This window comes from Melanostigma gelatinosum (genome assembly GCF_949748355.1).
Source record: "Melanostigma gelatinosum genome assembly, chromosome: 15".
NCBI classification, from domain to species: domain Eukaryota; kingdom Metazoa; phylum Chordata; class Actinopteri; order Perciformes; family Zoarcidae; genus Melanostigma; species Melanostigma gelatinosum.
This window is the reverse complement of record NC_136648.1, coordinates 6,677,125-6,924,527: the sequence shown is the minus strand read 5'-3', so window position 1 is coordinate 6,924,527 and position 247,403 is coordinate 6,677,125. Positions and strand designations below refer to the sequence as shown.

The window sequence follows — 247,403 nt, the reverse complement described above, 5'->3', positions numbered from 1 at the left end:
GTTGGTCACACATAACACAGCATAATATTTTAGGTTTAACTTCGGGTATTATGAATGAGTGATGGACATTTTCTACTTCTTAGTAACATAACAGTAGAGCTAAAATGATAATTTGATCAATCAATCAGTTGATTGAAAAATAACTGGTAACTATTTTGATGGTCAGTTATTGATGGTCGGTTATTCTTTTTTCAATCAAAAATGCTAAATATTTTCTTGGTATATTTTTAGAATTTTGCAGATATGTGTTTTTTCTTTCTTATTCATAGTAAACCAAATAGTTTGTGAGTGTTGTTTGGGGAAAAAATAACAATTTGATACCACCGCTTTGGGCTTTAAGAAACTGTAATGGGGTTTTTAGCATTTTTTTGACAAATTAACAATTCATTTCAATAAAACTCAACGGATTTATTGATGATGAAAACCGTTATCGGTTGAAACCCTACTACAGTCAACACCAACACTTTTCTCAATTTGCAGCTGTTGCTCACCTTCCTTTTGCAGATAAACTCGAGAATGCTCTCCGGGCTGCAGTGCACCACATTCTGCCTGCAGAGCATGACCGCAGAGACAAAACCATCTTTCTTGGACACAAAGCGCTGCTCCACGTAAAACGCCTTCTCATCCCATCCCACTATTTTGGTCCGAATCTCAAAAGCCTCGCGGAAGGCCAGGGAGCGCCGGTACCGGATGGTGGATGCCCCGACCACCAATCTGGCCCCCAGTTTCCACGAGGCCATGAACAGCCCGTTTCGCATGTAATGGTGGAAGCGGGCAAAATCACACTCCCTCAGATATCGGGAGTTGTTCATGTGGCCCATGTAGTCCAAATCATGGGGAAGGACCGTGCCGTCAATGGTTTGCTCAGCCAGCATGTCCCATACTCTGGGTTGGAACCACGCCTGGAGGAACACCTTGGCCCCACGGAGGAAGTACCATACATCCAGACTGCAGAAGAGCAGGAGGAGGGCACCCAGCACCAGCAGCAACATCTCTCTGGAACAATCCAAAAAAGGTACAATATTCCTTTATTGACCACCAGGGGGGACAGCAATAGTACAGATAAATGGAAAGTTAAACAAATAATGGTCCATAAAACTGGTGTAGTAGTGTACAGGGTCAGCAAGTTCATGTTAACAGAGTACACCGGTCTGAAAAACCAAATACGAGTCAATGTTTACGTCCTGTCAGCTGATGTTTACAGTGTTTACATTTAAAACTGTAAAATGGTCTCAGTATTTATTTAGCACTTAGGACTTGTTCTATAGTTTTAAAAAAACGACATGAAAATCTCACTTCATACAGTATGGGACCTTTAATTAACGGTACTTAGTGTTTGTATAGAATTATATCATAAATATAACAGAATATGCCACAAAATCAGTTATATATTAACATAATATGGTAAAGTAAGATAGAGTATGGGATATGATATATAGTACAGGGTGAAAGTTAGTACGAATGTACCATAATATATGGTCTAGTACAGCAATATAGCACAGGATAGAATTCTAAATAATTCATAATACATTATAAATTCCATAGTTGACATCAATTTCCTGTGTTTTCTAAATTCATGACTACAATATTTAACGTTAATCAAATCCTTTGACCTAATCAATGTCAGTGCAGATGTGTGGGGAGAAAACAAGAAGTTAGTGCTTTTTTTCCCACACGTTGGCTTAATGTCATTGCTAAAAACACGGAAGCATCACTTCCCCATAATCCCCTACTTCACCCTCGACAGCTCGTTTCAAATGAACGAGGCGCAACCTGCTGCGACAGCCAAAATATGTTAGCTTAGCTGCTAGCTACCAGCAGTAGGTGGCCTTGTGGAATAGACGCCACACTCTCTGTCACGTGAAGACGCAACGCTTTTTCAATGTTTTCTCACTCTGGGAAATTTAAACAACAACCACAAATGCGGTAAAATTATTTATTATAGCTGCAAAACTCACCATGGGTCCAGAAGAGAGCGCTACCATCGGATGCGTTACAACTTGAAAGAAACCGGTGGAATGAATGGCCATTACTTCCGGGTGTGACGATGGTTAATTCTTCTTCTTCCTCTTGTTCGAGGGTTTGAAGGCAGCGTACTTCGTGGTGCGTTACTGCCATCTTGTGGCGTGAGTTCACTTCTAGTCTTTCCTTCTCCGCTGCGAGGGTCCAAGGACAGATTGTGAAGCTCCTTGACTCCATTTTTTTTGGTATATTTTTAATTTGTGTGTGTGATATTGGGCTAGATAGTGCACCAGTATGCATAGTGAAGGCATACAAGTGCAATTGTATTTCAAAATCAGTTTTATTGCCACCATTAACCGGCTAACGTACGGTCTCTGGACCACAAAATGGACCACATACGACTGCTGAGGTCAGGAAATAGGACAGTGAGTAACTGCTGTGTGCTTGTTTTTACTGAAACATGGCTAAATGACAATATCCCGGACTCCGCTGTGCAACTCGATGAGCTAACATGCTATCGGGCGGACAGGGCCCATGCTAACGGATGTAAACAAAGAGGCGGGGGCGTGTGTGTCTACATACGTGACGTGTGGTGCCGAGACGCTGTGGTGGTATGCAGACACTGTTCACCACGGGTGGAGTTTATGATCATAAAGTGCCGTCCTTTCTACCTGCCGAGGGAATTTAATGCAGTCTTGCTAGTTGCAGTATATATCCCTCCAACCTCCAACAACAGTGACAGGAGTGCGGCACTCTGTGAACTGCATCATGCCATCAGTGAACAACAGACGGCTCACCCGGATGGTTTCATTGTCGTCGCAGGAGATTTTAATCATGCAAACCTTAAGACTGTTCTTCCAAATCTCTACCAGCATGTAAAATTCCCAACAAGGGAGAAAAACATCCTGGATTTAGTCTACACTTCACTTAAAGGAGCATACAAGGCCACCCCTCTCCCCCACATTGGACTCTCTGACCACCTCACTGTTATGCTAACGCCAGCATACAGGCCCAGAGTGAGAGTGAAAAAACCGGTTCGAAAAGAGATCACAGTGTGGCCGGAAGGATCAAGATCTGCTCTCAAGGACTGTCTCGCTACAACAGACTGGGACATGTTCAAACATGCAGCTACGTACAATAACAATATAGACAATGAGGAGCTCACAGACACTATTCTTTCCTACATCCGGAAATGCACAGATGATGTAACGGCTAAAAAGACCATCACCACTAGGGCTAACAAGAAGCCTTGGCTGACAGGGGCCGTCCATCAGCTGCTGCGGGCCAGAGACAAAGCCTTCAATGCCGGAGATAGAAATGGCCTGAAAACAGCGAGAGCCAACCTGTCCCGGGGCATTAGAAAAGCAAAACAGGACTACTCTGAAAAAAGCATCAACCACTTCAAGGACAGCAGAGACACACGCAGCCTGTGGCAGGGCATCCAGACCATAACGGACTACAAGCCTGCTTCACAGACCTGTGATGACAACATCTCTCTGCTGAACGACCTCAACAGCTTCTTCGCACGGTTTGAATCAACAAACACCACTAGCCCACAGAAAACCTCACCCTCCCCCCACGACCAGGCCCTGTGCCTGTCTGCTGCAAGTGTGAAAAGAGCACTCTCCACCATCAATCCCCGAAAAGCAACAGGCCCAGACAACATCCAAGGCCGCACACTAAGGGACTGCGCAGAGGAGCTAACAGATATCTTCACTGTTATCTTCAACACTTCTCTGAGTCAAGCTGCTGTCCCATCACACCTCAAAACCTCCATCATCATACCTGTACCCAAGAAACCGGCTCCATCCTGCTTCAATGACTATCGCCCCGTGGCACTGACCCCCATCATTATGAAGTGTTTTGAACGGCTAGTCATGGCCCACATCAAGTCCATCCTCCCCCCCACCATGGATCCCTCTCAGTTTGCATACAGAGCAAAACGTTCCACAGAGGACGCAATCTGCTCTGCTCTCCACCCAGCCCTCACCCACCTAGAAAAAGCAGACTCGTATGTAAGAATACTTTTCATAGACTTCAGCTCAGCATTTAATACCATAATCCCACAACAACTCATCTGCAAACTGGACCAGCTGGGGTTCAACACCCCACTGTGCAATTGGGTCCTGGACTTCCTCAGTGAGAGGCAACAAGCAGTACGTGTCGGCAACAACACCTCACGCAGCATCACCCTAAGCACTGGGGCCCCACAAGGCTGTGTGCTCAGCCCCCTGCTCTTCACCCTGCTGACGCACGACTGCGAACCTACATACAGCACCAATCACATGGTGAAGTTCGCAGACGACACCACTCTGGTTGGTCTCATCACCAAGAACAATGAGACCAACTATAGGAAGGAGGTCAACCTTCTGACCACGTGGTGCAGCGACAACAATCTCCTGCTGAATGTCACCAAAACTAAGGAGATTGTTGTTGACTTCAGGAGACGCCACACTGTACACCTGCCACTGACCATCGATGGTGCTGCTGTGGAGCAAGTAGAAAGCACCAAATTCCTGGGGGTGCACATCAGTGACGACCTCTCCTGGGCCACCAACTGCGCATCACTGGCAAAGACAGCCCAGCGGCGCCTCTACTTCCTTCGCAAGCTGAAGAGAGTAAAAGCCCCCACATCAGTGCTGAAATCATTTTACAGGGGCACCATTGAAAGCATCCTATCCAGCTGCATCACTGTGTGGGGTGGTAGCTGCACCCAACACAGCAGGAAAGCACTCCAACGCATTGTAAAGACAGCCGGACAGATCATCGGTGCCCCACTCTCCTCGTTACAGGAAATATACACCACCCGCCTCACCCGGAAAGCCATTCAAATTGCAAGCGACACCAGTCACCCTGCACATAGTCTGTTCAGCCTCCTACCCTCTGGAAGAAGGTACAGGAGCCTCCGCTGCCGCACCACCAGACTAAAGAACAGTTTTACCCACCAAGCTGTCAGGACACTGAACTCTCTCCCCTCACTCCCCCCAATCATATCCTCCAGCCTGAGGGAAGCTGAAACTGAAAGTACAGAAGTACTGTAAATATGTACTCATATTTATATTTATATTATATTTATTGCCCACTTTTCACACACACACATACACACACAGTATTATATTAATTGCCCATTTTCCCATCATTATTATATCAATTGCCCACCTGCCCCTACATTATTAATTATTTATTATATTAATTGCCCACTTTTCCCGTTTTTATGTGTATTGAATGTTTTATTGTAGTATAGTATATGTTTTAACTAGGATATCTGTCTTCACTTAGCCTAGGAAGTGTTTTATGTTTTATGTGTTGTGCTGCACTTTATGTTCCACCGTGGGAGAGTGGGAAACGTTATTTCGATTCCTTATATGTCCTGACATGCAAGAATTGACAATAAAAGCTACTTTGAACTTTGAACTTTGAACATTATACACACAGATTAACTTTCTACAAGCATAATACTTTATTACTGAATGACTAATCCGTTTTCAGCCTCGCCAAACAATCTGGTGTGCTGTTCTTTCCAGTGTTGACAGGTATCGGGGTCTTAGTAAAGCTTAAATTCAAACGTGTAGGCACAAATGTGTTTAAGTCGTCATTGTGAACCGATTACATGTCCTTTTAATCCTGAGCTGTCTTACAAAAAGTCAATCTTAAATCTAAAGTCTTATTTGGTCTTCTCGTCTAGTCCACTCTCGGCTCTGAGGGCCTGGCTGCTGGCGGAGATGAAGTTGACCCAGTACTGAAGGTCCTCTGGAAACTCAGGGCACGCCACCTGCGAGGAGCAGACCAATGACTCAACGTCCTTCAATAATCAAAAAGGTGTGCAATTGACATGCATGTTAATCATTCGATCCTTACCTTCCCCTTACACAGGTGCTGCATGATCTTGTCTGGGCTGCTGCGTACGACACTCTGCTTGCAGTACATGACGGCACACACCAAACCATCTTTTGTCGACACGAATCTCTGCTCCAGGAAAAAAGCTTTGTCATCCCAAGTGACGATGCGACTCCGCAGCTCGAACCCCTCACCTATGCACAGGGCCCTGCGGTAACGGATGGTGGTGGCCCCCACCACCATTGAGGCTTTGAGTGCTCGCAGTGCCTTGAACACCCCGTTACGCATGTAGAGAGAGAAGCGGGCAAAGTCACACTCCCGGAGGTAACGAGCGTTGTTCATGTGGCACATGTCAATGTCGCGGGGGGTGACCCGGCCTGTTTGGATCTGCTCTGCTGTGACGTCCCGGATTGGAGGCTGGAACCAGGCCCGAAGGATCACAGCAGCTGCCCGGAGGAAGTACCCCACATCCAGGGTGCAGACGAGAGCCAGCAAGGCAGTGAGCACCCACAGCACCCACCACATCTCGCTGGAGAAAAGGACATGCAGCACACAAGCAGAGGAAAGCTGGGGGTTAATTTGATGGGTAGATGTAATTATGAAACCAAGCTGAAATAGAAGTATCACAGTAATGGTGTTTGAAAAAAAAAAAAAATCGAGAGCTAAGTGAATGTTAATTAATTATTTAACAGCATGTATGTAAGTGGTAAACAAAACAAACGCAGACATAATTGCTTAATAGATATACATGACAACAGATCCATTGAGAGTCAATGTGACCCGTTTCAAAACCAGTTGCAGTGATTTCTCAGGATGCCTGTGAAGTGTTAACAGGTTCTGCAGGAATGTCAGGTGTTGCCTCAACCTCTCAGGGCACGAGATTAAATGAAAAGATTACATTTTAAATATTACCGAGAGTGAGCCCACCCACTACATGTGTCCTTACCAAGACTATGAGATTGATGTATACATAACATTAATACCAATGAACCAGAGCCATGGCTGCAGAACTAGTGTGCACGAAAGTTAGTTCGATACTAAGAAAGCTGGAGGGTCTGAAGTAAAGCGACCAGTTGAAGCAGTATCGATAGTTTTCAGCGCGACTTTACGGTGAACGTAACGTTACAGTGGCGATACCAATGATTTACGGCTACTTTAAGGATATATCCAAAAGCCATTAAGACTCACCTGCCGTCGTCTTCCTTCTGTATTCACTCAGATCTGCCGAGTAGGCAGCATTCAATCCAACATTGTGTAAAAACCGGAAATCTAGCGTGAATGATTAACACCTTTCCGGATATAGATTTCACAATAAAAGCATACGTGTCGTAGAGGCGCACAAACAAGAATTACAAATTAATATTTAAAGGAATCAGTTTGGAATCTTGTTGAATCACATTTGGTGATCGTGTGTGCGGGCCTACACTGCGTTTAACAGATATTTGTTAATTCAAAGACATTTATTTTGAAGTGTGATTCACTTCCCTTCATATTTGGGGCTTGACGTAAGGGCAGAATTGGCGGTTGTGATTGGTTCCCTGGACCCGTACCGTAGCATGGGCGGTCCAGAGCCGCATAAATAATTTAACGACTGTGGGACAATCTACACTTTGTTTATTTAGTATTAATACTAACAATGAACACTGATAGTAATTCACCCAAGTAAGTCTAACTGGACATAAAAGCTTAGACTGAAGGAGTCTTGGTGAACCACTTGTCTTATTTAGAATCGTTAAATTAATATGAATCTTACACCCTCAGTGTTCTGCAGTTTTATTAGCATCATACATCTATCCATCTAAACAATTTTGATTTGCATCTGACAGAGTTCGTAATCTGACAACCATTCTTGCTAAGATTCCTTTTTTGTTTTTGTTTGCAGATAATATTGATCTTTAACAGGCTTTGCTTTAAAGTGAGAAATATTAGTTGCTCCTTTCACTTATAACATATTATGGTGTGCCTGCATAAAAATCTCACTTTTGTGGGACTTAATAACAGATCAGTAAACATCAGCTTCAACATGGATTACTTAAAGAAAAGCATTTGTGTATTTGAAGTTGTCGAAAGAAATCAATTTTGTCAAATCTTTTTTTTTTTTTTTCCTTCTGCCAACATTAAGACATGCATTGAACTTACACTTTTATTCACTGTATTCAACATGTTTACAACACATTTCAATGATAAACCAGTAAGTAGGGAAAATAGCACAGCATGCAAAATAACTTTGAAAAACCCAAAGTGAAAAGGTAACAACTCCGAACACAAGCATCCCAACAGAAAAAACAAATACATGTCCATCACTGATCATAAAAGTTGAAGTGATGTCAGGAAAGGAGTGAAATTAACAAAAACAACCTGCACTAACTTTTCAAAACCAACAGATAAAATGACATCCAAATATAAAACATCATGCAAATATAAATCACAAAAGAACAACTTGCAGTGATAAAATATTGAGTAGCTGGTTGACTTTCTTGTTCATGAGAAACTGTTGTGAATCTACTCGGCTGTAACATCAACCTGAATTTGACGAGAGCGATGATCCATCACCATTTTCTTCATGTCCTGGTCGGCTTTGATGTCACTCATTTCAAGCTCATGTCCTGGGCCAGCGGTCGGATCGTACTGGTGTCTGCAAAAACATGTTCAGTTGACGGTGAACACACATATGGCAATGCAGCTGATGAGACGTTTTGTGTTTGAAAGCCACTACAAGGGAGGATCCATATGCAACTGTGTGGTTTCTAAACGGGTATCAGTCATTTAGAGAACCATACAGGCAACTCCCTGCGTAAATTAACTCACTGCTTCAGGTGCTCCTCAATGGCTTTGCGTTCATACACAGTACCGTACACTGTTTTCACAGGATCAACAAACATCTTCTTGGTGAGTGGACAGATCAGATGTTGAGGTATAAACTGTGGCACCGGCCCCACCAATGTCTTCAAATAAAAAGAAAAGAAACACTTTAAAACAGGATGTTTATGTCTGTAAAATCTAAGAGATTTTATTTATTTATTTATATATTTATATATATATATATATATATATATATATATATATATATATTAAAAAGCTCATTTACTTTCTCCATGTCATCCAGTGACTTTCCTGCCGTTTCCTCTGTATGTCTCTCTGCTTCTCGTTCATACGTCTCACGGCTCGTTAAGAATTCTTCAGCCAAGATGCTTCCAAAGACAAACAAAAATGAATATGTAAGTCAAACGCGTCAAATTTGTCAACACAAGTTGTCTAAAAAAAGTTTGTGCAACAGCGTTGAATAAACGCCTATCGGACAAGATTGGGGAAAAAAGGCGTTATAATGGCAGCATGTTTCAGAAGAGCTACTGTACCGAACTCTACTGCTGAGGCTTGGATTGTGTTTTTGGCACTCAATCAGCTAAATTGTTGGTCATTGATTTCTATTTCCACCAGGTAGAATGAAACAGGGCAGAGTCATGGCACCAGTCATGAACAACAAACTATATTTAAACGGTGTCATATATCCGTCAGTTGTTCGCATCATGAATATCAAACAAAATGCTTTTTTGTATTAGTTGTGGTTAAATGACATGCATTGTCTAATGTTAGCTGAGGCCATTTTGAGAACAAAATAACTAAATCACTCATCTAAACACTTTGGACTTTGAGTGTGAATTACTCAATAATTCCCTCAACACTTTCTCAGTGTAAGCCATCAAATTAATCATGAGCTCAGAGACATCTCAACATCAAAATAAATGCAACGAAGCAACGAATTTCCAGTGTACATAACATTTTTGAATAAACGGAACAGAGTAAAATGACGCCGGAAATGCATCAAAAACATCCTCCGGATAAGAAATATCTCTTGGTGCGCATAATTACTGATTTATGAATGTGTTTATACAATTCACCTGTCCAGTGGATCATCAGGCTCGGGGATGATGAGGAGTCCATACACAGCTTCCAGAATCTCTCTCATGGTGATGTGTGCATTGTAGTTGCGGTCAAATATGTTGTGGCAGATGCGGCCCACACTGTTGACATTGCAGTGGTACACCTGTCATTGTGTTAAGAAGACGTACATTTCCAACAGATAACGTCGCTTTTATTAATCATTTAAACAATTGTCGTCTACATATCACAAATAACCTTTCGGTCATTTGTATTTTGCAGGATACTTGTGTGACAAAGCGGACGACTGGAGGCTTGGCTGGGTAGTCGGGACCAAACTGGCAGTAGAGCTCAAACACTCCTTTCCTATACGGCGTGTCAGGAGGGCCTTGCATGAGAATCCTCCAGAACGCTGAAAATATGAGAAAAAGCTGATATTATTACTTTTGTATTCATGTATTTGAATGAATAAGTGTACCTGAAAAGGGGTATACACACTACTGCACTGAATTATCCTGTATATATATATATATAATTATACAATGATGATGTCATGTGCCATGGAGAAAAACTAAAATGCATGACATCAACGCGAGACAACGTGCCACTCACTGAAGTCCGACTCGGATGGAAAGACTCTGAAGAAGGGATGCGGGTTGCAATGCAGGCTCTTCAGCTCCTCCAGGACTCGTTTGTCCTCCAGATACCAACCCTTTGACTCACGAATCTTCTTTTTCAGAGCACTATTTAGAAAGATCATCAATGCTTCAAATGTAATGCCAACGCCTGAAGAATCATCAACACCTTCAACTCGTTCCATTACCTTGCTGTTGCTGTCACTTTGCCGTTTATCTGGCTTGGCATGGACGTCTCTGGGCATTCATCATACCCGTGAGTCTTGAAGATGCTTGACAAACTACTCTGTAAAACGACGGGAACAAATTAATTTAAACAACAGGACGACATATTACAATGAGTTATATTTTCTTATCACTTCGAACAGAATGGTGGACAACGATCAACAACAACAAACCTGACAGATGGAAGACTGCTCGAGGTTTTCCTTGAGTTTCCTCTGCTCCAAAGACAGAACCGTCTCAATCTCAAAGAGCTTCAGACCCTCTTTGGTTGTCTGCGGTTTGAAACAGCAACCACCTGGAAGCAATGTGTTTTTACAGACATGTGCTCTAAACAGTCCTCTATTCAGACACTTATTCTCTCCGTTACAATTTCCTACGCATGATCTAGTAACTACATCACGGGGATATCATTTAGGAAACCGTCTTTCAAAGATGTCAAACCTGTTGCGTTGCTGATTCCATGCAGCATATTGTTCTCCACATTCCCAAGAAGGATGGAGTCCACAATGATGTTAGACTTCAGCAGTTTGACTGTAACAGCATCTGGCTCGATGGAGGATCTATTGAAAGAATTGAGGCGATCACAATCTGTAGCACGACAATTTGAATTCACGACAATTTCTTCCAGCAAACAATAAGATGTTCAATATATGTGCGAACAGGTCAAGTATAAATAAGGTACCATAACCGGTTAGAACAGAGGAGGAAATGTACCCAGAATCATTCCCATCGGTGAGGCACATTATGCGAAGTCTGCAATCTGGGAACCTGGTCTGGACCTTCTCCAGCTCAGACGCCCCGCGGCGCAGGGCGTCGTACAGCAGAGTACATCCACTTGCCTCGATGTTGCGTATGTGTTCCTAGAAACATGAAAAAAAATGTATGTTACCGCATTACACTACGTAACTCGCACTAAAATAAAGCACAGATCTAAGAAAGGTGTGATACACCGACTTCACCTTGAACGTCTCCAGGTTTTCAGTAAATGTGTGGAGAATCTTCACCAGGGAGTCGAACTTTACAAGGCCGATGACGTGATAAAAATCATAAGCCATGGTCCTTGTGGCGAAGTTGTCAAAGAGCTCTTTCACAGCGTGGATCTTCTTTATTCCTGAACCCACGTAGCACTCCTCTTCCATGGAGGAGCTTGTGTCTATCAGCACCTAATGGTAATTCACGTCAACAATAATCATATCATAAATGTGTCCTGTGTTCCCCAGCCAGTCCCACATCCTTCAAAGGAAATAATCTAACAAGTGACAGACAGTTTTACCAGTATGGCCTCTTTTGGAGTCCTGGTTGTGACAAATGTTCGGTCATCTCTATAGTCACCAGTTCTGTGTCAAGTGCCAAAAACGTAACATTCAGCAAAAATGGTGTTGTGACTTTTACAGAGATTCATTCAGTAAATAAAAGAAAATACATCAGCAGCAACATTTATGCTCAGGCCGTTAGCGCACCTCATCACGACATGTCAGTGCATGCTGCTACCTCTGTTCTCATTATGTTGTGTGCTGCTGTACTAAAAAGGACCAATGTGTAGCATTTAGGGGGATTTATTGGCAGAAATGAAATATAATATTCATAACTGTCTCTAATAGTGGATAATCAACTGAAACTAAGAATCGTTTTGTTTTCGTTAGCATCGAATGAAACCTTCATATCTTCATCTGCACAGCATTCGCCATGTTGCGCCTCCATATTTCTACAGTAGCCCAGAACGGACAAACCACACACGGCCACAGACGTTGATTACCTTCTCCAACCTTTACCTTCTCTTGAACACCAACAAAACAAAATGTACATCTCTTACCACAGACTATCAGCCCTCTAAAAGATCTCCTCCCTGAACGGATCAGAACTCCAATTTGTTCGGTTATCTGGCTAGACAGTTCGCTCACTTAACACGCACATAAACTCAGCTTTCCAAAGTCAGATCAAGAACTGGTTTTCTGTAACAAAGCCTAATAAAACTATCATTAGTGAGACCCCCACTCACTACTCATCTCCAACAGTAACCACGATTTACTCTATAGCATTTTCATTAACATGATCATTCCAAAAGTCTGCACCTCCTTCGGACACTTCAACATCTGGTTTGAGGAGCGGCCGAGTGGACACTGTGAGGGACTTACCTGGCTGCCAACACATTCACATCCACTGTTTTGTCTTTGCCATCCAAACAATCATGCACTCTGATCATGCCGGGGGAACATCCTTTTTCTTGAGACAAACATATGGCAATGTTGTCTAAAAAAAGAGAAAAACATGAACATTAATAAGCTTCCTACAAACATGTGGTACTAAATATCAGAAGCAACATAGAAACCAATGGGAGGATCCTTTCAGACAGGCTTCAAATGTACTGCATAATATTAACATTTCTTTGTATGTAAAATCTAAGTCACTACATGTGTTGGTGTAAAAAGTACAATATTTCCCTCTGAACTGTAGTGGAGTATAAGGTATAAGGAGCATAGGTTGGAAATACTGAAGTAAAGAGTACAGTACTTGAGTAAATGTTTTTCCTCGACTGGTTGATCCAGTTTATGGGCTCGTATTGAAAACAATAGCTGCACATGTTCTAATGCACATCATAAATGCTCAACCTTTAAGGTAACAATGCGAAACATGGTATGAAACATACAGTACATGTGCACAGTGAGAAAGGACCCCTTGATATTGTGACTTAATAGAGTACCTTCACTCAGAAGAACGAGGCGTGACCCACACTGTCCTAGCGCCTTCAAGCGTAGAGGTGGGGTCACATTCAGGTGTCGATTCTCCGGAGATTTTAATTCTTCCATCATACTTCCAAAAGTCTTCTCCATCTTTACCTGAAAGCTGTCATTTAATTGTAACGGTTGGTGACAAACAAGGTTTAACAGAAAAAAAAGCATCTCATTGAAGTGAAGAATAGTAAAACTTTGACGATACATACTTTTGACCCGTTGTCTTGTCTTTGGCAATCCACAGAGGATATGTTCTGATGGACGGAGGCAAACTGAGCAGCACCTTTTCAATGTCACTGTCTCTCTGGATTGATGTCTCTCGCAAAACCTCTTCAGTGCAATTTGGAATTTTCTCTCCATCTAAACAAAAATGATAGAAAATGAAGTGACGCTGATGACATAAAAAAAGGCAGAAGAATGTCCATATCTTGCTGCATTAATCATTTTTCTGTAGCTGCTCCCTAATGAAAGTAAAAAAGGGTCGCATATCAGTAAACGGTAGACATATTTGATATAGTGTCTTATTTTATCTTAGCGTTACCTTTGATTTTCTGGAGGACGTATGCTCGTTCAAAGTTTCCAGGTACTCCAGGTACTCTGACTGGTTCGGAGAGGCGGCTGCCATCTTCAGACGTGAGAGCGATGGGTGCGTAGCTCTCTTGGTCTGCAGCCTGGTTCTGTCAAAATAAGGCACAGCGATCATTACTTAAGTGGTCAAACATGGAATGGGAATCAGCCAAACCTCTGTATCCTCATACCTTTGCTTCCGATAGGAGATGAGCCCAGCAGTACAGGGAATTCTCAAAGACTTCCAGGTCCTCAATGACTTTCTCCCCTCGTTGTGCTCCACCTTGAGGCAAAAGCTCTCTAAAGAGGATGTACAAGCCTTCAAAGACTGCAATCTAAAACAAAACAAGTATATCAGAAGAAATAAGTAGTGGTGAAAGCACACGTCGCTGTGTAAAGATTCAGTTCACACAAATTACAGGAAAACATCTTCCCGAATTCTTTTTTCACATCAATAGTTATAAAAATGTGCCAATCCTAAAGATGTAACGCAGCACACGAGAACGCCGACTTCAAAAAGTACAACGCAATAGATATTTCAGGGCAGAATTGCACTGGTTCATATTGTTTACCTTCTGATTCCTGGTTAGCGTTTCATTCCTACAGAGCAGCTGATGCAGACTTTGGGCGAGAGGGTTACATCCAGTCAGTTCTCTTACGTAGGAAATCAGTTTCTTCCGTTGCTCTGGTGTGTAATGTTGTTTCTAGAAGAAGAAACATTTAAATGAAATGCATTTCAAAGCAGGATACAGGGAGGGTGGTGCTGGTTAATCAAATAGGGTGACGATTATGTACTGTACAATAAAACTTACAACAGCATAAAGTGAAGACAAGAACACACTGATTCCCTTCTGGGTTTGTTGGACTGAAGGCACAAAATCATTAATGAAGAACGTCTCATCGTGTGAAGTCTTGTCAGAAAAGGTGGACAACGAGAAGTTAACCGTCGACCCTTCACAGATCCCACAACTTCGCAGAGTGTCACCACCACAATGTTGACCTCTGCAAATACAGCAAAGAGCAGAATAACTGCATGAGGACAGAAATCGGACAAAGAGGGTCACAATCCGTAAGGCCAATGCTTGCAGTGGTATGTCTGAGTTACTTGTAATGAAGGACATGTGTTGGGATTCCACTTTCATTTGCCAGCTTGAGCCTCAGACTGGTTATGGTGTCACTTGCCAAGTTCACGGTCACCTCAAAGTCTCCCTGCATGAAGAAAAGTTAATAAAACATGTTTAGAAAGAGTAGATTTGTTTGAATTAAATACTGTATATGTTTATATTGTCCTTGATTAAAAAAACCACAAAGTTTTAAGAGTTGATGTGACCACCAGAATGTCAGTACAACATATGGTCGGTGAATTTAATTTTAATAATAAATCAAACACTCACTTTGTGCAATGATATTAATTTACTTTATCAGTTGTTAATATCATCATTACTTGCATCATGACCATTGCTTTTAAAACACACCTTGAGCATGATGTGGCATCGGACCACATCGTCTCCATAGGTTTCTCTAACCTCTCGTTTTGTTATCTGAGGAGCCTGTTTGAGGTTTTCCTTTGGTGTAAATATGGCATAAATTACAGCTCCATTTTGAATATGTCTGTCTGTCAGAGACCCTGTACAAAGAAACAGTCGAAAAAATAAGACATATGTTAAGTACAGGTACAAATGAATGTATTACATAAGGTATAATCATACACATATGAGGAAAAAGCAGAATAGCAAATTAGATTGCAATACCTTAATTGACTGCAAGTTAGTTCAAATATAGGCAACAGGAAAGTTTATCAACATAAATAAATAAAACTAGAATAATGGAGGGAGAGAAAGAAAGAACAAAAAACTGCATGTTGAATATGTCAATAGTGCTTTTATTGAATCGTGTTTACTATAGGCGTGTTTGTGGGAAAGATAAGCAAAGAATTATTAATAAAGTGATCAATAAAAGTCGCCAAATCTGGTAGAATTTGTCTTCACTCCTCAATGAGAATGTAATCCTTTCCAAATGCAAGTGCTGCATGATATCTTTCATGAGGGCAGTGTGGGTTACAGGCACTCTACAGTAGAGTTACAGGCACTCTACAGTAGAGTTACAGGTACTCTACAGTAGAGTTACAGGTACTCTACAGTAGAGTTACAGGTACTCTACAGTAGAGTTACAGGTACTCTACAGTAGAGTTACAGGTACTCTACAGTAGAGTTACAGGTACTCTACAGTAGAGTTACAGGTACTCTACAGTAGAGTTACAGGTACTCTACAATTTGGTTAAACTAATTAGCACAAAATCAGAGCCTTTGACTTTGAAGACAGAAGTCAGTGGATTAGGATCAGTAGGTGTTTTAGTCCAATTGGAATATGTTTTGCCAATATGTGGTCATTTTCGGACGGTGCCACAACATATGAGCTAACTAAGCTGGTGACTGTCCACAACGGTCGCAGGCAGGATTCATATTTGGATACATTTAGCAGAGCTTTTTCTTTGATAAGTGTTATCGGTGTGCTACTTTAAACTACAAAAGCACATGTCTAGAACAAACTGAGGAGGAATGTACCAGTGTCCAGGCCTCTGTCCATAGTTTGTCTTAAGCCAAGCTCGCTCAGCCGGTCTGTTTTTTAGATATTCCAAGAAGGTGGTGCAACTTCCATATGAAACTGTGTCGTAAATATTGGAAAAAAATGTGCTTTTGTTTGACAAAAATATGGATTTCATTAGTGAACCATTTGGAATGTTGGGAAATGATGTAATGGCAACTGACGCAAACGTAAAAATCTGAAGAAATGGGGGGTGTGGTTGCGGGGAAAATCAAATTAAGTTTTAACTGTTTAAATGACGGAAATACACCCTCAATTAAAAAAAAAAAAAATACAAATAAATAATAATAATAAAAAAAATAAAAAAAAGATTAGGAGCAGATGATCATCAGATCTAAGAGAGACTGAGACCGAAGAGAAATAGAATGCCAACCAAAATGTTTGTGCGTGAAACTTAAGGACTGTTTGTAGAATAACTGTGTGATGTGCAATGCCAAAAGAATGAAGCTGATAAAGAAGGTATCAGGCAGCCAAAAGAGTGGAGCCATAATGGAGCCAAAAGAAGAGTGGGCATAAAATGCATGCCCGAAGGTAGAGTTTAAAAAGAGGTAATCCCATTCCAGGAACAGAAGCAAAGAAAAAGGCCAAACATGAAGAAATTAATTTGGGGCCAAATCCAAATTTCTACAGGGTCAGGAAGAGAAGGTTCCTCTTGAACCTGTCGAAAGCCCTCTTTGCATCAGGGGGTATAAGCACTTTAGGATTCTGAGGGTTGGAGTTCAGGTCTACTCACATGTGTTGAAGAAGGGATCATCTGTCAAGGGCATCCCATCGACTGTGTAGAGACAGACTCCTTTGGAATTACCAACACTTTCAAGATGGCCGACCCTCAACATCAGATCCTGAACCGTGTTTACTGCTGGATCCATATCTGTAATTCAACATAATACGTGGATGTCTGCATGACGATCACTGACACAATCACATTTGCTTTTTAACACAACGCAGCACACGGTGATCAATATGTCAGTGGCTGTCAGATGTGTTTCTCATACCTTCAATGTGTGTTGGTTGAGGACATTTGGGGTACGTGTACTGCAGACTGAACGACTCCAACGACTTTTGCACAGGCGCCACAGGTTGAACTTGGGGCTCCAGAGCTCTCAGTCTTTGAATGAAGTTTTTCATTGATGAAAAACGATTCTTCTCAACATGACTTAAACCTGCAAAAATGACATTTAAATAATTAAGTACACACTATAGTACTAACTGCTATCTAATAAAACTAAGACACAAACTATACCCTACAAAAATACAATACCTTTTAATCTACACATCAGACAGTGTCAGCCACCAAAATTAAAAACAGATAAAATGATATATAAAAGGTATTTACTACAGAAATGTTGCATTGGATTGTATTGCCATGTACCTGGAATGTTGTAACTTTAAGAAAAACCAAGGCCACATGCCACTGCATCAACGCCATTTTTATAAAGTTGAGGTTCATCTCACCAATGTTGTTCAGATCTTCATCCGATATGCCATCAAAAAAATCTCTGGGATCCTTTACGCCCAACTGGACAAACTTTTTGTAGAAAGATTCCAGCCTGAACTGCTGAAGTATGTTGAATATCGCATCCATCTAAACAAAGACGTCAAAACACTGTATTTACCAGGATGGAAAGAGTGCTAGAATATTACACTCAAGTACTTGTGTAAAAACACACTTATGTAAAATAATACTTCCCTTTCCACAAGTTAGACCGTACTGTGCAGCCTGTATATAAAACCTATCAGTAATGTGTATATATATATATATATTTATTTATTATTTCTGTGTATATAGCCTCACTAGAATCCTTCAGAAATTAGGACAAAACTCTGACAATTACACACAAATAAATGAAAAGAGCAATGGATACTGCAGCTTATGCAACAAGCAATAATATGCTACACATAACCGCTTCTTATAAAACATTTTACAGGAATTTAATCTCCACAGTCAGTGAATATAACAAAAGTAGGTTTGTTGTTATTATGTTACCGGTCTTCAAGAGTCTACAGTCATGCTAGCAGGAATTTAAGCTACATGCTAATTTCGATACAATGCTCCAAAGTCTCCACTCTCTCCTACTGAGCTCAGACGTTTTTTTTGGGTTGTTTTTTTTTACATTTCGAGCTGAAAGACACTCTGTAGTCCCAACTGCTGTTACAAACAGCAGAAAGTCCTCACATACCTTGCTGACGGGCGACATAGATACATCATCGGCCATGTGCACTTTAGCATCTAGCAATTATCCACACCCAGCATGCACCTGTTCAATTAGCCACACCCAGCATGCACCTGTTCCTCATAGCAGCATGTGGGTGTGTTCTAATTGGGTCAGTGACTCATATGCCTGACTCCTGCGCGTTCTTTAAGCGCTGGCGCGCACCTCGCCATGTATATTAATCGGATTATGACACTACCTCGGACACAAAAACGTGCAAGACAAAAACTTGGGCAAGTAAATCAAATCCTCACCTCCCCCTCTAGAAACTCTGCCCTCCTGCGGCCGCAGACACAGCAGCAGCTTCAGACAGATGGGAAAAACAAACAGCGTCTTCTCTAATTCAGCTGCTGATCCGGCTCGTTTGTGTTCATACATGATTTAGGGCAGGCAGGCTATTAAGATTTGTCTGTCATTCGACTTTTTGTAACGGATGCGACTTGAAAGTGCAATGCTTGTGTTAAATAGGCCTACTTAGGTATTACAAATGTACAAGTAGGCTTCACATAAAAACTACTTTGTTACAGTAACACAAATAAATGTAATAAGTTACTTCCACTGCAGTTTAGCACTCACACTGAACATGCGCACATAAATGATCAAGTTGATAATAGAAACATATGACATGAGTATTAAACTAGTTAAACTGTAAGAGCACGAAGAAACACCAACATGTCAACAGCAGCCAGGCACCTCAGCCTTTTGGAGAAAATACACAGATGATGTAATGACAGCACAGTCTCATCTCTAATCCGTTGGTAAAAGAGAAAAAGAAGGGAAAAATCTCATCTCACCTTTTCGTGTGTGAGAGATCTTGTGACTCAGTTGTTTTGGAGCAGTTTCTGTTCTTGTAAATACAGTGGAGGTGTGGCTTTGAGAAAACGAAACTGATGAAAACGCAGACAAACAGCAACACCAAACTATTGGGCAATCTGTTTGCGAGCTTGGGCACATTGTCCTCTTGGAAATCTGAGTAGGAGACATGCTGTTGAACGTTGTTTTGCTTGGTTTTCTTCTACCTTTTATTGACAGTCGTAATGTACACTCACTGCTTATGCATTATTTTCAGTACTTACAGAGTGCGCTTGATTGACATGACTAATCTCGAACCTGAGTGGAGATCTAATCAGCAAGGGTTGATTTAAAACACCAGTGTGGGTGTAACGGTCCAACTGGAGCAGTTTATTATTGTGTGAACTGAACACATTGTACGTCAATGTCTAACAGCAGGTTACATCACTGACTCCAGGTTTCTGTAGCTGTCATGCAAGACTCCCAAATGGTCTTTTTGACTGTGCCAAATTTGAGGTAGTTTAGTGTTTACATATTACTTCCATGACATTGGAGCTTTATTTAGCAGCAGGCATTTTGACTTATTATAGTGCGTGAAGCGCAAGTGTTGCTTTAACATTAACGATGGCTCTGTGAGCCTGAAGCAGCTTAATGTAAATGAGCCATCATTGGTGTTATTATTTATCCTTGTGAGAACCACAGAGAGATACGCTGTCATTTTCTAATGCTCAGTTAAAACGTCCTTCAGTAGTTATAACACAGAAAGCAGGGCTGCACAGGCTGTTTCATACATTTTTCAATCAAATAGTTAGACTCTGCAAAATTACAAGCATTCACATTCCTTGTCTGAATTTCGGTTCCAAGTTCACCTTTATTCATGCTTTATGGGCGGAAAACAGGTGAGGACCAGACACAGCTGTGAAATGATTCCAGAGTAAAAAAAAAGATCATGTGACTGTCTAGTGATCATGCTCTAAAATATAATGGTGATTCTTTGATGTCTTGCAGAAAGAAAAATACGTCAAGTATATATTATGTTTAATTGTGTGAAATCTCATGAAAGACAAAACAAGAGACCCATTGCATTTATCCTGCAACAGACCTACCAGACCATCTTCAGCCCCAGCTGTCTGGTCTGTGGTTGACTTTAAGTTGACACCCTTGCTGGAGGGACTGGCTGATACAACTTGCTGATGAACTCCAGCTCTGTCTCTTGGACACCTTTTGCCTGACTTGTGATGCTCTCAAGTGGTCTTCTGGTGGAAGTAAAGAACTGTCCATTTATCATCACAGGTGCTGGATAGGTGCATGTGCGTACTAGGCTTTGCTGATGGGTTACCTCCTTCCCAAGATGACCATTTTTATTTCTATCAATTCCAGTGACGCTCTGCCTACTTCCTGTTTGTGCAGGAGAGCTTCCCGTTTCTGACTGAAAACTCTCAGAAGAAGTCTTACTTCTGTCACGATCTGTCTGCACTGTTGTTGACACTAAACTACTTCCGCACGTACCATTCTGTCGCCCATTTTGTGTCTTTGATTTCCCAGCCTTTGACACAGAATGGTCCATTCTATTGCTGCTGTAACTGCCTGCATCACAGTGAGGGGATGCGGGGACAGTATTGACGTTTGGTGACCTCCACAGAGGGCTGCCTGCTCTCTCCATCTGCGGCAAATCACACTCTCTGCTCGAGCCACGAATACTGCGATGAGACGACAGATGGGTTCCGTGGATGGGTGAGTTTCTTGGCGTTTTCACTTGAAAACTTGGATAAGAAGTCGGGGTCCTGCAGCGGAGAGCGGGACTATCATACTCTGGAGACAAACTGCAGCGGTGAACGGTTTTAACTGTCATATTGTCGCTGTCAGGCCCTGTCAGTGAAGTGGTGAAGTGGCGGTTCGCAAGGACAGAAGTGGTGATCCTGTTGCAGATAGGCGCTTGTGTTTTGCTAGGTTCAGTGGAGGCTGATGTGCTTCTATGCTGTCCATGAATCCTCGACAGTGAAGAACTATGTATTACTTTAGCTGATGCAGAGGCCTTGCTCGGAGGAGCTCCCGGCGGTGGCCTGGGTTTAGGATGGCTCAGAGGAGGAGGTGGATGTGGCCTGAAGGCTGATGTACTGCTTAAGGCTCGAAGAGTCTCATCAGAAACCCTTTGCCCCGCTGACAGTCTGTGGGGAAGGAATCAGAATGAGAAACATGTTCTTGCATGAAGACAACTAAAAGAAGTATGTTTAAATGATTTGTTTGTTTTATAACTCATTGTCCATTGAAAACGCTTGAATGGGATAAGAGGCACCATTTCTTATTAAGATATACATCGTGTTAACTCCTGTCATTCCCTTTTCATTTTATTTGTGTTAATGTTATTATTTATTCTATAAATGCTCAAATAAAATAATTATTTTCTGGTACTCCTCAACTCTGTGAACAATGTTCTTGCTCTCTGAAGTATTTCTGGGGGTTTTAACGGCAAAGCATACTGACTTGAACCTGTTTTTCAATTCCTTCAAAGGGAAAGGGGAAGAAGCTGTCGGGGAAGCAGCAAGCGACGAGGGGTAGAGCTGCAAGTCCATTTGTACATCTCCTCTCAGCTCTCTCAACTCTGCACATACACACAATGAATGAACAGTGATGAGATTTGAAACAAAGTCTAAAGATACTTAAACCATCGCTCTGAAGTATGATTGCAACACACTCAGGAACAGAAAACCACCGAAAGATAATAATAGCCTCGAGTGAAAGAAAGAAGCAAGTGTTCATTGTCATTCTGAAAATGAACGACTGAACAGACTGCTCTCTCGTCCTCAAATTAGTTTCACTGTCATTTGGCCCACAGCAGGTGAACTTGGCTGGAGTTTTTCAAATCAATTTATTATTAATAAATGTTATAGAATGACATCCTTATTGAGGATGGCTAAAACTAAAAATGCCACGTGAGAGGTAAAGAGGAGAAGGCAGTAATAACAAAGTGCCACCAGATGGCAGCAAATCACCGACATGTTGGTATATGGCCTCACCTGCAAGCGAAGGTTCTGATTTATCGACTTCATCTGGCCACTTTTGTTTAATATTTCCCTGCAAGAAACACAAATCACAGAACAGAGAGAAGCAGCGCTTACGTTTAATCGTGTGTACTTCACATGATACTACTGCACAAACTAGGAGACATTTAGCCTCTAATGAGAGTAGTGGACGTGGAAAAAAGGAGGTAAATGTACTTAACATGTTCAAGAAAGCATGAGCCTTTGGAAACAGCAAAGGAGCAAGGGAAACCGATAAAAATAACAGAGGGAGAAAAAGGAATGTGTGTGTGACCACTAAACGATTGAGCAGCGGTCTTCCATCATAATTTGGCCACGAATATCTTTGTCCAGTGCAAATGAAAACCATCGTGCTGTGTGTGTGTGTGTGTGTGTGCCCATGACTGAAAAGTGTGTCTTCCTGTGTTTGTTATGAGTGACTGGCAGCCTCCTTTCCTCAGCACAAACACTAATGGAGCAACCACAGACTTATGTAGTCCATAATACTAACTCACAAACATACCCACAGGCCTGGAGACTGGCAGTTAAAACGTATATTTTTGGTCTGTTTTCCCAGTGGGATTCAAACCCAAACCACCTCGTGTTGTCTTTCAGAGACGAAGTAAGTCTGGTGTCTCCGACAGTGAAGTGGCTGAAATCGAAAACAACTCTAATGCAGAAACACACACACACACTCTGAAAATAGTCTTTGTGGTTCATGTGGGGTTTGAACCCATTACCATGGCGCTAACTTGCTCATACTTTTAGGAAAGCTGTTACTGTCATTAGTCTCATACATGAATCTTTAGAATCCAAATCCATATCTGCACAGCCCACATAGACAGCATTTCCCTTATGATGCAGAACCAGAAACAGGAGAACAAGGGTCACCATTCGACCGATGGCTGCCATCTGCTCTGCTGTATTTCTGGAACCATGCTGGCCAAGTTTGATCTAGCTGGTCTACCATCATAAAAACCTTCAATAGCCTGACTGAAAAAAATCAACCTTTTATCTAGTGTCGATGTTTTATTCAGTGGTGTTAGCGTATGCATTTTAGACCAGTAAAACAAGATCAGCCCCGCTGACTCCCGTGACAAATCCCTCGCCCGCAACGAACATCACAGCATGAGGACCGTTGCGGCACAGATGATAAGACTGATGTGTCTATGAAAGCATTCAGAACTCCTTAAAGGTCTAAACCAACATGCACTATAATTGAAGAAAGCAAAAGAGAAGGCAACTGTAACCAAGTTACATAGAGCATCAACAGAGCAGGGGAAAAGATCAAATAAATTAAGTTATAGAACATACATCGCAAACATATCAGAGCGGAGTCTTCTGGCCCAACAGATCATTTGAATTATACAGGAAAAAACAAAAGCAAGAACAACATCACTGAAATGAAAAATGGGCTGATGTAGAACTGCTGGACAACACGACCTTAACTTGGGGGGAAGTTCGACATGTTGCCAGAGATAGGGAACGATTGAGAGAGCTCAATGTTGCTTTCGGATTGAATAAGTAAGTAAGGAGACGTAACAGACGTCATGGCTCTAACCACTAAAGTAGTGCCCACTACACTGGTTATAAAAAACACTCAATTATTAACAGTTATAGTGAATTAATACGTAAAGCTTCAGTAACAGTGCAGCCAATAACCAGCTTTTTACAACTGAGACTGTGTAGCGTATCGTTGTATGTGGAAGCTTCTCTTGGACCGCTGCTGGACCAAGTCGGGTCATCATCACAGTTGTGTTTGGGACAAATTTATGCTTCATTCATACCACATAATGCCTCTAAATGTCTGATTTGGCTCCATTCCATACCCATTCAAAAAGCTGTACAATTTAACTGCATGGAAGAACACCAACATCAATAGTAATGTCAGCTGCAACAATCGTGATGGTGGTGAGAAAGTCACAAGAGTCCTCAAGCACAACACTAAGTACCTTGATTTAAAACAATGTACAGCACAGAGCAAACACTGTCACCAGATATTTTATGACATTTAACATATTCTCTTCACAAAAACTTTTGACAGGCCTTGAAATATCACAAAACAGATGTTAACAATCATGATCTAAAACAATTTGATTTGAGTTGGAAAGTCTGAATATTGCTTAATATCTGGTTAAAATCTTTCAGAATTCCTCTTATCCTGATTATTCTTCAGTCTTTAGAAAAAGGTAAGAACTTCAAGCCTCCTGTGTTAAGCCTCCTCTGTAGAACATCATTCTGTGTGATTGTCTCAGCAGCCAATGACGCATGCACACATTTGCAGATAAAACAATTTTCTGAGGATTTGTGTGAAAGCAAAAAAAACTAAAGATCACACAGAAGATCCTCACGGCTGACTCCAGTGCAGTTCCCACCGGGAACTGATGAGTCATCACAGCCCATGGAACGCTGATGCCTTGTACCGCACAGCATCAACGTCATGGCAACAATACGCTCATGCCAGAAGAGCACAGTGCCACCCGAGCCACGGCTTCATCCCACCTGCTGACGCACCAGACAGCAACCCTTCACGTGAGGAGACAGGTTCTTTACAGGGAAAGTGTCACATTTCTGTTTTGTGACACTGAATTGTAAGTCGCTTTGGATAAGAGCGTCTGCTAAATGACTGTAATGTAATGGTCCAGGAAAACGGGAGCCTACTACTGGGTCCATACATTCTACATTTAGAGTCATCAGTTATTAAAAAAACCAGAACAAATAGAATACAGCCAGTCAAAATAACACTGCTTTCTTATCATCTTCACATGTGGCGTCAGCCTAGACTTTACGTTAGCCATCTTTGTTTACTGTGCCACTAACCGGGGGCTGTACGGTCCGTGTTGTTTTGATGGTTTGTTCATTGGATTAAACGAGAAACGAGAAAACGACCCGCTTCTTCATCTTTCCTCCCCGCTTTCAGGAGATTCCCCCCGCCGGGAGGAGAGCGTGTGGTTGACCCCCAGTCAACAGGCCCAGCAGCCTGAATCCAGCCAGTGCAAACCCCAGCGCTGGGTCTAACCTGTGTAACGGCACCAATTTTGCTGATCAGAAGCCGGGGCAGTCGCGTCAGGATTGGACTCCCCATTCTGGAGTTTGCACCGCTCGCCGCTGGAACTCATGTTGCCTGAGTACAATCCTAAAACTTTATTTTGCAACCCAGCAAAATGCCACAGAAACCAAATGTGTCTGAGTTTGGGGTGATGTTTTTAAAAGGATGCACAAAACAGCTGGAATACTTCCTCTTGGCGGGAGTATTACACGAGAAGAAGAACAGTATTTAATGTGTAAAGAAGCTTTCGGGACATTTAAGGGTAAAATCAAGTAGGTCAAATTTTGCCTGAAGAAAAATCCTACTGTACATATATACTGTAATATAGTGCAGCATAGCATCATAGTTACAAGGTTATATCGTATGAATTCTGATTGTAAAATCCGTTCACAGCTGCCTCAATATAACAAATCAATATTCAAAATGATCATTATGAATATTTTGCCCATATATAATTGTAGGATTTGGATCAGTATTGCACAAGCAGCTGCAAAACAGCTGTTCTTTTTCAGCTGCCAGTTGTAGTTGGCTGCTTTCATCCTGTTATTCTTACCTTAAAATGCTTCACCAGCCTGTTCAATGCTTCACATTCTTCCATTAGGAAAGACCTAGAGAAGGATAGATAGACCGACAGAGAGACAGACGGATAGAAAGAAAGATGTTGATCATTAATACTCCAGTTGTTTTTCATTAAAAAGAAAAGATTGAGCCAAAAAAGTGGAAACTGTGCATTTGATAGTCACAGCACACACACACAGCCGAACACCTTCGTTAAAAGCTCAGGGCTTATTGTCACAATGGCTCTGATTTGTTTGGTTACGCAGTAAAAATGATTCCACATAATTTAAAATAATTATTGTGTCATTATATAGCCTATGAGTATGATCAACTCGAAGGGCAGCAATGTGAAATTTGAAAAATGGTACAGGTTTGTGCAGTGGTTGAATCTGACAAGTACAGCCTCCGGTGGAGAGGCACACTTTGCTCCATAGATCAGCAGAAGGGAACAACCTCATCACATAAAAGAGTCAGTGGCAACAGCATAGGTGCACTTGTGTGCTCAGAGTTCATCCTCTACAGTTTTCTTTAAGGACACTTAGGATACAGTGTCCTATTTTTCCTTCCCCTCTCTCTCTCCCTCCTCACACTTTCTCCGGTTACATAACCATCGTAGACTTTATTCACTTCTTACAAATGAAAAAGAAACTTCTGCCTGCTCGCTCTGGGATCCTTTTTTTCTGACAATGGGGCTTTTTGTTCTGGTCGAGTCAGAAAATGAGAAAGAGAGGGAGAAAGAGGGAGAGAAAGAGGGCGAGAGAAACAGAGGGGGAGAGAGAGGGAGGGGGCTCTCTTCCAAGGTATCCCCAGTGACCGTGTTGCCTTGTGGGCCTCAAAAGTAAGGGATGGAGTGTGAAGGAGGGAGGGAAGCGACAGAATCCACCAAGGAGAGTTGGGGGGGGGGGATAGGAAAATGAGAGAGCCTCGAGAAACTCACTTACAGACTCACAGAGCACATTTTAATTATATCATTTAAACAACGGAATCTACCCCACATAACATAACACACACACACACAATCTGCACGACAGGCCAGACAAGGCATGTTTTGTTGTATTGAACCAGTGTATCGTGTTGTTTACTCAGCATGTATACACTGACTATCCTGCTGTAATGCAGGTTCATCCTCTATGCTGGTTGTTCAGGACCACCCAGGGAGTCCCATTCTGATTCAACAAAATGATGTTACATAAAAGCATGTTTCGTTTTTTGCTTTTTCCTATTTTCTTATGAAAAACTGGATAGACCTCTAGAGGAAGAATCACTCACATAACCATTGAGGGGTTGCAGGCAGTCATAGCTGTGCTTTAAAGGGGGTCACAAGTTGTGCTAGATGTAAAGCTTATTTCAGTTATATAATTCAGGCTGTATTTGGTCGATAAGTAATAAGAAACTGCAGTACAGAACTGCCAAACTGGGTTTGAGGTAATGTAGTCACAAGCCACAAAGGTGAGGACTGCTCTGTGCAGCTTACCTGAGGCGGTCCACCACCTGGTCAATGTCAGAGACATTCAGCTTGTCTCTCATTGCCTCAATCTCGTCTTCAGCGGTGGACTGGACAGAACAGCGAGAGCTCGGTCTGAAGGAGAGGAGATGCAAAAAGACAGAAAAGAGAGGACGCGTGATGTAAGGCACTGTGTCGTTTCGTAAAATATTCAAGTTCTGTTGTAGTAGAGTTACTGACCTGCTTCCATTGTCAGTATCTCCAGGGTTGGTACAGTTTCTGGAACAGCTGTCAAGGTAACTCAGGGCATAGTCCACCGTCTCAGGTTTGTACCGAAACAAGAGCTCCTCAGCAACTCTATAGCAACAACAGACGTTTATGTGAGTTTGACTTTTGATTCTTTTACAGCAAATATACATTTGATCTCAATGTCTGTCTTATATTCTTGTTTCCAATGTTTGTAATGTATATTATCTATTTTGTTATTTCACCTTTATCATCTCTATCTTAGATTCCAGTTGTTTTACCGTTTGTACTGCCAGTCCCCTGTCAAGCACTTTGAATTGCACTAACATCGTCTGCAAACTGCTTCACAAATAACATTTGAGTGATTGATTGATTGCCTGACGTACAGCCTGAACAAAGGTTTCTTTCTTTATGCATGATGATCTGCCGGTGATTTCAGTCCCATGAAGATAGTAAAACGTGCATTTACTAAAACTCTATAATCAGAGCGTGGCTCATTTTACAATCTATACAATGATTATCTTTTTTCAAGGAAGGGAAATATAAAAAGCAGCAGCATTATATTTTCTGAATGATCCCTGGGAGAAAAAGAAACAAGCAGATGGTGTCGGCTGCAGCAGACGGGGTGACAGCCTGGTCAGTCCGGCTTCACTTTATAGTCCCTATGTGAGGGAAAATGAATCTTTTTAGCCACTCAGACAATGCAATGGAGGTGTGGGTGTGAATGTGCGTGGATGGCTGAGGCATGAGGACCACACAGGAGGAGGCCAAAAACATAAATCAGTGTGTTGACTTTTACAAGGTACACACCCATCTTCATACGCACGAATGGTTCAAGATCTGGAATGTGGATGAGAGCTAGTTCACCCTTTACCGGTTGGTGTGGCTCGAAGCAAATGGGTTGGTTGGTGTTCTTGGCTGGTGAATTACGTTAAAAATCATCCACATACATACACACTCTCAAACAAACAATTTCCAGAGTAGGCGAGAGAGAAAGATGCTGGTCTCCATCTTAGCAATAATTTCTCAATTTTCATGCCCACGAAGCGCATTAAATCGAACTCACAGAGGGCTGTGGAGCACACACAACATCAAGCACAGCAGCCTACCATGCAGCACGGTCTACAAGTATACCAAAGGCAACTTCAAAGAGGGAAAGCGATTTGTGCTGGCACAATCTGTATTTGGTAGAGTGCCCATACAGCCAATAACAATGCACGATTGTTTTGTAATCTATTTCCATCCCGGCCGCAGCACTTTACAAGAGTGACTTGAGATGTGTAAGCTAGTGTAGGACTCAGTTCAGGTCATGCTCAGCGACACTTTAATAAGACACAGTGATGTTTTGGGCGTTGGGCCTGTGGCGTTACAGATATTAGATTGTCAGCTAAAACATCAGGCTGTGATGTCATCTTGACTTGTAAAAAAAAAAAAGCTGTAAATACTGAGCTGTCATAATAAGCACCGGAGATACATTATATATTTCTTTTGATGCATGGAATGCATGCATGAATTCTGCAGGGGGCTACACTGTAGAATAATGTTGCTTTCAGTAAACACACACACAGCAACGCTTCAACTGTTTGTGCTCTCGGGATGGCTGTCGGTCGGTCCGCCACTTTGCTGTAAACCGATCAGCAATGCACAAATGTGTGAGACCAGCGGTTCCAACCGAGGACAGGAGAGGATGGCATGAACAAAATAAGCGCTCGCTGACACACAAACACAAAAAAACACGCACTAAAGAGTTGGCCTGCAGCCAACAGATTAACGACGCACAAAATCACAACAAAAAGGAAGTCGAACTAATTGACAGGCAATTTGGTTTGTCACAAAAAGCAGAGAACAACACTTCTTATGTTGTGTTTTTCCCTAAAAGGCCTCAACAAAACCTGAGCGGTGGGAAACATTCCTGGCAGCATGGTTGCTGGGAGAGTTACGAGCTCTACAGACTCTCACACTTCACGTCACAAACACACACATAGGCCTTTAAATTGCAATGTAAGACTGTGTCACTAACCAACATTATCCTGCCACAGACATTCTTCAGAGTATCTTAATACATGTCATTTAATTGCCAAATGCTAGAAGCTCATCTCTGACAGGAGCTGTACGATTAGCTGTCGAAATTAAAAACCAAACAGCAATTAGAAAGTTTTATCATGACCTCTTGCGGAGCTTATAACTCCCTAATGTGCTTCATAAAAAGCAGACACGCACGGCGTACTAAGCTTCATTGCGATCTCCCTGTGAGCACTTCTCTTACAAACAACTGAATAAAGGTCGCTTTTACACATTTTTAAACACTTTACAATTTTAAGATGAGTATTTAGCTTCCAGTTTAAGGTAAAAAACCCATATATTTAATCCAATAAAGCCAGCAGCGCCTGGGCCTTTAAACTCTATGTTTGTTGGCATTTGGTGTGGAATGCATTGGAAGTCTCCCTCCTATAATTGTCCCATTGTTCCACAATTCCCAAACCAGTTTGCAACATCCCTACGCCAAAAACCTTTGTTCCTCTGCTTTCCATCTCATTTGTAACTGACGTGGGAACACAATATAGCGTTTTATGGCACTCTTTGTTGAGTGACAAATGACGATGAGAGTGTGAGAGCAAGGTCTTAACCTACTTATTCATACCATGTCTTGGCTGGTGAACAAAGTATGATTTAGTTGATTTATGGCCAGGACTGTGAAAACCTCACACTAAAAAATGAGATCGTGAGAGAAATTGCATTTATTGAACATTAGAAGAATAAATCATACAAATGTACACTTCACCTGCCACATCAAGCCGGCTGTCAAATGTTTTAATTTGAATTCAAACAGTATATTTTCTGATGACATGGTTCAAAAGTGTAATTTCTTATCAGCCGTCATCAAGGTCAATTCATAGGCATACATTATTTCTTTCACTAATACACTAATAATGCACAGTGGAGTAGATACGTGTGTGTGTGAGCTCTTAACCTACCGTCCCTCCCTGCTGACTCTCTCTCTGAGAGTCTGCAGTAGCAGCTTGACCTCGGCTCTCACCAGCTCTTTGACTGCAGGGGGGTCGGGCAGAGGGGAGGCCCGCTGACGTGGGAGCGGGGTCCCTGCTCTGCTGCTGCTGCCGTTTCCTTGCTGGTTCTCTTGCCACATCTTGTGCCACATCTCCGCCTGCAAATATTATTGTTATGACGAGTGAGGGGGGATTATGCATACAATAATGGATCATACTAACAGGATAGTTACGAGATGTGCTTTACAGACTTCTGTCAGTCCAGGTGACTCATTCACAGCTGACAGTTTATGATCCTGCACCATAATGATAAATGAAAACATTTTCAAAGCAGAGTGGACAGTCCAACTGCGATATGCTGCAAGCAGTGATGCAGACATCCGTCATCCAGCGGCTCTCCTGACAGCCTCCCTGACTTGGGGTGATAGCAGGACTTTTCATGTCTCGGGGAAGGCGGTGGAGGATGATCTTATTGCTTTTAGAGCATCAGTGAGTCCAAAATATGCTCCGTGAAAAGGAAATGATGCTGTGCGTCTCGGTGCATTCTCAGCAGTGTGGGTAAGTGCAGGATTCTCCAACGTAAATTGAAGACTACACTGTTTGTATGAACAGGATTAAGAAGGATTGTTGACTAAGTTACCTGTAAAGGTATCCTGGCCTGATATCCTGGAATGGGCTGTATTCTGCTTTTATTTTGTCAAAGAAAAAAGGCCAGCGTGAATGCATCCATCATTAGTTAAACCATTGAAAATGGTGAAAATAAATGAGATGAAAATATCAATGATGAAAACATGAATGAAAATGTAAATTTTTCTCATCACTTTTTGTAAGTGAAAACATCCTCAGAGCCTAAAATCTGGGTGAAACTTTCTTTTAACCGATACATTTTGGTGAAAATCTGTAAATCTGAAAAAAAACAGCCACATTCTCCTACATTACTGTTGTTACGCCATATCATGCTTACACTATGTCCCACCATGTTAACGTGCTATCCCACTATATTACGTCTGCAGTTGTAGAACACGTCGCTACATGTGGCACACACTGAGCATGGTGAACTTGGGCCATGTGAACACACAAACATCCCTGTCTGCTGCAGGACCAGGCAGCTTTTCAGTCCTTGTAATCTTGCTCCAGTAGGATAATCACTGCAGATCAAAGAAGTGGAAATGTGGAAAAGGTCAGTCTCTACGCCTGACTTCCTCTTTGAGCCGGTAGAAGGGCTGAGCACTCAGGACTGTACAATATGTTTACTTTTTGCACTCAGCAGCTTGTTTTTCTGCATCTTCACACAAATCTGTGGTCAAAAAAACATGCCCATAATTAACCACAATGCAACAGCAAAAGGATGACTTGTAAAAAAAATGAAAAACAAAACAATTAAAAATGTTAACATTCTGTGTGTGAATGCTTGTGTGCACACACATGTCTCAGTGAAGTCTGGATACCATTAAGACCTCCACACCTGTTGCATTTCTGTCATGTTGCAGTCGAAAACTTCAAAGGAATACACTGGAGGATACACAACACGCCACTTCCGGTCTTTGCATGTGTGCCTATGTGTGCACACGTCCACTCACATACCAGCATTCACGCAGCGTGTTGCACACACACACACACACACACACACACACACACACACACACACACACACACAAACACACACACACACACAACCCTTTTCATTCACACTGTCTGTCTTTAGGTGTTGGGGTTTTTATGTCATGCCCCCCCCCCCCCCCCACACACACACACATACACACTCCCTCTGCTGTGAGACTGTTTATCTCATCCAGGAGCTATTTTAAAGAGGAGCTGTTTAAATCTGTCAGTTAAAAATAACCTACTAGAGGTTATTGTGTTGAATTATTCAAATTGGGTTTTAGAATACATTTAACTTTAAGTACCTCATCTTCATTCAGTAGAGAGAACGTAGTGAGAGTGTAGAGGGAGGTACAGAGAGATTGGCCTTGTAGAGAGACTTGAAAAGAGAGGCGAACGTTCCCTCTGATCGAACCGCCGGAGACAAAGGAGACCTTGATGGCGGGAGGAATGGTGGTGTTGAGGAATGGAGGATTCGCCTGCAGATCAACTATTACTTTTCACAGTGGCTCACTGAGGGATGGAATTCATTACATGGCTGAAGGAGAAATAGACAGGGACAGAAGAGGGATACAATAGGAAGACATAGAGACAAGCAGACGCAGACATACAAAAAAAAAGAGGAAAGGGAAAGATCCACCCTGCAGTATTTGCAATAACTGAAGAAAACCTGCTCGCACTGGTGGAGTTGAATGAGGCGCTCTGTGCTTTGTTTTTTGTTTTGCTGAGACATTTCTTAAAGCTCTCAGCGTAAGTCTTTCTTTCCATCTGAGGGCTTCAAAGCCAGTCACTGAACTGAACTGCAGGTGAGAAAACATCAGAGAAATATTGAAAGTCACACACATGCACACCACACATCTATTTCCTCGATGCAGATAGATACACAATCGAGTCAAAGAATATGTGTTGCTAACGGTCTTACCAACAGCTGAGGATTAGCCTCTTTAACCCTGTTATACAGACCCCTGACTCACTAAGCTTGCTGGGCCTCTTTTTATACGTGTGTGTGTGTGTGTGTGTGTGTGTGTGTGTGTGTGGGTGCAGATGATATTGTGTCTAAATGAGCTGAATTACTCTGCATCATTCTGGCTTGATTTTTTGGTTGAATAGTGCTTTAAATGCAGTTTTGCTTTTATGTAAAAAAGACATTTCATTTCATAATTTATTTGTGAATGAAATATGAGTGTATGAGGGTGTGTGCATGCCGGTGTGTGTGTGTGCATGCCAGTGTGTGTGTGTGCATGCCGGTGTGTGTGTGTGTGTGTGTTTGTGTGAAAAGAAGGGCATCTTCCATGCCTCCATGTAAAAAGTGTTTTGTAGTTGTCACATGTGATTTTTAAATGTTAACTGTCATAAAAATACCATGTGGTCAGTGTCTTCATGCCACAGCTTGAGAGCTGAGACAGATTTTGACAGACATGTTTTTCTGCAAACAGCGACTGGCCTGATGGTTCACTGCAGGCTGATAACATCTACAGTTGGGGAGATTTAAATACTGAACACACGGAAGAGAAAACGGTAGAAGATGGCTGAAGGTAGGAGAGTGGAAAGGCAAAGATGACAGACGGACAGAGGGAGAGCGATAGGTTGAATAGAACAGGGGTCTTTAACTTGTTGGGGCCAGTGACGCTTAGAGGGGAGAACATTTTCCATTTGCACTCTTAGAAGCCATTGGGACTATTTGTACTATAAAACGTTCCAACCTAAATACTTCAGACCTATTTCAGTGATAAACAGAAACACATTTCAATTTGAATCATGTGAAAGTAGGATGAGATAATCCTTTATTAGTCCCGCAGCGGAGAGATTTGCAATGTAAAAATGTAAGTTCTTTGATTTACTGGTTTGTTATAAGTCTAGCGACTCTTTTATGTGAATTTCTTTGCTGTTTTTTTGTTGTTTTTAACTTTTTTCTGTTTTTTAAGTCTGTCATCTGTGTTTTTGTGTGGTTTTCATATACGCTGCCATCTTCACCAGGACCCCCTTGTAAAAGAGAATTTCAATTGGGTTATCCTGGCTGAATAACGGTTAAATAAATAAAATAAAATAAATGTTATTAAATGTAAATACCATTTATATACATGAAAACAGAGGGTGACTATCTTCAAATTGCATTTGAACACAACTTGACAGCTTTTAGAGCAGGGGTCACATCAGCGTCACGGTCGGCCTCAAAGGGCCGGTTGTAAATGTAAGACTGTGTAAATGTAACTACTCCTAACATATTGGTAAATAACTGTCTCTGCATTTGATTGTTGTTTATTCAAGTGTAAAAATATTGTACATGCAGTTATATAAATGTAAACATATATTTAAGCACATTTCTGTTATTATAACTTAAATCCTTTTAATTTAGGGTTAAGAAACCCACATTACTCTATCAAAGCTCAAACTATTAAAGAAAATAGCAAAGACAAATATCAAACACAAGTTATTATAATAACTTTGTTCAAAGCTTAAAATCCTTTCAAGGGTGCGTTTGCACAATCCGACATGAAGTATTTCATGTGTTTTTAAAGCCACGTTTGAAGTAGTCTTCAATGTACTCTCAATACATTTCCATTTCAAGTGTACAGTAACCAGCCAAAGAGCTGCTTCTGTGTTTAAGTGTCTCATCATTATGTCTTTCTATCATAGTTTTGACTTTCTATCTCGGAATTATGACTTTCTATCATAGTTATGACTTTCTATCTCATAACTTCGACTTTCTATCTCATAATTTCGACGATGGGGATATTTTTATTATCAAGTCTAACTTAAAAAAAGATTTTTTTCTTGTGCTGGCGGATTCGCGGGCCACATAAAATGACGTTTTAGAGCCAATTCTATAATTTTTCAGCAAATTCTTTTGTAGATCCCCTGACAGAGTACCACGGACCCCACTTTTAGAACCACTGGTATAAAATACACAGTTTGAGAAAGAAAACAGCAAATACAGAGATTTTCATACCCGACAAAAAGTGCTGATTAGAGGAATTATTTGTCTGTGTGAAATCTACAGCTACAGACTTGGTCTTAAGTGCACATGGAATGGCCTCTCTTATGTAATTCAGCTTTCAGAATGTTCCCTCAGTAGACCAGGCTGCCTTTCCTCACATTTAGGTAAACCACTGAGTCCCTTTCAATGTGCTGTAATGATTTGAGTTTCATTTAGAGCTGAAATGATTCGTTGAACAATCAATCAGTTGATTGACACGCAACAGTTTCGATAAAACTTACGTTTATTCATTTCGGTTATTTGTCTCTTATTTATATCACTGTACAGTTAATTCAATATCTTCAGGTTTTGGATTGATGATTGGACAAAACATTCGATGACGTGACTTCGGGCTCTTGGAACCTGTGATGGCCATTTTTCACCAACCTAAATTCTTTGGTCAGGAATGTTTGGGTGAGCAATGTTTTGATTCACCCTGAAACTGAGCTGAAAAGGAAATGCTCGTATATGGTGTGGTTGTATTCTTGTGTGATGCTACCAGCATCTCTGAATGCTTTAACGAATAAAACATGAAAAGTGAAACAATGGCTCAACCCGCTGAATCTGAAGAGGAACGTTCCAACTAAAAGGCATGTATGTCAAATGTAGCGCGACATTCGAACAAATCAGACATATTGCAGGCAACACTCACCTCAGTGTGCAACTCTGAGTACACGTCAACCAGAGAGGAGCCCAGTGCCGTTTGGATCTTCGGCAGATCTGATCCAGGAACATGTTCAGTGATCAGGCTCCACAGGGACTGGCCAGGGCTCCAGAGCTGGGTTCCATCCAGAGACTGCATGGGAATAGTAATCTAGGAGTGAAGGAACAGAGATAAACTGCGGTGGTAAAATGCAACTGTACACTTGCTGAAATACTGTAAGTACAATTTTGAGGTATGTATACTTCACTTGAGTATTATCCTTTCATTCCACTTTATATTTCTACTTCACCGCCCGCATTTCAAAAGGTAAATATTGTACTTTTTACCCCACTGCGGACTGTGTAGCCTCTGCACCTTCAGCTAATTAAGTAACGTTTTGCCTGCAGGATATTAACTTGTAATTGAGTATTTCTGTAGAGTAACGTCAGCTGAATGCTTCTCCCACCACTGAAACAATGATTGAGGGGTATGAAACTGCTCCTTGTTGGAATAAAACCTGAATTAACTTCCTTAGGTTCCTCTTGCTCTGTCTGTTGTTCGCTAACGATCAAGACTGAACATAACCGAATATTTCACAAGCACGACGTGTTGACATAGTTTATTTCTAACACTAACGATTAAATGATAAAAAACCGTTTGTGAAAAACACGTGGACCTTTTATCAGATGTATTTTCTATGTTGCTAAAGAGGAAAACAAAACGCTCACCTCGACTTGGAGCTCGCAAAGTTGTGGTATCCAGGGTAAACATTCCAGTTGCTACAGGGAGATATCGCGAGATCTGTCAGCAGTTGGGCTCTCTGCCTCTACCCCGTTTGTTGTTGGGTTCTTTTGGCTTTTTGCAAAAACGGGAAGTGACACACTGTAACAAATGACCTATAAATACCACATTCTATGCTTGGTAGACTCCAGTAATTGCACATAATGTGCACAATAGATCGCCTGTGCTCTAGTAAAAGTCTGTAATAGGCCTAATGTTAAATTGGGGGAGGGACAGACATCTGCTGGCACTCGGGTATGAGAGGCAGTGAATATAACTTTCCCTCTTCATGCCCCCCCCCCCCCCAACCCAACCTCCGCCCCCTTCTGGGCTCCTTACGGAAGTGTGCGCAGCCCCAGTAGTGCGGAAAGAGGACTGAGGTAACGCCTAGGATCCAGTAACAATGTAACACTTTTGGGTAACCTGTCGACCAAATACGAACTTTTAATTTTGAGCAAGGTGAATCAAATTTGTCATCATGCTTTTCACTGAGCGCCCTTCCTTGGAGCGGAGTTTACGCACGGCAGTTTTGGCACTACTGCTTTGCGCGCAGGCCGGCTTTGGCTTCTCAGTCGCCGGACAGCAGGAAGGCACCTGCGAGGCCAACGGCAGCATATACTTCTTGGGGGAATGGTATTTTCTGGACTCCGATCACTGCACCCAATGTGAATGCACCACTGAGGGCTCCGCGTGTTCCCGCACAGAGTGCACATCTCTCCCGGCTGCGTGCATCCATGTCAGCCACTACCCCACCGACTGCTGCCCCAGGTGCGAAAAGATCGGGTGTGAGTACCGAGGAGTGGTGTACGAGCTGGGGCAGAACTTCCAGGTAAGACTGAAAACTCTGACACCGATAAGCTTGCAAAGATGGGGATGGCCTGTTGATGTCTTCCAGGAGGGATGGGGACGGCATGGACCCATAGGTATCGATCATCTTATTACAGGGCCTTATATATTTTGAGAAAAATATCTACATAGTGTAGCTACATAGACGTGTTGCCCATTTTAGAGGTCAGCTCTCAAGAAAAATCGAAGGGATTAGAGAGATAATACATTTCATTGTTTCTAACTCTTCTCTAGTTTTTGCTCTTTATTAATTCAACAGATAGTTTTTACTTCATCAGGTATCTAAAATGCAGAAGAAGAAGAAGCTAAATCACTCTTTCGCTGTTTCACTGCGGCCGTGACGGGGTTATGAGCAGACACTGTTTACGGTCACAAGTCAAAAAGGTTGGAAACTACTTATAGAATAGTTTTGCTGTTGTCCGTTATTGATCTTACCTTTCATTAAAGCTAAGCGTATTTAGTTTTCTAAGGGTAGAGTACACAAATACAGCAGTATGTTTTCAAAAAGAGGCCGATTGCCAATACGTCCAAAATTGCCTGTCTGCACAAATTAATCTTGAAGATATTACTGCAGTGTTTGTGAAGGCTTGAGTGACATACTGATTTCATTTTTTGTTGTTGTAGAAATGGTTTCAATGTCACTGCAAATGTTAGGCTCTCTGTGCAGAATAGGACTCATGTCCAACTGTTGTGATGTTAAAGGAAAACCACAAAGTATTAAAATGAACAACATGGACACCACGTTGAACAGCCCAGAGGATTTTCAGGTTTTTTGTTGTTGCAGAAAGCTTTAGATAATGTGCAGTAGACCCAGATTAGCTATTGCACATATATCACAAAAACAAAAGGTAATACTGTATACGTGTGAACCTTAAGTCTCTTGGTCTGTTTCATTCAGGTATCCCCCTGTTCTGTACTGCTGTTGCCTATTATCCAAATGTATAACTATGCACAATATGATGAAACTAAAACCCATAAAACAGTTTGCCTAAGCTCGTGTGTTATAATAATAAAGTAATCATAATAAGTAGCCGCTTATATACATATTATTTTTCAGCGTATTTCCTTCTAAAGCTTCTGGAACCATAGACTGTATTTCTGAGCCGATGAATCACAGTCTGGTATGCCGGTATGTAACTTGAGAATACAGCCGGGAATTGGAGGTAAATAGCGCCCCCTTTTGAGATGGCATGAAGAGGGCTTGGTGAGAGGCGCTGGTCAGAAATAACATCCATATCAACCGTCATACTGTGTGTGTGTGTGTGTGTGTGTGTGTGTTTTCCCAGCCATCAGAATGTGAGCAGTGCACTTGTGACAATGATGGCATCGCCCGCTGTCTGGTTGCAGATTGTGCCCCTCCGCCATGCGTCAACCCCGTCTACCAGGCTGGGAAATGCTGCCCTGAATGCAGGGAGGGTATGTTGAAAATAGCAGAAAAACTGTAAATGTAGAACGTGCCTCTCAGAGATGCCACGGGAAATTCATCTTCTCCGTATGAACGCCACGATCAAATTATAATGCATTTGATCATTTGCATGCAAGGATGAGTGTGTATGCACTTGACCTGATGTGCTTCCCTGTTTGTCAAGTCTGTTCAACTGCAGTTACACTTCCAGTGTTGCTCATCTCCCTCCAGGTCCTAACTGCTACGTCGATGCATCACGTAACCAGGTGATCCCTGCAGGAGAGCCCTTCTGGGTCGACTCCTGCACCAAGTGTCGTTGTCACGATGGTCAGGACGCCGGCTACTGGGAGGGAAACCGTCTCGCCACCTGTTCCCGCCTCAAAAGCTGTACTCCAGAACAACCATCCACCAAGAAAAACTGATTCACTCTGTCAGCAGAGAACCAGCCGTTACCCTAAAATACACAATCCCTGATGGCTGAGATTCCTTCCATCTCTAAGAACATGCTGAACCCGCCCGTGCAGCTTTTATCCAAGGTTTCTGTAACACTGATACGACTGACTTTGGTGGACAAGGCTGGCCCACCAACAGGCCTCGGCTGCATATTGCAAACACGGTCTAAACTCAAGGCGAAGTTACAGCCTTCAGATCCAGGTTCTCTGCATGCCAGTGGGTTTCTAGCAATTTGATTATAATCCAACTTTCTGGTTCTGCCACATAGACAGCCTCTTAGTCAATAACATCTTCATTAATTTAGTTAAAATCGTGGTCCATGGCGCAAAATTAGTTTGGTCAAATAACCACAAACTAACACCTTGCGGCCAGGTACACGATGCATAGTGGGTGGTTGGTGGAAGATCCATATACCCCCTAATACCTTAATCCGGCTTTACTTACATGTAACAAAGACTGGATAAGACCTAATCCTGCTATAGCTAAAAAGATGAATTGTAGTCCTTGAAAACCACTGAAAACAGTGAATTTATGAAGGACAAATTGATTAAAACTCTCCATTCAGTAATATGGACTGCGGTGATGTAAATATAAGATGTTTGATTTACAGGGCCTTAATCCCTAAACATACTGTAATGTCCGTACTCCTACTGAAAACATCATAATCAAACATATCTGACAGGAGCTATAACAAACCAACACCCTTGAAAGGTGACCACACTCCAGATATTGACCCTTTTATGTTTTATCTGCCTGTCCACGGTTTCTTCAAAATTGTTTTGAAAGAGGGAGACTATTGCTTTTATAGAAGCAAGTTACCCAGGAGGCATATTTTTAATTTCCAGACCCCTGCTTTGGGAAACAACTGGCAACACAACAAAGCCAATGAGATTATTGGATGATAAGGAATCGTAATTGACCTGTCACGGGTTGATGCACCAGCCAAATGTATGCACAGCTGTGATGCAATTTCGACGAGGAAACGGCTCAGCGAAGTAATTAACAATTTATAACTGTCCTGTAAACTCTGCAGTTCAATATCCAGGCTAATTGAAATATAACGTACGAGATATGGTCTAACATATGACTGTACAGTAGTTTTAGACGAGCGATGTTTGAAAAGAAGGGTTATTGGTGCATGTTAACTGTAGAGCAGGAAAAACAATGTGTAATGAACCGCTTTATCCATTTTTCACTGGAAATAATGCGTAGCCTTAATTAAAATCAGCCCTCCTCGTTATCGCCACCGTTATCGAAGTGTACAGTTGTCATCAGTCTATGATGCAAAACAAGTGTGTTGTCATTTTATATCTGCAGAAGATCTTTCTCCTCTTTTATTTGTCATCTACCGCTTTAATCTTGAGGGACCTTTGAATGAAAACCAAAAATAATCTTGTCTTGTTTCATGTTCATGTGCAGTGTTGAAGCCTGTAATGGCATTTACTCCCAAGCTGCTGCTGTATATCACTACAACTGACGCGTTTCACTGACTTGAATCGCCACGAAAAGCTTCTTTATGCAAGGTTTGGGATTAAGTTGAAACTTTTAGGGTTATTAACACCTTTAAAATCGAATTTCATCAGGAGACTTTATGAATAACTATGCTCTTTCTGTATTCACATTTTTGTGGCGGGAGTAGTATTCAACAGTATTCAGAATAAGAATATTGAACGTAACTGAAGGCCGTTCTTCTATAGTTATGCTCTTAATTACCGAATAAACAGAAAGAATAGTTTGACATTATTGTGTGCATTCTTGCTGAGAGTTAAATGAGAAGATGGACTACACTCTCATGTCTGTTCGGGAAATATCAGGTTAGCTTAGCATAAAGACTGGAAACAGCTAGCCTGCCTCTTGTTAAAGGTAACACAATCAGCCATATTCCCTGCACAGATATGGTGTCAATCTTCTCACTTAACTCTCAGCAAAAAACGCCCAAGCTGTCAAGCCACTCTTTTAAGTGGAGTTTAAATGTACTGCCTACAATAAAAGGGAACTAATATGAATCACACCCATGAATCACGGAGTGTGTTATGCTGGTAATGTACCCCGGCATCTTTTAAAATATTCCAAATTAAAACACCTTTCCATGTTCATTAAAAATGTCTTTGTGTTAACGCCTGAGTTACATCATTTTACTTTCATGAAACAAGTTGCTGTTTTGTGAGCGGTTTGGCTCTGAGAGGACACCGTCCTCATTTCACTGCAGAGCAAAAACTAAATGTAAAGACTGAAAGAAGAAAGTAAAGGAGACAAAGCTTTACTTTGTAGCATGAAAGAGGAGGAAATGAAAGGCGGCGTAAGTAAAGCCGAAGGTAATCCAAACGGGGGTTTGGAATCTTAGTCCACTAAGTCACACGGAAACAACAGTGACAGGTTTATGTGCTCTCATGGCAACAGGACAGGACTGGTTCTGGGATTACCTTAATATGCAGATAAAAACGAATTATGAAGGTTTAATTCATTCACCAGAGTTTGAGTGTCTTCTTTAGTAACCTGGGATAAAAAAAACACATGTGCACACACAGCAAGCAACTGACAACACCACCATACAATCTTTAACCATCAGATTTATTGATTGTATAGAAAAAGTAGGTTTGATATGACGTAATGCATTCTATATAAGATATAACATTTTCAACATTCAATGTACAAAAAAAAACATAGCTATAGATACAGTAAACCGTTTTTAAAAATGCCCACAGGCCTGAAAGTCCTCTCTGCTTTGCAGCAACAAATTGTATTTGAAAAAGCGTTTCCAAATACTTCACCACCTGAGGTGTGCCTGACAACTGGAACCGCTTCAAAAGTCAAGAGTCCGTTAAGAAACATCAAGCGCTCCTCGTGGTTCTTCTTCTTCTCAAGTAAAGGAAATGTTTCAAATACTATTTTTGCTGACGTTTCTGTTGCTGATCTGTAACATCTGTACGTTGCTGTTTGTACACACGGGGGCCTCTCTTGCTATTTCCTTCATTGTTTCCGGTAACTGTCACTCCTCAGCTTTCCTGACTGACCTCATTAAGGGTTGCCTGTCATTTGTCAGAGTAATGAAGCTCGAAAATGATCTTAATTTCAAAGTTCAATTTACTCATCGTGAGGAGTACGACTCAGCCTGTGAAAACAGCTGTACAAGGTATTCTGTGCAGGGACAGGAGCAAAAAAAAGAAACCAGGTCTTCAGCTTGGCCTTGAGACAGCTTGCTTTATGAACTGGAGGCTTGGGCATAGAGAGTGAGCATTTAGTAGGAGGAGGGAGTCTAATGCTTGTTCAGTATTTTTCCACATTTGAACAAAACGGTGCTATAGTTGGCAATTTTGTCCTAAATTTACCCAGAAATCACGAATTAATTTCTTTAACGTGTAGATTGGAAAATCCGGTTTCTCAATAGAGTAACTCGATTCTCACGGCTGCACGCAACATCATTTGAAGCCCTGTGATTGGATGTTTTCTGCCAAAATGCACTTGGGATCGGACATTTTCTAACACATCTTTTGCTTCTTCAGTTTCATGCCCATCCAAGTCTATGAGGAAAATGAATGACACTTTTACACCCAATATATTTCGCTTCTCCAACTTTATGAACTCTATGAAATGCACTGTCTAGCTGCATCATGGGAAATGTAGGATCCAGTGTTTTTGGATCTTGTCCCGTTCTCTTTTGTCAAAAGTCACCCAACTCCATGAAAGTAAAGCACTAAATCACTCGTGCCTGAACACTGTGAGAATGGGAAAAAACAAAGCTGTCATTTTGGTTGCTGTGTGCTGATTACAACGATTCCAAATAAACAGGTGAATTATGGAGGAAAACTATGAAAAAATGTGAATCCAACACTTACAAAATGTTGTCACGTCACATCCCACTTGAAAACAATGACTTTGAAGCGGGACAAGTGGTTTGCTTTAAACAGTAGGGATTGTATTGACCTCTCCATAGATCGACTGCCCACTGAGGACACTTAAACTCACCAGGAGAGTATCAAGAGTGGGTGAAAAGGAGACTCGGATAAAGTTGGGGAGAGATTGAGACGCAGCAGGTTTCATGAATGGGGATGTGTACTGAGATAGAAAAATAAAGATACAGCAAGTGGCACAGATTCAGATATCTATTGAAAGAAGAAGCACCCTTGTGAGACACAGCTGTGCCTACAGTAGGCCCACTACAAAGCACAGCAGAAGACCATTCACACATACAGCGCGGACTGGAAGAGTGAGAAGGGGAAAGGCAATGAAAGGCGAGATAATGCAAAGAAAAAGGGGAAGGGTGTGAATGAGTGTGTGTGTGTGTGTGTGTGTGTGTGTGTGAGAGAGAGAGGTGTAATCAGACCTCCCAACAGTCTTCAGATGAAGATCACGAAGACCCAAGATCCACAGATGGAAACATTTGGGCCTTTTTGCCTCAAGGCTGACCACAGAGGAGGCCAACAATGCACAATTTATCCCAAAATAAAAGCCCCAAATCGTTCAGAGTGGGAGAAAATTGGCAACAAAATTGCAGTTAAAGCATTGGACACAATTGGTCTGTTTAAAAGATATGTGGAAATATATTTTACATGTTTTTCTTTTTTTAATATATTTAAATTTCTAAAAAATCATTTCTGTATTACCCATCTTAAAACGCACATCTTCTCACAGACATTGATTTTACTCCCTAAAATGACCTTCACATAAAAAATAACCTCAGTATGGATGAAGTCTGAAGGCATCAGTTTGGTGTTTAGGCGTCGAAAGTGGAGACAAGAAAAAATGTCTGTTCTCTTTTCACACAGGGAAAGTTGTGAAACTCATACGAGACTGAAACAGTTTTGGAAATTAGCAACAAATGTGTCCATCAGTTATGTAAAAAGTGTGATAAAATACATTTAAATACAGAAGTGACCGCTGATGATGATAAAAGCTGAAGCGGCAATAGAGACGTCAGTCAAACTGCTCAAACCATAACTTCTCATTACTGCCGTCAAATTCACAATTTCCACCAGCAAAAGATGATCACCTTATAATTTCCTCTTTCCGGATACGATCGCCTTTTCCTTAAAGATTTAAAGAAAAAGATAGCGGAGAGAGAAAATGTCACAGAAACAGTATCAATAGAATTTGAATGACTTGTGATGTCTTGTCTGTGGATTGTAAATCAGCTTTTGTATCCGCAGCAGGTCAGTATAAACCCCTTTCTGCCCCAAATACGTTCAGAAAATGTGCTAAATGTCCAATTTTCGAATGAAAAATGCACATTTGTACTGAATCAAATCTTTACCTTAAGGAACACTAATGAACCTCAGGCCATTTGCACTTTACAGAGACAAATATTGTACGTTTGAAGCCCGGATTACCAAAATAAACCTCTTCATCTTTCTTCAAGTGGAGTGAGAAAAAACAAACAAAAAAAAAACAAAGCTTCCAGAAACCTAACCTCCAAAAATGTGCCCCATGGGGTTGAAATCTTGACTGAGCTGTCAGCGTATACGTCTGCCTTGTTGTCTTCAGTTCCTCGATCTGATTTCAAATGCATTCCCAGGGAAGCTCCACGACATTGCAGTCAGCACCGGAGAAAACTCTTCGATACGTTTACGCCGCTGCAGAACTTTCCCGTCACTCCAACGAGTCGCTTTCTGTTTCCAAAGTTTGTTTGCTGCTGACGAACATGTTTCATCAGCGTGTCCCAGCACTGTAGATGCAGGCACAATCCACATTCATTGACTGATACCGGAGGATTCGAGTAAGTCATTTGATCCAAACTCTCTGACGAAGACGTCACTATTAAATTGTCTGTTAACATCACTCATGAAGATAAAAGATAAGAGTCGGACGATTTCTTTGATATGCAATCCATCAAATACAAGTCCACGGAGCATCACTGCATGTCGTCATATTTCGTTAATGTTACAGTTTGCCTCGAATGGAAATCCCCATTCTCGTCATCGTCACTGTGAATGCTTGGGAAATACAATGTTTGACGGCGTTTGTAAGGTTCGTTGTCCACAAGGTTTGTTCTTTTTCTGATATTTCATTTCCAAACAAGTTGGTTCCACTCCACGTGACTCTCCTTGTATCCATGTAAGAAGTCATTTCTTTTCATTCTACTAATTTGGTCAGATATTCCAAGTAATCCCACTCGATGCCGTCTTTCAGAACAGGTCATGAAAACGTTCCAAAGTTTCAAATGATGTCCCCCGACAACGTTTCCCGTCAATATCCTCCGTCGATATTCCACTGGATGTCCTCCAGTTTACAAAAGATAGTTAATGGAAGGACTCCAAGTTTCAGCTTCCAGGTTTGATGCCAACCTTTGGTCGGTCACTGACATTTGAGCTTTGGTCCACACTCTTCAAAATTCTGAAGTCACTGATTGGTAAAGGTAGGAGGTGTGAAGCCGTTGGCTGCTTGCAAATGTTGCAAAGAGCCCGAGTCCTGGTTACAGAAATGGCAAGCTGCAGTCTTAAAAGAGAGAGAGAGAGAGAGAGAGAGAGAGAGCGAGAGAGAGAGAGAGGTAAAGAGGGAAAAAGAGACCATGATGTGCTTGTGACTTTTCCTCTATCTTCCACTCCTGCATCTGCATCCTTCCAGATGTCTAGGATGCGTTTCCTCTTTATTTCCTTCCTATGAGCGCTCTTCTTCTTGTCTTGTTCCCTCATGTCAATGTGTGTCGTCCCCCTCATCTTCCTCTTCCTCTAGCCCTTAATAGGCCGGGGCGGTGGTTTGCCGATCTCCACGGAGATGTCTGTGTACAGAGGGTACCTCTTGACCTGAACCAGTCTGTAGGTCAGAGAGCTGATGCCGTCCTTCTTCATCGTGTTCTTCGTGTTCTGGATTTTATTAAACCTGGAGGGGAACAGACAAAGAAAGGAAGAGAGAGGTGTGAGAGAGGTAATGCGGAGACAATAAGGCACATTTTATTCAAAACAATACCGACGAAACTGCAAAGTAAAATCTGGATTTCTACATGAAAGTCTTTGCCTCTTTATTAACACATGTTTATGTGAGTCTAAGTAGGGATATACGTCTGGGAGGTCTGGGTTATATTATGCTTCAGGAAATGCTGATTATTACAGGACTGTCTGTTGACATGTTTCCTATTGCAAAGAATGACTCCTCTTAAGACACAATGTTTTAGGTCCAACACGGGTATTTAATAAGAATAAAAAAGCCAAGGTTTCTGTGACTTGGCCTTTATTGGGGCAAATATCTGACACGAGGGGACGCCAGCAGCTAAAAGGGGATCGAATGGAGCACCTGTTCCCAAACCTTTTGGCTTGTGTCCTCATGAAACATAACATTGTCTACATGCACTTTTTTTGTTGTTGTTGCATTCCAGTTTAAAAAAGAAATATACAGGAAAAGAGAATATTAATCATTTAAACAGATATTGGTTTTGGAAGAAGTATTAGAAGTGAGAAAAATAAGTAAGTTGCTGTGCTGTAACTTCAACCGTCAAACGCAACCAAAACCCAATTTACAGCATGAACGCTAACACATACATCCTCTATGTAGCTGTACCTGTTCAATAACCTGAAAGCAGAGAAGAAACCGTTCTCTTGGGTTTTTCAAATTAAAGTTCAAATCCAGTTTCCTGGTGTGGATTTCGACCAACAGGTGGTGCTATAGCGCTGCACGGTGACTCAGTGAACAGCATTATCCATCACATCCGCCTCGGTTTGTTTGAATTATGATGGAATATCCTTCCCCATTGGCTGTGATTCAGCAGTTACATCAGAATCTGCTCTGATTTTCGTGTTTAAGAAGGGAAAATGATTCACGCAGTGTGTCGGACAGTTACACAGTGCTGCTGCCATGGGCTTCAGTTCAGTTTGGGATGCAACCTCTGGCAACAACCTCAAAACAGATTCACAACACAGAAACTCTGTCACCGGCGTCGTAGCATCAGTCCTTGCGGTCAGTCAGGGTGAAAATGAGGCCACAGCGTGCGAGTGTCTAACAGCACATTCACAACACTGCTGTCTTAAAAAATGCCATTTTACGTGTGTGAACAGAGAAATAGCGGATTTTCAAACAAAAGACGTCTGACATGGACCACTGAGTCTACACCGCCTTGTCAGAACTGCCGAGTGAAGATCTCCCCCCCTCCCTCCCTCTGCAAGGCCTTCTCCTCCTGTCTCTCGCAAATCAAATCAAAAAAGAGCCTTAATGGCATGAATGGTCGCAGGGAAGATGTTGTCAAAGCATCTTTCCCTTAAACAATGTAACACGATAAGATATAAATAGTTCCAAGGATTGGCATTTCTATCTAAAAAAGCAAGGGGGAATAGTCTAAGAGTAAATGCAAGGACAGGAAGGAAGGAAGGAAGGAAGGAGAGGAGAGGAGGAAAAGCAGGCAGTGGAGAAAAATGTATGTCTGAGAAAGAGAGTGACAGATGGAGGGAGCAAGACATACTGATATAAATAAAGGGAATGAGAAAAGAGAAATCTTTAGGTAAATCTATCAAACGGCGGAGATTAAGAGCAGTGAACTCATCCCTCCATACATGCAGAGGATATAAAATGCGCGTGGCTACGATCTACCGTTTCAAAGCTATCGGTCTCACTTAGCTTACTTTTATTCTGGAGGGCGAGACAAAGACATTCCTCCTTGCATGTTAATTAGCCTGATTTCCAGAGTCCTAACTGGGCTAAGTAAAGCTCTATTTTAACTCCACCGAAGGTCTCAGAGGAAAACATTTCTGGTTTAGGATCTCGACAACAGCTTTGTCATCGTCATGCCAGCCATTGAGGCTTGTTTTGTTCTGGTGTCGTATATTTTGAGTTGACCCCGTTGTAGAAAATGTCTCAAAGGAATAGTTTGACATTTTGGGGGAAGACACGCTTATTTGCTTTCAGGGATCAGAAGATTGAAACCACTCTCACATTTGTGTCATAAATATGACGCTATACCGTGAGCTTCGCTTAACTCGGCACAAAGACAGGACGCAGGGGGAAACAGCTGGCCTGGCTCGTTTTCCGAAGGTAAGAAAACCCACCGACTAGCCAGCATTAAACTCACTAATTTGCACACTATCTCTTGTTCTGCAAGGTGAGGGTCATGTGACGGACAAACACAGCTGCAGGTGACAGCAGGCTTTTTGGTAGCCTTGTTTGTCTGCATTGTACCACAGAAGAAGGTACACCATGACACAAAATAAGTAAACATGTCTGAAGCAAGTAGAATGACCTCCTTGTGGTTGCATGCCTCCGCCAACACATTTGTGTTGAATTGTTAAATCGTGAGTTGTGGCCATTGAGAGGTCACAGTGACCACAGCGTCTCGACACCGTGGGTCGGTAACCGAAGCTCACGTGCGCTGAAGAATGACTCAGGTAGACATAACTACACTATGTTTTTACAAAGCAAATCGTGTGACGTCACAGTTTTAGCTGTCGGCCATGTTGGAGTACACACAAAGCCACTGGCATGCACGGCTGAGTCGCATAACCTATCGATCATGGTGAACTTTTGTGCTGTCTTTGGTTGTGGCAGCAGAGCTGATAGACAAGAAATCATTCTTTCGTTTGCCAGCGGTCATTACACATCAAGGAAATGACACGAAGGAGCTATCCAAGCGACGTCGCGAGAAATGGCTGTCACGCATCTCTCGAGATATAAAGGAATGGAATTTGGCGTACACTAGAGTATGTGCGGATCACTTTACAAGTGGTCAGTGATTTTATTTACGAATTCGTTTGTGAACAGTATTTAATAAAGGAAATATAAATTAAACTTGGACATGAGAAGGTTACCGAAGCTTCATCGGCCCGTGACAGCAGTCGGTACCAGAGACGTGTCGAGCGTGTACAACAGGCGAAACACAGAGATGCAGCCTCAGCATTGCTTGATATGAGTTTAACGTCAGATCATATATATATATATATATATATATATATATATATATATATATGTGTGTGTGTGTGTGGGGGGGGGATGAAGTTAGGGGTTAGTTGAAAGTTAATTCCTACACACACGCACACAATGACATGCATGTACAATGTACACAAACACACGTGTCTGTTTGCACTGAGTAAACATTGAATATTGCTAAATATCGGACCAGATCTGTATATATTTACTCTTCCAATGACGAGATGAGAATTCTCGACGACCGTTGCTTTGACGTCTCGGACCCATCCACTGACAAACTGATTATAAGCGTCGAGCCCTTTGTAGCACTCCAGCTCGTCTTTTGTGTGAGGACTGGGGGTGTTCACGAGATACGTGTAGATGTTGGCGTAGTTTACCGATGGAAGATAAGTAGGATCGGCACTGAAACGATCTGCACTCATCATATAGGGATCCAAATGACCAATAACCTTCAATTTGGCCAGGTAGCGAACCTTTGATGCACTATCCAGTGATTCAAAGTATGGTATTTTCGCCGCACTTCCTTGTTTACTCGCCGCCATGTAGGATCTGTATGTACTCCAACATGGCGGACAGACCTCGTAACTAAGGAGATCGTGACGTCGGCGAGACCACTCTATAGAGCCTTTAAAGTCGCCTTCGTGGTTCATACAGTTTTACAGAAGCCAGTCGCAAACACAACCCACACCCTCTGTATCTGCACAGTCCCGGGATGATAACATATATGAATGGAATATTGAACAATGTTACTGAGCGACTGATTCATTTGCAATGCATGAAGCGCCGTTTTCTAGACAAAACGTGAATGTGTGTGTGTGTGTGTGTGTGTGTGTGCAAAGTGATACTTGCGGCTAGTGATGAATGCCCCTCTTTCTTACTTCCGCTGGCCCAATATCTCATTGCTATGCCTAACCAGCATCTCTGAAAGGGCTGAGAGAATGGACTCCTGTGTGAGAGCGTGTGCATGTTTGAGTGAATGTGTAGATGTATATATATACCGTATATGTGTGTGTGTGTGTGTGTGCAGAGGAGATAGTAAACATTCAAACAGTCAAGAGAACGCCTCCCTTGGACATTACGCAGGTACTCCAGATAAACTCTCTGAAAAGGCTCAATCATTAATCTGGATCTAAACAGAAACAAAGAGCGGACACAGCCCTCTGGAACAGGCTTTTTTTTAGGTATTTCTCAAAGACAAATTGTCTGTAGTAGGTTGCTGTAGATCTGAGTCGTTTCTGCTTCACTTCCATTCATAAAAACGTGATTAATGTGATGCAAACATTTGCTGCATATGATGGCACCTGACTGGTCATTTGTAGTGTTATGTAAGTGTAACGGCAATTAAGATCCAACGACCAGCCGTGTCTCTTGGTAAGTCGTGGATAGTCAATTATCTCCACGTCTGTCCAAAACGTCATCGCGTCATTATATTATCCTGTTTGACATTTTTGTGAAATTTTCGTAAAGCCTCTGAATATTTGAGTTATGCTCAAAAAAGTGTTTGGTGAGGTCACAGTGATCTTGACCTTTGACTTCCAAAATCTAATCAGTTCATTATTGAGTCCAAGTGGACAAATTTAAGAAAATTTCCACGAGGCATTCAAAATAACGCTACGTATAGGCAGACGTACGGAAGGCATTTTTCGAATCCAACTTGTCAAAATCTGTGAATCTGCGAAGTCTTGGAAGAGATCTCAACACCCTTTCTCTGTCATGCAAATGTTTTTGTTTTTTTTAGCTAGTGGCGCTTAATGCGATGCTAGCACGCAGGAACATAACAGAACTGCTTGAGTGGATGAGTATGGATGGATGGATGAGAATGGATGGATGGATGATGGAGTGTCAGTTACAATAAAACATGCTGTCGGCGGCTCACGTTCCTGCAGAGTTTAACGGTGGATGTGAGGAGGTTGATCCAACTTCGCAAAGTGATGCGATTTCTTAACACCCCCCCACTATTTATATTACCACTGTTTCACACTCTACCGACCACCGTTATGTTTTTTTCCCTTTTGTGAGTTTTTTTCTTTGACTTTAATTTTTGTTGACCTACAATGAACTTAATACGACGTCGTTGTAAACAACCCTTCTCTCCTCCACCCAACCTACTGCCATGAGGTGTCCACTCCTCCTTTCACAGCCCCCTGATTATTCTGAGGTGCCATGCTTTATCTAAGTCTCAATACCACTTATTTTCAAACAAAATCCGTAAAGCCAAAATTTCCGAGACATTATAATGAGTGTCCAGAAGGGCTGTAAAAAAGCAGTTTGATCCGACGAATAGGACGCTATTTTCTGCCCCTTCTCTACAGTTATGAATAATGGATCGGCCCCAAATAAATAGAGAGAGAGAGAGCACAAGCAGCAGGAGGAAAACAGGAAGTGAGTATCAAGCACACAGAGACCCAGACACACACGCTTTCAGTCCAGAGGGGGATTTATTGATTTTGATGAAAGCAACTTGACTAGTCTGACCTAGCCTTCTCCCATCTCTATTGGTGTCATTCCAGCAAGCACTTACTGAGGGACTGTTGAATCTTTCTCTCTGACACACACACACACACACACACACACACACACACACACACACACACACACACACACACACACACACACACACACACACACACACACACACACACACACACACACACACACCAACAATGATGGATGACATATTACGCAGGCCTGGTTATTTTAGAGATTGTCACATTTCAGTAATTGCAAAACAAGCACCTGCCTGTGAAGGTGTTTGATGTCATATCAAGAGATCTTTCTTATAATAAGCAGATGCTTGTTGCATGTGAGAAACACGTTCATGAGTTTTCAATCACAAGCTCTACTTTAGGCACATTTTCCTTCCACCTACACCTGTGTTAGGGGGTGGAGTTTATCAGTTACTCTAATGTCAGGATCAAACCCTTCAAATCACAAATGCATGGCTGCACACTGCAATTTAAGTGTATATTTGCAAAATTCAAATCAACTATGTCCCATGTTGCTTGGCTGTTACTGATTTTCATTTGTAATCTTCTTATAAACCATATTAGAGCCACAACTAAACGAGACCTCAACTGTGAACCCTGTCACAAGAGACACAACTAAAACAATATTGCAGGCGGGAACAGAGTTCACTATGTCGTCGCTCGGCCCCAGCTGCAGCAGCTATCGTTTTTATGTGTTGAGCGGCATCGTTGCCTGGTCTATCCAGCCATGAGAACGGGGGGGGGGGGGGGGGGGGGGCCTCTTAGAGGCGAATAAACAGTGATAATCCATGTTTAAGCAGCTTAATGTGAGGTGCTATACTCTTAGTGATTAATGTGTCTAGGAGGGCTCATCTCTGCATATTGGGTGTCATTTATTAAAACCATAAAGTAACACATTTATACAGGAAACATTTGTACACATTCATCTGAAAAGCAATTTAAATGGGTGTAGCCAAAAGAGCAACATGTAAGCCCCTGCAGCTGTATCTCTGAAAAGCTATTTTTGGTTTATTGAAAAGGTTTTGTCCTTGACATTTTAAAATCTTTCAGTGAAATGAAAGACCAAGCTGTGGTCGACTGTAAAGCAAACACATGGCAGGTATGCTATGGGATGATTCCAGTATTCCTGTCTCAACATATTTAAATTTGATTACAATTACACCGACACAAATTCAACAAATAAAAGGATTCAGACTCCACCGGACAGATAATACTGAAATTCCTGGCAGTGTGTGGAAGACAATGAAACATAGTGAATACAATTCACAGCCCCAATGATTGAATCGTTAATTGAATAAGTAAAGGTGAATTAAGGAGAATTTGACATCTGTATTTTAAAATCCCCTCTGCTAGATATACACTACATCGCTCCAGTGATGCAGTTTTCAAAATAGGTCTGTCATAAAAAAACATTATATTCTATTAGCATTTCACTTGCAGTTTCTTATGAGGAGCTGCTCAGTGGCCAACAGCAGGAGTGCCGGTACGCAGCTCTCAGGTGTGAATGTGCAAAATGTAAAAAATACCAAAAAAAAGGGCAAAGCTTCTCATTGAACCATCACTGCGTAAAGGTTAAATAGACCTTTAGCATTTGAATTCTAGCACAACTGGACAGAATCAAAGCAGATAACATGGACGACCGAAGACATAAGAATCATAATTAACTGCTTTTACCTCTCACTGCTGGCCTATTATTGCCTGTGTTGCTCATGTTTCAGTATATTTATCCATAGCCAACTCTAATTATAAAGACACATTATTGATAGTGTGCCCTTTGCAGTGCAACATAATCATAATTCTCTCAAATGGAGAGGAAAAGTTGGAAAGAAACCTGTGAAAACTGTGCAGCTACGGAAAAAAAAGCAGCGCGATCGATCCAAATGTGAAGCAGGAGAACGAGTTTGGACAATGATGCAGTACCTCTGTGGGTTGGGCTCGTTGTGTTTGTCTCTCTCGTGTTTAATCATTCTGTAGCGGCCGATGCGAACGTCTGGCCTCGACACCTTCATCCCGTTCAGAGTGATCCTGCAACACACACAGATGCAACATCTGTCAAAGAGAGAGAACGACAAGAAGGAAACAAGTAGAAAAATAGCAACAAACTGAGAAGGAAGAAGAAAAGGGTTTCATTCAGAAATTAATTTCGGCTGACACTAATTATTATTTACATTGTCCTTTAATATTTAGTTTTTTTTAATCAATTGAAAATAGAGACAATAGAGACAAATTACAATCACTTGTTCCCATATTCCAAGGTGATAGGGCTACAACAAATGTATACTTTCATTATTGATTCTTCCACTAATTATTCTTCAATTAACTATAACTATATATGGTTTAAGAAATTGCAAAATAACAAATATACAACTAAGCCCAAAATGATGTGTTTAAATAGCTTGTGTGGTCTGACCAAAAAGATCAGTTTCGTTTCAAAACACACACAAAAGAGTTACAAATCGTCACATCTTAAAGGACGGAATCCGAAAGGTTTTGCCGAACAAAATGACTTCCTAATTAGTGGTGGTATACCCGAATAGAGTCAGCGAATGTTCAAAACCTCATATCTATTAACACCCAAACATGCTTGTTTGACTTCTACAGCTGCTCATGGCGTTCAAGCTCACACTGCAGTTCTTCACAGAGGCCTCTCGTGGCTGTGTTTGCCCGAAACAGCGGATAATTGCCATAAACACAACATTGCAAACAGTGTTGCACAGAAAAACAAACAATCAGAGACACCCTCCTGGCTCTTTCTGGAAAAAAACCCCAGAAAAAAGTAGAAAGAAAAACTCTGATCAGAGACTTTCATAACACTCAGAGAAACACATCGTTCAACTTCCTGTGAACTCGCACGGACACCAGCTGGGGAGCAAGACGAGGATTTACAGTGTGCCTCAGTTTAAACAAAGCACGAGATCACAACTCAGAGACGTTGTATTACTACTAAGATACAATACAAGGGCAAATGTGCACAGAGATTCATATCTAATGCTACAACAAATGGCATGTGGGCAACACAAACAACAGATCTGTTCCACATGAAGCCAGACTTAAACCCGGGGGTTGACAGAGCCATTGATATTCGTACCTGCAATGATAGAAAGGAATTGTGTATGTGTGTAGTGCATTCTCATTTGTCGCAAAGCTCTGGTTCGTGCAGTCTCTCCGTCTTAAAAAGCGCCCATGCCTGATATTACTCCTCAACAACTGCTCGTCTGCACTTCCAATGCCTCCTCTTGTATCCAAACGCCTCACCTCCTCCTTTCCCCTCTCTCCTCCTCTCACATGTTCACCTCCCCTTATACCTCTTCTGTCTTTATTTCCCTTCTTTTTCTGCTCCTTTATTCCCCGTTTTACCTCCTTCTCTCTCCCCCACTTCTCTTCTTTACACCTATGGGTCGTTGAGGGATAGATACCAAATATTTATACTGTATCCTGAAGGTTAATAGCTGGTACTTTGTGCTGATGTGAGATGTCAAAGGTTCTGCGTTTCTTGGCAGTAGCATGATGAAAAAGACGGTATATTTGAAACGCATAATAAGGAAATATTTGAGGGTCAGGGTAAGGTGAATCTTTTCACGGAGAAATATTGAAGATGACACAGAAGAAGGAGACGACATGGAGACATAACATGCTGGTGCGTTTGAGAGATTGTGGAAGGTGAATTTATAAACTTTGGCGAAAACCACGGTCGCTGATTCCCTTTGCTTCCTCCGTTCATGCTAAGCTCAGCTAATCACCTCAGCAGGAAAGGAAATAAGTGAATTTCCAAAAATGTCAAACTATAGCTTTAGAAATGTCGGTAGACATGTTTTTGAAGTTTGGACAGAAGCCAGGTGAGCTAGTTTCCCAGACTACATGCTGGGCGAAGCTAACGGCCTGCTGGTTCTGCTAGAGGGCTGTCGATCTTCTCGTCCAGCTCCAAGATATAGCAAATAAGTGTTTTCATCAAAGTGTCAAACTATTCCTCTAATCAGTCATCTTTAGAAGTGATGGTAGGCATATTTATTATGCTGGCTGTTTCCTTCTGCCTTCAGTATTTATGCTACGCTAAGCTAGGCTGTATTGGTTTATTGGTCTCCGTCTCTGCACTGTTCCTTCTCCTCTATCTCTTAGCTTCTATATCCCCTCGTCTGTTCTTTCCATCTCTCTTCGTGGCTTGTGTCTTTTCACCTTCCGCCTCTCTTCTCTTCTCCTCTTCAACGTTCATCTCTCTCCTCCCGTCTTCTTTACAAACCAGTGAAATGTAAATAAGCCTGAATGTGGCCTCTGCCAGCAAAAGCACATCAACCCGTGAGAGACAAAACCCAAACTCCATAAAAACAACTCTCCCATAAATAAATTCATCGGAAAACTAAATTCTCTCTCTCTCTCTCTCTCTCTCTCTCTCTCTCTCTCTCTCTCTCTCTCGCTCTCTCTCGCTCTCTCTCTCTCTCTCTCTCTCTCTCTCTCTCTCTCTCTCTCTCTCTCTCTCTCTCTCTCTCTCTCTCTCTCTCTCATATGTCTCAGTGACTTTGCTGACTTGACATGCATAGATAATTGCCTTTGTCAGTGTCTGCACATGCGCGAATGCATGCATTTACATAATTTAGAGATTTATTATGAAACAAATAATGTGCGAGTGAGCAAGCCAGCCCTCTCCTTCTTCTTGTCCTCAGCTTTCCAGGGTAGTGAGCTGAGTTATACATTATGCACAGTTCTGCATCTTTAATATAATCTCCTTTGTGCCCGTTGCTCTGCAGACTGTGGTGATCAGCTAGAAATGCGAATCTCTCTCCCTTCATGTGATTCTGTATGAATTCTATATTTATAGACGCAGATCAGTAAAATATATTTAGAGCAGATTCAAGGATTTGTTTGTTTTGTTGTTGGCTGTGTTTTGACTTTGATGAGGCTTTTGGAGTGATAGAGGAAGTACTCAGATCCTCAGTAAAGGTACTAATACTAGGCTGTCAAGGCTGTCAAGGTGATAATCTGTCAATATGGTGTTTAAAGCTTGTTGAGCTGCCCCCTAGTGGACAACACAAATTAATAAATTCAAACAAGAGTCCCATAAAGTGCCAAAATGTTTGCACAACAGTCAACTTGTGTAACTGGATTTACTTTAAGTTAAGTCACAGCAGAAATGGGTATCAGGGTGACTTGGGGTACTACGACAAATGTGCAGATTAAGAAATTCACCAAATCAATAATTTGGGTGGTGAAATGATTAGAAGCTGTTTCGAGTCTGCGCGGCCACTGTTTAATTAATGTGGGAGATGCTAACGCTTCTGAGGCAATGGTCATTAAGATTGTAACACTTCAAGCATCAGCAGTGTCATAAAACTGTGTAATCAAGTATATAATCCTCAGAGAAATCAGAAAGAGTTTTCTGGCTTCTCAAACATAAGTTGATCAGAGTGTGTTTGCTTGTGATGAAAATATCATCAATGCTTCTTTGAAATCTGTATCTTTTGCCGCATTGATGTACCTCTTTGATAGTCTCATGAAACACTCCCGGAGCGGCTCTCCATCGTATCATCTGTCAATGTGAGACTTTGCATCATGAGTAAACGCTGGTCCAAGATTCTCGAATACATTCACATGTCGTTTGATAAATGAAGCTCAGGGTTGTCGTGTCCAACAGGGGTTGTTTGGTTATAGAGTTACACAAAAACTGTCTGAAAAGAAACTTCAGCTGTGCCCTTGTGGGGTTGTGTGCTTTTGTGAGTGTGTTTTTGTGCATGCATATGTGTGTGTTGTAATGAGCTATGACGTAACCAATCAAATGGCTTCTCTTCATTCGTGTAGACGGCAGAGAATTTTGTCCTTGACCAAAACAAAACTTCAGCTGGAACACCAACACACACACACACACACTCCCAACAAACACATCAGTACACTCATTATTTTTCACAACTGTGACAGACAGTAACATGGCGTGACAGTGTCGTGTGAATATTATGTAAAGAAGAGGACACTGAGGATACAGTGGAGCTGCAGGATGAAAAGCTTCAGCGTTCCGCCGTGTGATGTATATAATCCGAAGCCGACACATTCGACAGCCACCTCCACCGAAACACAGCAGGTGGGTGGCTGCTGTGAAATTCCCCACTGTAGGGGACCTTTCGGCATTTTAAGACATTTCTTTTAAAAGACCCATACATATGACTGGGAGCAGAAGGAAAAAATGGAGACAGCAACATTCTACATGATTATAGTTATGTTACTCACATGCTTTTGCACTTTTCTAAATAATAATAAAAAAGTTAGCTCTGTCCACCATCTGACAAAATAAAACTACGAGAACTGTTTTCACTGATTCATGGCATGATATGTTAAAATCATAACATAATATAATGACCAGTCTAGGATCAGACCATGTCCATAGACGTCTACGAGTATTTTATTTGGCTTCATGAATTTCTTGGATCTAGATTATATCTGTTATTGCATGTGGGTCCACCGGATGGAGAGTTTGACCAACCGCTGGCAGCTATTAAAAAAATTAAATAGCTGCCACGAGCTTCCACGAGTGTGCGAGTTTCTGATGGCCCAATATCCAGTTTTGTTCCCAATAAATCCATCAACACAACTGCCAGACTTTTATCTTTTGTGCTTTTATCACAAAATGTTGCGCTATGCCGCCCCACTGTTCCCAATTTTTCATTTGAACTCTTCGATGTGGCTTATACTGTATTTGTCAGGACTGTAATCTTGAAGGAGGCATACAACTTTATGTAAGACTATTTCATTCTGATTGAGACATTACTCTGGTCATTGGTGGAATAAAGGGTTCGATAAAGCAGCTACAGTCAGACCTCCAGAGTGAATCCATTAACCAGTATGGTCTACTCTGAACTAACGGAGGCACCTTGTCCATTTGAAAAGCTGTGGACTGTCCAGCACTTAAGATGTCTGCCCACTAATACGATCTGCCATGACAAGTTTCACGAGCAGCCTGAGGCAGAACACACACACACACACACTTGTTGTTTTTGCAAGGATGAAATATCAGTTAATGAGGGCTATTATGATAAACACTTTCTTTAATTTGTGTGCAACATTTTGATGCTGTTAAAATTTGTGGCGATAATAATTTATATCACGGTGTTAGCTGGAGGCAAAACAAAGTAAAGACTGGAGGCGAACACAAATCACCTCACAGTAGTGGGCTAAAGTTAGACATCAAAAATGTCACCTTGCTGTTTTCTTGGGTGCCAAAATCGATATTGCAAACATTTGAGATGATAAACTGCCAGCTACAGTATCAAAGACTTTCAGAGGTGGAGAGAAAATGTTTGTCATGTTTCTAATAGTTTATCTTAGCCTTCTGCTAACCTCCTCAGCTGTCAGAGATGAGGAGAAGGCCCGCTGTTGGGCTTACTTTCTGTAACTAGTGTAGCATGAAAGCATGGTGGAGTTAGCAAGATAACTAGCGGATGACTGGCTACTTGCTAGCTTGCAAATTCCGGCATTCTTTCATGCAACACTGGTTACAGAAAATGATCAGAACAAAGTTGTCACTCATCTGGAGATAGCAACGTGTTTTCGTACAGTGTGATAATAATGTGTGGATGAAGCATTATGTTGAATTTTACTAATTTAGCGGCTGACTCGTTAGCTAGCTACTTTGCTAATTCCAACATGTTTTCATCCTACAGTGGTTACAGAAAATGAGCCCTGCTGGTGGCCGGCGGCAGCACTGGGTCTAACGGTTCCTCTGCCTCACTTCTCGCTGCTAGGAGTGCACCTTGCCCAGAGGAGAGCAGGCGGGGGCTCCGGAGACTTCCTAGCTAACTAGACAGCTCTGAAGATGGACAAGCTAGCTAGCTAACTAGTCAGCCGTCAGCCGAGGTCAGACGCCAAATGTAACTTAAGAAGGCACAGAATTGGCATCAGATAGAAAAAAAAAGTGTTATTTGTGTCAGTTTGGAGTTACAGAAAATATTTTTTTAAACGCTGAACACCTGGCAGAATGATTTACATTTTAATAAGGTGGAGTGCACTAGATTCATTAGCAGGCGGTATTGCACTGCATCCCTCCATTGCACCAAGTCCTTCAAACAACCAAATCGTTTTAAACAGGCCCTGGGATTGACACAAAGGCATGGACAAGAATCTGAATGGGAAAGCAATGACTTTTTGAGATATTCCTGAGAGGATTTAAAGTTATTTTGGTGATGCTGCTGATGTGTGAATCAAAATTCAGGTCAGAATCAATAACAACTTGACTCGGGCAGTGGTCTTGGGACTCTGAATAGGCACAGACCCGCTGCCTCGGAGTTTCAAAACAAATGGTGAGTGAGGAAGTGAGGAGCAGCAGCTTTATGCTTAAAGAGCCTTCAAGAAAAAGGTCTGACGGCAAGATCCAACCGTAGACGAGACAACATTTGTTTCTCCATGATGACCTCTTCTTTAGCCAAAGGAGTTTGCAGAAGATCACACAGGGCGCTCAATTAGACATATTAAGATATCAAATGATCAACAATGTAAACCAGCCACAATGCTAGTGGTATAACACTCAGCTGACCTAATCCCTGCTTCACATTTCACACTGCTCCTTCTGTTCCTTCTGCAACTGTCAGTCAAAACTCTTGGACACTGTCAAGGTCTATGCTGGGCTACAATCCCCCATACCAATACCAGTATCTTTTATTATAACAAGTGGCTATCATGTTTTATACGTTTAATGCATCATTAATATACTTCTGAATAGATTTGTATTCATACTGAGTGAACTGCAAAACATAAAAAAATTAACGGCATACTTAAAACAAGGCAGTTTTAACAGCAGATAACAAAACATTTTCATTATGCAAGTAAGTATTCATCGTGTTGTTACTTTAGGTATTAATCCACCCTTTTTCTTTAGCGTCTCTTGCATTCCTCTCTCTAAATGAGGCCTCACATCCTTAAAAAGTACTTCACAGTTGTAAATGTAGTGAAAAGAGAAACAAAACACATAAAAAAAAATAAAATACTATGTTAAATGAAACAAAGAAAAACCAGAACCCAAGGAATATTCAAGGCAAGACAGAGCATCAATAAAATAAAGGCATTCTCAAAGTGTGAAGCTTAAAATATCCTGACTCTTACACCATTGTCAAGGCTTCACAGAAACACGTGCAGTCCTTGTGCTACAGCGGCTGCATGTGTGCATGATGCTGGCTCAGGCTCTGTTGAAAGCCACCGCTGGGAGGTTGAGAGGGAGGAAGGGGGAAAGGGCAAAGACGAAAGACGAGAGAGAGAGAGAGAGAGAGAGAGTGAGAGAGAGAGAGAGAGAGAGAGAGAGGTGTGTTTGTGTTGAAGGCTGGTCTGCCATGGAAGCCCTTGGGACATCTTTGCCCAAGGCTACTGCTGCATGTTCAGAGAGGGTGAGAGGATGGTGAAAGAGAAAAACCCTTTGCCGAGCTCCTTCTCCCTCTGTTATAAACACCAACCTTTTAGACAGGGGTGGGAGGGGGGCAAATGGCACTGGCAGTTGTGTAAGTGGCATGTGTCCTCTCCGCCAAGGGCTCGGGCCACACTGAGCAGCAGGGACAGATAGTCCCCCGGGCAGACATTAAGCTAGCAGGACCCATTGCAGGCAGTGGTCGTGCCATGGTCTATTGCATCAAAAGCAGCATATACAAAGGAAATTGCTGGAGGGAAGCAAGAGATGGAGATAGAAAAAGAGACGTGGAGAGTTAGAGGGGCAGAAGGATGGGGAAAAAGAGAGAGGGAGCATTGCTGAAGTAGAGAGTAAAAGAGCAATTCAGCCATTTAGTTGCTGCTCTTTTTTTCCAGAGCAGCCTTCAAAGAGCTGCTCTGGTTTTTCAGAGCAGCAAGCCTTTATAAGCAGATGGAGGTTCAGTGCCACGTACAAAGACACTCCGTCTGGACACCAGGCTGATGGACACGTCGTCGGCTCGCACTGTTCAAACACGTGAACCTTTCTACCTTTTAACGAAAGACAAAAAAACAAGGTACAGCTTTCACGGCCGACACGCTCTCTGATATATACCACTGTTCTTTCATCTCTATCCTGGTACCCTCTTCTCCTCTATTTCATTTTTCTCCCGAGTCCTGAGAGACTGTGCTGGCGAGCATTTCAGTCCACTCAGCTGGAGACTCCATCCTCTCCTCTGCACGCTACTGCAGCTTCGACTGTTAGAACTGAGACTGATTTCAGCATCAGATCACACGTCATATTGGACAAAATCTAATTTTGACGTGATGATAGCACGAGATCAAAAGTCACATGACACCGAAATAATTACGATTCATCCGGAGGGGGACGTGAATATCTGTACCAAATGTAGTCAACGTGATTGAAAGTGGTGCTTTTGTGTCAATTAAATCAATTAATCGATTGGCTGACAAAATCGAGTGTTAGTCAACTAAGACTAAGTTCTTTGGCCTCGGACAGCCCTTGTAAAAATCAGTGTCTAATAATGGTGCTGATGCGTTTACATTGGGGTGCCTTTTTTCGTCGGTATATGACGCCCTGGGAGTGAGACCAGGATGCAATGGTTGTTCAGACATTTTACTCAAAACTCCTGCATAGTGGCGCTAGAAGAAAAGTCAGGGGATCACCAAACGTCAGTAGGATTCACCCTCTGGGCACCATGAACATCTGTACCAGATTTCCTGTCAATCTATCAAATATTTGAGATATTTCAGTCTGAACCAAAGTGGTGCACCGACTGACTGACCGGCTTCGCAATGACAAACCCCCCCCCCCCCCCCCAAAGAAATCAATCACAAGATTTTACATGAGAAACGTGAATAGTAGAATATTCTGCTTGCTTTGATGGCCTCAGCTACATGCACACACAGCCCTGTCCACACACCGCCTTCTTCAAAAAGCTTGTCCAAGTGTGTTTTCAAGGGCATGTCCCTGCTGATTGCTCCGTGAAAGGCTTAAAAACAAGCCAGCCCTTAAAAGCAAAGGTGTCTGGTGGGGGGGGTGAGAGCCTTTGAGAATAGCAAGGCAAAACCTTGATGCTCAGCTTTATTTGCATGCTTCTGCCAATGTGTTTTCCATTAATTTATTATAAGATTGACTTTGGGATTTTTACAGTCTCAGTTTGTAGTAAACAACGAGAGAAAAATAGGGAGAGAAGGAAAATAACTGACAATGACCTCACTGCTGTTAGTGTCCAGTCCATCCTGTTTCTGTTACTTCTATTTAATGTGCAACCCTCTTTAAACTCAACGTACCAATACAAAACATTATATATGCTATGATATTTAAATTAAAGATGTTTTATTCCTGATAGATATCAGAGATGATGATATCCTTGAAAAGTGTGAGTCACACTGAATCTATCACAATTTGAACACCTCTGGTGTTCAGTGAGGAGCTGACAGAAAATAGAGGAGAGAGAGAGAGCTGGATGGACTCAAGCTGGGGACACACAGTACTGTAGAGATTATATGGGTGGCACCTTAAAACCACCAGAATGCCCAACTGGCATCGTTAAAGCAACTGACCCCAGACAATCTTGGAAAATGAACGAAAATCCAATTCGCCATTATCTTGTAATTGCATCGTTTAGCCAGAGTGTCCGCTGTACAACGCAATGTAGTCTCACTTTGAGTACAAAATACCACAGAGGAAGGAAAAGCTTCAGAGAAGCGTTTGCTCTCTGATTCAATAATGTAATTTTGTTAACAGTCAGCACCTTATACAAAGACATGTGAACATTTGTGGTTTACATGTTCAGTGAAAAGGTTTACCCTTTCTATCTCAACGTAGCGTTTTTGATTGGATGGAACCTCTGCAGTCAGGCAAGTTTGAATTGCAGAAGTCAACGTCTGAATGAATTACCTTCTTTTTTAAAAACAAATTATATTCCCGCAAGTCACACCACTTTTCATATCAGTTGAAATTGCTGAAGTTCGGAGAGTAGAAAGGATCTTGAGGGAAATCTACAGCATTTAATGACTTACTGCAGCTATCATCCAATAGAAAAGTTACAACTTTATCTGTCATCTGGACAACCATTCAGTGAATTGCACATATATCTCTTTTATCACATCTTGCCAGACGCTGACAAACAACTGTAATCTCCTGAATACTGTGTCCACTGACACAGTCCATTCTCTAAAACACCAATTTTCAAATGCTCTATTTTCAGTTTTCTTACAACACTATTACTCTGAAAGGACAAAGATAAGCTTCACAGTGTGAGAGTGACAGCGGGACACAGACAGAGACAAATAAAAAACAGATAGTGAAGAATAGGGACAATAAAGATGGAGATTGCATTTCGTCTGTGAAGAACTTCCCTGCTGTGTGAGTTTGTAGCAGTGTGTGCGTGTGTGTGCGTGTGTGTGTGTTTATAATTAGCGCGCTCGAGCCTGATTCTTTGAATGCAAATGTATCTGTTTATGTGTTTAAAATTAATTTTCTTTTGAACCCGATTCAACATTTCAACTGGCAATTTTGAAAATCTTTTGCTGACGGTTATTTCACTTGTGCAGTAATATGAAGCGGCCCTTTCCAGTTTGTTGTTGTGACAGCAGCTTTTGGGGAATATATGGAACATGTCAGCTGGGATTAAGGGGCAGTGCAAAGGTAGTTTCATCATTTCTATGCAAAAATTTGTATTTATTGTATTCAGCCAACATGATTCTTTCATCCCTGTAGCGCCATGCACAGATGAATGACACTGTTGTAGGAATAATTTGCTTAATAGTCAGATCATCAGTTCACCAGGTAATTCAACAATTTTCAGTCCAAACAGCCGTCTGAGTAGACTATAAATTAAACTAATAGTCCTGTAAGTGGTAAATTTAAGCAGTTCTTCCATCTTCCTGTGAGACAGATATTCTTCTTCTCAAATTTGATTTCAGCACACTTCCACAGCAGTATTATGAGTGAACTTGAGCAAGTCATTAAAAGCGGTCTGAAGTGCCTGAAAAGGTTTATTTATTTGCTAATCATTCTCCTTCACTGAACAATTACAATAAATCATCCACTCTACGGAAACCTTCAGTGTCACTTTAAGTGGAGACACTTGATTTCACCACATTTTACTCACAGGTCTGACAAGGATTTTACTTCAAACAGACCAAACATAACCCTGACAGATTGTATAATACTGATGTTTCTGTTCCTCACTGCAAAATATTAACAAGTACAGTAAAACGTTGCTGGTATTATAGCGAAACTGTAGCGGGCTCAGCCTTATAGCTAGATTAAACATGCTGGCATCGTATGAATCTCGATGACGTAATGAATGAATTGTCACGCTAGCTTGTCGGGAACGGGGCTGAATTAAGCTCAAAAGTTGGGCTTAAGTTTTGGCGATGAAAACTGGCATGGCTTTGAATGGGTTTCCTTACATGTAAATGAAAATGGATTCGATGGTACCCACGAGTCTCCCCTTTACAGACATGCTCACTTAATGCTAATCCCACGCAGCTTTAGGCAAAAACCCAGCAGTCTTTTGCACGCAGTATAAATGTGTTATTTCCACCTCTTCTAAAAATAGTGTATTATAATATTTCTGCATGTTGGAATCGCTAGCCTCGGATCAACGGTCTTGGGGTTTCTGAGCAGTTTCCACAAAAGAAGCGCTCGCCATCCAGTCGCTGAAAATTGCAATTCTTGCAGAAATCTCCAAATGTCGAAAGTTTTAAAATACACAGCGTATTATACTGTAGTATTTTAGTGCCATTTTTTATATCTTTACCAGCTCTTAAATATTCTCTATTCCAGCATCATATGTTGTAATAAATGTTATTAACCTAAAAGAATACTGCATTAGTGACCATTGGAATTGCCATATATACTTCCATCGTAATGCTCTTAGCCCCTTTACAATTTATTTTATAATCAATGACGAGAACAACTTGACAAACTAATTATTCTTCAGGTTCCCAGCTCTCAGATGATGTATACCACTTCTATGCAGCATTTAATGTTGACCTGCTATCTTTCCCTAAAGATCCCGTCTCTTCTAAAAAAGACAAAAGCAGGTCTATGTGGGTCTTTAAGGTTAAAAAAAGCGAATTAAAAATAAGTTATTGGTCTAGAAATCATGGGCAAAACCAGCAGCTCATGCTACAGTACGTGCTTCCACGTTTACCTGTTGTAGATGTCGTCGTCCTCCCCTCCCCAGCCCCAGTACTCGTTGGGGAAGCCGTTGATCTTCAGAAACTGTTTTTTACTGAGGCCTGAAACTCCTCCAAAGTAGCCTGCGTATGGCAGCCTGCAGGAGCAAGGAAAAGGAGGAGATGGGATAGATGAGGGAAGGAGAAAGGACAGAGGGGGCGAGAAGTTATAAGGGAACCAGTGAATGAATATATTACTACAAAATGAATTAGAATTGCCTGAACAAACAAGATCCTTCTGACAGCAGGAAGATTTGGCAGCATCAACTCTCTGCTATGTGGCTGCATGCTGAAACGTGGGCTACCATCATTTAAACCATTTGTTTACAGCATGTACAGGCAGGTATTCATAATGAAAGATGGAGCAACATACAGTTAACACACATGTAACTAGGAAGGAAGTTTGGGTTGCCTATCCATGTTGTTGTAAAAACAAAAGTCCCTTTATATGTTTTAATACAGTAAGGCAAAAGCCCCATGACATCGAATTAACATGGCTACCCACTCAGATTATGCTTCATTATAATAAAAATGATCCTTCTTTTCAATTTCCTAAAGTTAGTGGGAGATGTCCCTGTGAATGTTCTCAGTGCTTGTTCATCTGAAATTGTTAGTGAATCATCAGCAGCATCACAGGTTTTTAAAAAAAATATGTGGCATGTATACAGATGGCATAATTTACATTTGAAGAACATTTTGAAGTGTTTTAGGCAAGCAGATAATTTAATGTATCTTGTTCTAGATAATCTACATCCATATATAATCCCCTCAAGACACATGAAATGACCGGGTGTAAACAGGGGCCGTGGTATTTGTGCGTGGCCTCTGCCGCTAATAAGCAGCCAAAGGAGATGCTACGAGTGAATACTAGAAGTTTCCAATCGTCAGCATTGGCCATTTACAATGAAAATGTTGGATAACACATGAAAGAGAGTAAAGAAGAGAAAGAATGAGGAAAAGATCAGGAGATGAAGAGAATAACTACAAGATAAATATTAAGAATATATAACAGAGGGTCCGAAAGAACAAGACAATGAAATGATGGAGGAGGGTATATATAATACGTATATTGTATGTGTGTGTGTGTGTGTGTGTGTGTGTACACGGTGGACAAAAGAAGGCGGAGAGGCGTTTTATTTTTTCCTCAAAAGTCTTGAGACCAGTGGAGTGGGACGGACGTCAGCTGCGAATGTCATGACAGGCGCCTGGAGTCTAACCAGAGGCGGATACATGTGTGTGTGTGTGTGTGTGTGTGTGTAGATGTGTGTATATTCTGGACAGTATGTGCTGTCAAAAAGACGACAGCTCCCTGTTGAAAGATGACAAGAGGAAAGTAATGAGACCGTCTGTTTCTGCACAAATTCTCCCATCAACAATATGGTGAGCAGTACGTGTGTGTGTAGGTGTGCGAGTGTGTGCGTGTGTGTGTGTGTGTGTGTGTGTGTGTGTGTGTGTGCTTAGGAGAAGAACAGGGGAGAAAGAGTGATTGGAAGTTTGATTAACTGCATGTTTTTCTTGAGAACGTCACTCATTTGTTGATGACATCTCGCTAGAAGGAGGATAAACAAAGCTCTTATATGAAATCTTCAACAGTGGGGGCTCCATAAACTCCGTATCTGTCTGATTATTTCCTCAGAGAAGTGAGATATTCATCATCAAATGCTAACTCTCAAACCGACTGACCAACCGCCTGTGTTTGACAACTGGTTTGGACAGCTGCAGCTGATTCAGAGCTCTGCTGCTCGAGTCCTCACCAAGACCAAGACATTGGATCACATCACTCCAGTTCTGAGGTCTTTATACCGGCTTCCTGTCGGTCAACGAATTGATTTCAAAATACTTCTGCTGGTTTATGAAACCCTGAATGGTTTATGGACATAATGATCATCTGCGACATTATGAACCATCCAGACCTCTGAGTTCTTCTGGGACATGACTCCTTTCTGTCCCCAGAGTCAAAACTAGTTTGTTGATGTTGCCAGCACTATAAATAATTGCACATCTCCTCTTTAACTGGTGCATTGTTAACTTTGACTAATTTGATTATTTCACATTTCATGCCTGTCATTCATCTTCTTAAAATTGACAGTGCACGTCGATCCATGTTAGTCACTGAACAGTGTGCTGACGCTGCCAGCAGAAGGCATAAACGTGCTCTCTGTGCATATGAGCTGCAGCACACTCGCACTGTGCTCACCCGAGTAACAAGCACTGTACTCAAACATCCACAAAATCCTGCAATATAATGGTAATATCATTCCATGCACTGCATTAAGGTCCTTAGAGAGAGTGTACTTTGTGACATGTTTTTGAAAGAGCGGCGCTGTGAAGTGGACTTGAAGGTGGCCCTTCCTGCTCAGAGAGCTGTCAGGTGTTGTGAGGTGCTACGATAGAAAAGCACTTAAAGTGACCCGACTTTCAGTGACAATGTTTTCACCATTTGTCAAAAAACATGTCGTGTGATTTTACATTTGGGAGCAGCTAAGGTTGTCTCTTCCTGAAATGCTGAAATAAAACATTTACTCCTCGGCCCAAATCAGCTCCATGGCGCTGAGCTCAAACAAATGTGGTTTGATCGTCGTTTGTTTATTGCTTGCTGACTTTTCGTCCTTTAATTTGGAAGCTTCCTCGATGCTAAAACTGGCAGACAAAAAACTGTTGGAATGCTCAGACCATTTTTGACTTCGGCAACCAATTTTCTACAGTTATCTGATTTCTGCATCAACAAAGATCTTCAATCAATCCTGTGACCTTCCGCTCACTCAAAACACCAGGCTTTACTTTTATCCACTTTTTTCTTCATTGTTCTCGTGACCAAAACAAGAAACCTCATTAGAAACCAAACCAAAGTGTTTACTGATTCATTGCTAATTGGAAATGTTAATTACCACCTGGTGTTGTATTGTTTGCCAGATAGCATTAGCTTATTGAGCAGTATATCAGGGAACTGCTGAGGCTCCTGGGGCTTTTCAGTCGGATAACTCTTGTGGAATGACAGTTTGTGGATTGGAGAGGTCACATTCGTCGGCCATGTTAAGAGCGTTAATCAATGCTTGTGGTGCTTTTAGATAATTGAGTGCAGGTGTGGTGTCATTATGCAAAATGACACAACTAAAGCAGGAGGCTATACTATTCAGTGCTGGCTGTGAGGATGCAGGGAAACTGTTTGTCAACACTGCATTTTGTTAACACACTCGAGAAATGGCACTTTCACTCACCATATCATTTCCTACTAACTTAACACTATATATTGTAGATCCCTTTTTTATGGTTATTCCTTTGCTGTAAACTGCCATCCATTGCACATTTGACCGTCCGTGGGGTGGGGTGCACATCTCCAACTGGTGCTTACTTGTTTCTATTCCGGTTTCTTCGGTGGCTGTTTTGTTTTTCTGTCTCTGTGCAATCCTTAGAGACTTGTTTGTGATGAAGAAGTTTCAAAATAAAAGCACCGAAACAGGGATGACGGCACAAAGTGAACTTTTGACTTTCTACATATTAACATGCAAAAAGTTTCATCTGCTGCTTTTTCATCAGTGACTACAGTACGCGTATATTTACTATTTTTACTTTGTGTGTGCAACTAATGATTGTGTTTCATTTTCTATTAATAATCTGCTGATTATTCATGTTTGGCATATACAGGGTCATAAAAGGGTGAAAATGCTGACAGCAGTTTAAGATGATGACCAGCACATCAAAGCAAGATATTCAGTTTGCTATCACAAGTCAAAGCAACACATCTAGCTTGACATTTTAGCTTGAAGAATCACCTAAATTATAATTTTTGATATGTTTACATAAATAATACAAGAGAGCTCATCTTATACAGCAAGTAGACACAGTCGTCATAGTTAGTAAGTGTCTCTGCACCAGCTGTAGACTACACTTGTTAGTTTCGCTTTGTATCATGTGCTCTTGTTAGGACTACAGAAGTATGACCGAATAAGAATTGGCAGCAGTGAACTGTGGTGCATTTTCATGATAATTTAGGCTTCAGACAAGGATTTCATAGTATAATGAGATTTAGTCAAATTAAATACTGCTTAGTTTGTCTGTCAGAACACAGACTGTAGGCCATCTCTATTGCTTTGTTCGGCAGCCAATTGCAGATTGAAATTCTTCACATATTTATTTGTTTAACATAACAAGTGTGAAATGCTATTTCATCAGACAGGCAGGTGCAGAACCCATCTGCAAAAACCAAAAACCTTCTGGGTACAATTCCCTGTTTAGGTCTATAAGCTGTTCTCAATGTATGTGTGTGTGAGTGTGTGCAAGTGTGACTTTATTTATCCTACCATTGAAGGGACAGCCCACCCCAAAATCAATAATACATATTTTTCCTCTTACCTCGAGTGCTATTTATGAATCTAGATTGTTTTAGTCTGAGTGGACTAGTTTTAGAGGTATCGGCCGTAGAGATGTCCGTCTTCTCTGTCGGGGTGGGAATCACCAGAGGCCCCTCAATGCGATATTATCACGAAAACAAAGTCACAATACCATATTATTACGATTTTAAACATTTTGAAATATATTACCTATTTTTAACTGCAAATGATGCAGTTTGTCAACATCTGTTTTATCAAAAAAGATGAAGTTTTCACTCATCTCACTTCAGTCCATTTCTAATAGGTCTTTAGTCAATGAAGTAAAATATATAAATAAACTATTTACTTTTACTTTGTTTAAGTCATCTATGGTGATGATTTGCATACAAACACACAATTAAAATAACTCGGGAATAAACCATTGAGTTTTTGTTCATAAAAAATCTTTGCATCAGTAGTTTTATTATTTATTATAAGCTGTTTAGAAACGTCTCCTTCAAAAAACTGAATTTAGTCAAGTTTCCCACCAAAGCTTCATTTTTACATATGAACATATCATGATAACGTTATAATTTACTTTCGTCCAAAGACACATTTTTACTGAATGGAGCTTGAAAGCACCACAGTGTAACTAAATGAAGCCGTTTTTTCACACTGACGGTTGAACTGTGTAATTAATCCACGGTTCACATGACTCCCTGGTCAAAAGCAGACATCTGCTGATATCTCCAACACGAGGCAGCTCACACCAAAACAACCTAGATTGATAAACAGCACTACATGTTTGATGGAAAAATATGTATTTTTGATTTTGGGGTGAACTGTCCCTTTAAGTGGGATCACTAATGAACTGAGATGCGCTCGAATAAACTTTGAAATTAGACTTTGGCAAATGCTTTACATTTAAATGGGCTGAACTGAAGTGTTCCTAATTATCAAGACCTCTTAAGGTAAATGCAGGTAGAAAGTTGTGCTCAGAAGTTGGGTACCATGCTCCCTCACCAGCTCTAAAATCACACGCCAAGTTGAAAACCATCGCCTCACCTGAAGCCAAACTTGTCCATGGCGATGGCGAAGTGCCTCGGCTGGTCGTAGCAGTGGTAGAGGTTGCGGTCGTCCATCGGGATCAGGTCCACGTCGCTAAAGATGAAGCAGTCGTACTCTGCGTCCTTCAAAGTCTCCGTGTAGCCAACATTCAACAGCTTGGCACGGTTGAAGGTTTCCTCACCCAACTGCGAGAACAAACCACAAGAGAGACCATTGTGTCATTGTTTACAGATAGACGAGGAGGGCAGATGATGGAGCTTCACCAGCATTTGTCCTCTGCTTGAAAGGCTCCGTGTTAAAAAAAAGAGTTGAACAGATTGGAACGTGTCTCCTGAACCACAAATTCAGCATGTGCGATATCAATACCATGTTCAATTAATGTTTCTGTAACGTACAACTTGTACTTTCAAACTGCGACGTTGTAAGGTTAAATGTAGACTAATACCAGAGTTAAGAAGGAGACATTGATGGGGCACTAAAGAGGAGAGGGAGAAGTACTGCCAACATATATAATACATGCTGTGTTTATTACACTGTATAGAAACATCAACCGGAAGCTGCACCGCTACAGGCACTTCTACCATAAACAAAAGACAATATGAGTCAGACCAAGCCAAATGTGTTCGGGCCCACATCAAAGCTGGTTTTCACTATAAATCCAACATGAACTGATGTGTTTGTTGACCCAAGAACAGTTCAGTTGCCTGAAGCACTAAACTCTTCTCGTGAGATTCTGGCTGGCTGAAGTTTAACCCTTCATGCTGAATATGAAATTAGTGATAAATCTCTATAACAGAGTCTGAAAATCAAAACTTTCCCTGTCGTCAGAATGGCCAGAATTACAACACAGCCAAACACGTCATCACCTTCTAAGGTGCCCCTTCAGTTTCAGAGCATGATTGAACATCAGTGTTTAGCATCTGCAGTGCATTTGTGCTGTATTCATCTCTACAGGCAGTCTGAACCGATGTTTGTATCGACCCCAAGAGATCCGGATGCTGCTGCAGTGAATGGACCAGGTTCAACACTTCGGTTGAGATGAATGCATCCTTGCCAAAGCAGCACAGCAGCGTAAGACAGCCGAGGTCAACACACGTGACGGCTATGAACTCAATAATGTATCAGCAATTTTGACTTCTCTTTCTGCAGAGCCCCTTGTGCAACAGCTTGGCTTTGTGAAATCCGAGTCAAGCTGCAGGGAGGTCAGCGAGCAAGAAGTGAAGCTTACTGTGCAACCTGACACTCTTTGGCAGACGCATTTCGGATGCACGTCGACAGTCCATTCTCTTCGAATACTCTATGAATGTATTCTTCTTTTTATGACAAGTACAGCAAGGAAGCTCCAGGAAGCGGCTAGAGAGAGAGACAGAGTTGAGCTGTCCAGGAGGGAGATATGAATGTAAAACCCTTTGTACTGTCAGTACCTTGTACATGCATTAACAGACTTGAGTCATCAAGACGATTTCCCCTCAGGAAACCTTTTATTCACTTACTGTACAGCTAGTGCATTTTATCTAGCACAAATGGCCTCAAGTATCCTTGCAAGTGCAAGTAAAAATCTTTACATGCATTGTAGCCAAAATGAATCACCAATTATTGTGTTGATGAATGAATCACATTAGCTCCAGTTCCTCAAATGCTTATTATTTTCCCCTGTCTTATGCGATTGTAATTGAATATTTTGGTTCGTCGGACAGAAGAAGCTGTCTGAATATGTCACCTTGTGTTCTGGGAAAATTGCTGCCAGCATTTCTCACTATTTTCTTCACATTTACCAAATGATTTATCAATTAAAGCAGGATAATACCTGCTATAGTACAGGACAGAAAATCCAAGTGAATATGTAAAGCCACAGACTGCAATGTTTTAATCCGGTTTATTCAGGATATTTGATGAAATAAAGTCTGCACAGGAACTACATTTGACACATTATGTTCAGCAGGTTTAGAAATTAGAAGATTAATTAGCAAAAGTAACAGAACTATTTTATCATCCCGTAGTTGATAAAGTAACTGCATGTAAGTGCAGACAGGTCTGAAAATCTGATTGTGAAAGTTATTGAAGTTTCTCTTTATTTTAGGATTTATTTTGCATCTTGTATGGTATGTTTTTATGGTGTTTTGAAAGCAAAACTTGGGAAAATCAAATTCATTAATTTGTTGTATGATATGCAAGTTACTTTTCCTGATAAACAGTTACATTAGTAGTAGCTAGAAAGAAATCTGCTGTATTTACAATGAAACATGAGCTTTTTGAGTCATCATGACTGTCATAAAGATTTTCATGCAAATCTGTCTCGTGTAGTTTGGTTAAGTCCTTATGCAAAATCTCTAAATCGTCATGAGGGGCCCCACATGACAAGATTACATGTTTATGGAGATGTTACTGGGTACCAGCACAAAGCTTTAGTCCTCATATCATAAATAAGACCCCGTTTGATGAATGTCTCAGTATGTACAGTATGCAGCCGAACAATTAACTGCTGTTACACATTTTCTGCAGTCACGTATTCCTTGGCCATGAGGGAAAACCACCCACTTTAGACAGCACAGCGATTTTCTAAGATGATTAACGCATCTGCTGCCTGATACCTTTTCTTATTTTGAAGTACATAGCTTCCACACTGGTGCATTATCTGTTCGGACCGACCGTGAATATCTATTGTCACGAATCCACTTGGGTTCCAACTATCAGCTAAAATAGTCCTCTGTGTGTTTTTGAACAACAGTCTGTTCAGTTTGGGACGACATCATATGAGCAAAATATGGCCAATGTCATCCAAGAAACTAAGAGCAGCAGCTGATACATCCGGACAAAAAGGGAAATAAATCAACAGAATAAAATAGTATTTTACACAAGTAATAGTCAGACGTTCTTGGGAACTAACGCAAGATAGGTCCTGCAAATAAACAAAAAAGAAAATATGATTTTATCTGATTAAATGTCTGTCGTCCTCCTGAGCCCATTCTTTCAAATTGCTTTAAAAGTGTCGAAACGTTATGTAAATGACGTTTTGATATTTGGTAGTCGACACATACGTTTTAAATGATTACCTTCAAAAGTGAGTATCATCCAAGAGAAAAACGCAGCCCAGTGTTGCCATCTTTTTTTCCCATTGAAAGTGGCAAACAGCACAAACTCCGAAAGTCACCAAACCGAGTGAGAAAGTAGCCGAGTCAGCAACGCAATGCAGTCCGTCTCTTCAGGCCTCCCTCCAACATAATGAACGAAAACAACAAACATGGCTACTGTTGGTACGCACAGCTGTCAAGCTAGCAGCTTGTGGAAGACTTCGCTGACAAGCAATGAGTGCACGGGCAGAATGCACTCAGGCAGGCAGCCCGGCTGGAATGATTGGATGAGCCGATTACAGTCCCACAGCAGCCACAGACACCAGATTTATTTTTGTCAGGACATTCATCCATTGATTGCTGTTGGGATTTAAAGCTACTTCATATAAACATATATAACCATTTTGTTTTTATTAAATTCCCACCTTGCTTTTTTTGGGGGTATTACAGATCTGATGAATTTAGGAACCATGTGGTCAGCTTAATCTTTGAGGAACCCTTTACCATGCAGGTAACGCCGGTTTAGTCATTTTCTTGTATTTGATACATCATTTATTGTGTACAAAGTGAGGAGTTTGGAGCAGCACTCTGTTTTCCAAATAGAACGTTTCACAAAATACGTCTTCAGAAGTCGGTAGCTCTGTTACAAAGGTTTACCGTGATCCTTTTGTTATCTTTTGAGTGTTCTCGCCTTCCACAACTAATTTCTGTTCCGGCAAAAAGTTGCATCTCAAAAGCGCATTGAGCGTTCTTTTTTTTGTGCTGCAAGCTACGGTCAACCTACAGTCAATATAGACAAGGATTGTTATTTAGTAAATATAGTCTGCATCTGTTTTGTGTGTTTGAGAGAATGAGAAATCAAAGACAGAAACAAAGAGTCAGGGCGTGCAGGAGACAGAAAGAGATTCTCTCGTGTGTAGCTCCCTGCAGATGAGCCAATTTACAACACCCAAAACTTATTTTTGTGCTTAACTCATTGAGGATTATTGTGACCATTGTTTATTATTTAATTAAGACGTGTGTGTGTGTGTGTGTGTGTGTGTGTGTGTGTGTGTAAACCTCCCAGCATCTCGGCTTCATGGCTCTATACATCTTCTCCCATCACTTCCTGCCATAAGTGAGTTCATATCACCTGCAGGATGTGAGGTAAGCCATTACATTACACATAATATTTTACTATTCAACAGCCCAATTGTGGGTGTCATTTTATGAAACAATTTGAACTGAAAATTGATTCACACTCAGTTTGTACGGTGTTGTATTTTCAATCCAAAAAATGCAACACTTTTCTTTCTCACAATATAAACCGGCAAGAAGCGATGTAGAGGAGGAGGGCGCAGTCTTCCTTTGTGTTCCAACCAGTCCATCTACCACCACTCCATTGTTGAGGTTTTTTTTTTCAATATCTGTTGTTTTATTTTGTTGATGCAATGTTTTCTGTGGACACTCCATTTTCCCACTGCTGCCGGCTGCATTTTCCTGTTATTTCTTCCCTCCTGCTTTAGGCTGTTGTTTCCTGCCTTAAACCTGTCTCTGTGTTTTTCTGTGCACTGGAAAGCTCTGCACAAATTTGCCTACAGTGGCCCACGGGGGACAGTTAGAACCAATCATGTGTGAATATTTGAGAAATCAACAAATTACATGTTGACAGGGTGAAATGCGGAAAGGGTACTCCAATTTAGCGCACGGCGATTTTTGGCTCCACGCTTTGCAATTTCACGGGCGTCTTTTAACTTTCAAGGACATTTCTGCTCTGTCAGTTTTTGATCAAGCTGGACCCATAATGCAGTGTGCACATTCATGTGAGCGTGCGGCCTCAGCCTTGCGCACATGAGTTTACTAAGTATGTGTGGCACAAAAATATGTTTTTTTCAAGCTCACACTTACCAGGAGATCATATCACGAAAGAATCCAGCACCTCAACCTTCAATTAAGTGTGTTCAGGCCCCTCGATGGCTACCTAAACGTCTCCCATCACAATGACAGGTTTTGGTTTGCAAGCCGCCCCCGCACTGCAGGAATGCTCTTCAAATTAAATATTTTTGTTCAGACAATAGGCTCAAAACAACATGCGCATTGTGCAGTAGTTGGCATTCATACAGAATAGAAATCATTGTGGGCTTCACGTTAAATTAAATGACACTCTTTTGGCAGATGCTTTTGTGCAGAGTGACTTACAATAAGTGCATTCAGCATCATTGTGAAGGAAAAAGTAGATGTGATCAAAAAATGAAGTGCATCCCTCAAACAACTATAGAAACATGATTAGCATGTTAATGATTGCAGGTTAATAATTATTTAGTTAATCAACTGTATGAATCATATAAGCGTATTGTAGGTAAACAAAATAAATTACAGTTTTGCACTCCACTATTTTTCTCGAAAATGTATGACTTTATAAATTTGCCATTTTAATTTTATGCACCCGACCGACAATCTGGACAATTTTCTCACCTATTTTTGGCCACTTGAGGGCAGTGCAACAAGTTGTTAGCGCTTGTGTTGATGAAAGTGCTTCAGTTTACCAGCCTATTTACACATTGAGCAGTTACAGAAGAACATTATTATCCATTCGCAGGACACCGCTGAAAGAAAGGTTTGTTTAGTCTTATCCTCAACGGGGAACGATGTCAACAGTGACTCCAGAAGTTTCAGTGATGAGACTTGGGCCGTCTGGAGCGGGTAATGAACTGCAGTGAAATCTACAATTAACTATCTCATCAAGACCGAAGAGAAAACTGACTTAAAAAAACCCGCTTCTAAAATATTCATGATATCGATATCTCAGCCGTCTCCAAGGCTCAATGTGCAATTGAAGCTTTTTCAAAAGGGTTCCCTGAGTGTCAGAAATCCTTCTTCACACACACCTGAACGTGATGAAAAAATGTTGCTTTTTTTCCGGACATTTCACGAGTGTAAATTCTGGTTTTAGTGTCTGGAAGAAAAAACTGTTGCTGGCAGAGAAATAGAGGCATAAATCCAACTTCATCACTGCTTTTTGAAATACAACAAGGGATCCCAAAAGAAGATTAGCTTGACACAATTTAGAAAAAGTGACAGCTTCTCTCGCAAAGTGCTAAGCACTTGTGTTTAGGAGCCACGACTGAAGCTGCTTGCACTCTTACTCAGCAGTTTACAACATTCATTGATCATGTCCTCGTTGACCTCCCGTTGTTGCTGTCCCTCAGGGGAACCCCCGCTGCCGCCGCAAGTGGTATTTTATTCAAAAGTTTAAGTGAATTTTAAGTGAAGTTTGTGAAGTCGAAGCTTCAGGAGACAATCCGTGCTGCATCAATAACAATGATTGAGTGAGTGATTGAAGCAGTGCATCGCTGTGATTTTTCTTATCTGAACCCTGGAGGACGAGAAGTTATATATGTGTAACGTAAACTAATAACACTGAGATAATGCAGATTTATTCATTGAACTAACTCATCTGGAAAATGTGTTTTCTGTTAAAGAGAAGAATAATGTGAAAGCAAGATGGCGCAGCAATATGGCGACACTGTATCTATAAGTGAGCACAAACAACCTATGTACTGAGTGGGATATTCTGCAGTTTAAATAATACATTTGGTGAACAACATGTTACAAACTGGACAAAACACCTCACCTCAAGGTCCATTGATCAGCCTTTTCTGAGATTTCTCTCACTTTGAGGTAAAACCGTTTTGTCAATCTTAAAACTGGCTCTAATTCAAACCCTTTGCATCCAAACTCAAATCAATACCGAGGTGAAGCATGGTGACAAATTAAGAGGTGGGACAAGTTGTTTAAAATGCATTGGACAACTCATAAACAAAGGATCCAATTGAGGAAATAAACATTTGCTGTGTCCGATTTCATTGACCATCAACGTCTCTCGATCCTCGCCTCTTCTATTCACGCTATGATACAATCTTCTTCCATCTCTCTGTGCGCACCTTGTGCTTTCAAGTCATCACTTACCTGTGTTCTCTCTCTCTCTCTCTCTCTCTCTCTCTCTCTCTCTCTCTCTCTCTCTCTCTCTGAAAACCAATTAGCCATATCTGGGTATCACTAGATAAATCCATCGCTGCTCCCTCCGTGAGGGTGTGTGATGAACCTATAACTTTCTCCCGGTCATCGGACAGACACAAGCGCACATACCTGGACTGTTGCCATGGTGCTGGATTAAGGCCCAGCCAGCGCTCGGCTTGAATGTTTGTCACCAGCCAGCGAGTCTGTGTGTGTGTGACAGGAGTTATCAGTCTCCTGCAGATAGACGGAGGTGGGGCCTCTCATCCTATCATTTGGCCCCGGTCAGTCAGTGCAGGGACAGACAGACCACAGGAGAGACAGAGGAAGATTTCACCTTATCTCACTTCATGGAGATTGAGTTGAATGTGTGTGTCTGTGGGTGTGTTCGTATGAGCATATGTGTCAGGAAGAAAAAGGAGCTGACCTCCCCCAAACAGCAATTGTAGCTAGCCACTGCAGGTCTGTCAACCATGTTTAAGCGTTGTGCACGAGGCTGCAGTAAGAGTGAGCGATACCGCAGCGGAGTGATACTTTTGCCGTTGCCACCGTTGTAGCGGGCTTACTTTCTTACAGACTAAACCGACTTACGGGGAGTCACAGACTCGGAGGTTTTGCAGTAACGACGACAAACATGCAGTGGATTAGTAGCGTTACAAAGCATAGAGAGTAGAGCATGACTCAAACATGACAACTGCTTCATCCACACACTCTTGTCACAGTGTAGGAAAGCACATTGCTATCGCCAGATGTGTGACAACTTTGTTCAGTTCATTCTCTGTAACCAGTGTAGCATTAAAGCATGCGGGTATAGCAAACTAGCAAGCTAACTTCAATACAGCTGGCTAGTTAGCTAGTACTGACCATAACAACTAACAATTGTCGTTTTCTTTTGTATGGAAAACCATAGAAAACAGTTAAATGTCCTTATTACTCCTATTCTATTTCTGGTATACACTGTTTGGAAGACGGTCCCGGATTCTGAGAGTTTTGACTCATCAGCTCAGTTTGCTCTTATTTAACTGTAGCTTATGAATTTGAAATCTGTGTGACAGCTTCACTGTCTGAAAGGAAGAAAAGTACGGATCTGCTAGCAACCTTTAAGAGGGAAATGTGCCACGGTTATTGTAAACTGCGTATGTGTCATGTAAGAGCGGAAAAGCTTGACAGGATGGCAACAGTGACTAGGGGAACGGTCACCTGGTATAAGAGACACACATGAGAGAGAACAGGAGAAAGAGAGCTTGTGTTCATTAGAGCCTGTGTGAACATTTGTGACTAAATGCACTCGGCCATGTGTTCTTAATAAAAGATGATGACCCCTTCATTCTCCGGCCACCTGGGAAACAGGAGGCTCATCAAAGCTTGATTACATACTGCAGTCAGCCATGCACACAAACACACACAAACAGAAACACACACCAGGCTATGTATTTCTAATTCATAACCTAACATCTTCAATCATACTCGCTGCAGCATGTTTCCTGCTTTATGAGAGCTTGGCACGGAACACAAAGAGCGAGGAGGGAAGAGCGTCACAGAGCTGGCGTGGGGCCAGAATGACAAATTTGCCGTAATGACTTTCTGGCAGTCCGGACGCAGAGGAGCTCCCAAGTAAAGCGAAAAGGCCGGGCAATTCACGACGGGCAATTCAATTACTATTCCGCCTCGGTGTAGTCGACAGACGCAGATCAGGGCAACATCAACACAGCAGCCGGTGATGAGATGCTACTCTGCTGCGCTGAAACAATGAAGCAAGTAATTTGTTGTGAGTAAATAAGTGCAGGACCGAACTCCCAATATAAACTGTTCGGTAAATTTGTTTCATTGCAGGGATCTGGGCTGAGATGTCCGTGTGGAAATAAAAAGTGAAGCTGCAGTACAGCACTTCGTGTTCTTCCTTATTTCTGTGATGCTGTGTCGAGGGGTTCAGAGCTGAATTGAAAATGCGGGGAAAGAATATATTGTACTGTTCTTTTTAAAAAATATATATTATGAGCAAAAGGAATAATGAAATCAGAATAATTCTGCCCTTTATACGACACACTGACACAGAGTGAATGTAATGGTTTCATTCACAATTAAAGGTTATAATGGTTTGAATGGTTCTTTGGAAAGGCCAAATAGTCTCAAGAGAGCAAAGCTAAAATAACACTGGAAATCAAAATCTCAGCATACACGATGATGTACTGTGCAGAATTAAATCACACAGACGACTCAAACCAGCGGGAAAAAATCCAATGCATTTGATTCAGGGTATAAAAGCCTATTCATGCAAACTCAACACAATTTCTTACTGAACGGATAATTTGTGATTTATTATGTCTAATTGTTGACAAATTTCCTAAGAGGAAGGGTCATTTTACACTGGAATATTACAGGAATATTGATAGCGAGAGCAACAGGTTAGACTCAGTGTTTGAATGCCGTCTCTCTGTTCTCTCTCTCTCTCTCACACACACACACACACACACACACACACACACACACACACACACACACACGTTGAAACACAGAGAAGAGGAGAGGATGAAAACTAACGCGCGCGTAAATGACCGCCAAACTCATAAGGACTCTCACACCGAGCTGAAATGAATGAGTGCGCATAAATTAGATGGATAAAATATGTCGTATCTTTCTTTCAGGGGTCCCGTTGGGCCCAAGGCAATGGGACGCCAACACTGCTATATTATATTTTAAGACATCTTGGGATCTCCACTTTGAATTTAAAAAAGGATACATTTTCTGAGTGAACAATGCTATCTTTTCATATCATGTCCCTGCTGTCTGCTTATCACATCTCTATATTTAAGGTCTGGGTATATTTTAGCCAAGTCAAGAAAATAGGCTGCAAGCTCACACAAAAATTAAAAACCCGAAGTATTCAGCAGAGACACCGGGAGTAAACAAGACAGATACAGAATGCAGTCTGGTGTCGTGACCACGGTGTGACAAACCAGAGTACAGTTAGCAGCCGCCCGAACATGACAGCATCCAGAGTCAGAGAGAGAGAGAGAGAGAAGAGAAACGAGTGACTACCACAGACAGACAGTGAGAACAAAAGACTGACAGACAGAAATAAAGGGAGACGGTGAGAGGAAGAAAAAGATGACGATGATGTTTCTAATCATAATAAGACAGTACCTTCCAAAAAAAATGACAGGCAAGGTTAGAGCTGCCCCATCGGAGTTGGCCGGCATGTGTCACTCAGAGAAAAAGTGCCGACTCGTACGGAAAACACAAAACACAGATGTTGTACTTGAAGCTGCCACCTGACATGCATAGACAGAGAGACTGGCATGCCAAAGGAGAGCCTCAGGGAGGTGGAGGGCAGAGAATCAAACCCACCTGACATTTTGACTAATATGGGGCCAGATGGTTGCTGTGGCTTGTTGCTTTGACCTGCTGTGCCAAACCTGCTCTCACAGACATACGAGTCTCCGGTTGTGACACAAACAACTGTGATGCTGTCAAAAAGAAAAAAGAAAAAAAAGGAGGGGCACTCTCCAGAGGCAGAGGAGTCGCTCTCATCACATCTAACCTCTCCTGCATTAAGGGCATTCAATACACACAAACTATAACACCCCCAGCTATAAGCACCGTTGTTGCAGTGTTAAACATACGGCTCCGAGCAGCACTGACTCATTTAAAAATCAGGTCAACAGTATGAATCATCAAAATATAAAGGGGTTAACAGCAGGGATCAGTCTAGGTGAGTTGCATATATGTATGCACAGTATCATAGTATAGGTAAAGTAAGTGTAAGAGTTCATATGCTGAATGGTTATTTATGTCCATAGTGGGGAAACAGGAAAACAATTTGCGCACAGGCAGCATGAAGACATCCCGCAGGACTGCTGGGGACTTAATGTGTCCCGCTGCTTGTTATGTAAGGTAAGACGCAGACGTTCACACTGGAACTAACACACAAAGGCCGTGTTACACGCTGCATGTCCCTCAAACCTACACCGAGAATGATACAGTCAAATGACTCACCCTTCCCAATTTCACATCAGGAAGAATATGGGACACCATCTGCCTCCTCCCTAATAATGAAAAAGCCTTCTCCAATGTCCCCATCACTTTGAGATATTGCTTGGCCTGCGTGGGTGTCAGACAGTGTGTTTGAGTTATTCTCAGATATCTCTAGAAGAACCTGTTCGTGCATCGTCTAAGAGACAGAACTATGACAAGCATATAATGATATCATGATTCTTTACTTTTTGAAAGTGAGAGCACCTCTAGCATGACACGACTCCCCAAACTGTGGAATTGTTTTTATGTAATATCATTAATACATTCTTTGACAGCAAGAGACACGACTACAAATGGATGCTCCGTGTCTGCTGGATGTTCCATAAGCAAGTGTGTGCTAACACTTTACAAGGTAATGATAACATGTCAGTGTTGTGTGTCTGTTAGCTTGCTGTTGAGTTATTCTGCTTCTTTCAGGGGTCAGAGGGACAACATTTGCGTATCAACTCATGGAGTTGAAATGTTAAACGTCTTATCAAACAGTAGCCACATGAAAGGAAAGTAACACACACAGCAGACATGTAGCAACATTAGCATCTATTTGGAGTCATGTTTCTGTCCAAGCGATTAATGTTAGTTGAATTAACTAAATCTCCATTTAGTTCATTTCTGTTCTCCTCAAAATCCTGATGGAAATATCCGGCTTCAAGTGCTCAACTAGCTTACTTGCAGTTCGATAACTTTGTCCGACATTAACTTTGTCTGACGCTAACTTTATTCAATGCTAACTTTGTTCAATGCTAATTTTGTTCGCTGCTAACTTTGTTCTCTGCTAATTTTGTTCCCCGCTAATTTTCAACTAGTTTGGTTTGCGTTGCTTATTACACCCAATGCTAACTACAACCTCCGTTATCTTTGTTCTCCGTTAACTTGGTTCTCCGCTAACTTTGTTCTCCGCTAACTTGGTTCTCCGCTAACTTGGTTCTCTGCTAACTTGACCATGAAACCAAAACAAGAAGCTGAACATGACAAAATGTTCATGGGAAGTGCAGAGATGGCTTCTGTGGGTTTGTCATTATTCATCCTCATTTGATCCATTGTTGATATAAAAACTATTAATTAGTGTAGCCTTAAGCTAAGTTGAGGACCCAACATGGCCCATGTGGACTGTTTCTCAATGAATCCCAACATGACACTTGTAATTAGGCGTTTCATTTCTTGATTAAACTTGTTTCATGGAGGGAGACCACATTTCTTGGGTCTTCATCAAGTGGGATTCAGCCCCATGAAAATGTAATGTTACTATTGTCGGAGAGGTGGTTGACCCAACAGTGAGAAATTGGACGTCCCATTGAGAATCACTACTGTGAAGAAACCCTGTCACATAAATAACAAAAACAGATGATCTACTGGCAGAGAGACAGTGAGTGAAAATCATATCACAAGGCCATGTACATTACTCATAGTACTCCACTTTTCCTTTTCAGTCCTTTCTTCTCATTTCACCTCATTTATTTTCTTCCTTCTTTCTTTATTTCCATCTTTTCAACTCGATTGCCTTCTTAAATGTTTCCCTTCTTCCCTTCCTTTCCGTCGTTCCAACTTTTTGCCCCGGGTCAAGAGCTAAATGTTTCACACCACAAAATATTTAAACATGAGGATGCTTCACTAACTAGATTATGTCCTTTGCTTCATTAGTTTCACGACAAATATTTGCATTTTTTTTTCTTCTTTTTTGACTTAGTGAAACGCAGTCATTAAAGCGGTGTCTTTCCCTGCATCTTTCAATCTTAAAAAGAGTACAACTTTTTGCCATTACCGGCTGCTTGAACTTTTGACAATCAACTAGGGGTGTAACGGTTCACAAAATTCACGGTTCGGTACGATACAGTGGAGCCACGGTTCGGTATGTGTCGGTACAGTAGAAAACTATAAATGCCAGAGAAATGTACTTGATTTTAAAATATATTTATTCATCACAACTAACATCATGAAGTTATTCTTTGACTTTGAACAATGATGGAACTATACCTGAGTGACCCATCTTCTGGGGTGTCTTCTTAGCAGCACATAAGCATAAATAACAAAAACTGCTCCTTAATGTTATGTAGTATTGTTACTTACATCTTGCAAAAGAGATTTTTAATCTCAATGGGACTACCTGGTTAAATAAAGGTTTTTTAATTCAAACGTATTCGGTTCGTCATGCGTACCGAATCGTGAGCCTCGTACCGAACGGTTCAATACGAATACGAGTATTGTTCCACCCCTACAATCAACCTATGACATCTTTTAAATGACGATGAATAAAGTATTATTTTTATTTTCTTAACTTGAAGAGAGTGCAAATTGCAGCACTTTAAAATGTAATTAAGATTAAATCGGCTATTTTTGCCGTGAGGAGGGTGTAAGGACAAGTATAAGGATCTAATCACAGTCGATAGCTGTTCAAGGACGATTTATTCATTAGTATGTTGCTGTGAAAGGAGGGAAGCGTGGAGAGCCTGGGTTTTGTCAAAGGTTTTTGTTAACATGGCTGCAGTGTAATGTGGTATGAATACCAATCAGCTTTAATTAAATTAATAAAAGTCACACTGTAGCAGTCGTAAGCAGCTTTCTTTGCTTCTTCTTTCTTCCCTTTTACCTTACAGTGATTGCAAAACCCTTAACTTTGCGTCATGGGATGCAGATAAGCTCATGGGTGAAGAAACATTAATCAGACTTTTAAAACAAATGTGTAGTGGATGTACTCTGAAGAGATAGGCAGTATGATCTATTGGGATGCTACTCCATATGTGATTCATAGCCTTGTATAGCTGGGGTCAACAACATGGCAGCTCTGGGAATGAGAGGTCTAAAAGCGCAGTATCATTCAAGATACATTTTACACCCTTCAGCTGAATCTCCTCTAAGTGTTAACCTGATGTTAACTCAATGGCGGCAGCGGGTCAAAAGGGTCATAAACTTTGTTGGCATGGATCTGTAGTTGACGACACTGCTTAGCTGAATTATATTGGTTGTGCTGTGGAGCATACATGATGGGACGTTTTGTTCAGCAGGTAAATTCAGCTGAAAAATGATGCAGATGAAAGTGGTATCTCAGCAGCTAACTTTACTTTACTTTTAGGGTGCAACATTTTTGTATTTTGAATAAACAAAATATGCTTACCTTCTCAAAGGAATTTGTTTTATGTTGTTATAACACAACCAGCTGTCCAAACTAAATACAATGCAAAAAGGAAAGAGCTGAGGCTCATTTTGCAGGTATTTGGTCATAAACCAAGTACTGAAAAATACAATGTGTTGTCTTTTGACATCATGGTTGCTCTAGAAGAAAAGCTAAGGGATCCCCAAAGACATTCATCCTGAGGGGAACATAAATATCTGAACAAATTCCATGGCAATCCATTAATTTCAGTCTGGACCAAAGTGGTGCACTGACCAAGAGACCAAAAAAACAACATTGCCATCCCTACAGCCACGCCTCTAGTGTGGCTAAAAAAGGTGAACAAGATCAATCTAACCAGGGATTTAGTGCCAGCTTTTATAAGTAGACATTCTTGATGGTACAAAATGCATGGACACAATTCAGTCAGTACTCACAATGTAACACCTAGCTCTGTGGTTACTGTTGTATATAAGCCTCATCTTTTTGCTGACATTCTTGGGGTTTGGATTTGCAGTGAAACAAATAGAAAGCAGTCAGAGGAGAAGAATAATCTATTTGTGATGCGTTTTGTTCTGAATCACCGGCCACAACCTTTGGCTCATAACTGGATGGAGGCATGTTGTATATGCATGTTGTATATGCATGTTGTAAATAATGCTGTGAATGACTTTTTGATCCTAAAAAGGTTTTTAAAAGACTACATCGATTATTTTTATTAACAAACAAAAAATATTCCGCATCATCGTAATGCATTATGAAAATCTAAACATTATGCTGATGAGACAACAGAAAATGTCACTCCTGAGTTGATAATAATGGATCTTTACTGGATGTTTTGCTTTCCATTTGCTGTGAAACCCCGACCGCTCCGTGGGAGATGCACAGTTGCCAGCAGATGAGACTGTGGTCGTACTGGACACCCTCCGGGTGTGAATGTGTGTAACTATTGTGGCAGCCGGAGGGGCAACCTCAGAGGAGAAGTGGTAGAGGGACGATATTGCCTGACATGGAGGCGGAGCCCCATGTCAGGGAGTGGAAAAGAGCGCCAAACCACCATCAGCCCAACAAGCAACACCTGAGGAGGAGAGACGAGGGAGCGACCACACCCTATCAGAGGAGGAGGAGGGGACTATAAAAGGGCCCCGGACACAGGAAACTAGGAGAGAGTAGGAGTGGAAGGAGACGGAGAAAAAGCAAACCCATTGGAGACAACTGCCTTACCCCTTGATCACCCTGGAACGTCTGACTACCCGCCCGGCTCCCGACCCCTGCCTGTACGACTACCCTGCTCCTGCCCGCGCCCTGGACCGTATGAGGAATACCCGTTGTGCACCGAACCGTGGAAGTGAACACCGACCATCCCTCTGGAAAGCGGACAGTGTATTGTTGAGTGTCTATCCTACCTCTATCCACTCTCTATATTCAGTAAAAACCTCACTTGCACCATTTATCTACCGACTGGTTGTGTTTATTGGTCCGTGTTGTCGTGAAACCCCCTTGCCACCCCGGGGGCTGTCACAATTTGGTGGAGAATGTGGGCACAGTCCGGTTCTGGCAACACTGACCGATAGACCGACCGACCCAGTAAGCATGGCCACCCCGGTGCCATTTCAAGAGCTGCTAGCGGGGCTAATCGCTAGCAACCAGGAAACCCAAAAACGCCACGAACAAGCCATGCAAGTACAAATGCAAATCCTCCAAGCACAGCAGCAACAACAATACCAACAGCAAGTACACATGGAGAAGTATATGGAGGTACAAACCGAACGCGCGGAGGCGATGCAAAGCGAAATCAAGGGCATGTTACAGACACAACAGGAGCAACGTACCGTGGAGAAAGCCAACCCAGCGCGCTTCCTTCTCAAGCAGACGGCAGCTGACGATGTTGAAGTGTTTTTTCAGATATTCCAGACAACGGCACTCCGGGAAAAATGGCCAGAAGAGCACTGGGCTGAGTTGATAGCCCCCTTTTTGATCAACGAAACGCAAGTAACGTATCAGGACTTAGAGCGCGCTGGAAAAGTTGACTTCCGGGTGTTGAAAGCGGAAGCGTTACAGCGATGCGGGGTCACGCTGTTAATAAAGGCACAACGATTTCAGGAATGGACATATGACACCTCCCTTTCTCCGCGAGCCCAGATGCATGAGATCAAGAGGATTACGACGGCCTGGCTGCACGCAGAGCCAACCGAGGTGTCGCCCACCGATCGTGTCGTCATGGACAAATTCCTTAGATCCCTCCCGTATGAGGCAAAAAAATTGGCCGGCCAGAGAAACCCCCGCAACCTCGAGGAACTGGTAGAGATCATGGAGGGTTACCACGCAGCACAAGCGTTAGTGCGTGGGGGAAGAAACCCGAAAGTGGAGGGGTCCACCCGCAAAGAAAAGATGAGAACGGAGGAAACTACCTATGTGTCTCCCTCCTTTCCCCCAGGCTTTCCCCGACGTCGGCCGGCGTTTGGTCCGGAAGAGAGGAGGTGCTACCACTGCGGCGAGATCGGGCACATCGCCTGGGAATGTCCTCACCGCCAGGACGCACCCATGCCCACGGCCAGTGAGGGGAGTCGCCCATGCGGACTGATTACCGGATGCTGGGCCACTCACGAGGACCACATGCCCCTCACCCCGGTCAAAGTAAACGGCCGCGACGCCTCCGCGATGGTGGACTCCGGGAGCGCTATTACCTTGGTGAGACCTACGTTTGCTCAGTACCCGCTCCTAACCGGCACCCGAGCGGTCACGTGCATCCATGGGGAGACCCGCGAATACCCCACCACCGCCCTCGAGATATACACGACGAGGGGTAGATACGTCGGCACTGCAGGAGTAGTGGAAGGACTCCCCGTAGAGGTGCTGGTCGGCCGAGACCTGCCCGTGTTCCAGGAGCTGTGGCGCAGCCTGGTGGTGAAACCAGGTACGACCCCTCACCGAAAGTACAAGAAGAAAGCCATCTGTGGGCTGGGGGAGGAGATCTCCACCGATCCCCTATCGGAAGGAGTCGCCAGTGCCGTGGCCCGGGCGTTGGTGGAGGCCACCCAACCCAAACCCGAGGACGTATATGCCACAGCCGTCGAGAACGACGGACCCTCCAGCCCCAGTGAGCCCGAAGGAGAGGCGCCGCCCATCCCCGAGGAGGCAGATACCCCCTCCCTCGAAGAAGAGGAGCTGGCCGGGCTGTTTCCCCAGGACCCGGAGGAGCCCATCTTACCCGGGCCCCTCACAGGGAGGTTTGGGACGGCCCAGTTGGAGGACCCCAACCTAGCCCACGCCCTTCGGCAGGTGGCCGCCGTAGACGGACGACCACTGGACGGGGTAAGAGACCTCCCTCCCACACATTTCTCCATTTATAACGGGCTCCTCTACCAGGTAGTAATAAGGGACGGGGCCCCCCTCAGGTTGTTACTGGTACCCCGTCCTTTCATACCCTCTGTCCTCCAGTTAGCCCACTCCCATATCCTAGGTGCCCATCTAGGAGTGGAGAAAACCCTGGAAAGGGTGAGGGCCAGGTTCCACTGGCCCGGAATAAAAAAGGCCGTGGAGGATTACTGCCGGAGCTGCCCCAAATGTCAACAAGTGGCCCCACAACCCCATCACAGAAACCCGCTGGTGCCCCTGCCGATCATCACCGTCCCCTTCAGCAGGATCGGGATGGACCTAGTGGGGCCACTACCCAAGACCAACCGGGGACACAGGTACATCCTGGTGATAGTGGATTACGCCACCCGGTATCCCGAAGCCATTCCCCTACGCTCTATGGCCACCAAGGGCATTGCAAGGGAGCTGGTGATGTTGTTTTCCAGGGTCGGAATACCGGAGGAGATTCTCACCGACCAAGGAACCCCGTTCATGTCTAGGATCATGAAGGATCTGTGTGGCATGCTGAAGGTGACCCAACTGAGGACGTCGGTGTATCACCCCCAAACGGACGGACTAGTAGAACGATTCAACCAGACACTGAAAAAAATGTTGAAAAAAACCATGGACCAGGACGGGAAGAATTGGGACCAACTGCTACCCTTCCTGATGTTCTCCATCAGAGAGGTGCCCCAGGCATCTACCGGATTCTCGCCCTTCGAGCTCCTGTACGGTCGACGACCCCGGGGGCTACTCGACCTGGCCAAAGAAGCCTGGGAACACCAACCCTCCCCCTACCGCACCATGGTGGACCACGTCGAGGAGATGAGGGTGAGGATGGCATCCCTCTGGCCCATCGTCCGAGAACACATGGCCGAGGCACAGGCGGCCCAAGCCCGCGTGTACAACCGGGGAACCCAACCCCGAGTGTTTAACCCAGGGGATCGGGTGTTGGTCCTGGTACCCACGGCAGAATGTAAGTTTCTAGCCCGATGGAGGGGGCCGTATGAAGTGATGGAGAAATTGGGGCCGGTAAACTACCGAGTCCGGCAACCAGGTCGGAGGCACCCGACGAAGGTTTATCATGTGAACCTGCTCAAGAAATGGGTGCGTAGGGATGCCATGCTCTGTTTCTCTCTCTCTACCCTCCCAGGAAAAACGGAGCCAGTCGAGGTACCCGTGGGAGAAGAGTTGACCCCCCGGCAGAAGCAGGACGTCCGGGAAATGGTGGATCGGTTCCGGGACGTGTTCTCCCCGGACCCCGGATACACCACACTGGTGCAACACCGGATAATCACCGAGCCCGGGAAGAAGGTGAAGCTAAGGCCGTACCGCATCCCCGAAGCCCGCCGGGGGGCGATAGAGAGGGAGGTACAGAGTATGCTGGAGGCCGACATCATCGAACCCTCGACGAGCGAGTGGTGCAGCCCTATAGTGTTGGTTCCGAAACCCGATGGCTCAGTCAGGTTCTGCAATGACTTTAGGCAGCTCAACGCCATCTCAAAATTCGATGCCTACCCGATGCCCCGGGTGGACGAGATGATAGAGCGCATCGGGAGGGCCAGATACATAACCACCCTCGACTTGACTAAAGGCTACTGGCAAGTGGCAGTAGCCCCCGAAGACAGGGAAAAAACGGCCTTCACTACTCCCATGGGACTGTACCACTATAAGAGGCTGCCGTTCGGTCTCCACGGAGCCCCCCCCACGTACCAGAGACTGATGGACCAGGTACTACGTCCCCATCGAGAATACGCGGCAGCCTATCTGGACGACATCGTCGTGCACGGGGAGGAATGGGGGGCTCACCTCCAAAGACTGGAAGCCGTCCTGAAAGCTCTGCGAGGGGCGGGGCTGACAGCCAACCCCAAGAAATGTCGCCTCGGCCTCCGGGAAGCTGACTACCTGGGGTACACCATCGGCCGCGGCTGCGTCAAGCCCCAGGTAGGGAAAGTCGAGGCGATCCGGGAATGGCCCCGCCCCCGCACAAAGAAACAGGTACGAGCATTCATTGGGCTAGCTAGCTACTATCGACGGTTTGTTCCCCAGTTCTCTGCTCTTGCAGCACCCCTGACGGACCTAACAAAAAACCGGCTGCCAGATCGGATCGTATGGACGGCAGAGACCGAGGACGCCTTCGAGAAGCTGAAGGAAGTACTCTGTTCTGAACCAGTGCTGGTGACCCCGGACTTTACGCAACCGTTGGTGGTACAGACGGATGCCTCCGAGACCGGGGTGGGTGCCGTCCTATCCCAGCTGAGGGATGGAGAGGAGCACCCGATCACATACGTAAGCAGAAAATTATTACCGAGAGAAACGAGATACGCCACGGTCGAGAAGGAATGTTTGGCCATCAAATGGGCTCTGGGGGAGTTGAGATATTATCTGCTGGGACGACACTTTACCCTGGTCACGGACCACGCCCCCCTGGTATGGATGTCCCGTTCAAAAGACAATAACGCCCGGGTCACCCGCTGGTTTTTATCCCTTCAACCGTATGCTTTCTCTGTTGTCCACAGATCCGGGGCCGCTCATGGAAACGCGGACGCCCTGTCAAGACGGGACGCCCTAGGTTCCTGGAGCAGTCCTCCCCCCAGGTCGGATTTAAGGGGGGGGGTATGTGGCAGCCGGAGGGGCAACCTCAGAGGAGAAGTGGTAGAGGGACGATATTGCCTGACATGGAGGCGGAGCCCCATGTCAGGGAGTGGAAAAGAGCGCCAAACCACCATCAGCCCAACAAGCAACACCTGAGGAGGAGAGACGAGGGAGCGACCACACCCTATCAGAGGAGGAGGAGGGGACTATAAAAGGGCCCCGGACACAGGAAACTAGGAGAGAGTAGGAGTGGAAGGAGACGGAGAAAAAGCAAACCCATTGGAGACAACTGCCTTACCCCTTGATCACCCTGGAACGTCTGACTACCCGCCCGGCTCCCGACCCCTGCCTGTACGACTACCCTGCTCCTGCCCGCGCCCTGGACCGTATGAGGAATACCCGTTGTGCACCGAACCGTGGAAGTGAACACCGACCATCCCTCTGGAAAGCGGACAGTGTATTGTTGAGTGTCTATCCTACCTCTATCCACTCTCTATATTCAGTAAAAACCTCACTTGCACCATTTATCTACCGACTGGTTGTGTTTATTGGTCCGTGTTGTCGTGAAACCCCCTTGCCACCCCGGGGGCTGTCACACTATGTTCATAAAAACACGTGTGTGCCGAGTGCTTAAGTTAAGAAATGAGTTACAGGGAATACAACCAGTATAAACACCACAAACAGTTGTTCCAGCAAAGAAACAAAGGGAGGAAAGACTGTGTGTGTAAGACAAATACTGCTGGCAGCGCCAACAACTTTCATTAAGCTGTTTAATTCATAATACTTTCCCCATGTGCCTCTTTATTTCTCATACCTGACTGCTTTCTGTTCGCAAGAAAATGTAGACAACTTCTTACACATAAAAAGATGTTCTTTCATACCTTTGAAGAACCTTTTAATGCACTTATTAAATATGCAGACTGGCACTTCTCACGTCAAAAACACCCACCACGGTTTAAACTCAACACCTGCTAAGCAGTCATTGCAACAGATCGTTCACTTTTCACAGATTCAAAGAAATCTGAAGTTTTTCTTTCCCACCATATAAAATCTTTAGAGGGCAGTGATTTATATTGTGGATGATGGAAATCCACTTTCATGATTGGCAGATCATCAAACAAGTTCAGACGAGAGAGAATAACTGACTCCACACAGGGAGGCAGATGTTCAAGGATGGAAGCAGGTGGAGGACAGCAACTCTTCAAAAGACATGAGATGGTTGAAAGACATTACTGAGGCTAAAAGTCATTCCTACAATCAAACAGGACGGAAACATAATCAACTCAGAGTGATGCAGAGTTTAAAAGGAGGGTTTGTTCAAGGGCGGCTATATCTGTGAAAAGAGAACCAAGAGGTGCAGTCTGTGTTTTTAAATGTGTTTACATGTATATATGCTAATTTCTACACATTTCAATGACTTGTCGAGCCAAAGTGTTGCACATAATGTGATGTGATTCTATGATCCAGTGAGTTATTGTGCTTATATTATACATATAATATGCAGATTAACCGTAGTGGTAGATTGTTATCTAAATTGTGATTACTTTCTAGAAATTATACTACAGGTGCCAGATGTATAAACAATGCATATGCACATTACTTCCCCAAGCATAAACTGGTATTTAGGGCTGTGCAGTGGCCTCATGCATACCTCAGAGCAGGCATACGCACAGTTCTCCAGCTGCAAGCGATATGTCTACACAGCATTATGGAAAAATACAAAGACACTTTTATGAACTTCATTTTAAATTATTCATGAGGGATGAATCTTGGTTACATCTGAGCCATACTTTCTCTGTGTCAAGGATTGCTTCATTGTATTCCGAATTGTAAAGTTTCAATACGAGCTCTAGAACATAATCACTGTTCATCTTGCTGTTGTCAAATAACGGCTTTATAAGTAGAATGTATATGAATAATTCTGTCTCTGTGCTACATAGATAATACGCAACAACTATATCTAGCTTGGCAAAAAATGATGTTCCTATGGAACATCATTCCATAGGAACAAAATGCGCTTGATTACAAAGTCTATAATGCTATTCATCACAATAATAAATGCTATTATAACAATCAGCGTCTTCTCGGAGTGTTTGGAGACTAAGTACTAAAGACATGCTGCTGTGATGGAAGATTATCCAAAACACGAAATAAATGCAAACTGCATGCGGTCTCTTCTCTTCTTCAAAAGTATTTATTGCAGAGATTAATGTCTTGGACTGCGTTTTATGCAAGTGTCATTGTGTCCCCCCCCCCCCCCCCACCACCAATGGAACAAGACAGAGGACAATCATGCTGCATGTTGGCAGCAGCATAGGTAGGTATCCAAGTTTCACCTTCACTCATGGAAAGATAATCAACCCACTGGAGTGTTCAATATGCCCGCTGAACCGTAAACCACCTCGTATAACCGCTCCACACTGCGCACAGGCTGGGATGGACGTATTACCGTCCTTGACAGGCCAGTGCATCTACTCTGTCTCAGACCGATGTGCTGCTGCTCCGCAGAGAGAGTCCCCTTCTGATCCGATTCGTTTGAGGAGCGCTCGAAGACGTACTGTCGTGTAATGTTTAGTATTTCAACTGTGACTCCGAATATAATGACAGAATTGTTTTGGCTGGAGGATTGCTCAGTGGCCCAGTTGGAGTCTGAGCTCCAGGTGTCAGCACCAGTTTACCGACCCAGTGGCGGGAGAAAATGTTCATGTCCATGCGGGGAAAGAGAGAGAAAGCTTGGCTTGAGGTCTAAGTGAAAAGAGGAGGGTAAGGAAGAATGAATGAAGGCGGGAGCGAAGGACAAATGAATGAATGAGGGGATTCAGTGAGCGCAGATGAAACGCTAAACACAATCCTCTGAATTGAAGTGATCCGGCTTAAAATATGCCCGTTGACAGAAAATCGAGAAACAAATTCATAAGATAGCAAACAAAACTAAAAACTAAAAAGAAATCTTAACATTCAGAATTTAGTGAGAATACAGCCAGAAAGTAACGGTGTGAAGTGCAACAAATACTAGGATTTAAGTAGCCAATTAGTTGTATTGTACTTAATCTATATGAAGAAACTGCATTAGGAAGAGATTTATATTTGGTTAAAATACTATTAATAGCAAGTAAACAAGCTATTAGGAGAAAATAGGTTCTATGACAAAGACCTCTGGCAAGCTTTTGTTTTCTAATTGGAAGAACAGACTCTTGAGACGACAAGAAGCACAACTAGAAGAGGAAAAGTACTATAAATTCCCACAGCAGCAACATCGGAACAGGGCAACGCATGAATCAATTACCAAGACTGATAATGTGAAGGCCTTTTATCAGTTTTTGTTCTTGCTCCCGCTGTTTTTATTTAATGTTGTGTTGAAAATCTCCAGCGATAAATCATTTTGTACTCCTGGATTTGGATACACACCCAAAAGTTATCACTTTTTTTCTTGGCCAACAAGTTAAACCTCCACCATATTATCAGCTCTCTGATTGGACAAATCCTCTTTTCAAATACAAATGCCATCACTGAAAAAAACTAGGCTGACTTTTACACCAAACATGTTCAGTGGTTGAAATGTGCTATCCTTAGCAACCAAGCATTATCCTTGTCCACACCTCTCTTTATTATAAACGGAGAGCGGCTGCTTCGATGCCACTGGATCTTTGTAGCTTTTTAAAGCTGTCTCCTTCAGCCTCCGCCTATCTGCTGTCCTCATTATACCCTCTTTATATGATAAGCCAAATAGGACTAAGCCACCTCTGTGAGATACTGAAGGCCATTTGACTAAAGGTTATTTTAAGATAAATGCCAGCTATTCCCTGTCGGTAGTAGACTTTGAAAATCGGGTCCAAATTTCCTTTCTTATACAGCCGCACTGACAATAGAGAGGCAGAAAGACCTCCTGCTGCACAGCACTAACAGAGCTTTAATAATTTGTTTGCTAGTACCCAGTAGGGAAGCATAAAGCAGAACACAACATCGATAACTGGTTTGAAATTGAATTTCGAAAGTAATCAAAGCACAAAAAGCTACCTCCCATCTTGCTTCTTGTCATCCAACAGCTATACATTCCTTTGATATGCAAATGTAACAAAATGTGATGCAATTAATTATTCACAAGCATGTCATTAAGGTCAGTCGCCCCCATGTTTTCCAGCCAGTTTCACACCTGGTGAGTGGTTGTTGAGGAAGTTCATGTTATTAAGCTCTATGCAGGAAATTAGAGCACTGGTCCCAGTAGGGTTGGAGTCTTGGAATGTGATCAGGAAGCCAAGAGGAATTAGTTTGCAACCATCTGCCTGCTCTTTTCTCAATATGTTCACAAATGTGCAAAGGAGGAGATTATAGCCATTGACGGCCAAATAAATCCCAAATAACAACGGACTAATGGATAAAACATAATCTCCAAGTGAGACGAATGAACTAAATAACAGAGTATCACACATTCCTAATCATCTAAATGCAGAGACAACAGATCATGTGTTGGTGTTTTGTGCATGGAGCTGCAGTAAGAGCAATAGAGCGCCGCAAGGATGACGTCTTTTTGAAGGCCAACCCTGGAAGTTAGCATCGCACTGGTTTCCTCGAATGGGATATCTCCATAAAATAATCTCAAGAAAATTCAACCAAGCTTCTTAACAAAAAAACAGCATTACGCTTACTAAACACCCCGGTTTACTCCTAATTCTGATCCTCTTCTCTTATAATGGTAATCATGTCAGTTGTCAACATGGAGCTCAGCCGTCTCCATGTTGAGAGCTGTGTAGAGGCAACAGATACGCTCTGAATTCAGAAAGTTTGCTGCAGTGGATTATAATGGATCTGATTTAATATCTTTGTTTTGGATTTAGAGGATCAGAATTGGTTTGAACATAAGAGGATTATAGTGAATTAGTTCATCTTTGAAGTAGAACCTTCTATCTAGCCATGTGCTCAGAACCCCAATGAATTTCAATATTGTGCACAAGTTTGAAACCAAAATACCACACGGTACAGAATCATATTTATCATATTGACCCGATTTAAAGCCTATTTCATAAATTGCTCTCTTTCTCCCTTTGCTGTGCTGCTTTGCTTCATCATCTCTTCTGTTGCAGTAGCCCGGCAACAGGGCGTCATCGCTCTTAAAATCCTGGAATAATATGCAAGGCCCTCGTGATGTGATGGGACCTTGGGTCAGTTTGTAATTAAACCCCAACAGAAGCTGCCCTCCACTCTGCAACGCTTTAAAGGTCATACATATGATGGGGGAGAAAAAAATGAAAAAAGAGGGATCGTGGAGGAAAACGGCAATATCCCACTGAGCAGGCTAACGCAGCCTGTGACCTCCTTCTCCCCAGTGCACATTTACCACAAATTAAGATCTTTCAGAGGAGTTTACAGTACATGGCGCCGATAGCTCAGGGAAATGGGAGTGAAGAAGTCTTTCACTTAAATCAGCTTTAAATGTGTCCCGCTGATCTCAATTTTGAAGCTTGAAACAACTTTCCTTCCCTGAGCTAAATCATTCATGTACATGTCAGGACAACCATATGACACTGAAATCATTTTAAAGAAACAGTACATCTTGCTCGGAAGGTATAATATATTGAATCAGTACTGTGTGACACCTTTTAGTGAGTCTGGGAATCAAATCATTTATTTACTCTGAAGGATGAAAGAGGCTTTTGAAAATCTGATACTCTCACAGGATTGTGTTACTTTAAAGTGGTAATCTTGAAGTTGTCGATTGAAATACACGTCTGTTAAGTCATTGTCTATCGCCCAAGGAGGTAACACAATGCTTATTGAGCCTATGATGGAATTCTGTCTTTATTTTTTTGTGCAATATGTCAATTGTATTTTTAATTGTGTCTATAATAAGACAAAAACTTAAATTGGCTATAATTACATTACATTTCTAATATATTCAATTATGGGTATTTGATTTTTGCAGGTTATATGTAGGACTGCAGAAAATGAGTATGCACATGTGCAACATACATGTTAAACCTCCACTGCATGTATCTGAACACGTCCGCAGGCTCAAACACCAGAAGCATTTTAATCAGAAGTGTGTGTGTGAGGCCATTACTGGCCCAGCCATGTCCGTATTAGAGTATATGAGGTTGTTAAAGATCCCACGAGCACTAGCGGATGGAACTACTGTAGTTAACCCACCATTAAAGCAATTACAAACTTCTCAAGAACAAAACTCTCTCTCTATAACTGGTATTGTCTTACTTTGGATCGACCCCTCACACGTCACATTCAGCAAGTCATGATACCATTTGAGAGGACTTTCAAATGGTCGAACGTAAATTATTACACGGTTGATTTTCGGTGGTGAGAATAAACAACACAGGTCAGGAGCTATGCGTCAGGAGTCTGTTAGGTGGCCCCGGTAGTATCAACACTCAGGACCTCTGTGAACCAGGGTTCTGCTGACCACCAGAAACAAAAAGGTTAACGCATTAAAAACAAATCTGTAACATTTACTTGATAACAATTTTTTTAATTCTGCTAACACGGCACTAGAGCTTTTTTATCACATGTTATTGCTTGCTAACAAAGCTGAACAAATCAAGGTAAGCAGTAGACAGATACTGGGATACACGCGTGGGCTAATATAGATCTTTATGCCGTTTCTCTTTGTTGGAAAGCTTGTTAGAAATCGAATTTTATGAACTCATGGCGGTTCTTCAGGCTCTGTGAGGTCTCTCCCCAGCCTGGTAATCCATCATGCGGGAGGATGAGGGAGAATGGCCATTATTTCCTGAATTACCTCCCCTCTAACACACACACACACACACGCACACACTCCACTGCGTCATCAGCGGCCGGCCACCACACTCTCTGGGAGATGCCAGGTGGTGGAGAGTGAGGGGAAAGACGAGGAGGGGAATGAAAAGGAACAGGGAGGGAGTCTACAGAAAGAGAGAAACAGGTCGTGGGGTAGAAAAACCAAAGACAAAAGGCAGGAAGAAGAGCAGAGCATGAGGCTAGACAGAGATACGCAAGCCTATTACGCTGTCGTCAGGGTTGAATGCATGCTTCCTTAGCAACAGACAAACCGTCTCAAATACGTCACCGAGCTGTGGCCTGTCTAGTGTGTGTACGTAAGCATTTGTAGAGACAAACATCAGAAATCCCAGTTTTTTAGTTTTCTTCAGAATGTTTGTCCTCTTTGATTCTATTTCACACGCATAACCAGTACGATTAATCCCACATACACATTTAAACACAAAAGTCTGCACACAGAAGTAAGGACAACAAGAAGGAGAACTATTAATATGTCGTTTTAAAAATCGTTCTCACGCAAATGGATGGCGGAGTCCACAGCATGACTACACCGACAATGAAAGTGGCAAACCATATCGCTGGTATCACTTTCAAAGCAATATACAAACACTGACAACTGATCAAAATCCATCGGAATTTACAGGGCATTACATCCGACGGGTAACCACAAGTGTTGTTCCGTGAGGGAGTTTCCTTCAAGACACCATCATGCAGCCATTTGCCAGTGAATACATTTCAAAGTATCGGAGAAAAATACATAATACAAAATACATTTATTTTGCCAATAAATGAGTTTAAACTGCCCCTGACATTTATAGAAAATGCACACTCAGCTTGCGCTAGCTTGTGCTGCTAACGACCCATCATCAGGCCTGATTAATGTAATGGCAACAGTGTGTTAGAAACGAATGCAAGAGGGAACATTAGAGCCGAATGCTCATTTTACAGGTTTTTCTTTTTTTGTTCCGCCACACCATTCATTCAGAGCTCCATTGTCATTTGGAAGATGACACAATTACAGTGTTTCTAAGCACTGTCATTACTATGCAAATGAGAATGGAAAGGTTAAAGTGAAGATTTCTCTCAATTCAGGAGGTTTTCATATTATCTCTGCTTTTCTACTTCTTTGTCACCTAATTTTAGGTTGTCAAAAATATCAAGATGAAGACATTAAATGCATTCCTCAAATAACATGAGCTCAGTGACTTCTTGACCACTAAAACACTGACACGTTTATTATCTTATCTGGTTAAGAGTTTGAGAGAGTTCTCATTATGTCCTCTACTCTAAATCATCGTCACTGTGTTCACGTCCGCTTGCTGCATTGCTTTAAATAGTTTGTACACGGTGGATGGTAGGACACATACTCCATCTTTTCTGACAGTTTTCTGTTGTATAATATATATGTTTATACTAAACAACAACAATAATTAACTTCTCCTCCAACCTTCTATGTCTCAAATTGGTGCCGTCATAATGTTCACCTGCTGTCAATGTAGTTCAACTTAACACTTTAAAACCGCGGCTGCATATGTGCTTTTGATGTGACATCAGGGTTTATATTCACACACAAACAGAGCAGAAATAACGAGCAACAGCTCAAATCTTCTTCAACAATCGTAATTTCATCTTTACTTGGGGTTCCTCGACTTCTGCTTTCCTTGTTGAGCGCAAATCAAAGTCAGGCTTCACTTCGAACTCTTTCTCTTCAAGAACACGCAACTGAAGAAAATGGAGGCAGAGTAACTCAGAAAGATGTCTTTCACAGAGCGACGGTCATGCTCTTCCCTCCCAACGCAGCACAATCGCCGTCTTTGTTTCATTTCTCAAAAGGAAGCATTTCTCTGTGCCGCAGCTCCGAGTACAACAGGCTTCTCCCGCTGAGACCTTGAGGAGAACAATATCATCTCCATTATGCCAAATCAATATGTATTATTTTCAAAGATGAGGTCGCTGCTATCGACAGTTTCTTTTTTTCTCTACAGATTTAATATGGCGCTTCATCCCTGCTCATATCCTCCTGAGTTACCTCATCAAGACGCCAGATGCCTCTACTCATATCACAGAGATAGTGTGTGCTGCTGACAGAAAGGCAAAGATAAACAAGTTGAAGGTTAGTCCACTCATCCCAAGGCCCATCGCGCACACGCCACATTATTGATCGCTGAAACATCCATCATCATCTTCAATGGAAACACGCTATCCTTGACTTTAAACGGGTTTTTTTTAAACCAAGACAGCAAATGCTGCATTGACTGTTGTCTGTTCCTTTAAATTGAACTGTCTATGTTGTGTTTTTATGTTTTTATGTTGCTGTCTAGGCCAGGACTGGCATGTTAAAGAGATTCTGAATCTTATTAAGAAAAACAAAGGTTGCTTTTCAATTATCTAAACAAAAAGAGATTGGGCCTCTTTGATTTTTAGGCCTCACATTGACGTGAAAACGTGTATCCTACAAAAGAATAAAGACGGTATATTGCACCCTTTATTTTCGTAGCTTTGGCCATCACTCATTTCATTAAATAACACCATTGTAGCCACAATGTTAATTGCTGAAATGTAGAAATGGGACAACATTGCTGTGATGAAACAAAAAACGTGATCAGTCAGACAATCAAACCCCCAAAACGTGTGCAAAGGACCAGTAGTTTGTGGAGTTTTGATAAAATGCCTTCAATCGTTTCGTGGCTTGTCTTCATCAGGCTTCAAATCTGGACTTATTGGAGTTAAAACCATCTGATCGCAAGTAAAACTACGTTGTAGTGTTCTCAGAGCTCAGTGATTACTTTGGTGAATACAATTACATTGTCAGTGATGCATACGACAGCCAAAACTACAAAAATAACACTGTAATAAAGGGGTTTAATATCTTGGCAAAACCCTGTAGATATGTAATGAAATTATTCAAAACAGATTCTAGATTCTAGATTTGTCGTAAACTAAATTACATAAAATTATTATTCATATGCAGATTAGCTCCATTGACTTCTGGGTTCTTCCGACATTAGTCTGCACTGAGTGTTGCAGTACAGCGATTAAAATCTCAATGTCTGGAGTTCGTCTCATTATCACACGATCAAACAAACATGTCTCCATGAACACGCAGTGCTTGCGTGTATTTTTTATTTAATATCCTATGAAATATGTCCCGCTGTAGACGAGGGAGCTTTTCATCAAGATCAAAAGACAATAAATTCACGATGAATAGCTCCACATGTCATCGGCACAAATGCATCATGGGACAAACTTCACTTTCTTCTAATTGTGTTGTGTACACATAAGCCTCATCTGGCATGCTGAAGCACAACACTATCGCACAGATGAGAGATGCCTTGGCTTGCAGAACTGAATGTGCACACACACACACACCCTTAAAAACCTTGACAGTGCTGACAAAGGTTTGTCTCGACTCTAGAGAACAAGAGAGAAAAAAAAACAAGTGCTCCTCTAATAACAGAGAGAATAGAAAGTGACAGAATATCTCACTTATCCACATCTTGCTTTGGAGTCACACTGCACAGCCATTAAGAGGAAACTACAACAAATGGGAAGCATTTTGGGGCAATTTTATCAACAATTACGACGAACACAATTTTTCCCCATTCCACTTTTGTGCTTTATTGCTCACCGCCGTATGTTTTACACAATCATCTTGTCCCCGCTCGTAATCTCTAATACTTGCTGACATTATTATAACCCCATCTTCAGTGCAGTGCTCTTTTCTTCGCGCAGCAGTCGGCTCAAAGGAGGAGTTGCAGAGGCAATGAAACAAAGAGACAGAGAGATAACTGGAAAGGGATGCTGGGCTTGATAAGAAAATGCATTTGGAAGCGTGCAGGTTGCAGATAATTAAAATTGTGCGGATTGTTTATAAAGTCTCTCCCTTTCAAAATATAAAGTATAACCCTCACTGAAACGTTCTTCTCTTCAGTTATATCTCACTCTCTAAGGTCGCCTACCTGAGATTTGCACGTGTGTCTTATCCCATGTGTCCCGCCACCATTACATTAAAACTGCATATTAATATTGATTTCCAGGGCCCACACTGAAATCAGGTTGCCGGTCTTGTCGCCTCGACAATAACAGTATAATCTAAATCATTTCTAGAGATGGCTTGCATTCAGAACATTTTGTTTTTCTATACAGTACATCATACAAAGTCAATGACATGGGCAGATAAAGGTAAACTGAAAAAGAAAGTTTTCAATCTTTGGCCATAATCAGACAAACATAAGCACTTAAGAGACAACGCGGCCTCCTCGTTCATTTTAATGAGGTCATCGGCAAAAAAACATGAACCTGGCTCAGCTTTTGCTGCAACACAATGCAACATCATCTGGCAAAACACCACGTTGGCCAATCAGATGCATGCTCCACTGCTGGTAGACTTCGTAACGTGAAGGCCATTCAACTGTCTGACAACGGAGGATAGAAGTAATTATAGTCGAATAGATGGTAATATCATAAGCCACTGTGCAGTGTTTGTATTGTCTGATTAACCTTCAGAGTCATGGATCTATAATGGAATTTATTGTCTCACCTATACTTGAAAATCAGCACACACCCACCAACACAGACCCTGATGTTTGTATTTGTATTGTTTAAAGGTTTTAACAGTGTTTTTTTGCAATGCCAGGTTACTTAAACAATATCTGAACCCATCTGACGACGGATAAACCTCTGGGGGCAAGGAGCTCTGTCTCTGGGGTTGTTGTGTAGCCCGTGGTTCTTTACACTCTGATTAGCAAGTTGAGATGCGAGACCGGAGTTCGAGTTGAGAGCCAGCATATGGATTTCGAGATAATTTCAAACCAATAAAAAGGGAAATCATTGTCAGACGACAGCCGGTGGGTTCTCAGATTGCACCTGCCAATACATTCCGCCTCTTTTATTCTCCAAAGACCGTTTACCTGCATTCAACCAACGACATGCTGATCCAGCAGAACATGAAGACACAGAGGATGATGCACATGGATCTCTTGTTAACATGCGATGTCATTGTGTGTATTTGCACTCACTGTACTGAGTGTGTGCCTTTACATTCAGGCCTGCCTCAATAAAGCTCCTCCATACACTAAATATTGGTTTTGTTTACTCTTGGGTCTATGGGACGTGTTGTTGTGTATTTATTTTGTTCGATTGCTGCAGCTCCCGTTGCCCTTCCGGGACAACATAAAAGTTATCTAGAACTTTCACGGAGTAAAAAAGTGAGACAAAACTCTGTAAAGCAAACTAACAGCTTCACATACTGTATTGTGTCGACGTTTAATGTGTGAGCAGGGACCACATTGGTGTTTTCTTCTTGCTGTCTCAATAGCTCTCAGTTAATGCACGCTTGATTGAAGGGAACACTGAGGTGTGAAAGGCAGGTTAAATTACGCATCACTAAAAGGCTGAATGTCAATTTGCTGTTGCATTGTGCCTCAAATTATATTGGTGCACCTTATTCAAAATGAATTCATAACTAATGATCTGCACTGTCATTGTAAGTAGCATTAGCACCTCTCTGACGGGTCTTGACAAATGCGTGTGACAGGTCTTCTGTGATTTAACATTGTTGTGGGTTGATCAGCTGCTAAATTGACTGAGTTCAGGCTATTTCATGATTTTGAATCTGAAGGATGATGTCATTTGGAGAAAGGAACACATGCTAAATAGTAAGAGCTAGTCTTATTCTGGTTTTTAAGGTTGGCAGATTCAAAAGTATTGAGGAAACAGAATCCTATTCTCTTTTGTGCTTTACAGACTTTGATGATTTAAGAGTTATTTTTCAAAGAAATAGTCCGATGAACAGATTTTGCAACACATTCTCACTACCAACTTGTCAAATGCAGACGTTTGGTTCAGTGGACCCTGAGCTTCAAACGATGAGGCTCTAGGTACCCCTCTAGCTTCAGTTGTGGACGTGTCAGTGACTCGTTACATGCATAGAGTCTTTAAAATAAAGTTACGTCTTCAGAAGTTTAGGTTTTGGCAACAAATCCACTGAGTCCGGTTTAGGAAATGAGCTTGGTTGACTTTACCTTGACTGACTAACGACTCACCTGGCTATCGGTTGACAAACGAGTCACGTGACTATAGCGATTCACGACACCAACGGCTCTAACGACTCACGCTGATTAATGACTCGCAGGACTGCCACGACAAAATGTCAACATTTACTTTTGTACGGGACACGAACAGTCGTCCTCTGGACAAAAGTCCCATGCTTGCTTGACCCATCTATCCCCACGACCACCTGCGCTGTGACGATGGCAAGGTAGACGGCTTCATGAGTATTTATTCTGAACGCTTCAGTGTGATGTGGTCAATGTTTTCACCAGTGATGTATGACTGCTTTTGTAGACAAAGAGGGTCTGAAGATATGAATTTAAAAAACGTTTGAGTTTTCTTTTATGTTGGACATAGTGTATGCGTACTGTACATCGAGACTTTATCTGTCTGTTCGGTTTAAGGTTTACTAAAGGTTACAAAAAAGAAGTCAGATCGCCATTTCAGGAGTTTTGAATTTAAAAAGGTCACAGTGTTTTTACCTCACTACGATCCACTGCAGGTGGTGTTAATGGATATCGGGACTTAATGTCATGTCGACATTCCACGTTTTGCTACTTCAAGGAGAAGAGGAGTTTGCAGCTAAGTCCAGAATTAATTGCAGCACCGACTAACACAATCACAGAAAGCACTTTGCATCTGGGACTCCATGGGGTCTAAGGGTACGGGAGTGAATGAGAACATTATTTCACTGTACAGTTTGTCTACAAAACAGTAACAACGCTCCAGCAAACACTGAAACATAAAGTTGAAAAGGGGGCAAGGAGGAGGCAAGAAAGAGTTGTTACTCATCAGATCAATATCTTATTGTTCACGGCCAACTGCACAAAAACTCCCTCATGTTCCTTTCTCCTTTAAAAAAAAAAAATACATTTTCAAGTTCTAGTAGCAGAAGATATAAAGTGCAGTAACCATACATGGGCTGGAGTGGTGATGAAAGTGAAAGAGACACTAAAAGAGGGAGTAAAAACTAAAGTCTGGCACAGCCTTTTCTTCATCCTAAGAGGTGTACGTCTAAACATCTCACGCAGGCCTGCACCCTTTCCAAGTAGATAAGAAAATAATGAATGTTTTTTGTGAAAAGCCTTTGTTTTCTAAAAAATAGCTTTTAACAACTAAAGATAAAGATCACCACAGATTGAATATTCTATGTTGGTGCCTGGATTTATAAATAGCACGCTTTTATCAAACGGAAACTTGCTACCAGATTCACAAATGCAAAGACACATCTTGCTTTGCTATCTTGTCATATAGTTTATGCACCATGGCAGTGTTAAGTCCTTCTTGTCTTATTAAGTAATCTTCTTCACATAAACTGGTGTTAATAAACTGAAATGGAGATGTCTGGAAACGTATGTTTCTGCATTGCACTCATGCAAAGCCGATGACTGATTCTCAGTTGAACTGTATTCTGATAATGTGCTCATATGGCGCTATGAATTTACAAAAGTCTAAGTACAAAGTCCTTAACACCCTGGGCGTGTGTTATACATAGGGAAAATACACTACACTTTGCATTTTCATGTAGTATATTTTTCAAAACGATACATATGGGCAGCGATGCGAATTTGCAACAGTTGAAACACACGTTCAATAAAAGGTTTGATAGATTTGAGCAGAGGACAAACTATCCTATTGACCCAGAGCAGCGTCTGGAGTCTGTCTGAGGTGACTTGTTGTTAAGCCTGCTACTGATCAGCTATTTTATTGAGTTTCCTTTTAACAAAGTGCTCTGAGTAAATTTGAGTTCCCTCTGGTAAACAATTACGCAGTGTAGGCTTTATGTCCAGGGCTTTTATTGTGAAAGGTTAGAACGTAAGGATTGTATCTTGTGATTGGTTGATGCCTGTAAGGCCTTCACACACCTGGGGCGTGATAAACACAATAATGCAAAATACTTGCATGCAAATACTATATTTCTATGGGCTTTTATTGTGAAAGGTAAGAACAGAAGGAGTGGATCTGGTCTGCGCTGCCTTTGTCAAGGTTGAAAGGAGTAAGTTTGGCGTCTTGGTAGGTCACTTTTTAACTTTGTAATATCCATGTTATTTGTAAAAGTAACCTTGACCATTCCCAAAAATATTTTGACGGGAAAAAAAAGCCCAAACAAACACAGACAGAAACTCAGAGCTTAATCCATGCCCATCCTTTGGTGTCCACTCAGTGCCGGACACCGCTGGAGCTGAAGTGTAGACGTGAATGAGAATAACAAAGTGTGTGAAGGCGGACTGGATTTCTCCTTCCTTTGCAACACCAACCTGAGACTCTCGACAGATGCAGAGGAGTTACTGAACCGGTGTGTGTACGAGGGGTTGGAGGGGCGCGGCAGGAGGAGAAAGGGGGTTGTGGGTCAGATCTTGGTGGATTAGTGGAGCAAGTGGCGCCGCAGAAGCTTAAAGACAGTCGGTTGCATTTTATCCCGCTTTCCTTTTCGTCCTCTCAAATCTCTGCTGGCGCAAAAATGCCACGGAAATCGAGATTTGATTGTTTTGTGAAAGAATACTTTCAAAAGCACACCAGAATATCACAATAACAGCGTGCTTTTCTTTTCAGAATATGCACATATTGTTGACTGCTTTGAGTTGTGTACTTTATTAACACTTGGTCCTGGTACTTTTGCTTCAGTAAAAAGGTTGTGTACTTCTTCCACCTCTGCAGATGTCAGTGAAGAAACAAGAAATGGCAGAATAGTATGTGCCTTACATACTTCCCCTGTAGCGGCAGAGTATTAGACGTCATAAATCAATAATGATATCCAGCTTTGGATCGACCTTAAACTCACATAAGAAGCATAACATCAGATGGTTCCTCTTTCTTCATCACTTCTGTCACTCAGTTACCTCCCTCCCTCCCTCCCTCTTTCTTTCTCACCTGCGTTTCTGTTTGTTCCATCCCTCCCTCTCTCTCTCTCTCTCTCTCTCTCTCTCTCTCGGCCTCTCTCTCTCTCTGGGCTTTTCTCCAGTTTACATGATGAGCTGGTGGCCAACAAAACAAACATTGGCCAGAGGACACGGAGCAGCAGGGCAGAACAGCAAGGTTGCCATATAACTTTCTGCATGATCCCTCTGCAACGCCCACTCACCTCAACAACAGCAACACCGCTTTGCAGGGCGCGATGACAGCTGCTTAGAAATGTCCAGTTGAGGCGAAAACGAGGGCGGCGGGATGGTGCAACGAGCAGAAAGACCAGCATTCAACCTGAAGCAATGTTCACATGAATCCAGAACCAAGATATAAGTGAGCCAGAACTGTGTTTTGAGGTCTGAGAGTGCTCATTGTTTTGTTTTTGTCAAGTAAGAATGAAATCCCACGACACCAAAGTGACAAATATTATCATCTATAAATAATAATTATAATCGAAAGATTTCTCTTCGCCATCCTCTTGTGCACAGTACATTGAGCAGCTGGTTGTTAAGCTGGCCAGGCCACAAGCCAGTTTGAAAATATGATATATGGAGATGATTTTTTTTTTCTTTTCTCCAACGGGCATTTCTTTCCACTTTGACTCTAAGGACATGACAGCCATTATCTGTGAGCAAGGATGAGGCTTGAGGGGCGACCCCCCCCCCCCCCCTCAGGGGGGCTCTGTGTTAAAAGGTACCAGACTTCCACTCATTCAACATTCGAGCGAGCAAGGTAGAAAACGGCTCTCCGCTCTCCTCTCGGAAAGCGTTGCCAGGTGTAGAGCTTTAATTGCCCATCAGGATTTCTTGTCGTCAAAATCCCGCCTCTGCCGCTCTGACACGGCTCCTCTCAATCTGCCCACTTGTCCGTCCTGTTTGTTGTCGTCCTGCAGTTTGAGTGTCTGTGTGTCCTGCCTGACCTCTCTAAAGGAAATCCAGGTACATCGGAGGAGTTGATAGTGAGCACAACAGAATGCAGAGATAATTGGATAGATTTCAAGATAGGCCCCTGCATAAGTTTGGATGTGTTGTTGTTTTTCCGAAGATTTTTCTAAGATAACAGTAAGCGATGCCTCGGGTATAATTATCATATAATTATGATCATCTGTCAACAAGATTATCACAAAACTCCACTATGTGGCATCAATATTGCATTTGTCCAGAGCTCAATTCAAACATTAATCCTGAGTACAAAGGAGCAGCAGCACCGCTAAGATTTGGAGCTATACATTCATTAAAAAAAATGATAACATTAGATATATATTATATAAGAAAAGTATAACCTCAACATGTCCTTCCTTACCAATTATTATTAAATTCAATTTCAATCAAGGTTTTTCTTGTTTTCTGCCCTTCAGCAGTTGCCGATGAGTCAGTCCTTTTCTGGAAAGAGTCGATAAGAGTTTTAAAGAGGGGCTCTGTCAGCGGGCATACGTACTTGTACAGGAAGTAGTATTTATATCTTTGGGTCAGTTCAAAATCATCCAAAATCAGGAGGCAGAAATTAACCCCTCTACACAATGTGAGAGAACATATCTGTTTTTTTTTTTACGAATCTCAACAAGTTCAAATGCATTTTAAAAATACACGGGAGTAATTTCCACTTCAAAACAGCCCTCTGTGAACCTCTACATCACAGAGTGGAATACATTGTGAGCCAGGCAGTGGATCAGTATCTCTTTGAAGTGGAGGTGAAAGAGTTACTGACGCTGCTGTCAACTGTAAAATCAGATTACCTGGAGGTGTGACATTACATAAAGACTTCTGGGGGGTAAAACAAAAGCAACACAAGATGCAGTCTGGAGCAGCTTGCTGAATGACTACACTGTCCTTCAGCTGCAGACTGAGGATTGAACCTCCTGTGCCAACAGTCTACAACGCAAAACTCTCCATGATTTTCCGGATGAGGGACAAGAGCAAGAAGAGAATTGTCTTACATGGTTCCTCCAAACTACTGTGTTTTAAATCATAGTTTTAACGTGAGAGGCTGAGCATTGTCAGTCGGGTAGCAGTGTCTCCATTGAGAGATGAGCTAAGCCCATTCTTAGAGAAATGAAAAGGAAAGCGAGGGTTAGGCTAGAAAAATGCTCTTAAGGTTGAGGCCACACAAAGCTTACCCTTCACTAACAGCTTTATTTTTAAGGTAAGAAAGATTCAGAGAGGCTCAGCGACCATGTTTGTGTGTGTGTGTGTGTGTGTGTGTGTGTGTGTGAGAGAGAGAGAGCACAGCACAGCAGGGAAAGCGGAACCAAAGGTCTGTTCTACAGTGGGGAGTGATTAAGGTGTTGAGCAAGGCCCACGGGGGAGAGAAAGAGCAGAATGGAGAGCTCATTGTTTATAATGTAGAAGGAGAAGAAGTCTCACCCAACGCAGCATGAAAGACTCGCGCACACACACACTCTCTCACGGCATGGCTTAGAAAATCAGACTGCTTGTGCTTCCGCTGAACTGAGCGAAGTGAAAGGAAACATGTTGCTGATTTTCACTGCAGATGGGTTTTTGTCAGAAGAAGACGCAGTCAATGAAGACCAGCTAGGGATGGGAGGAGGGGGAGGCCAGCCTTCACGGGTTTATGCACCTGCAAATTGACTTGTTCTCAATTTCTACATGCAGTAATAGACTTTCCCCACCATCTTAATGAGTTAAAATACCCGGTGGACTGATGAGCTGATTTCTAGTTCAGGTCTAATTCTTGTCCGACAGTAATTTGAGTTTGCAACAAGATAATTCCTCAAGCCCTTTACATGGCCTGTAATACAGTTTATCATAAAAGAGGTCTTTAAACACATGAACTACTTTATATTTCAACTCAAAGCAGAAAGTCACATTCAACTTTCCTACATTTTAAGATTTTGATTGCCGGAGGTGACAAATTTCAAATTCTAAGGAAGACATCTTGGTATTGCTGAAATGATCAGTAAATTGTTCAGTCAATCGCCAGGAAATGTATCATTACCGACAATTTTAATAAATTATTAATTAGGAATGTCATCTATCAAGTAAAAATGTCCATGTTCGCTGGTAAAACTGTTTTATATCACTGAATATCTTCAGGCTTTGGACTAGAAAAAAAAACAATCCATTTGAATACATCACCTTGACTTCTGGGAAATTGTGATATTGTATCAACAATGAATTGATAATGTTGAGTAGTAGACTCATTATTATCTGGCTGAAATGATCCCTTCCGTTCCCTCTTTTAGCTGGCTGGTGGAAGGCAAGACTCAGGTGCACTGATGCCGCATTCATGTCATATCAGGGTCACAGTAATTATGAGTTTCCGACTTCAAAATATAGTTCCAACTTCCAATTTGTAATCACTGGGAAGTAATTACAAAACAAATATGGACGCCTCATGACGGCCAAAGTTCAACGTAATTAAACTGAAATATAATGGGTTTATAATGTCAATGCACAATATTTGTATCCCTCACATGACCAACTCTGTGAACACTTGTGAACGCGTTTGTACAGTAACATGTGAATCTTTCCCGTCTTTGCGTCGGGGTGTCGACTCTGTCGAGCTACGGTCGGACCGAGAGACCCGTTTGCCAACACATCTGTTAGGACTCGACCACAAGGTTGTCTCCTTTTTGGAGTGAAACCACCAAAACGTGAGCAAGACGTATGACTTCGACGTACGCCATTGGGCTCATGTGGGTGCTGGTGTTACTTTACAGTGTATCTGCAGCACATCTGGCCTGATCTCACCTGGTTGATGATGTAGATGCCGTAGTCAATCCTCTGCCGTCTGAGGATAGGGTGGAGGTAGTGGAGCCAGTACTTTAGGTGGGTTTCTCTGTGACGGAACGGGATGATGATGGCCACCTAAACCACAGGGACAGTTTGGGTTGGTCATTTGTTTGTACCATAACACACATCAACATCTGTATCAGTTGGAGAACCATTCAAATGCATCAATAAATCAATGCTGGTAAGTAAAACAGTCACGGTGCACGATCTGAAACCTTTCTGTGGAGATGGGCAACGAGTGTTTGTTTGTAAATGAGCTTTGTTTCATCCTGTGAACCGTTCTGCACCAGAAAATCATTTCCTTGGAAAATCCCCCTGTTTAATGTCACATCGTACATAAAGTTGGTTCTCATTAATTATGAATGAAGCAGCCCAAGGAAGTAGCTCTCAATGGCATTGCAGATTTGAGGCCGTCCTCTATCTCTGAGCTTTTAAGTGACTCTTCCTCAGCTGCCCCAACAGTCCAAGGTTGAACTATAATGTACCGCGTACGCATGGTAATTCTGCACTCAGATGAAGACTGACAGCAAACTGACCTTGGTTTCTGTACTCTTAAGCATTGAGATGGGTGATTTGTGTCTTTTTTTACTGCTAAAGGAAGCACCCTGACCTGAAGTATTGTGTGGCCCGAGAAAAACAAATAACACTTTAATAGAGCAACATACCACATAGGACTATGACTAAATATGATCACATCTACTGTGGGGAAAGTATTGCCGTGCAGACTTCTGGTTTGTCCTTCTAATATTGATCCAACATTGAGATATAATACGGAAGGCAGATTTTTGCCAGGTCAACATTTTAAAATGATTAAAACCTTTATTTAACCAGGTAGTCCCATTGAGATTAAAAATCTCTTTTGCAAGATGTAAGTAACAATACTACATAACATTAAGGAACAGTTTTAGTTTTTTATGCTTATGTATTGCTGAGAAGACACCCCAGAAGATGGGTCACTCAGGTATAGTTCCATCATTGTTCAAAGTCAAAGAATAACTTTATGATGTTAGTTGTAATGAATAAATATATTTTAAAATCAAGTACATTTCTCTGGCATTTATAGTTTTCTACTGTACCGAAACGTACCGAACCGTGGCTCCACTGTATCGTACCGAACCCAACCGTGAGTTTTGTGAACCGTTACACCCCTAATATATATATATATATGTATATGTATATATATATATACTGTATATACAGACCTTCCATCTAGGCCGACAGTCAGGAGGCGTGTAGCGGCCTCCGTCTGTCACGTTAGGGTTTTCTCTCTGCACTCGTTCCATCGTCATCTGGGAGCTGAACTCGATCAACAAACGTCCCACTGAGGAATCAAGGAGAGATGGAAGTGTTAGTGGGATGACGAGGGTAACAGAGAAGGAAGAAGATAAAGTGGAGAGAAAAACAGAGGAGAAGGAAAGCAAGAGAGGCAACGAGGGATGTAGGGCGTGAGGGACAGAGGAGAGAGCTTTTAGCTTCAAAGCAATACTGTACGTGCATCAATAGCAATGTGTGGAGAAATAAGGGTTCCAAGGGATACACTCTGCATAATGCAGCATTTAATAAGATGCACAGGCTTTGGAAAACATATTTTCCTACAAAATAAACAAAGACTTTGAAGTCAGTCAGTGTAAACACAACACGAAAGGTAATTACGCTGCTCGGTGATGATGGAGCCACACCATATGTTGAATCCCTACAAATCTATGCATCATTCCTTTGAGTACGGACGGATCAAACGCCATCAACGCGTGTGTATTCGCGTGCACGAGATTGCGGGTTCAAAGACAAATTTGAAAAGAATGCTTGGCTTTAAATCTTTGGCGCGCACAATAAATACACAGCCCCTCGTTCAGGGAGCCAGCATCATTAAAATATACGAGCGAGCTCTGCTGTTTGGGCTCCAAGCAAAGTCCTGCGACCATAACCCTCATTTAACAAAGCAGGCTGTGAGCACTCCTTCTGGGGCAACATGTCACTCATCAGTGCATCAGGGCAGAAGAATAACTTGGTAGTTAATTTACAAGAACATCGTCAGATTACACGTTTGTTGTTAGACATACTTTATTACCCTGCTGCTAAGCAAACACTGCTACTACAAGTACCACACATACATTGAACACATAAGGCTGCCGATGTTCTGTCATTTTCTTCGTCTCAACAAATCCCACGATAACACTTCAACCAGCAATTAACAGATCCTACTAATATATCTTAGTCTTCTGTGTAATAGAGCTCCATTTTTCTCCAACACATTCATGAGCCAAACTGTGTACCGGGGGACATGTTCTGCAGTTTATTTTGAATCAATCTCACGCACACAATTCTGCCGCTGTGGAGACTCACTTGCACATATGACAATGTGTAACAACCGTTGTTGTATTGAGAGTTTCAGAAAGGTACAAGACACGTGTGTGACTTGTTTCAGAAGCTGTTTGAACATTTTTTTTCAGCGTACTGCGGCTTTAAGAACTAAAGTCAATGTCGGGAAACAAATGTTCATGATACGTACACGTTTTGTTCAACAAGATGATCTTCACAAATGAACACCACTTTTATGACTTCTGAAGCGTGAATGCAATCGGAAGAAGTAATCAGCAAACGTTAGGCCATTATTAAACTACACCGTGTGGCGTGACTTCAACACCGATACCTAATTCCAATTTATAATTTGAGTTCACACGAAAACCCTGACAGCCTCTGTAGTCTCATTTTGCCGCTTGTTAGCAACAGACTTTTTAAAGACACAGCTTCAAAAATCACGATAGTGGTATTTACTGACATGTTTTTATGTCGTAGAAAAAAAACAACATTGTTGTTTTGGGTCTTGAATGAGATTTGTTTCAATAAGAAAACTATTAAAGTAATAGAATATTCTTTTAAGACATTTGGATCATCGCAGCCATCAGAGCCACTGATAATGTATGTCTCATGCTGCATGATACGTGTATGATTGCACAGTATGAGAGCACTGTACCGCAGGGAAGAGCGGCACATGACTTAATAATCCACTTAGCATTGACGTATGCGCTTTCTGTCGAGAGGTCCCCTCCAATCAACGCTGCACCGGCGAGGAGCATGATCGATGCAAACAAGGTTACGACTTCATAACACACTTCTTTATCAGCCGCAAGAATTGAATGCAAACAGTCCCAACAGCCCCCCCCCCCTATATATACCTATATATGAACAGATAACCCACTTCAGAGACCTATATCGTTATTTAGGTCAAGTCTTAAATCTAGTTCGAGGCAAATTTAGTGCATGGTGTCTCTGCACAAGACAAGGCTCCCTGACTATAAGTTAGCTGCACAGTACACACTGGGTTTCCTGGAACCACAGAGGTATGTATTTACTGCTAGAGCAGAAACACTTGAGGGTTAAAAACCAGGCTTTCAGAGAAGTCTCTTTCCAGATGATATGTAGCAACATGACTGCACATAAATCTAACATGTGGCCCGAGTGTGAATGAAACCGATAACGAGGCACAGTGTTCGAGGCACAGAATATTTAATGGGCCAGGATTTTTGAACCGGTTGGAGTATTCAATCGGTCGAAGAGCACAGACATCCAATATTTGAGCGTTACAGCAGCTACCGTGGTTCTGTCCAAAGTTCAACCTCACTACATTTTTTATTTTCTTGAATCTGTACAAAAGCAGTTGTTTGTGAATTTACGAGGAGTGACCGCAGTGACTTCTGCCAACTCACGGTTTGAACTTCTCGTCACGATGAGCTCCGGAGGAAGTGATGCACTTCAGTCCCGCTGCTAAATTCGTGCAGCTCGACTCACATGTATGTTGTTGTTTTGATGCAAAAAGATGGCGACAGGGAGGTCAGAAAGCTTCCAAAGTGCTTTAGGAAGCTTTCAAACTGAACACTGACATCATCCTGTTGTACTCCGACACAGAATACATGAATAATTGTATGAAAAGTGTGTGAGTGTGTGTGTGTGTAATGTGCATTTTAGAAAAAAAAGGGACAATGTGGGTTTGATCTGATGTTGGTGGAGGAAGAAGTGAATAATGAGAGCTCTAAAGTGTGGTAGGTTGATAGCTTTGCAATTATCTCACATGCATGCACGCGCACACACACACACACACACACACACACACACACCCCTAATACATCTCATAGTTATCTATGTGGTGATATTACAGTAATACATTATCATCAAGCTTCATGATCGCTCTATCTAGGACACCCGCTGCACTTTGGGGGATACATCACTGCTCTGTCTGCAAATATACTCATATACACTTGCACCCCCCCCCCCCCCCCCCCCCTCACACACACACGATAATAATGGACAAAATCTCTCTGAGCAATTAGGTTAGTGGCTAATGTTCCAACACAATACACAGAGCAGACCTGAGGCAGTGAGCAGTGTAAACACACAGCGACTCGGCCTCTTTGAGGCTGTGATTCTGGGTCAAATCTGATAACAAGGAAACAGAACGAGGAGGAAAAGGGGAGCGTCCAGAGTTTGGTCGGTTTTGAGGGTTGTTGTTTTTTTGACGCGTCTTCCATCCACAGAATGTAGTGCTTTCTGTTTCTCTCGCTTCCCGACTCAGATTGTTTGATTCGTTCTGGCCTTCTCACCCCATAATTCATATGTCAAAAGGTGAAAGATCACTGAAATATTAAAGACAACATTCACACCTCCACTCACTTTCCACCAGGCCAGTGGATCTGAAAATGGGATCCATGTGTAGAGGTTTTAACTGGTCCACCTGGTCCCTGGTAAGACAGACGTGACCCAGACGTACAGTAAGCGGGGCCAGGACCAAACTTGATTCAGTCGAATCGCTTTTGGGTCATTCTGTTGCAGCAGATATCGAGTCTGTGTTTTTCGGTAAGACAGAGAGTGAACTGCTTCATGCTGCCACTGCTGATGTTCTCTCTCTATTTGGCTCTGTGTGAGTCGCCCATATTTTGGATTGGTCTCATAATCCTCAGGTCCCTTTTGGATTAATACAAATCTGTTTAGTAAGTTTAGGTAGGTTGTCCATGTGTCCATTGTACAGAAAACCTCCATGGGGGTCTTACACAGATTATTGTGTCTATCTATGGACTATGTTTTTTAATTAATCATATGTCGAAAACATTAATTTTGATGAATAATTTAATGATACATTTGTGATTCAAACAGTCAATACGTTTTTGTGAGATTCAATAGTTGCTGAAATGTCCTTTTTAAAGGGGTCCTTCTACAGCTAGTCTGTTGACACTGCTACTTATGCGAGTAACGTAGCATGAATCGTTTTGTGGCTCCACAGGGAGATCCAGGACAACATCTGGTGAATTGCTTCGGGTGAATCATTTGAGTCAGCAACAGCTGAAGCTGAAGTTTGATCATAAAAGACAATCTGGGTGGAGCTAGAACGAAGCTCACCAGAACTCTATTGACTGCTCCTCATCCACGGCCGAGGCTACATTAGCTGCTACTAGCACAACACACTCACATCTTAGACCAACAAGTGGATGGTTTAGTTGCATTGTGGGTAACGTAGGCGCCAAGTTTTGATGAAGAGAATGCGTGGAATAAGATAATGATATTTTTGATCTGCTGCTGTGATACTTTTTTCACTGTCAATCGTGAGATTGGAGGATGGATTCCGCTTTAGAGAGGAACTCATTTTGAATTGATTTGCAACTACATAGTCCCACTGTATTTAAGGTGGAAACAAGCACCATCATGTTAAATACTGTAATTACTGCTTTGTCTAAAACGGTGCGATGCATAACATAAAAGACAAACTTTGAAATGATGTCTTTGCTCAGTGTCTTTGCTCAATATTTCTCTCGCCGCTACAACATCTCCATGCAAAGTGACCGAACGCTAAATCGACAAACATCTTCCTGCACGTGTTTGGGATTAAACCTGAATAACAGAAATTGACACGGAACTAAACAAATATATTTTCCCTCTGAAGTCTGAATCTGTGAGCACAACACCATGACTGGCCCGGTCCTCACAGAGTCACTGTTCAGGCCATCTGACCATGGAAACTACACGACAGGCGGGTTGTTAATCAGCAGTCCTGTTCTGAGACTTTTTGTGCCTTCATGCCTGTAAGTGACAACTGAGGCAGTGCCAGGGTCAGACTTTGCACAGAGAGAGTTTATAATTGAGTTTGGTTCTTTGCCTTCGGGATGAGGAGAAGGGAGGACAAAGAGGGAGGGAGAGACAGTTCCTCTCCTCTCTCCTCCTGCTGACACAGACTCTGTGACAACAGAGACGTTCAGCTCTTTGAGTCTTATTAGCCCGTCCACTCTAACGTTTTCCTCCCGGTCTCTCTCTTTCAATCATTTACAAATGCCTCTACCAACTCTGGACTGTAATTGCTGTGTTCTTATCGGAGATGGGGAGAAAGAGAGAAAAGGGGATGGAGGTAGAGGAAGGGAGGACAAAAAGGAGATGTGATGGAAGAAGGTAACGAGAGGGAGGAAAATGTGTGTGAGAAAAAAGAAAGTCTGCAATATTTATTTTCTTCTCGTTCTACAATATAATTTACTTTGTTTGTCGTCATTGTGGATTTATCCTCGGAAAGTGGCAAAGGTTGTGCTCAGCCTTGAAACTGTGTGTGTGTGTGTGTGTGTGTCCGTGATAATTGACTGGATCAGAGGATTAATGGTATTTAGGAATGTCCTCGACATGCAGAATATCCAGTCATCTGTTAGGGTGGGTGTGTATTTATGTATAATACTCGGTGTGTGTGTGTGTTTGTGTGTGTGTGGGCTGAAAGATAAGCGATAAAGGGTTGACAATGGTGTATTCACAGCTCACAAACAGCAAGCACAAAGGTTGCCAAGAACGCTGCGACATTCGCGATCTGACAGCTTTCTTGTCACAAGCCATGTTGGTGGAAAATGAAACCCAGACGACAGAAAGGAAACAGGAACGTTATGAAAAGGATCTTTTGAGACCGGTCGGTTCTCGGAGAAAAAAGGTTGCTGCAGTTTCCTTGAGAGTACAGCATGAGCATTTTAGTCGAAATTACTTTTTCAAGGACTGAATAATAACAAAAATGGAACAAGAAAGGTGCTGTGATTTGACTAATCTCTTGCAGTAAAATAAACAGTTATGAAAAGACTTCTTGGAAGGATCCACAGTTAGATGTTAACGCCGTGTATTGGCAAGAATCTGGCGATATTGTACGTATCGTGATGAGGCAATAAACATAATGTCGCGATAATCAAATGTATCGATACTTTCTTACACCCCCATAAGATATAACGTGCAAACAAGAGAGACAATATAGCACACACATCGCACGAGATAATAAATACAGGGAATGAAGAGAAAAGAATGAATAAGATAATAAAATAAAGTCCTGTTCATTTTTTGACAATGTTCAGTAATGGATGCGCTACTGTGCATGAAGACCCGAGGAGATGAATCAACCACGACTCCCACAGTAAGAAAAAAAACATTCACACACTTTTAAATTCTGATGCATGTACTGCTGACGGCGATTGGAAGCTACAGTACAAATTGTGTTTCGTAGAAACATGATTTATTCAGAGGTTTCAACCAATTCACTTTTGGATTGTGAATTTGTTTTGGCTCCGATTCCTGCCTTCTTCTTTGCAGCAACAGCGGTTGAAGCATATGGTTGTCGTAGCGTTAACAGCCAGACAAAACTGCTGCAGAAAGACATTATTCCTCAGAAACAAAGTCCATAAAATATAAAGCCATGAAACAAAACTACAATTTGGTGAATTAGCCAGGAAGCTGCCGGGAAACAGGACCAAAGCAAAACCAGGAGCAGCACAATGAGCACAGATTACTAAGACACCACAAAGTCTCGTCTAGTAAAGCAGAGGCTGATACTGATCAGCAGATTTGTTCCCAACTTCCTGTGGTATTTTAACTACTTTCCAGTAAATAAATAACACAATTAAATACAATACAATTTTACAGGAAACTTACTGGGACGTGAAATTAAAGCCCATATTCCCCCTTTGGATTTCTTTTTTTCTAATTTCTGGTGTGATGTACGACAAAGAACCTGAGTGTGCACAAACAACAGGAAATGTTATCAACGAGTGTGAATTTCAAGCTGATGAAAGCAATTATAGCATTAAAACAAAAAAGGAGCTGTTTCTAAGAGTACTTTTATCAGCATTTACAACTTAGTACTCCATGTTCGATTCGATACCAGTGACGTGGATCATTACCGGAACAAGCAAGGTAGAAAACACTCGATGGCTGAAATCCATGAGCACAGTATGTTCACCGAGGTGTTTTTGTTCCGAGACGGAAGCGGTTGGAAGTAGAGGGGGGGGGGGGGGGGGGGGGGCATGAAACAGATGGAGGATGCGTGTAGCAACAACATTGTATCCTGGCACAAAAGCAGCGCGTGTGAAAGGGAGACAACGATGACATGAGAAATAAATAAAAGGAAGCAAACAGCATGAAAGAGGGAGGATACTATTTTAGAGGTAGAAGGACGTCAGTGGGAGAATAAAAAGACAAATCGAGAAAAAGAGAGAAATGCAACTGCTGAGGAAACAGTGATAGCAGCCGAAACAAAGGGTGTTGTGTTGCTGACAGATACAGATTCCATGGAAACACACCAAGAGTGAAAACAAAAGGTGTAATATCACTACTCTGCAGTACTGTTACTGTAACTGTCAGGCATCTAATTTGCTTTGTATCTGTAGGCTGTAGGCTGTCATCCCTTGAACTATCGCAATAAATTCATATTGATGTTATACATGAACCAGTACTGATGACAGACTGCAGTGGCCTCAAACAGCCCTTCGCTTTCTGCATTATTAAACTACTTTATTGTTCAGAAACATACATTTAAGACTCAAAGTAATATCGTAGCCATCACGAACCAACTTAAGGCAAACTAATTTACTTTTGGAACAATATCTTACTTTTTTGACCCCAAATGTTGAGAGTGTGACTGTCCGCCGATGGAGGCGAACCAACAACCTTTCGTATGGTGTCAACATACGGCTCACTAGCTAGATAGACAGCTGGAAATTACAAAAGATCTGTAGTTTTATGTATGAGAGTATGATTGAAAACCAGCAGGGATGATATGGTTCAGAAATATTTATTGTTATAGCACATTCTTTCTGTTTTTTTATTTTTTATAACTGTTTAGGATTTCAAAGTTTCTGCCAACATTGACACTTGACCATAATGAGATGATGAGCTTCTGTGACTTCTGAGTTGTATGTTGTAAGGCTGATAAGCGTTAGATTTCCAAAGTTGTGCTCTGAACATTTCCTGTTGCTAGACAATGGTAAAATGCATTGAAATTCATACAGTATGTTTCTAATATATATGGAGAAAAGCCATTGTGTCCGACAATATTGAGTTAATTTGATAGTTTGTCTTTCAAGAGTTACCTAATAGTTACAATACAAATAATGAGGCTTTAATTCACAAACTACTCAGAAAAGTTCCTCAGAAGAAGCAGAACAAAAGTGTTGTGTTGTTTTTAATCACACTGACTGTTGTTGTACAGTTGCCAATTATGCGAACCCAATCCTTGATTATCATCATCCTACTAATCTGGAATTAATCTATTCCAAGTAATCTAGGGACAGCAACCACAGTCCAGCTGTGCTGTGTACTGGCTCTACCGACCGTGCAAACGTGCGTGTATTTCCCTAGATGCTGCTTTTGGCATGATTGGGACTGTTCTCCCTATTACATGATATCAAATCTGCATTACTGGCAGTGGAGACGACACCAGCATGCCAGCATGACAGTGTGTGTGTGTGTGTGCGGGTGTGCTTTTGGCGGTACAGCTACAGGTCTCACTGCCACTGTCCAGCTGGCACACTGATGTGGTAGTTGGCACATATGCTAAAAAAGCACACACACACACACACGCGTTAGAAACACTATTCTCAGAAGAATCAGTATCCTGAATCCGCTGTAGCCAAGCGCACAGACTCCGAGGTGATGATGCTGTCAGAGAACACTTCAGCTAGAAATAACACCGCAAGATATGTTCAACACTGGTCCAGAACCGAGTTAAACAACTAGCATGCGGCTATGTTAAAGAGTAACTGCAGACTGGTTTTTAAGCTATTAACTACCGGTAAATGATATGACTTTGAATAAACACATGAATGCTGGTGTTAGTCTTGACATTTCTTACCAAACTAATAAAAATACGTATTGTATGGTTGAAAGTGGCTTAAAGCGGCATCTTGCGTCACAGCTGATCCTGCAAGGCCAATCAAGAGACAGAATCGACGGGTTGGGAGGGTCTGCCTAATAAACACCAAAGTCATCAGTTCAGTGCTTCTTGCCATGTCACTATTTTCGAAGCTACCTCGAGGCTTTTTAAGCTCCACTTTTTTTTTGCATTTGTCAAAATGATTCGGCGTGGATTTAGGTTCCTGTAGTGGTTCACAGAGAAAGGAAAACTAAACACTCTTTCAGGGAGAAGTTCATGTTGAGCACATATTTCTCTCTGACTCTGACATTTCTGAAAGCTGTACTTTGACACGTCTGGCATGCATGTGTGCATTATTGCATGCGTCTGACACTGGCACACAGACAGACATTAACCCATCCGAGAGTAACAGTGTCAGTGTGTCCGTGGCCCCCTGCTCACGTCTGTCTTGATCGTCCTCTACTTTAATCTCTTTGCTTTCTTTTCTCTCTTCTGTCCGTCACCATTAAAGGCTATCCAAATACGTCCGACTGTGCAGAAATGCTGAACACGCAGACATCAGACGCACCGTGGTAGACCTGACTTCTTGAAAGGAACTAAATCAATTCAAAGCAGTCATGCCAAGGTGGAAAGACGAAGATGGACAAATGGGGGAGACAAATGAGCACAAATACAATTTAAGTTGAAGTGTTGATGGAGAGAAGATCAAATGGAAGAGGGAGGGGGATTAGATAGCTTAGGGGTAGCTATACTGGGAAACTGAATCTTGGAAGAGCTTTTGGTTAGCAGGGTGCCGTTGGAGGGACTCAATAATCAGAGTATTATGGTTTTTAATTTTGAATCTTGTTGAAGGCTAAACCTTAAAGCCACATACAGCAGCTGGAGACGAGATAGAGGAGAACAAGGGATATCAAAAATGGAGTAGTCAAGGACGATGGATATAAAGGGATGGATAAACACACACACACACACACACAAAAGATACTTAGACTTTCAATTGAGATGAAAAGAGAAAGAGTTTATGTATCAACAACTGATGGGACCCTCATTAAAAATGTAGCTAAATCCTTAAATTGAGTGAATCCCTTCATTAAATCATCAGTGAAACCAAAAAACCCAAACAGCTTAATTTGCCCTCTAAAAGTGGTTTCACAGTGGATCATTGTTTATGATTTTATTTACTCAATGGCAATTATATTGAGTGTAAAATGACGTCATGACTGTGAGGGTAAAGCGCAGGCTATATGACTGTTAATCTGCAGCATTTCCTTTCTCTTTTGTTGTTACTTAGCTCAGTTTGTGAAACAAGTAAAGAAGCACCACAAGTCATCCATGCCTGTGTCGAAAACTCGTAGCTACTGCAGCAGAAATAGCACATGAATCAAAAGCAGCTTGGACGAGTCAGGCCGCCCTTTAACTGTATAGTAGTACATCACCAAAATTAGGATAAGTGCTTAATGTAGCCGACATCATTTGGTGGGACAAAGTGCCACCAAATGATGCTTAATGTACATCATTTGGTGGGACAGGTCTACCTGCAGTTGGTGGTGGTGGTGGTGGGGAACCTGTGCAAAATGTTGCTCAGCTGCATTTGCTGACCCAAGCTGAAAATGTGGCTTCACTTCACGAACAGCTATTTCGTTTTTTGGCTGTTTTTTTTCTTTCAGCTGTTCTGCGGTTCAGTCACATGCAGGTGTTTGTAAATTTACATTTATGAACTTTGGAAGACGCTTTTCTTCAAGGGCAACTCACAAATAAGGGAGAATTCAAGTCACAGTAGATGAAATACAATCGTACATTAGATCGTTAACAATAAACGCAAATGGTTTTAATTACAAAAGACATATCTAAATCTGTCCAAACAACCTGAAATAGAGGAAATACATTCACTAAAAGCTGTACTTTCACTGTGGAAATCAGACCTCAGTGAGTGTGCCCATAATAAACATCTACTGCGTTCAACTGAAAATATGAATATAATAAGTAACAAGTGTCTTTCGTAATGGGGATGAAACAAAGAGGCTAATGAGTTTACATGAATCATTTAGTCACAACTAGTCACAAGAGAAAGTGTTATGAAGCGGCGCTGCAGACGACAACACAGAAAGTTAACCCGGCTGAAGACACTCTGAGGTCTGAAGCAGAGCGCTGGCTGTTCGAGGGACAGAGAGAGGGACAGAGAGAGGGACAGAGGGAGGGACAGAGAGAGGGACAGAGAGAGGGACAGAGGGAGGGACAGAGGGAGGGACAGAGAGAGGGACAGAGGGAGGGACAGAGGGAGGGACAGAGAGAGGGACAGAGAAAGGGACAGAGAGAGGGACAGAGAGAGGGACAGAGGGAGGGACAGAGAGAGGGACAGAGAGAGGGACAGAGGGAGGGACAGAGAGAGGGACAGAGAGAGGGACAGAGAGAGGGACAGAGAGAGGGACAGAGAGAGGGACAGAGGGAGGGACAGAGAGAGGGACAGAGAAAGGGACAGAGAGAGGGACAGAGAGAGGGACAGCGGGAGGGACAGAGAGAGGGACGCTCTCGACCCCTCCAGCTGGCGGTGTTCGTCCGACCGACAGCCCTGACGGGTTGGTATGGACTTCCACACACCTTAGGTCTCTTCATGTTCTCCTTTCTCCATCTACAAACAAAATTCTCCTGAATCTCTTATTCAGTAACCTCAGCTGCAGCACACCTGCATACGTTAATGATTCATGCTTCGAGCTGTAGTTTAAATCAGCACTCAGCAGCCGCTGTTAAAAGCCGTTTGCAATTGACCTGACAGCACATTTGAGGTCTTGGAGAAAGGAGAAAATGAAATGAGTCCATTTTTAAGAACCTTTTCTTTTCCAAAACCTTTTTTTTTCTGGCCTGAAAATCAGCATTTTCATTGCTGTAGCAGCTGCCTTTGTGTCCTGCAAATGCACAATCAAAAATGAATTTACCCTGCATTGAAGAAGCAATACAGTACACACACACACACACACACACACACAAAGAAAGACAAAAAGAAAGTGGACTTTAGAGTTTGCTTACACCGATACAAAGAGATATGACGTTCACAGCACAATAATGTAGAAGTAGCAACATAAAGAGCACCACACACACACACACACACACACACACACGTGCAGCTGATGATGATTTCTATCCGTACAAATGAGAACAGACGGCCTCTCAGCTTTGAGAGAAGACCGCCAATTCCATTACAGATACACACACACACACACACACACACACACACGGCAAACCGCTCAATAACAATACATCTTAAGCCTTCATAACAAATCAGCTCTTTTCACCTCTTGATGTTGTATGCTGTGCCCCAAAACAACAGCAATCACGGAGTCGATGACATGAAAACACTAAATTGAAAACGTGGCAGGGCGATCTCATACAGGACGACCTCACCTGGCTTCTTATGCAATGTGGAGCAAAAATACAGCAATAGTTGTATCATATTATGTTATATTCCCATCAAAAGTAAGGCATCACAAACATCTGTAATATAACAATGAATAAAATGTTTCAGCTGCTGACGTCGATAAATTGGAAAATAGATCTAATTATTGTTTCGCAGTAATGATATTGGCTAATTATGGTGGGCAAGCTGAGCAAACGCCCATAGTTTACATTCGTACCGAATAAAATGAGTGCATTTGTTACATGTACTCATTAACTTGTACTGTACCAGAGTATTAGCAGGCTGTTGCTAATTTGCAAGTGTCCCGCTGGCAGAACAGTAATATACAGTATATTAGCAGCAACATTAAATACAACACTTATAGAACATAATTATATTCTTGTTCAGTGAAGCAATTACAGGAGAAAACGGGCTAAAATGCACCAGTTAGTTAGTTAACACATTAAAAACAATTATTGTTGGAGTTATTTAAGTGTCTATTCCACTTATCATTTAAAACATCAGTTTGGCGTAAACTTAGATGTAAACCCACCAACAGACAGACAAACAGACAGCCTCTCAGAGGCACATTCACCAAGTGACACACTGCCCACACACACAAACACACACCCACACACACTGCCCACACACCCACACACACAGCTCAAATGTGAGCTGATTTAACTGATGTAACTGCAGCTTTGCTTTTCTATGGGTTGAAAGCTCTGGCAAACCAACTCCATCTGTCTCCAAAGACACAGTGACAGATCCCTTTTCTACAGAGCGCTGTGAACGAATAGAGGAAGAGGAGGGACGAGGAGGAGGAGGAGGAGGCCAACGGAGGAGAAATACAAAGCTGAGGAAGGTGAGAGAGAATAATGGACTGAGGGAATATGTCAAGTGAGGCAGAAAGAGAAAGTAAAGCATGCAGAGACAGAGAGGGAGAGAGAGAGAGAAATGAATGGTCAGGAGAGAGGGAGAGCGGGGGAGACAGACAGAGATATAGGGAGAATCCATGGAGATGGAGGAGGAGGAGGAGGAGAGAGAGAGAGGAAGGACAGAAGGCTTATTTTGTTTCCTCTCCTTCAGCAGCTGTCCTCTCCTCACTGTTCAACATGCTCTTTCATGCCCAGCCATGCTGAGATAAGAGAGAGAGGGAGAGGGAGAGAGAGGGAGAGACAGACAGGCAGACAGAGAGGGAGGGAGAGAGGGAGAGACAGAGAGAGGGAGAGACAGAGAGAGAGAGAGAGCGAGGGAGAGACAGACAGGCAGGCAGACAGAGAGAGAGAGAGCGAGGGAGAGACAGAGAGAGAGAGAGAGAGAGCGAGGGAGAGACAGACAGGCAGATGGACAGGCAGACAGGCAGAGAGAGAGAGAGTCTGTCTCTCCCTCTCTCTCTCTCTCTCTGTCTCTCCCTCTCTCTCTCTCTCTCTCTCTCTCTGTCTCTCCCTCTCTCTCCCTCTCGCTCTCTCTCTGTCTCTCCCTCTCTCTCTCTCTCTCTCTGTCTCTCCCTCTCTCTCTCTCTCTGTCTCTCCCTCGCTCTCTCTCCGTCTCTCTCTCTCTCTCTCCCTCTCTCTCTCTCTCTCCCCCTCTCTCTCTCTCTCTCCCTCCTGTGGAAACCTGAGTGAGCTGTGCTGCAGCTACGACGAAGGTGTAATGCCAATCATCCAAAGAGCAACATGTGAATGACGAGAATGTCTTCCTGTGTTTCATGCATTCAAAAAAACTACACTGGAACGTATGTTGGTTAGAAAATGCACATGTGGATCCAGGTGGAAGATTAATATGGTCGTTAGAACACCAATGAAGGTTTGTCAGATGCTTAAAGCCATGCCAACCTTTTTTTTTAATACTGAGTAATAATATTGCAACTCTGGAGAGTTTTCACAAAAACAATGTTATTCTCCTCCGTCTGGATGATTGTGAGGCAGCGGAAGTAATAAATGCTGTTCATATTACAGACTCATAACGTCTACATGTGACCCATCATTCACCACATGGCTTAGCATGGACATAAACACTTTAACCGAGACGTTGCCTTGCTGCATTGTTTTGTTTATCGTGTAATTTGATTTTTGGAGACCTGACAAGATAAAAGTAAAAGGCAAAAAAAGGCAAATAAAAACATCACATGGCAAGTGAATGGAAAAGTATTTCATGAAATAAAAATGAAAATAAATGTCTCCTTAGTGGCCGTTCACATGCCACGTTTTTTTTGCTTTTTGCTGACTCGACTCTATTGTTGTCAATGTAGACGCGGGCGACACCGTCGCAATACTCAATTGTTCCCAGGTCCTATTGTTCAGCGGCAGCAGAATGCTTCGTGCAGGGCTACCCAGAGCGTCACACAGACTATTTAACTGGCTTCACGCTTTCCTTCCATGGACGTCACGAAATCCCGCTGAAAGGTCAGCCAAACTGAAACAGACCAATCGAGCAGGAAAAAAAAGTTACCGTGAAGGATTTACGGTGCCGGAAATCCATTTATCTTTCTTTTGACTTTGTTTTAATTCATAGTCAGCGAGGCTTCACGCTAAATCACCGCAACTTCATCATCATGTCATCACTGGAGGTTTGGGGATTTGGAGTCCAGCATCACACTTTAGGCTGCTCCAGAACATAATGAAGATGTTTAAGTCTCTGAACAAAGTCTAAACCCATCTATTGCTTTACGTTTTGATAACATAATATACATCCCATACATCGAACAGTTACACCAGAATCCCAAGGTTTCCACAACGAGTACATAAATCCGTGCGGGTCTTGATTTGCTCTTCTGTGCCGCATCCCTACTTTGTGATTCAGGCTAATACATTTCTCCATAAAACATCTCCACTCACACGGATTTCAGTGATGGTGTTTAAAAAAAAAACAAAAAAATGACCGAAACTGTATCAAGCAAGAAATCTCTGTGAATATATTTGGAAGCTGCATCTGAAATATTTATCATCATTGTGCTGCAGCTACGACGAGCAGGGAGCCGGAGTGAAGGGAAGAGGAGACGGTGATACAAATAAACTGATCTTTCTGTCTCCTGCGCTGCGAGCTCCTCTTGCTCCTCTCGTCATCAACAAAGCCTACAGGTCTCCGGCCTCTCTTGTTTGCACAAAACCCACATTCAGATTCACAGTGAGGCTCTGTTTATCTGGGACTTTACTGCTCTTGTTTTCCGCCGTCTTTTTTTCCCTTTGATGTTTTTTGATGAATTATTAATATTGTTTCTTGTACTTTCTTCCAACTAATACTGTTCTCAGTGAATGCATTACCACATTCTTAAGGCAATATAATGTTGTATTTGCTGTTGAGAAGACAGACTGACTTAACATGCAAAGTTTCATGTACAAAGTTTTGAACGAACTACAAGTCATTCGTCTGTAGGCAGCCAATAGCACTCCATGAAGGCTTGTGAATAACTCAAAACAAAAGCAAGTGTAATGTGTTTTGTTGCAGTTTTTTTGCTCATGACGCCGACTAGAGGACGGGTTAGCTGGGGGTTGAAAGAAAAAAAGAGTTTCCATTGTTGTGTACAATATGTCAGGCAGCTGCATGAAAGAAATATGAGTGAGGAGGAGTATTTGAATGTGATGTATTGCTAGACATTTGCTGACGCAGGTGTTTCGGGGCCGATATTCAAATGCCAGCCTGTCACATACCGCTGCCGGAATGCACCGTGCTGTCTGAGGCCTCCGGTTATCTTATTAAAGTATTTTTAGTTTGTCACAAGCCATTTATGTCTTGATCTTAAAACGAGGGGTCACCGTCTGCTCTAAAAGCACAGCGATGACAAACACAACCCAGTAGGAGGCCGTCACAGGACAAGTCAGCGGTTTGAACACTTCTGCAGCTACAGGGAAAGCGGCAACGCAAGCGAGAGTATTTCATCGCTTCATAAAGAATCAGCAGTGAAACATCTGCAAACGGCGAGCAAATGTAACCACCGACGCGAAAACAAACTACAAAAACAAGAGCTGGAGGTTTGAGGAAAACAGATGGCAGACATGAGCAAGGGTTGGTGAAGGGGCATCTCTTTGTCTGCTCAGCCACGCAAACAGGGAACACAGACTGTTTATGACAGCGCAAGCACCACATTAGCATAGCCCCAGCTCTGTGAGACTTGATAAGCTGTGTGGCAGACGCCGGCTGCATCACAGATGATGGGCGGATGGATGGATGGATGGATGGGCGGATGGATGGGCGGATGGATGGAAAATGGGACTGGCAGGCGGGGAAATGAAGGCAAAAGGGAATTAAAAAGGGTAAAACATGCAGCTGCCGACAGGGTGAACGTGACAAGCTTAAAACAAAATCAGATACTGGGTTACAAAGTGTCAACAAAGAACAATTCATGAGAATTTACATTTACTGATTAAAGGTTATAAGGTTTCAAGGTTAAGCTTGAAACCCCTGATACAAAAGAAGACTATTGACCCCAATGTGCAACAGCGCTAACAGTGCAAACTGCGGCCAAAGTGCTGACAGCGCTGAGAGTGTTTACCTGAGGGGGAACCGGAGGGTGGGCGCTACGCTTCCGCAACATGCCGTCAGTCGGGACGGTCTCATCAGCTGCAACCGCCGCTGTAATGAGAGCAGTGCAGAGCAGCAGCCGCGAGCTAACCACTGGAGAGCGCTCACGTGCACGAACATGCACTAAAAGCATGCACGGCGGGTCCGACTGTGTCAACACAGCGAGGAGAAGCTCTGATAACAACAACACACACACACAGAGGTAGAGCGACTTCATTCTCTGCTGAAGTAGACATGACTCCACTGTATCTCTTCAAAGATAACAGTTGTTTGCCGCTGTATTAATGTTCAGAACATTAACGACAGCTCCCTGAAACGACCCGTCAGCAATTCTGTACGGTTGTGCCGTCACAGCTACACAGCAGTTCGATCATTTCACAGTTTTAAAACGTAAACGTTCGAAATGTGTTCATTTCAAGAAGGCCCTTTCCACAGCAGCCATTTTGACATTTGTCACTGCAGGGTAAACACAGGTGTAATTGATAACACTGATGATGGTCCTGTTCCTTTTAAGTGGTCACTAATGAGTGTGACACACCATAAATCATTTTTCATCAGTTTCAGCTGTGTTTACCTTGCTATTACAGTCAAAATGGCTGCTGTGAAAAGGGCCTGTTGCAAAACACAAGTACGGACCAGGAAACGAGCATATGTCTCCTTTAAAATCAAGCAATATATATAATAAGTTAATATATATAAAATCATTTTCTGTAAAACAAATATTTGTGTGGTACAAACTGAGTAGAATGTGTGTTTATTGATACAAATCCTGTGCTAATGTGTGATAATATACTGCATTATTATGATGTCAGATGTGTATAATTAATCAACTTTCAGCAATCACCGTATTACGACAAATTAATTGTGTGCCTCTACAACCCGTCATGGCTTCTTGGCTCAACAGTTTAACAACTTATTTTTTTTTTGTGTGTGTAAGTAGCTTAAATAACATTTCAGAACTGCGTCCAACTGGCTACTTTTCTGCCAAAGATGCTGGCAGAAGTTTATCAGAGTGAAAATCTGTCTGTGGGATTTCACGGTCCGACTGCACAGATCACATCCAACGGCACAGTCGCTGGTGTTCAAATCGGCATCATTTAAAAAGAGAAAGGAAAAAAAACGGCGTTTAAGTATTTAATTGCTCTTCAGCTCAGAGCTGTTCTCTGGAGGTCAAGTTTTATTACAATATCAAAACCAATCCACTGAGAAACTCATTTTTCTCGCTTTTCTTTGCACAAATTTTTGGCTTGCGATACTTTAAATGCACACTGCCCATGAATAAAAAGCTCAGCTTGTGCCTCATGGTTTTTCGAATTGAATCAAATTAAATTCCAGCAGCTTCAAGAATAAATACAGTTGAACTCACTGGTCACATTGGTTTTGTTTTCTATGCCCGAGTGAACACTCCATGCATGCTCCCCTCTCAGCAGTGCACACGCTCTCTACGTGTTTTCCATCAAAGGTAGGTCCCTATGAGAAGACGATTATTTTGCATGCGGCCATGATCACTGCTTGACATCAGATGCTCATCCGAATACAACAACAGGGTGGCAGAGAGGACAATTCATAGTGAGTTTATTGTGAGAGCATAAAGGACAGGAATTAAAACACACAGAGCTTAAACATCCTGCATTTCATGAATTCATGTATTCTGTTTGAGATTGGAAAAAGTCAGCCCCTGATAACAACAATAATAATGAATAAACTTCATGACTTTTTTCAGACTTGTTCATTTCAGATGCCTGTTGAGCGCAATGGTACAACAATGTTGTTTGGGCTCAACTGTCTGCGGATGATGACAGAAATAACAATCAGACAGATTCGTCTCCGTAGAAAGGGTCACAATGTGCTACAATATTCAATAACTTCAGGAATATAATAACATATTTCCCGCAATACACACACAGACAAGATGATGGAGCTACTCATTGCTGTGACAATAAACACCATAATAAGAGCCCTGACTGCCCCTCAGTCGGGTGGGTGGCAGTCAGAAAATGAAAGAGTTTTATCTTATTGTCTTGTTGTAGTGAAAAATATAAAGCATTATGGCCGCCATTAACTGTTACATTACTTTATCACCATTACACAAACCCCCATCTTATCTCACCTTGGGAACTATTATTAGAGGCAACAATTGTAATACAGCATTCTACTTTTTGTCACTGACAGTAACAGACCTGTTTTCCCAGTGAAGACCACGAGTTAAAGGCACCAGTTACATCGATCAACTCTTTTGTTTTCTGGATTGGATTTTGTGTCTCTTTCCCTCTGCAACTGGTAAAACGTCTCAATGGGACAACAATCCTCTTTTTCAAGAGCGAAACGGCAGCGAGGCAGCACGAAAACAGCATTACGACAACAAATAAAACACCAACAACATTAAGGGGCCGAGATAACTGTCTCAAAGAACACCAAAGAGAAGAGAGTATAAATGAATGATACAGAGCTTCTGTCCTTCTTTGTGGTTTCCATTCGTCAGTCCTTCGTACTCTCCTGAACTTATGTATCACTCACTCATTTCTTCCTGTCCTCTTGTTTCTTCTTGCAACCATTCCGCTCACGCTAGGCAGCTTATGCCCGAGAGCTACAGGCCGACCCTGGTGAATAATTAGTGATGCGCCTTGGGGAAGTTGGAAAACTCTCGATCAAAATAAATAAATAAACATGTATCAGACTCTCGGCTGCTCTGCTTTAAACAGAGCAAATGAAAGCAAAGTAAAGCAAAGGACGTCCCTTCTTTGAGATGTAAACCAAACACTCAGCTCAAAACTTTCTCAGAGTTTTATTTCCGTGTCTTGTGTGCAACTGCAACTTAAAGCTGCCCTGTGGAGCTTTCTTGTGCACAAACAAAAGTTATGTTTTAAAGGCACTGCTCCACGGCTCTACTCGTGGACATGAACTCCAAAGGGTAAAAATAAATAAATAGAGCCTAAAGTGACATAACATAGTGACCTAAAGTTCAGTTTTATCTGACTGGAAGTCCAAAGCTGGAACATATTCAATTTACAAAGAAAAAAAAACAACAAATCATCAAATTGAGAAGCTTAAACCAGATGTTTTGGCATTAATGACTCAAATGATTAATGTAACATCAAAATAGATGCAGATTTTCTTTCAATAGACTAATTGGTTAACCAACTTCAGTTCTTAATTGGTAGTACATATTTAACTCCAAAATACATATTTGTCGTGCTATTTATTATCAGTCTAGATTGTTATTATGCGAGTTGCTTATTTTTGGAGATATTCCTGGAGACCAAAGAGACGACTGCCTTCTCTTCAATATAATGGGATGAAATGGCACTCTGATTGTTGTGCTCAAAGGGCCAAAAAAATACATCCGAAAAACAAAAAGGTCTTTTTCCAGAAACCATGACCCTGTTATTGGACATAATCCAGAGACCTTGTTGTGGAATTAAACTGCTCACAACATGGTCTGTAGATTAATCTGGTCGTATTACGTCGGAGCGAAGGCAGACGTCTCTACAGCCGGAAATCAAAATGATCTAGATCGAATAATAGCACTACAGCTAAGAAGAAGATATGTATTTTTTGATTTTGAGGTGAACCGTCCCTTTAACTTGACACAAATAAAGTATCGGAGCTGGACATTTTGTTTCGATAATTTCACACTAAAACATGACAAATGATGGAAGAATAAATTCAAAGGCTTTAAAAAAACGTAATTAAACATGAATTAAAGCTCTGCACTGTAAAGTATTGTGAGGACACACGGCATCACTGAACACCAGAACATAACACAACAGAGCAGAAGATATGTAGGCTCCGACAGAAGAGCTGTGGCACAGGAACAACGGCACTGAACACAGATGGCTGAGTCCCAGTCCAAATGCTGCGAGGCCGATCCAGTATCTTTGTGTCATTTGGGCAAGAAGAAAGAAGGATCGTTTCCAAACCAGACGGTTTTGGCCCGTGTGTGGACAAGTCCCAAACCCACAAGTCTGTGCCCTCAGTCTGTGTACAACCTCAACTAAATATTAGGAATTCAATTCATTTTAATTCTAGCTTAAATGCTCCTCTTGTCAATATCTTCTTCTAGTTATTGCCCGGTGACATGTTTTTTAAAAAATGTGTAAATCAATTGAAACTTCACTGGACCGCATGTAAAGGGCTTTTCAGCTTTGAAGGAAAGGGAAAGAAGATAGGCCATTGATCGTAAAGGACAAAGCTAGCATTCTTCTATATTATTTCTTATTGTCAACAAAAAACAGAAAAATAACGATTTATTCTCGTTCTACACTTTCTGACTATCATGTTCCTAGTGAAGCTGTCAATCTCTAAAAACAGGTTTTGGAAACATTTGGAACTTAAAAGATTCTCAGTAATATCCTAAAACAGCTGGGCATTGTAGTTTCCTAGCAAACATTACTCCAACAGGAGTAAATCCTGCATTCGTCTTGGATTAAGTGATGGATTGTGGTTCAGTGTTTTAGTCCTGAGCCAGTATCAGGTTTATACATGACAGCAAGAAGTATGTGGGAAATAAACTACAGTGACCATGTTCATTACAATGGAGGAACAAGCCGCTCACTGCAACCATGATGCTTTATTGTTGTGTTTTTATCATCTTCTGGACAACAATGGAAGTCAGTGTCACATGGGATTTGTTGACAATAATAAATTGAGACTCGCTCGTTAAGATCAACGACATAACTGCAACTAACAGTAAAATGCTGAAGAGGAAATCATAGGAGGCTGCTGAGGGTTTGGAGTTGTGATCAAGACATTTTTTCACGGCGCCTTCCGCTTCTCTCGGTCGTTACCGATTGCTGCAACTACTGATTGTTCATTGAGGTTTTTTCCCCTGCGGCATGGACCCAATACATGTGAAAGTGTATGCATGCTTTGCATCTGTGCGGCACATGTGCGCACGATGGTAAGTGGTCGTGTGTGAAAGCGGGAGAAAGATAACGGTATCCCAGAGTTCAAAGCGGTGACCTAAATATAGGTACCACGCGAATGTACCATACTCGATCGTCTCTCAATAGCCTGAAAAATATATATGAAAATTTGGATTCCATTTCCCTTTGGAACAAGCGCTCCTCTTTGCAGGGGCAACACACTCAAGTGTGCAATGTTTTTCATTTCACAGCATTTTTATTGAAACACGAGAATGTAAAAGCTGCATTTTGGGATAACGCCACAGGCTGTGTGATCAAATAACTACAACGTTTAAAAACACGTCTGTAGGTAGAAACTATAGCTCAGAATAAAAACAAGAAATACAACACAGAAAGTCAGGTTGTGAATTACGTGTGAAGCTAAATCTGCCATCCCCTCTGTCAATAGACGGAGATATGAAGCACAACGAGAGACGTAGGACGAGGTGACAAATCACCACTTAAGCTTCTGCTGCCTGCCCACACTGCAGAACAATGCAGACCTGGCCATGTGTGAAAACCATTCAACACTATGACAACAGTGGGAAAATATGGAGCCTTTTTAAATTGTTGCCAAGCATATGAAATATAAATGAGGTGTATCTCAAACGGTCAGGCGGTTAATGCCTGCGGCGTTCGACCCTGCCAGTCGGAGGTACATTTTGTTTCCATTGCTGTTGTTCACAATTAAGAGAAAGTCAAAGTTAGTTGTTTATAACCCCAAGAATTATATTTTCCTCAATCTGCTTGTTTGTTCATTTTTGACGTTTTTTTAATTTTTTTTTATTGTTTTCTTAATTTCAAATATACAAACACATTTGCATGCACGCTCTTGTTTTACCACAGAAAGGTCTCCCTTAAATGATCATGTAAAAAACCATCTCTAAACCATTACCGTGCACATTCTCACAGTCCCAAAATGTGTGTACAATTCTGAGAGATTTCAATGTTTTGCTGCTGCAGGACAGCACTTTGTAAGACATAATTAAGAGTGTATTTCAGATCTGCAACAGCACTGCTGATGGACAACAAGCAATATACTGGAGGCCAGCAGCAGCACTGGAGATGATCAATAAAAGTTACAGTTGCAACTAACAGCTCACATTAAGCATTCATATCTAAATGTCACATTAATCGACCTATAAGTAGAGCCGAGCGATAACTTCACTTTATTGTAATGCAGCTTTTAAAACCAGAAATAGACATAATTTGATAAATATTAAGATGTTATAATATCCAAAATCTAAGACAATATCTCAGATCTCAACATTGATATGTTGATATATTGCCCAGCTCCCGTACAAACTACAACTAACTCAGTCATTAAAAGTAATCAATTACTTGATTAGAAGCCACAATTGTACTAATAGGCTTTACCACATTGTAGACCGATAGAAAAAAAAAGAACATTGCGGACTTTGTGCACAGAAAGTAGTAGAAGAAGAAGTAGTACTTGTCCACTAAAGGCAGGGCAGAAAAGACGTGTGTGTGTGTGTGTGTTTAAATCTTAAAACAAGATTATAACATTAAGAGAGACGGCCCCAACAGGGAGCCCGGAGGATGCCAACAAATCCTTTAAATGTGCAGAGTTTAACAGATGCCCAGTGTGGTTATACATGAGTAAGCTTTTAATCAATGAGCGGTGCTGTCCGTGGAACAATGATGTGAAGAACCACATTGCATAAGCTTCCCTTTCCTCCTGATGGTCCAGGGAACAAGGAGGGGGGGGGCTCGTAGCTCTGCTAGCTGCTAGCACAACAGTTACGGTATTCCGAAGCTACGAGCTATGAGCAACAACAGTTATTGCCTCGTTGCTTTTAGATTCTAATGAGAAGACACGCTGCTTCGTTTTACTTCTTCCGTTTGGTAGCCTTGAGAGACCTTAGTCTGTAAGTATGTCTGCATGAAAAGATGTACGAATATATATTATATTCGCTAATGCTAATCGCGTTTAGCATTTCCCCATTGGCCGTAATGTTAAAATTAGCTTAGAAGCTAGCGACATGTTATGATGTTCAGAGAAGAAGACAACTTTAGTACTGTTAAAAGCATCTTGCTGTTCAACGGGGACGCCTGCGGCTTATAGACCAGTGCGGCTTATCTATGTACAACTTCTTTTTTCTTTTAAAAATCAGCTGGTGCGGCCTATATACCGGTGCGCTCTATAGCCCGGAAAGTACGGTATATATAGTGAAGACAAAGAAACCAAGGTCTTTACTTTTATATTGCAAACATAAAAGTGTGTCAGCATGGCAGTAGCTCTAAGGAACAAATATAATTTCCATAAGATCCAAATAGTCTACATCAGGGGTCTCAAACTCATTTTCACTCCGGGCCACATCAGCATCGCGGTCGGCCTCAAATGGCTGGTTGTAAATGTAAGCTGTGTAAATGTAACTACTCATGACATATTGGTAAATAACTGTCTCTGCATTTGATTATTGTTTATTCAAGTGTAAAAATATTGTACATGCAGTTATATGAATGTAAAAATATATTTAAGCACATTTCTGTTAAAACTTAAATCCTTTTAATTTAGGGTTAAGAAACCCACATTACTCTATCAAAGATCAAACTATTATTGAAAATATCAAAGACAAATATCAAACACAAGTCTAACTTTATAAATAAAAAAAAAGATCATTTTTTTTAAATATTTTTTTTAAATATTTTTTTATATATAGTTTGAGACCCCTGGTCTACATGGACTGTCTCGTGCTCTAAATGTGCATAAATTGTTTTCTGTACAGGCAGCATAATATGTCACTGAACAGTTTAACTTATCTTCACAATTATTGGACCTAAATGAGAAACATCAATGAGATGTCATTACTTGACTTCAAGTTTCATAATGTATTCCTGTCTCTTTAAATATGTATGGGAATTAGAGCTGAAACAATTAGTCGCTTAACATGTTCATTCATATTTGAAATGTGCTTTTATGTCGTTTTGTCCTCTTTGTATAACATCAACCTGCCGAGGGACTGCAGATGAAAATAAGCCTTCTGGCTCTGAAACATTTACAGCATATTGTTGTTATGGTAATTCATGAGTGTTCATCTTGAGAAACAAATTAATGAAATAAAGTAAAGCAATAAGTTGATCAACAGAATATTAATTGTCATTTGTCAGATAAAAGTGCCAAACATTGGCTGTTTCTAGCTCCTTAAATAAAATAATTTGCTGCTTTTGTTTCTATTTTAATAATTCTCCGATTCTAATATTTGCCGTACTTAACAAAGGTCAAATTTGAAGCTTACATTTTTTGCTGTCATCCAGAGGCTTTAGGAGGCTATTTTAGTCGCGCATGTTTTAAGCCTTATCAGTTCTAATCAACTCAAATGCCAGGCTGACCAGACCTGCTGCCTTGTTACCAGCAGCCCGTCCTGCTCCTGATGCTGAACATGTTTCTAAATGACAACAACCACCCCCGGCTGTCAAGCATGTTACGGGCTAATTTCAGATCAGACAATGTTGCTCATGTCAGAGGCAACTGTAAGCATCAGTGGCCGATCATCCACAGAGAACATGAAGGCTTTACCCCCCAAAAAAAACAAAAGAAATAAAAAAAACAGGCACGAGGCACAGCGGGAGGGAACTGAATTTTACCGGCAGCGGGACAGAAGGCGTAAGAGGTTTAGGAGACAGTTGGGAAGCAATCTCTCCAGCTATTTTCTGACAGCTGACAGGGGATTGCAAGTTGGCGACACACCGACAGACATTTTAACGGCTGAGGTACAGCGGAGGTCATTTATATGCTCAGCAATGTGTCTATTCTACGGTATCTTAAATGTAAAACAAACTGATAAAACATAAGGCGGCTCCAAGCTCTGACAGAATACTGATCAAAGATTTCAGGACGAGCATGTACCACACCGAACCCACTTTCCTCTGGATTTTATCCGGGAGATCACCGTCTGGTTACGCGAGCTCTAATTCGCTCCGACACATCCATACGAAGCGTGGTCAGATGATGTCATTGTGATGAAACGCAACCCAATGCAGATCGTCTGCACGCTGGGGCGTGAAGGGCAGAGGCACTTTTAATTTCCCCTGTTAGGAGATCAGATGTGACAGGATGAGATGCGATTGGAGCATAATATTGGTGCTATCGCGAAGCTGCCGTATTGATTCGTTTTTTCCGTGTTAAGTCACAGGAGCACATGCGGAGACGTCGTCAAAGACGCCTGATCATTTCATCATTCTTTCACTGGGAACGTTTGTAGAATTTGACCCTCTTGTGAAGCCTTTTATTTAACCCAAGATCCTTTTCTGTGGGCATCTCGAAATGTGTATACGATGATTTCCTGTAGAAGTGACTAATGTAACAATACAAAGAAAATGTGTCAACAAACACAGAACTTTCAACCACGTGACCAGTGTTTGACCCAAAGTGTTGTTGTGGGCCGACGCGTTCTAGACCGTTTTCCTTGTTGTTTCCTAGTTGTCGTTGTTTTTTTTTGCCTAAACCTAATTGTACGTGGTTATTTTTCTATTGTTTGGCTTTGTAGCATAAATGTGCCCCGTATATATCACTGGACACATGTTGACCATGGATTGCATTCGATGAAAAGTTACGTTTCTCCAAACCACCAAAGTTGTTAGAATTCATCCTGAGTTGGACATGAAGGTCTGTGCAGAATTTCATGGAAATCAATCTGATACAGTAATTATTAATGTAGGGAAACTTCAGTCTGGACCAAAATGGTCGACCGACAGCCCGAGCATGACTGACAAAAAACCTGAAATATACTGTATGTTGCATTTAACCACTCTTTGCCACAGTCAAAGGGCGTGCTGCTTTAAGAAGTAACAAATACAGACTTGGGCAACACGGAGCAACATCAATAACGAGGATGATAGACACCGAGCCGCCCGCCACTAGCTGTGATGATAAACACTCGCCGGGACCCGGCAGTGAAAAGGAACCAACTCAGTAAGTTTATGTTTGAGTCATATTCTCCTCCATGCTTCATCTAAACTTTTAAATAGCAACCACCTGAACCGGCAACCAACAGTATCTCAAGGGAACTACCTGGATTGTTCAGTGCATTGATTTCCAACTGTCTGTTACTGGGTCAATGTGTGTGCAGGTGTGTGTTTATGTATAGGTGTGTGTGTGTGTGTGTGTGTGTGTGTGTGTGTGTGTGTGTGTGTGTGTGTGTGTGTGTGTGTCTGGGGAGAGAAAACAGGCTGTGTCTCCCTAACGGCCTACATGCACTCCTCACAAGTAATTGAAGTGAGATTGAGGAGTTGTAATTGGAACTCAGTGTCTGTCTGAAGCGCGCACACACACACACACACACACACACAGACAAATTGGGACAGGCGAGGTGAGAGGGCAACAGTCTCAGGTGGGTCTGTGCTCGGGGCTTTTGCTTTTGTCTGGAATTGAACAGCTCCAAAATACCACTTCTCTAAACTTAGGTGAACTGACAAGTCTGTGAGTATGTGTGTAGGTGTGTCTGTGTGTGTAAGTGAGATTGCCAAAATATGTACATGTTAGTGTGTGTGTTAATACAAAAGTGTATACATGTACCGGTATGTGATTGTTTTTGTTCCTCTACGCGACAAAATACAGTATGTCAGGCTGATGTACACGCTGATGTACAGCACCCATTGTGTCTGTTCTTTTAAAACTCGATTCATCTTTACTTTTCTTTGCAGCATCACGATGTGCTGCTCCGATTCATTAACGCAGAACGTGATCAATCAATTACCCGCTGAGCTGAATAAAACAGATGCTGACACAGGTAGTTACTGGATGACGCTTTAATCGGCTCACTTATTCAATGTCAAATGTTTGTATATCACAATATCTTCTGACATCTTCCACTATAAAACACTGTGGGGAAACCCCGAGCTGTTTGTTTTTTAATATGTTATTGATTGGCCAACTTCTTAATTATTTGTAGGACTACAACCGATAATTATTGTCATCGTGATCTATTCGTCGTCAAGTCTTTAGTTTAAACAATTAGTTTAAAGGCTCACGGCGTTATCTCTCAAAAGTTAACACAAACAGGATTCAGAAATAAATAAATAATTCAAATCTATTACGTTGAATGATTCATCGCTTATTTAAAAAAAGTGAGATTTTGTGACGACAGACTAATCTGCTAATCATCACGACTGTTAAAATGCAAAAGAGGAGCAGAAATGCTCATGCTTGATGTCTTGGCTTGTTGCTCTCCATTACGGTGGTGAGCTAATAGAAATGCCTTTGGTGGAGGAGTCTGCTGTTTCTTAAATGGATGGTAATTTCATCCACGCCAGATGAACCGTTACATGTCGTCCTTTTTTCTTTTTTTGCTCTCAGGCAGCAGCAGCAGCGGCGGCGCGGAGACGGGAGGCAGGTTGGGTGAATCACCTGATGTACTTACGTTCCTTCAGCCGATCATGCACGCCATGCAGCCCAACGGTAATTTAGCACCCCGGGGAGTCGCCGCTAAATCCTCGTAAAGATACGCTCAAACATAAAAGGGCTGGGAGAAGAACTTGACGGATAAGCAGAGGTATCAGGAGGAAAGTGGTGTTTATCGGTTGCTGTCATTGCAGGGCAAGAAATTCTAAATTTCAAAGAATTAATTCCTGAATCCAGTCAGTCTCAATATGTCTGGCTGTCTTTGAATGAAGGGCCGTGATTAAAATGGGCTATGAGGGCTAAAAGCAACATCCTTCAACTGACAGCAACAGCGCTGCATCACTTCAAATGAGGAATAAAATGTGTCATTAACTTCATGTTTGTCAGCTTTATCACCGCTACATAACCATTCATCATCAACGGTGGTATCGCCTCCTTATTACCGCCGAGTCATTTGTTTTTACACGGGAAACAACACATACTGCATACACCCTGCCAACAACTGCATGTATACTTCAAGTGAAAATGCTAAAACTACTTCTGCTTATAAATCCAACGTATCCTCTCTGCTGGTATCGATTCTACAACCTTAAGTCTGAACTTAATCCTCTTTCCAATCATTTTTAAAGCAGTAAACCTCACCGCGTCCTCGGATTCATTTCTGCATACGGTAACATGAGGCCAGGAATCGTTGCGGCGCCACAGACTGAGTCGGCAGCCCACTGCGACTGCAGTAAATCAATGCAACCGACAGAGAAGCCGTGCTCGGTGTGGATGTCACTGCAGATGTGCAAGCCACTGGAAAGGTCAGTTAACAGTGCTCATACAGATTTGGCAGAATGGATTCGTGCATTCGTACTTCTGACCTTTTCCTGATATGCCCCTCAGCATCCTCAAACATTCATATCTATAATATATTTGTATGTATATTTGTATATGTACCTGAGTTTATGAGAGCTGGAGAGCCCTTAATACAACATGCTTTATAGTTCTACTTCTCAATTCCTAACAGTGAAGGTCTGGACCCTCCACACTTTCAGCTACAAATTCATATCAACAAAGTCCCAGAAAGCTGCAGGTCTGCTGAGACCCTCAGCTCCTTTAAATCAAGATTGAAGACTTTTCTGTTTGCTGCTGCCTTTAATTGAACCACATTAAATTAATATATTCATAAATTTCCTGCATTTCTGCATTTTATTTCTAACACTGTTTTTTAATGTTTTAATGACTGTTTTTATTGTTTCCTTAATTGTTTTTAAATCTCCTTTTCTTTTGCCTTGTGTTTTGATGCTTTTAATGGTTTTATGTGAAGCACTTTGAATTACCTTGTTGTTGAAATGTGCTGTACAAATAAACTTGCCTTGCCTTGCAAAGCAGGCGTCCGTCTATGATGTCGTTTTTATAATACGGCTGACAAGGCGCTAACTGAGCACCTTAAAATATCCTCAGCGCTCGAACATTTCAAACCTGATTTCAGATGAACCCATGGAAAAGCTACCCAAAACTGACGAGCATGAATTAATGTTGGCCTTCAAGTAATGGTTGAGTTAAGAGGCAGATATTAAACGTAGGGAGAGAGGGAGAGGGCACAATAAAACCTGGAAGCAGGATGAAGCACCAGCAAGTTACTTCATTTGAATGAATAAATATGTTGAGTGTCTGTTTGGACCTGTGAGGACTTCTTATAAGAATGTGCTGCTCGTCCACAGATACCAGAGCAGGTAATGCTCCTGCTCTGTTTCAGTCAAGTCAAAATGTCACTAAGCGAACATTTAATATGTTTGTAAAAAGATGTAAAATATCTCCATATTTTATGACACTTTTATTAACCAGAGTCACAAAATACGACGCGCCATGAGACGAATGACTTTCATGGCCTTTTGCTCCACTTGTAAGGACCCACATTCTACTGACTAAACTCCTGCAGCGTCTTTGACTCACGCAACAACTTTGACTGCTTCACAGCTGATTCGCCAGACGTCTGACGTTGACCTGTTGAGTAAATCCCAAACCGTCAAAGTGTACAGAGGTGACACGTCAACCAATGGCCTCCCTGTGCGAATATTTGCAGAACTAAATCAACAATCTTTCATCTTATCCACCTCGCCTGGGCGTTGTGTAAATAGCATAGTGGGCTGAATAGAGGTGTTAGCTGCTGCATTGGCCTGCTCCATTAAGAGGAATCAGCAGATGAAATCTTAAGAGGAACAGTAAAATGCTCAAATATTTAACCAGAACTTCTAAACTGCCGGCAAATCAATTGTATGCACACAAAATGTCATACATTGTTTTTGACAGAGCCTATTTTTTACTTCTATAGTCTTGTGAATGACGAAAAAAATGTGTATTCAGATTGTTTTAACTTAGATACAATTTGTTAGATTGGAAAGTAATCAATTAACTGTTTCAAATTTAAACTTAAAATATTATTCATTGAATTTACGAAGAAAAAAAGAAAAAAAGATTTTACATCGTGATAATTTGAATTCGTGAATCTGAAATTTATTTACGGAGCCCTTGCAGAGCGCCATGTACCCCACTTAAAGGATCACTGCTCTAGTGTGTGTGTGTGTGTGTGTGTGTGTGTGTGTGTGTGTGTGTGTGTGTGTGTGTGTGTGTCAAACCTAGTCTAAAGAGATCTATTCTTCCCATAGAGGAAGTGGCTTCTCCACAGACTCCACACTGCTGCTGCCTCTGGCATACTAAACTCTTCTCCAACCCACCTTCTTCTTTATTTTATTTTTTTCTCACGACCCCCCCTCCCCTCCCCTCCCTCTCTTCCTCCCCACCACCTCCTCTATTACTCTTTATCTATAATCTGTTCATCAACAGCTCATCTCTCTCCTTATCTTTTTCTTTCCTTCCTCATTCTGTGCTCCCCGTTCTCATTTGTTCCGTCTCTTCCTCGTCCATCGCCCATCGCTCCGTGGCTAGTATTTAGTCTTCCTTACACCCAACATGAAACATGGAGCGGCAATAGATACGATATTTTATCTGATCCGATACATCATCACATCTAGTTATCTTGAAAAATCTGCACAAAACTGGGCACACACTAAGGACATTTACATCTGCTGTTAAAATGGTCACTATGGTCTCCAGTCTTCTCCTTTTTTACGTGATGCTGCTTTGCTTTGTCTGACATCATTCCTCTCATAAAAGGTCTCGACTCTTTAACGTGGTGACGTAACTGCCTCACAGACTTGGGCTGATATCATCTTATAGACCTATAGGAGGAGCTATTGATAAATCCCGCAAGTCTGTTCAGAGTTATATAACCAGTGCTCTGACGTCACTTTTCCCCCAGTTGTTACTTTGGGAGTTTTACATTGCAAAGCGGCTGCATAGTACAGCAGCAACCCTCTGCGCAGCTAATAAATGAATGTATGAATATATGCAACGCATTGTGAACGCTTGTTTCAAGGCACAGCAAGTCCCTCGTTGAAAACACTGGCATCTACCGACCTAAGACACATTAAAAGCAGACCTCTTAGGGTGGTGAATATGACAAAATGTCGGCCGGCTCATCACATTTATTGTCTGCACGACAGCATGACAGCACAGGGGATTCATCTGACGTGATGTGATTGATCTAAGCAAGAGTTTTGACTTTTAAAATGGCTTCTACCCCGATAGTGTTTTGGCAGTGTGCCTGCTCTTTAAGATCTCATCAAACCAGTTTCTGTATATTGCAGCACGAGTTGTCATCTGTCATAAAAGGCCTGTGGCAACACTGACGTGATGGGTGTGAGCTACACAGTTCCACGTCAAAGCCTTAACGAACCTCAAAGGCTGCATGTGCCGTGACCTAAATCCTGACATCAGCATGCTAACATGCTCACAATGCTAACATGGTATGTGGTAAAAAAAAAGTATCATCTTAGTATAGCGTGCTAGCATGCTAACATTTGCTAGTTTGTTCTAAATGCAGCTGAGGCAGATGGGAATGTTGTTAGTTTTACAGGTATTTGGTCATAAACCACGAATTTCTGTACATAATTTAACGTTAATCCATCCAATAGTAGAATTTCAGCCCAGACCAAAGCGGTGGACCGACCGGCCAACCGACAACTATTAAAGTAGTTTGTCTGCAATCTATAAACGTCTTCAAGGATTCTCGTAACATCAACACGCTTTTCATCATCAGTGAACATCCATATAAGGTTGCTTGTAAGAGTCATTTAAACATTTCCAATCTCACAAAAAAGACTTCTTGTAACATTACTGCAGCCACGCCATGACTCTGAACATTAAAGTGCGGAAGAGTTACATTCGTGGCTCGAACCTTCAGAGCTACATGGCTGACTACCGATAAACTGTATCTCCATCTTCTTACATGACTTCCAGAAGACGCTTTGCCTGGCGCCAGTGATTATCCTAACCCCTGATCAGTGGCCTATAATGACTCAAATCAACAACGGCCAGCTCCAGCATCAACTCCAAAAAAAGCTCTTCAACATCAAATCACAGACGGCTAAAGGTCAGCTACTTTCGTTGCATAATCAGAAGGCAAGCTGCTACAACATTGGAAAATACAGTTTCTGTAGCCATGAATATGTTGATGTTGAAAGTGTGTGAAAACTCACTAGATTATTGCAAACAAACTGTCGTAAAGCGTTTCTCTCTCTCACCCTGTCAAACACTTTCAGCACATTTAAACAGAGTTAAACTTGCTAGAAAAACAAGTGAACACCAACCGTTTTCTGTTGATTAAAACAATGAATCATTTTTTTTTGTTTCCCTTGGTCCGGACCAAAGTAACGGAAATCATCAGCAAGAAATCATGGACTCAATTATTATCAAATCATCAAATATTCTCTTCACTTCATGACCAATCAGATAGAATTCATGTTGATGGATCGTCCCTTATTTAATGTCAGCGAATCCCTCCGATCCCTTCATGCCATCCGTTGTTAACCGCACATCAACACACAAAGACACAGATACATTGAAACAGGCTTGGAGTTAAACACATTTAGCAGCGAACACATACTGAGACAATGACAGACAGTCTCACAATGAAGCCAATAAATCATCATCACTAAAGAGCTGAGTTGCTCCGTCATTCACTCTGTTGACACTCAAAAGGCTCAGAGGAATACAGGCCTTTAAAACAAACAATCTCCTTTGTAATGTTTATGGTGAAGACATATGTTGGCCCTGAGGTGCAAAATAACCAATTAACATAACAGCAATGACAACAAAATGTCAGACTAGAAAACAAAAAATATTACAGCAAGTTAACACACTCAAAAACACACACACAAAACAAAAAAGAATCCACAAAACATAAACCAAAGTAGAAAGCAGGGACTTTTTATGAATGCATCATTATTATCCTGCTTTAGAGGCACTTGGTTCCAGCTGCCCTCCTTCAGGGATTTAGTATAAAAATACACAATTGTTTTCTTTTCTATTCATTTGTGCTGATTTGAAATTGCCTCCACATCAGCTGACCTCCTGCACCCGCCGTTTGTGACATGGTGTTTGTGCAGCAGGAAGAATACTTTCTCACTCCAACTCTCACCTCCCTTACTTTTTCATTTCTACCTCTACACGTTACAAGCATCACCAACAAAAGGCAAAAAATTTTGTTTTTAAAAGGTGACAAAATGCACCGGACTGATCAGTCGACACCATATTATGTGCAGCAGAGAGTTTCTCTCTTCCTTTCCTGTTTGCAGTGATCAGGCAGCGGGGAAATAGCCCCTTCCCCGACTTCATAACCTACTGATTCCTGCGCTCTTGTTCAGACCGCATCTACCTTCAAACTAGCTCTTCATCTTGATCTCAACTCCACACCTGTAAAGTGTCAAGATGACGGAAAGACGTGAAGGAGTATTCATAAGGAAGTAGGAAAAGACAACCGCGGTGCTCAGAGAACCGGACTACGCTTCCAATGAGCGACGTATTCCGGATGAGACAGCGGATGTTATTGATGTCTGCCGTGGTGAAGTTACAATCTTCAGCAGACAGACTGCAAAAATGTTTGCACAATAATGTGAATTTAACCGTTCAATAATATAGCTTTTGTTTTCACAGTTGAATTCATATTGGCCTGTCTTTGCTTTGTTTATCTTGGATTTGAACACTGCAAATGTTCCCGCCGTGGGACTAATAAGTATTGTCTCATCTTAAACGTGAACATTACCAAGGTTGATATTAAAATATAAACACTTGGCAAAGAGCGCCAAACAGCTTAAAGAACTTTATGTGATAAATATGACGTTAATTGAGGGGTAGGACCATATAAATGTGTCTTCCTACTCCTATTCGGACACATATTTATGTTGATAAGTTATGTTGTTTATGAGATTTGTTTCTTGAAGGCTTGCTTCATATACTGTTAATTTGTTGTTTTACGTATTTCTTATGTGTTCGATATAAATGAATACAAATAAAGGGACGGCATCAACTCCTTTCCTTTGGTAAAGGATGGTGCGATGCATCCTTTGCTTAAGGAGATAAGAAAGGAAGCATTGGAGCATTTAGGGAATTCGACCAGCTCTTGTCATGAGATACTCACGGGTCATTTTACTCATTCAGGAACCTTCCTGAAGAAGAAAAGACTTCTTCGATCGCAGCGTGTTTCCAGGACCACATTGTGCCACGACGACACACACACAGACACACAAGGTGAAAATATAACACAGTAAAATTATTTCTAAAACTATCTGGATGATGTACTGCATGAATGAGTTGGAAATTGCCAACAGACAAGCCAGACTCTGTGTTGCCGTCACTGCGTGCTGCCACAAAGATACTATCTATGGAAATGTCCGTCCCATTCTACAGTCACTGCGGCTGCGTTTCTAGTCTTTTCATTTGTTTGTGAAATGTTGTTATCTGTTTGTTTCCTCCAGTGTTTACACTGAGGAAAGCACAGTAGCTGAATTTCGTTCCCTCAAAATCTTTTCTCCATCTCGTCTTCCCACTTCCTTTTTGTCTGAACCCGTCAACGTGTGTGAGAAAAAAAACGGTGTAAGAAAATGAAACTGAGGCAGGTGAGAAAAAAATAAGAGTGAAAGCGCGAGAGAGTAGTGTATGTGTGTGCATGTGAGAGAGTGTTTTGCCGGATGACAGCAGTGGGGAGGCAGTGTGTGTGTGTGTGTGTGTGTGTGTGTGTGTGTGTGTGTGTGTGTGTGTGTGTGTGTGTTTTGTCATTTATCATTTGGAGAGCTTGCTTGTTACAGCACACACATCTTAATAGTCACGCTGAACCGGGAGAACCGAGATGAGAGGAGGCATTTTATTACCCCGTCAAGACTGCAAACACGCAGCATACAGTATAATGTGAGAGGGTGCAGACATACACGTACAGTGCTAGCCAAACATTTAGGATACACACACACACACAGGCAAGTGGACAAACAACAAAACAGGATATTCAGAATATGCACCTATGTATGAATCTTTGCAAATGTGTCTCAAACTACAAGCAATCACACGACTGTGACGCAGCCACACAGAAAACGATAACGTTCATTTCATGTGTCCCTTGGTGGCTGTTGCACATTTTTTAGCATCAGCCAGCAGCCTCGAATTGGCCCAGTGGAAGCATAGCAGCAAAAAAGGAGGAATATCTGGTTCTCTGCTAAAAATGATTTTTCAAACATTTAAATAATATGGGAATTAAAGAATACAGTAATTTAATTTGTTTTCCCATTGGTGACACCTTTGAGTTTGGCCATTAGTGTCCATACGAGTACGGTCAAAGAAGAAGCAAATGGCATGTAAACATACCAGGCAGCCAACGCGGAAGTGCCATTAACTTGCATTCATTCTGGTCTCGCACATACTGGACATGATATGATGTATGGAAATCATTCAACATACAGCGTCCTACGCATAATCAGCAAGTAGTCACCGGGGTTTAATGATCGATTTTGTTCTGTGCTGCGTCTCTCGGCCTTTAGACGTTCTTCATCGTCCACAGACGCAAACCAAACAATCGACTTCACTCAGGCAGCGAGCGGCCTCTTTAAACGAGCCCTGAAGGTGTCCTCTCTAGCCTCATATCACATTTCCTGGATCCACACGGCATTGGCGAAGATCTAATTCTGCCTTCTGCCACACACGTCACCGGGCCGCTGGGACAGTTGATGCAACAGCACAGTGGCCCGGACAGAGGACGTCTGGTTTCACCTTTTGAAAAGGAGCTCCAGCTCATATTTCACTGGATGAAAGCACAGATTATATTCTTTACATTCTTTATATTCAGGTTCTAAATGAAGAGAGTGGAGAATGTTGTTGAGGAGATAATGTTTCGAAAAAAAAGGAAATCTCCTTTTCTTTTGCATTGTGTTTTGATGTTTTTAATGGTTTGATGTGAAGCACTTTGAATTGCCTTGAAATATGCTATACAAATAAACTTGCCTCGCCTTACAAATCCTAATTTTTAAAAGGATTTAGGGGACTGAGTGTTTAGGATGTAGGGGGATTTATTGGCAGAAATGGGAAATAATATTCATAACTATGTTTTCATTGGTGTATTATCACCTCAAGCTAAGCATGGTTGTGCTTCCGTTAGCTTAGAACAGCCCGTCATATGTAAATAGGTAGCAGTACTCCTCATACAGTGTGTCCGGGACAGGAAAACGCAGACACACGAAGCAATGACATCCTCCGCCTGATCGACCATGAAGGGCTGTTCGGGCTGCTCTGCTTTACTTGTAGCCACCTGGACGAGAATGAGGAACTCCAAAATGGACTATTTTTCTGCAGTGTAGCACTACGGTAACGCATGCCATGGAGATAATTCAGGTGAAAAAAATCGACAGGTAATCGACAAAGTATTTCTTTCCGTTCAGTCATTAGATTCATGTCTTGCCTGATGAGGACGGCTGAGGTACATCCTGCTCCGAGTCTAACATCCGTAATTCTGTACAATGTAAGAAGACGGTTAATTCTAAATGAGAAAACCCCTGTAGAGCATCCAATTAAAACAAGGCCTGGGAAATAGTGTTTAGCCTCCCACTGAGCTGCGTGCTTGTGTGTGTGTGTGTGTGTGTGTGTGCTTATGTGTGTGTGTGTGTGTGTGTGTGTGTGTGTGTGTGTGAGTGCTCAAGCATCCACATGTAATGTGTGTAGGAAGAAGTGATTAATAGGAATAATAAATAATAGGGTTCAGGCATGAGAGTAATTCACACACACAAAGACACATACACGGACGTCTGCGCGTACACCAGCTACAAAGGAGAACATTGATTATTAAAAACTCACAGATCAAAACCGAACGCATTAAAGCTCGTGTCATCATCCAAAGAAGACTGGAATGCGGCACCTACTTTGTATTTGAGGCTGGTCACACGTCACATGAATCTCAGGTAAGGTTTCCTTAACAGGTCAGTGATGAAACTCAAGGGAAAAAAGAGGGCAGTACAGTATTCATATAAATATACACCAATATAAAGACAGAAATACTTTCTTATTTGTCTCTATTTTTGTATGAAAAAAGACCCCAAAATCAATTTACCAACCTCCTCCAATCTCATAAAAAAAATGTTTCTACATAATGAGGATAACCTGATCGCGTATCCGGCGATACGAAGCAGTGAAATGTTCACTGCCAATGTATTTCATTTTTCTGCTGACAATATATCTGCAGCAGCTCACCCGGTAGAGCACGTGCAGCATTTATCCAGTATGTGTCCTTACTGTACGTCATCCTCTCTCCACCCTGCGCTTCCTCTCAAAGCGATCTCTACCCAACTAAGCAGAAACAAAAACTGGATCTGCGCTCTAATTGTTATTGTCATTGTCAAAAGATTTGCAGATGAATTGTTTTGTCCATGAAATAAAACAGTTCGTGTAAAGTCTCATGTATTTAAATTGCATGTTCAGTCCCATGCAGTTTATTGTTTTAGAATATAAAGAATACGAGCAAATATTCACATTTGAGGAGCTGGAACCAAAGGAGTTTTGGGCATTTTGCTTAAAAAAAACAACAAATTGAAATAATAAATGTTCAGAAGAATGACTGATTGACCAACTACTCTCTCAGAGACAGGGTTGAAATATCTTTCCTTTTTTTTTGAGAAACAGCTGATTTGCATATCACGCATGCCAGGTCTCACACACACACACACACACACACACACACACACACACACACACACACACACACACACACACACACACACACACAGCCAGGATATAAACTGTGGAAGCTAGCCACTCATACAGGGAGCACCTGTCAGCTGGTGTTCTGGGACAGCCAAGGGCTTGTTTGTTTGTTTCTCTCTCTCTCTCTCTCTCTCTCTCTCTCTCTCTCTCTCTCTCTCTCTCTCTCTCTCGCTCTCTCTTGCTCTCTGTGTGTGTGTGTGTGTGTGCCCATCCAAGGTCCCTCTCTTTTCCCACGACATCCCCTCACCTCTCCACCTGCCGTTCCTTCCTTCTCTCCATCCCGCCTCTCTGTCCGTCTCACTTCATACACCAACCACCATACCACCCTCCATTAGATCTCCCTCTCTCTTTCTCTGCACCTGTGACTGAACAACAGAGCCGCTCAGTCTTTTCTCTGCCTTCCTGCTCATTACAGCCCCCCCCCCCTCCCCAGACAGCCACTCCATCACAGAGAGCAGGCAGAGATAAGCTACAAGAGTGCACCTGTGTCTGGTGTGAATGCCAAATCCAGAGTCAGTGACAGCCAATTCCAGACCAAATAATGGAATCAGCGAACCTCAGCTTCAGACAAATATACCTGACGGCTGTATCTCCCACTCCCAATTCTAAAGCGCGTTACAAACCTCATTATCAAATGAGAAAAGCAATAAGTTTAAAAAAAGAAAGAAGTGAAAAATGTTGACATGCCACAATGGCGCTCACGAGGGATTGAGTTTATAAAAAACAAATTTACTGATGGAACAGGTGGAAGAAAATAAGAAACGTATTGTCATTGCGTCAGCAGAATGCCGTTATCTGACATAAGGAAGATGAATCTGTTACATCAACTACTACCTGCAGCAACAACAGGCAGGATACGAAAGAAAAAAGGAATAGTGTGAAAAGAAATCAATACATCATCAAAGATGTGTGTCAAATCAAATGTGGCTCATTTGCAAGGCGTTCAGGTCAACGATATCAGCGACTCCTGACTCAGTCCAAGCTGCCCGACAAGTCACGACAACACGACACACCTGAGCAAAAAGTGAAGGGGGAAAGCTGCAATCACAGAACAGCAATTATAAAACTGTAACAGCGTTTATTTATTTGCTTTCACTCATTAAGCATCAGAGCTAACGTAGACATCTGTGAGAAGTACGCCAGCTGTGTACTTGCACCATGTTTCCTCCATTAGAAGACAACACAATGTAGCAGCTTTTCTTCCGTCCTCATTGGTATCAGGATCAGTCAAACAAAAACAGCAGGAATTAGTTCCTCTTTCCCGAGCTCTATTATCTGTGCGTATTCATGACAGGGAGCTGTGGCGCCTGTGTGTGTGTGTGTGTGTGTGTGTGTGTCCACTATGTAATTATAGATTTAGTAAACCAGAGGCTTAGTGTGACTCAATCAACCTCTGATTTGTTGGGTTGACATATGATAATGAGGTGTGTGTGTGTGTGTAGGTGTGTATCAGTGTGCAGAGGAACATGTCTATGATTGAGGGATTGCCTCCACGAGGCTCTCACTGTTTCAGCGGCTGAGCCAGCGCCTACAGGGCTGCAGCTACAACAATTAATTTACAATCGATTAATCGAACGAGAAATTCATCGATTATTCTACAGATTCTTTGTTTAATTTGCGACTAATTCAACAATTAATTTACCCAAAATAAATGTTAAAACTCTCTCAAACGTGACCAGGACCGACTTCAATGTATGTTTTCAAGCAAACGCTGAAACACAGAATAAATAAGTTTGGAAGAAAAACTGCCGACCACGATGAAACATCGACACTTTCGACACAGGACACCTGCAAACATCTCTTAGCATCTTAGTTATTTCAACTTGGGTGTTCATTCAATAAAAATGAAAAGCACAAAAGAAAGGTGTGTAGCGCTCTGTGTGTGTGCGTGTGCTGCTCTGTGTGTGTGCATGAACCTCTGCTCATAGCCCCGCTGTGATTCTATGAGGTTCAAATAGCACAGTGTAAATCGTTGACATTAAATCCATTTTATGTTGCCGGCTGACACGGGGAAAAACGAAATTACGGCTACACTTGCTCTCCCGCTAATTGGAATTAGACTGAAGATGCATTTATTTACTGAATATAAAACAGTACGCTCCAGCTTTGAGGCCGATCAAGGGCTCATCTCCGCTGATCAATGATCTGCAAATCCTCCGTTATCGGACATAAAGTGTGCACGGGCCACAACAACAAGCCGGCTGGACAAACCTATTGCTCATCAGGAAAAGGTGATTAAGCAAGATGTCAAATTATTAAAATAGAAAAGTCACATTTTCAAGCTCATTCATGCACATCCAAAAACTGTTGTAATGAGTTTACAGCACAGCGCAGAAGCAGGACAGCTTGTTGTCCCATACAGCTGTGGACTGTCCTGCTTTCATGATCAGCTTCACCACAGAAAGGAGCGGAGAAGTCTGCAAACATCTGCTTCACCTGCCGTTTCTGTTTCGACAAGACCACGCCCCGACACCTGCAGACTGCTGGCTAGTTAGCGTCGCATAAAATCCACTCCTAAAATCGGGAACCACGCGGAGTCACGACAGTTTGGTAAACTGCGACAGGTGCACATACTGTATACTCATCACAGTTTGTGTGACTGTTGTGACTCGAGCTACTGTAGCTTTCGTCTACGTTACTTTTTGGAGGACGTTAATACTCACCGAGGCCGGGCGGGTTCTCGGGGCACGGCGGCAGCGGTTTGGGAGAAGGCGTCTGATTGGTCTCGGGCTGCACACTCGGCACCAGCTGCTCCCCTGTGGCCAGGTAGCTGGCTTGCGTCGCGTTGGGCCTGGAGAGGTTGTAGTAGTAGTAGTGGTGCCCGCTCCCTGCTGCCCCGCTGACGTTAGTCCTGGATCCGTTACGGCCGTTGTTGAAGCGGCTGAAGAGGTCGAAGCGCTGCGAGTAGACATCGAAGTACAGGATCATCATGATGAGGAAGTGGAGCAGGCAGAGCAGCAGCACGCCTTTACAGATGCGCTCCAGAGTCCGGCCCAACATCAGCCGGGTCATGGCCGAGGAAGATGACCGCCAGCCCCGACAACGCTGGCGCGGCGCGGCTACAGACATGTGTTCATCTCGACGGCTGCTATTAGATCTCTGATAAGCACATGTGGTGAGCTGATACCCGACTATCTGACTTCTACAGGGATCGTGGGGTCATTCATGAGGATAGGGAGGCCACGCAGGCGGCTGCACCTAAAGTCTGAGTCGCCAGCTTGTTTCTGGTGCGTCCCCAGATTCCCAGCATGACAAACGCACTAAAATGTTGTAATCAGCCTCAATCCCTGAGTGAGATAGTCCAGGAAGTCAATCACAAACTGGCTGGACTGTAGATATAGCCCATAAGTACTAATCTAAGCCATAAGGCCCCGATATCAGATCAATCTTCACTGATATGGACATGTGATCACATGTTGGGTTAGTCACTATCCCAGTGTCAAGAAGCTGCTGCAGCCATGTGGTGTCCACATGTTAAAGCCTGTCCAATTAGTCCAACGACGACCAATTAGTCCACCGACTAATGCTCAAACCTTCGATTGATCCTTCAGTCCAGACGTCCTCTTCTTGTGGCATCAGGTCAGTCAGACTCACTTTGTCCTCGTTTCTGGACATCTTGGGCCATGAAAGCCTCCGGCACCTAAAGGGAAATAAAAGACAAAGAATAAATTCGGAGGAAGCATTTAAATGACGTTAAATACAATTTAATGACACGAATTCATCAAATGTTTGTGTGTCAAAGGATGGCTGTGTGCTGTTAATGTTTTAACTGCTTACTTAAACCAATGCAGGTGAAGTGCCTTTAATCATAGCTGTGCATATTCACTGAATACAGTGACTTCACTGTTAAGAATCCAACCCGACATTGTTGCTCTTCATCTGGCATTTCATGAGTATTTAGTGTCTTTGTTCTCATTCGATATGCCCGGTTGAAGAGCAGCTAAAAACATTCTGAAGTTCACTCTCGGTAGAAAAAGAAGTACACGTTTGACAGAAACGGAACCAAATGCGAACGCATCAACAGAAACGACAAACAAGCAGCTCTGAATGGGGCTTTTTAGCCGAATTGACATACACAGTCAATTTTCCAGTCAAGTGGTTTGAAAAGCATTTTATGATGGAAAGAGACGGCAAGAGGGAATACACAATCCAGTGAACACATGAGCAGGGGAGAGAAACGGGGGGGGGGGGGGGGGGGCACTTAGACACTTAGAGCTTTCCCACAGGCAGTGCTTATTGTAGCTTTATGTCTTTTCAAATCAATGAGGGAAAATAAGAAGATGAGCTTGAAGCAGACGATGAAAACACTGACCGACACCAGACTTTCTCATAAAAACCAACAGAGTCAGGGAGTAAGAAAGAGGTGTTAAAATACAGATTCTGGTTCTTGGAAGAGGATAATGAATGCTTTTACCGTGGAAAATCCCTGAAATGTGGCAAATGTAAGATATTTGCAAAAATACTTTGCCTTTTAATGATTTATTCTACTTCTGGTCATTTTGTTGCCACATCAAACGTACCGCTCAGCCGGTACGTTTGGCAAAATACCGTTGAATGGAATTTGGTATCAAACTTCTAATCTCTTTTGGTACCAACAGAAGTTTGTAGCACCAAGTATTTGATACCGTCAACTGCCAAAAGCTGGCATTATTAATAGTCTGATTCACAGCTCGCTTTACTTATTCTGTGATCAGAAAGCTTCTGACTGAAATAGAAAAAAATCGAATTTTACTAACTGTCAAATAACATCTCAATCCAATGAGGTAAAATGCAGCATTAACTAGGATCTGAGCTCGACTGGTTGGGTGAGTTTCTATGTTGCTTCTTGAGGCAAAGTGCAGAAAGTTGAAATATAAGTTCAGTTACTGACCCACTGCCGGTCCAAGAAACTTTACTGCCTCTCCGCTGGATCTCTCTTTTGTCTGTGGGCAGCAAAGTTGAGACTGCCAAGACTGTGTGTGTGTGTGTGTGTGTGTGTGTGTGTGTGTGTACAACTTGATGAGATGGATTTCTGCTTCCAGGGACGTCGCACCGTAATGCTTGTGCAGGTCAGCATTTATTTCCCGGCCGTGTTGCCTCTTCGTGACTAAACAGGCGTTTAATGCATCAGGGGTGAATTCATGACATGTAGCGAGGCAGTCGGACGGATAATCAGTCAGTCACACAGACAGACAGACAGAGAGAGGAGCCTTGTCCCATTTTCTGCTTCAACTACAGAGCTCCGGGGACAAGAGGGGGTTGCCCTCGGTGTGCGACAGGTGTCGAACCATGTGGCAGTGATGGTGCAGCGCGGCACTTCTGTTTTGCTCCGGATGACCGGCTGCACATGTTCTCATCAGAGATCAACGTCGATACAACACACGTCAAGTGCTTTTTCCTCACATGTGAGGTATGGAAACGAAGCCCAGGAGGACTGAATCCATCTGCACCTCTGCCTCCTGATTTGTTGACATTTCACTCAACTGACTTTCCTCAAGGCAACAAGTGCTATCTTGGGATTTTGTTGGTTTTTTTTGGTCTTGAAAAAGGTCAGCGGACCGAAACAAAAAGACGATAAAAACAGTGCAGAGGAAATCTCTTGTCTTTCACTTGCTCCCGTCTCCCTTTAGTTCCTTTCTCTCTCTCTCTGGGACATCTCACTGGGATTGTGTAACTTCATATGTAAATGTCACCAACAAAGTCAGGAATGAGTCTGTGAAGTCTTTGAAGCTTGTACGTCATGGACCAACGAGATGAGACCCATTATGGAGCTTATTCAAGGATCCCTGAAACTCTTTTTTTTGAACAGCCGATGGAAACCCACATTGAATCCTCATCTCCATTCAGTTTCTACATGAGACTGAACCTAACCCAAACTGAAATCAAAGATTATAAACAAAAACGATTAAGAATGTGGCTAAAAAGGTACAACTGAAACCAACTTAAACCAAACAAGGACACAATACTTGCCGAGTTTCAACAGAGGTAAGTCCCAATATGACCAATATCTGAAATTCATAAGGATTTGGGTGTTTCCTCTACCACAGAGGGCAGTGGGCTCACTAATATCTATGTGAAGCTACAGGAAGGGCAGCCCCCTCCATCACGGAGGTTAACAACCGTGCTACCTCATTGTTCCATGGGTTGGGGATTAATTATAATACTGCAAGGGAGAGACCGTGAAAGAGGATATGGTCAAACTGAGCTAGTGGGATCAAGAGGTGACACCAGGGTTTGCATTCATTACCTATTTAAAAAAAAAGAAGCTATTACAATTCAACAAAAAAAAACCCGACCACCAGTGGGTGACATGCATTCATGCAACTTGCCATCTGTAGGATGAAATGTTATTTTTATGGTCAAGAGAAAATAAAGTAGGCATAAATACGGCAATGAAAACTAATGTTTGAGATCTCTCGAAGCCAGAGTCCGAAGAACTTGAATAGATCCGTGTCTTCCAAATGTAAAATCTGAATGTTCTCTTTTTTGTTTGTCTTCATTTAGTATCTTATTATTGATCTGAAAATGTGCTTCTTTTCTTTAAAAAAAGCTCTTCTGAATGTTAAACTTTTTATTTTATTTCATCCTTTATGGTGCAGCCCTGAAATTTACATTTTAATAACACTGCGGGGCTGAGTTATAGTCCTGTGGTTTCAGGCTGTGTGGCCCTCACAGACCTGAGTCACACATGTACAGCAGAGGAATTCCTGTCATGAGTGGAACTTTACAGCTTTTTAGCCCTGAAACGCGACACAGAGGATACACAGACGTAAGATTAACTCGAAGGACACAACACGTGTTGACGAACAATTTAGAAAAAATACGGATCTGCAGTTATTTTGGCTGATATTGCAATATGGTTTGTGACATTGGAGGAAATGTTAATGTTTTCCATGAAAATGAGAAAAATGAAAATATAAAAAAGATTTAAATGATGCGAGTTATAGTGAGATTTTTTGCTGGGATCAGCACCAAACAAAGATGTGTCTTTAAGTCTGTCGAACATTATTTAATAATAAAATGGTATTTTGACACACATTTGGCCTTTAACAAATACTGCGAGTCGGCCATATTGAGATTCGATACGATAAACTGTGCAGCCCTAACATGATCCAGTGACAGTGTGCATCTGTTCAAACCCAATCTGTCACGAAGTGCAGTCAGCCAAGTCCAGGCGTTAGGCTGCAGTGTATCGGCTGACACACCTCAGCTGGCACATGAACATCCGCAGGCTTTAAAAGGACCTCTTTAAGACACTGTACTTGTTTAATAATTCCTGTTCTTGTCACATAAATGTAACGGATGCCTCACTTTCAGACTGAACACACTCTCGCACACACACGTATCAAAAAGTGCATTCAGATCAAGTGCCAACTAAAGCTCGCAGAACGTCGACAACATCTGTATCTTAAAATTTTAATTGGTTGCCAGACGGGTGGCCAGACTGGTAGTTTGTGAGGGTACATAATTCATCGAGTCGAGAGCGAGCATATGCTGGAAGGAGAGATGGTCTGTGGCTGAACTCGGGTGCTTTTAATGTGAAGGCACAACTCAATACGTCGTGTTGCTGAGCAGCAATGTCTGCCACACACAGGATTTTATGCTTTTATAAATCCCAATGACTGGAGGAATCATGCCAGTCTCCTCCGCTGGTCAGATGGTTTCATTTAAAGTTCAGGCCGAGAGCTGCTCGAGAGACTTTTAATCCTCCGCTGTTAAGCGCTGCTCGGCTCCACTGGAACACGCGTGGGTTGCGTTCAGCTTTAGATGCAGTACAAGCAGGGCCAAAGGGTCAACATTATCTATTACAGGCATACAGTGACAGACTTTTTCATTTTCTTTAATTCATGAAACTTTTAAAAGCAGTGCAGATGGAATCAGCATCTTTGTATAAAAGCCATCAATGACTTTTACTGCAGTTAGGTATTTGTTTTGGTTGATTCCAGATAAGTCTGATGTTGTGTAATCATAATGGAAAAACTCCTCTGGTTTTCCTCCAACACATTCTATTGTTTCTTTACGATCTCCACCTGTTCTCGCAGCTGTTCTCACACCTCGAACTGCGTCAGGCCCGCCCTCCTCCCAGGTGAGTCTCAGCCAGGTAACATAACGCTTCACAGCAACACAGCGACCATCCAACGCAGTATTACCTTCACTCAAAAAATGACCTTTTAACAATTTCTGCAAGGAGGTTTTAGTGTGGCTCCAGGGTGAGGTACAGAGCAGCACACAAACAACGTGCTCACCCCGCTTGATGCACATGGCAGAAGATCAAAGAGGGATGAAATGATGGAGGCTGAGCATTAGGATCGAGAGAAAGCTGAGAATCAGGTGTAGATGCAAAAAAACGGAAACATCAATCTTTGACTGCAGAGGGATGAATTGAAGATGGGCTGTTTGAATGTTAAGTAATACAGTTGTACTGCCTGAGGTCGACTCCTCCACATAATGTATTTCTATCTATTTAGTATCAGAGAGCTCGTCAAAAGAACGAAGAATATGAGAACACGGGCCTTGATTTTCCTGTCAGTAGCATCGTCATTGATCATTCGTAATAAGGTTTAATGCAAGAGCAGAAGGCTGCTCTTTCCCAGCAGCACTGAGAGATGCTACACACACACACACACACACACACACACACACACACACACACACACTACATCCTTAGTCTCTATCTCAGTGTTCCTTTCGCAGAACTTTAGCATATGTTCCCAGTGGAGCCCTCAGGCTACCTTGTTTTGTTTATTTTACATACTCATCTTTACCAACTGATGTGGAAGACAACAGATAACACTCCCACTTCCATCCTTGTGTAGAGATTCACTTTGTCTGTACAGCTTTCACAGCTGCTTACTGCTGACCACTTGTATTATCTTTCTCCAGCTGTTAATGCGGCTTTAATACATAATGTTCATGCTAATGGAGATCACATCAGTACTTGTATGTGAACGGTGCCACTAGCGATGAACCTAGTGAGAATTATCACCAAACTCTGAACAGGAATTCTTTCACAAATTGTTAACGCAGGTTTTAAACAATGTGAATGTAATATGTCTTCATATTTGACTGCAACAAAAAAAGACTGCAAGAGAAAGACAGAGCACACTGTCATTACGAAGGATCTGGGTCACGTCACTAAGAAGCAGAGCATGATGGTAACGATACAACATACTGTGCCGTCATATTGTACTTTTGTCCGTCTTACAACATAATATCATCGTGTAGTACGACCACAGCTCATACACATGTTAAACATATCAGATAAATCTTGCTCCCAAATTCTCACATCTTCAAAATAGAGCTGCAACAATTCGTCGTCTAATCAATTTAGCTGGATTTTTAAGAAAAAAATAGAAGAAAACGCTGGTTTGATCTTCTCAAATGTAAATATTTGGTGGTTTTTTTGATGTGCCGTGAATATATTTGGATGAGTGCTCAGAAAAAAAAAAGATATTTCATGATGCAACTTTGACAAAATGCTCAATCAAATTAAGAAAACACCTGTTTACAGCTGTTCTATGGATTATATGTGGAATTTAACATCAATTAATCAATAACATAATTACTGAATAAGACCTCTGCTCAGAGTGGTTTCAAGTAATGATAATCATGGGGAACTTTAGTCTACATAGCAGTGTCGTAGTACTGAAGATCGGTCTTGGTCCAGCTTGGCTCAGTCTCATCAAAGTCTTGGCCTCGCCTCGGTCTCACTACTCTCTGTTCTTGGTCAGGACTTGGTCTCGGTTCGTGTGGTCTCTATTACAACACTGCTACAAAGATGAAAAGGTCAACAGTAGCCTGGAAATCTGTCCGAACGGCCATTTCATTTTAATTGCATGACTCTGCTTGACATGTTTGTGCGACACATTTTCTATTTTGGGAGGCCAGTTTATTTTGCAATAAAGTAGTAAAATAGTGACTAATAACTCCATCCCATCTGTGCCATTTTTAACTGACACAGAAGCTGAAGTAACTTAACATACAAGATGTCAAATGAAGAAAAAATAAATTGGGATTTTTCAATTAATAATATACGCCATTAATCATGCAAATTACCAAACATAAGACTTGTTTTATATCATTATAAATTGAATAACTTTGGGTTTTGAACTAGTTTGTGCCCTGTTACTCCCTTTTACTATACAATTCTTTTTTTGACTGCATCTGGAAAATAGCCAATATATTACAATATATAACATACTGAACCATTGTATGAACCACAGAGAGAAAGGCAAAGAGTACAGTTTTCTATCCATCTATCTGCCTGAAATCTCAATTTGAAAGAGTGCAATTTTCATATCATAATTGAATTGAACAACCATATCCTGTTGTCTTGACAAGGAGGTGAGCGTTTTAGCCGCTGGATGTTGATTTCCCCAGCTGCAACGATAACTGTAGCCAGCAAATTGAATCATCCGTAGCTCGTTAACATCCATGAGTTCGGCCATAAAACTCCAAGCTGGTGTCTGTCTGGCGTCCCGTAAAACTGTTAAACAGGACCCCTCTAACAACAATGTTGATTATGACAGTTTGTATGATGAACGTTTAAGCCGTGACGATGACATGTGTGTGTACCTCTCCCATAGACCAGAGAAGTCAATTTATAAGCATGACATCATTTCAGTTTGACGTCTTTGGGAGTTATTCTCGCGGTGCTGGTGTCTGGAACAATTTTATTCCATGAATAATAAATGCTACGAGTGTCAGTGTTTCTTCTCAAAACTTGTACTTTCAACGAGCCAAACGATATTGGTCGATGCCACCACATCTGACCTCTGCTAATTAGACTGCAACGTCTTTGAGTTTTTATTCTGGATCGAATTGTTGGATCGACCGACACTGCCATCCTGCTGCTATAGCATGGCTACAATGTTACCACCTGTTAGTGCAGCATCTCACTAAGCCTGTGTTGTGTCTTTGTATTCCCCACAATACGTAAACTGCTGTGCTTCAATTGGGATATCATTGGGATATCTGATTATCGTGTTTGACAAAACTCCCAAAACCAAGAGGAAAAGAGGGAAAGAGCCGAGTATGGGGAGGCAGAAGAGAAGAGAGTAAAAAGCCGAGCTAATCAGAACAAAACTCCAGCCTCCTGCGCGCTCAACTCTTCTCTACTCAGCTCTGCCCATTCGGATATTAAATTGCCTCTCAGTCGTCTGTGATCTGAAGGAGGTTGGACTTTTTCAAAAGTCTGATATCACATTGCCTCTCTGCGCCCTCTCATTGAAGAACAAGTGCACCCTGCTTTGTTGTAACAAAAGTCTCGCTCCCTTTTTGTACGTTTGTTTTGACAAAATTGACGAGACACAGATGAAATCAATGAGACATCGCAGAAGGGATGCCAACAATTAATTCCGCAGAAAGTCGGGAGGCTGAGAGGCTTTTTTCTTCGAGGAATTCTCCACCAGCATTACGTCAGCATGCAGGCTGCACTCATGCAAATACAACAAAGTCCCGCGTGTAGCTAATCCATAAACTACAGTGGAAACATCATGAACTCTCTCTCCTCTTTCTCTTTATCTCCCTCGCTCTCTGATCCAGCTGCTCGTTTGGCAACGGAGCAAAGAAATAAATGAAGTGCTTCGGCGGAAGGAAGGCTTCACTAGAGAAGGGATTGCGGGGAGAGGGAGTGAGATGAGGATTTGGTGAGGGGTTTTAAAGACATTTTATTTAAATGAGGGGGGGGGGCTTAAAACATCTGTGGGACATTAGGCTTAGGGCCACGACTGTTCAATTGTGCTTCCAACGGCTATCGGATTCATAAACCCGAGTCCTTGGATGCTATTTTATCTTTTTGTAACGCCAATTGGTGAATAGCTGGAGTTTAAGTATTTATCAAAGTGAGAAAGAGAACAACATGCATCCCATTATCTGTAGCTATGTTGAAAAGAAAAGTAGACTGAGGGGTGAGCTGAAGACAAAACTAAAATGGTGAGACTGAGAGATTGTTTGCTTTGTAATTTGAATATTGAGAATTTAGTATGGCCTGTAATGAAAACAGTGGTAAGAAATATTTCGCAACTAACTGTTGGGCTCGTCTGTAGCGAGGGGGGTCACCTGCGGGACTACTTCTTGGCATCACAGCTTGTCTACCGTTTCCCAAAAAGTCAAAGTCTTTCTTTCAACAGCACTGCTCCACATGCGGATGGATGGCGCTCATTGTGATGCAATTGTGATAGTGGAGACATGGCAGGAAACAAGGCAGAAAGGGAAAATGGAACGATGGAGCAAGGCCGGATTCAAAACCAGGAACGTGGTTTATGATCTTTAGCCGTCAAGGTTGCAATTTCAAACTGAGCAACAGGAATAATTAGAAACAGGGAGTCTGACAAAAGTCAACCAAAAATCAGCATTGTTCACATTCTAATAGAAATCGGGCCAATCAAACTGATGTTGTTGCTGATGCTCACTTGCGTAGCATTCAGTTAGCATATTGTGTAATAATGTAACAATGCATATTGTGTAATAATGTAACAATGCATATTGTGTAATAATGCGCAAAATAGAAATTGAACCAGCCCAGTGGCCAAAAATGTTGGCGTTGTATGTTTCTCGGAACCACGGATGCGTTGAATGTTGACGTTCTTGAGTTCGTTCAGAGCAAGTGAGGTAATATATGCAACCGTTATTGAAAGCGGCGCGGTATAATAACCAGTATAAAAGGCGAGAAAGTCCACCAAGCGTGAAAATAATACTGTAAGAATAACCTGAAGCCGATAGTTAGACCTTTACTTCAGTCTGAAGAAAAGAAAAAGTGAGCAAACGTAGACAACAAAAGGCACGAATACAAACACACACGTGTCGTCCTCTCCTAACTCGCCCCCGAGGTTACTCGGGGTTGGTTAAAACGTGACAATGAATCCCAACCTGTCTGACGAGGTGATGAACATCGAGCGTTTTGGTTCAGGCCAACTGCACAAGGAAAGAAATCAAAGCAAGCTGTGCAGGACTGAGCCGAGCAGAAGTGACTGTGGAGGAGCTGATCATAGTATTTACACAGAGCTGATCCAAACACTCGGTTGCAACAGTGACACAACACGCTCCGCCCAAGCCCGCTACAGCACGCAGGAAGAAACATTTAAGCAGAAAGAAACATTTTTACAGGCTGTCCGAAGTTATTTCTTCCTAACAGAAAGATGCATAAACTCTCAGTCAGACCTCATGTTCACAATGTAATCAAAGCCCTGAGAACATTTCCACACAAGCTCTTCATAAGTTGAACATTTGCCACGTTACCTCTGCCAGGAGGATCGTGTGCACGTGTGCATGTGTACAGTGCAGGCATGCATCCGCGAATGAGCGTGCACCTCCGTGTCTGTCCAAGGCTAATCTCACATTCTGCTGCAGCAAACCGTAGCATTTTGGGGAGCAAAGTTATGGCTGCATGCTCAAGGATCTCTCGTGTTTGCGGTGACTTACACTTTTTTTTAAAAACCTTGTATTTCCTGTTTTATACTGCCTGCTGACTCCTCACTCACTACTCTTAACCGGGCCCCTGGTGGTGACACAGCTGAATGCGCTCACTTCTGGTGTTTTATACAGTGTGTGTTTGCCTATCAGCTAACAGCCAAAGGAACGACGAGTACCACAACGTTATGCTAATACCATTAGACATGCCGGCATTAGAGCATGTATGACGGCAGTACGATCTCTTTTTTAAGGGCACATAACCATCCAACCTGCACACAAACAAAAAATAATAAAACAAAGACAAAGCCACCTGTAAGTGCACAGCCTACCGCCATAACCACCTCTGAACTGGTTTACAGAAGCTGTTACAGAAGTTGAGATTGCTCTGTCAAGTGGGAAACCTTCTTCCAGATTGTATTGTTATGGGGAAATATGTCATAAGAATGTAAGTCTTTAACTGTGCAGGCACCAAACCTATTTTGAGTAGATGATTCTAGTAATTTTTGCTTCCAGATGTCCATTTTCAAGTTAAAATACCAAACATTGCCAAATGACTAGAAAATGTTTGTACAATACAGCATAAACAAAAACCAAAAATGCAAATGCCAAAGGCCACTGTACACTGGACAACTTAGTTACATCACAGAGCGCGGTAGTTCCAGTTCACTTGCTCCTTTATCCTCCACAGCCCTAAAGAGATGCTGTGTCATAAATGAGAGCGATGTCGGGTTGGATTATGGTCTAGGTACAGAGCTTCTGTGTAAACGCCTGGTTAAGTTAAGCTTCATGATGGAGAAGCCCCCATCCTCCTCCGCCTCCTCCTCTTCTCTCTCATTTCCCAGTGTAACGCTGGCTGTGCACACTTTGCTCTTACTGTGCTGTGACCAGACCATGAGACGAGAGATGCTGTTGTCCACAGACTTTGCATCCTCTCTTTGAAATAGAGGGGGGGGGGGGGGGGGGGAATAGTGGCAGCAATTTCCGACAGCTGTTCTAAAAAAAAGAGGAATTTAAAAAGCTTTAAAAGCTCTAAATTAAATTGCATGGCTGAATATTCCCCTGAGCAGTCTGTATGCTGAGATGGTTCATTTACAGTAGCTGAACAGTGCAGGGAGGCTGGGTGAAGCAGAGTATGGCGGGTGTAAAGATGCAGCTAGTTCCGTGGAAATGTGCATGACAACAAAAGCGGGTTAGGGGGCAGTGCACGCGACCATCTTCCCATAATATCCAAAGCATAAATAAAAGCAGAATGTTGCAGGGTTGGATGGAAACAAAGGAAAAGCGTGCATGCGATGCTGGTTGAAACAATGCATCCCAGGAAGCAGACAGAGCGCCTACCTTTGAGGACTTTTATCTGTGCATCTTCTTCACTGGAGCACCACTGATTCCGTTCACATCAGCCGAGGAGGAGGGACAAAAATAATCAAAAAAGCTGTCAAAGAGCATTTTGTTGCCAGAAATGTTTGTAAAAAAAAAAGAAGAAAAAAAGCACTAAAAGCTCGAGGCTCAGCCCGGCTCGCCGTGGAAGCGACAACTATATTCTTCTCGTTTCCACAGACAGCCTATTATGTCTGCTCTCCATCATGATGAAAGCCTCATGTTGTGCGGCATTACGCTAGCCGAACGGCTAACGTACCCGGTAACGATATTCTAGCGCAATCCGGTGAGTGGAGAGATGCTATCCTCATGATTTCCCGTCATCCCGCTGTGTTTTGGTGAGGGTGATATGAAAGCGAAGAGAAAAGGATGCTCTCAGGCTGTGGTAGCGAGCAGGTCCCTTCGCTCCTGCTGTCTACGGAAGCCCGGGTGGGCCAGAAATGCGATTTCTTTCTTTTCTTTTTTCTTTCTGCTCATCTGATAGAAAGGGAGCTGGTCATTTTATAACGAAACAGACAGGGAATGATTTTACTTTGAAATAATGACAATGCATTGTATTTTGTATTGTACTTGATAACAGATGTTAAAAAGTGTGGTACGGAAATATTTCAAATACAAATGTCCAAATAAAAACAGAAACCTGGCTTCCTTACATTTTTTAAGCTGATATTGTCTATTTTTGTAACCTCTGATAACCAAGGTTTTCTCGAACAGTTTTTGGTTGCCCCCTTTTACTCAATTAGCAGACTAATTGATCATTATGGTCTTAATTAATTAACACGTTTGCTCTGTTTATAATAGTGTCCCAATGATATTCACAAATCAGGGTAATTAAACTTAATTAAAAATCTAAATAATGACATTTATTTTTATTTTAAATATGGATGTTACATGCTTTCTAAGACACCTTTAGTTCATTTTTTTTATTGAATTCGTTTATTAGATTATGTTGATTGTTTATTCAGTATGCTCTCTTTAATAAGTCATTCATGTAAAATGTGGCATCACAATGATATTCACAAACATGGTCTTTATTACTGGATATTGTGAGATATTCAGCAGTCAACTGCAACACAATAATATGTGAGAACCATAATGATTATCAGATCAACTTTGTTAATTATAAACTGATGCTATGCTGTTTCATTCAATTGCACACAATAAACAAGGTTAGCAGCTACACAAGTCAACACATTATTATTGTGTTGAATAACAACAGATGTGAGCCTAATTGTTTCCTCAGGTGAGTGTTCTGAGTGTACAACAGTTCAAATCGATGGGACAGATGTTGTGGTTCTCTGCTCCATCTAGTGGAAGCAAGAAATCCCTGCAGGAATCAGGACCATCAGAGACACGCTGACTGGACACTTTATAGGACCGACAAAACCACATCACACACACACGGATATAAATCAAAAACACGGACCAAAGATCCTGATTGGACAATTTTATTTTCTCAAGGACATTTATGACGCCAGAAGGAAGATCTGTTTTTGTTATCATCGTACACAATGTCAAAAACAATGAGTTTATTTTCTGATCACAATCACATCAACATAATGCACACACGGTACCAACTACACTCACTGAAAGCCTGGGGTTTGGTACAGAGCCTGGTTTGCCAAAGGAATTTTATCATTCAAATTGCACTCTACCCACAAATACATCTCGGCTTTACACACGTTAAGCTTCTTTAAGGAATGTTAGAAAATATTTGGAACGCAGATTTGTACAGCTAACATGTTAAGACATACATTCAAAACAAGACAGTTTAATAAAAACAGAGGATTTGCAGAATTTGTGTAAAATAAGGATGTTTTAAAAAGCCTGCATCCATTAAGTTGTTTGATTATGTATCTGAGTTTTCTCCGTGCCAGACCACCTGAGGTTACATCAAATCAAAGTTAGAGGACCAGTCTACACAAAAGCACTATCGCTAAAGACCTTTAGTGCTACAGGGAATATTACCCATAACTATAGAGTGTAAGGTAATACTAGCAACAGCGCTGCTCTCTAAAATAAATCCCTTTCCTGTCCCTTAAACATCTGCAAACAAAACAAAGTATTTTGGATATCCAGAATCTTTTGGCTTCAGTCTCGTCAACACTGAACAACCCACTTTCATGGGCCCCCCATCCTCGTAGAAACTACTGAAGAGGAACCAGGTTAAAACAAACTAAATAAAGGAGACTCGGGGGGGTAAACAAGGACGTTATGGCTGGCAGCTGTGTTCAGAAGGCTCACTGGTCTCAAATGTCGATATCTGAGCTCCATGACGCTTTGAGGAACTAAGGGAACGAACGACAGGATGACGTGTTTAGCTCTGCTGCTGTGATCCGACTCTATCTGGCCTCCCAAAGAGCACGTCCAACCCTCCAGTGACCTTACTAGTGATTCCAGATCAGTACTCCAATCCTAAACTTCGTAGATCCTCTCACTTCTACAGCGGGAGGCCTAGAGAATACTGTATTTGGGCCACTGCGTGGATTAAGGACCACGTGCTTATTATTAGCAAAATAAAAAGATGACTGACAGACCAGGCTACAGTAATGAACACAATGGCAAACACCCTCATGCTTCACATGAAAAAAAAGAAAAATCACTTGTCCAGCATACAAACAGACACCCACACACACAGAAATATTTTCAAATTCTCCGGTGTCATTTTAAAACTCATCGTTTATCCCAGAGTGGTCAGAAGAAAGTCAGAACCCATGACTCTGAACCCAACGGTACGCTTTGAGAGCGATTCGATCCATTTGATGGCGCGGCACATTGTCTTCACAGCTCTTCACACTACAGACTGGCTGGTGTGAAGAAACAAATGGAAATTCATGAACATTCTGCTCGTACTACTCATCAAACTGAACTGAAGGTTCAATCATTTATAATCCGGGAACACTGCCATCTTTTTTGATTTTTTCCACTTCTCTTATTCAACATTCATGTTTCTCTCAAGAAAAGACAGCTGGCTGTGCACATACCACTCTTGCATAAATGATGGGTAAAATAACAATACCAGGCAAATAGAGACATTTAAATAATTTACGATGTATTTACACAATAATCCGTCTTATTTTCCAGCAGTGTCTTTTTTTTTTTTTTTATCTTCTCAGCGTGTGAATGCATCTTCTAGTCACCCATCTTTACTTTCGATGTCTGAGGGAGGGAAAAAAAAAAGAAACCAGTTATTACAATTTCAAACAGAACTCATCACGACTACACAATATAGATCCATCTAAAACTTTGTGGAAATAATTACTGTCCTTGCAACGATAATTCTCAGAAGTCTGAAACAAAGGCCTTTTGTTGTCGAGCACTGTAGCAGCTAAATGCCACGGGTAGTTATCTCCTCTAAAGAAGGAAAAGACGGCTGGTGAAGACGTGTCTCATTCACCTGCAGAATGGCTACAATGACACCGAACAGGCCGATAGCGCTGCCAAAGATTTCCACAATGAGGATCTTCACGAAGAGGTTGGCGTTCTGGGCGTCTGCCAGCGCGGCTCCGCTGCCCACGATGCCAACGCAGATGCCACAGAAGAGGTTGGAGAAGCCAACGGTCAGGCCGGCTCCGAACATGGAGTAACCTGAGAGGACGGGAAACCAAGTGAGTCAGAGACCTCCGCGTGCAACCCACGCAGGGACTGGCAACAGAAAATCTCACTTCCTGTGAGGTCTGGAATATGTATATATAAATAGATCTATCAAAGTGCATTAGAAGTCTTTTAATAAGGTGAGCAATCCATATTTAATACTTACTTTGACTGAATGTTGCAACTATCTTAAAGGGACGGTTCACTCCAAAAACATATTTTTCCTCTTACCTGCAGTGCTGTTAATCAGATCGGCATCGTCTTGGTGCGAGTGGTCTAATTTTGGATATATAGTGCGTAGGTGTCTGCCATCTCTCCAATATAATGAGACTATATTTCATGTAGGAGCTATTTTCTTTAAACCATAGTTATTTATATGAAACTGCTTACAACAATGGTTTATCTTGAGTAACCAGGTCATGATTTTGGCTCTTTGAGCACCACAATCCGTGTGACATAGACACATTTTCTATCCGTTTATCACGGGGAGACACTTTCCAGCTCTTTCCAGATCTCAAAAACCAAGCAACTCCTGCCAAAAATAAATAAATAGCACTGCAGATAAAACTAATTTTTTTTATTTTGGGGTGAATTGTCCCTTTAACATATTATTTTCAAAGCATTTTTCATAGATTTATTGTATTTTTCTTCTATTCTATATTTATTTTGAATTGTTTATGAGTATTTAACTTGCTACCAGTTACATTAAAACATGTTTAAAGGTGGAAGCATCAATATTTAAATTAAATTGATGCGTTTAAAAAAAAAAAAAAAAAGAGAAAGATTCACCTGGAATATTACAATTTGTGTCATATTCAGTGAATTCCTGTTGCCGGTTTAAGGCGTTGACATTCTTTGGAATGAATACTTTTGTCTTTTTGTGAGTTTTCTTACCAGCTTGGTAGTTCCTTGCCCCGATGGTCTCGGGGGTTGTTCCACTGAAGTTCTAGAAGATGAAAGCTTATTTTTAGAGCCAAAAAAGAAAACATCCTTGCTCCGTTGTTGATATCATTAAACTTGTTATTAAGCTTTCTGTTCCATATCTATAAATGCTTTCATTTTTTAGCAGTGCAAAATGGAGAACGGCACAGTGTTCTTGATTATGGACAAGAAAAACGCTTAATGCTGACCTCGGCCATGTTGCTGATTACAATGGCCATGATGATCCCGTAGATCGCCACAGCTTCACAGAAGATGATGCTGAAGGGAGAAATAAAAAGAACAGAAATGTAGTAAGAGACGTGTTTGTGTTTAAAAGTGGCAGTTTGTGCCCACAAGTCACTACAGGAGGGTGGATCACATCACTCCAGTTCTGAGATATTTGCACTGGCTTCCTGTCCAACAAAGAACTTACTTTAAAATCCTGCTGTTGGTTTACAAAGCACTGAATGGTTTAGGGCCAAAATACATCTCTGATCTGCTGCTACCTTATGAACCATCCCGACCCCTCAGGTCGTCTGGGACCGGTCTACTATCTGTTCCCAGAGTCAGAACTAAACATGGAGAAGCAGCGTTCAGTTTTTCTGCTCCACATATCTGGAACAAAGTCCCAGAAAGCTGCAGGTCTGCTGAGACCCTCAACTCATTTAAATCAAGATTGAAGACTTTTCTGTTTGCTGCTGCCTTTAATTGAACCACGTTCAATTCATATATTAATCAATTTCCTGCATTTTACTACTGCATTTTATTTCTTGCACTGTTTTTTAATGTTTTAATGAATGTTCTTAATTGTTTTTGAATCTCCTTTTCTTTTGCCTTATGTTTTGATGCTTTTAATGGTTTTATGTGAAGCACTTTGAATTACCTTGTTGAAATGTGCTATACAAATAAACTTGCCTTGCACAGCTGCAGTCCTCATTTGAGAGGGATTTACAGATGTTTTGATGTGGATTTCTGATATTTAATTGGCTATGTTCTCCCATGAGGAATACATCCACAAACTATTTCGTGTATTTTTGGGAGTCTACGTGAAGTTAGAAATTAAATGAAAAATGTGATATTTCAACCACCTTCGTTGAGCAGCAATCTTTAAGTGTGTTTAGCTCGATAACACTATGCAGCTGAGCTGAATGAGCCTACCTAACCAAATTCTTGGTTTTGATTCGTGGAGCTTTGACTCCACCACCAAGGATGCTTGAGCCAGTGATGTAGATCCCCCTGGAAAACAAAAAGTACAATCAGCACAACATTTAGAACATGACACAAAATTACCAGGTGATGAGAAATGATTAAGAAGCAGCAGCACCAAAAACAAAACTTACTTTTTAGTTTCCACATAAGCGAACACCCTGTGATTTCACATATTTAGGGGCGGCTTTACATGTTTCATCAGAGTTATTTTCATCCACAAGCAAAAGACTACTGGGTGAATATGGCAGTGCAAAGCCAAACATATCATGCAAAAATATACATACATAGATGTTTTTAATTTGTAATTCAGGCATATAACCAAACACTTGATGGGGATTCAGTGGTGTGGACGTTGTTGTTTTTTTTAGGCTAGTTTCTTTTGTTTGTCTCTGCGAACTGTTCTTTAAAAAAGGACAGATGTCTAGTGTTTGCACCTCTGCAGTCCAACTTTTAACAGAAGACATAAAGGTGACATGAGTATATGCATCATTCAGTTGGTCAGAGCCACTCTGAAGCCAATTGTTATAAATATAGCTCATAAAATGTGTTTTGTTATAACCGCCATATTAGTTTATGATTCACCAGTGAATTGCAGACACTAAAAAAGGAACACAACATTATCCAAAACAATACTCCTAAGTTGCCAATTCTAACATTTTCCAGTTCCACATGATGTACTTTCTGGAGTGCGTCAAGAAAGAGGAAATCACTGCTGCATTCTAGGCCTTCACGTACCACCACACCCGCCTCACACATCCGACATACCACTGTAACCAGTGCTCCTTGTCAGGTACTCACCAGGCTGCTCCCACCACAGACAGAGAGATGGCCAAGCCAATGCCCAGATTGGCCCACATGAACGGAGAGGTCTCTGTGAGGAACCTGCAGTCAAAGAAGCACAGCTGATGAACTACACTTTACAAGGAAAAGTATACAAGCAGCAAAACGTGAACGCATTTGTTTTAAGCAATACTGTTTCTATATTGAACAGATTGAAACTGGTATTTGTTGCATTGCACTATAGTGATATTCTCAGCATGGTGTGATCTAGGGAAAGCCAATGTAGTTTTGAGGCTGTAAATGTAAACAGTGTATTTTAACATTGAATGTTCTGCAAGGGAATACTGTCAGGAAGGGTTAGAAGACTCTGCCTGATCATCGCCTATTGAACGTGACATAAAGGCAACAAATCTTCACATTTTAGTGGTTCAAAACACGTTTGGCATTTTTGCTTGGATGTGACTAAAAGAAATCAGTTAACAAATCAAGCAAGACTATCAACAGAGTATATTTTCCTGTACCGTCTAATTCTAACAGATGGCAGAATAAGACAAATATGGCTTGAGCAGTCATATTCGTGCCAGTGTTTGAGTCCACAATTAAACATTGTTTTATCCCAAAGTTACCCAAATTATATTAATTAACAAAGTAGCTTTATTCCAAGATTGCTTACCATGCCACATCGAAGCGGAATCCCAGGTCAAATATGGTGTAGCAGAGACCTATGGAAACAAAAAGATATCATATCAAACGTAAAGAAAGGTCAATCTGATGCATATTTACAAGTAAGCTTGGTGTATGTGTGAGTGACAGCCCTTTAGTACAGACATGTACAGTGTGTTACTGCATTAATAATGAGCAGTGTGTGAAACAGTGTCACATGTATGTGCTAAAGTCATGGATCTTCGGTGAGATAGCTCACTCTCACGTGAAAACTGCTGCAGTTCCTGTTTGGGACAGTTTCCAATCCGCCAGCTGTGTAGCTTTAAAGCTACATGAACAGCTAACCAGCTAACGTTAGCTTAGCCACGTCACATTACGTTAAATGCTGAATGAGTACCAACCCAGGATCCCATCAAAATAAGTCTGGAACTAGCATTAGTCAAAATAAACCCCAAACATTCTCGTCCAACGGTTAAACCTCCGACAATGTTTTGCTGTCAGAGGTTAGCTGTTATCTGACGTTAGCTTAACGTTAAGTAGCAATAAATACTAAAATAGCGACTTCTGACGCAAGATGAGTTCGCTTGAAATGTGAAATATATTGAGCAACAAATATTAATAAATTAATAAATGAATTACTAGTATGCATGAATAACAGTATCTCCATTTTTTAACCTATCTATAGTAGCTAGCAAACAAAATGGAAACAGCTGCAGACCCTCGTGTCCCAGGATATAGCCAGATCCCAAATTCTAACTGTCAAACTCAAAAAACACGCTTTTCCATGAAGAACGAACGACTGACTACACGGCCATTGTTACAGAAGTGTAGGAAATATAAGATTTAATTCATTAATTCCAATATTCTGATTTTTTTTAAAGGAAAAAATATAATCTTACCGACGACTAGTATGGTGCTCCAGAAGGCCAAAGTGACCCCCGTGTACAAAATAGCGTGTCCGTTCATCATCCACTCTAGCAGCATCTATCCGGCCGTCTAACCTACGGGATCAGCGAGATATCCTCGGCTGCAATCTAACAATTTGACGTTTAGAAAACGAAATAATGCTGTTTTTAAGACACGCTATCGGTCGATGGAGAAGACGAGAGCATCGATAGGAGAAGCTGGGTGATGTCAGCTGATCCAGCTTGCCTAGCATGTGACCGGAGACCGGAGGGCTGCGTTCGGTTATAGTTTTTCTTTACCTTGGTGAAGCGATTTTGCAGTGCATGTTTATTTATTCTTATTATGTTAATACAGACAATAACAAAAACTCGGGTTGTGATTAACAATGCACTATACACAGAATAAAAAAGGTATGCAGCCAAGTCCTTAGAGACGTGAGTATTATAGCGGCAGCCTATGATTATAACCGAATACGTCCTAGTGAGAGCTCCCTGCAGTGCGTGTTACAGACGCTAGATGTCACTGTTGTAGTTTTAGTTAAATAACGACTACAGTACATTTAAAAGAGATTCATTAGTTCAATAAATCCCTGTTAAACTGCCACATTTCCATAGGGAAGTAAGTAGTATCGCATTGGCTGCTTGAATGTAATCCCCTTTTATCACCCCACAAATACATTATTTATTCTTTATCTCTATTTTCAAGAGATGTTGGTAGGACTTTGTACTGATTCAAAGGAATTTCTCAGTAATATTTTTGGGAGCAATTAACATTGTTAAATAAGAATGTGAGCTCAGACTTACGAGGAAAATTAAAAGCATTATTCTCCATTATCAAATCATAACCTTACTTCAGTTTACTAAGTTAGTTAAACTGAAGTATAACTTACTTACAAACATGGTGAAAGAGTTGTCACATATGAGAAACGTCTCCATCGATACCATCCAACAAAACACAACAGATGACACTGATATTATTTGCTCTTCCTGTGGCCTTGATGGTGAAACATCCTCACACTTGTTTTCATTGTAATTAGTTTGGAAATATTTGTCCAGATTGATTCATTGTAACAGTTGTGTTCAGTTTATATTACGGTACTATATAAAGATGAATTTTTATAATGTCATGTCCGCACAAAAACATTGCTATTATAGTTCCACATCCACAAAAATACATTCTATAACAGAAAAAAACATTATTTGAAATCCTTACAAATAAAATCCACCTGCAAGGAGGTTCAGATGAGGAGCAGCTCTACCCTAAAGTTAAAATTAATTATAATCACAGTACAAAAGCATTTCCAAACTGTCTGTGAGAATGACAACAACAAAAAAGAATCTGGCTTTTCCTCATAATTAATTTGAACAGAGGCATTCTGCCAGTGCTTCTAACGTCAAAGGAGTGTTCCAATCCTCATCTTATAATTCTAGGCAATCGGCAGCAGGTTTCTCCTCTGAGGCAACAGAAGTCACTCAGCCATTAAGCTTATTCGTTGTGTCTTCTATTTCATCCCAGATCAGAACATCTTTAAGGAGGACTATATGCTCTGGATGTCCTCAAGTCGGCTCATTCACAGCAGCTTGGAAAGTGATATATTCTGTTCTTCTTCAGCCAAAAGACCAAACAGCAGCCAGGAGTAATTATTGGTCCTGTTTTTCTCTTTTCTTTGCCGTCTTACACCGGCACAGGTGCACTAACAGCAGAAATTCAGCAACCACAGAGCGAGATCACAGACATTGACCCAACCGTCCAGAGGCAGAACAAAAAAGATAGTTTGAATTCTCTCTTGTAATCTGTCAACGGCTATTTTGTGTGCCTGCTCTGTTGTTCAGGTGTTATGAGAAGGTGTTTTAGTATTCCTTTGATGACCTAGAAACAGCTGCATCAGCAAATGCAAGACAGGTTTTGTGCTATGTGTCACTGATGAAAGGAAAGTGTAATGCACTCCCGGTCTTAGTTACCACTGTTATGACACTTATTGGCTGTAGTAAAGAATTGTTTCATGCTGAGAGCTTGACGCTAACCATCTGTGCTTTCAATATTTACAGTATTAATAATTCATATTTAGTGTCAAACTGTCACTGTAGGCTATATATGCTTGTTTCTTTTTTTTTTAAATCAATACAAAGGCTGTCGTGCACAAAACGGATTGCATCAATCTATGAACTAACTCTATGCTTAAATCCCAAAGGTGCCCAGTGCACCATTCTGGATCTGCATGCTGTGGCACAAATGGAAGCGTAGTCTTTCTATATTATCACACAGCTTACACCAACAAGGTGCCAAGTGTGGGAGGCACAAAGACTTTACAGCAGCAATAAAAGATAACAAAAGGACAAAAAAGACATTGTGAAGCAGACTGTGTGCAGATACTTTTTGTTGTTCATACAAGAATGCTTGCACTTCACTGGAACACCGTCTCAAAAGCCGCCAGTTCAGCAAAAAAAACAGTTGAAGACAAATAAAGCCTCAAGCTGTAATCCTTCTCATTCATTCGTCTTTCGCGACGGATATGAAAGCCTGACTCTTTGTAGCTCAAGGATGAGCAACATTACCCTCTGCTCTTAAAGTGTTAGATGAAGATGCAAGGAGTGTTTTTTATGAAGCCTTTCTGCAGAGAATACTTCTTCCGTTGCTTTTTAACAATTGTTGAAATAGGTAATGTAGTTGATTCTGTGTTTATTTACAAGCGTTGACATTATTTGGCATCTAACCTGCAGCTGTTGTTCTCTCGCCCAACAAGCCTCGCCGCTCTTTACCTGACTGTCCGTCTGCATTTTGCACTTCAGGCATCCTGGATGGTGGAAAAACAAAATGCTTTATATTTTCCCACATGTTGAACAATTTCTGATTATCATCATAATCTCCAGTCATGAACTCAGGCCAGACAACGGCATGTTCCTCAATGCCCTCCAGCTCTAAAAACATTTACATTTCTTTTATATTGAGGGACAAATCACATGTTGGCGCACATTAAAACATTCCTATTTTTGTGAGGAAGCCCTTTGATTTGGTCTGATTTTAATTCAATTTCTTTTCTCCCTTGTGAGCCGGCTTACCGTGGTGAATTGTCAGTGGGCTTGTCTTTGTTTGACATTTTCTTCTGGAATTCATTGATTAGCCCTGGTTTGGTTTGTCCTCTTCTGACTTCTTTCAGACACGCTTGGGATGAAGGTTTTAATAACTACTTGAACTTCAACTAAAGGTCAACAGAGAAAATGTTTCCTGTACAGGAATCAATTTCAAAAGCTGCAGAAATAAATAAAGAAATGCTTGTAGATGCAAGGTCCAAACCGAGGACAGACATAGCGTACAATGTACAAAACAAAAAGGTCATTGTGTTGGTCTGGCGCTGGTCTGGTGCTAGAGACCCATAATAGATGCTTGCTGAACATAACATGTAATATTTATAAACATGTGTTTACCGCAAAGCTTAGTTTCTGCAATAATCCAATGTAAAAATCCCATTGGCCTTTTGTCGAGAGAACCAGAGTGATGCAAACTTTCTACAAAAATACATAATTGCCTGCAGCACTCTGTAGAGCTGCGTCATAAGCCATAGCCATAGGCAAGTTTTCATTCCCTTCACTATGGACAAGAGACAGAGATGTATGTACGAATGTACATCAGGCTTTAGACTTGCTCAGTGCATTGAGTGAAGACGAGTCTGATGGTGGGGAGGTTTCAAAACTGGAAGTGTCCTGGGTTCATTGTGACTGTTAAAGTGAGTATAGCACAAAGATACTACAACTATAGCACTTCTATATATAACCCTGTGTTGTAGAATGATAAATAAATGAACTCTGTATACCTTGAAGTTCAATGTATTGTAATGGCGGATACATTCTCACAGTGGTTTTAGGTGTTCTAGTCTTTTAACCACAGTGTTGATTGTGTTTTTTGCCCTTTTTTTTCACAAGACAAACCTATTTCATCAACGTTTGGCATCCAAAAACAACCCCCAAAACATCCAGCGATCGATGAATTTGCATGCCTAACTGAACATTACATAAAAACAGAACATTTGATATATTTCATAACTGACCCCACCGGCACTCATGTCAATGCATGCAGCTTAAAACACATTTTATTGTCTTAAATGACAAGTTTTCATTCAAACCACATTTCCTCATATCAATGGCTCCAAGGCCTCGGTGTCAATGAATGTGTTTACATGCACACAGCATTCTGTTAAATAGCCCAAAACCAAGCCATGTCTAATTTGTGTTGTGCTGTTTGCATGCATCCAAATGATGCCACGGAGACAGAAAGAATGAAATGCCTTTAAAACACGCATGTATCGGATCGGATGAGGTCCCTCGATGTATATCTGCCCCCGGGTCACATGACCATCATGTCTGAGATACGCCTTTAGTAATCCAGTGCTGCAGCAGCACAAGGGCAGAAAGTAAAAGATAAAACAATTCGATGTGTGTAAAATCAAATGAAACACAAGAATAGACATAAAAATTGAAACTACAAGAGCAATAAAGTCAAAATGACAAGGCAAGAGTGACATGGTGTTGTGATTAATAGCAGCAACAAATGTGTTTGTCTGCATTTATACTAAAATTAAATGTAATATATAATTCAAAAATAATTGTAAAATATTAGCATTATATAGTATAATATAGCATGAAATATAAATCTACAAAGTGAAATTTAGTAGAATAGTATGGTATACAGTATATAGTAGTACAACAAAATAGCACATAAAACATGTTGTACAGTATGTGTACGGTATAGTATAACACAATAAATCATAAATATAGTATATTTTACAACAGAATACATCAATCAGTCCACTCTCACTTTTAAAATATTTCAATAATTTCCAAGATAAACCCTAAATGGAATGAAACACACATTTTTAAACTCGTCAGCATCCTGATGATGAACAGGCTGTTGATTAGCGTTGTGACATTAACATGTTCTCTCTTTTCTTATCATTTCATCATTTCATTTTCCACTTGGTATTGAAGAAGTCCACTGAGAGACGCATGTCACATTACGAGAGAGGACGTTGTGTCCTCGCACGCTTTCTTTTTTTCTTTTGAGACGTTTGTCTTTTCCCCATTTTGTTTCCAGGAACACAGTCACAAAATACAAAAGAACCCCCTTGAGATGCTGACATATGCAAGGGTTAATAAAACGGACCAGACGGTAAGCATAATGTTTCATTTAAAATCATCAAGCTTCATTACCAGAGTGTTCATGAGCACACCACCTGTTATTCTCTGAGATACTAAGAATTTACAGCGTTATGTTACACACTCCTGATGAAGAAAGAGATTATGAGTTCGATTCGGTTAATAAATGAATGTTTTGTGTCATTAAATCGATGAAGATGTTTTCTTCATTTGCTTGTGTTGTGTCTGTTCAGAGGTTTGAGCTCTCAGGGCCACTGTAGTTTGCTTCTCTGTGTACTTCAGAGTTTTCTGTGGTTGGGAATATAAAGTGCAAAACGTTGCAAATCATAAAATGAGGCTCTGATAAGGATGTAGGCTTTCATACAAATCTGTTGTGTGCACATGAATGTTCCCCAGGCCACTCTGTACTTGTAATCATCACTCATTGACATCAGCCAGTTGTGTGTGTGGATGCTACAGGTGCTCTGTCCTTCCACCTACTTCCGTACAAATGAACCGTCTTTAGAAAAGTACATTGAGCCCCCAATAATAGGCAGGAATCAGCGGAAAACGAAATGTTTCGCATTAGTTGCCGGCTGCTTACATAAGCGTGTGTTACATTTCAAAGAATCATTCTGCTCAGCTCTTTTGAGAACTGAATTTCCTGCCTCTGCAGAGGAAAACACATGACAGAATGAGATTAGTTTTCTTTTATCATAGCTACCTAGTACTTATAACCACTTATAATATGTCATTTATCATAATTGAAGTACCTGTAGGAACCAGTAAGTATTTTATATGGACTGATTCATACGATAATATTACGGCGTAAATTCAGATGAATCATACAATAAATTCTGGGCTGTATTTTAAAGTGCTACCGGAAATGTTATAGCAAACTAAATATTCTTACACAATGTTACACGCTCATGTGTGATCTTTTCTCTCATTTGGTCAGAAAAACAACAGTAGGCCTACACATCAAATTACTTAATTTTCTTTCATTCAACCACGTCTCATGCAGATTGACCTGCAGTTGGAGCTTCAGTGGGAGGAGGAGAGCTCAGCACCCGGCAGCATTGGTTTTTTACTCTAATAGGTTCCCACTGGGAGCCAACACCAACACAACGCTGCTGAAGGCCAAGGCCGTATAGCTGGGCTCGCTGGAGGGAAGGGAGGCACGGCAGGACCAGAACCAGGACTGTGCTGAGCAGACTGTCAGACCCTGCTGCAGTGGAATCAGAGGTTTTCAAAAGGGACGCTGACGCTTCAAAACATTAAAGCCCACAGGCACCGACAAAGTCAACACACAATATAAGGTCCACGTACTCAACATAATTCAATTCATTTAAACTGATATTAAAGGAGCTCCTTTGAATCATATTTGTTACGTAACTCTAAAAGTAAGAACTTTAGTTGTAAATGAAGATGTAAATGTGTTTATTTTCAATAGTTTATAAACAAATGCCAAATAACCTATTCAAACTGTTTGAAAGTATAATCAACCATCAAGCCAGCACAGTATAATAAACCAATACTTTAATGAATAACCTACCGCTTTTAATTCATTCATCTTTTCCAACCCTTTGATAGCGTAACCAGCCATGCGCTCCCTTCGGCTCAGAAACCGTCCCTCCATACATCATCTGTACCCGGGTGCTGGTGTTTTGGAACAGCAGGCAGAAAAAAAACGGCATTGATCCGTCTGGGCTGCTGTGGTGCAGTGTAATATTCACCATGAATGGCTAATCTTTTGTATCTCTGAAAATCCGCGTTTTGCATGACATGCCATTCTTGTCCCTGTATATTTTAGACTTCATCCGCCTGTCACCTTCCCTCTTAACACCTATCTATTCATCTAGTCATTGACATTTACTGCATCATGCCAGGTCATAAAGTGAGCCTGTTTTAAATGCTGCCAGTAAAGATATAATTGCAGTTATGAATTTTGGAAAGACATTACGGGAAAACGGAGGATTGTCTTCCCCGAAAGATTAATCATCAAAATTATTTGAGACGCGAAACTCTATTGTCTGTCTTCCCTCCTGCCTGCAGTGCATTAAACCAGGCAGTGCGAGTGTGAAGCACTTCATCTGTCATGGCTGATTTAAATAGGCTTGACGAGCAACAGTGAGGCTGCCTTTATTCTGGAAGAAGCATTACTGCTCAAAAACTTGACATTTGTTCATTCCTAGACAGGTCAGCGTTGGCAAAAAAAACTCTTTTATAGTGACAATCTTCTGCCATATGTAATATAATAAGCATATGAAGATTAAAAGCCCCCCATTAGTTGTGTGAAGTGGATAGGCCAAAAATCACAGTGCATTAAGGCAGTTTAAGTGGCAATTATCAGAAGTATTGGAAGTCTTTCCGTCACGATACAGTGAGCGGATGAAAGCAACTCATTCACTCTTCCTCAAAGTGATACTATGTAGTGTTCATTTTGTTCTCCAGAAGTTTTTAAATCATAAAGGAAGAACTGTACATTAGAGCAAAACAGTTTTGTTAAATGCTCAGGTAAAGAGGATTAAAGGACTTGAAATTGTGCTTTCAAAAACACTTTTGTTACTTTAGTTGATGTTGCAACAATTAAGGCTTGGGTACAAACTCGTTACCATAAACTGAATGTTAAAAGTGGACGTATAGTCACCGTGACGTCACCCATTGGTTTCTTGACTGCCACTTTGAAGCCTTGAGTTCAGCATTTTGGCCGTCTCCATCTTGGCTTTTTGCAACCAGAAGTGACACGAAAGGGTGGAACGAAGTACCGCACACTGAATAAGACATTTTTAGGCATCCAAAATCTTAACAATTAACTTTCATGAACACAAAACACACTGTGAAAGGGTCAAAGTCAATCACAAGGTAGCCACGCCCTAAAGCACACCCTTTCCCATCTATTTTAGTCGAAATGGGACCAAAATGTACTAAATGAACATCATTCCGTATTGAAGAAGACTCGTAACTAGCGATTGACATCGGTTCGCTGAGCCTCAGCATCTGCAGCTTCTACAAAACAAAGAGGGTTATTTCTGTCCAGCCTCGGGAAGTGCAGCGGTGCAGATTGTCATTCAATTCAGCCGCCAGCTTATCGGCTCATCTCTTACTAAGGATCATTCATGTTCTTGTATTAATTTGTTTTGTGCAAAGATTGGTTGATTATGTTGCTGAATAGCTGTTTTCGATCTATCATCCATCATGCTATTGACTACAACAGCATGTTGACTACATAATTTGTATGGGCTGCAGCATGTATGCAGCAGGAGGTATCAAAGACAGACTTCTACTTCCCTAATCGTCAATCTTCTCTAATGCTGTGCCGGGCTGTGTTGCAGAAATCCGAACCTTTTTCAGGTTATGAGGTTTCTGTGATTCTATGCACTTTTCAACCTGAGCGCTTCACAAATGTGCCTTTTTATTTACGCAGTCACACATTGTCGCTGGCCTGGCCGTCATGGGCAGTTTGGAGGTCAGAGTCTCATTGATGAACTCTTCAACATCAAACCACCAATTTGACATTTAATGGATGAACCTCTCCACCTAAAAGGTCAGCTAATGATAGTTGTGTAAATTGAGGCTTGTGGCAGTAAAAGGAGAATCACTCAATATATCACTCAATGTTGACAGCTTGTGACTAAAGTACAAAAGAGCAAGTGAGACTATTACGGTCCACTTGTCAATCTGCTCTTTGTTTTACTCGTCGCACTCAAAAAGAAAGAAACACATGCATTGACATTTAAAACGGCTTAGAGAATAAAAACTGTAATGCTAATATAAAACAAATTGCAACTAGTTGTTGCTTAAATGAGAATCCTTGACTGTTGGCTGCCATAACAACCTCACTTATCCATTTAATCCTCAGTTTCTAAAGCTGCTTTAGTTGATTCTATTGGCAGCATTCCTTTGAGTCAGCAAAATAAACTGTAAACGCAACATTGACATATTGTCACATTAAAGTTGTTATGGTGAAACAGTTTCTTATTTGAATATCCAGCAGAGAAGAAGTTGTTTCTGGTGGCCAAGTAAACATAAGTCCAAAGAATTAACTGTTTGTAAGTGTCTGTTTTGGTCTCCACCACTTCCGAAGGAAATATATCTGAGTCTGATCAATATGTCCCCATGCTCACCAGGGAGCTGTCTGTCTGCTGATTGGTGCTGGGCAGGTTGGCGCAGTCTGTTCAGCTTTTATGCTGCGATCAGCTGCCTGCTGCGACTGAAGAAAATTGAGGCTTGAAACCAAAATAATGAGCTCAAAGAAGCCAGAGTGTTCTGTAGAGCTGAGAGGATGGAGTCATTGGATCCATTTAGGATGTAAGAACATTGATTAGTGCAGCTTTAATTAAAGCCCTGTCAATAGTTCATGATTTGGGTAATTGGATTGATTTGTTTCCTTCACTTTCACAGAGAAGGCCTCCAACAACACAGAACAGCTTCAAACAAAATATAAAAGCAGTCTGAGACAATAACTCACAGTTTGTATACACACTTGTAAAATGAAAAGGACGACTGGTTGTGTGATTAGAATTCAGACGTACACTTTGTACTGTCATTCACAGCCAATGCTTTGGATGTGAAGCCTCCTCAAGGTGTCTACTCTGCTCTTTAATCTTTAGGTTGCTGGTGTTTCTCTGCTTACAATCCAATCTCTATTCCTGCAAGGGTCAGACACTTTTCCTCCTGTGCAGCCTTGCTTCTTGTTTGTCTTCTTCCTCTCCGTCTCTGATCAGACAGAGCGCTTTGTGCGGTTTTCTTTTAGAGAACATTTTACAGGTGTAGTAGAAGATGGATCCTGTCTTGTGATAGCGCTCCTAAAGATTCCCTTTACTGCCTACATGCTCAGTGCAACCACTGGTAAACACTGTTGAACAGGAACATCACATGAGAGGCTCCACTTTGCCTGTGATTGTACGGTCTCATTATCCTTACAGGAGATAACTACCACTCTAACATGATTGATTTTGTTTTTCAGTAAAAACAGGCTGCAGGAAACATGGCGGCCAAATAGCAATATCCAACCTTGCCATATAACCTATTTAGCACAGAATAAAATCTTTGTTCCAAAGGAGAAAAAGAACCATTTTGAAGGTGTGCATAGATCTAAATGTAAACACATAAAAACCAACTTGTCAATCAACCTGTGTAACAAACAATATTTATGTAAAGAAACGGAAGCTGTATTTAGATGTGCCAGTGCTGGTACCCTGGTATTGTTCTCACTCCGTGCAGCTTTTGCATGCAGCTGTAGATAAAGGCAACAAACAACACCAAGTGGCGCTAAATCTGGATGTAGTCAGCCGTAGAGGACACAGGATTCAGGATCCGTGAAACTGCTTTACTACTGCTGTTACCATTTTTTGTTTTCTTTCATATTACTTACAATAAGACAAAAAGGGAAAGACCAGTTGCCCAGTGAACTGCACACTGGTTTCTGCTTGGAGATGACCCCCCCCCCCCCCCCCCTGGCATTTGGATATGGTTCTTAAAGTACTGAAGAAGGCAAAGTAAGAATCTCTGGAGTTGTCGGACCTGAATTTGCTGTCAGTCAAGACTGCTTATCTTCTGGCTCCCACCAAGAGGCTGAGAGAATAGATGCTTTCTCTGTGCAAGTTCCTGCCTAAAGGCACATTAATAATTCACTGGGTGGACGTGATGTTGTCCCACATATGAGCTGACTCCTGCCTTTTCCATTCAGCTTTGCACGTGGTGAGATGGCATGAGTGCTTCTCCTTCAAACAGCAAACTCACAGTATCTGTTGCTTTGGCTTGAAGCAGCAGTTTGCATCTGGTAATACATGCTGGCCTAGTAGTGTGTGTGTAATGCAAGTATGTAAATAGTTCACTTGCTTTGAGAAATAGCCCTACACATGTATTATTATTATTACGAGTGTTTTCTTTGGAGGACTCATAGGCATTGCTATTTTAGTTTGGTGGCGTTATTAATGGTTGTCAAACTGTCTGCAATACAGTTAGGAAAAAATACAAAAATGTACATACTTGATTGCTTGATTTAAAACGTAAGTATCTCCATTTTTGTATTAAATAGGTCGTTTTAAGCCTGGAAAAGTGCTGGAAAGCAAATAGCAAATATCTTCAGTGTAAGATGGTAAAAAAATACGTACACTGCTCATTTGTTCCGAATTCTTCTTTTTATTCTATCGAGCCACAGTTGGCTTTTGGGCTGATCTTCAGGTCCAACACATGGACAACAATAATACTGTCAAAAACTGAACACCTATTTCTTAATACATCATAAATAATTACCTGTGGCTGAACTTTTATCTCACTAAATGTATATAGAAGCTTACAGGGTGAGATGAAACCTGTTGCTACACTCTTTCTGTGTGGAGGTATGCTATTTATGTTAGCTGCAGGAGTTATATGTTGCTATTCCCTGCAGAACAGAATGAGAAGAGCTAAAGGGAGAGTGTGTTTCTTTTGGCAAATCGTTACAAAAAGCAGGATTGGGGGATAAGCGTTGCTAGGAGACCCTGACATCAGCTACTTATCCCAGAATCATGCTCATTGTGTGTGTGTGTGTTTGCGCACCTCCTCTCCCCTCTGCGTCTGTGTGTCCTTGCTCTTGCTCGTCCTATAAAGCCGTCAGCATCTTCTTCGCTCTGTTCTCCGTTGCTCGAGTAAAGTCAAGGCTACATTACAGTTAACTCAGATGCGCCTGGAGAATGAACGGCAGACGAATCGACACTCTGAACACACTGAACCTCACTTCAGGGAAGAGCAGAAAGGTGAAAACAAACTCAAGGAAGCTGCGAGCACAGTGGATTGTTTGTCTTTGGGCATTTGACGACCGAGCTCATAGAGGACAACTGTCTGCCTCTCAGCGTACGCTCTGCACCTCGTGAGCAACACAGCATGCGTTAAAGCTCTGAGGAGGTAGAAGGGCAGTTTTCATCCAGCCTGATCCGAGGAAAAGAAGCACTTCCTCCTCTCTCCATCGCCTTCTATTCCTTTGTGTCCCCTCGGTCATTATGTTTCTGCTTTGGGCAATGAAATGAACAACTCTTCGCGCCTTCAGGGGTTTTTGTCCCATCATGTCTGTGCCTCTTTTTACTCTGCGTCCTCCAAACTCCCACCTTTCCCTTCACAACGCAGACCTTTCCCCGGGAAACTGATTTCTTTCATTCCGCCATTTCTTTTCTCCCAAAATTCAGTTTTTCCTCAGACACACTCACATATTCTCCATCATCAGCTCTTCGTACCTTGCACAACTCCCTTGCCTGATCTTTTCCCCCTTATTTACCTTTCCTCTCTCACCATTTTCGACTATCCGGTTTTCCCTCCTTTCCTGAGCCTGAGGGCTCCCGGGACTCAGTGGCTGACCACACACTCATTCTCTCTCCTAATCGCCGCCTCTCCTCGACCCGCTCTCCTCCGCGCTTTTTCTTTCACCTCCCTCACAATTATCCTTCCCGTCCTGTCACAATGTATTCCTCTGAGGAGCTCTGGAACACCACCGAGCAGGTGTGGATCAACGGCTCCAAGGCAAACGTCTCTCTGCGAAGACACGGGGAAGATGAGGAGGCGGAAGATGATCAGCACCCCTTCCTCACAGATGCCTGGCTGGTCCCCCTCTTCTTCTCCCTCATCATGCTGGTTGGACTGGTGGGCAACTCTCTGGTTATATATGTCATTTCCAAACACAGGCAGATGAGGACGGCAACCAACTTCTACATAGGTGAGGAAGAGAAAAAGAACATTCAAACACAGCATGCTTACTTTGTCATGAACTCCCAGTGCATCAACCTCAAATAGATCCTGTCGATATTTCATGCAGGTCTCTTTCATCTGTCTAGAAACGCTTCATTGCATGCAAACAGAGGATTCAAAAGAACTTCAGGGGCACCCGAGGGAGCTGCATTTCAATGTACACTTTGTCCAATTACTAAACAGCTGTGTGTAAAAATGTCAATTACATGTTTCATAAAAAAAGGCTTCACTTTCACCTCGAGGGTGAGAGACAGGTACCCAGATGCGTCCTGAATTTGAAAATCTAAACACGTGGAATATTTATCTGCCGAGAGTGTTTTGGAGATCTTGCTGCATTCAATTTGGAAAAATTGACTTGTGCAGGTAAATATTTTCTATGGCTGAAGAGCTCAGGGCTTAAAATGTGTTTCCTGTTTCGCTTGTTTGCGCTTATTTACAGAGCTCGGCAGCTCTGCGGATAATGCACTTCATTATTCATACTTCTGTTTCCATTGAGCTTTGCATTTATTGACACATGAACTTCCATCAAACAAGCAACTACAAATGTTTGTGCTGTTTAGATAATTTCTTCAAATTCCCAGCTTTTCTATTCAGATTTTCTTATTACACAAATTAAAAATGCACATAAAAACAGGTTGGTGGATAGAAGTTGTCATTAATCTCAGGTGTATCAAGTAAAACAAGAGAAATCAAAGGAGTGCATCGATCATGCGCTGGCCTCACGTCTCCTGTGGTTTTTGGACTTGAATCCTGGGTGATTGATTTCTGTTGTTAAAGTCAGTTACAGCACGTCTGATAGAGCTTTGTAGTCACCTGTCACTTGGGAAGAATTGAGGTTAAGTCAGCAGGAGATAAGAAGTAAAATATTAAAACACCTAAAATAATAAAAAGGCATGTCACACAGATACATAGCTTGTCTGTTTTGTGCGAATCTGTGATTCACCGTTTACCATGTCTGTCTCTGTTTGCATATTGCACCGTGTATGTGTCGTGAATTTAATCTTGGAAAATGTGCCGTGGCCAGAGCATTGAATCAGTTTAATATTCAGCAGCATTAGATTAGCGCCTGCACCATCTGCCCACCCGTTCAACATAATGGGCCAGCTACTATAACGGGATTAGATCAGCGAGTAAAACAAATAGGAAACAATGTGTGGCGTATTTGTCAGGATGAAAAATACACTACACACTAAATCTAGAAAAAAGGAAAAGCAAGATCAGACTGCAACCTCTGCTTGGTGCTCTATCTACACATACATTTGTGTTTTTGTGTGTGTTCATGAATATACTATGTAGGCAATGTGGATTTAAATCAGCAGTTTGCATGTTTTTGCACATCGGTGTTTATGTGTACTGTAGGACCTGTTGTCAGTCCATCAAGAGTTTCTCTACAGCACCTCATCAAGTAAACACGCGCTGCATTTGAAGTACGCTCTTAGTACTTGACATCAAATGCAACCGATTCACCTTACGTACCATAAAGCTTTTTTAGAGTCACCAAACATAACCAGAGACGACCGTGGTGGAGACAGAAACTACAGTTCAATTATCAAAACTAAAACACAATAACCTTCGGTATTATTTACTGCATGGGAATTGCACAGGATTGCATGAGCAAATGTTGCAAATGTGTCCCTCTTTGTCAGGTAGTTAAACGTATACCCACAGATACAATTGTCTGTCTGTTAAACACTGCACACCAGACATGTACGTTGTTTTCTCTTTGTGCAGCAAACCTGGCTGCCACTGACATCATTTTCTTGGTGTGCTGCGTCCCCTTCACGGCCACCCTCTATCCTCTCCCTGGATGGATCTTTGGCAACTTCATGTGCAAATTTGTCGCCTTTCTACAGCAGGTAAAAGCATGACTAATATGTTTTTTTTCATCACATCACAATCATAATTTCAATTTTCCTGCCTTAAACATAACAAAGACGTATTATTTTGTTCTTAAATTGATCAAAACCTGATAATATTAAAATTATAATGTTATGATTAAATAAATCTACTTACAGCAATGAAATTTCGGACAATTTTAGGTACAACCAGACACCTTCACCATGAGCAACAAAATGTGCACGGACTTCATGACTCAGCTGCATGTCAGTCTTTTAAATCCACTCAAGGTGGTGATTAAAATGTCAGTTAAGGTTTAGAAATCTTCTATCCGAGATGTTGCATTCATTGACGTTTTTTCAAAAGACTTTCATTCACACAGTTGACAGATGATGACAGTCGGATGTCAAAGCAACTACCAAACTCCAGCAGGAAAAAAAAGCACAGGAGGGGAAGCATAAAACAGCAGCAGCCATTTAGAGAGACCAACATGTTTCTACAAGTTGTAGTAGCACACATTTTCACGAAATATTTAGATGTATGCCACCATCTGACCCAAGAGTCGACTCACACCAACCTTAGGATGCTTTAAGCAAAGATGTTGAGCCATGAGGCAGAGCCACAGACTGTATATAAGACGTGGATGTATTCGTTGAGACTTCAACTGTTGGTTTGTCCCGCCCTAAAGCATACCTTGCTTTATGGTCTATTTTAATCTAAATGTGACAAAGAGTTACAAAATGACATGTTGTATTGAAGAAGGCTTGAAACAACTGATTGAGACAATAAACTCATATTTACAATGTTTACTGAAGTAATAAATCAAGTGAGAAGTAGGGTCATTTTCTCATAGACCATACAATGAATCATCTTTTTGCAACCAGAGGAGTCGCCCCCTGCTGGCCATTAGAAAGAATGCACTTCTGCATTGACTTCACGCTTCAGAACAGGAGGTTCCCAACTCATCACACACGGACTCTTGGTCAGGACCCCCTTGGCGTCACTTAGGTTTAGGCAACAAAACTACTTCGGTCACGTAGCTTACGTTAGGTACGTGACAGTAGCTAAGTACATTATGTAAAATACTCACATAACCTAAAAATAAGTCAGTGTTGACTTTTGGTTTTGTCACATCTTTTATCACGATTTTGTCGAGAGTTAATATATCACAGGGAAACCAGCAGGCTACAGAATAGAGCTGCCTGTAGTCTTGCCACAACTAATTAGCATTCATGAATTTTTAAATTGATAAATAATATACACTGAAACGATGGACTTTTTTTCAATTCCAAGAGAAAGAGTCACAGTGAAAACCATCCATCCATCATGTCCAACTGTATGTGTTCTGCAAAACAATGTTCAGCTTTCAAACCTTGGTTGCAAAAATCACCTCTCCAGACACATATTTTGTAATATTCATGCAACCAGTGGGACAAAACTTGTTTTTTGTTCTGTCCTCGAGCACCGTCCTCCAAACGGACTTTAGATCCATTTCAAAAGTAACTGTTTTTCATGTTCTTGTTGGGTGTAATATGTTTTGCAGGCTCTTGGGGGAACTAATGGGGCTTTACACTTTTAGGCATTCAACTACAGCGTTATCTTGTGAAGCTCTGTGGATGTTGTTAGATTTGACACTGCGTGTCGCTGTCTGTTCTTTCCTCGTCCTTATTTTGGTGCAAGACATTTTAACCAATCTCAAATTCAACATTTATTGAAGCAGGCGTTACTGTTTCAGCCACACGACACAATGAACCAGTTAGTTCACAAGAAATACATCTCCCCACTGTCTGATTTAACGGATGAGTGAAGCAACTTGTGTTGTACTGCAGTGAAGCTTGATAACATGTTTTCTCTCCATAACAGAAAGAGAGAAATAAGTACAATTGTTGTTTTCTCATATATGGACTTTACAGAAGATACTGCTACTTGCATTTGTTCCTGTATCCCCTTTGAAAGTGAGGAGCCACATCTCTCCTTTCATTCTCATTTCTGGTTCACATTGAAGGACTTTCCATCTTCAACAAACGGATCCGAAGGATAGTTCTACTACTTTCACACCACTTACACCTTCATCTCTATTCTGAGAGAAGACCTCGAGTAAATATAGCTTCTCTTTGAGATTCTACAGTTTGAGGTTACAGAAGTAACCATAATGGGCCGTGATTCAAACGGGTCCTCTCCAACCAGTATTTTACATCAGTATAGATTAGATCGTTTTTATTTTAATGAATATTTAAAGTGATGGCATAAAATCTGACTTTTCTTCAAAGCTGCATATGTCGAACTGCATTTTCAAGATCAAAAGAAAAATGCAGAGGCCCTACTAGACTATGTCATGTTACTTCAAAGCAGTAAATGTAAATATCGTGCACATATATCTCCCATACCTTTGAATTGACATGATGCATTGAAGATAACAGGGCAGTGTGTTCTTACCGCACCGGGCATCTTTAAAATTGAGGGATTGCGCTACCCGCTTTCTCGGTGGCCTCAACATTGAACTCATCATGTCCCCTTTTCTGACTCTCTCATCATATCCCTTGAAACACTGATGTGTTGCTCCAAACATGGAGGGTAATGGGTGCCGGCATCACAGTCGCACTTAAGAGCAGGAGAGAGGTAGCGGCAGATACCTCGACATAAGAGGACTATTTGGAAAAGAGCTTCTGACCCCCTCATGTGTCACTGCTGCTGCTGCACACATTTCAAAGCAATATGGACAAGCTTGCCTACACATAACACAGACCCTCAGAGAGCCGTGTATTTGAAGTAAAGATTTTTGTGAAGGGGATGAAAGGTCTTGTTTTCAGTTTCATCCTGCTCTACTGAATCAATGTACAGATGTGTATGAAAGGAAAGCATCAACAGAGACTGAAGTCATGGGGGATTTCTAGAACATACGAAAAAGATTTTGAAGCAGCAGGTGATGTTACGTGACATTTTAGAGACTGCGGTTTCTGTCTGAGTCACATTTCGCAAGAACCTAAAGATTTCTGTTGCAACAGGAATTCCACATTAAAGCCGAAATGAACATTCTGATGTGTGCCTTTAATTGAATCAAGCACTATTGAGCACCATTCAAAATTTAATTGAATGATTTGTTCATATGCTAATTAGAAATACTGATTGCAAATGCAGCTTCCGCTCTGCTTCCTCTCCCTCTGTAGGCTATGCTTTTCCTTGCTCGCTCTTCAGTTGAAAAGAGCTCATTAGCAAAAACTCTTTTTGCTTCTTAATTGAAGGGTGATTGAATACAAGGCTGGATGCACAAGACACCATTAGAAAGGTGGCAGCCAACTTCTGTTGCAACTACGCCACCCAAACTAATTAGAAGTTTGTGATATAGGCTCTGTGAGAAAACTGCTTTGTCTCTAGTTAGTGCACAAATTGTGGAACGTATCTTGCAAAAGCATATTATTTGTATCTCTGGAAATAATCACTGACATTTAACATCTGTCTTACTATTTGCTACATGAGCTTCTTTTTCTTTTGAAACACTGTTTGGCAAAGTCTCCTGTGGATAAGCTGTCCACAGGAAGTACCGCAATTATTTTAAATATAAATTGTGATTTGTGTCAGACAGAAATAACTTTAATGGCTGTACAACATATTCAAACTGACATTTGAAGGAGAGTGTGGCCACTTTAGAATAAGTGGTTCATCTTGTTACAACTGTTGGACTTGTAATACCAAATATATACGGCACTCAAATGCAGACAGATGTACACCAGGCAGGAAGGAGGATGAAAGCAATTATTAGGAAACAGTCAGGTACAAGTCAGGTTCAGTTTCAGGTTCAGGTGGCTGAAAAGACAAAAGACAAGCAGCAAGAAATAGGCTGGTTATATACTGAAGGGCCAATGAGGGAAAGTGAAAACAGGTGAGAAGGTGAATGAGAGGCGGCAGGTGACTGGGAGAGGTGGGACAGTCCGAGGGCATCTGGTGGATATACGTGAAATGGCAATGCATGCTGGGGAAGTGAGAATGTGGCTAAAGGGAAGGACAGAGAGGCAGTTTAAGGGAAAAGCAGGACTGAGGCCAACTATGGCTGCGGAAGAATAGTTCTATATGATGGTTCAGGCAACAAAATGTTAGGAAATGATTGACAATCTTTACCTTAATAAGCCATGTGAGGGCCTAAACATAAAATAGTTTGGACATGCTTTGTTGCTGCTGGTGGATATTGGAAAAATATGTTGTCAGCGGATGTTTTGCACGTACATTAAAGTTTCCTCATTGTGTCGATATAGAGTGTTCCTATTCTCTCCAAATATATTTGCTGTTTCAAATGAATTGGATAAAAGTTAAATTTATTGGCTACAGGGGATGGAAGTTGGGGTTCGCAGAACAGAATATGTGTAAATCAAGTGTGTTTCACTGTCTTTGCCAGGTGACAGTCCAAGCCACCTGCATCACTCTGACAGCTATGAGCGGGGACCGCTGTTACGTCACCGTCTACCCTCTGAAATCTCTCTGTCACCGCACCCCAAAAGTAGCCATGATTGTCAGCGTCTGCATTTGGATTGGTACGTCGTGCTCATTTCATGAAAGTTACTCTCCCACCGTTTCCTCTGAGTACATAAAATCTTACTTTTTTTAATGAATTCACCACTTGAATATAAAGTTTGTAAGGGAATTCGCTTGCATGATGAACGAACACAATCCTTGTGCTTTCCAGGCTCCTTCATTCTGTCTACCCCGATTTTAATGTACCAGCGTATAGAGGAGGGTTACTGGTACGGCCCGAGGCAGTACTGCATGGAGAGATTCCCCTCAAAGACACACGAGAGGGCTTTCATCCTCTATCAGTTCATTGCTGCCTACCTGCTGCCCGTCCTCACGATCTCCTTCTGCTACACTCTGATGGTGAAGAGGGTGGGCCAGCCCACTGTGGAGCCTGTCGACAACAACTATCAGGTAGGAAGAAGGTTTGTTTGGTTTGGTTTTCCGCTTAATATTCCTTCACTTAGCTTAAAGATGTGACTGTAAGCTCTTGCTTCTAATTATCAGCTAATTAAAAGTTAGAAAAGGTCCTGTCTTTTCTTCTCTGGTGACACTACCTTTCCCTTCATCGTGTTTTTTGTCTTGCTTTGATATTTGCTGTCTTTGAAAATGTCTTTTAAAGCAGCTTTAATGAATCAAATGTCACTCATAATAACAAACCCAGAGAGAACTAACCAACTCTGCTGCTCCCTTTAGCTTCATTGTTTTAGTTTTTAATAAACATCAGATTGCACAAAACAGTCTAGCGGTGAACTTTATGTAACACAAGGTGAAAATTCAATTCTTCTCCTCTCATCTCCTCCTCAGGTCAATCTCCTGTCTGAGAGAACTATCAGTATCAGGAGCAAAGTCTCCAAGATGGTGGTAGTAATCGTCCTCCTCTTCGCCATTTGCTGGGGTCCCATCCAGATCTTCGTCCTCTTCCAATCTTTCCATCCTAACTACCAGCCCAACTACACCACATACAAGATAAAGACGTGGGCCAACTGCATGTCCTACGCCAACTCATCGGTCAACCCCATAGTTTACGGATTCATGGGAGCCACCTTCCAAAAGTCCTTCAGGAAGACCTTCCCGTTTCTGTTCAAGCACAAGGTCAGAGATAGCAGCATGGCTTCCAGGACTGCCAACGCTGAGATCAAGTTCGTTGCTGCTGAAGAAGGCAACAATAACAATGCAACAAATTGAACAATTAAAAAACAGCAACAATGAGATTATTGTGTGAATGTCCTCACAGAGCAACTGGCTGATTGCAAAAGGACAGACCTGTTAATAAATACAACTAATTAAAGATTTTATTTGGGGAAACAGAGATTCATAAGACAGAGGGACACGAACAGTGTTTGGCACAATATATCACCTGTTTGACAGCCAAGGCCAGGCAGTGTTGGCACATTGCATCAGCCATCGTGCTGCCAAACACCACAGCCAAATAACAGAGGACAGCCGTACACATCTGATGACGAGAGAGTAAACCTTTGCCTGAAAGCTGCCGGCATGAGTCCTAATGCTGTAATCCCTGTAGGATCCTGGCTGACAAGGTCTGCAGCTTACACCATTCATTATTTGGACAGCTGAGGATATTTTGTATTCTGAGACACATGAGAATATGGTATTTTGGAAATGACAGTGGACAATTAATACACAAGAACAGATGCCCATGGACATGTTTTGTTTCTTCAATTTGCTCCTTTCTCTGGAGAAGAAGAGAGAAATCCAAGAGACTCTTTCTGTATCTGCCATTCTGGGAAGCAGCTAACACTATACTATTTCTTAAAGGAATAGTTTGACATTGTGCGAAATAAACCTTTTCCCTTTCTTGCGGAGAGTTAAACGAGAAGATTGTGAAGATTGCGAGAGCCAGGAAGACTGGAAACACGGGGAAACAGCTAACCTGGCTTATACAAAGATCAAACAAGCTCCTGTAAAGATCATTAAGTAACACATATTGAATTTGTTTAACCAGGCTGTTTTTCATCAAGAAACAGAATATACAAAGGTGTTAATAGGCGTATTTATTTTACTTTAGACAGAGCCAATTCCCCCAATTTCCACCAAGATGAATCACATTGAAGTTGTTATGATTAACAACTTAATTTCAGTTTTTCAAACTTGTAAATAGTGTTCATGTCAAATCACAAGTTGTAATAAAAACTTATTTTGAACATCTCACTTAGCAATTAACGATACAGAAAGTCTGGCGTTTAATGTATTTCCAGCCATATTTCATTGATGTGATGTTATATTGTCGGCTCACATATTTTTAATCCTCAAATTAACTTTGTAACCATAAAACCGTCTTCAGTATAGTTGTGAACGCTGCATTAACACACTGACGTTCCTAAAAATGTCATGCTATTAATTGGACGGACATTGGATGTTGGGTATTTATTGTATCGTGAATTCGCGCGACGGAGTCAATTCCCTCCTTTCAACTTGCAACCCAAACAAACACGAAAAGCTTCATCAGTTGTGCTTATATTTTCTGCTCCCAATATTGTGTGGCTAATTTTGCAAATACCTCGCTGTTGTCTGTCTCAAGTGGGGCAGACTATGATGGAGGTGGCGTCAGATAAATAGAAGTTTTATGTTTCTTTTTTTCCCCTCCACAATAACAGTAAGCTCAGGATAACATGAGGTTAAAGTTTCTTTTTGGTCAGAATCCAACAACACAAAAGCCAGCATCCAACTGAATGTGAGTTGCTCTGCTGTCAAATGTGATGAGTGGGATCTGGCTGATACAGGGGTTATGACCGGTGAAGCATGGACAGTGTTTACCTTTCTTTTCTGTCCCACACACAAACATTCACACCTTCCTCATACACAGGCATGAACATGCACTTTCACCCGGTACATCCAGGTGTTGTTTATTGGAATCAGTTGTCACATCTTTGAGAAACACCCTTGTATGATCTTGTCAGGCCGACTAAATTGGAAATGGTGGAGGTGACCCGTATGGCCTGTTCCCTGTTGTTAATACATCTACAGAAACCCTGCCAGCTCAGTACACCCCAGATGCTGTCCTTTTCTTTTTATCCCACACAGTGACTTTCAAAATCAGGACTTCATAGAAAATCTGTTAATGTAATTCTCATTTGAATTTTAGATGTGAGACTTGCTGTAATCAGGACACCAAAGCGTGAGTGCTTTTGGGTGCCATAATTAGACATGAATAGTTAACAAAAACGTGCTCTCGTTAATTGAGATACAATTTGAGCACAAGTGGACAAACCTTCATCTGTGGCCACCTTAAAGTCACTAAACAACGCATCCTCAAAAGAAATGGCTCGTCATTTTTTACAGCGTTTTCCTACGAAAGTCCAGCAACACCTGTCAATTTCCGCTCGTTACACGCATACTGTCTTTAACTTCCGAAACAGCTTTGTTAGGTTAAGGCAACAAAACTACTAGAACATAGTTTGGGTTAAAATAACTATGGAAGTGACGATACTTAAGTCCGGAAGTTACGTGACAAAGAAATCAACGTTGACTTTTCTCACGCAGCACGAACAGCAGTCTGCTGGGGGAAATCCACCTATTAATTAATTGTATGGGATGTTGTATGGGAATGGGAATTGTATGGGATTAATTGTATGGGAAAGACCAGGCTGAATTATATGTATCCATGAAGTACTTCTTTCTTTTTTTTAAACCATCTTGACTTCATTTTATTCAAATGAGTTTCTCTCTGAAAGTAGGAAGTGATAAGACCTCCATCTATAATTATCTTAGTCTACAAAAAGTTGCATCAGTTTCATCTGCAAATTCAAAATGGAATATCTTGTATGAAGTGCACTGCAAAGCCATTTATTTTATCTGAGTTCTTCTGTCATGTCTTAACATGTAATGCCAATGACTGATTGTTGCTTTTTTAACGTATGTTAATTGTGCTGCATTTATTCCAAAGAGTGTATTGTACATCCATTAGGACTGAGGTCATCAATAAGATGTAGTTTTCTGCTTCGCGTTTAGTATTCTCTTGTATCTACGCTGATTCTGACATTGTGATTAGTACCGGTACACGACTGAAACTCATTTGGTTGGTGCCGATCATGCATTATCCTGCAAATAGTGATGTTGCTATCGCAGAGCGCTGCATAGTTGTTGATGAGCTGAAGTAATGCTTTTCATTTGTACTGGGAATCATCATGAAACAACGTTTTTCTTTCTTGTTGCCCATTAAAAAAAAAAGACTCGTCTGCTAACTTGTTGATTTCTATTTAAGTAATTGTAGAGTCTACTAAGTGAATCAATTGTCTGCAGTAGAGTTGAAAATAGAAGCAGAAATTACAACAAATTGGCTTTTACTCTCGCATTGATTATTAGTATACATAATAGAATTTAATTGGATGTATAATTTGGGGGAATCTTTTAATTTTAGGGATTCGCCTCATGGTGATTTTTTAAAGTAAGTCACAATATTTGGATCCACAGAATAGTTTTGGTGGTAAAAGACAAGTTTTAGCATTAAATGTGTAATGTGTAAGCAAATGTGTCCGTTGAATCTAAAGAAAAGCTTTACCTTCAAATGTCAAGGATTGACACAAATGTTATGGCGAGAGACCTGAGTGCTTTTTTATTTTTAGTGTTTTGAGCTCTTTCACTGTGTCATCAGCCTCTGTGTACAATGAAACAGTCCCATAGTACCGAATGGAAAACCTCACAAAAGAACATTCCCCATGACTGATTTTCAGAAACAAAGAAACAAAAAACTACCATGACTCACCATTCCTGAACAGAAGATCTGCCAACACTGTGCACCAATTTACTGAGTGATGATGACCTTAATAACAACTAGAAAAAGCATTTCCTGCTGAAAATGCGTTGGAATGCTGAAAACTGAAATGAATCGCAAAAACATTGCTGAAAATAGATATCCAATTCAAAAACAAATTGCAAAAAGCTTAATAATTCAAAGAGTTTAAAGATTACAAATATGAAAAAGTCATATCACACCTCTCCTGAAAGAGCTGAACATTTTGATATTTGAACAGTTTCTGTGGCTTAAAAAAATTCATCAGTGGTGATATTTGTGCATTAGTATTATTAGTAGAAGTATTAGTAGCATTATAATAAGTACTAGTAGTAGTAGTAGTGATATTTGTAGTAGTAGTAGAAGTTGTAGTTGTAGTAGAAGTATTAGTAATTAGAAGAAGTAGTAGAAGACGTAGTATCAGTAGTCATAGTAATAGTGACACACATAAACAGAGGTTATTAAATGCCTGGCTTCATCACAAGCATTTCAATTAGAATTCACTCTTTGGGGCTTTTATTTTGAAATGGGGTGTACGTGTGTGTGTGTGTGGGGGGGGGGGGTCCTCTAAAAGTCTCTAAGACTCGAATGACTGCATGAGAGAGAGAGAAACAGACAGGGAGCTAGAGAGAAGAAATAATTAGTGAGAGAGAGAGAAGAAAGAATTAGTGAGTGAGAGAGAAGAAAGAATTAGTGAGAGAGGGAGAAGCAGAGAGAGAGAGAGAGGCTCTGATATCTCTGGCAAACTTTCTCATTTGCAGATTGTCAGATGTTTTATCTTTTACAGCTTACATGACTGTTGTCCTGCTCTGCCATGTCTTTCCTCGCCTCTCCCTCTTGTGTCACGGTGTGTGTAAATGTCACTCGAATCAGGAAACTTATCAGAATACTCATTTCTGATTGGCCGAGCTGCAACACTTAACAGCTGCAACAAATCATGTGTGTGCGGCTTTTATTTTAAAATGGGGTGTGTGTGTGTGTCTGGGGGGGGTCCTCTAAAATACCTGAAATGACTGTGTGTGTTTGTGTGTCAGTGAGTGAGTGAGTGAGTGAGTGAGTGAGTGAGTGAGTGAGTGCGTGCCTGCGTGTGAGAGAGAGAGAGAGAGAGAGAGAGAGAGTGTGCGTGCGTGCGAGAGAGAGTGTGCGTGAGTGCCTGGTGTGAGAGAGAGAGAGAGAGAGAGTGTGCGTGCATGCATGTGAGAGAGAGAGAGAGTGTGCGTGCATGCATGTGAGAGAGAGAGAGAGTGTGCGTGCGTGCGAGAGAGAGTGTGCGTGCGTGAGTGCGAGAGAGTGTGCGTGCGTGCGTGTGTGTGAGAGAGAGAGCGTGCGTGCGTGTGAGAGAGAGCGTGCGTGCGAGAGAGAGTGTGCGTGCGTGAGTGCGAGAGAGTGTGCGTGCGTGCGTGTGTGTGAGAGAGAGAGCGTGCGTGCGTGTGAGAGAGAGCGTGCGTGCGAGAGAGAGCGTGCGTGCGTGAGAGAGAGAGCGAGAGAGTGTGCGTGCGTGTGTGTGTGAGAGAGAGCGTGCGTGCGTGAGAGAGAGAGCGAGAGAGAGTGCGTGCGTGCGTGCCTGCCAAGCTGTGTGTGAGTGAGTGAGTGAGTGAGTGAGTGAGAGGAGTGCACGTGTGTCTGTGTGTTTATCAACATCACTAATTGGTGCACTCTAAGCTGCGCATTGATTAACAGCATTCCAACAATAACTGGTCTACACTCCTTTGTTGTCTAATTAGCACTGAGTTAACTGTTTTGTGAAAAACACTTGAACAGCGTTACAGGTTGAGCTAAATTAAGGCTGCAGGAAGCAGCAAGCAGTCAGAATGTGGGAGGATTGATTCCAGCAACACAGTAACCACGGGGTACTGTATACTCATTGTACTCCGTGTATCTTGTGCTCTCCTATGACACATTTCATAATGTAGCCATTATACATTTACCCATAGATTCTTGAATATGCTTTTCTGCACACGTTTTCTGAAAATATCTGTCTCTATAGCCGCTAAATGCTCCACCATGTTCTGATGTTGAGCAGGTAGCGTACATTGAAGGTTTTAGAGCTTTTTGCCTGCACTCCAAAATGACACAATGACACAGTGAGACTGAACCAAAACCCGAAAAGTTGCAGGCCAGACAGCTAAACAATGAGCTCAAACTCACTATAATTCCCTGTATCACTATGAGCAACGCCTTTCACATTGTCATTTGATACATTGTTATTTTAGCTCAGAATATAGATGATAGACGCTTTAAGTATGGTGAATGTTCCATAAAAGATGCTTGTTATAGTGTATTACTATTAGGTGCTGAAATACTGTCTGCAGTACAATTCTAAAATTCTACTTTTCCAAGTCGTGACCTCTGCCTTTTACCACGGCAATATTTGTTGTAAAAGTTTTAATAAAACCACAAAGTGAATTCTCAGCTGAGGCACACTTTTTTCCTCTGCTGGGCTTATAATTCAATTTTTTTTTTTTTTTACCTCTTCCATCAAAGGTTTCTTTTAACATTTGATGAAAGGAGCTGGCGTTGTTGAGGGTTTTCATTCTGTGGCTATTTTCTATTTGTAGTCTCTTGCCGTTCGTCAAAGATTCAAGACGTTGTCTCTTCGTAAACCACTCCCACCTTTGTGCTGTTATTACATCAAGCACACGGCAAAAGGAAATGGGACAAAGCCTTGTACAACAAATCAATAGAAAGCAACACAATGAATGAACCAGTTTTCGCAGCAATGGCCTCATTTTTGCACAGCAGAACATAAAATGCTGGAGAATGATAGATTGTGGTGAAAGAGGATCTCAGTAAGCAATCAGTTTTGCTCCTTTGGAGAGTTCTTAATGTCGGTAATTTGTCTTTTCTCTAGCCTCTGGAGTTTTTATGTTGAAATTGACTTTCATAAAAAAAGCAACTCAGCATCTTAAGTGATAAATTCGTGACTTTTACTCAAAGTTCTACTTACTTTTACTGTACATGATTAATTAACATCACAATCTTAACTATGCGTGAGGCTATAGTTTCTCCACCATTTACAATGTATGTCTGAAATGTGTGTTTACATACTTTTGTGTACTTTTGGTCCAGTTGTTCTTTTCTGGTTCGGGCTCGGCCCCTTCTAAAGATCAATTTAAGGGAAATACATTGTCAAGTTTTAGTGTGTATTAATTCTGTTTTGTGACAGTGTCTCCAAGCATAAACCGAGGCTCAGAAAAACATGTTTTTCCAAGTTTGATGTGGAAAAATTTGACAGGCGTGCACAGAGTCCTGTCCAGCACTTTTGGCATGAATTCGAACACAGACCGGTTGCCCAGCATCTGTGTCTGACCTTGCTAATTCTCTTGTGGCTGAATGGGAGAATTTAAAGCTTGTGGGAAGCTTTGCAGAAGAGTGAAGGTTGCTTTCAATGCACTTGGTTTTAGAATGAGATTGCAAATGGAGGTACAGTATAATCTCCACGTACTTTCGGCCATTAGATGTATTTTACGTAACTCTGCATTAGCAACATTGCATTTTTCTAATAAACCAATTTACAGAATTTATAACTCAGCATCCCCGCTGTCCCTCTTCTACCTTCCCACACTTGTTGTCTGGACGTCTCAGGTCCTGACAGACAAATAACACCGTACCTCTTTCTGTGGGCTTCCTTCTACCTGTGGCGTCCCACCTGTTGTCTCTCAGTTACTTTGGCAGCAGCTCTTCATGCGAGCAGAAGACAATAGATAAAGCTATCTCAGCCTTTTAAAGTGCTTATCTGTCCACCGGTAAACATTTCCGAATTCGGTGTTGTGTTTTATCGAATAGACTTTAAAGATCTCATAAACCTCTTCACATGCCTATCAATATGACACAAACTGTTCTACATGATTAATGATTCCACCTGGCTGAACGTGCGGCTCCCACAGGAAATGAATCTTCAGAATAGAAAATGTAACAACAGCGATGATTAAAAATGGTCTGGAGAAAAGCCAAGGGAAGTGCATGGGCTGCTATTTACCATCCTACTTAAAGCCTTGCCACTTGACGGTAAACTGGAAGTGTAATAGAAAGTAAAAATGTATTTTAATGTCAATCTTACAATGACATCATTTTCCCGCTATAGTGCATGCTGGTAAATATAGTTGTATTTACGCCAAACGGGTTTAGGGCTCATTTTGTGAGCGGGCGATCCATCACTCACCGAGGGAGACACAGGCTACACAAGTTCAAACTCTCATCGGGTCTGACTTTGATTATCTTGTCAACACAATTACCTGTAATTACTGCCAAGAGCAATTTGATGTCTTTGCTTTTCCCCTAATGCTTCACTCATAATATGACACAGAGGTTTTACAGTGTTTCTCGAGACCAGTGCGGTCCATCCACCAGTTTTAATGCAGAGTTTGCATAAAATGACCTGAGTGTTAACATTTTATTTTTAAAAGTCACCAAAAACATGGTGGAAAAAAAGCCATATTTCTATCATGTTTTTCGTTTAAACTTTTTTTCATTGCATGAGGTTTGACTGGTGGATTGATAGCACAATATTGGATGATTAGCTACACCACAATACCACAGCTGGCAGCATTACACTTTACACTCTTGTCTTTTCCTTCCTGCAGTGTGAGAACTAATGTGTTGCTGAAAGACAAGTCACTGCTTAAGTAAAGTCAACATCAATAGCGATCACTCAAATCCATGCTTCTAGTCAAAGTAAGCTAAAGCCTTTCCCACAGAGGGACTCTGGAGAGCTGCTCTTTAGTCCTATTTCTGCCATCATGAAGAGTGGCAGTTATATGATTGAGCTCATTTAAAAGCACAGGTTCGAAATAAGACACCGGGGAGCTCCTCAGCTCAGAAGCCCATGAAAAGGAATCGTGAATCAGAAGAAAGAGAAAACTATATCGTGGCGAACACATGCGTTAGAACTGAGAGGGTGAAAGGTGTGGCATACAGTCAGGGCCATAAGTATTTCGACTGTGACGCAATTTTTCTAAGTTTGCCTCTTTACACGACTCCAATGGATTTGAAATGAAGCAGTCAATATGTGGTTGAAGTGTAGACTTTCATCAAAAAGGTGTCAATGCAACTGAAGGAGGCCATTATTAGGTTGAACAAACTTAACGAACCAGGTCACTGGTGTTCATTGATGATGTCACAGCTGATAGAAGCAGCAGGATGAGTTCTGAGGAGTTTAGGGCTAAACTACCTAATGCTGCAAAACCGATTGGACGGCGCCTCACAGTGCAGATGGATAATGACCTAAAACACACTGTGAAGACAACCCAAGAGCTTCTCAAGGCAAAGGAACGGAATATTCTTCAATGGCGTCACTTGATGTCAACCTAAGCGAGCAGGCTTTTCACTTAAGATAAAACTGAAGGCACAAAGACCCCCAAACAAGCAGCAGCTGAAGGAGGCTGCAGTAAAAGGTATGACAAAGCATCTCAAAGGAGGAAACTCAGCGTTTGGTGATGTCTATGGGTGCCAGACTTCAGGATTTTCCTCAAAGTATTAAAAATAATGATTATATTCACAATTATGTTGGTTTGTCCAATTACTTTTGAGCCTCTGAAAATGTGGGGGACTGTATAAAAATGGCCATAATTCCTAAACAGTGAATGTGATTATTTTTGTTTTATCCATTGAATTAAAGCTGAAAGTCTACACTTCAACCACACATTGACTGATTAGTGTCATATCCATTATAGTTGTGTAAAGAGGCAACATTAGAAAAGGTGTGTCACATTCCAAATACTTATGGCCCTGACTGTAAGTGTCTGTTCATGATCTCTTGAGAGATCAAACTGCAGTTCCTACAGAGGGAGACAGAGAGCCAGAGTCACTTAGGGAAACACTTTGGTTGCAAAGCAGCAAATCACTGTGAGAAAAAAAAAAAAAAGCTGGATGTCTGGCAGAGAGGGCTGATGATCTGTGGTCGTTTTTCTTGGCAACGCTGCATGCTCTGCGGAAGAAAACCGTTGTGTATCGACCATGTTTGTGACAGAAAAAAATTGTATTTTCTCAACTGCAACAGAAACACCAGAATGACTGTTGACACCAGTGCTTCTTCTCGGGCCCCAAAAACCACATCAGATGAGGGGGGTGGGGGGGGGGGGGGGGGCAATGAGACGTTACGTGTAATGGAGCAACTGGACTCAACTGACAGATTTTCTCAGCTCAGTGGATCGTTGTGTTGTGTAAACTGGCTGATGATTCAAATTTGGGCTTTACATGCAAAATGCTTTTCTTGTCATGTGGAGATGGAAATTGCTTTGTGGTCTTTGACTTGATGGCCTTGCAATAATGTTAAATTCAAAAAAATTGAAATGAAAGCCGTATAATTCTGGGTGGTCTGGCCTATGGTACAAGACAGCAAAAACAAACTGGTGAAAAGAAGCCTCAGCCCCGAACAGTTTGAGGACATTTCCAGCCCGCGAGCCGTCCGAGACGTCGCCGCACTCAAAGTTGTGCAAATGAAAAGGCAGCTGCTGAAATCGAAACTCTTTATTTTTGTCTTTCATTTTTCCCCCTTCTTGCTTTCTTTCTGTCTCAAATAGCAAGATGAAGAATGACGACAGCGGCTTAGCGCACCAAATTGTCAGCTGAGGGTTGGAGGGGAAAATAAAGGTCAGCGGTGGAAAGGCAGAGACGGTCAGACACAAAGAGGCCTTTCTACCAGCAAGCAGAACTACCTCACGTCACAACACAAGCAGGAAACCACACCACCACCACCTTGCCCCTGGGACGGAGTGTGTGCGTGTGACAGAGCTGAAGGAATGGTTTGGGGAAAAAGGGAAAAGAAAGGGGTCTGGGACATTTAATGAAACCCAATATCCTGCCTCAGGTCTAAAAATAAATGGAGCACAAAAACACAACGCATGTGTATGTTGTGTGCGTGTATGACGTATAGACTAAGTGATGCAGAGGAGAGGTGTGAGAAAGCTTCATTTCACAGGTTTATTTGAGCTGGAAATGAAAACTGAAAACCCTTCTGCTGTACTGCCGCACTGTATCGCTCACACGCACACATACCAACACACTCAAGTGCATATGAGGGGGTAATGTCACTTAGACTTTTGGAGAGGAAGGAGCGGAGACTTCATCAACAGCTGATGTTGATGTCCAAAGTCTGAGGTGGACACGGTCAGCAGCTTTACATTCTTGGGCGCCCACATCAGTGATGACCTCACCTGGACACGTTACATCAGCTGGTCAGCACAGATGGTTCATGGAGAGCAGGAATCAGGTTGCACCACCAGTTTTTAATCCAGTCGAGACTTTAGTTCACTACCAATCGACAATGTAACGAGGTAAAGATATTAGCATTATGTTTGGAACATGTACATTTTATTTCTTTACTATTTGCTCACTTCATTATCAAACAGCATTTTATCACATGGCAGGTCAAATGTGTAATATTCCTTGACTTTGTTTATTCTTCAGTTAAAATAAATCATAAATCATACATCAGCAAGCTAACATCAGTTTTGTTGGTGGTAAGAACTAGTTCTCCTCGTATGTAAAAGTATATGAATAATATGTAATAAATGTACTGAATATAAAATCCGAAGAAAGAATCTAACTGAATATCTCAACGAATATCTCAAACTCTCTTTCCATTTCATTCCTGTTAGTATTTAGTTTTTCTTTTCCATTTAAAATCTTGTTTTTCAAATAAAAACAGAGGACTTCTTGTCTCCTCACTCTGGCCCTGGATCTTATGAGTTGATATTGTGTGTCTAGCCATGCCCGTCCCTCGCCGGCTGTGAACTCGTCATGCTCCTCACGACGTCTCATGAAGAATTAAAGGGCGGTTACCTGCTGTGTTTCGTTTGGCTGAGCGCTGTGTGACAACAAAACACACAACAGTTACGTGACGTACGTTGCCTTCACGTCACGTGCGACCGAAGGTATGAGGTGAGAATAATTCCCATGGCCTCGACTTGCATTCGTTTCATACTTTCGAGAGACGGCACACATGAATGCACACACAATGCATAGGTTAGGTAACCTCCACCTCACTCACTCACAAACTGTCATACAGCTTTGGGAACACGTGTGTTCATTATCTGCATGTGTGTGTGTGTGTGTGTGTGTAGGAGAGCACGCCAAGCCACCTGGAGCAAGGCAGGTATTATCAGTGACGGTGCCAAGAGATACTTATAATGCAGCCACTCTGTCTACTGACACGCCTGTCTGGGCAGGGATCAGACCTCTGCGTGCGTGTGTGTGTGTGTGTATGTGTGTGTGTGTGTGTGTGTGTGTGTGTGTGTGTGTGTGTGATTGCACCTTCATTTGACAAAGCCCCGGTTCACCCAACATTGTTTTTTTTAATCTTTTAATGCACAAGGAGTGGCCAGATCAGCCGGCAGAAGTGCACATTTACTGTAGCTGGAGGAATGTATCACTCAACTGCCTCCGGGCACGAACATCTTCCTTTTCCTGGTCAAATGTGCACAGCTGATGAAACACAAGGGGATGGAAAATGAAATGAAATGAATGAAACCTTCTGGGTGTATCCCAGTCACCTGAACTTCCCGTGACTTTTACGACTACAAACTCTACGTAGATGCCTGCGTAATGATGTGCTTCCATAATATCAGCCCTGTTTGTCTATCTGTCAAGTTAAGTTGCAGGAACTTTTATTTGTGTCTGAATTTGTTAAATGTTTCCATCTGCATTTTAATCCATCAGGGTGGTCTCGGTAATTGCCTCACTTGTTTAGTTGCCTTCAACTTGACACAGGTACTTGATACGTGTACCGTGCTATCAGTGTATTCAGGCTGCGGTGTCGACTTTCATGTAAAACTGACACAGCGGACACACATCTGAAGATTTTTCCTGTTCTGTAAGTTGAGAGGCTGACGGGCGGGACAGGGTTGAACACGACTATCAAGTCTGATGTGTCTGAATACACTGCTGCTGTTTATTTAGCCATTTGATCTGCAGCAGTACTTTGTTATGCTGCAATGACTTTTACTTTAAAAGCTGAATTTATTTCAACAACATTTTTCAGACCTTGTATTTTATCAAAACAAAGGTTTTTTTTAGAGTTTCAAAGTTTATATTCGTACTCAATTCAACCGGGAAGATTCATGAAAAAACAAACCGCACTATTACGGATCATTATGCGTATAGATGATGCCCTTAAATGATTCTTGGAAAATCTGAAAAATGATATTTTATGCATTATTTATTTATATACTGTGTGTGAATTTATCTATTTATTTATTTTTTACAAAATATTCATTTTATTTATTCATTTGTGTAGTAAGTAGTAAGGACTACATTTAGAAATGGTATAAGTTATATGTCGTTTTAAATAATTATATTTATCAATACGTTAATATTAAAAGGTGATAAACAAGTGATAGTGGGTTTGTGTTCTTGAGTCGATGGTTTTTAAGAAGGATTGTCACGTGTCAAAATAAACAGCACCATCCCATAGAAATGAATGCAAGCACACTGACATAAAAAAAATAGAATAAGCTCTTGGAAGCAAAAATAATAACAGGCAAAAGGTGACAAAACAGAAAAGAAAATGCGACAAAAAAAACAAAACTTTTTGAAGTCGTGCTGAACTGAGGCATTCAGTTGTTCTTCATTTGTTATCAGAGAGTGTCATGAGGCCTGATTTGTACACTGTAGAGCATTGTGAGAAACGGCCCAGAGGTCTCAGACCATCTCACTTTTCAGGGACGAGCATTGATTTTACGCTCAGTCAAGACATTTTATGACAAATGGTGTTTCTGTTTGGTTGCCAGTGTTTAGAGAGACGGTAGTGAGTTTCCCCTTTTCAAGCCATGGATCTCATGTCACACACACTCTCTCAGACACACACACACACACACACTCTCTCTCTAAAGACAGTCTAAATGAAGTATTGAGATTATAACAAGATGCATGTCAGACCAGCTGTGAAAGCAGTTTTTTTTATTCAACCAGGATTTGATAAAGGCTTTGAAAGCTAAAAAAAAAGGTTTACTGGTTAAAAAACCCTTTCATCCCATGCCTATATTGCATCATAAACACACTTAAAGCATTATGAAGTGCATGAGTGCTTATAACTATAAATATGTAGCGCTATGAGAAGATTACAGCGCATTATGATCATGCCGATAATGTACTGTAGACATTAGCGTCACAGCCAGTGTACCATTATTCTGGGTGAACTCCGCCTTTAAACATCCTCTGCCATGTTCTAACCTGAAGGGAATCGAATCAGACAGCAGCCCTGCTAAACACAACCCACACGTGAACATGAAGGGAAGTTCACGTCACACACAGTCACCGAGGCGCCGACACACTCAGTGTCCTCGGATGACTTCTCCTCTCTGACAGAAGTAACCCTCCACGACCGGAAACACACCGTACAACATCATAAATCACAGACATTTACTGTAATTTCAGGGTTTATTGTAGCATGTGTCGACAAATCTTACAGCAAGATGCAGACAAATAAAAATTTGTAAAATATAAAGTCCCAAATATACACTGTAAGATATGTAAAAAGAGTTATCACACCAATCGCTCCGCATTATTCAATGGGTTTCAACAGAGCGCTGTTCAGTCAAGTACGTGTGTGTACGAGTGTTAACAGCCCATAAACACGGAATCTTTATCGTTGTGAAGGGCCCGCCAAAACATGAACAAAAGGCCGGCGTGATGACATAACCACATCACTATGAAACATTGGAGTAGTTTTAACTTTTCCAAAGCATAAAACTCGTGCAGGCAGATGAAAATGTATATAAATAGGAAACAAAATATATCAAAAGGAGTTCAATCAAATAATGTAGCCGACTGCATGAAAGTCCACGACCACGTTAACCTACAATTCATCAACAATGGTATTAAGTAACCAAATCTTTCATGATTGGAGAGCTTTTACACAAATGTGGGTCCTTATAAATGGAATATATATTTTTCTTTCATCTATTTATTCCCGCTCCCTTATTGCGTTTTTTATGTCCTGAGATGCTGGGTGATGATTCATTAAAATTAATTATCATAAATCTGCGCATATATATATTTATTGCAAGGATCATAGTGTATTATTATTACCATAGCTGTAATGTATTATAATATTTTGTATCATATTGTTACATTAAGGTCATTGTTTGCTTTCAGGAAGGTGAGAAAAGTAAATCTATGCAAGAACAAAACAAAAAGTCGTTCAATTATTTGTACTTAAACCAAACAATGAGCACTTAGAGTAACTTATAATCACATTATAATGCATCAAAACAGTGATTATAATACTGTAAATGAGATTATATTGTGTTACAAATATGGGAATTATAACCGATTGGCTATCCGGACCCTAACCACTCAAGGACAGTGCCTAACCTCAACCAATCGTCTCTGCCTCAACCCGCTTTACATGGCAGGTCGTGCCAAGAAATGCAGTGGGACTGATAATTAAATCCCCCTTCCCCACTTCCTACCCCTTTACTTCCTGTCCGCTTCCTTGGACCACATCAATCTTCAAACTCAGCTTTTATTGTGATCTCAACTACACCCCTGTAGAGTTGCATGACCGCACATTTCACGGTTGTGACGCTGTTGCAGTGACAAAATCTGTCCACAGACAGACAGACAGAGATACAGACACATGGTTAAGTACTCTGAACCGGTAGTTCCCGCTCCGGTAGGTGTCTCCAGGACCACATTCTGCCATGATGACTCACAAGGGGAAAACAATACCAGCGTCGCTGTGAAAGAACATGAACAAAGGAAAACTTTTGGTGGTTATAACTGCTAATGTAACTGCTAATTAGCGTGCTAGCGTCCATTAGTGGGATACAAGCTTAACCGCATGATGTGTCCTCCCAAATGAATGTCTTTTTGTTGCAAAAGGGGGAAAATATTTGTTTTTAGGCTCGACAGCGCTGTGATGTTTCGCCAGTTAGCAGTGAAGCCAGTAAAATCTTTTTTTTTTCTTAGTTTTGTTTTTGTTTTTAGTTATTTATTCATTCTAATATATTTTTGGGGCTTTGTGGCACGGTCATTTCTATTTTTTGAGGATGCACATATTACTATGATGGAGAATTCAAATTCCAGTTTGACATCAATAGTGTGTCCATATCCCATAAATATGTTGTGCTCTCTCAGTCTGCCGTCAGTCGGCGTCTCCAGCTCCCTTCCGCCTCTTCTTTCTTGCTGCATCTTCATCTTCTTCTCCCTCCGTCTCCTCCGTCACTCGCCCCATTAGAGACAAAGGGAAGCCATTACCCCATCGATCACACTAACCTCCCGTGACCCCTTGCCAAATGACGCCCCCCAGAAAGCCAGGTCTGCTCCATGCTGTTTTTTGTTTGCTCTCTTCCTGTGTTTCTCAGAGCAGCATTGTGGTACTCTCAACAAGTGGCTCATTTAGCTCGACGTGTTGAAACACACATCCTGCTCTAAATTGAGGTGTTGCTCGCAAACAAACACAAAAAGAGCGTTCTGTTCGCACTCCAGAAATTAAATTTGTACAAAGTGTGACAGGAAAATGTAATTGAGGTTCTCGTTCAATACCTGGCTCAAATGGAAACCTGTTTCATAACTCTCATTTCTCCCCTTCAGGGCAGAATTTATTTGGAACTCTTCAACCATGATGAGCACTCTCATATCTCTGAAAGTACTTACAGTCCCAGTGGCAATAGCTGTGTCGGGATAACTTTCAGCATGCGACTCCATTTCCCTTTGTGAGTAGAGAGGCTGAGCTCAAGAGGAAGAGCGTAGGGGCAGTTTAAACAGCAGGACAATGCCGATGAAAGCTGGAGAAATGAGGTGGAGAGGAGATGGGAAGGGAAGGAGGAGAGGCGGAGGAGGAGCGGTTGAAACAGGCGGGAGACGCAGAAGAAATGGAGAAAAGTGGGGCGAGACAAAATCTAAATGTCCCGCAGAAGAAAAACAACATGAGTTTTTCTTCTTTGAGAATATTAAACATATCAGAGTGAAGTTCATAAGAATGGATTCATATGTTTGTCCTCATTTAAGAGGAAAAAAAAGCATAATGCATGTCTGAAATGTAATCTTTACGTATTGCGGTTCCTTTTAGGCCTCCAAAGACTGGTGTCTGCAGCTTGTCATAGCTCCCTTTTACTTTTACATGAACTGTTAGGACCTTGCGGTTTGCGAAACAAAAAAACAAATGAATCCTCAGAAATAATTTGCACCTGTCCCTTATTATTACGGAGCCATTTTTTTTTTTTACCTTTGTGGAGAGAATTCATAATTCCCTGCCTGAATTCACAGAATTGTTTTGAACGCTGGTACGTGTCTTTTGGGTTCAGCTCTTTTACAGAAGGCGAGGCAGATATTCAAGCAAATATCCGTTGGAAAGAGAAGTCTCCCAACGGAGGGAGGTTGTGACTCATTCACCTCGAAGAAGAACATTGCTGGTGGCTGAGTCACCGGGGTCACACCCCTACACACACACACACACACACACACACACACACACACACACACACACACACACCAGTCACTCAACCGGTTCCCTATCTATCTCCCTATCTATCTCTGTCTCGCTCTCTCACACACACACACACACACACAGCACATGTTTCTGCAAGGAGCACATGAAAGATGTGATATGCCAAATAATTAGCCACTGTTGAGCAATGCAAACGCGCATAAACAGCCCACACATTTAAAAATCATTCAGTGTTTCAGATTTTACAAGAGCAGTTGTAACCTGTTGCTGTTTTTCAAAATTCAAAACAACTATTTTACTCCACATGATGAGCATCTAAAAAGTGTCCGAGATGTAAAAGAGAGACAGGGACTCCCATGCATATGTTGTGGATGTGTGTGAGTATATCATAGGAGGGGATGCCTTGCTGACCCAGATTTACCTTGCCAGGGGGCCACCATTAGTACGACGCCTAAAGTACTATTCTTTAGAATGGCCTTAATTGCTGGCAATAAACGTATGGGGCCCTATGGCATGGCAGAGCAATGACCCACCACATGTTATATATGATGAGGAAGGAGACACTCGATTTATATCTGTTGTTATATGCTGTTGTGAAATAGGTTGGTGGCCATATATTTGTGCATCCATTTTTTTATCATCATTGTTATTATTTGTTGTATTTATTATAATAAATTTTAATTTGATTAAAAGATAGACTAATCATGAATTTAGTACAAGGGGAGAGTGGATACAGCCGTAGATGCTAAGTGGGGAGGCAGCGGTGTGAAGTGGATCGTGTGAGACCGTTTGTCCACATTTGCACTGGATGTTACAATGAAGCGCTGACGGCCAAATGTCACATTTTTGTATCTTTTGTGTTTGAAATCTGCTGGAGAGAAATAAGTTAAGATTAAAATGGGAAAAGTTAACTGATAAAAGTTGATAATAGTTTCCTTTTTACATATCAACAAGTATATAACATGAAGTCTAAAACCAATAATTATTTGTGAAACATATTTCACAATCATTTGAAGGAATAGTTTGACATTTTGGAAAGGACACTTATTTTCTGTGTGTACTAGAATTATATGTGAGGATTGGTTCTCACTCTCATGTCTGTACAGTAAATATGAAGGTATACAGCCAGCAACTACTTAACTTAGCTTAGCTTAGCTTAGTTTAGCATCAAGACTGGAAACAGATAAATAACTTTTTGTGTTTTCGTTATTGTTACCTTTGGCCACGCTAGCTGTTTCCCTGTTTCGAGTCTTCACGCTAAGCTAAGCTAATTTCCTGCCGGCTATGGTGACCAATACTCACTACCAAATAAGACACTAAATGTGATGTGCCACTGAGTTGTGGGTATGGTGTGCTGTGAATACTCAGTGTATCCAATTCAATTGGAAAAGCAAAAAGTGGATATTTTGTAGTATAGAGCTTTTTTATTATTTAGTATCATTATGTAAGCTAATGTGAAAAACCCTGAAAATAAATCATCACATAAATTACAATTTTGAACTTTAGAGCAAATGAAACCCAAAAACATTTCAAGAAGAGAGGGGCATGACTCAGCGTTGCTGCTCGAATGATTCAAGCAGTCTTTTGTCCTTTTGCACAGCCAGAGAGAAGTCCTTACATGACATGATGTCGCTCTTTAATTAAAACAAGATACTCACTATCCACTCTGAAAGATGGTCACAGGCTTAATGTCATGATGTGACCTGGGCAGTTAGCTTCTCACAATGCGATTGTTGCCGCTGCTCAACAACTTGTTAACGATGTGGTGCTTTACAGAGTTGACGCTGGCGTCGTCTGCTTGATGTATTCCATTTTGCAGTTTCAACACCGTCTTGTTTGAGGAATTGGTGACGGCAGTAAGGGCTCACCTTCGCCCAGGGGTCTTTTTTGCTTCCCATTCTTTTCTGTTTTGCAGGTTTATGCATATTTGCACATGCCAAACAGAAACGTGCATTTACCTTGTACACAACTGGTGTGCATGAGGGGCCTGCGATTGGATGAGAGGTGATCTCACCCGTGATGTGATTAGCTCGTGAGCTGCTGCCGCTGATCAGATTAAAGTGTGGTCGTTAAAGCACAAGCGAGGTCTCGGGAACGACATTAGCCCAGTATGGGCTGTCTCGACTGATACGGGACAGTTGGCTACCTGGCTGTAGCTTCATATTTACTGTTGCAGACATGGGAGTGGCAGGCGATCCAAGTCTTGACAAGAGAGTGAATATTTCCCAAAATGTCAAATTATTCAATTTTCTTGGTATATGTTTACCATTTGGATATGTGACACATACAACCGGGGAGTGCTGTTGTTTGTGAGCTGCTGTAAGTGTTGAATCAGCAAAGCTGCTGAAAAGATATCCAGTTCTCCTTCTTGACACCGACATTCCACCCAGTCTACGTTTTGAGCACGAAACATCCCCCCCGAAATTCTTGTCATCATTTTATTTTATCTGGCTCTAGGAAGAATTAAACATTTTTAGAGCCACTGTTTTATGCTCTCAGGCGGGGAAACATTTCCCACTTAAAAGTTGGAGTGTCACTTTATGTTAAGTGGAGTCCACTCTCCACATATCGCTCAATGGATGATGCACCCCTTTCAAAAATACACAGCTTCTCAAGTGTGATAAAAGAGGTCATATGAACTGTATTCATAACGAGTGATTAAACGCTACACCGTGCTCAATGGACCACAGATTGTAACTATGACTACATGTTAAGCTGCCTTTCACATTTATCATAGACCAAGAATGTTGTAAATAAATGCACCAGCAGTGAGCAAAATGGTGTGCGGGAGTTCTCTCATATTTGACAGCTAATACTTTGATATTTCTTCTTTAGATTGATAGAAAATGTGACCAAAACAAAAAGAAAGGTTCGATTTGTCTTTAGCTTCAAGATCAGTAAGTCATACAAGTAAACCAACCAAAAACAATTTAAAAATACTGAGGCACACAGGCTTTAATAAATGGGCTCAGCGCCTACACGTTTCAACTCAGGGCATGTAAAAACAAGTGGCAGCTCACAGGGCTGCTGTCAGCTGCCAGGCAATTGCAATCAGGTTAGCGCTGGATACTTGACACAGCTGCAGTCAAACAGGTAGGTGTGTACACTCTAACAAGGCATTGATATCTTTAAGGTTATAAAGTCCAGCACAATAATCAATAGCATCGCCTCTTCACATTCATATATAAAAATAATGACGTAGAAAAATACTCATATTGAAATAGGAAATACATTCACAAAGTGCTTCACGGAAGTAGGTTAACTTATGTGACTTGGAAATGATCAACACATTTGTTCTCCCCATGGGAACACACTGTCTTTCTTTAGAAAACCCTTAGCGAATGAACAACAAATAAATATATATGAATGAACAACAATTTGGGACAGGAACACAGGTCTGTGTTTGTTTGACCCATCCACCTCCCACCTTATGTGTGTGTTTTTTAAGCTCTTTTCCTGGGTTATCACACTCCCGGAGTATTTTCTCTGAGCGTCTAATGATGGCGCAGATGGCTTGATGTTGTAGTTATACTTGAAAGTCTGGTGGATATTTATTTCCGTGGCTTCCAGAAATATCCTTCCCTCCAGAACCCAGTGGATATAATATTTATTTGCTTTCATACAAGAAATTCAGCTCAAAGTGCTTCAGAATAAGGGAATATAGAGTGAACATTAAAAACAGGGTTAATAAGATGGAAACTAAACTATATCATTATATCCCTCTTTGACTTAATGCTTTCTCCTTGAGACATAAATTCAGTGGATTATCATGATGTTACTTCCATTTATTTCTTAATGTTATACCCATTAGCTGGAACAAGTGGAGCTTCACAGACGCATTTAAGTTAATGTTGAAAAATGTTGGGTTTTTTGGGCTGCACGGTGGCGCATCGCCTCAGAGCGAGAGCGGCTCGGGGTCAATTCCCGGGCTGGACTGGCCTTTTGTTTGGATTTTGCATGTTCTCCACGCGACCCTGAGCAGGATGAGCGGCTAAAGAGGATGGATGGATGGATGGAAAATGTTTTGCTGCTGCATGTTTGAGCTCACGTGTTTTTTGCTCCACGTTTCTTACACAAGTCTTTAAATCCTCCATATTTAACCAATTTATGACACAATGTTTTTCAAATGTGCTATGGCAGGATTGCAACCCCTGACCAAAGACAAAACAGTGTGTGGAGGAGGAAAGGTTCCACTCCAAATATCTACGGAAATACACACACGCTACAGAATGAGTGTGTGTGTCGTTTTTGAAAGACTGCCACTCTGAAGCAGACTTTCCACATGGTCGGCTGGCTCTTCCAGTAACCAGATGGCAAACTTCTCTCTTTTCCACAGAGGGAGAGATATTGAAGGCGGATGAAGGGCGTGCACAATTTAAATAGGCACTTTTTATGCCACACTGGCAGTTGAGAAACAATTAATTTGTCTCTTGTTCACTTTTGCTGACAGCTCGGGTGAACAAAATGAAAGCCGGGGTCATGAAATTGTCAGGTTTATTTTCAGCCCTCGTTTACATGCTACATTATGCGGTGAATCATAGAATTTAACAGCATTTTGATGGATTAAAACAGGGCTAAATGTTGGCCCCTTAGTGTTTTTCATTAGTTTGACATTTTTGGAAATAAGCTTAAAAGCTTAAAAGGCTTTTACACACATGGGGCATACAATTAAACAACATAAAACAATGAGAAATACTCGCCTGCAAATATTTGGCATAGGTTATTCATACGGGCAGCGATGCAAATTTGCCACAGTTGCAAAACATGTCTAATACAATGTTTGAAGATATGTGGAGGCAAAGGATCGCGGGATCCTGCAGAATTGACCCGATCAGCATCTGGCGTGTGAGGCGTTGCACGGAAGGGGCAACAATAAAGTTTTTTTGGTGGCTATAAACATTCGCAGATAACGGATTTACTTTTGAACAACCCAGCATCAGCACACAGCTGGATATCAAAGTTTAGCCTCATATGGATTCTTTTTTTTTTTGTCAAAATATGTGGGTAAATTAGACAGATTTGTGATAAGAAATGTATCAGTGGATAATATACAGGTTACCTGGCCTCCTTTCACTGAGCTTTTGTTTTTTTTCTTTCTGAAGGAAAACAACACCAAAACAATGGTAGTCTGTGCAACACAGCAATTTCAGCTGTAACAATATATGTCCCTGTCAGTACCAATGTTCCCACATCAAGCACAGGGCTGGGTCTGCTGCATCTCTCCCCTGTTGCCTTATAATGAGGGCTGACGAGAGCAGAGATTAACGGCGATCTGGTTTACGTTAAACACCAGCAGCTTCACGAGCTTCAGATGAAGATGAAATATTCCAACACGGTCCTAGAAGGTGGGTGGTTCGCCAGGTTTGTCAAGTCTGTTCATGAAAAACACACCCAATTAGGCCAACATTTTATCGATGGCCATGGTAAAACTTATTGGTGTGAATGAATGCAACTCTGTCTCTCGTAAACTGAACTTTTAAATTCAGCCTCTTCTCCTTTACTCAGTACGACGTGAAGCACGAGGCCCATAAATGAGGCTGCCAAAATACCACAGTGCACCGGCAACAGGATCAGCTCGACCTCCCAAACACTCAGACTGTACAAATACCTATGTGTGCGTTCGCTGTGTTGTTCTGATATGTAATGAAACTATAATCACCGCCTCGTGGTTCTATGCCTCCGCCAACCAGCCATGTTGCAGTTTACGTCCGTGTCTGTCCAAAATGTCATCAGTTCGTCGTTTTATCCCGTGAAATTGTCATAATTAACATACGAATTCTTGAGTTACAGCCTAACATGTGTTTTGTGAGATCACCATGACATTTGATCACCAATCTCTTATCACTTCATTGTCGTGTCCAAGTAGGAAGTGTGAGCCAAATTTGAAGAAATTCGCCCAAGGCAAGTTTAAGAGGTGAGTCTCAGAACGAGAGCATCTCAAATGTCTGTTATTGTCTCCATTTTCTAGGGAAACTGCGTATGTAGGTCAAAATCTACTTGACTGGCTGCCTTTGTTTTCGCTTCCAAACAATAATAGTAGAATGTATGGTTTGTTACTGATGTCTGACTGCTTGTGTTACTGCTTCAAACCCCTTAAATCAGACCCGGTTCAAGACAATACTGTATATGTATATTTGTATGAAGAAAAGTGGGGTTTTTTTGTTTACAATTTTTAAACTTCAGTCATTATTTGTTATTACTACAAACAAAAGCGGAACGAAGGTAAGAAATGAAATACAATACAGAAAGAAGCCATTGACTATAAAAGAGAAATTAAATAGAATTTAAGAAAAGGTTAGAATAAAACCTGAAAGTATTGGTTCATAATCTTCAACTCCAACAGACACTGAATGTACACTGTATCCATTATATGCTGCATAGAAATGTGCTGATTGTCATTGAATATTAAAATATTATAGTTTGTACTTTGAATATATTTACACTCACACGTACAGACTCAGAGGCAGATGTTTGTTCTGTAATACTTAGGAGTTATGACATAGCTTAATAGATACAAAGGACATTTGATGGGACAATAATTACAACAACAATAGCATTCAACTTGAAAATACACAACACCATTTACGTGTTATGTGTTTGTGCTGAGAGTAATTGCTGAGATCTGGAAACATGGCAACATCACTGCTGTGAATTGAAAACAGGACGAGAAACACAAGCGGTCAGAAGTTCAGAGAGCTTGAAAACAAGCCAACAGGTTATTACTTTAATTGGGGATCGAAAATGAATATTATATATAAATTGTAATCCCAGATTGTGCAGGAAAACATTTAAAGTTGAACCAGGAGGTCGGGAGGCTTTTATTTTTCTTTCTATAATTTGGAGATTTAGCCTGACTGCTTGTGTTTCTTAGCCTTCTTTTTCACACATCCTAGTAACTAACTTATTAACTTACTGACTCATAGAGTTAAATATGTCCAATAGCAATGATGGCCAAAAGCACAAAAATTACCCAAGTTGTAACAAACCGGAATTATTATTGAGCGTAATACATAAGTTGAGGATGGTGTGCTCAGCCTCGATATCTGCTTTGATGCTCACATTGAAAGGAAACTCTTCACTGAGCTGAAATACAATATTTCATTTGCCTCTTCGATGCTGAGCCTCACACTCTACTTTAAGGGTGGATGCACATGGCTAATGGATTTAGCGCCACATCCGTCAAGCCGTCCTTCTCACGTTCAAGAAATTGTGCGTCCTGGTTTTTCACTTTCTCCTTCGCCACCGACTAAAATAATGGCTGAACGGCAACTTTGACACATAATTAAGTCAAGAAATTTTGTAGCGGTCTGCCTCCAGGCTTCGGGTTTAACTCCATTCCTGTTTCGAGACGTATTCATCCATCCGCACCCTCTTGATCCCCTGTCCAAACCACAGCGATGACTCACGGGTAAATGAGCTGAAAGAGGAGGGGGGGGGGGGGGGGGACAGAAAGTGGACAGATTAAGTCTCAGGGAAAGGTCTGTGGCAGGTAATCAGAGAGACGTAGTTTGAATGAGACTGCTCGCGGGTGCTGGAAGTCTATCAGGCGGTGCGGTTGCCTGGAATAACAAACAGAGACTGTCAGTATGACGAGCATGGGTGGTGGTCCCTACTGTAAAGCCTTTCATAGTACGGTAGATCCTTCTCCAGAGAAAAAGGGAAAAACATGAATTTCATTTTCATTCTGGAAAGCGTTCGGGAAGGCATCCAATGTGTGTCCACGGAGGATAGTAACACTGTTGGAGGAATACTAGAGAACAATATGAAACACTCCTTTCATTCACATTTATCAGAAGGACAGTTTATATCGTTTCCCAACATTGAGCTGAATACAAAACACTATATTATTGGTAAACCTTAAGTAATCCATCATTTTAAACTCAAAGGTGCATTGCCATTCAGCATCATATCTTTTACTTATTGTCAACAAATCCGATTGAAAGACGCGAACCAGCAATTAAAAGTATTTTCTGTGTAGCCAAAGCCTTTTATAACGTAGTCCTCTTAAAAACACACCTATGACTCACACTGTTGCACTGGTTGATACCTTTCTTCATTATGAAGAACATGGGCACCGTAGTTTATTTTGAGTTGGCACCACGTACACTTCCCTGCTGTCGTAAGTAATCACTATAGTGCATGAATCTGAAAATATTCCCAAGCAAACAAACTATTCACTGCTGTTTGAGTAACCGCTGCTAAATACTACAGGGCCCAGCTTTTCCAGGAAATGACTCAGACTTTATTGTTGATATGAGACTTTATAATCAATTACATTTTCAGCAGGAACATGGGTTTTGGGTCGGAGTGCCACAGACAGGCAGATGGTTTGTTTTTTTCCTGTGATTTTGTTGGTTAAAAGTGCCCGCCGCTAAATATGTATTCATCTACAGCTAACAAATAGTCCCCTGCAAATGCATTGTTCCCTCCTGTTTGAGTAACGTTTGGTCAAATCTACTTCCTCGAATCTATCTTCCTCTAATCTATCTTCCTCTTTCATGAAACTTGGAATAAACAGATAATTGACTTTGGTGCCGAAGGGAAGCCAGCGCTGCTGGTTTCGGTTTATATATTTTATTCTACCGGTAGTTCTTTGTTTAAAAATGAAAGGGCAGTACTATCCTTTAATTCAAAAACAAAAGAACATGCTGACAAATGATCACAACATCATATTATGATTTGAATCTACCGTACATAACTGCCATTAAACCCAATGTTGCCTTTCCTTTATTTATCCAAATATTTAAGTATAAATTCAATCTGGTAACAAAACTATTTTTTTTTCTGTATCACTACTCATCAAATCTTTCAAAAAGTCACATAACAGTCTGTGAGTAATTGTATGTCATCCTGTTTATTCTTCACAGGAAAACCATATAACATTTTACAAGTAGAGATCGCTTCAATGGAATAAGAAGCCCACAGTAGTTGAGAGGTTTTTGACTATGATGTTCAAGCATCCCCAGATGGTTCTAGTTGAAAACCCGGCTGTCTGCCAGTCCACTTCAGCAGCGGCACAACCATCCAGAGCAGAGCGCTGGTGAGTGTCCAAGTGAATAGAAAAACACTTCTGTTCTGGTAAACACCAGGTGAACTCGGGGGGGACAAAGGTAGAGATGACTTTTAAACGAAAGCAAAGGAAAGTGTTGAGCTGTTGTTCTCTTTTGATTGCGTTCACTTTCTTTGAGCAATCTATTCCCCATCAGGATTCACCACTTCATGTGGCTTGCATGCACACAGACCTGTAAGTTGGAGACAGTTTTAGCGGAAACAAGCTAATCAAGCTAAACAAGCTAAACAAGCCAAGCTAAGTAATATGAGGTGATCATAGCAGAGTTCAGACAAACACATGTTGGGGTGACAGATGTATCAATAATACAGATGTTAGGGCTGAATCCAACATATGTTTAAAAACTGTCTGCGATTGTACTGACTGGTTACTGATTAAAACATTTTAATTTGAAGGACTGGAGGAAGAGAAGTATCCAGACGGGCTTGGGAGCAGCTCACTGAAATTACAAAAATGAAAAAGTTGTCCTGGCAGCTGGAAAAATTGGTAATACATACATATCTTAAATGTATATATTTAAATGATGGATAGAAAAATTGTAATTTATAAATTCAGAAACAACAATTATATACAATACATTATGATCTGTAATATATAAATATGTCTAAAAATTAAACATCTTTAACAGTTTAACTGAGTGGAAGAGCTTTGTTTTGCTGACATGATACGTTGTGTTATTATTATAATAATGGCAAGTTAAGAGACACAATGAGTCATTCATAAAAGTATTTGCGTTGCTGTGACTTGTCTCTGATCTGTAACAGTGTTTAACTGATGTTACGCATTTCAGTGACCTCACTCCTCAGTTCACGTTTCTCCCTCTGAGCTCTTGCTGAAATAAAAGCAGCATGTAGTAGGGTCGTCTGAGGTAGCTACGAGTCCTTCGCTCACCAGCGGAGGATGTACTCACACATCTCACTGTGTGTGTGTGTGAGCCTCAACATCTGGCCGCCATCAGCGGCCCGAGCCGAGGTCCTGCTGACGGTCTGGCCCAGCTGGCCCGAGTGGACAACGACACAGTTGTACAAAAGTAGACCAGCAGCAGACGGAGGCCGCGTCGCCTGACCCTCCGTGTGGGAAATACTGAGTGTATGACCTGGATTGTGATACAGATTTCAATCATATTTTGCATTTAGTTGTACAAAACATCAATGCTATTTCTTCCACTAAAACCTTCTTGCCCTCGTAGATATATAAATATATATTCTTTATGTAATACTTTTATCATTGCATGTATTTATGGATGAAGAGGATATGAGAGAATACTGATGAAGGAGTTAATGTACATTTACTCCTTCTGTGTGTGAGTGTATTCATGTTGCCGTACATTAACCCATGTGTTCTGTGACTGTGAAATGATTGTCCTTATACATTACCAGAGTGGAAGCATTTCATTTAGAAAATGAAGAATGATATGAAAGTAATAATTCCTTATTGATCAGAAAGAGTCTGATGGTCTGGAGAGATTTGGGAAAACGACATGTGCGGTCATAGTGACACAATATCAATGTCAACACAATGCACTGATTAATTAATGAAATGACATCGTGCTGCACAATGTTTCCTTCCAGAGCACCGGTCCAGCAAATCACTTCCTTGTTGTTTTGTAGTAATTATTTTGATATGTTGCTGACAATCTGTTTATTAATTGTGTTGAAGGCTAATCCACAACTATAATAACATATCAACATATATAATAAAATAATACTAAGAAAGGTCGTTGCATAATGAGTTGGTAATTTGGCTGATCATACTTTTATACGTGTACTTAAAGGATAAGACTGGTGTTATTCTACACGTCAACTAACCCACAGTGCTTTAGTCTGCCTCTCAATATTTAACAACTTCCTGTCTTTAAAACCGTCTGTGGCACTCTGCCCATTCATTGCTAAACATAGATCCTAAAAAAAAATTCACAAATGCTTTTTTTTTAATCTAAAAGCCTGCAAGTAGTTCAACTTTTGCTGTCAGTTCTGGAAGTGGGGGGCTACTGTATTTCCTCCACATCCAGTCCCGGATGAGATAAGAGTTGGTGATATCTGCCGTATAGCTGGCGTAGCCTCAGTCGGCTCATTGTATATTCAACAAGTATCATTGACGCAGATTTGAATGCATTGTGGAAATTGCCAAACCGCCTGGTGAGTCAGTGCATCTTTGTTATGGCCAACTTCCTCGAAATGGCCCCTACAGACCAGACTGGACCAGACCACAGCAGAATGAGAACAAAGCATGGCCTCTGGCCCCGGTGTTGTTCCCACACTTCCACTGCTAATCACAGAGAGTCCATAACACAAGACAAAACAGGCTGAGCTACGTGCTGGCATTTGCATCAAAACAAAATGTGTGCAGGAATACGTTACAGGATGGGCGCAAACTGAGAGGAAATCAAAATGGTATGCTCCTAGCATATCATGTGTCCTTTGTAACTTCTCTGATCTATTTATCCCGACTAACATTAGAACCATTGTTGTCTGGTTTCAGACACGTCATTCTTTTTTTTTCAAGTGGTCCAGTGTCACTGGCGTCTATTTTCTTTTGAATACAGATTGAATGTTTCTTTTCCAAGGTGTGCACCAATATCTTCTGCGATCAGAGCAGATCAGCACGGCTGTGGGGCAGAAACGAAGAGAAACAAGTCACGGCTAAATTTGTCTCGTTCAAACCGTTCCGTAATCATAAAAAGTAAAGCTACGGAACAGAAGCCAACATGACAAGACCGTATTAAAAAGTTCCATGCATTAAACCTATTCAATTATTAACACGAGGTGTGGGTAAATGAGCGCCCAATGGTGTTAAACCATTACTTTTTTGATGGTTGTGTGTGACTCTGTGTTACTGTAAATCTGCAAAATGCTCGTGACATTTTCAGTGATCATGTATCGTGTCTTTAGAGGCTTGCCGGGATGCCCGGGAGGTCTGAGGCCTGTGACTCATGCTTAAAGCCTTTGCGCCTGTGACATGGAGAAAGGAAATAAGAGCCAGATGCCAACAGATATCCACAAGCACATGGCTAATACAACGCACCCTGCTCTGTGTGTAATTCCAGCAGCAATACACAAAGGATTCAGATGCAACTCAAGTGATTTTCCACTGGTGATTTTACATCACAGTCACGACAATATGTATACAATTCTCAGAAATTCACCTTTAGAACCAAAACAAGACTGTCAAAAATACACACACACACACACACACACCGATGGAAGCAGTCGTGTACAGTAGTACGGGTTTAAATAGTTTACTCTACATACTATAATTTTGTCCTGGTTTTTAAGTTTTTTCCAGAGTTTTGGCAGCGACGAAAAAGTTTCAGCGAAAGCAGATTTTACCAACCATGTTTTAGATTAGTAGAATTTGAGAGCTGGCAAAGACGTCGGTTTCCATCAGAAATATCTTAATGGACTGTGGTGCGCTGCCAGTAAATCTTAAAAACCAAAATCCACCAAACAGTGGAACACTCACCATCTGCTTATGTAGTTGATTTAAAGAATGAACTCAACTTTATGAAGTGAAGCTTTCCCAGGGGTTTAATTTTCCCCATTTTAATGCAAAAAAAAAAGTGTAGCGTCATTTACTTCTGATTTCAAATTGATGTAATTGGTTACAGGTGTTTTCCCAGGTGCATTCTGGGTTAAGGTGATTGATACTTAAGTACGGTATTTCAATGGCAATGTTTAGCTGACAACACAAACACTTTTAGTTGTGACTGATGCACCGAATATAGATAACTGTGTGGAGTTATTTCCAAATACGGTGTTTTAGAATTTCAAACATCGTTTCAAGCAGACATATATGCTTATGGTTTAGCAGAGCTGGTCAAAGATAGGTCAATAGGTTTCAATAATTGTGCCACAAGTACAAGTTGTTGTGTCATGGCAAATGCAAAAAAAACCTTAGGGCTAACTACTTTAGTGTACACAGTTTTGTCCAGTGGTTCCCAACCCAGGAGTTGACCCCTTCAAAGATGTTGTATTGACATGGGTTGGGGAAGGCAGACTTTACTGTGTGGTAACATTGATGGTTGTGAGTGTGTACTGTATACACTGTATGTGTAGAGGATGAAGATATGTCTAATGGGGAGTGGTTAGCATAATGACATTAGAAAAGACAAAAAAAATAACAATTCTGTTCTATCTCCTGTTGTTTTATTTTTATATGAATACTGCAATTTTAAAAGAAGACCAACAACAACTCATTTAATAACACTTTGAGAAACTTAGCGTCTTCTGTTTTCCTTTTATTAATGTCATAGCTGGAGCAGACAGTTGTATCACCGAGCTGCTACTTGACTATCTGTCCTGATCCGGTATGATTTGTTGTAGAGTATCAATTTATTTTTCATGGAAAAGAATTGTACCACAGTGTTGTGCTTCATTTACACAACTTGAACTCGTCTCACACTTTATTATTCGTCCTCGTCAGAGTAAATGGAAACCAACTCAAAAGAGATCCCTGTGTCACAGCATCGTCATTACTAATAACACAATGAAAAATCCTGAAATTTTCAAATAAAAAAAGAATTAAACTATTTCCCCTCGAGGATGAACAGGGTGTATCGTTTTAAAGAGAGGTGGAAAACAGAGGAAACAAAATCTCTTCATCGAGGGCTCTCCAGCGAGCACTACGCCACACTGAAAAGAAAGATCTGGCAAAGCTGTCTCCCAAATGCATTAACCATGAATGATGGTCCAAGTCTCAGCTGGCTGTATTAAAAATCAAAGACCATTCTATACATCTGGGAAACATTGAAGAAGCAATTACAAATCCTTGCATGGCTGACACACATTCACACTGTTATGCTCGGTCAACGGGCGGTATATTTCAATTCAAAAGCTGTATGTTGTGAGGACAAATATACAAAGCATGTCTTCGTGAATGTATGAAGGGCAATTCTCCATGTAGATGGTGTGCAGATCACACCGCTCGATGGCAAATACACAGCGACAAGTGATGTAAAAGTGCAGTAATTCAGACCTGATGTCCTCTAGTTGGGTTTAACACTGTATCTCTACGATAATTAGTCACCTGGACATCTGTACCCTGACCAACAGTTACAATCACGGTATTATAAACAAACGCCGTGGGTGAATGGTTCCAATTTGTGAGTCTCTGACCCGTAGCGCTGCTGCTTGTTCGTGTAATGCTTTTCAGTTTGACATGAGCCCTGATGTGACTCATGACGTTCACATTTCGCCACATTCTTCTCTTCACTGGAGCTCACAGTGAAAGGGATCAGTTCACTAGAAGTTGGGTGTGGCCCGAGGTCAATTAGAGCAGGTAGCTAGCGGAGAGTCGTCAGTATATTGTTTAAACCTGTCCGATTGAGTCACTTGGCTTTGTTTTGAATTCCTGTCGATACGTAAAAGAAGATCCAGCACGTCAATCATGAGAACGTCTCCAGTTACTTTGGGGCTAAAATGGATCATACGTTTCACGTCTACACAAAGTCAGAGATGTGCTCATACAAAGCAGTAGACTAATTACTACCATTCACAAAACTAAATTACTCGAGTTTCTGTCAAAATAAAACCAACGGGATCTCACAGATATAAGTCAAATGGCCGCTACCTCTTAACAGAGCATTATGAAGAGGTGGCACGTCTAAAACTACCCGCCACCACCACAGAAACAATTTTCTGTGGACTCAGGGATTTGTGTGTCTACCAAAACAAAAGGTTTACGGTACATTGGCTTCGTTTCTACAGTGCTGACTTGACAAAAATCCCCGCACTAGAACAAAAAGGTATTTTATAGACGTTACTTTTCTCTCACAACCCCACAATGCAACATATCACACATACGTTGTTCAACAGTTCATCAGTTAGGAATGACACAAAATTATGATTGTAGTGTTTGTAATTTTATCAAGCAAAGATAAAATATGAATTTATATATTGTATACAAGATTACCCTGCTGGCTGGTGTTTTTGTGTGGTCACTTCATCTTCGTACATGCTGAAATTCCACTCAAGACGGCCGAGATAGAGCAAGATCCACTCCACTGCCGTTCATCAAAATTCATTTTAACATGGTCCTGTTCCTGAGTCTGCTTAATTTGTATTCACAACATGCTTGTGCGTGCAGGCTTGTAGTCTATCATGCATTCTGTTGCAAATCTTACAAACACATGCACGCATACAGGGATCAATCAAATACCCGCAACAAAGTGAATAGGGTGAGACAAGGGGGGTTACTCCCATGACTCCCAATCTCCAACCTCCAATGGCGTTTCCTGGTACATTTATCTTTCAAATGTACGCTCACTCTGAGGGTATTAATATTTTACTATTACAGTTTTTTTGCGATTGCTTACAAACTGAAAGTAAAAACCTTAACTTTTGTAATGCTTTGAACAAAGGTTCCAAATGTACAAACACATTTTCTTTGCCCTTTTTCCAAAGCCTTTCTATTTCCGTATTTGTTGAATTGTTAGTACATGTACTGTACAGCAACAATCTTTCACATAGGTTTAGCCAGCCTGCTTTAAAACACCTGTCGTCATTCTGGTCCCCAAAAATACAGAAGACTACAAGCCTGAGTGCTTTGAGAGACTCGTCTTGCATCATCTCAGAAGCATTACTCCGAGAGCCTCTGCAGTTTGCATTCTGGGCAAAAACAAATCGATGGATGATGCCAGAGACCTGCGACATTCTTACAGCATCCTGACAGCACACACACACACACACACACACACACACACACACACACACACACACACACACACACACAAACTGGACAAGAACAGTTGTCCAGTCAATTACGCATCTGGAAAAAAATGCATGAAACTGAACCCTTGTTTCATGGTCTGCTGGTTAGCATCAATGGTTTTCTCCAGACGGTTTACATTCATTCACTTCATTGCAGTAACGTTGAATATTTTGACATGTAAATGTTTTTTTTTTTTTCGAGATGTAATCCAATTGAGGTGACAAAGATAATTTGCCTTTCTAAAAGAGCAGGTCAGTGAGACGTCGCTCCACTCAGTGGAGGTACAGCAGTGCAGGACTAATGGAGCACACACCCGCCTCCGTTTAAGTGTTTCCATATTGCCAGATTGCCTTTCAGTCATACATTTTACATTTGACCTTTCTGCTTTGCCAATTCACGTATCATATACTGGGACAGCTTAATGTCGCCTGGCACTAGAACACAGATGAAACAAAATGGCCCCATTCTTTTTGTGAGCATGCTGCCAGAATATGAGTGCAATTTCAATGTGCAGGCCTGATCAAGATGAGTTATTGACTTTTCTATGCTTCCAGAGTTGTTTATAGAGTCCTTTGAGGATTCCTCATACACACATTGATTGTTTCATGATAACGGGTGTTGAGGTTTTACAGACAAAAAGCAAGTTTTCCACTTAGCCAGAGTGACACATCGGGCTGACAATTAGGAGAAAACAGAAAACATATATTCTTTAATGTTTTACTTTGAGAGTCGGTAGTTGCTATCGTAAACATTTCATTTAAATGATGTTTGCCGCTGGATAGCTGCTGGCGGGCCACTCAGGATTGAAACCTAATGGTAGGCATTAAAGAGAAATTAAGGGGCCCACATGGCCGCACACTCACTTGATCTCCCTGCTAGCCAGCCACTTTGGTCTTTACCCTCTTTGCTCAGAAGAAACTTCAAAGGAGAGGACGTCAGAGCATGAGCAGCACAGATTCAGAACTGGGAACAGAATGACCCGGAGCCACGCTGCTCCCACAGCAGCTTGTTGTTTCTTTCTTTATGTTTTTTCACTGCTCGGGAGTTTATTTGATGTATTGACACATTGAAAATAGTTTCTTCGCCAGAAGCAGATGGTGTTGAGCTGAAGCAGGACGACTTCAACACACCAGGCCCCTACGTAGCACAAGTGCAGCTGGCTCGGTAGCTAACTGTGGAGCAAAAAGAAGGCTAAAACATGTGACCCGCAATACATTTATCCGGCAAACTATAGATGCAGAGTGGAAACTGTGGCTCAGGAACATTGTGATGAAAATAACAAGGTTGAGTACAATAAGTTCTCATGCTGTTCCATCTCATGCACGGACCTTTTCATACTCACACTGTCAGATCATCTGATGTGAAGTCAAGGTTTCTCGTACGATGGAGGGATAACACCTGCCCGGTTCACTCGTCAGTGTAACAGTACACCGGTTTATGACCTGCTGTTGACATGCTTTGCTGTATTCACTGTTAAATCTTAATTAAAAGCCACGATATGACATGAGCACTAGGGAGATTGGGACATATACAATATGTACCTGAACCCATCAAAAAATGATATTGTTTCCTTGGGTTATTTTTGGTTGAACAGATGCATCATGTAAACACTTCCCGCTCCCATCACCCAGTCTGCAAGAACATTGCCCATATAGAAATTACGCAGGTTTCAAGAAAGCACTAGTGTAACTTTGCAATTGTTAAAATTGTAAATATGATGCGAGATACTGAAGTTGGTTATGTCATTCTATGATTTGGTGTTAAACAACATGTGGTTTTAAACCCATACATATTCCAGGAAACAAACAGATTCTCCTCAACTGGAGCGCGGCATTTTGTTTTGGCATTTCCGTAACAGGCAGAAATGAGTTTCAAAACAACTTCAAACATTTCCACAAAAGCACATTTTCAGTTGGTCATGAGCACCAGGAAGTAATGCAGAAAAGAGAATGAGAAGGATATTGTTACAGAAAGAAACGTCAACGAGATGAAGCCGCTTCACTACGGACGCAGAGGAGGCATTCTACTTCAATGAAGATGAATAAGCTCAAAAGACCCGCGGCTCCTTTATTTGAAATGAAACAGAAAAGAATGACGCCATTACAATTTGCGTATCACCTCCTCCAGTGACAGGCAGCCATATGTAATATTTTATGGGTTCGGGCTCAGTCATGGCCGACACAGAGTGACAGAGAAAGGCCCAAGGAAAGAGGCGGCGATGGGATCCCTTCTCTTCCTTTGAGAGGAGTGACATTTGGAACAAAGAGGCCAGTTATGTGAGCAGTTCTGACTGGGACCGGCAGACCGACAGAGGCCAAATACTCCCAGCCCACCAAATCAACCGCCCACGTAGGGTGGGGTCACTCCAGGATGACTCATTCATACACACACACAGGGAAACAGAAGCACACTCAAAACTTTTATACCATTCATACATAAAACCTCCTGAAAAATATCAGTTTCAAAGATGTGCAACTGTGCAAATCTGCAGGGAAACATTCAATGGAAACGTCAAAGGTAATAAACATCTTCCTCTTGGACTTCCACGTTTCTCAAAGCACTTTTTGCCTGCAGCACAGGTGAAAGTGTTCCTGGTTGGATTTCCCGTCTGGCAGTCTCGCTCTTGTCACTGATAGCGTGTGCGTAGGCAGCCTTTGTTTTCTCTCGCCATGTGGGCAACCTGCCAGACCAAATAAGACTTCTTTTTATGCTTTGTTTCTGGAGCCCTCCTTAGTGAGATAGCGCTTGATATGGCTCCATGGAAGGGCTTTATCGATATTTCAACATCCATTCAGTCACAGTAAATGATGCCAGACAGATAAACACTACAGGAGTTTCTGTGACTTTGGTGTCACTGAAGTCAGCTTGACTGCCAGCAGCAGTTTGTGTATCTTTCCCTGGAATATTTCGTTGTTATCCTGTGTGTCACAAGCTCGTTAAGAGGGGAAATGATGAGATTTGGCATATGTGTGGCTGCCGCTCGCTGAGCTGTTAATGTTCATTTGATAAGTTCGATAGAGCTGGGCTGTTCCCTAGCAACATAATATTTGGCCATGAATAGAAACTAATGGACAACCATCGCCCGTCTCGGCTCCCTTCCAAACACCACCTCTGGTTTCGATGAACATTTTTATGAATGGTTCCTCCTCGAATGCTGCACGTATGGACTTTGCAATAATTGCGTTAACATAAGCCAGAGGAACTCTCTGGAAAGGAAGCAGTTGAGGAGAGGAGTTGTTTGTTTACACACCTTAGATACAAAGTTGTCAGTGTTGAGTCTTCCTAATGTAACGTAAAGTTATATGGGATTTTTCTTTTGATGATTGATGTAAAGTCCAGGAGTCCAGGTTACTGCTTTTAACAAACCAGCACAATTGATACTCTTATTTATCATCAATGAGCCACAGTGTTGCACTGGGTACCATGCTCATTCATTCATGGACACTGCAGTTTATTTTGAGTCCATCCCACATACACCGTGCTGCTGATGTAAATTAACTGGAGCACCAAAATGTGTATTTATCCGCTGCTGAAAATAGTCCCCATAAATAAAAGGGAAATGGACTGCAAAAACTACAGTGCCCAGCTGTTTTCGGTAATTATTATAATTTTTTTAAAGGTCAAATCCTATATTTTTAGGAGCGACTGAGAGTCACAGACAGAGAAGGGAAATCGGAAAGTTTCAAGAGACTGACTAACACGTTGGTTTAATAGTTATTTTAGTTTAGTAATAGTAATAGTTATTGTTTAATAGTTATTTTAGACAGCAGGGCTTGTTTCAAACACGTGGACTATAGTTTTCCAGAAATCGTATTGTTCCATGCCAGTTTTGAGGACTAAGCCATGTGAAACTAAAACCTATTTTAAAGATAGAACGTGACACTAACTCTGCCACGAATAGAAGTTGAATTCCCGCCACGCCGTACTTTACCAAAAGGGTCTTATATGTCGTAATAAAGTGAGATCAAATAAACGGCAAGGCGCAGAAGAATTGCTCTGGGATCGCACGTGTTAACGTGCGATCCCAGACAGATAACGCCAAACAGATGTGGGCATACTGTGTGATTACTGCATTATAGCATAGATTGTATACCCACTCAGACAGGAAAGAGATGGCAGCTGTTAGCCATCAGCGTGGAGGCGCAGGCAGAACCAAACTGTAGGCCGCAGCCGTGCCTACTCAAACACACATGAACGTGTGCACGTGTTCGCAGATGTACGCGCCGTGCGGACGGACGTGCAGACACAGAGGAGCGTGTGGAGGCACCAACACACACAATCTAATCCGATGTTTAACGTCGGTGCCCACCGTACGCCTACAGCCGTCTCAACAAGTACAGAGCTTCTGCCAAATAACGTAAACATCGTGAAATGACCGCAGCTCTGCGTCATTATGTTATTTTCATAACAGAGCCTACTGCCTGGTAATTTCAAGTCTCTGGGTGACCCCCAAACCAGAAGTCTCCTCACTCCTTCTCTCTTGTTATTTAAGGGAAACTTCAGTGTTTCCTTTGCTGCGCTCTCTCTCTCTCTCTCTCTCTCTCTCTCTCTCTCTCTCTCTCTCTCTCTCGCTCTCTCTCGCTCTCTCTCTTACTGGGTGTGGTTTTCGAGAGGCAAACTTGTGTGAATGATGTGTACTCTCTATAGTCGTGGCTTTGACTCAGTCCACACCCTTTAACTTAAAGACGAGTTTGAAAGAGGTGGAGCAAAGCTGGGAGCTCAGTTTGCGCTTGGACTTGCGCTGGAAGGCTTTTTGCAGGCAGCATGTAGCCTCCGTACCCTGTGACCTGTGTTGTGCCTGTGCTGAACTCTGTGACTCTTGGATCTCTTCAGCTTCAGCGTGTGCAGAGGCTTTGTTTTTTTTCTTCCTCAAACTGTCTCGACTCAAAGACGTGTGTGAGTTTGAGAGCAATTTCTCCCTCGGTAAAGTTTCAGAGGTGAGTGGAGTCTGCATGTGGTGGCTGTTGTGAAGGTGAAAATGAAAGAGTGGATTCAATGGCGCGTTTTTGGAGAGGTGTGCTGGTTTCAAATTGGGTTTGTAGGTGCTTTATTTAGTGGTGCAGTTTTAGAAATGTTTACAGTCTAATTGCAGGACTCCAATACTGTCAAATGAAAATATAATTCTGAATGTTTGACCTCTACAATTGTCAAAAGAAATTTGTTCAGAGGTGATTTATTGTTTTTTATGATGATCATTTTTCTTAGTTTGTTTCTTGAATGCTGCTTTTATCTGCACACACGTGCCTGTGACGATCAGGACTTGATTCACACAACGTGATAGAAATTAAAGCTTTAGCAAACAAAGTCAACTTATACCATCAGTGGTCACAAATATTGAAAATTGTGAGTTTGAATGTGATTCACACTTCAGACTGCTTGGCTGTACTTTAGTTTCTGTGATGATATGAACCAGCAAATGCAAGAAAGCGCCAAAGAAAGTTGTGATGTTGTTTGTGACTAGCTGAGTAAAGATTAATCAGATCCATAGTGTACTTGGCGGGCTTTGTACTTCCTTTATTTCAAGGCTACTAAACGTCTTTTGGTCGAACAGCTCTTGCATGAAAAAACGTTGTGCCCTGTTACTGTACCGTTTTCACTAAAACTGTACTCGGAGTATAATTGACTCCTCCATTCATCATTTCTTTGGCCATCTTCAGCTCTCCTCTTCAATAAACGACTCTGCTTTCATATGAATCTGCTGCATTTCATGTTTGTGTTTTAACTGCAACTTTAACTGGATTGAGGTAATTTTTTAGGCTGATTTGGGTTCTGACACACAGAGAAAGGAAACCCAGCGCATGTGGCTTGATTCTCTTCCCTCACTTTCTCTCTTTTTCTTCCTCGCTCCGTCTTCCTTCCTCTCTACATACGTTCAAAGTTGGCACAGACGGAGGAAGTAGCCAGTCTTTTCCACCTGACATCACTTAGCCATTACACACATGTACACGCACACAAAGGATCCCCCCCCTTGGCTTAACTGTCTAGCTGGGTTTCCTCATCAAACAGTAAAAATCAAACTGATTCTGTCCAGAAAACTGAAGCAAAACAAGTCAAACTGTGACTGAAAAAACACAGCTCAGGTCTATAAGTCACAGGAGAGTGTTGAGACGGTCCAGAGCTCTGACGAGCTGAAGCACCGAGCAAAGGACTTGTAGGAGCGGAGGCATGCCCCCATGACGAATTGCTGCTGAAATGAAAATACGCTGTTACACGACGCCTGTATTGTGTGTCATACTTCATACAAATATTGATTTTTAAAAGCATGAAGTGAATTTCTACATTTGTATGCTGTTGGTGATGCAGTGGGGGGATTTCTGCTCCATGAGGTGGGGCATTAACCTGACATTTCTAAATCATCTTCCCTGCTGCTTTGCCTCTGTAATAATATTTATTATTATTTATGGTTTCGGTGGCATTTTTATCGATGACAAATGGGAAAAATCTGACAAAACCGCAGGAAAATACTTTTAATGCAATTTGGCAGCAGCATGCTGTTTTGTACGACTGCTTTACATCAGCTTTGGATCTCATAAAATCCAACACATCAGTGGAGGTGTACTGAGACAGCGTCCAGGCCTTGCTGATTTAACTTTATTGAGGCTGATATGTAATGTGCACAGTGGAAACCGGGAAAAACACTCCCAAATTAAATATTTTATGAGGCTGTTTTTACGGATTGTGGGTGCTTATAAACACCAAAAATGTTGGAAATAGTTTTCTGTTTAGGAAGAGGAATAATTCAAATTTAGTATTGTATTGAAATAAATGTCACTCACTTTCTCATATGTTGCACAATTGAATCCGTCAAATCCTTTTGAATATGGTATAAAAGCTGTTAAAAACATTTAAATTGCAATTCATCGCCACAGAAACTATGAATAATAGCTCACAGTTTTTTATTTATTTAAAATAATAAAAAGTAAAAGCTTCCTTCTGGATAAAAAAAAGAAAATTGAAGAATTTACGTCAGCGAGGTGCTCTCTGGACGAGTCAGGGAAGAAATGGAGAGTGAGGAAGAAGTTAGAGGGACACCGACTGGGAGAAAAGACAAAGAGGTGAACTAAGAGAAAGAACGCTGAAGGCCAAAGATCCGAAAGCTGAAAGCAAAGCAAAGCGACGGAGGAAGAAGTGCAGGCAAACAAAGGTGAAAGGCTAATTCTAGGCGGCAGTGGAGTGTTGGTCGAGTGTGAGAGGATTTGTTCTCCTCAGTCTTGTTTACAGGAAGTTCTTTTAAAGTTCCACACATGGCTGCATTCACAGAAAGGCTTTTTATTGCATTTTTTTCCGAGCCCCATAAACTCCCTTTACCTTCCTTTATGTGTGGGAAAGTATGATTGCTGCTGCCGCTTGGCTCAAGGTTGGTCTTGAGTTTTCGTCGAAGTGGATTGCACTCTTGCTGCAGGTTGAATGCCGAGTGTCAACATCATCTTCTGAATTCATTTTTTGCTTTTGCAGTCTGTGTGTCTGTTTTTAAGGTCTGTGCTTTTGACAACAAACAGCTGTAAAGTAAACAAAATAACGTCATCTTCTGATCGACTAACGCAACGTAACATTTACAGCAAGATACTCATCCACAGAGAGCTTTGAACCAAACAATGGTTGAGCTCCATGAAAACAATTCTGCATACATGTATGATGTAATGTATTATATACAACATTTCAAAATTGTTTTAAACATTCCATGTCAAGTATCACGCATGTGACGACTAATTATAGAAATAATTTAAGTTATAAACATTGAGAAAAAAAAAATTGGTGGGATGGACAATTTGGCACTTTGCTCCTTTTATGTAGGCTTATTAATAATTAATCAGTTGTCAGCAGTTTTTGTAATCCTTTAAGTCCATCATCAAGGAAACTTAAGCTGCCAAATATTAAATATCAAACATGAGGCTTTGCTTCTCTGCTTTATATCATTGGCGATAAAATTATTTAGCTTTTGGACAGTTTGGACTTTTGGACGTGAATTTGTATTCACAGTTGTTACCATTACTTGTGGAATAAATGGTTATTAATCGACAATCGTAATAGGTTACTCTAGTCCAGTGGTTCTCAGACTTTTTCTGTCGCGCCCCACTTTGGAGGAAGAAAAATGTTCATGCCCCACCGCCCCAACAAAATTGCAACAAAATGGTCTGTTGAATTTTTATTGAAATAACAACATTTTGTGACTCCTGTGCTTTTTCAAATAATAGAACATAGAAAATTGCAATCACTTTTAAGTAAACCAGATTGCCCCCCCCCCCCCCCTGCGCCCCACCTGTAATACCACCGCCCCACAGTTTGAGAACCACTGCTCTCGTCTATAGTGTATAAAACCAGACTTGGTGTTTAGTATTTTTGTACGTCCTCTTCTGCTGATGTATTTGTCTTCATATAGTTAAAGGGTCTGTTTGCTTCCCAGACTTTGAGTCCACAGAGTGCGTTTTAAAAAGCTGCAAAGGCCTACGTTCTCCCGCTACCACGTTGAGAGGCAAATAAAGTTAAGGGCTCCTTAAGGCCTCCTCGTCGGTCTGTAAGAGATTTAGTGGCCAAGGAGTTTCTGCAGAAGTGATTTGTCTGCAATGGCCAAAACCTCAACCAAATCATTTTTGTTGATTTATTTCACAGGCAAATGTTAACCATCTCATGGTTTGTAATTAGACTTATTTTTAGGCCTTTTCACATGTAGTTTTACACATTATGTTGACAATTGAGGCTTTATTTGGAAAAATATATATATTCTAGGTTCTGTTTGGATGTTTGGTGGCTGAAAATCTTCAAAGAAGTCCCATCAGAGAACATGTATTTAATGATGAAATCATTCTGTGCAAGTCTCACAACTTTTGATTCAAATAACTAATAATAAGCACAGCAGGGAAGATTATTTCCTTCACAGCATGAAAGATCAAAGAACATTTTTGAGCAGGTTATTCTTCTGAAATGCTCAGTAACCTTCACGACAAATAGCATTAAAATTACTCGACAGTAGGACCAATAGTTTCAAAGAAAGAGAATATCCAGTATTATTCATGATTGCAATCACTGAAACCAACTATGGACGGTCTGATGTTTCATGTCTTAAACCAAAAGTCCAGATTTTAATAAAGAAAATAATAATCAGTAAAGAAGAAAATCTGTATATTGAGTCAGCTGTAGCCCTTGATCACAATCGGTTGCAATTAAGAGTGCATGGAAACTTTTTAGCAAGCAAGCAGGTAAGTTGTTTAAAGTAATTTATAAACAACTTTAAGAGATGGATACACTGTTTAAACGGTTAATGGATAAATGGTTAACATAGGCAGCTAAAAGTATGTGAAACCCAGTTGAAACAGCTTAAAACAATGGATAAACAGTTAAAATTGGTAACTAAAAGTGATGAATTGGCATGAAAGCGCGAGCTAAAAAGTAATGGATGAATGCTTAAAATAGCGGCAATGGTTGGAGGATAATGGGCGGGGTCAATGAAGGGGTTCCTGGGTTCATCTGGCAGAGCCGTGGGGGTACATCATACAAAACGGTCGGGAACCACCGGCCTGCAGAAGTCAGGGTTGGTGTCTTCGGCTGATATGTACGGATTGGCATATATTCCTCGTTGCTTGAAACAAGACAAAGAACAGTCATGGAGAATCCTTCAGAGCAATGCATGCAAACGTATGAAGCAGCTACAGGCCATCCGAAGTTGAATCTCTCTGAAGCTCCTCTGTCTGCTCACACGTCATGTCTCTGACTTGACTTCCCTCTATTCTCTCTTCCTGTGTCTGCCTCTTTCTCTCTGCAACCCCCTTCCTGCTTATCAGTCTGTCCCCTCCTCACACATCGGGCTCAAAGCCAACTCTAACGTCGGCTCAGCGAGCCCTCCCAAATGTTCAGGAAGACGTGGCGCTTTGTCTACATTGACGTGGACACTACGGTGCCACCATTTCAGCCACGAGCTCTGAAGCTCAGGGTGTTGACAAGAGATTGACTTACTGATCCAAACCTTTGAACATTATCAGCAAAGTGGCAAAAGTGATCCGAGCGTCGAGTTGCTGCAGCTTTTTTAACGCAAGTTACTAAACGCTGCAGGTCAAGCTAGGATAAACCAAACATGAGTAAGCTCCAGACAGACTCTGACCAATCATGTGCGGCTCAGTCCCACAAAAAAAAGTGTTTCGCCAAAATACAGCACAGCTTAGGCTGTTAAAACAATCACGGGGTAATCACAAGAGAAGGGCCCTGGCCGGTAGCGCTCCAGAGAGTGAAAAGGTAAGCTGATGTGTTGACTGTGGGGTTAATGCATGTCCAGGTTGAGGTGGCAGTTGCTGATGTTTTTTGGGTGCCTCAGAAACCACGGCCATCGCAGCACTCTGTGTTTCAAACATGCCTTTTTTTTACCTGATAAAAGGCTGGCGAGAGAAAAGCAATTCCTGCAAACTTTGTAGCCGTCATTCTTAAGCATATAGGGATTCAGTTAATAGCTTCAGTTATGGCTGTTGCAATCACCACGTTTTTGAGGGTTTCCAAAGTTTGACTCAGAAGAGTGCTTCTAATTGTCATGAGATGCCTCCCTTCCAGCTCTGAAGGCTGACGGGCGATGAGCAGTTTTCTCTCTTCAGGAGGGCTGATTACAATTTGATCAAATCTGTCTTGAGGTGAAGGTTGATTTTGCCTCTTTAATATACTGTTCTTCATCTTCTGTATCTTGTCATGTGTTGGGATGGACAGCATTGCCCTTTCAGTTTGATTTGTAGCGTGAAGAATGCAGAGAACAGAAGAGAGAACAGTGAGTGGAGGGTATTAGTCATGAACGTACTTCCTGCTGTTTAAGTAGCCTTGGCCGGTGTCGAGCTCGGCCAAGGCAATTGTTGCTCACTTAGCTGTCCAACAGCCAGACACAGGCGAGCTTTATACTTTTTATTGGTTGAAAAATAAGAGTTTATTTTAATCTTGTCAAGTGAGTGTGCTTTTTGGAAACATGTGATCAACCCTTTGAGGTTAAAATCAGGGGTGTCAAAAAAGAATAATGCTGCAGATAAAAGTAAAGGCTCAAGAAGTCCCAGTGTGCAGGTTTGTCACTCTTGCACTGCATTACTGCACATCACTGTTTAAAAGTACTGCTCTATAACTTCATTTATCAGTTGGAGAGAGTGAGATGGAAACACAGATGCAGACAGGCATAGCCTGAGCTGAGCGATTGAGTTTCCGTGACTGGCTGTCAAAGTTGAGCATTGAAACAGACTGGCTTCAGGCTGTCAGCATGCTGTGAATCCAAATAAATGTGACGGAGGACTAGAAAGTTATCGACAACAAAATGCTTATCCCTTGTTTCCAACGAAAGTAAAGCAATTAAATCTGCGTTTGCAGATTTGTAAAACAGCGGAAACAAGCTGTAGCCTAAAGTAAATGTTAACAGATCATCTTTTAAATAGATTTGGAGACAACATTGTCATACACTTAGAGTCGCGTTTCTCGTCAGCTGACTAGTTTTAGCTCTGTTTTGGTCTCCACCATCTCCTGAGGGTAATAACTGGCGCTTCAGCTGCTAATTGCTCCACTGTGTTCACCAGCTAATCACTAACTTAGTGTGCAGGGGCTGTTCAGCAGTGAGAGTGAACCAAAACAGCAAAGTTGAGTTTAAACAATGAGTTTAAAAACAGCGAAAATCCTACAGTGAAGTTGTGGAGAACTGCAGCATTGGGTGATAACGAGTGGGGAACATACATCCTTTGATTCATTGTTAATATGTTGATTGTAGTAGCTTTAGAGCTTGACGGATGTTGTTTCTGCTGTTCAGTTTCCTTTAAGAAATCTCTGGGTTCTTTAGTGAAGTTTGGTAAATTGTGATAATTTTTCTTCTTCACATCATGATACTTGGGAAAAACATGGGAAAAGAAAAAGAAAGAGGGGACTGACATGTGATTAAGGCCCCCAGCTGGATCAAACCAGATGCGTTGTGGATACATGGCATACAAATAATGACGGCTTGGGGCTTTCCAGATCATTAGCGGGCTAGGAGACATAATAATAACAATATAACTACGTTTTTATTATTATGTCTAGAGGTGTTGGACCACCTGGTTGCCAATAGTTACCTGTATAGCTTGGACATAAAATAGGTTTCATTTGATGCACTGGTTCTAACGGTTATTTCAAAAAGATAAATGCGTGCGTGTGCTGAGGTCGAAGCAGAATCTTCCCAAAGAGCACGACCCACCTTGTTCCATATTAAAGCAAACTCTCTCAATGATCGAATGAATCTGAATTGGTAATTCCGAAAGTCATCACCAGCAGCAGCAGAAACATGTAACTGAGGATATCTTTGTCAGGGGGAGAGAAATGCTGCTGTTTTATCTTGGCTTGGTTATTATTATTATTGCTTTATGTTCTAACAAATACTCTGTTGAGATGAACATTTGCAAAAAGCCCCAGAAGTCAAATCATACATAAAACGGAGGCTGTGGTTGTCATTTTAAAAAGTATCATGAAGCAATGACGACAAACACGTTTAAAAGGACAAAGAACTGCTTTCTTAAATGCGCATAATCATTCGAATGACATGCTAAATAATGGATGCCTTTTTTTCTATTTGACGTTGCTGCTGCTTAAACTGCATGAACTCTTCTTTGGTACTTCCCTCTTTTTGTTTTTTCCTCCTGTCTTTACCGGCACGCTCAAGTGCTTCGTGACGGGAAGCTTGTGGTGACAAATGCAGGAACACCACACGTGAGAAAAAAAGATGGAAAATCTCTACTTTCAAACGTAGCTACAGGCTGCAAAGAGAGCTTTAAAGCACCTCAGGTACATCAAGCCATGAGAGCTTGATGTACCTATTAATAGGTCGGTTGCCGCAAGGGGTCACAAGACAAATCTGAAGGGTCGCTAGATGATTACCAGACTAGGAGAGGAAAAATGACATTTTCATCTCAAATTACCCAAAAACTTGTGTGATTGAAAAACGTTTTACATGCACTGCACGGCAGACGAATACTACAGCCGCGTTGGTGATTTGACCTGCTCCGCCATGACTTCTCATGTTTTCCAGACAAAAGAAATATAGGGCGTGACTCCCTGTAACCAACACAGTCCCGCGCAAATGTAAGCATGAGCTTGGTTGATCGAGCACACACACTCTCACAAACACATCGCCCTCCGTACACACACACAATCAATGACAGCCAATAGATTTCAAATACTGTTTATCCAGGTGCGCCAATGACAGAAAACTTGGCAGACTCTGCCAACAAGCATGAGTGGTGTGTGGGTGTGCACGTGTTAACATTTAAAAGTGTGTGTGTGTGTGTGTGTGTGTGTATTTCCCATAATCACATCGTGATGAGGGAGTAAATGTGCTTTGCCATGCTGATGTGTGCTCAGATAGACACCTGCAGACCGCAGTCTTTCTCTCTCTGTCCTCACCTGCAACCTTCTTTCACCACAACATACATCTGTTTTCTTGTCATTATCTGCATGTCTTGTCTTATCTGCGTTCTCTTCTCAATCCCCTCCTCCTCCACCGCCTCCTCGTCTCCGTCTTCCCAGACATAGGCTACTGAACGGTTGGTTTAGCTGGAAGGATTCCTGGCAGAGTGATTTTGTTGTGATGTAATGTAAATCACATTGCCAGGGATTTCCAACCAGCTACAGCTGAGACCCACAGCAGTGTCTTACACCCGATGGCATCCCTTCATCTGAGTCCCAGCGGGAAAGCGAAGAAGCGTATTTTTCTAAAACGTTGAACTAAGTAGAGCCAGTGTCCTCCAGATGCTTTCACATGTGTTTGTCCAGAGTTTGGTGGAGGGGCAGGACTTAGCTCGCTCCGTGAACAGTTCAGATAAAGCCTGTGTTCACAGTGGCTAAGTTCCGCTCCTCACAAGCCTTTCCAGCTTTTAACTTCCGCCGTGCAAACAGCTGTAAGAAGTCAACATGGAAGCAAAGGTTTTTATGATATATATATATATATATATACAATATACTTATTTGTTGTGTAACTGACATACTGTAGGCACAATCAGTGCTTTGCTTTCATCTTTCCTAGCAACCCATTCATATCATGGGAACAAGCATCATATATGTTAGATATGCAGTAGCCTACATATGTTATATTGGACAGCACAATAGGTGTAAAGGCACAAGGAATGTACTTTCTTACATCTGTGACCATCCATTTTGTCTTTTCTTCACAACAGATGGAGGAAAAAACAGCATAATTGGTTCAGTCTGAGGGACGAAGAAGACGAGGATCCTGACAAAGAGAGATGGGCAAGAGAGGAAGGCAGGAGGCAGGAGGCAGGGAGGGCTTACTCATACAGGAAGGAAGTACAGGAAATGTCCCATCAGGAAATCAAGTAGCGCTGTAATTGTGATTCCTGAGCTCATTTGCTGTCTGGGTGGTCGTGAAAGCCAAGCACTGATTGTGTGTGTGTGTGTGTATCCATGTGTATATATGTGTGCACGCAGCTACCCATGTATGGTATGTAGGGAAAGAAGTGAAAGAGATTTTAATGTTTGGTGTTTGACCACACAATGCTGCTAACATGGTTCAATAAAGACTCTTAAAAAGTACATGTTTAGTTTGCATTCAATTATATTTTTTTAGGTTGAGAAGTATTTTATTTATTTTCCTTCCCTTCACCATGTTATTATATACTACTGCTACTATAGTGGTTTCTAGCTTTGCATATATTGAGACAGCCTCCACCCCCAATATAATGTAAATGTAGTACGTTAAAGTAATACTTGTGTTCAGTGGATTGGTTATGGTGTATTTACTGTACTATAAATCGTAGGTTAGTAATGAAAGTTAGTGGAATCCATTTTGAAGGTACACTCCGTTGAGGTGAGTGAGATTGTGTCCTTTTTTGCATGTCCAGACTCCCTGTGGTAGTTCAGCTTCATCTCTTGTTTGCTTCCTCTTGTGGTGAAAGTGAGGCGCTGCAGGTCCCTGGGCTCAACCTCCTGTGCCTACTGAGCTGATAACAGTTCGATGTGAAACAAACACTGGCTCAGTTCAGCAGGAACCGGAGTTAGGCCCTCTAAAATCAGCCATGGATTCGATCACCATTCAAGAGGACCTACTGCGCGTTTCCCCATTGATTTGTACGTGTCAATAGTCCTGTTTTCCATTCACATGGTGTTATGCCTGTTTTGAAATATCACATTTGCTTGCTTGTGGTTGGTTAGGACTTCATCAAAAAACAGTTGATGCGCTAAATGGCGTGACGCCTCTGCCGAATAGCTCCTGACTTAGCGAACATTTAATTCATGTAAGATGTTGCTGCTGTCGCCGTCTTCTCCGATATTACCATAACCTATGGATACATGATGGTCTATCGTAGCTCACATGAAAGACCAATGCAAACATGCCAACTTGAAACAAATTCCTGAAGACCTCTCTCCATTTTCTCTCATAGATGGGTTAGATAGCCAAGCCAGCTGTAGCCTATTGTGCCAACGTCTGACCACACTATGCTGCGGCCGAGTTTTCACTTAAAATCAGCTTTAGCTCCATTTGGGTTGCTTAAAATGCATTGGAAACATGGCTAGTGTTGCCATAATACTGTAAAATGAGCTTTTGTGTCTGTAGCAATATAGTTGGCTTATAAGGGATTTTTCCCTCTGAGAATTCAATTAAATTGAATGTATTTTTGATATATTGATGATAAAAGCAGTAATGGTTTCGGTAATGTGACTAATAATAACAATAATGATAGTAGCAGTGGGTGTCAGCCGGACCACGGTCCAGATACAACCAAGATCCATAGAAACCTGTGAGGCGAGACAGCACAAAGGCTCCGGGGAAGATGAGGAAGTCATTATTTCTTTACTGCTTTCGAAGGCCGTTACGCTTTTTCCACGAAGCCCCGTCAAGGCCATTTCCCAGTGCTGAGGAAGCACAGAACTCACATAAACGTAGCCACACATCCTCTCTGAGTGGTAACCTCTCACTGTTACGCTTGTAATGGAGGAAATCTGCTTCTGTTGGTTTGGTATTTCTGAAAGATCACAGGAGCAGAGTTTTTCCAGTTGTACTTTCTACATCGGACCGCACCAAGGTTACAGGAAGACTCATTTGGGTGTCGTCCCAATCATGTGGTGCATTTCAATAATTGTTTCGCCTTAATTCAGTTTATTTCAGCACTTCTGGCAGCATGCGTCAAACCTTGATGTGCCTAACAATTGAAAATGTCAAATGGTGGTTAAAAGAGCTCAATTCAGAATTCAGAGCATATCTATTGTCTCGTGGAGAAGGCTGCGCTGACAGGCCTTGCTTCCCAACAATGTGGGCCAGGACAGCGTTATCAGCAGTAACAGGCCTTATATCAATGCTCTGAATTTTGAATTTAGCACATTTAAGAAAAATGAGGAAAAAGTTGCAGGTGAGTTACTTTTCTAAATAAGTTTCTTTGTTTATGAACAGCCATACTGTTTCTTAAATCATAAACAGTGATGAAAGTAACCAAGTACATTTACTCAAGTATGTACTTAAGCACAGTTTTGAAGTACTTGTGAGTGTTTTATGCTACTTTATACCGCACACTGATGCTAATATTGTTCAATAAAGAATCTTAAAACAAACACGTCAACTTTGCTTCTTCTTTCTGTTTTTCTGTTTAGAATTATTGTATTACCTTTCCTTTTGCTAAATATATACAGTATATATACTGTCCTCTGGGCATGTAAAAGTAAAAAAAAGACATATTTAGTCTGAATTCAGCTTGGGAAAACACCTGGCTGAATATTCAGCGGTTGGTGGTATATTTTACTTCTGTTCACATCTAATCTGGAAAAGGTGCTTTTATCTTTCATAAGTAGAGTATTTGATGATGGATTTGTGGATCTGCCATCTTCACCGCCTTTTTGTCTGGAAGGATGTGATAATCATTTGCATCTCTAATCAACAAATTAAGCACCACATCAAGGTTGCTATGAATAAACCCATGCAGGGCATTGTTCCATCCTGGATACTAATTCAGCCCTGTTTGTTATTGATAAATGTCTAATCATTATGTAAGAACCTTCATGGGGCAGCACAGCACTCCGTGGCCGAGGCCTCTTGTGCTTTAGTTTAGTGCTCTGACCAAGATGCCATTTGCCAAAAATATACACTGTGCACAGTATAGAAATAAATATGTGAGGTCAATGTGAGTTTTGTCATTTTAACTGGAGAAAATAAAGTTGGAACTCGTGGGAAAACACAATAAATGTGACATTAAAGCTTTTTTTTTGTTGCTATTTTTCTTTTCTGGTTGGATCTCATCTGCAAAAGAAAAGGATTTGAGAGATTTTCAACACCGTTTCCTCCGTCTGCATTCAGCCATGAGTCATGTACCTGTTAGTGTTCGTCATGTTGTATCAGCGCACAAAACCTCCACAATGATGTCCACACACAAACATTCATAAACACACCCACATCAACACAAACTCCACTGTAATATGCATATTCATACACGAGCTCATACCGATATATACCGTCAGTAAAGCTTTTTATTTGAACGAGTAAAAACACAGCTGTCAAGATAAACTGAAGGAGAAGCCAGTTCGCGTGATAGCAGATCATCTTCGCTATGTGAGAGAAACCACAGCAACAGCTGCGTGGGTCTGTGAATGTGCGTGTGTGTGTGTGTGTGTGTGTGTGTGTGTGTGTGTGTGTGTTGAGCCCAATCTGTGTTCAATACAAAAATAAATCATTTAAAAGTGCGTGTCAAGCTTGTTTGTGACAGCCTCAAAGCCAAACCCAGTATGTGGTTTGAATTTCGATAATTAGAGTAGACTTTACATACATTTCCACGCCTGGCTGGTTCATTTCAGAAATCATTCAGCATATGTGATTAAAGCGGGCTAAAACTGTCCATGCACAAGAGGCTATACTGTTTTTAGACTTAACACAAATGGATTTAGACAAACCTGATGAGACTCAGGCTACTTTTTTAACAGCTGAACATCTAATGAGGCAATCTTGAGAGAAATAGATAAGGGATAAACAAAACACAGCCTGAGGCAATGTCGAGGCACTTTAATTGGTTACAGTGTGCAAAGTATGCTTCACAAAACTTGGAGAAAGCAAATGGCTGTGCTCTCTGACCTGACTGGATCTGTATGCGAGACGTTTTGTCTTCTTAGCTCTGCTGGTTTGGTGACCGTTGTATGTTTTACTTGTTTTAATGCTGACACCTTAGAATCAAAGCTCAAATTCAGGGTCGAGCTCGTAGTTGTTACTGAAATAAAAAAGCATGACGTGAAAGCAGAGTGTGCACACAATTGCTATCAGCTATATGCATTCCTAAGACCAATATATATTTATTACCCTCCTACTACACACTACACACTACTGCAACCATCCAGGGGAAAACATCCAGCAGGACTACCACAGGCCAAATACTTGTATGAGAAGTCATATTTCACCAGTATTTAAAACGTCATACTGCATGTGCCAAAAGGAAAACGAGCGCATTCACTGCAAGAAATTAACAACACAATTAACACCAAAGCACAGATTGCGCATACGTTGTTGACAGCAGCATAAGAGCGTAAATCAGCAGGCAGGCAGACTCCTTGACATCACCCATAAAAGCAGATCAGCGGGAGAAACATAAAACTGAAACAGAAACAGACAGCTGGATCGGCAACCTCGCAACTGGTATTAGCACACAAACACTGAGATATATATCAGCTCACAATGTGCATGTCAGCACAAACAGGGAACACTTACTTAAAGGTCCAGTGTGAAGGATTTCACACTTAATAGCATTTAAACAGGTCAGTTACATAACAATTCCTCCACGTGGGCTACAGTTGTCATGACCATGCAGGCATATGACGAAAACCGTACTTTACACCAGGCTGTCAACATTTCTGTTGTAAAGTTTAGCATTTTACCTCATTGCAAAGGGCTGTGTTTCATACACCGTCGTATTTTGTTTCAGGAAATTATGTTTGAAAAAGTGAGGGTAATATTATATCTGAGGAGATAAATCCCTGTATGACAGAATGTTTATCCTACGTTGAGCATTATAAGTTGTTTGTTAAAGTTGCTGGTGCAAGTGCATTTCTTCTTCTCCTTTTATAATGTGTGTTTATGAGTAAGTCAGTCCTAAAAGTGTTTAACATACAGCAGTTTGTGATGGGTTAGCGTGTTTGGCTGTTGCAGAGAAAATAAATGTGCAATGAGCGAAAGGTTTCTCCCCGACATCTTTACCTGCCAGGGGATGAATCATCCGCCAAGCAGCCAACACATACAGTCACAGATTATTTTGATTGGCAGCCGAAAAAGAAAGAAAAATGCTTTATGTACCCGACCACTTCCATGAGCTTAACAGGAGAGTGTGTAAGGAATGAGCTGCACTTTAAAACACGGAAACTAAGTGTGTCGTCTGTAATGGCTTCAAGGCTTCAAGGGTGCTTTATGGGTAAACTGCCTCAACAGATAAAATGTTTCAAAGATTCTTACCACAAACAGAAAAAGGGACGACTTCGGGCCAAAAGGTATGGACTGTGGCCGTGGGAAGAGAATGTCAGTGGGTTGTCTGCCGCTTGTATGCTTTGACTCCATTTAACGGTCATAAGAACTCCTGAACACCCATTCTGAGAAATAATGCATTCCACTTTATGAATGAAGAAGCTATTCACCTGAACTTTATTTCTGGAGACCTTTGAGTTCACGGAGAGCCCCAGCGTCCAAGAAGCTATCAGACCATCTTAGCTGCTATCAGTGTTGGTCAGAGTACTCTGCATTACATGAAGCTTTACTACACTGAGATCACATTGTCAAGAAATGTAATCCTTGGTTGTTACCGTGCGAAGAAAACCTTGTGCTGATCATCATTAAAACCCACTCCACTTATCCATCAACCTATTTTGTAGCAGTGACATCAGTCCCCTCAGTGTTTCTGCACAGGGGTCTCTTCACAAGGGGGAATAAACTCACTCGCCACATCACTCTCTCACTATAGCGACGTAATGACTCTAATTGCTCTCGGCACTGCTGAGCTCCTGGAGAGACTGCATTTCAGCTTGCTTGTCTCACCTGGAGCCTCTGGCTATAAGTAATATAACAAATACCAATCTGTAAATCAAGGAGGTTCATTATTGCTTCTGTGGTCTGACTTAATGGTCACATTACTGCTGCTAACACACTCAACCATCCACAGAAAGGATTTCTGCTTAGACTCTAACAAGAATCTGTTGTGTTTCCCGGTTCTCTGTGTAATATTCACTGACAACTTTAGTTTGGAGAGCGTGTTGCTGACGTTACAGTGGCTCATCTGCTGTTTGCAGATGGTGCGGTGCATCTGCATCGTCACACGGCGTCAACAATGAGCGCTGAAGCAGTTTGTCGCTCTGTGTGAAACATTCAGGATGAAAGCAATATGTCTGATAATGTTCTCTCTCGAAGCCTGTTTTTTTAATATATTCCCGAGTGACGGTGAGAGGGCTTTAACACCATTTTAAAATAACAATAAATGACTCCAAAAAGTCACTTGACAAAAAAAAATAAAGTCAGGATGCCTGTTCACACATTAAAATGTGTGCTGGCTGATCAAATCACAAATGAACATGCAGGTTGGAATGAACCCCAGCTGTGGTGTTTGGGGCATTTTTTGAGTTTTATAGATTTATCCAATATTCAAATACACACAATAATCCTCTTCTCTCTATAGCTGCACGACCACAGATAAAAAATGTGCAAGCGGGGAAGCAAAATCGAATCAGAGCGAAGATCAATTTTTATACAAGTTTGTGAACCGCAGTCTGTTTCTGAATTATCTTCAAACAGTCAGGATATGTGGACACGAGATACTATCTGGACATGTCTCAGACAGAAGACAACGAGCGAGAAACACTGATGAGGATGAAGATGATAATTAGAAAGAACAGCAAGACGAATGCGATGAATTAATCTGTTTGGTTTCAAATTCGGAAGTATATTTAACACTACATGTTAAAGCAAATGACTTCATCATCTCACGCTGGCAATAATCTTGACACAATAATCTTGACACAGCCTCCTCTCACGTATGTTTTTCTCTCCCTGCCTGTCTATGTATATTTTGATTTGTCTCGGTCTGTGTCGACTCACACTCCTTCTGTATTCACTGTGTAGAACTAACACATTGTGCTGCAGGGTCACGTG

The 247,403-nt window shown here is 41.6% G+C and overlaps 7 protein-coding genes across 9 annotated transcripts in view; 2 read left to right on the top strand and 5 right to left on the bottom strand.

The window, feature by feature from the left end:
* Positions 1-2,058, bottom strand: part of LOC306789018 (protein THEM6-like) — a 2,349-nt gene extending 291 nt beyond the window's left edge. Inside the window, exons 1-2 of the mRNA XM_079284771.1 lie at positions 1,959-2,058; positions 492-996 (exon numbers count right to left, since the gene is read on the bottom strand). Coding sequence (XP_079140897.1) covers positions 492-992 — 501 coding nt within the window. The 5' untranslated portion in view covers positions 993-996; positions 1,959-2,058. The remainder of the gene's footprint in view (positions 1-491; positions 997-1,958) is intronic.
* Positions 2,059-5,023: 2,965 nt separating this feature from the next.
* LOC306789017 (protein THEM6-like) lies at positions 5,024-7,063 on the bottom strand. Its single transcript, XM_079284770.1, has 3 exons — positions 6,988-7,063; positions 5,821-6,328; positions 5,024-5,734 (listed from the first exon to the last, which is right to left on the bottom strand). The coding sequence occupies exons 2-3, from the start codon at positions 6,322-6,324 to the stop codon at positions 5,627-5,629; spliced, it is 612 nt and encodes a 203-aa protein (XP_079140896.1). The 5' UTR covers positions 6,325-6,328; positions 6,988-7,063; the 3' UTR covers positions 5,024-5,626.
* Positions 7,064-7,934: 871 nt separating this feature from the next.
* On the bottom strand, positions 7,935-19,479 carry LOC306789478 (uncharacterized protein). 3 transcript variants are annotated; one of them, XM_079285443.1, is made up of 26 exons: positions 19,449-19,479; positions 18,909-18,957; positions 17,897-18,026; positions 17,437-17,604; positions 17,175-17,312; positions 15,313-15,464; positions 14,943-15,046; positions 14,650-14,839; positions 14,410-14,541; positions 14,029-14,172; positions 13,812-13,947; positions 13,480-13,630; positions 13,240-13,382; positions 12,674-12,788; positions 11,812-11,875; positions 11,498-11,701; positions 11,253-11,398; positions 10,980-11,098; positions 10,712-10,833; positions 10,502-10,599; positions 10,291-10,421; positions 9,966-10,090; positions 9,699-9,844; positions 8,888-8,990; positions 8,608-8,744; positions 7,935-8,434 (listed from the first exon to the last, which is right to left on the bottom strand). In XM_079285443.1, the coding sequence occupies exons 3-26, from the start codon at positions 18,024-18,026 to the stop codon at positions 8,302-8,304; spliced, it is 3,231 nt and encodes a 1,076-aa protein (XP_079141569.1). In that variant the 5' UTR covers positions 18,909-18,957; positions 19,449-19,479; the 3' UTR covers positions 7,935-8,301. The 3 variants fall into 3 exon arrangements, with proteins under 3 accessions (XP_079141569.1, XP_079141570.1, XP_079141571.1); XM_079285444.1 differs by lacking the exons at positions 18,909-18,957; positions 19,449-19,479 and adding an exon at positions 19,327-19,363; XM_079285445.1 differs by lacking the exons at positions 18,909-18,957; positions 19,449-19,479 and having other exon boundaries at positions 17,814-17,952.
* Positions 19,480-37,128: 17,649 nt separating this feature from the next.
* LOC306789000 (von Willebrand factor C domain-containing protein 2-like) lies at positions 37,129-41,581 on the top strand. Its single transcript, XM_079284748.1, has 3 exons — positions 37,129-37,599; positions 38,903-39,032; positions 39,253-41,581. Exons 1-3 carry the CDS (start codon positions 37,249-37,251, stop codon positions 39,441-39,443), a joined length of 672 nt encoding a protein of 223 aa, XP_079140874.1. The 5' UTR covers positions 37,129-37,248; the 3' UTR covers positions 39,444-41,581.
* Positions 41,582-46,139: 4,558 nt separating this feature from the next.
* On the bottom strand, positions 46,140-153,425 carry b4galt2 (UDP-Gal:betaGlcNAc beta 1,4- galactosyltransferase, polypeptide 2; the record flags this gene model as incomplete). The annotated part of the gene is made up of 7 exons (XM_079285005.1): positions 46,140-46,290; positions 53,724-53,828; positions 65,864-65,986; positions 71,264-71,451; positions 110,857-110,973; positions 112,101-112,219; positions 153,020-153,425. 7 exons carry the CDS (start codon positions 153,423-153,425, stop codon positions 46,140-46,142), a joined length of 1,209 nt encoding a protein of 402 aa, XP_079141131.1.
* A 13,132-nt stretch (positions 153,426-166,557) lies between these two features.
* atp6v0b (ATPase H+ transporting V0 subunit b) lies at positions 166,558-173,403 on the bottom strand. The gene is made up of 8 exons (XM_079284461.1): positions 173,192-173,403; positions 172,303-172,351; positions 171,648-171,731; positions 170,799-170,876; positions 169,850-169,919; positions 169,614-169,665; positions 168,523-168,713; positions 166,558-168,284 (listed from the first exon to the last, which is right to left on the bottom strand). Exons 1-8 carry the CDS (start codon positions 173,274-173,276, stop codon positions 168,258-168,260), a joined length of 636 nt encoding a protein of 211 aa, XP_079140587.1. The 5' UTR covers positions 173,277-173,403; the 3' UTR covers positions 166,558-168,257.
* Positions 173,404-185,767: 12,364 nt separating this feature from the next.
* kiss1ra (KISS1 receptor a) lies at positions 185,768-193,579 on the top strand (the record flags this gene model as incomplete). The annotated part of the gene is made up of 5 exons (XM_079285579.1): positions 185,768-186,020; positions 187,784-187,908; positions 192,279-192,414; positions 192,567-192,805; positions 193,199-193,579. The coding sequence occupies 5 exons, from the start codon at positions 185,768-185,770 to the stop codon at positions 193,577-193,579; spliced, it is 1,134 nt and encodes a 377-aa protein (XP_079141705.1).
* Positions 193,580-247,403: the final 53,824 nt, after the last annotated feature.

Excerpts from the sequence above, each read along its gene's own strand:
- atp6v0b (XM_079284461.1), bottom strand. The coding sequence starts at position 173,276 with ATGCTGCTAGAGTGGATGATGAACGGACACGCTATTTTGTACACGGGG. Across the intron at positions 170,877-171,647 it reads TCTGTGGTGGGAGCAGCCTG|GGGGATCTACATCACTGGCT; the intron begins GTGAGTACCTGA and ends TTTGTTTTCCAG. Across the intron at positions 169,666-169,849 it reads TAATCAGCAACATGGCCGAG|AACTTCAGTGGAACAACCCC; the intron begins GTCAGCATTAAG and ends TTCATCTTCTAG.
- LOC306789017 (XM_079284770.1), bottom strand. The coding sequence starts at position 6,324 with ATGTGGTGGGTGCTGTGGGTGCTCACTGCCTTGCTGGCTCTCGTCTGC. Across the intron at positions 5,735-5,820 it reads AGCACCTGTGTAAGGGGAAG|GTGGCGTGCCCTGAGTTTCC; the intron begins GTAAGGATCGAA and ends TGCTCCTCGCAG.
- LOC306789000 (XM_079284748.1), top strand. The coding sequence starts at position 37,249 with ATGCTTTTCACTGAGCGCCCTTCCTTGGAGCGGAGTTTACGCACGGCA. Across the intron at positions 37,600-38,902 it reads AGCTGGGGCAGAACTTCCAG|CCATCAGAATGTGAGCAGTG; the intron begins GTAAGACTGAAA and ends GTGTTTTCCCAG. Across the intron at positions 39,033-39,252 it reads CTGCCCTGAATGCAGGGAGG|GTCCTAACTGCTACGTCGAT; the intron begins GTATGTTGAAAA and ends ATCTCCCTCCAG.
- LOC306789478 (XM_079285443.1), bottom strand. The coding sequence starts at position 18,026 with ATGGATGCGATATTCAACATACTTCAGCAGTTCAGGCTGGAATCTTTC. Across the intron at positions 17,605-17,896 it reads TGAAGATCTGAACAACATTG|GTTTAAGTCATGTTGAGAAG; the intron begins GTGAGATGAACC and ends TCATTTTTGCAG. Across the intron at positions 8,435-8,607 it reads ATTGAGGAGCACCTGAAGCA|ACACCAGTACGATCCGACCG; the intron begins GTGAGTTAATTT and ends ATGTTTTTGCAG.